The sequence below is a fragment of the Megalobrama amblycephala genome, linkage group LG4, assembly GCF_018812025.1.
Source record: "Megalobrama amblycephala isolate DHTTF-2021 linkage group LG4, ASM1881202v1, whole genome shotgun sequence".
NCBI lineage: Eukaryota > Metazoa > Chordata > Actinopteri > Cypriniformes > Xenocyprididae > Megalobrama > Megalobrama amblycephala.
Window position 1 is genome coordinate 31,891,075 of NC_063047.1, and position 288,358 is coordinate 32,179,432.

A 288,358-nucleotide genomic window follows, 5' to 3' on the forward strand; every position below is an offset into this window, starting at 1 on the left:
CTCCCAATCACAAGGGAGAAATGCAAAAGAATATTTAATAGGCTACTTTGATTACATTTACGAGCACTGCAGTCTCAAAATCAGTCTTTTGTCTATTAGAATAATCGTGTCGTCACGTTCAGATAGGCTACACCACTGTATCAGTGTCCAGTTTGCACATATAATTCATTTGAAGAAGACTAGATGAAATATGTGTGCATAACAACACCGTGCTTATGCTTATTTCAGGAGAATGTGTGAAATAAAAACTTTAAACACGGATACTTTATTCTGTATGAGCTATGTGCCACGTGGCTAGTGTTGTTAAACTCATCGCGGAGCTCCGCGCTGAAACCGATCATATGCGCGCTCGCGTGTCATAGCAATCATAACAATCGTATTTTTCATGTGTTCGTATTCAAACTCCAGTTCTGACCGCATCGCAAGCAAAATACAAACAACACGTGCTGCCGTGCTGAAGGAAACAGCCTACGGCTCGCGTGTTTGAACGCAGCTAGAGCAGGCAGAGGTGAATGAGCCGCACTTTTGTGACATTTGAATTCTCCGCTGTAATGCGATCTCACGCGAACATATTTTCCATTTGTGCTGGTACTGTAGATTACAGCAAAACAATCCACATGCACACAAACCTCTGCTCTGGTCGCGTCGCAGGAAAACACATTGTGTTGTAGCACTGAGGAAACGAACATCAACGATATGTCTCTGAATGACAAGAGACCGAGGCGAGAAAAGTGATTCTTCCTCATGCATAATACCGCAATTATAATCTTATGCATACTACAGCGCAGTGATTGGATTAAATGAGCTTTATGTCATGAATATATGTTGAGAATCGCTCGAAACGGTCTACGTCAGCATGTTCGTCCATGCCCATACTTGGGTCGAAAGTACACGATTACGTCAGATTTTGTGACGTTGCTCCGACTCAGCTTTTCAAACCGGAAGACAGAAATCGTTCTGAAAAATGCAAAAATAACTATTTTTCACTTATGAATAACATTAATGAGAACCTTTAGTGTTTTCAATGATGTGCAGCCTATACATATCTGTTTACATCTCAAAAAAAGCATAAAAATACCCCAATATATTTGCAAATATTTAGGAAACATGTTAAGTTCACCTACTTGTTTCTCAGAAAAACAACGCTACAGCCAGATATTCTACTTTGAAATATGCATTCCGTGTCGGAATGTCTGTCTTTGTTTTGGTCTGTGTGAAACTGCTGCTGCCAGATTATCCAATAGACATCACAGGTTGCCAGTTGACGGAGAACACTGCGTATTGTAGCCATGGAAACCAGCAAACAAACTGGGTCAGAGAATCGCAGATTCTACCTGACCTAAAAAGCCTCTGCATCCATCTAAAAATCTCTATGAATGACAGCATATTAAAACACAGATAAATCAACTCATCAGCTTACAGTGTGCAAGTCTCCTCAGTTTTCATTGTCAATTGCGCTCCCTCTTGTTGCGTGTCCTCAAACTGGCAACCTGCGTCTTTGAAGGAGGGGGCGGGGCAAACAATATTTTGAATTTGGACTGCAGTACCTTCGACCACTGGGTGTCATTCCTACATAGAGCCCCTTTAAATGCTCAAGCTCTTTAAAGCGGAATGGATTCTGATTGGCTGTTAATGTTTTTATCGTTCATCAACTGGGGAAAAAAAATCGTTCTGAAATTCCAACGATGTTGTTTCGCTGTGCCGTTAGCATGGTTGTGGTGTGGATGAACAGTGAAGAAAATTCTAGGTCTAATTGTGGGAAATAATAATTTGCAAATAATATTTGCATTAAAATATGCACACACAAAATTTTATTTGTATGCCTAATATGTCGAAAATGTAAAAGTTTCTTGTCTCATCAAACTCTTTCTTAAAGCAACACTATGTAGTTTTTCAACCTTAAAAAATATTGTCTCTAAAATTATTTCAGTGGTAGAACAACTCTTAACCGGACCATCTGAAATGCCATTGTGCTAGTTTTGTGATAGTTTTGAGGAGCAATTGGGTGGGTTTCGTTGTGAAAACCCGGCAACTCTGCTCGTAGCCTTGGTGCATAGTCGCCAGGGTCGTGGTTTTCACGCACAATTGGGCTGTTTTGAAAATGCAGTTGCAGAGCCGCGAGTTGCGTTTTTTTTTGGGCTACTTTTATAATGTACCGCGGCTGCAAAAAAAGTTTATCTGTAGACAAAGAAAATAAAATTTTAAAATTTTACTAATGTGTAGTATCCTTGAAATGGATAGGGAGAGAGCAGGGCACAAATTAACGCGGGGCTAGTTGTAACACACATGGTTTAAAACTTTCCACAAATGCCAGCATGACAAAACTTGCATTTACTAGTTGCCATATCAGCAATATATATATAGAGAAAAATTTGCACCAAAATTTAAAAAATCTTTTGAAGATATCACTGAATATTTATTTAACCATAGCAAAATTATATTTATTACTCAAGTTATTTTTTTATCACTAGCTGGGTTTAAATCCCAGTTGAGCAATGTGGGGCACATTGTAACACTGCGTTATGTCCCCCTATTAGAACTATGCTATTCTATACTTTTATGAATTCTATTGATAAACCATGAGAAAAAGGTGAATAAAGACCGAGAGTCAATGTTCAGAAATTATTAATTATTATTATGTTTTGAACTGTGCTGTATAGCATGTGTTTTGTGGTGTTTGTTGTCAAATGCAAACATTTCTTTTATTTTTAATTATTAAAAAATGCCATTATTTTATATGAAAAAGTTAATTGTATTTTTTTATTTGAGTATTTTTTAATATATAATATATATTTTTTTGTATTTTAATATTTTAGTTTGTCTTTTTTTGATTAGATCAGATAACATTTTAAGCAGTTGTATGGTCATGTTACAATGTGCCCCACCTTTGGGGCATGTTGTCACATTTCACTTCCATTCTTTTGGGATAAATCAAGAAAAAAGTATACACTGTATTAATGAAACAAAACCACATAAATGTTCCGGACATGTGGGAAATTAATGTGGGAAAAAATAAATACTCTGAACCCCAGGTGAATTTACACAAACTGAGTCAAAATGTGTTACTTTGCGCCCCGTCTCCCTTGCAATACAAGGACGGAGGAGAGATGGTATGGGGGGACGTTTGATGTCACAAACTATTACGTGAGTTTCGTGCTTATAAGTCTGCATGTTTTGCATCCCTGTGTGAATGAACAGCGTAGTTTCGTCTAATACACAAACTCAAACATATGTGAGACTCTCATGTTTTCAACATCTGTCTTCTCAATATATGAGGACATGAACTTTATCTCCAGAACTGCTCTGAGGCACTTCAGATTTTCACCGTTTCATTTGGAAAAAACTTAATGATAAACCATCAAATAAAAATTTGCTTTAACTTGGAAGAAATTTTAACTGAAATATATTACTAAAATATATAGTAAAATGAACTGCTCAGAGTTATAATAATATTACCATTTTTTGTAAGGAATATCATACAACCAAGATATTTTTCATCCTTGGTTTAATATCAAACAGATCAGTCGCATAGCATCTGATTTGACAAAAAATAAAAATGCAATGTTCTGTGGTAAATTAATTGTTATATTTTCATTTAAGATTGATTAATTGATAATTAATTTTTACTGTTTCATTAATTAACTTTATTAAACACAATTGTTTATGGCAAATTTGTATTAAATCATAAATAAAATAGATTTAATGGGGCCCTAAATTAAAAGGTGGCTTAATGCAGTTAAAATGTATTAAATGAAGAGGAAAAATTAAAATGTAGAAAATAATGTGCATATGTTACATATAAACAAGTCTAGCTAAAATTTTCAAAATAAAATTTAAAACAGAATAAATAAAAATAGTATATTAAGGTGCATTATGGGAATAACTCAGCTGTCAGCTGTGAATATGCAGGGGGAAATTGGGCTAGTTATCATTCCTTTTGGGTGGGCTTTTGAGTAAGTTTTGGGATGGAAATTTTTCTGGGACCTGGCAACCCTGCCTAGGTGGAGTTAGCCAACAGCTAACTATAAGACGAAACGATCTAATATGCAAGTCTCAAAACCATGCGGACAACATTTTATTCTAATATACAAATTACACCCATGCAAGCAAAAGAAAAAAGAAGGCTGACATTCTATTGTTCTTTTTTACAGTATTTACGACACTGGTAACAGACAATTGCGCTTATCAACCACATGGGGGCACCGTGAGCAAATGTTCCATGGTGTTGCTTTAAAGGATTAGTTCACTTTCAAATTAAAATTTCCTGATCATTTACTCACCCTCATGTCATCCAAGATGTCCATGTCTTTCTTTCTTCAGTCAAAAATTAAGGTTTTTGATGAAAACATTACAGGATTTTTCTCCATATAGTGGACTTCAATGGCCTCCAAATGATTGAAGGTCAAAATTACAGTTTACAGCGATCCCAGGCTAGAAATAAGGGTCTTATCTAGAGAAACCATCGCTCATTTTCTAAAAAAAAAAAAAAAAGAAAAATTATATACGCTTTAACCATAAATGCTCATCTTGAACTAGCTCTCTTCTTCTTCTGTATTAGAATTCCGGCAGTGTAGACACTGCTAAGCGTATTACTGCCCTCCACAGGTCAAAGTGTGAACTAAATTGTCATATACAATATGCTAGTGCAAGTATATAACAATTAGTTCAAACTTTGACCTGTTTTTTTTTTGCATATACAAATACAAACCCGATTCCACATTTTTTTTTTTTTTTTTTTTTTTACAAAATGAGCGATGGTTTCTCTAGATAAGACCCTTATTCATCGTCTGGTATCGTTTAAAGCCCTTTGAAGCTGCACTGAAACTGTAATTTTGACCTTCAACCGTTTTGGCTCCATTGAAGTCCACTATAAGGAGAATAATCCTAGAATGTTTTCATCAAAAACCTTAATTGTTTTTCGACTGAAGAAAGAAAGACATGAACATCTTGGATGACATGGGGGTGAGTAAATTGTCAGAAAATTTTATTTGAAAGTGAAATAATCCTTAAATTTAAAACGGCCATATTTGAGAAAAAAGTTGAGTAGTTTCCCAGCAAACACTGGTCTGATGGCAACGTTGTGTCCCATTTACTAAAATGCATTCAGATACTTTTGAACATGTACAATTGTCTGGGGTTGCATGTATAATTGGTACTTTGACTTTTAGCTATGTGTAGTTCAATATATAATAATGAATTGATTAATTAATAAGATAACGTCAAAGACGTCCGTTCAAATTTCATTTTGGAACTATTTGTCAACCTTGACGAGACGTGTCGGAGGGATGTCAGCGGTCATTAAACGTCCAAGTTGTTTGCTGGGTTGCATCACTGGATGTTACGGTCAGTCGTTTAACATTTCTATCATAAAACAGTTGATGTATTAATTAAATGTTTCACTATTTACATCTTACCTCATCCTCTTTCAACATTAAATTGTTGATTTGCTCTGGAATTTACACTTTGCTTCTGAAAACAGTAAACCCCGCCTACTTTGATTTGATTGGCCATCTCAATCATTTTAACACTGACGAGTTCTGTCAGACCCCTGAGGTAGACCAGACTAAAACCTTTTAAATTTTTTTGTAATCTTAACAACATACAGAGCACTGCGTAATGGAGTGCAGCAGAGCAGTGCAAGAATTGCAAAACGGGTTCAGGGCAGTGTTGCCAGATTGGACCCAAGTATCGTACCAGAAGCTCAAAATTGTCGTATTTGGAAGAAAATGATCGTACACGAGTTTTAGTATAGATAAATGAACTAAACTAATGATTTTTACAATGGAATGAATCAGTACTGAACTTAAGCTGGACATCACATTATTTTCTTCTAGTTGCTGTACAGCTATAGGCTACTTTGACACAATCTGCATTGTAAAAAGCGCTATATAAATAAAGGTGACTTGATTAAACAAAAGTACAGAATACAGATATTTATGTAGACCAACAACTTTTTTGACATGACCTGCAAATGACCACAATATATAAATAACTAACTTAGTGGGAAACAACTGACCTAAAAGCGCTGCGGCAGAAACGTTAACTTGTGCTCGTGAGATTCATTCTCCACAATAATTGGCTGAGAAGACTTAAAGTGAGATTAGATTGAAGTTCTATGATTACAACGACCATCATTTGAAGTGTCACAAAATTCTGAAATTATCATACATTATGGGATTTTTTGCATTATTGATCGTACATCGTACAGGTCAAAATTATCATACAAATACGATAATTATCACACGCCTGGCAACACAGTTCAGGGTGAAGGGTACTTGTCCCCCTCAATGTCTATGGTGGTTTAGCCCACTAGTCAAATCCTCATAAAATCACAATAGAATTGTGGCTTTTACTCTATGCATATTTGTTTTGAAGGGTTATGATCAGGCATTAAGACCTGTGTTATTATTAGAAAAGATTTCCAGTGCTGGAGAGACCTAAGCAAGAACCGGAAAGGACTGAAAATGGACGCAGAGGTTGTTTTTTCTGTTCCATACCATATGTGAGTAACATTGGTTTCACAGAAACAAGATATGCTGTTGTAATGATAATTACAGGACAGTTTTGAGTGTCATTGTTTGAATCTGTGCTGCTGGCAACTTACATCAAACTCTTGCTTGTATAGATGTGTACTGTATGTTCATTTTTTGTTCTTTCTTGTCGTTCGTTCATCATCTTTAATTTGCTTTGCTATTATAAAGAGACATCCACATATACAAGCCACTTTCCATAACAACTGTTTGGTCTAAGGATATCAGTAGTGACATTAAACTTTATTTACTGATAAAATTTGGGAATCAATCACATTATCCTCAAAAAAACCCCCCAAATCATCAGATGATCCATTGGAAACTACTGCATAGACTGTCTCCTTTAAAACGTTTCAATATGCATCTGTCATCTTCTCCGAACTGTAATTTGCGTCCGCCGAGAGCACTAGGTACATGTTTGCAGTTTTTTCTGGGAATGTTCTGCACTTGTTTCTTTCTATTCTCAGCTTGCTCATGACATATAATTCCTGTTAGATAAAGATATGGTTTTAACTCCAGAACTTTTCTTCTGAGTAACTTCTCGGAATTGCCATTGTCTTCGCAACAGAGAAACTTACTTTTAGCTGCTTTCACTGCTGCTAAGAAAATGTTAGTCAGTGGTTGGATTCCTCCAAATACGATGAGCAGGCGTGTATGGGCCTTATCTTTGCTGGACATTATTTCTTTGGAGCTGTCAACAGCTCGCATTCATGGAGTAAAGTCAAAGACTTTAAAGACTTGGAGCGCTACTTTTGATGTTTTTAAATCCTTTCTTTCTTCTTTTTGATGTAAAATTATTAATGTATTTTATATCCATGTATTTTATTTATTTTTATTATTTTTATTTTAATTCTTGATTAGGTACTTCACTCTATACTTTTGTCACTGCAATGTCTTGTAATTTCTCAGCACAGTATAAGTGGGGGTGGGGGGGCTGCATTCTGATGTTGTATCCTTTTTATTTAAATGATTATTCAATAAAAACAATTATTCACAAAAATAAAGAGACATCCACTCTTGAATTGCATGTTCGTGCATTTTGGGGGCGGAGCAATGAAGGGAGGGGTGTGTTTGTTTGGGTTGATTTCAAATATCAACAGTGTTTCTCAGAAATCAATTATTGCACATTTAAGTACGCAAACGTGGCAGAATACTTCTGTACCTGCAGGCGCCAATTAATTAACAGTCACTGAGATGAAACTTTAGTATTTTTAGGTATTACAGATCTCCAAGATTATTATTGCCACTGAATCAATGAAAACTACAAAAGATACATTTTTAAAATAGTGAACAGAAACAGAGTCTCTACATTTTCATTTTTTTTTTTTTTTTCATTTTTTATTTTAAGTTCATTCCTTTTAACCACATATTTAGCAGTCAACATCAAAGTAGCCCAATTCTTAAAAAGTAACAGCATAGAAATGTCCATTTTTGATTGGATGTAAAACAGACATAAGCCTCTTTCGTTTAGCTTACAAGAGGCAGTATATGTTCAAGGGTGAGCGTGTGCACGCACACGTTTGTGTCTTTATGTATATTTGGAAAGGTGTGAAACACCTGAGACGCAGTCACGATAAGTGGGAATGACTGGCGATGGGTTCATTTCAGCCATCAGTTTCTGATAACATCTATTGTTTTCATACATTTGTATGTCTTAAGGCTTTAGCCGTTTCGTACTCTACGTACGGTACATAACCAATATATACAAATCAAAAGAAGTACATCTACCCCCCGCGGTGACATCATTGACTGTGACAAGCGCAGCACCGGGACAAAGTAAGGGTTCGTGTTAAAGCGGGAATTCACATCTGTGTGAGTGACAGCACCATATAGTCTTTCACGTAACATTCATAAGTGCAACACGTTAGCTATGTCCCGCCACTGGTGTTCACAGAAGACGGCATATGAGAGGAGTGACGCAGACTCAGAAAGTCGGGAGGGAAAAAAGGTGGAACTACACAGAAAGCAGAGTCTACTTCGTTGGGAGTGGGTTGTGAGAAACTTCAAGACACCAATTTTTAACAAGACACAATCTTGAGAAGGAAGTTCACTTTTTGTTTGCACTTTTTAAAACACTTTTTAACAAATAAAAACAAGACAAAAAAGCATGACAATACAAAAGGCATACAGACCCAAACCCCTTGCCCTCCCAAAGAGAAAAAATAAAATAAAAAAAAATAGAAGAAAAATCAAACCCTTTCTCTCTGTCTGTGGACAGTGACGTCACAAACTAGCAAACATGTATATATACACAGTACACACCACCCTCCCCCCTTTCCAAAATACACGGTGCTCTAATGCTCTCATGGCTACAACTCACACAAGTTTTATACTTTTTATTTATTTATATATTTTTTTGGGATTTAAGATTTTTAAAACTACCCAACAGCAGCATTCCATATGTAAAGAATGAACAATCCGATTCGTTTAAATTCCATTTTTGGTGCATCAGTCTAAAAAATTATATATTCTACAATTCAAGATGTCACTTTGTGATGCAACAGTACATTCAAACAAACAGATCCTTCACTAGGCTCCTTACAGAACCCACTTGACTCACTAGTGTTATAGGAAAACACTTCTCCCTAGTCCGATCAGGCACGATAATAACAGGCTACTGATCACCCACTTTCCACAATCGCAGTGCCACCAACAAACTAACAAATACGCCCAATCATATTTTTTAATGCAGTTTATATTACTTTTTTATGTTTTTTTTTTTTTTATTATTATTTTTTGTTTAAATCGACACACTTTCATTTTGTGCAGGAAAAAATAAAGTTTTTTTTGGCTCTACGAGCACAGAGTTAGAATTCAGGATGTGTAAAATAGGTATATATTTATAAGTTTCTATATATAGTGCAAATCAACTACACATTGAAACTAACGATAAGGAGAACTGAAGCAACTAAGGCAAACACTACTTAAATATATTCTCATATATATATATATATATATATTTATAGTCTATGTTTTAACATATAATGTAGAACAAATATAAATACTTCATCGATATACGTACATATAGGGTAGATATCTCTCTTTTTCTGTGAACTATATACACATCATGACTACATTTAGCTGAAATGGTAAATAGCTGGGTAGCAGGAGTGAAACTGCAATGCAGTGCTGCAGTCACCGACAAACACACACACACTCACACTCTTACAATGAGCCTGATGGCGCAGGAGCAGAGAGGGCTCAGTCGCTCCTACAGTAGGTAATCTGAAGCCTCAGACCTTTGTATCAGTGTCTGCAGTCCATGCAATAACGCAAAGCTCTGCTATACCATGGAATGTGCTTCTAGAATTGCCCTTGTACTTCTAGGGCTAAACAGTCGAGAGAAAAGAAAACGGACAAACATGAAGAAGATGCATCACACACAAAAAAACGCCACTGTCCTTAGAGAGAGAGGAAGAGATACCTGAGATCCAGACGTCAACCCTCTTCCCACCCCCGTTTCATAAACCCAACCCACAAACCATTCGAAGAATCTCATGCTGCAAACGCTTCAGTCGTTTCGCCCCTTGGTTGTAGTACTAAAATTCAAGATGGCAGGACAGGGGGGGCATTTAAAGTATAGCATATGCTTAAAAAACTACAACAAACAGAGATTTTCTCGTTTAGGGATCCGTCGGTAAGTCCAGTTGAGGGGTGTATTGCTACCGCCCTGATGATTTCGCACAGCATGAGTATTATGAGTGCTTGCTGGGTAAAACGAAAGGAGGAAACAACAACACGTCAGTGATTTCTGCCCGTGCGGTGACGGGAGTGTCGGGTATTAGACAGTGCAGGTAGATATTTTTTGTTTAAGACTAGCTAACACACTACGTCTGATACATCACTAAAGTAGCTGCAGTCCCTTCGGAGAGACGTTTTAGAAAACAAAACGACATGACAGCACATCTTTTGACACAAAGCGATCCTTGCCTGTACGGTAGAAGTAACCCTTTTGCTCTGATCTCGCAGCTTTCCCAAATCCGGTCCTTGGTTATTACGCGGGACGAGGCAAAGCTGGCTTCAGACGAGTGTAAAAAGGCCACTCCTTCGGACGTTGTCATCTAAGTGCAAAATACCATGCTCTGGTTGGTTAGCTAACTGGTCAGATGACCCAGCCCTGTGTCTGGACGGTTCAGTTTTTGATTGAAGGAACGTAAAGGGCTGCGTAAGACAGCCTGGGTTCGATTGTCCCAGAGTGCGACAGTGACTAGGCAGTGGGTGTGGTATGGTACACATTCTTCATCTGGCTATGAGGTCTTTAAGGGTCTTTTGAGGGTCTTTCGGGAATGAGAATGTCCCAAATCGTGTGCCTCTCTCCAGGATGGTGGGATGGGAGCAAAGGCAAATGGGTGGGAAGATCGGATTGGTGTGGTTTGGTGACGAAGGGTCGGCCTTTTCTCCCAGTTAGTGCTGCATATATGAGGTCTGGATGGTGGGTGGCACATCCAAATTCCAATACTTTCTCCGTGCTTCCTCCTCTTGACTCGCACTCGCACGCATAGACTGGATTTGTCAGAGCAAGGGAAAGACCTTTTCATTGTTTCGGTCATGAAGGAGACAACACCGTTCAAGTATTAGAGGAGGACCTGGCTGAAGGTGATTGGAGGTTCAGGTTGAAGTAGTGGGAGATGAGCGGCTGAGGAACCGGGGTGATCTGTGCTCTTATAGACTGCAGCCCAGCGCTGGGCTCTTCTCCTGAGGGTTGGCGAGGCGACGGAGACTGGCACTGGAATAGCCTTCATCGCTGCAGCTACTGCGCAAGCTTCCCCGCTCGTCCGAGTCGCTTACGCTGCTGGTGCTCCACTCCAGGTCTCCCAGCAGATAGTCTGTTCCTTCCACGTCAACATCCACCTCTTCTGCAAAGCAAACACAAGTAAAGAACATCTTATGAGCATGGTGCTAGTATACTGTAAATGCAAAGTAAATCACTTTGGTAAAAAGTCTCTCTGAAATGGCAGCAACAACAACAAAATTGATACTTATCGCTAATGAAAATCTACACATTTCATTAAAGGCCCGCTGAAGTGTCTTGGAACGCACAGCGTTATTCAATGTGTTGACATAATTTCAACTGAAACAGGAAGATGGGGCGGGACATATCGAACAGCTCTGCCCCTTTTTCAAAATAGCCAATGGCGTTTTGTTTATACCACATCTCGGCCAGTGACAAGCGCCAGTGAATCGTTTCCCATCCTCTATATTGTGCACTATGTGCCATTCACCATGTAGAAACTAGTAAATGTGTGAACAAATGACCGATTTCAGCTGCAGCTTTAGCGTCTGTGTAGGAGGGGGCGGGACTTCAGATTCTAGAGAGCATTTGATTGGACAGGAGATCTGACAAGAAGCTGAAGTGTGATGTGATGTCATAAAAAATCTGTGGTCCAGTTTTGCGGAAGTGAGGGACTGTAAGATTTGAATGCTTAGATCTCCTAAATGTGAATTTTGTTTTGGAACACAAGGCAGTGGTCTCAAACTGCTGGCTTGCGGCCATTTATTGCCCGCCCTGCCCCTCCACCCGGCCCGCAACTGATCTCAAAAATAAAACATAATCCAGCCAGCTAAATTATTATTATTTTTATTATTATTCTCAGCGTCAATTTAAACCACCGAAACGCGTCCAATGCTACCAATAACCGTTACCGATGATCAAACGGCATCTTGGACAAATGTGGCTCAGCTGTGTGAGCAAGCTCTGCCAGGTGTCTGGCAAGAAATAGAATTGTGTACAAATGTATTCAGGGATTGCATTTGTTCAGTACAGTGTTGTTCAGTGCAAGATTTTGATGTTATTTAAGCTAAAATAAAGTAAGGGAAAATATTTGCACTAACTTTTAAAACCGTATGATAGAGACACTGCTGTTTAAATTTTTTGTTAAGAAAATAGTTTAGGAATGAAATTTGAAGTAAATGAGAAATAATGCAAAGGAAAGTAAATTTTCAGAAATTTTGGGCTTTCTTGCGCTTGAATATTAAAATGGCCCACCTATGAGGTGTCAATCACAGCAACGGCCCTCGGCCAATTTGAGTCTGAGACCCCTGCCTTAAGGCTAACATATTAATACTAAAAGCTAAAAAAAAATTTAGATTTTGATTTCAGGGGGACTTTAACAGTAAGTCGGGTCTATGCACCATGCACAGGGATGCGCTATAAGTGACTTTACTATACAATAGTGGAAAAAATGTATTTACAAAGGTGTTGAAATCCAAGCGAAAGATCATTTTATTTTAACATGTTTATTATATTATATTATATTATAACTATATATTATATTATAATACAATTTATATTATTTATACTTCATATTCTTAGGATTGTATATTCCTTCTTTTTCAGTAGTTTATTGCAGAGTGAGAGCAAACAATTATGAAAATCTACAAAAACTATGAAAAATTATATGAGATTAATTTTGATTAGATATTTGAATCAAAGGCCCTAATAAAACTGGTAGAGCATGGTGCTAGCATGTAATATATACTATACTGAATGAACAGTGAATGCACAGATGGTGAATTCCACTATACAATAATGGAAAAAAAATGCATTTCTGTGAAGAAAAAAAAACTTACAAAGGTGTTTCAAAGCACAAGATCATTTTTTATTAACATATTATACTATATTATATCATATTGCATTATATTATGTTATAAATTATTATTATTAAAAATATATAATTTATCAAGATATGTATTATATTATGTTATATTATAATTTACAAATAGATAATTTAAATGATTTATAAAACTATTTATTATATTATATTACATTATATTATTTACACTTAATAGAAGCAATTACCTGTTGTTTTTCTTTATTATTATTATTCATAGTTTAGTCATTTATTGGTTGTAGTTTTTCCCCCAATAAAATGTGTTTTTTTATTCAAATAATCAATAGGTTAATGGATTATTATCACAATAGTTGTTATGCAGCTCTAGGCTAAATGTAAATGTAAAAACACAAGACACTTTGCTTAGACAATAACACAAACCACAAAGGTTTGACGGTTGACACGCATGTCTGACAGTGTGTCTACACTGCAAGCAAGTAATGGTGACATGACAAACAAGATTGATCACGCTATAATCAATGAAGCAGTCAACAGTGCACACTTTCATAAAGGGAGCGATCTAGTATTGCTTTGACGTGTCATTTAGCTTGCCTAATAAACATTCATATTAACATCATCTGCCAAATTTTCCTTGATAATGCTCCTCTTGTGTCACATACTCATCCAATTTTATGCTGCATTTTTTCCTTTAATGTTAAAAAATCTATTCACATGCATATCATTTATAATTACGTGGAAACTGCATGGTGTGAGCTGTAATTTCGTTTAAGACTTGTTTTCAATCGATTGTTTTTTAAGGTTATAGCATTTTCATGTGCATTTTGAAGTGTGCTACGTTTAGTCAATCTGGCCCATTATCTCCATGGCAACATTCCAATTTATGTGTTAAAGCATTCATCATAGTGCTGCATGCTACAATCTGTCTACGTGCCATCTGTTTGTAGGACAGGCCACAGCATATACAAAATAAACTCCCCAAGACAATTATTTGTCTGAATTCTGAGAAAAACCATGAGAGCCTACTGTGTGATCATCCAACTTCCACCGTGTGTCCGCAAGTGAACCTGAATCTGGTGCGTGATGGGAGTGTACAGTCTGTAAATGACAACCGGTTCGAGGTAGAAGCATTTCCACTAAAAAACCTTTTACGAGCAAAGGGCTTTTAGGTATTTTTAAAGTGTTCTTAGAAACCTCAAATAGATCTGGTTGTTTTCAAGGTAAATAATGCATGTATGACAATGTGACAAATGCATAAAAACAAGAATTACTAAAATAAAGGAATACAATTCCTACTTCACCATTTATGTTTAATGTGTACTAAATAAGCAGTACACGTTTCGACATGTTGCAAAAGCAAACAGTTCAGTTCCTATGTTTGTTCTATAGCTTTACATTTACCATCTATCCACATTTGTTTGACTTTTGTGTATTCTGTTGTCAATTTTCCTATCTGTATTCATTAGGGGTGTGACGAGACACTACCAAAATAGGCAGATAAAAAAATGAATTAAAAAAAAATCTATGGGGTATTTTGAGCTGAAACTTCACAGACACATTCAGGGGACACCTTAGACTTATATTACATCTTTTTTTAAAAAGTTCTAGGGCACCTTTAAAAATAGTGTGTAAAAACCTTGTCTCGTTCTCATGAATCTCGTGTCTCGTCTCGTCTCGTGAGCTACCCGTCTCGTCACACCCCTAGTATTCATGTTTGCTTTGTAATTAATATTTTACATTTAACTTACATTTACATTTAAATCCAAACTGAATGAGCACTGTGCTGCATCCTACAGATTGCACTGTATCATCTTATTTATTTTTTCTCCTCTTTTATTATTTCTTTTAAAAACATTTTAAACATAACATTATTGTTATTTGTTATGATTATTTTTTAATGTAAAGTACTTTGAATTACCATTGTGTATGAAATAAACTCACTTTGGCTAATTTTTAAGGATATGGCAGGTGGAATGTGTGACATTCTGTAATGATTTGCAATTGCAAATTTTTCATCATGCTCAGGAAACATGAGGTGCACCCACATCTGTCAAAAAATGTACTGATAAACTGATATAACAACCAGACCATTTAGTTGGCTGGTATTTTGAGAGTATTGGCTCTGGCCACTGAAAATCCCAAAGAATGAAATCATGAGGAAAAATATATCAAAATGCTTTGAATTACAGTCTTAAGTTTCAAACTGGCTGACCCCCCAGCGTGAGTTTTTTTAAGGTGACCGTTATTTAGAACGTATCACTTTATGGTTTCCATGGTGACGCGTCATTGCTTGTTATGTGACACACCGCAGCACTGTATGAATGATGATCTGCTTTCATTTAATTTTTCCTTTTTTATTCAAAATATTCACAAATTTGTTAACTATAGCATGAAATATCTAATATTCCGATTGCCAAATATGTGCAAGTGGATGTGTTTTGCTGTTTAAACACCTACATAACGATCGTGTTAGTTGAGCCATATGAGCGATGGGCGCCGCCATGTTAGTTTGCACCGCGCAGAGAATCGGATATGTTGGATTTACAACCCGTGAATTTATCCACTTCTCCCGAAATACATGAAACTAAGTGTGCCGGTGAACTGGGGAAGAATAGAGTAAGCTTTTAAGTTACTTTCACAATGTGTATCTGATATGAATTAAACGTGTTGTCAAGTTATAATGGAAAGGGTTGTTATTTCCGCTTCTATAGACATCATTGTGTATTTTACAAACTCTAAATATATTGTTTTGTTAGTACTCATGTGTATTTAAATGTCTGAAACCTGAAATGAACATTATTTGGTTGAAAACACTGCATATATGTGATATATGAAAAGCGGTGCGCGCGTCCGTCTCTGGTTTAGCGCCAGTTAAAGCGCGCACGCACATTTGAATTTGGCAGTTGCACTGAACGTTCTAATCACACCGGTGTGATCGTACGCGTCAAAGGGTTAAAGGGTAAGTTCAACCAAAAAATTAATAAAATAAAATCTGTTCATAAAGAGTCTCTTCAGAAAATTTGGACTCAAAATCAAGTTTTCAAAATCAAAAGATGAACAAACAACTTTCAGGTTTGGAATGACATGAAGGTGAGTAAATGATGACAGAATTGTCATTTTTTGGTGAACTAACCCTTTAAAATGTAATAATACAGAAAAATGTTCGAAGCAACATTTACTTTTTCGTTTCATCCTTTAAAACTGTGGTTTTATACTTAAGCACATATGTGACTAATTCTACATGGGATGTGATGTCATGTGAGCCGCTCATACATCTTTTTTTCTAGGTAGAATATGGCAAGTCTTTTAAAGACTGTTTTCACACTTGGAGTGAATCTTTGGTCGAAACTCACAAATCAAATTAATGGGCAACTATTATCTGGGATTAAACATGTGATTTTTGTTTACCAGCCCAAATCCTTAATCATTAAAGTACCAAAACCCATACATGAATTTATGTGTCTGGCTCTGCCAGTTGAATTGGAACATGCATGCTAAACCACATGTTATCTGATAACTTTTGAAGTCTCTAAGACTATGTTAAAACAGTCAGCCCAATTCTGATTATTTGTGAATCCGATTGGATTCTGATCTAAATTATTGACTGTCCACACCATGTATCGCAACTGTTCATATCCAATTTGTGTGTCCCGTGGTGCTTTTTCGTTTGACACATTATCTGTGTTGGTTTTTAGTTTCTATGGCAATGATGTTGTGTTGGTATGGACGGGTTGGACCGGTTTGAAACATGTTTGATGCCTAACAATATGACAATGTGTAGCTGCTGTGCTGGACTACTACATGTCATGAAGCAGCAACAGAAATGTAGGAGGCTAAAGGGGCGGTCACACTGCACTATTCGTTCCATTGACTTCCATTCAAACGCATGCGAATGCGTCAGACCGGAAACGCAAGCTCGTGCGAAGAATTTCGCATTTCGCTGCGTTCCAAAGTTCAAGTTTGGTGAACTCTGACCTGCGAATTCGCATCACGTGAAGACGTGCGACCAGTAGAAGATCGATTCGTCACGGCATGGCTGAATTAAAAGAATTATATTTTTTGCAGTAAAGTCGAGTAGGTTCTATATTTTTACATTTTGAATGTATTGCTTTAAGTTATGTGTTGAATTCATGTTTATAAAAAACACATTGTAGACCATGACGTCATATCACGACCGTACCACGACAGCATCCGAATAAATTTCGCACGTTCAAAGTCTAGTGTGACCGCGGCTTAACACGCACGGCTTTATTCCATGCTGCCGTTTCCATCACACAATGAAAGAAGTAAAAACACCTTATCATTGGACCATGGAGATGTCTCCATTATATTATCATTTTTTGCGTGACCTGCACATAGACAACGCAACACTACCTGTTCTGCAACGACATCTGATGCGTTTACATTTTGAGAAAGTGAAATAGACAGAAAAGCTATGCGAAATCTGATCAGAGCTGTCAGACTGACACAGATTTCCAGAAATGACATTTGAATTAGATTTCAAACCACATGTGAATGTAGCTTGAAATGGATTAGAAAAAATAATTTTCATGTGATTTTTTTTGTCATTCACACTTTCTAAATATGATCAGATTCCAATTGGATATGCAAAAAAGTCAGGTTTGGACTGATAGTCTGAATGAGGCTTACGACTTTAAGACCCTTGTTGACCATAAACGGGAATACATACCTTGGTCGGAGTCGGATTTATCCGAAGAGATGGTGGAGCCCATGCTGTCCATACGTGTGCGTTCCACACCCAGCTGCTCCAGGCGTCTGCGCAGGTGCCTTTGTTCTCTTTGCAGCTGGTCTATAGTGTGCTGGGCCTTCCGCTCGCCATCTTCCAACCTCTGCAAAGACACAAGATTTTTTTAAAGAAATTAATACTTTTATTCAGAAGTTAAAGACAGTGTTGCCAATTGCTTTCAGCTGAAAGTAGCTAAAACTGGTCGCTGATCTATATAAATAAAAATATAGATCAGTGGGCGAGTCACGGAATCTAGATAGATCTAGATTTGAGCCCCAGGCTTTTGAAAAAAGTCTCAAAGGTTTGAAATAACTTGAGGGTGAGTAAATGATGACAGAATTTTCATTTTTGGGTGAACTATTCCTTTAAAGTTTACTAATGTTAACAAATGGAACCATATTATAAAGTGTTACTAAATTGTTTATTGTGAATATTATAAGATTTTATAAATTTAATTAAACAGGGTTTTTGGTGCCTGCCAAAATGAATCTTTGTTCTGCCAAATATTTATTTGTTCATTTATTAGATTAATGTGATGATGGCCAGCTGCTTTAAAACACTCCTGTGAGTGTTTGTGTAAGCGCTCTGTGAAGAGCGTCAAAGGTTTCTATTTACAACCAGTTTTTGCAGCATTGAGCTTTGAAGCCAATCACAGACATATATGTTGAGCCTGTGAACGAAATGGCCAATCTTGTGTTTTAGAATCCACTTAACACCACTCAAAACGGTGGAGTGGTTTTGTTGAGTGCAAGATCTGCATGCTCACAAATCCTTTCATTGTAACTTGCAAAATAATACATCTGCCACTTTTTCTATGTAATGTGTTATATATTGGACATTTTATTACTAACTTTTCAGTTACTAATCAGTCACTCAGTGATTTTTTACATATAAATGTACAGATTTTTAAATATAAAATAGTTCTAAGCACTTTGTTTTATGATCAGTCCTGACAGTGATTATTTTTATTTCATGAATAAATATGATAAGTTAATATTACAAACTGTTTCTTTGCATTTATTTTGGATTTATTGTCAGTACTGGGCTCACAGTTCACATGGGTAGGGTACTTTGTACTGTGTGTGTGTGAATGACAGTGTTCATCCGCCACCACCAAGACCAATTTTGACCCTGGAAAAACCCTGTTAAGCAGCTCACAGGAAGTTTTAAGCACTTCGGATCACTGCATTTCAGTCTTCTGAGAATCTTCTTGTGCTTTAATGCCACCAAACAATATTAACTACCAAGGGGACGTTGGCACATACCTTGATGTATCCCTTAGCCTTCATAAGTAGGCTGAGGGTTGTGTGCCTGTTTGAGTCTGGTCCTAAGGGCACGAGGGATTTCAAGCGTTCCAAACACAGTCGTAAATGTGCCCTCCTGGGTGGTTGATGTGAGGAAAAGAGAGAAAGAGAGTGAGTCATCAAAGCAATGCAACTACAACAACATATTCAATAAGCAGTAGAAACAACATGAATGATATAAACAAGAAGAATGTGACTGCAAATTTAATACATTTCAGTTTCTTCCTCACATAAAAGTATAGGAAGAACTCAAACGACTTGGAATATAGTGCATGAATCATACCGACTAGTTTCATCATAATTCTGTGTCATTTTTGAAGCAAGAAAGGTTCAGTTTCTGTTCATTATAACTGCATGGGATAAAAAACAAAGCACAAACTATTTTCTTCAAAAAATCTGTTACACAGAAGAAAAAGTCAGCTTTTTACATTCTCAACTTTCTTTAGTGTGTAATGTGTCTGTTTAAGTATCAAAAAGGTCTGCGAAGTTACAAAGCACAAAGTCACTCCAAAAGGAGTTATTCTCTATACAAGTAAACACTGTTTTTTGAACTTCCTAAAATGCCTCGATTGCAGTCATTGAGTTTTCTTCCAGGAACGTTCAGGCCTGGTTGAGTTGCGTTAGTGTGTTGAAACTCGCGGTTATGCTAAGGAGCGTGATATTTCTGAAACACGCTCAATGTGGCCGACCAATCAAAACACACTTGTCCAGCCGACCAATGAGAGCATATTGTTTTTGTTTTTTTTGGAAGGAGGGGCTTCATAAAGACAGGAACTAAACAGAGCATCACTGACAGAGAGGTGCTGCAACAATGTAAAATATGTGAAAAATTATGTGTTTATGAACATTCAAGCAGGAAAACCTATTCAAGTAGACCCCAAAAAAAAACAATTAAGACTTTGAAAAAGGGCATAATAGGTCCTATTTAATAATGTGAAATGCCTAACATGCCACTGAATAAGCCCATGAATATAACATCAAGACATTATTATGCTGGCATTCACATGGTACGAATACAACAAATACACCGGTTATTTAAATAAAGATCAATAAGTTTATTCCGCTAAATGCTACTCTAACTTCCTTCCTCTCTCCTGTGTGCGAACGGGATTCACAGCTGCTGGGGTGTGGTGATGATAGGTGCCAGCGGCCACATGACCTGTTATGCAACCTGCCAGAAACTGCAGACTGCTTTGCTTTGCTGCTGTATTTGTATGGAGGCGTGGGTCACAACCCAACTATTTTACTGCTGCTGCTCAGCGGCTGCATATGAACGTCTGCATATTAGCAATGCGTGTTCTGCCAACAGATAAGTGTGTACGTGTTAGCTGCAGCTCTTCGTAAGCTACTATAGTTAAGCATGTAATAATTTAGTAACACTTTACAATAAGGTTCATTAGTTAACTACTTGTTGTCATGAACTAAGAATGAACAATACTTCTACTGTTAATTTCAACATTTACTAGTACATCATGGAAATCAAATAATGTATTTGTTATCATTAGTTAATGCACTGTGAGTTAGTTAATGCACTGTGAGACAAAAAAACTAGGTTCCAGTTGTACCAAAATGCACACTAAAATATGCTATAATATAATAGTATAATGTGAAAAAATATAGTATAATGTGAAAACACTGATATGAAATAGTGTCCAACTGTGTTTCTCTTAAAGTGTTCACCCAAAAATTAAATTTCTGTCATTATTGGCCGGATCATCATTGCTTTCTTGGGAGATAAAAAACCCTCTCGGATTTCATCAAAAATATCTTCATTTGTGTTCCGAAGATTTGGAACGACATAAGGGTAAATTAATGACAGAATTTTCATTTTTGGGTGAACTAACCCTTTAAATGTTGCTGCAGCAGTTCAAGGCCAGTTCAAAGCAAATTATTAAAATGAATGTGCAAACACAGGGTAAATAAGAGCAATATCATACTGCCAAAGAACAAGGTTGTGTGTACACCTGCCTCTCCAGCAACAAGCGCTGGAGAACACACCCAGACAAAGGGTAATGTTTGCACCACTGCTCGACGCTTAAGTGGTCTGAAGGTCGGGAATACTATTACATAACTTCAGAATTTGCCACCAAAGTGGTGACATAACCTAAGTGGCCTGGTGTTTGTTAAGCAAATACAGACTGCGTATGCCGTCCGCCATTTACACACAATGGGTGTTGCTGTCACGGGGTCAGTCACAGTACGCTCAGATTAGTTTCTCTTTCTCATCCGTTTTCTCTCCTCGTACGTAGTGTTTGAAAGTTTAGGGTCATTTTTTTTTTTTTTTTTTTTAAGAAGTCAATATTTTTATTTTAAGGATGCATTCAACTTTGAACTATTAATCAAAGAATCCTAAAAAAAAAAAATTGGTCTCACAAAAATATTAATCGGCACAACTGTTTTCAACAAATGTTTCTTAAAATGATTTCTGAAGGATCATGTGACAGTGAAGACTGGAGTAATGATGCTGAAAATTCAGCTTATTTTAAATAGTAATAATATTTCACTATATTGCTGCATTTTTGATCGAATAAATACAGCATTGGTGAGCATTAGAGACCTCTTTTAAAAAATTTTTTTTAAAAATTCAAGCAACCCCCAAGCTTTTGAATGGTATTGCATATGGAACAGGATATTCCCTGTCCAGAGTCACAGCATGAACTGTCTCTACCAAAAAAAAAAAAAACACCCCAGTTCTGTGGGACACGCTATATCTGTTCTACCATGATCCTTTAAACAGGTCAGCCTCTCTCTATTCGACCATATGACTTTTAGCATAAATCACCATCCTCTCCCGGCCTTTGACTTCTGACCTCTAAGTAATTGTCTTAACCCCACTGGAGAACAGTACATGCCAAGGCCTGTGTAGCGGCCTGGAGCTCAGGTTTCAGATCTAAACCCTCTCTCAAGACAAACAGGCCACGGCTATGCGAAGTCCATCTTGAGAACAAACACACCGCCTTGCAGGCAAATTTAACCTGTGCTTATGTTTGAGATGGTGTGTGTCTGCTATTGTGGCTCCTGTTGACTGAAAAAACATTGTTTACAGCAGTTGTTTGCATATTCTCTTAGGCAACCCTGCACTGTTAAACTATAAAAACAGCCTGTCCCTCTGCCTATAGGGTGAGTGTGTGTATGACATTTGGCCCATAACTGGTGCAGGGTAAAAATGCATGCCATGTGTGACATTGAGGTCACTGGGACAAATGTAACAAATGTAATGCATCATCATTTGTTGCAATATCTGCACAAGCGCCATGGCTTAATGTTGAATAACTACTAGGCCACAGTACTAGCCTTGTTATATTTTTTTTGAACCAGAGAAGTTCACGGCCACATGAATCATCAAAACACAGCTGTGCTGGTCTCACATCAGACATGTTGGCCATTTATTCAAATCTGCATCACAAATGCACTCCCACTCGAGTTGCTTTATGAATATCAACACTGGACTCCATTTTGAGCCAGTGTGAAACAAAAGCATAGACATGGGGAGCCTCGTTTTCCTTCTTTGGCTGGATTTTTCTAAACCATAGATGAAAGCCACTCTTCAGAAATGAATAGCAGATCAGTTGTCCAGAGCACTGTGACCTCAGAGCTTCAGTCTGATGTATGCAGAAAGAGACACACTTCCCTAGGCACGAATGGGAGGGGTGTGCATCTTAAGCTGTGTGCATTGTTAGGAGTGTAAAGTCAAAGTCCAGACACCCTGGTTTTGCTTATTGCTAAGCCTGACAGCATGTATTATTCAACGCGTTCGGGCAAGATGAGCTCAGAGCTCGGTGCGTGTTACCCAAACCTACATCGCGCTGGTGACGGAGACGTTAAGCCTGGTTCATTAGCGAGATCTTTCTCATTCAATATTTCAGGTCACCCATTTATTGAGGGTTTATCTCTAGGTCAAAGCTGAATGTATACATCAGCCGATTGACTGACCTTAATACTTATCTCTGAGCAACATCTGGGTGCTAGTGGACACACGTGAAAAGAAACGGCTCCAAAAAGTCTGAAATATGGCATTCGGTCACATTCCCTGGTCATTTAGCTTTTAATTACAGAAGTTTAATCTTAATCTTATCAGCAAGGGTGTAATGAGGTATAATCCTGCAAGCTTACAGATAAGAACTAACAACTGTGACAATAGCATGAAGGTTATGAACATACCTGTTCTTCTCCATCTCGTTGTGTGTAGACCTGCAGAGACAGAAAGAGGAAGATGTTAGGAATTTTTTTATTTACATTTATGCATTTGGCAGACGTTTTTATCTAAAACGACTTGCATTACATTTAATCAGTTCATGCATTCACTGGTAATCAAACCCATGAGCTTGGCATTGATAGCAGATAGATTCTTAAATTTAGGTTAAAATCTGAGAGCTTTCTGTCCCTCTGGTGATAGCTACACAACTACCACTTTGACGCTTCAAAAAGTTCATAAAGAGATTGTAAAATTAATCCATATGAATTGAGAGCTTTAATCCAAATTTTCTCAAGAGACAAGATTGCTTTATATGATGAACAGACTGAATTTAGGCCTTTATTCACATATAAATATTCATCATTCACACATCAGTTGTGGTAAACGGAAGCTCAAGCATGTATGCTTGATGCGTGCGGGAATGTCACATGCAGTAATGCCCTGGCAACTGCCCACAACAACTTAGCATTATATCAGCAGTTTTAATAGAAAAATGTTAAAAACTAGTTTTTATATTCAGTCAGATAGAGGAAATGACACAGGAAATTAAAGCAAATTTTAAATTAGTTTAAAAATAAAAATATTTTAAAGTAATATTTTAATATTAAAATAATAAATCAAATGTTTAGGCATATATTAAGAATATAAATATTATATAGACTGTCAACTATTATAAATATTTTACAGACAATATTTTAATATTTTTTCAATGTTATTTAACAAAATGACAATTTAGAAGCCAATTATTACATTTTAGGGGGAAATAAATGTCATCTCCATGATATCACATATTTTTCACACAATATAATAAATAAAAATAAAATAAATAACTCCCCTTACAAGGGGATCCTCATATTTGGGGACTCAACTTCAGGGGGGGGGGTTAAACCCCCCTGAACTAATGGACAGGCTAAGGCTCCAACATCACCTCCATGTTCTTAGGACTGAAAGGCACACAGAGACCACTGTGCTCACTGCTGATTTGAATGTTCAGTACAAAGGTGAACTGGTGTCTGTGTGTGTACGTGTTGTAAAGGCTATATAGGAACAAACTCCAAGATTTTAAGGGCCTCTGGGCTTGTTTAGTGGATGCAGGAGTTGCCAAAATGCTAATTACTGATCGCAAATGTACTCTGTCCTCTGTGTGTGTCTCTCTCTCTCTCGCTACGTTCGCAAAATACATAGAGGCCCTTGGCCCTGCTTAGCAACAGTAACTAGAAACACAAGCCTGAGACACAAGACGGTGGTGGGGGGTAGAGTCCTCACACACCATGTGAATGAAGGCTCGCTTCACAGAGGCCATTTCTAGATCAACAGAGAAGTGAAAGAGAGGCAAAGCAGAGGAGAGAAAGATGAGGGAAAACAAGAGCTCAATAGACAAGAAGTCCAATATCGTTTTTGCTGCCTTAAAGTCATAACAAACTGATGATAAAATTCATGAGATTAGCGCACATGAATGCACCACAACGTCATAGCTACCATTGGGAGCTTGTTTTCCATTCAAAATGTGAATGCTGACTGTACAATTTAGATTTGCATTTTACTTACAGTTGAAAATATGACACATCCCATTATTCTCAAAGGCACCACAAGAATGATAAAACGCAAATTAAGCTTTACGCCAGGTTCTTGCAGTGTGTATGGGTGCATATTTTTTTTTCAGTGCCCATTTTAATAGGTTAGAGTGTACACAAGGCACACGGATGCGGTCCAGCAATGCGTTCCAGGAGCGTTGCGTTGCAGGAGCGATCATTTATGCACAGTCTGTTTTTGCTGTGCTGCACACGCTGAATTAAAGTGACAGCGCACTGTTCGCATAAAAAATTAACATGTATTAGCATGAATATGTAGTACTTTCACCATAAATGCATATAATAAAACTCTACTGTGTTTCACAGCCAACATATGGCTTTTTGCCCAGGGTAAAGCAAGGTAAACTACACCTTACCTCAACAAGGGGGCATAATGGATGGTGGCACTCATCTCTTTGTGGAGGTGAAGAAAAAAAAAAAAAAAAAAGTTCTGTATGACCCGCAGAATTTCTTGTATAAAGATTTAAATTAAAAAGAAAAGGCATGAAAGTCATTTGTTTTTGTCAATTGTGAGTTTTCTTTTTAAAATGTTTGTGATTTTAACATAAGAAAGAGTCTGTATTTAAATGTTTTCCCTTGCTTGAGCAACTTAATATATAAAATTTTATAGAAGTAATGCATTGAATAATACGTTGTTTAAATTTAGTGTGTTTAAACGTGAATAAGTCTTTTGTATAACTGTGATTGTATAACTGTACTATGTACAAAGAGAATCTCAATGCTGACAAAACTTTTTAGTGACAACTTTTGGATTTGAAATAAAAATATTGAATAAATGTTGTGTTTGTGCTATATAGCCACGGATCAGTTGCGCACTGCAATCATGGCATATGTGAAAGCACACGAGCATGTGCTGCTCCTGCATACGCACTGCAAATGGAGTATGTGTGAATCTGGAGTTACTTATATACTTAATGCACATCTCTTGCTTTTCAGTTTACTGTAGTCTTGCTAAAAAGCTTCCTTTGTTAGGAAGTGGAAAAGAGAAAAATTACACTTTCATTCAAATGTTTGGCGTTGGTAAGATTTTTTAAACAATTCTGAAAGAAGTCTCTTATGCTCACCAAAGCTGCAATTATTTGAGCAAAAATGCCGTAAAACCGTAGTATTGTGAAATATTATTACAATATAAAATGACACTTTTCTATTTTCTATTGATAAAGTTAAGTTAGCCCTGGTGGCTACAAATATTCTGACTGAAACTCCCTGACTCTTCTATACAGACAGGGATATTCTCTGCTTTTACTGTTATTTTTCTTTCTTTTTTATGCATTCCAGTTTTATTTTAATGTATTTGTTTCTTCTTTATGTAAAGCATTTTGAATTACCGTTGTGTATGAAACGTGCAATATAAATAAAATTGCCTTGCCTGTTTAAATATATTTTAAAAAGTAATTTATTTTTATAATGACAAAGCTGAATTTTCAGCAGCCACGCTAATCTGGTGCTCAGGTGAGATTTCTTATTTTTATCAGGATTATTTGATGAATAGAAAGTTAAAAAAAAAGAGCATTTATTTTAAATATTTTTGTGTCATTGTAACTTGTACATGTATTTTGTTTCTTTTGATCAATTTTAATGAGTCCTCAATTTTAATGTGATACCCTCATGTCACGATTCCATACATATCACGATATACTGATATTATTTTGATACAAAAAAGTACTATTGATTAAAATGCTAAATTTGGTATTACACTGGGGGTGGAAATGAATAGACTTGGACTTGCAATGCACAGGACAATGTTGACAACAGAATAAAAATATTCATGATTCTGAAGCTGAAAATACAGAATTATTTTAGACAAATATGCTTGCACTCTGTCACTAACTAGATATATTTAAAATAAAGCAAAAAAAACAAACAAACACACATCATAATTATGATAACGATTTCCGAAATGAAAAAGAAAGAACTTTCCCAGGAAATTTGAAGGCAGCATTTCTGTATATCAGCAACTCAACACTCTTGCCCAATCAAATTAGTGGATTGGAACTGTGTAAAATGTACAGGGAGTGCAGAATTATTAGGCAAGTTGATTTTCTGATCATATTTTTTTTCCAAGCACATTTTACCATTTCCAATCCACATCAATCTTAATAACTCCTATTAATATTGTTTTTAATCATTTATAAGTGATATTTAATTGTTCATGAAGGCTGGAAATGAAAAATGCCTTATATTCAGGTGTGCAGAATTATTAGGCAAGTTTTCTTTTACAGGCAAAATGAGCCAAAAAAGAGATTTAACTCAGACTGAAAAGTCAAAAATTATTAAATACTCATGAGAAGGACACAATACTAATGCAATACTAGAAATTGCAAAGTTAAAGCATGACCAAGGGACAGCAAAATGCTCATTGGGTCAGCGGGGTCATACAAAAACAAGTGGAAAAGAAAAGACACGTTAACAGAAAAATAATTAAGAATTAAGGTGAAGAATTAAGTGTGAAACCATCAGGAACCCTTTAGAATCTGGCAGTAAGGTGTGGGAGTTCACCTTTAGTCCATCTCTTATCCTGAAATGTCCATCTTGCAGAGATGGACTAAAAATGATCTTCCAAAACTTACTGCCAGATTCTGGAAGATAAATTCTTCAAACAGTGGTACAAGAGGATGTGGTGCTGGTCCTTCAGAAGTCACTCTCAATCTGTGTGTCTATAAGGCCTATAAAAACCCCGTCTTCATGTATTTTATAACACTTCAGCTTGTGATTCTTATTAAGAGCGGGTCATTTTTTAGGATTCTTTAGCTTACCTAAGTCTCTGAGATCCTGACACCTTGCACTTCTGGAGACTCCAGGTAGGTTGCAGTTCTGGAAAATGGTGTCACTGGAGACTAAAGGGTTCCTGATGGTTTCACACTTAATTCTTCACCTTAATTCTTAATTATTTTGCTGTTAACGTGTCTTTTCTTTTCCACCTGTTTTTGTATGACCCCGCTGACCCAATGAGCATTTTGCTGTCCTTTGGTCATGCTTTAACTTTGCAATTTCTAGTATTGCATTAGTATTGTGTCCTTCTCATGAGTATTTAATAATTTTTGACTTTTCAGTCTGAGTTAAATCTCTTTTTTGGCTCATTTTGCCTGTAAAAGAAAACTTGCCTAATAATTCTGCACACCTGAATATAAGGCATTTTTCATTTCCAGCCTTCATGAACAATTAAATATCACTTATAAATGATTAAAAACAATATTAATAGGAGTTATTAAGATTGATGTGGATTGGAAATGGTAAAATGTGCTTGGAAAAAAAATATGATCAGAAAATCAACTTGCCTAATAATTCTGCACTCCCTGTAGAAGGTGGACCTGCAACTTGGAATGCTACCTGTCCAAGAGCTTACATGGGCACTAGAGCATGGGTCAGGGTTAGAACACTGCAAACATCAGAACCTGCAAAGTGTACTGGGACTCGAAAAGAGAACTCAGAAGGATCGTATCATCTCGCTCTCATTCATCTATCCTTCAAACTGACCTCATGACCCCTTCGGCAGTAACCCTCACTCTCAAAATACCTCCGATGTTGGAGCAGAAGACTTCTCATCTCAGAGTCTCACAATAACTGTACTCCCTTAAAGAAAACTTCAAAACGCTTCTTATCGTTTATGGCCCTTTATCTGTGTAGACAACATATGTAATTTGACAAAGCTGTGAAGGATATACGGACAAGTCTACCTTGACTAAGGTCCATAATTGCTCTTTCTGAATGTTTTGAGACTGGCTGGTTAAATTTATAAACAAGCTTTCTAACATTAGTGCGCCCATGCAAAGAGATCAGCTGATCTGCTCAGCTGGCATCTCGCTCAGGAGGTGGATTTTGGGGGGTTGGTGTGGGGGATCGACGGATACCAGTGACATAACAGCTCGTATGGCTGTGCCAAGTTGACTCCCCTCGTTGCTACTGTACTTGCCAGACCACCTGTTCCAACACATAAAAGGCCAGTTTCTTACAACATATCTGGTCCGATTAGCTGCATATACATCCAGTTCATCTTGTAATGACTCGAAGGCATAACATTGTGTTACCCACACAGCATTAGAACAGCATAGTGAATACACAAAGGACTTAAAATATGGCACCAGTGCACACATTCATATAGGAACAAGAGGAGAACCCACGACTGCTGCTATGTGCATTAGCCCACATACCGTCTGAATATAAGCGAGAGGTAGGAGGAGCACTGTCATATATATAATGGGGGTGTTCAAGCTGCGCTGGTTGCCTGGATCGAGGAGAAGAGATGAGGGGGAGGGGGAGAGGAGGCACCAGCCCACCACTCTCACACATACACAGATCAGGGACACACACTGCCACCCTTCCCCCACGATCCATCAGGAAATGCAACCACGTAAAGCTGGAGGGGAAGGCAGGTTTGCAAGGGAGATCCACTATGTAGGAGATCCACTTGACCTACATATAATAAAGGTTTTACACAACACACACACTCAACGTAAACAGCATTCCTGAGATGCTTTTCAGTAGCTCTATCATCGAATGCACACTCATGGCTCAGGCGACTGAATGACTTTCCATCCTCCAAGTGGTGTGAATAATCGGGAGAGCCGTCTTATGAGTCAGGCATGCAGTTGGAGAGATGTGAGGAGTTTATTCAGTGCAGAAACACTGGTCGTGTTCTAGAGTAAAAGCGATTCATGCATGATGCATTAACACCAGCGCTGGTGTAGTGAATGTAGGTTACTTGCAGGCTGTGCGAATGATTTCTGATGCATTTGGTGCACCAAAACTCCTTGATATACTAGTTTGATCTTTTTTTTTTTAATGTATGCTCAAGTTCACTGCAGCCAGATTATGATCAAGTTTTTTAATAGCAAGTCATTTTGCACCCACTTGCTTTCCAACACCTGCTATTCTTAAAAGAAATGTAACATGCATTGCATATGCAATATGCAAATAAAATATTGCAACATATAATTTACAGAAATTAAAGACATCTTTTCATGTCTATAGCAGTTAATGGAGGATAAGCACATCATGGTATCATATTGTGTTTAAACTGCTGAGTCAAAGAGTGGAACAGGACTTCAGCTTCGATACTTATAGCAACAGAAAATATTGTAGTGACTACTTGCAATAGTCCTTTTTGTCAACCCTATCAATGATGAGTACATCAAAATAGAGGCCACAAAATGTCTAACTAGCCATATTTTTTGTATACGCTACTGTTAAAGGGATAGTTCACCCAAAAATAAGAGATCTGTCATCATTTACCCACCCTCAAGTTGTTTCTTTCTTCTGCTGATCACAAGAGATATTTTGAAGAATATGGGTAACCGAACAGTTGATGGGCAAGGGAAGTCAGTGTCAACTGTTCAGTTACTGACATTCTTCAAAATATCTTCTTTTGTGTTCAGCAGAAGAAAGAAATTCATACAGGTTTGGAACAACTTGAGGGTGAGTAAATGATGACAGATCTTTCATTTTTGGGTGAACTATCCCTTTTAAATCAGCATGAATTGGAAGTCGCGATAGTCTTTTCTTCTCTATAGTGACGGCTTCTGGGGTGAGAAAAAATTTGGGGTGGAACTTGATTTCATATTTGTGAATTGATTAAATCATAGGAAGTTGGTCATTGCTAACTAAATGGAACTCAGTTGTGGAGGATATTTAGTCCCACCCTCCGCAGACTCACGTCATGAAGAGAACAGATGTCATTTGGAGGGGGAGGGGAGGTTAATGTTTTTAATTAAAGATTACAAGGCCATATGGATAAAAAAAAAAAAAAGATGTGCACCAATTAATCATTTATAATAAAAACTGCAACATTTTGTAAAACATAAAAAATTGTCAATTTTGATTTCATGGTAAGGTAACTATACATACTGTTTGGTATGAATAAAATTCATACTTTTATTCAGCAAGGATGGATTAAATACGTTCCCTTATTATAAGATGATAGCAACAAATGTTGAGTGAGTACTCTGCAATGGCATGTCTAGAGACCTGTTACATTAAAAAGACAGCTCCTATGTTTTCTTTATAAACTAAACCAACATTCATACAACAACTTCCTCTGTACACCCCATACGCCCGTATATAAATAGCTACAAACCCAGTGCTCCTTGTTAGGTCTTAATATCCAGTTACAAGCCACACAAACATCCAGACACAGTTTAGACTTGGGGACTGTTCTTAACATGCAGGGTCACACAATAACTAGACTTTTATCCAAGGTCATATTCCTAAAATGGTTCATCTCCATGATTCAGAAGCAGCAGCTTATGTGACCCTATGCTGACCCGTTTAAGAGGGACCTTGTGGCTGTGAATCAGTATCATATGCAGTATCAAGTATGACAACGACATGTGCTGTCAATCATCTACAGTTAAAAGATCTCCCCTTAGTGTAAGAATAAAGTTTATCTGTCCCTAAAGCCCTGCTTACCTTTATCAGACCAGTCAGATTCAGAGTAACACTGCATCCTAACCAGACACGTAATTAGCCAATAAGAACATATCTGATGTTTAATATACAGTTATGTGTATATGGATCAATGTGATTTCACTGTGCTTCCATTCCATTGTTTCACAATCGATTTTGAATGAAAACTGATAAACCTTTAAAGACAGACCTACTGTAAGCAACAAGGTTGTTAAACAATGGTATATGCTTTTGTTAAAGCCATCAACCTGTATTATTTCAGCTTTTTTTTTTTTAATAATTGTGTTTAACAGCAGAATTCCTGGTGAAAAACTACATTACCCATGATTCTGCAAAGAAATCTCCACCAATCAGAGAATCTCATCAAAATAACTCCTTAGTGCTAACTTTTCTCATGAAGCAGTTATTATATATACTGCCCGGCCAAAAAAAAAAAATTGGTAAATTTAAATTTGGTAAATATTAAGAGTCTATGACTGGATCATTATTGCTGTGATTATTATGTTTCAAGCACGTTATATGTTTGGCAACAGTTCTTTTAACCCTAATTGATGGAGTGTGTAGCTTTTTATTTCTTAAACAACCATTTAGGAAGATATATCATGGCCAGGATGACAAAGCCAAGATTCATCAGGCTCAAATTGTGAAAGAATGGTTGGGAGGGACCATGAAGAATCATTTTCAAACATGAATTGGCACCTGAGTCCTGACCTTAAAGAGACAGTTCACACAAAAAAACTCACCCTCAAACCATCCTAGGTGTTTATCTTCTTTCAGATGAACAAAATCGGAGATATATTTTAAAAAATCCTTAGTCCTCCAAGGTTTATAATTTATAAAGCATAGTACGTCATGTCGCTGTGTACTACGTCGTAGAAGTAAGCGCTTTTTGGACGTACCTCAAATGCATATGGCTGTTTATAAAGTTTTAAATAAGGATACTTGTCTTACACAAACGGCCTTTATTAGGCCTTTATTAACCCCCTTGGAGTTGTATGGATGACTTCTTTTTCAGAATTTGGGTTACCATTCACAACTATTATAAACCTTGGAGGACTAAGGATATTTTTTAAATATATCTCCGATTGTGTTTTTCTGAGGGTGAGTAAATCATGGAATAATTTAAATTTTTGGGTGAACTATCCCTTTAAATTCATTGAAAATCTTTGGGATGTGCTCATCTCTTGCATTGTCGATACAAGATCTTGACCAAAAAATTGATGCACCTCTTGATGAAAATAACAATGCTTCATGGGATTGTAGTTCTTTCCCCTCATTAAAGCTGTTTTTGTCTGATTTTCAAATACATTTTTTGCTTCAAGTCAGAATTTGCAATGTTGTGATCAGCTTGTAGCTGGTAGCTGGCATAAAGCTGGAATACTGATGATTTTCTCCTTAAAGCTGCAATGAAACGGAAGTGGCTTTTCTCTGGTTTTGTGACGTACATCTGAATGTAGTGGATTATCGAAAAAAAAAAAGAAGAGGACAGGGACTTCCTTTTTCGATGCATTGATGTTGATTGGACTTTGAAGATGAACGCGAGTTTGTGGGGTTTAAGCAGACTAAGAGTGTCGCCAGAGAGAAGCTCCAGTTATGACATTTTAATTAAACATCACCAGATCCATTTTTTTCTTTCATGCATGGATTCATTGTTCACAAGAAGAGGTATAATATGCATTCAGAAAATGGGGTGAATTTAATTTCATGCTAACTTTAAAGCATTCATTGTGACCATGTCTGCTCTTTTGATGACTTTTTAAATGTCATTTTAATTTAACCTCATACTGATATGCGTAATTACTGCCAAATACAATGCTAACAAACACAACAAAACTAACAATCATAAGTTTGAACGCTTCACTACTGATGTAAACATAACAAAAAACAGTACTGCCTGATAATAGGTGGTAAACAAGCAATTTACAATAAACAAAACAGTAATCAGCTCTAGTTTGAAAAATATTTAAGGCAACTGATTTCACACATTGACAGGCAACGGACAGTTCCGGGCCCACTAATCGGATGATGCTGATGAAATCTGAGGTGTTGAGTAGTGAGTGAGTAAATTGTGACTGTAGGACGTGGGTGGTGAGAGTCACAGGGAAGAATCGAGCAGCATGTGAGTGTACGTCTCTCTCTCCATGTTGAATGTGGGATGGCGTGTTCTGACTGCATCTGCACGGGATGAATCAGTGGGTGTGTTTGTGTCACGTACACACACGGCGCAGATATGTGCAGGTCTGCTAATTTAGAAATCACTCACGGGATGCACGACCCTTTCAAGTGATGTGTGTGAATCATGTTCCTGGTTAGAGGGCGTATTGGGATTCGGAGGGAGAAACATGCAGTGCACACTAACAGATCTGTCATGATGGATTCGTTTTTGTAGAAACTAGGTGGAAGTACCTGCTGCTGCAATTTTTCTTGCTTTTGATTTTTCGTTTCAAGCCATCCCTCTCTTTGTTGCTGGTGAAGGGTAACATGGAGGCATAGCCGTGCTCCGCTTCTGCAGATTCAAACAGAGACATTTAGAAGCTCATTATTAGACCACAAAAGCACATTGACTACCTGAAAATCAAAGCGATTGATTACAAATATTGACCACTTTTTTGGTTCCTGGGAGAAAAGTGGTTATGCTATACAATATAATGGAACAATTTCTTGACAAATGTCTTGCTTTTGGGTCAATGATGTCATCTGAACTGGAGTAAACCCAGTAGCCAGCCGAACCACAACAGATAGGGGGGAAGGGGGATGCACCAGGAAACCCTCCACTGTAAACCAACAGCAGTGCTTGAAAAATGCATTTCACTTCCACATATGCACACAAATATGTCATCAAGCACCATTAAAAAATATATATATGCCATATTCGCTTGGGTTTTATCCCTAGAGAGCGTTAACAACACATTAGTGTCCCCTGTAAAAGACAAGTGTATGGTGACTGACCAGCACACAGTCTCAGACAGCTGAAGTGGCCACTTCTCCATGTCTTGATCTTCCCCAAATGTCATAACAACGGAAAAAAACCCGACTGCATATCATGCATTGACTTCTAATAAATAGGTCGAAGCCCCTTTTTATATATATATATTTATATATATAGCAGACAAGCACCGTAGCAACAGTGTCAGGATTAATTTGCATGCCAAAATATAATAATATATGTTTGTGTGTGTGTGTGTGTATATATATATATATATAATACGTCACTTTACCTCTTTCTCTTCGATCAAGATATTCAGCTGCTTCGATCAACATCTGTAGTTTCTCAATAGCCGTCATTTTAGGCAATAAACACCGATAAAAAGGGGTCAGAAATAAACGAGGAAAAAAAAAACAAAACAAGCAGCAGCCTTTCGTTCCTTCACGCTTCTTCCTCCTCCAGCGTTTAGAGTAAGAAAAATCCAGTCAGACGATTTTACAAAATATTTTTTTTAGTATAAGGCAGCGAGGGAAATGTTTAGATATGGGGCTTGTTGATAAAATGTGTAAAAAAAAATGGGGAGTAAGAAAAATCTAACAAATAAACACGCTGGTTCCCAAATAGCTGTATGATAAAAAAAAAACGAATAAAAATGTCCCTCAGCTGCCAAAAAATAACTAAATTAACTAGTCATGTTCATATTAAACGAGATATTGGACAACAAATGTTAAAATTGTGAGAAAAACACGACACGAACAACAACATCAACAAAACCTTCCAGGTTTGCAAAATCTGGCAACTCTTCCTGAAAGCATGTAAGTGGTGACACTCAGGAAGGTCTAAAGACTTTTATAGATGAGCTGTCAAACAGATAAGAGCTCACAGCATTAGTTCTGCACTTGGTCAATTTTTAGGCTGTGATACTGACAGCAAACGCTGCTAACTAGAGACCATCGTCGAGTCTGAGAAAAAAAGAGGCAAAAAATACTGGATTGACAGCTCGGACAGACCGATCTGATGAGGGTACTGGTTGCCAGATTGTATAGCTTGTCACACAAAAAAAGTGTATTTGAGCAGCTGGTGATATTTTTTGTTAATTTTCTTTAGCTTTGGTGCTGCTGTGCTGGTTGCTGGCTGGAAAACAAACAGCGTTCAACCCCAATTCCTTGTTGTTGTTGTTGTTGTAAAAAAAAAAAACGTTTTGATATGCCTGTCCAGCGAGGTGGTAGGCAATATTATGTTGTATAACAAAAAAGGAAAAATCTTGATTTTGACCGTTGAAAAAAATAGCGTTGAAAATAGGCTTTAAAATACAATACACGGCCTCCAAAAGTCCAAACAATCGCTGGTTTCGATATTTCAAGCGTGACAGACGATCTGGCTACTTATTAAACAGCTCTAGTTGCACATGCTAAGCTGTGGCTGTGTGCAACTGAGGAAAAATTAATCAAAAATAGGACAAAAACACACAGCTAGCGAAACCATAACGTCGTTCAGCCAGGCAGATGATGTTTGCTAGCTGCTGTCATGTTACTGTACGCCTGTCAGGAGCTCTGGAGAACCTGCGATACTATTGGATGGACGATACAGGAAGCGATCATCTCATTGGATGCGTTCGCTGTCAATCTAACTGATCGTGTCTAGAAAGGACCAATGGCTGAGGTGCATTATAAAGCGTGAATGTATGAGTGCTGTAATGCGATTCCGCAAGATAATGGTGCAACTAAGCAACACTGGAGCGCCATTTTGGAGCGAGGGTACAACCTGTGCCGTAGTATTCTGGCATTTGCTCCTGAGCCAAAATGGATTATTATGCAAATCGTGTATTGTTGTTATGCTATGATTGGCTGGACCGACACAGCACTGTCGCATGTGATTGGACGTCTCTAAAATGTTCCGGACACACCTCCCTTATACATGCTGATGGTTAAAATGACTTCACATGATATGTACGTTTTAAACAGATAACAATGGAATTGTTTTTAATTATTTATCTGGTTGTTTTTAGACCAATTAAGCACCATTAAAATAAGGAATAGCCAATTTGAATTGTCATATTTGTTTACACACAATTATGCTAAAATTGCACAATAACAAAATAATGAACAAAAACATTCATCAAGAGTTCTCATTTATTTAGTACTGCAAGGTTTTTGCTGAATATGATATTCAAGGCAAAGTATCCACAATATTTTTAAAATGAGCTAATACAAACTAAACTACAATTACATCACAGACACTGACTGAAAAACAAAACATATGGAAAAACCTCTGGAACACATATTTACATAAACTCAGGGAAGAAAAACAAATGCGCGTTTCATCAAAAAGTCAAAGTCGTTAAAACATGGCTCCTGACGACTCCATCAAGCGATGAAATCCAAGGGTCTGTTGAAACCACCTTTCCTGTTCATGTATTGCCTGCAAGAGAAATATGATTACATCATTGATCTCCTTCCTGCAGCAAAACATTACATCACTGCCCACCAATGAGAACGTTCGTCATTTAGTTGTGCAGTACCTGCAGAGGTGATTGGCCAAATACGGTGCTGTTGCTGGGATATTAACTTAAGTTAATTTTCTCACAACAAATGCCGTTTATACATATAAAAAAGGATTAACATGTTAGCGTTCCATTGTACTGCCTGCGGTACACATACCTTTCAAAAGAGACCAAAACCATGCAAAAACTCCAAATGCTTCAAGAACAGCATGCAATTTATTTAGAGTATGCCTTTTTTAGGCATTTTAGGCAAATTTTACAGGAATGCTAAGGGGTTAAATTACAAAAATAAAGCCCGGAATTGCAAATCACAGAGCAAATATTAAAATGGAGGATCTGGGGTTGGAGCAGATGAACAGTGCTTAATTTCAGAAAGCAAATACTGTAAATACACAGACCTGTATTTTCTCTTCTGTGACACATTAATTGCAAACGCAGCGACATTTCCTTCCTTCTTTTTGCCCTGTTGATTAAAAACAACAATCATATACCAAACATTGTTTAAACAATGTAAAAATGACTCTGCATTAAAGAAAAAAAAAAAACAGGGAAGAATATTACAGCACACAATACTTATGATTTTACCTTTAATTTTAATTGGTCTTCAACAGGATATTTTTGTAGCATGCACTGTCTAGCTGTGCCATCTTGTGGTTATTTGTAAGATCAGTTTTGTCATTTTAAGAAAGCAGCAAGCAGCTTGTGGAACACTGTGTACTTTTACCCATGATGACCAAAGACAACAGCCAATGCTATAACATACTAAACTATATGTGATTGACAACAATACATTGCCATTATTTCACATAATTCAAGTATAAAAAGATTCTGTACATATTATTACAAAGTGCAAAGTACATCTTTGGTTGTTCTTGTAGGATGTAATCTAACATGATTTAACAGTAAAGAAAGTGACCTTACCTTTGTGCTGTCAAAGGATCCAAAGCCCATTAGTTTCATCATCTCGATTTCCTCTTCAGTCTTTCCCTGCATGTCCTCAGCTGCACAAGCAATCAGATAAGAAAGGACATCAGTTTAAAAGTGTCACGCGTGGGTACATTCAGAGTCTGTTCTCAGCACCATGATATCGAAAAGGCATTCACAATCACAAACCATTTTACTTCTGTAGTTTGACACTTAAGGAGGATTTCTGACTGAGAAGTGTAGGCTGAAGGTCAAGTTCAACCATGAGAACATCTTGATTTATGAACAACCATTCAAGTCTGGAACCAGGAAGTTTTTTTTTTTTTTACTTTTATTCAGCAAGGACATATTAAACTGATCAAAAGTGACCATAAAGACATTTATAATGTTACAAAAGACTTCTATTTCAAATAAATGCATTCTTTTACACTTTCTATTCATTGAAGAATATTGTATCAATGTTTCCACAAAAATATTAATCAGCACAGCTGTTTTCAGCATTGATAATAATAAGAAATGTTTCTTGAGCAGCAAATCAGCAAATTAGAATGATTTCTGAAGGATCATGTGACACTGAAGACTGGAGTAATGGTGCTGAAAATTCAGCTTTGCATCACAGGAATAAATTACATTTTACAATATATTCAAATAGAAAATGGCTATTTTAAATTGCAATAATATTTCACAATATTACTGTTTTTACTGTATTTTTTACAGCCTTGGTTATTCACTATTACTGCCATAACTTTTATTACATTATTGTTTGGGAACTAAATTGAGGTCTTGAGAAAGATTTGTTGAATAACATAATTTAACATTTTTTGCATGGTTTAGGTGGTTCAGTTATTTCAGAGGCAAATCAAGTTAAAACATTTGATGAATGATTATGAAAGATAACTTCTTTGGAATAACATGAACTGATGAATCATGCACAACAGTGGGAATGTGTAGCTGACCTGAGGGAAAAAATAAATAAATTAAATATCGCTGCCTGCACACAATGTGCATGTGACAAATTTTATACTTTAACTTTATCAATAAAGCAAGCAGTAAAATTTGATGGGTCATTGACTTTAGATTATTTTCGCATCTTCCTGACATTTTACTTTACTTTTACTTTGCTTTGACTGTTTTAAAGGTGACCTAGAACCAGTTTTTACAAGTTGTAATATAAGTCTAAGGTGTCCCCTGAATGTGTCTGTGAAGTTTCAGCTCAAAATACCCCATAGATTTTTTTTAATACATTTTTTTAACTGCCTATTTTGGGGCATCATTAACTATGCACCGATTCAGGCTGCGGCCCCTTTAAATCACGCACTCCCTATAGCTCTTGACTATAATACAGTGCATTTACAAAGTTCACACAGCTAATATAACCCTCAAATGGATCTTTACAAGATGTTCGTCATGCATACTGCATGCATGCGTCGGATTATGTGAGTATAGTATTTATTTGGATGTTTACATTTGATTCTGTTTGACTTTGAGGCTGTGCTACGTGGCTAAAGCTAACATTACACACTGTTGGAGAGATTTATAAAGAATGAAGTTGTGTTTATGCATTATACAGACTGCAAGTGTTTAAAAATGAAAATAGCGACGGCTCTCTTGTCTCCGTGAATACAGTAATAAACGATGGTAACTTTAACCACATTTAACAGTACATTAGCAACATGCTAACGAAACATTTAGAAAGACAATTCACAAATATCACTAAAAATATCATGTAATCATGGATCATGTCAGTTATTATCGCTCCATCTGCCATTTTTCGCTATTGTTCTTGCTTGCTTACCTAGTCTGATGATTCAGCTGTGCACAGATCCAGACGTTAATACTGGCTGCCCTTGTCTAATTCCTTGAACATGAGCTGGCATATGCAAATATTGGGGGCGTACATATTAATGATCCCGACTGTTAGGTAACAGTCGGTGTTATGTTGAGATTCGCCTGTTGAGATTACACTGGTCTTTTAAACAAATGAGATTTACATAAGGAGGAAACAATGGTGTTTGAAACTCAATGTATGTCTTTTCCATGTACTGAACTCTTGTTATTCAACTATGCCAAGGTAAATTAAATTTTTGATTCTAGGGCACCTTTAACGATTCTAAGTGGGAAAAACCCAAGATACAGAGAATGGCTAATAGTGGGTTCAGACTACACAATATCAGGCCAATTTCGGCACAATCCGTTTGATGTAGAGTCTCGAAAACATGCTTCTCATAGTGGACGACAACCAATGCCAAAGTTCTGACAAAAAGACTAGCATGTTAAATTTTTTTTCAGTCCTCCAAGATGGGCTTTGTTACATCTGTGATGTTGACCAAATGGGAACAGAAAAGCTCTTCTGTACACAGCTTTCAAACATGGCGAAACGAAAGAGAGATGATGGTATTGGTGCTGCTTGGTGGAATTATGTGCTTTTCTGATGATAAGACAGCCAGTACTAACCACAGCGACTCTGTAGCCATTGTTTGTTTATGCCCGTTTCTGGAAGTCAGTCACCTGTTCCACCTTCTCAATGACATCACGCACGTCATTAAAGATGGCAAGTGATGACTGATCGGGAACCAATGCACAGTCTTGTCCATGACACAATAAGAATTTAGGAGTAAGAACGGCAACGCATAATCTGACAGAGTGACTATCGTAACAAATTGTGCAGTCTGAACCCAGCATAATGCAAATCCTATATGGGACTTTAAGGAGTGCTGAAGTGATGGCGTATTTTTGTAGGCCAAAACCTAGAAAGGAGTTAGCATTTTAGCACTTCCAGTTCCGTCGTCCTGAAGTCAATAGGCTTTTGGTAAAATGCCTGGAATTAGGTCTGTGGTGAACACAAGATCAGGATATTTTCACATTTTATTCTACTACATAAAATACACCAGTAATACACTCTTAAAGGGATAGTTCACCCCAAAATGAAAATGATCCCATCCTTTACTCACCCTCAAGCCATCCTAAGTGTATATGACTTTCTTCTTTCAGCCGAACACAATCGGAGTTATTAACCTGACAGCGCTCCAATGTACCCCTTGTGGTACACATACCATTCGAAAGAGACCTTAGAAATGCTAAGGGTTTAAATAATATCCTGGCTCTTCCCAGATTTGTAACGGCATTGAATAGTGTTCTAGTTTTCAAAGCTCCAAAAAGCACATCCATACATCATAAAAGTAATCCATACGACTCCAGTGAGTTAATAAATGCCTTCTGAAGCAAAGCGATGGGTTTTTGTAAGAAAGATATCCATATTTAAAACTATAAACACTGGCTTCCAGCAATGGCCGTATGCGCATTCATGAGAGAGTGGAGTTCCAGCGGAAGGGTGACCTCTGACCCAACGTATGACGTCGCTGAGATGAGAATAGACACCTCTCAGGAAAACCATGCAAGTCTCTCATGAATGCATGTACGGCCGTTGCTGGACACCAGTGATTATAGTTTATAAAGTTTTATGCACTTTTAGGGGCTTTAAAAACTAGGACACTATTCAATGGCATTACAAATCTGGGAAGAGCCAGAATATTATTTAACTCCGACTGCGTTCGGAGTGTTTGTGAGTGATTGTGTTTGTGCATATTTTTCTTACAAAACCCCATCACTTCTCTTCAGAAGGCATTTATCAACCCACTGGATTACTTTTATGATGGATGGATGCGCTTTTTGGAACTTCAAAAACACTATTCAATGTCATTACAAAGCTGGGAAGAGCAATGATATTATTTAATAATTAAAAACTCCGATTGTGTTCAGCTGAAAGAAGATAGTCATATACACCTAGCATGGCTTGAGGGTGAGTAAATCATGGGATAATTTTCATTTTTGGGTGAACATTAAAGCTTTTGTCAAAAGCAGTTGCTGACAAGTGGCTAAATGAAACTACAGAGATTGTCAGGGACATTAAACTTCATCAGCCGAATAGGTAAACTCATCTACTCACTAGTGTTTTCACAGCATCGTTGGGTTTCTAATCACGCTCTTGCAAACTATTCCGACTCAAATTTACAGGATTAAGAAAAAAAAAAAAAAAAAGACTGAAGGAGTTGTCGAAAGCTTAGTGTGGTGACATTGAACTCATGCAACTGTGGTGTAGTTTGTTTATAGCCTTATATGTTTAGCTTTTTACTTCTGATGATTGAATTTAGTCTTCAAAATTCATAAAAGCTGTTTGTAATTATGATAAAACGTGCAAGAATAAACTTTTGTTGGTCACAGAGCTTATTTTCTGCAGTAATCCAAAAGTAAGTGGAAAAATCCTATTTCTTTTTCAAGGGAACCAGAGTGATGCGAACTTCAGGGTTGGCCTACAACAATACGCCACTACTGCAGCACTTTATTGTAGGATAAAACAAAGCACCTGATATCTGATGGACCTTTGCTGGTTTGTCTTTAACTTCCTTCCTGTCATCGTCCCGTCTGTCCTTCTGCCGCACTGGAGACAGGGAGGAGGAGCGGTGTCGCCGTGGAGACCTACATAAACAAGACAGGCACACAGCTGGAGGAGGGGTTATCAAAAACTAAACATTGAGCCCAGAGCTCCACTTTTTATCTAACCATATTAACAGGCCTGTTATGTTTTTCACTTATCAAATATGTACAGTGAGAGTCTGATGCCACAAGCTCACCTGGATCTGCGTCTTTGGGGGGAGCGTGAGCGTGACCTTCGTCTGTCTCTGTCGCGGGACCTCTCGCGTTCCCTGCGCCTCCTCTCACGATCTCGCGAGGTTGATCGTGAACGCCGTCTCTCTGGAGTGAGAAATCAGTAAGCCGTTACCAACAAAAAGGTTGGAACAAAATAAATAACTTTTGTGTTTGAATATTTCAATTAACAATTTAAAAAATGTATATTCAATATGCATATAACAATCTAATTACCACACTTTTCTTTCCCCCCAGATTTTTAATGTTTTAATCTATTGTTTTTAATGTGATCACTGTTTAAGATTAAAAATATTTTAATGGGAAAATAAAGTAAAATAATGTTATAATCTACAGATTTGAGTGTGATCAATATCATTTATTAAAACAGACAATTTTCATTTTTTCCCCATTAAAAATGATTTAGTTATAATCTATTGTTCAATAATATTTCGGGCATTATATATTTATAATATAATAATTATATATTATATAATATTTGTTCCATTATAAAAATAATTGTAATGCTATAATCAATTTAGTGTGAACTTTTTTTTTTAGATGCCACTGACAGCCTCACTTACTGATGTTACAATACTTGCATTGTTTGTGAAATAAAATAAACATTTTAAAACAAAAGCAATATTTTATAGTTAGTAATAAGACGTTAATAAATAACAATGAACAAAATAATCAATGTGACATAAAAAGATAGTTAAACAACTAATGAAATGCTAAAATGTATATGTATTAATGCTAAAATAGTTTAATACTTCCACTTGCAAAACGGTTATCTGTATTAAATTGGGATGTAGAAACTTTCAAATCATAGAAAGAGCTTGATGAGCAAGATAATTTGATCAGTTTTTTTGTGTAATTAATGTGCGCCAGCTGTGATGTTAGCAACAGTAGCCAGCCACACGCTACCATCCATATATTTAAAGAAATAATTGAATACAAACCTCGTCGTGGTGGTGTTCGGCTCCTGCTTCTCCCCATTATTAAATCAGTATAAAGTAGACTCCTTTCTTTCAAACAGCGCTTTCACAAACTTCCAGAAATTTCCAGACTCAATCGTCTGCTGGTCGCCATCAACTGTGCGCCACAAAAAGCAATCCGGAAAAACAAGCCTACAAGTGTTCCGTGAAAATAGTTCCTACCACAAATTACGCTCCCCTTACTGAATAATTCCGGAAAAGTTGGGACGTTTTTTAAATTTGAATAAAATGAAAACTAAAAGACTTTCAAATCACATTAGCCAATATTTTATTCACAATAGAACATAGATAACATAACAAATGTTTAAACTGATAAATTTTACACTTTTATGCACAGCCTGCTACAGGTGTCAAAAAAGTTGGCATGGGGGCAACAAATGCTTGTCTGGCTATCACCAGACCAAGGTCAATTTAAAATTGAACATTGGTCTGGGGAGTCTGTATGTGTTTTCTACTGCACAAGAGGCGTGATCAACGAGCATTATTCACGCAATTGAATAGTCCTTCAACCAGTCGCATCAATGATCCGGGTGACGTACTTTGCAGAGCGACGCGAAAACTCCAGACAGGTTTAGTTTGTATTGGTTTGTAGCATTGATCAGCAGTTTTCAGAAGCAGCAATGGCATCGAGCGATTTTTGCAGGTTGTGCAAAAAAAAAAAACATGAAAGTGAGTGGTATTTACACCCACTCGAGCGATTTGTTTTCTAAACTAATGAAGTCATTCAGCATCATCGAGAGGTTAAAAGGAATTGGATTGACGGTTGTGCTTGCCGTCGCTTCTCTATCGTCATTGTGTTACACCCGCCAATAGCGAGCAAGGTGGATAAGCCAGTCTGTGATTGGTTCCCGCAAAAGTGTAACAGAAGCAGTAGAAATGAATGGGTTGGGTTTACCCAGTCTAAACAAATGCCTGAAAAAGCAAGAAATTGTTAAAATATTCAGCTGGGAGAACGTCTAGCAACTAATTAAGTTAACTGATATCAGGACTGTAACATGATTAGCTATAAAAGGGATGTCATAGAGAGGCAGAGTCTCTCAGAAGGTAATAGAGAGGAGTCTCTCAGAAGTAAAGATAGATAGAGCTGTGAAAGAGTGCATAAAAAGATTGTGGAATACTTTAAAAACATATTCCTCAACGTCAAATTGCCAAGGCTTTGCAAATCTCATCATCTACAGTGCATAACATCATCAAAAGATTCAGAGAAACTGGAGAAATCTCTGTGTGTAAGGGACAAGGCCGAAGACCTTTATTGGATGCTCGTGGTCTTCAGGCCCTCAGACGACACTGCATCACTGTCACTGACATTACTAAATGGGCCCAGGAATACTTCCAGAAACCACTGTCGGTAAACACAATCCGCCGTGCCATCTGCAGATGCCAACTAAAGCTCTATCATGCAAAAAGGAAGCAATAATTGAACATGGTCCAGAAGAGCCGTTGTGTCCTGTGGGCCAAGGCTAATTTAAAATGGACTGTTTCAAAGTGGAAAAGAGTTCTATGGTCAGACGAGTCCAAATTTGACATTCTTGTTAGAAACCACAGACGCCGTGTCCTCTGGGCTAAAGAGGAGGGAGACCTTCCAGCGTTTTATCAGTGTTCAGTTCAAAAGCCAGAATCTCTGATGGTATGGGGGTGCATAAGTGCATACAGTACGGGCAGCGCCAGCTTGCATGTTTTGAAAGGCACTATGAATGCTGAAAGGTATATAAAGGTTTTAGAGCAATATTAAATGAAAAATATGTTGGACAACCACAAACTCCTCAGCAGCTGGAAACCTATATCAGGCAAAAATGGGACCAAATTCCAACACCAAAACTCCAGAAATGCCCAGATGTCGATGCCCAGACATCTTCACACTGTTTTGAAAAGAAGAGCAGATGCTACACCATGGTAAATATGCCCCCGTCCCAACTATTTTGAGACCTGTAGCAGGCATCAAATTTGAAACGAGTTCATTTTGTGCATAAAATTGTAAAATTTCTCAGTTTAAACATTTGTTATCTATGTTCTATTGTGAATAAAATATTGTATCATGTGATCTGAAAGTCATTTAGTTGTCATTTTATTCAAATTTAAAAAACGTCCCAACTTTTCCCGAATTCGGGTTGTAGTTGGAATGTGAAAAGAAAATTATATATTTGCATATCTGTTTTCAGTTAAATACTTCTGAGATACATTAACATGAAATATAAACTTTTTGCAACATATTTGTACTTGAAAATGACTAGACTGTCTACAATACACAATAAAGAGTTAGTTCACCAAAAAGAAAGAAAGAAACAAAGAAAAAATAACGTCATTCCAAAGATGAACAAAAGTCTTAAGGTTTGGAAAAAAACACAAGGGTGAGTAATTAATGACTGAATTTTATTTTTGGGTGAACTATCCTTAAGTCTTGTTTCGAAATTCACCCCAAAGACAGACTACAACAACTTTACAGGAATGTGATCTTTAATGAATGGTTCATCCAATCCTAGCATTTTACATTCTAATATTGACATGGAATCAAGTTTATAAACCAGCTAATATACACACAAATGCATTTAAATAACCGAGACTGATCATAAAAATAATTACAACTGCAACAAAGTGTCCAGCATACATACATACAAAATAAAGATAATAAATAATACCAATAAAAAAAACAAGTGGAATAAAGTCGTGCATTTACAGTTGGATTTTCTTTGAAGCAACAAGCCATGATCTTGCTTATTTTGGCCTTTTGACATGTATTGTTTGCAAGCTACTGCGATCATGATTTCCAGTGAATGGTACATTTTCAGTTAGTTTATCCCTGCTATTAATAAAGTGAGGATGTTTATGGTAGTTAAAAAAAGATTTTAGTCAACAGTTATGCCACATGTAATTATATAAACATGATAATGAGCAACAATCAGAATCGATAGACATGAACAATCAATGCTTACTCAATGCCACATTCTTTTTTTTTCTATGCGTGTACTAAGTGCAATTCATTTTAAAGCAAGGGGAAGGGTCATATTCAGTGTGCATTAGTGAAGCATTGTGAAATTTGCATCGGCGTGGACAGAGTGTACCGAAAACATGTTTCAAGTCACAAAACCATAATCAAAAACTCGTATGGCATGTAAAGATCAGTAGACGGATACACAGTGGATGTGAAGATGTGTTTGTAAGTATTAGTGAAGAACACTTTGAGAACGTTCAAGCTTCTGTTTTCTCTTTCTGTTTCTTGCTTTTCTTTAAGAAACAGGGGGCCTTGAACTTCTTTTTTTTCTTTGAAGGAGATTTGGAAGGTGAGCCCTCTGGGGTGTTGCCTGCAGGCTTGTTGGGCGGAGCAGTGGGCGGAGCCGAGGGTGTGGTTTCTGAAGTGTCAGTGGTGGACAGAGCCTTCATTTGTTTTTCTAGCTCCTCCTGCTGTTTCTTCTCATCACCTTTATCGTTCTGCACAGCATCTGTGGTTTTCCCATCTGAATGTGAATGCAATTGAAATAAAAATGGAAAAGAAATAGTACAGTAAAAATAATAAAGAAAAGAAAAAAAAAAACAAAGCAGTTAAGCAGTTGTTAGGATGTTTAGAGGTTAAACCATGGCACAGAAGCAGCTGCTATGACATTACAGTTTTGGTCAACATGCTCGTTCAAGTTGTGTGCAATGTCTTTCTATATACTCACTAGCGAGACAAGATCTCAGTACCAAACGATTGTCCTACAAATTATAATACAAGGACAGAGACAGACAGACAGACAAGGTGTGAAGACAGATGGAGGCCACAGTACAGAGCTGAAAATGTCACATATAAAAAATGAAAACACTGACACAGACTTGAATACAGACATCCCATGTTACTGTACATTACCCTCCCAGTTAAAGGGTTAGTTCACCCAAAAAAGAAAATTCTGTCATTAATGTCTCACCCTCATGTCACCCCAAACCTGTAAGATCTTCATCTTTGGAACACAAATTAAGATATTTTTGATGAAATCCAAGGGGTTTCTGAACCACACATAGGCAGCGACGTCATTGCAAATTCTGAGCTCCAGAAATGTAGTAAAAACATTGTTAAAATAGTCCATGTGACTACAGTGGTTTCACCTTAATGTTATGAAGCGACGAGAATACTTTTTTGTTTGCAAAAACAAAACAAAAATAATGACTTTATTTAAAAAAAAATTTCTCTTCTATGTTTGTCTTCTACGCTGTTGACGCAGTAAACGCAGAGCAGCACTTCCATCAGAACGCTGACTCATCATTGGCCTGCTCCTGCATCAGCATCACACACACGTCGTGCTGCTCACGTGTACAGCGTCGGTCAATACTGAGCCGAAGTTTGGACGTAAACATGGAAGTGCTGCACTGCGTTCACTATGTCAACAGCGTAGGAGACTGACATAGAAGAGAAAAAAAAAGTTGAATAAAGTCGTTATTTTTGTTTTGTTTTTGCGCACAAAAAGAATTCTTGTCACTTCGTAAGGTTGAAGCACTGCAGTCACGAAGACTATTTTAACAATGTCTTTACTATCTTTCTGGACCTTGAAAAGTTCAATGAAGTTGCTGCCTATATGTGGTTCAGAAACCCTCGGATTTCATCAAAAATATCTTAATTTGTTTTCCAAAGATGAACGAAGGTCTTACGGTATTGGAATGAAATTAAGGTCAGTAATTAATGACAGAATTTTTATTTTTGGATGAACTAACCTTTTAAAGGCATCATTCACCCAAAAAACGTCTGTCAGTATCTATTCATTCTCATGTCGTTCCTGTTATTTTTAGATTCTTCAAAAAAAAAAAAAAGATTAATTGAAAATACCAGTATATGGGTAACACTTTACAATATGGTCTCATTTGTTAAAGTAACAATTAAATCAAAATTGACAATTCTTATTTTTTTTTTTGTACAATATTGCAATTTTTATTATAAATAATTTATCCGTGCACATTATTTTTAAAAATCCATGAGCCCTTGAAATCTTTAATCAAAATTCTCTGACGACATGTTTACCATCCAATCAATTCCCACAATTCCTAATCAGTTTTGTTTGTGAAGCCATTTTACTAACTTTAACATTAATGCATTAACTAACATGAACTAACAATGAACAATATGTTTACAGCATTTATTAAGCCTTGTTAATGTTAGTTGACATAACATGGTTAATGCAGTTAATGTTAGTTAGTTAAAATGTTCATGTTAGTTCATATTGCATTAGCTAATGTTAACAGTTACAACTTTTATCTTAAAATAATGTCAATGCTGAGATTAACACTAAAATTAATAAATGCTGTATTGATCATTGTTAGATCATGTTAATTAATGTGATTAACCAATGTTAACAAATTAAAAGTGTAAAGTGTTAATTTATGCACATGGAACAACATGACAGAATAGTAATTTCTGGGTAAACTATTCCTTTAAGATCATTATGTATTGATATCAGATTATAAAATAAATGAATCTACTTGAGGGCATATGGAGAATAACTGTAACACTTTACAATAAGGTTCCATTTGTTAACATTTGTTAACTACATTAGTCAGCATTAACAATGACAAATACTTCTAAAGCATTTATTATTATTATTTATTTCAACATTTACTAATACATTATTAAAATCAAAAGTTGTTTCTGTTAATATTATTTAATGGACCTAAAGAAGAGTTGTAGTATTATTATTAACTAACGTAAATAAACATTAATACTGTAACAAATGTATTGCTCATTGTTAGTTAATGATAGTTAATGCATTAACTAAAGTTAACTAATCGTACCTTATTGTAAAGTGTTACCGAAACAAACAAACAATACTTTTTATTTTGCTTTTAGTAACAGGGGTTGTCAACCAGAAGATGATGATGCAACACACAGATCAGCATGTGGGACCATAGCAGGTGTTTCGGCAGTGTCATGTTCACATGCACAGGTGTGAGGTGAAGCACCACCGGGTCTCACCTGACGGTGGAGTCTTTATGGGGGAGGTAGTCGGGGAAGTCCCCGTGTCATTCACCACCTCCTCCACACCTTTTACACAACATCAGGTTAAGGGGAAGAAGAGGAGAGGAAACAGAAATAGAGGGAGATAAGGAGGAGGTGTAGAGTGAGTGATACCCAATGTTGAGGAGTCATTTATTAAAAATAGCGATGCTGCTAAATTAATAACATTTTTAGCTGTGTGACAGTAGCTCAGATGATTTCAAAATAATGTAGCTTTTCTGGTAAGTAAATTTTTTCATTCAAGTCCTTGCATGTCATTTAAATTCAATATGAATAAAAAAAATGAAAATAAATATACAGTTAAATGCTGCTGTTTTTTTTTAAGTGTTTATAAAGTTTAAATTTATGTTTAATAAAATTGTTTACTTAAGATACTCATTTTTGTACCAGAAAAAAAAAAAAAAAAAAAAAAAAAAAAAAATTATATATATATATATATATATATATATATATATATATATATATATACAGTACCCTTCAAATGTTTGGGGACAGTAAAATAATATTTTTATTCGGCAAGGATCAAAAGTGACAGTAAAGACATTTATAATGTTACAAAATATTTCTATTTTAAATAAATGCTGTTCTTTTTATCAATAAATCCTGGAAGGAAGGAAGGAAGGAATAAGAACTTTTTCTTGAGCACGAAATAAGCATATTAGAATGATTTCTAAAGGAACATGTGACACTGAAGACTGGAGTCTTTTGTAATAATATTTCACAATATTACAGTTTTTACTGTATTTTTGATCAAATAAATGCAGCTTTGGTGGGACTTCAAAAACAACAAGAAAAAAATGATACTTTACTGACCCCAAACTTTTGAACAGTAGTGTAGATGCTACTTACTGATGTAATCTGCTTAACCATCTAAACTATAGTTGAACTACTTTAAATCATCGATAGTTTGTAGTTGACAAGTAACTTCCCCAACAATGGTAGTAACTGTACAGGTGTTCTTGGATTTTAGTGTGTGTATGAAGGTTGTCAGACATGACACAGTGGAAAAAGATCAGTGCTCAGGTGCTGAACCATGAAGAAATGATGTTGGGACACAAAACCTCAAGTTAGCAGTTTCTGGAAAGATACTGAAATTCAAAAACTTTAATTCATTTATTTTCAAGGCACACTTCAAAGTATTAAATACATGCATTCTGTATTTCCTTAATTTAAAAATATATATATCGCTCCAAACGTTCATTCTTAAGAGGGGATAATAAAATAAAAAGCAAAACTTTGGTATTCAGTAGCAGTGACATCAAGTCAATATTTGTCTAAGGATGTGTACTGCATAAGTCAGGAGGTTTATTGAATTCTCTTCTTTAATCCAGTGAGAAAATCAATAAAACATCAATACTTAGGTCACAAATCAATAGGTTACAATAAGAAAATGTGGGACTAAACTACACTGCCTAAGTCTCGTTAAGACACTATCAGCTCGTACCGTCCTGGCCGTGTTGTTTGCGTTGAACCTCCTTGCGGTATTCTTCCAGCTCCTGATCCGTCAGCTCATTGAAGGGATTCGGAGTCTCCGGTTCCGGTGGGACTGGGGGCTCGACAGTCTCTGGAGACTGGAAGCAGAACAATCTTGTTCACATAATGAACATATGCTCACAAGTATTTAGAAATGGATTCTGATCAATGAAAAGTGCTCATTAATCATTAAGGATTAAAATATGTATTTTATTAAACAGAACTGCCTTGAACAAATATATATATATATATATATATATATATATATATATACACAGGTGCTGGTCATGTAATTAGAATATCGTGAAAAAGTTATTTTTTTATTGTAAATTATTTTTAAAAATTAAACTTTCATATATTCTACATTCAAAACATTTCAAAAGTTTTTTTTTTTTTTTTTTTTAATTTTGATGATTAGAGCATACAGCTCATGAAAGTCCAAAATCCAATATCTCAAAATATTAGAATATTTCCTAAGATCAATCAAAAAATAGATTTTCAAAACAGAAAAGTTCAAGTTCTTTAAAGTATGTTCATTTGTGCACTCAATACTTGGTCAGCAGCACATATTACAGCAAATGTCTTGCTCCTAGCACAAATTACAGCATCAGTGAAGTGTGGCATGGAAGTGATCAGCCTGTGGCACTGCTGAGGCACTATTGAGGCTTCAGATCATCTGTATGTTGTTGGATCGACTGTTTCTCATCTTTCTCTTGAAAATATCCCATAGATTCAGGGGTCAGGCATGTTGGCTGGCCAATAAAGCACAGTAATATCATGGTCAGCAAACCACTTGGAAGTGGTTTTTGCACTGTGGGCAAGTGCTAAAGTCCTGCTGGAAAAGGAAATCAGCATCTCCATAAAGCTTGTCAGCAGATGGAAGCATAAAGTGCTCCAAAATCTCCTGGAAGATGGCTGCATTGACTTTGCACTTGATAAAACACAATGGACCAACACCAGCAGACGTCACGGCCCCCCAAATCATTACTGACTTCAGAAACTTCACACTAGACTTCAAGCAGCTTGGATTCTGTGCCTCTCCAGTCTTCCTTCAGACTCTGGACCATGATTTCAACATGAAATGCAAAATTTACTTTTATCTGAAAAGAGGACTTTCGACCACTGTTCACTGTCCAGTTCTTTTTCTCCTTAGCCCAGGCAAGATGCTTTTGACGTTGTTTCTGTTTCAGAAGTGGCTTGGTAGTCCTTTTCCTGAAGATGTCTGAGTGTGGTGACTCTTGATGCTCTGACTCCGGCTTCATTCGACTCATTGTGAAGCTCTCCCAAGTGTTTGAATCGGCTTTACTTGACAGTATTCTCAAGCTTGTGGTCATCCCTGTTGCTTGTGCACCTTTGCCTACCCAATTTCTTCCTTCTAGTCAACTTTGCATTTAATATGCTTTGATACATCACTGTAAACAGCCACTACATTCAGTAATGACCATCTGTGACTTACTCTCTTTGTGGAGGCTGTCAATGATTGTCTCCTGGACCATTGCCATGTCAGCAGTCTTCCCCATTAGAACAAGAGATACCCGGAATTTATACTATATAAATTCGGTAAAATATATGCTTTCACTGTGTATAAAATATATAATATACTTCAAATGGTTATTCATATATGTATATATGCACTACTTTAACAACAAGACAATGTAATGTGGCTATTGTGGAAAAAACTAATAAAGAATACCAGTCACAGCAGCAATGGTTGTCCCCTCCACCACATATGGTCATTTAATGAAACTCAAATGTAAATATTCTAATATTTTGAGAAACTGGACTTTGGACTTTCATGAGCTGTACGCTCTAATCAACAAATTAAAAAAAAAAAAATTTACAATAAAAAAAGTATTGAGTGACCAGCACCAAGTATTGAGTGACCAGCACCTGTATATATATATCTATATTCAAGATAAATTCTCAAGATAAATTCTCTGAAAACGAATGTTAATAATCTTACACATTTTTCCTTCTTATTAGATTAATCTTGTTTTAAAGTGCTCCTATTATGCTTTTTTTGATATTATCTTTCATGTAGTCTAGCTGTTTGTGTTTCAAAGATCAAAGTGCATGATAAATGGAGTTATTGTCTCCCAAAAGAAAGAACTGATTCTGAACTGCCTGAAATGAGTCGTCAGTAATTCCAGCTGCCTCCACATGCTATCGGAAATTTCCTACCCACTTCTGAAGTCGTAATTACAAGCTTGGTGAGTTCAAGTGCTTTGTTCTCAGACAGAATAAGAATCATGGAGGACACCAAGTTTATTTTGGAATATTTCTTGAGGAAATCTTATTAAAGCCATAATGTATTGAAGTTATTTAATTTTTAATGAAATATAGCGCTCCATTCATTGATAACCACATAAACATTAACCGCACTATCTAGATAGTCAGCTTGCTGACGATTTTGGAATTTCGGTAAAATACATGCTTTCACTGTGTATAAAATATATAATATGCTTCAAATGGTTATTCATATATGTATATATGCACTACTTTAACAACAAGACAATGTAATGTGGCTATTGTAGAAAAAACTAATAAAGAATACCAGTCACAGCAGCAATGGTTGTCCCCTCCACCACATATGAAATTGAAAAAGTTGGGTATCAAAATTATCTCAGAGGGTTCATGTCCAATTTCCGACTAGGAAATATGTATTTACGATAATTCCGATAGCACATGAAGGCAGCATTACTTCCTGCATGAACCTAGGTTGTTTCGTAAAAAAAAATTAGCATAATGCCCACCTATGGTCTTCATTGGCTGCCTGCAAACGTCTACTTTGACCCGCCCTCAAACACTGTAATTGTAGCTGAGGCCTGTAAGAGTCATGTTTTCTGCACTGTGAAAGCAAATCCACATTGCATGCACTTCCAAAAAATGAGGACTAGCGCTTGAATTGATACGCCATTGTTACTGTTCGTATCGGTGTGTATCAAGTGCTGAGCAAGCTTTCAGAGCTAAAATTTAGGTATGGTAATAGCCATTTATTTTCTGACAGGCGCTGTAAGTGGTAGACCAATCACAAAAGACTGGGTCATCTGACCAATAAGAGCAGAGGAAGCTCTTGAAAAGGAGGGGTTTAGTGAGACTTAGGGTGCGTTCACACTTGTCATGTTTGGTTCGATTAAAACGAACCCTGGTGCAATTGCTCGGTTAGTGCGGTCAGTGGCGTACCGCAAGTCTGTGAGGCCCACCCGCAAAGAATGAGATGGGGCCCCTCCCACAAGCAGTGATGTCATGTGTTAAAATTTGTTGTGCACCTGAGTCCATCTCCCCCACAGTTTACAAAAACTGTTTTAACAGTGAATCATGTGGTGAATTATCATTGCATTGATCCATTTGATGTTATTATCGAATAATATTATAGCCTGGCCTATATGATAGGCCTATAAAATGTTTAGTGATTTTGATATTGCAGACTAAAATACCGGCAGGAATAAATATTTTATTCATTAAAACCAAAGGAGCGCCAAGAGAACGGATAACAGCCGCAACGAGCCGCAACGAGCACTGGCCATGATTTCAGAAACAACACATTCCAGCGGATAGATCGCCTCTTATTTAACACAGACCTACACATTTCTTATCAAATGGAGATGTTTCTTTCTTTTAGGCACAGTTATTCAGCGAGTTTAAAAGCATTTTTGAGACGTTTCAGAAAAATTCTCGCAGAGAGAAAAAAGTAGACCATTTGTAGTCTTGCACTAATCTGTAGGCTATCGCCAAAAATGAAGGAAGGCCTGTTTTAAGTTGTTTCAGCTGTCATGAGGAAAAAATCCATCAGAACGCGCCGGCGCATTCGTCGGGCAGAGGGATAAAGATGTAGCCAATTTAGTTTCATATTTATATTTAAATATTGGGCTTTAGCCTATTATTTTTTTTTTTTTTAAATGTCACCTATGTTGATTATGAAAAGTGAATAGCATGACGGATGCGCAATGTCGGGACATATGCAGCGGGTCAGACATGAGTTAGACCACTTCATTAAGTGTTTGTTTATAGTAAGTCTTTCTTTAAAGTGAATTTCGTTTTGTAGAAATTGTATCTTAATTTCAATCAATGTTTCATCAACCACTTGCCTATATTTAATAAATAGGAAGAAAACCAAGAACGTCGGCATTTGAATAAGGCTGACGCAATAGATGTCTTTCTGTTTTTATTAAATTTCTTTATTACTTTATTACATGTCTTTATTACTTAATTAATTGATAAGATATTTTTGGTCTAACAATATTTTTTAGCTGGTCTAAATTCTAAGTTAGACACAAATTTGCGTATAGGCGTATATAAGGTTCCCTTCTAGACAAGCGCGTAAAATGCTGTTTCGGCCGCAAATCTTCAGTAATTTCGATCAGTGCATCAAAAGAACTTCAGACATTCCGGTAGCTGACCATTAGCAGAGCTGGCGATGGGGTAAATACGTTTGGGCAATATATAATAATATAAATAACAATAATAATGTCTCAGCAAAGACCGAACATAGGCCTATTTATTTGTCTCGGCACACATCCGCTAACAGTAACACAGTGCATCAAAGCTTGCTGTTGTCTTGGCTACCTTACAAACGGCGATGGAAACAACAGTGATGAATTTTCCCCCCCTTTTGTGGTAATTTGGCACTATTTTCTATGATCTTCTACTTGCATTTCTGGGCTTCAGTTGGATGCTTTATTTTCATCTTTAGTCAATTGAGTTCAGTTCTAAAAAAAAAAAAGGCTATAAAGTAGCCTAAATAGGTGAATCTGCGACGGGGCCATAGACTGTAAAAAAATATGGACGTAGCGTCCGTGACGTCACCTATAGAGTTCTGAACAGCAGTTTTGAAGCGAAAATGAGGCCGCGGCCATCTTAGCTGCGCGTCACCGCACGTCACTCCCGGATAACTGAAAATGGGCAAAGAGGCGGGGAGGTGGTTTGAGCTGATATGACTGGTTACTGAAACCACGCCCGCCTAGCTCGACGTGACCATGTTACCAGCAAAGGAGCTATCTATCTATCTTAGATACGAAATATTAATGAAGAAAAGTTTTATCATCAGAACGTTCTAAAGGTTTACTGTCAATCTACGGTGTTTTTTAAGATATAGATCCTCCAACACCAGTAGTGTTGGTTGTGCAAATAACAACATGGAAAATCAAATGGGACTTCATACCTTTATAATGAAATAGAGATCGCGAGATGAATCCAATCCGTGGCACTTGGGTAAAATATGAGTGTCCATTGCAAAACAAAAAAACATATCACATTTCTTCTGAATGATCTGCTCTCTGTCATCGTTCTTCAAGAAAGGATGCAATCTGAGCAGCGTTTATGTTGTAAAACTGTATACGATCGTATCTAACAAACAAATGAGCCTATGTCCAAAGTATATTTTTTTTCAAAATAGTGCAGCAGTTTTAGTTATAATATCCAAGCAGTGCTGTTGGATTTTGATATCCTCCCGCCATTGTCATTGTAGTAAATCTCACAACCAAAACTTTCAGCCAATGCCACGATCCAACAACGTGTGTTCTGTGTCTCTTCCCCATGCATGCACATCTACACAGACACACATCAGTCTCGAATATTATGCAGCAAGCCATATTTTATAATTGTATAAAATAATCGAGCACAAATACGGCTGAGATGCCAAAATCTACCTGTCACTCAAGTGACCCCGCCCTTAATTATGCAGAACTTTAAGGCTTAATATAATTTAAACGGATAAGTTATAAAAAAAATTCACCCCCCTCAGAGTTGTCATGAAGGGCAAAAATAGCAGTATAGACCAAAACCACAATTTGAACCAACTTGTAAACATGTTTTTTTCTGCTATAAACTTGGCCAATTTAACATGGGACTCTATGAGATTATGCTCTCTTTTGGAGCCTGTCCCTAGCGGCCAGTCGATGAGTCGCAGTTTAAGTTACTTCCGTATTGGCTTCACGAGAGAAAGGGGGAGGTTGCCGCTTGGACGGGGCCCATCATAGGGTGGGGGCCCCCACGCACCGCGGGGGCTGCGGGGGTGTCCCGTACGCCACTGAGTGCGGTTCATTTGAACATATGTGAACGCTGCCATCCGAACCCTGGCTTCCAAAGGAACTCTGGTGCGGTTCGAATGATATATGAACGCAACACGGACCAAATACATGTAAACGAACCAAAAAGGAAGTTGAGACCCTAAAATGGACAGAATCCTCATGCATGTCGGTTTTTCTTGTCATAGTCGCGAGTTTGCCCATGACAGGCATCAGACGTGCGTCTCCACGCAGCAGATTGTTTCTGTGTGTAATGGATGGATTCCTGCTGCTGTTTTGACTACTTTACACATTTTACAAGCTCTTCACTAGTTCCCAGCTGGCCAAAATACCATCACATGCAGGCTACGCACACACAACGAGCGCATTTACCTCAGCATAGAGCATTGTTTTGGATGTTCGATAAGTTCCGTCTCAAAATAGGCAATACGTCATAAAATCCGACCAATCACGTTGTGAATGTATCCCTATGCCCTAAGGTTCGGTATCTTTTGGTTCGGTGATAAAATTGCCAATCTGAACGCTAATTGGACCAGGACTAAATGTTTTTTTTTTCTTCTTTGGTCCGGACCAAATGAACCAAACGAACCGAACTACAAGTGTGAACGCACCCTTAATCCTTTATTGAACAGTTTCAGACACTGTGAGAAAAGATGTGATGCTGCAATGTATATAATGAGAAAATTAAAACGTTTTTTGACCTTGGATGCATGTAAACCAATTGTAGGAGAATAGGGACACTTTAAGGATGTTTAACATTTTCAAGAGAAAGGATATGTTTTAATTGTTTTAAGTGTATTAGTATATATTATCTTGTTTTGAGTATATATGAACTGAATGAGTTCCTACCGGTGGACTGTTGTCTGTGATGACGCTGGCTAACACTTGAGACTGAGGTCCAGCTGTTTTCATGTCCTGACGATTCTGCTCCCTTATCTGAAATATAAATAATAAAATAAAATAAAATACATCACCCTAAGCTTTCTAGTGTATTTTGTGTTATGTAGACATAGCTGCAATAAGACGTACTTAACACATTCTCTTTGTGTGCATATATATTGTTTCTGTATCATTTTTGAATTTTTCCTCCAAATTGAATGTCACCTAAACTAAACAACTACTAACAACTAAACATCTATTCTAAGTTTATTTATCATAAACTTTCTTTATAATATTATGATTTAAGTTAGAATATTATAGTCTAATTAAGTTATTTATCATTTTATAAAGTATTTGCTGCTCTTTGCTATATGCATAAGTCCAGTTACACTCCTTCATTGATACTACTAATCAATGTTTGGCTTTCTTTTAAGCATCTAATTAATGCAATTTTATATTAATTTAAATATTATATATGGAAATGTACTTCAAAAGGGGGCGTTGTATTTTGAAGCCCAAAAAAGTGCATCCATCCACCATAAAAGTAATCCACACGGCTCCAGGGGGTTAATAAAAGCCTTCTGAAGTGAAGGTTTTTGTAAGAAAAATAACCATATTTAAAACTTTATAAATGGCAGACAGCCATATGCATCGATCCATGGTGGAAGAGTGAGCCCGATCACACGAAAATGTGTATCAATAGTACGAGTTTGTAATCTCGTAGAATATATACGGCAAAATGAGTTTTGGCATGCTTATGGTACGCAGTTTTTCGCGTGCATATGATACGCACCTTATGGCGTAATATACGTACGAAACCCCCACTCCCCACCCCATCCAACCCAAGAGCGTATCATATACACGCCATAAAGTGCGTATCATATGCACGCGAAAAAAACGTGTACCATAAGCACGCAAAACTCATTTTGGCGTATATATTCTACGAGATTACAAACTCGTACTATTGATATGCATTTTCGTGTGATCGTGTTGGAAGAGTAACCCCTGACCCAACGCATGATGCATTGACGAATGCGGAAGCGCAGAGGATAGAGCAGAACAAAACACCGGTCAAAAGTTAGAAGTCTAAAATGAGAATATTTAAAGGGATAGTTCACCCAAAAATGAAAATTTGATGTTTATCTGCTTACCCCCAGGGCATCCAAGATGTAGGTGACTTTGTTTCTTCAGTAGAACACAAAAGATGATTTTTAACTCCAACTGTTGCCGTCTGTCATTCAAATAATGCCAGTGGATGGGAACTTCATCTATAAGAGTAAATAAAACTTGCTTAGACAAACCCAAATTAAACCCTGCTGCTCGTGACGACACATTGATGTCCTAAGACACAAAACGATCGGTTTGTGCGAGAAAACGAACAGTATTTATATAATTTTTTACCTCTAAAACACCACTATGTCCAACTGCATTCATCACTCGATTCGTTTGGTCTGATCGCGCTTTGACAACGGCAGTGATGTCTCGCGCATATACTTCAATGAGTGCTAGACATCACTGCCGCTGTCAGAGCGCGATCAGACCTCACTAAGCGAATGCTGAGCACAGTTGGACATAGTGGTGTATTAGAGGTAAAAAATGATATAAATACTGTTTGGTTTCTCGCACAAACCGATCGTTTCGTGTCTTAGGACATCAATGTGTCGTCACGAGCCGCAGGGTTTAATTTGGACTTGTCTATGCAAGTTTTATTTACTCTTATAGTAGAAGTTCCCATCCACTGGCATTATTTGAATTACAGACGGCAGCGGTTGGAGTTAAAAATCATCATTTGTGTTCTACTGAAGAAAAAAAAGTCACCTACATCTTGGATGCCCCGGGGGTAAGCAGATAAACATCAAATTTTCATTTTTGGGTGAACTATCCCTTTAAAGAGAAATGTTAGAGGATTTCGATATAAGAGAACAGGAGCTTGAGTTTGTTGCAGAGGTTACTCTTTTGGCGTAAATCAATGCGTACGGCTGTCTGCCAGTTTTAAATATGGATATTTTTCTTACAAAAACACAGAAGGCCTTATTAACCCCCTGGAGCTGTGTGGATTACTTTTATGATGGATGGATGCACTTTTTTGGGCTTCAAAATACAACAATACCCCATTCACTGCCATTATAAAGCTCTGAAGAACCAGGATATATTTTAATATAACTCCAAATGTGCTCGTCTGAAAGAAGATATACACCTAGGATTGATTAAATCATTGGATAATTTTCATTTTTGGGTGAACTATCCCTTTAATACAATAATAATACAATAAGAGCTTAATTTGAATTTCACTACTGTTCAAAAGTTTGGACAGTTACATTGTTACAAAAAAAGTCTACTTCAAATAAATGCTGTTCTTTTGAACTTTCTATTCATTAAACTTTAATTATGTTTTGCCTTTGTCTGACCAATCATCGTCCATTTCTTCTCTTCTTGTCTTTTTTTCTCTGCGATTATTCTCCTCTCCCTGTGACTATTCCCTCCTCCCTTCACCGCCATCTTGGTCCTGATGGTGAAACTGAAACTACATGTTGCAAAACTTCTGTCACTACAAACACTCTGTCTCGCACTGTTGGTGAGACTGCAATTCTCTGCCATAATATTGAAATCTGCTCTCAGTTCTGTTGGCAGTTTGAACAGTCGTGCAGCAACAAACAACGATAGTAAATGATTATGATAAAATATGTATTTTTTCTTGAAAAAAAATGATACATGCTGAATAATTTGTAAGCACGATCCATTAAGAGACAAAGTAATGAGCAAAACTAGCACACTTCACTCTGAAATCTTAGTCATCAGTATCCTATTTATACTATCTTTCTCCACCTACTGGTCTCTGAGTATTGCAGAAATGTATCACAAATGTATTTCTGCAAAAATATTAAGCAGCACAACTGTTAATAATGAGAAAAGTTTCTTGAGCACCAAATCAGCATATTAGAATGATGTCTGAAGGATCATGTGACACTGAAAACTGGAGTAATGATGCATTTTAAACCCAAACATTTAAACCCAATGACAGACAAAGCTTACTGTACCTTATTTCTAGTCTCAAGCACCTCCTGTGGGTTGGTGAACAGAGGGACAAACTGGTTTGGATTCTCAATCTTAATGGCCCGTCCACTAGCCTGTGCAATTTCCTCTGCCTTCTGCCACTAAAGGAGAAGAAATCAATAGAGTATGAATTCGGCTGCTCGATTGAAAGCATGTCAATCATTCTTGGGACATCCAGCCTGATGTTAAAAAGATAACTGAGGCAGACAATTTAATAAAAAGATGTAAGGGAAATATGTAACAGGTCCAAAAGGAACCAGCAGAGGGCAGTGCAAGCACTGCACTGAGATTTATGACAATAAAATATCTCCCCTGCATTGCAGAGAAGCAGAAAGGGAGGTGGGTGTAGCATGGTGGTAGAAGAGACAGCGAAACTGTAGTCCAATCACAGTGATGAAACGAATACGCCATTATTCTACCAATAATATCCTATGATTCACAGTCAGACTATTTCTGAACTGCAACACACTCTCTGACTTAGTCATTCACATTTTCAATTCATTTTCAGAAGACAAAACTACTCTGATTATTACAATACGCTGCAAGCTACACTGATTACGCTGATACTTCAGCAGTGAAGAACTTAACATGGATGAAAGCAGACCACTATGATCATCAGTTATCAGAGATGAGCCTATAATGCAAAATAATAAGTCTAATTAGGTAAAGTACAGATCCATCTCCAAAAGCACAAACATAAAATAACATTTGAAAAGTTAAAAAAGCTGTAATAACTGTACAGTATATTCAGTTTGTGAAAATGAAAATATAAAACAATTAGAAAATGAATACAAATATTTATTAAATACAGTTTTATTTCTCATATGCTCTCATATTTTTATTTTTGTAATGTGTTTTTGTAAAGTCATAATTTTGTTAAAATATAATACTGCTTTGCTATTTACAATGGTTACCATTTTCTATTTTTCATAAGTGACTTTAATTAATCATATTAAAACCAGTTAGTTTGACCCGCTATCATCACCCGACAATTTAAAAACAAAAACATTGCATTAGTAAAAATAGTAAAATGTATTGTCCCCATTTTTAAATTCATAGATAAGTTAGATTTCAAATGATATTTTGACAACTATACAAGGAAATGTTCCTTGTTTCAATATAAGAAGTCTGGTCAATTTAGGTCACACAATTTGAGGAGTGTTTGCATGAGTTACATGCCACAATTTAATACTCAGGCTAGTTATTAGTATTGTCTGAATCTCTAACTCTAAGTATGTACAAGACTTGGCAGTCAGTGCTAATAATTAAGCTCAGAACTCATTATTAGAATAGAAATTTTGGATACTCAAGTTATATAAAGTTTACAGAAGTTCTATAAAATCTCTCTCACCGTAGTCCGATGTCCCGGGCTGGCCTGGTCCTGGTTGACTTTCTGATAGACATTTGGGGTGTTCAGCCATCTAGTCTTCTGCTGTTGTCTCTGGGTGTGGGGATGGAGACGAGGGTGGGGTTGAACCCCATCCTCATGAAAAGAAAATGACGTGACGGTGGCAGGTACCTCCACCTCTCTTCTGGTTCTGGAGCGCTCCAACAGCACTGGGAAACGGTAGGCGTATCCTGTACGGTAACCCTGCAGAATGATGATCAAATGTTCTAAAGTCAAGTCTAATGCCAATAAAATTACAATTAGGTAAATTGCTCTGGCCTACAGTATGGAAGTTCTGAATTTAAATCTCGCAATTCTGAGAAAAAAGTCAGTATTGTGAGATTAAAAAGTCGCAATTACCTATTTATTCTTTTATTTCATAGAAGTTTGTTTCTGCCATGAAATAAAAAATAAATAGGTAATTGCGACTTTTTAATCTCACAATTCTGACTTTTTTCTCAGAATTGCGAGATTTAAACTCGTAATTGCGAGATATAAAGTCAGAATTGAATGATATAAAAAGGTGATTATATGATTATAACTGACAACTAAGGAAAATCCCAAATTATAAAATATTGTGAAAAAGTTCAATATTGAAGACACCTGGTGCCACACTCTAATCAGCTAATTAACTCAAAACACCTGCAAAGGCCTTTAAATGGTCTCTCAGTCTAGTTCTGTAGGCTACACAATCATGGGGAAGACTGCTGACTTGACAGTTGTCCAAAAGATGACCATTGACACCTTGCACAAGGAGGGCAAGACACAAAAGGTCATTGCAAAAGAGGCTGGCTGTTCACAGAGCTCTGCGTCCAAGCACATTAATAGAGAGGCGAAGGGAAGGGAAAGATGTGGTAGAAAAAAGTGTACAAGCAATAGGGATAACCGCACCCTGGAAAGGATTGTGAAACAAAACCCATTCAAAAATGTGGGGGAGATTCACAAAGAGTGGACTGCAGCTGGAGTCAGTGCTTCAAGAACCACTACGCACAGACGAATGCATGACATGGGTTTCAGCTGTCGCATTCCTTGTGTCAAGCCACTCTTGAACAACAGACAGTGTCAGAAGCGTCTAAAGACAAAAAGGACTGAAAACTCGCAATTCTGAGAAAAAGGCAGAATTGCAAGTTTATATATCGCAACTCTGACTTTATAACTCACAATTACGAGTTTAAATCTCGCAATTCTGACTTTTTTCTCAGAATTGTGAGATAAAGAGTCAGAATTGCGTGATAAAAACTTGCAATTGTAAGAAAAGTCTTTATATCATGGAGTTCTGACTTCATAACTCTCAACTGCACATAAAATCGCAATAAACACAATTATGCCAATAAAGTACTGTTTTCTGCACTGCGAAAATCACTGTGTATAAAGTGCCTCCAGAGGTGAAATTCAGTTATGGTAATGGCCGTTTGGTTTCTGCCACACGCTGTAAGCAGTAGACCAAGCACAACATACTGGGCCATCTGACCAATCAGAGCAGAGTAGGCTCTCGGAAAAGGGGGTGTTTAGAGAGACTGAATCCTTTTTCAATTGAAATCAACTTACCAGATTGTCCAGCGTCCTCATCAATGCTTCAAACTCATGTTCTCCCAGCCTGCTCTTGTGCATGGGGCCGAAAGTGGATCCAGCCCAACCCACAGTGCCTGTGGAGACGGGCCTGTGAATATTGCGGTCCAGCATGATTAGGTTTTGTTCCCCTCCAGCGCTGCACAGTGCTGCCACCTGCCAGGACAGAACAAGACTGCAGCATGACTCAGTGTGGACTTACAGCATTCTGAAGTTACACTGCACAGCTAACAATACATCTATTCTCAACCCTGTGCACTTTTTTCGGTCTACACAATGCTTCTTATTGTCTTTGCAGGGATCCACTCCCAGAGTAGTGCTGCCTTTCTCTACCATCCCCTGCTTTCATTTGTATACCATGTACAAATGATTTGAATTAGTAGATGTTTTAGGGGCCATTCACACAGAACACATTTTTGCATTCCACTGTGCTACTTTTCCATTGTTTTTCAATGTAAACACAAGCTAGACAGACGTTTGATTGGTGTGCTTGTGTCTTTTGCAGTTTCTTGTGCATGACGCGGCATTCTAAAAACATGGCGCTCAAGTTAAAATAGGTTCAACAAAAAACACTTCTCTTGCTTGACTGACCGCAAAAATGCGTTCTGCGTCAATGGCCAAATACATGGCCATTTTTACTGTACACAAATCACTCACAGAGCATTATATGTAGCTGATGAAATATATAGCAAAGCAAAAACTGGAAAAACTAGAAAAATGCAAATTTACTATAAATATTTACACTACAGTTCAAAAGTTTGGGGTCAGCAAAAAGAAAGGAAATGAATACTTAAATTTGTTTAAAATTGATATAAATATAGAATATAAAGAATAAATTTCTATTTCAAAAGATTTCTATTTCAAATAAATGCTGTTCTTTTGATATTTCTATTAATAAAACAATATTGAGAATAAAATGTACCATGGTTTCCACCAAAATATTAAGCAGTTTGAGACCACCAAATCAGCACATTAAAATGATTTCTAAAGGATCATGTGACACTGAAAACTGGAGTAATGATGCTTTGTCATCACAGGAATAAATGATGTCTTAAAATATATTCAAAATAGAAAACTTATCTTTTAAATTGTAATAATATTTAGCTGTTTTTACAGTATTTTTGATTAAATAAATGCAGCCTTGAAACATGATACTTATTTTTAATAATATAAAAAAAAAGACCACTAATTTTTTAAAATGTAGTGTATATTTACTATAAATAATTATATTATAATAAACATAAACACACACACACACATATATATATATATATATATATATATATATATATATATATATATATATATATATATATATATATATATATATATAGTTATATGCATATTTATACTACAAATATTACTATTCTGTGTGTTCACTTTCACACACCCTTTCACTGGCTCTCTTAGTAGTCTCTTTCTTCACTCTCACTCCCTCTGTCCTACAGTCCCACTAATCTACTCTTCCATATTTTGCCCTCAAGGGAAGGGCTGAAATTTTTTTTTGCCTACCTGTGTTTGACAGGCGGTCTGGATGTGGTAGATTGTGTAAAAGGCCTCCTCCACCGACTCACCCAGTGCCACGATTCCATGGTTCCTCAACACCAACACCTGTACAATAACAACTATTAGAATCAGGTAGATGTTTCCCAGTGCATAAATATCATCACCCATTTTTCGACCTTATGAGCCTCTCAACATCATGTTCTGAGGGGAGTCTCTGTAATCTAGGATCTAACCTTGCATGTAGGCCCGAGGCTCTTCTGGAGTTCCACCCGGTCCTCTTCTTCCTCCATTACTCCATTATAGTCATAATAAGCTACCTCGCCCACCAGCAAAGCCTCATGGGATAGCGGTAGCAGGCCACACTTCATGGCTGATACCTATATGAAAGATTAATAGTGGTTATATGAGCACCAATTAAAGAGATAATTCACCCAAAAATATGAATTCTGTCATCATTTACTCACCCTCAAGTTGTTCCAAACCTGTATAAATGTCTTTGTTCTGCTGAACACAAAAGAAGATATTTGTAACCAAGCAGATCTTGTCCCCTATTGACTGCCATAGTATTTTTTTCCCTACTATGGTAGTCAATGGGGGTGGAGATCTGCTTGCTTACAAACATTCTTCCAAATATCTTGTAAATGAGTAAATGATGACAGAATTTTTGGGTGAACTATCCCTTTAAGAGAAATGAGAGAATGCAGAATGAAGTATCTTCAACAATGCTAAAATAATCAGAATAATAATGATTCCTTTTAAAAATGGAATAAGTATTTTTGCAGTCAGTGGAAGGACCTCAGAATGTAGAAATACATTTAAAAGATTAATAGATATTAGTCATTTGTGTGTAGATATATAGATAGATAGATAGATAGATAGATAGATAGATAGATAGATAGATAGATAGATAGATAGATAACTATTAAATATATTTGCTTAAATGTCTTTTTGATCAGAGACTCAAGAAACTCTAGAAAACAATGGCCTTTTCTTCCACAGTAAGTTGCTGTTTCAGCAATGGGGACTTTTCTTAGCCAAGTATGTGACATACCGCAGCTGTGGCTGGAGTGTGGAGGTGCAGCAGGCAGCGGACGTCCGGTCGAGCAGAATAGATGGCAGAATGCAGGCTGAACGCAGAGAGATCCACTCCCAGAGTAGTGCTGCCTTTCTCTACCACCTCCCCGAGAATATTCACCTTCACCTGGACATCATAGAGAGAACATGGTTTGATCAAGCTTTCACTTGAACACCTGAAAAAAAATCCTTTAAAAGCAATAATTCAATGTGATTCATTTAGATCATCCTAATCTGATCACATTACTGAATTTCCATCTGCTGATCATTTTAAAATTGCATTAATCTAATGAATCAACATACTGGTTAGCATTATGAAAGGCCTTTCTTGAAACATATCTTAAAAATGAGATACCACTGCATCATTTGCAGAACCTGATTTCAGCCATTGCAACATGTTCCTGGATCAACATCTTTGTTGATCCTGGATAGGGCTCTGAATCGGTTCATTTTGACCGGAACGTAGCCAGAAACGAAAACGAAATCAAATTTAATCGTTCTGAACAGAAACGCTAATTTGAAATGACCATTAACCGGTTAATAACGTTATTTTATCGTTCCGTTTAATATTTTGATTTGGTTGTCATTGTCAACCAATCACGAATTCAAATAGTACAGCCTATGCAAATGTGACGCTGACGCATTCAACGAGTGAAATGCCCGTGCTCACGCTCTAAAGTGAGATGCCCGCGCTGACGCGCTCAGCTCAGCTGTCAAGTCATCATAGGTAAGTCACAATGGCAATGCTGGCATTAGTTTTTCCGATGATAGGCCTACATGTCACCAACCGTCAAGTATTAGGCCTACATTTAAGTGAAAATAAATGTCAAGTAATGCAGCTTGTTGTGCGTTTTGAAACCAGCGAAAATTGCAGTGCAATTTTCAACGTCACATCACGCATCTGCAGCGCTTCTGTGAAGGGAGAAAACTAGGCCTACCTACATAACGCATATAAAATAAAAGGGGAATATTTAGGCATATAGGCTACGCGACATATTTCACTTAAATAATCAGGTCTACAGATTAACAAAACGAAAGTGGTTATTTGTGGCGCACAAAGATCTAGAAAAGGAAACAGACATTCTGCTTGTTTTCGTTATTTGAGTGTCTTTTGTAAATGTATGAATGATTGAATGATGATGCTTTTACCTGTATGACCATAAATTACTGAGACAGTTTACTGTCTTATAGAAGGAAAACAAATCCAGTGGTCGCGCCGGCGCCTCACGCGCGCGCACACAAATTCTTGCATTGCTTACTTGATATTGCAGCCTGTTAAATATTAAAATAAAATACAATCAAACGTTACACTGCTCAGTTCAATTCTGTAATACAATGTGCCGTTTAGCACCCGTGACCACCGCCTGACTGTGCTGTTATATGTGAAGGATGTCGATAATGCGAGTGAAGTACAAACTCATAAAATAAATAGTAGTTTAGCATTCATTCGTCTCGAAAATGAAAACAGTTGGATTCGTGCCGCATGAGAAAGGTAGGCTACAGATTCACTTTAAATTAATTCGTTGTGCATCTTATTTAGTTTTATTTCCAATAAATATAAACCTGTTTCTCGCCTTGAATATAGCAATAGAAGCTGGAATGGTGTTAAAAAAGAAAAGAGATTTTTTTTTTATTCGTTTTGGCTTGATGTTTATATAGTCTGAATAGTCCAACTGTTAACTTTAGAGGTTTTGATGTGGAGTACATTAAGTGGATAGGTAAAATAATATAGGGCAGTTTTGTTCATAATTTATGTTTACATTATATGTATAACATTATAAACAAAGCTATGTCTAGGTTACTTTTACATTTTACTTTATTTACCGATAACTTTATTATCATTATTTCTGAATGTAATAAAATGCGACGTATAGGCCTTAACTTTTTTCCTCTCAGAAATAGCGTCGGTATTTTTAACCATGCAGCAAACATTAAAATATCTTGAAAAAATAATTTAATTTAATTAATAAACCATTGTTTTTCCTTTCGTTTAATAGGTTTACATTTGGACAGAATCTTGTTATAAAAGATAGCCTAATTGTAGGCTATGCCTATTGACTAAGACGGCAAATACACTCTTTGTTTTTTAATAAATAAAATGCTGTACGTATTATTATTATTATTATTATTAGCCTATTATTATAATTATTAAGTAGGCTACAAGCAAAAAATAAATAAATAAATAAAAATAACGTTATTAACCGTTATTTTTTCTAAAGAAACCGGTTTCGGAACGTTTATAATACCAAGGAACGCTGGAACAGAAACGTTAAAATACCGATTCTGCTTGGAGTGGAACGACTGAATTTTTTTTTTTTTTTTCGTTTTTAAGCCCTTAACTTGGAACAACCTTCCAATCCAATCGGTTTACAGTTTATGTCAAGTTTAGGCTTACAACCAGGGTTCGGTGCTTCTGCATCAGCATTATTCATCAATTCATAATTTCCCTCTGATTTTAAGGATAAGTTATGGGTAGGGTTACAGTAGGTTTAGGGGTAGGGATATGGTTAGGACTAAATTTTTGGACAGGAATGTTGTTCCAGGATCAACAAAATATGTTGAACCAGAAATGCAGCTAACTCTGCAAAATCAGAATGTGCGCATAATGTACTACTATTCCATTATGTATAAATATAAATTTATATTTAAGTATAAAAATAAATAAAATACATAAATTACTCCAATTATCCCTTTAGTTGACCAAAGCTTTGAACTGCATTTTTTCTTATTTTTCCATTACAAGTCACAATTTATGATACAATTTGTGCACATGCATGGACACAAGAAATATTTTCACGAGTAACCATTTCTAATACCTTATTTTTGCAACAATGTACAAAATATGTCCATAAAAATGTTGACCACACTGAATCCTTCAGTTTTTATCAGCAAATAATACAAACTGAGACAGCACTCCTTTTTCTAGCGACCTTCATTTGAATGCTTTAGCACAGTGAAACGCTATCATCAGGAGACATCTTGCAGGACACAAGAGGAACAAGTTTGGGGTGTGTGTGTGTGTGTGTGTGTGTGTGTGCGTGCGTGTGTGCGCTTGGACAGTCTCTCACCAGACTCGACGCAGTCACCTCCCCGTAGGTCAGACCATTTGGCAACACGAGGAAATGTTCCTGTTCTTTACTAACACGCATCTGCAGAAAGAAAGAGACGCTTTTATTCAAAGCAACTTATAGTACACTTACAGGAACAATCTCCCTGGAGCAACCTTAGGTTAAAGGGATAGTTCTGACATTTACTCATCCTCATGTCCTACTAAACCGGTACAGCTTTTCATAAGATTTTCAGAGATACTGACTTACATTTCTGTCTGTGTTTCACACAAAGCTATAGTTAGACTGACAAGTTCTAACTTTTCATGTTATGTTTTAGTCACATTTGAATAACTTGTTAGGAATGAAATATATCTGCTTAATATCTCTTTTTGTGTTCCATGAAAGAAAATAAGTCCTAAGGGTTTAAAATGACATGAGGGCAAGTAATGACAGAAGTGAACTATCTCTTTAAGAGTCTTGGTTTTCACACTTCTTGTGAAGATCAAACCAGTAACCTTGTTACCAGATCACAAAATCACATCCGATTAGGATAGGCTTTTTAAAACACCCAAATCCCTATAGGCTGAGTGAAGGAGAGATAGGAGACATGAATAAGTATGCTAATGTTAATGCAGCAAAGATTATTCAGTATTCAGTAATCAGCTTAATGTGCCCCAGAAGTGATAGACTGGCAGCTGTGTGCAGTTATTATAAGTGCACTATATGTGAGCTTACTTTTTTTATTATCATAATCACAGGTTATATAACCGTTAATAAGCAGACACAAACACTGCATTCAAAAGTTTAGGGTCAGTAAGATTTTTTTTGAAAGAAATGTATACTTTTATTCAGCAACGATACATTTAATTGATTGAAAGTGACATTAAAGACATTTATAATGTTAGAAAAGACTTTTATTTTAAATAAATGCTGAATGCGACAAGAAGTGTCAGTGTGGATTTTTGTTGAGCAGCAAATCAGCATATTAGAATGATTTCTAAAGGATCACGTGACAGTAAAATTCGACATGAATACATTTTAAATTATATTAAAATAGAAAACTGTTCTTCTAAATTGTAATAATATTACTTTTTTACTGTATATAAATGCAGCCGTGGTGAGCATAAGAATCTCAGACCCCAAACTTCTGAACAGTTTTAACAATCAAATAAATCACATTTACTTCCAACCTTCATTACAGCCTGTTTAATCAATCAAGCTCTTAGATAAAAGTTGTCTGATCAGTGTGCAGGGAGCAGTTTTCAGGAGCCTTGGCCTACTGACAGAAGTCTTTATGGGTCGTGTTTCCTTACTGTGAGGCACGTGTTGGCCAGCTGGGCCCAGCCGTACAGATCCACCAGACGGTGTACGCTAGCCAGCTTGCAGCGCATCAGTCTCTCCCCCTTCACCATGGAGCCCGGCTCCCATCCTTGCAGATCGTTAATGGGGGTCACCATGGTAATGGCTGTACAGGAATTAGGAACAAGAGAAACAGCACAAGTGTGTGTCAATGAAAGTCTTAGTCATGAAAGACTGTAAAAAGAGCAGCACTAGTTAGTCTACTGCAGTTGAAGTGGTGCGACAGCCTTTTTATGAAAGAAACTGTGAGCAGTTCAGTTTTACTGAATTCAACTGAATTCACTGTCTGAAATAAATTCATTAAAGGTGCCCTAGAACTTTTTTTTAAAAGATGTAATATAAGTCTAAGGTGTCCCCTGAATGTGTCTGTGAAGTTTCAGCTCAAAATACCCCATAGATTTTTTTAAATTATTTTTTTTACCTGCCTATTTTGGGGCATAATTAGAAACGAGCCGATTTCAGGTTGCGGCCCCTTTAAATCGCGCGCTCTCCGCCCCCTCCCGAGCTCTCGACTCTATCACAGCATAAACAAAGTTTACACAGCTAATATAACCCTCAAAATGGATCTTTACAAAGTGTTCGTCATGCATACTGAATGCATACGTCGGATTATGTGAGTATTGTATTTATTTGGGTGTTTACATTTGATATTGAATGAGTTTGAGGCTATGCTCTGTGGCTAATGGCTAACATTACACTGTTGGAGAGATTTATAAAGAATGAAGTTGTGTTTATGAATTATACAGACTGCAAGTGTTTAAAAATGAAAATAACGACGGCTCTTGTCTCCGTGAATACAGTAAGTAACTTTAACCACATTTAACACTACATTAGCAACATGCTAACGAAACATTTAGAAAGACAATTCACAAATATCAGTAAAAATATCATGTTATCATGGATCATGTCAGTTATTATTGCTTCATCTGCCATTTTTCGCTGTTTTCCTTGCTTGCTTACCTAGTCTGATTATTCAGCAGTGCACATCCAGACGTCCTGCCTCAATCATGGGCTGGCATATGCAAATATTGGGGGCATACATATATTAATGATCACGACTGTTACGTAACAGTCTGTGTTATGTTGAGATTCGCCTGTTTTCCGGAGGTCTTTTAAACAAATGTGATTTATATAAGAAGGAGGAAACAATGGAGTTTGAAACTCACTGTATGTCTTTTCCATGTAGTGAACTCTTGTTATTTAACTATGCCAATATAAATTAAATTTTTAATTCTAGGGCACCTTTAAGATTGAAACTAAAACTCCTCTTATTTGAAAATGTCTGAATAAAAGAATGATGCGCAAGCCACCCGCAAGCCATCCTAGGTTTATATAACTTTCTTCTTTCTGATGAACACAATCGGATATATATTAATAAATATCCTGATGCATCCAAGCTTTATAAATGACAGTGAATGGGAAACAACGAGTATGAGCTGAAGAAAGTGTCTCCATCCATTCCTTATTCAACTTAGGAAGAAAGCCTAATTGACATCACATCAGTTACACCTTCTTCCTAAGTTGAATAAGGAAGGCGGTCTGGCGGAAGTTAGATATTTTACTTTATAACTTGTTAAATATGGATATTTATCTTACACAAATGCATCGCTTCCCTTCAGAAGGCCTTTATTAACCCCCCGGCGCCGTGTGGAATATGTTTATGATGGATGGATACACTTACTTGAGCTTTATACTCGTTTCCCGTTCACTGCCATTATCAAGCTTGGATGCATCAGGATATTTATTACTCCAATTGTGTTCATCAGAAAGAAGAAAGTCATACACACCTAGGATGGCTTGAGCGTGAGTAAAGCTTTGGCTAATTTTCATTTGAAACTGAACTAATCCTTTAAAAGAACCATTTTTTACATTTACATTTTAATCATGTAAATTACAGCTGCACGATTCTGGATAAATTGAGAATCACAATTTTTTGTTTGTTTGTTTAAAATAGTGATCATGATTCTCCAAAGATTCTGAATAGACAACATAACAATAACATGTAATTTACAAGCGGTTCTGACAAAATGTTAATTGCTGCCATTCACTTGCTTCATTACTGGATGAATCAGCATATTTAAAAAAAAAAAAATCTCTTGAATGAATGATTCAATCACAAATACATTTTTTTAACTCTTTCCCCGCCAGGTTTTTATTTTTATTTTTTAAAGTTGCCAGTCATCGCCAGCATTTTTTCTCAAAAATATTTTATTGTATGAATATCTGAACATGCAATATATCGATAGAAAGAACAGAGCCTCTGCTTTTAAACAAATAGAACTCATAAAAAAAGCAATATTTTGAATGCATTTTTTTCAAAGACTACAACATGCATAATTAATGCTTTATCGCTTGTTTCTGATCCTTTTTGTCTGTGTTTTGATCCAGAGATTCTCTGCTCTTTCAGAAAATACATAATAGCGCCCACCTACTTTATAACAGTGAAAAAACAGAAAGCCAGAAAAATCCGTCATTGGCGGGGAAAGAGTTAACAGTCACTTGTCGCCACCTAGTGCAATGTAATTGATACAATCTTTATTTGAAGTGTCATGTTATTTTGTGATACGTCACATATAATTTTTGTACAGCACTTTGATCAGCTTTGGTTGTTTTCAAATGTGCTTTATAAATTAACATTGTATTGCATTGTATTGTACTTTCAGGTACTGTAGACATCAGTGTTTATATCCGAACTGTAAACTTTTATCCCAGTACTTCTGTGATAATGTGAATTACTGTAACACAGAAATAATCATAGGACATAATCCTATGAAATAATCATGACATTCATTGAACCATCAATGCCAATACAGAACCTTTATTTTTAAGAGTGTAGTTAAATTACGTCATGTGTTACGTACTGGATGGAGCGACGGGCAGGGCGGCCGGAGATCCGTGAGTGGCCATGAAGTCCACGATCTGTCTGAGAGCCCACAGATTGGAGGAACTTCCTCCTTTCTTCATCTGCTCCTGAATCAACACATCCAGCTCCTCTCTAAAAGACTAACACACACAAATAAGATTCAGTCATTTAGCAACACAATGCACTAGTACACACAAATAAAGGAAAATGCACATTGTGCACACTGGGTTGATAAATAACATGTCCATGATTTTTTTTTTTTTTATGCAGCATTTTAGGTAAAAAAAAAGTGTATATCAGGAAAAATGTTATTACAGAATGTGACTGGTAACCATTTTTCCATCTTTTGCATGGTCCACTGTCAAAAAAACAGTAGAAATAGTAATATTTTAAAATTACAATTTAAAATAACTTAATATATTTTAGCAGTTTTTAATACATTTTCAGCATTACTCAGGTCTTCAGTGTCACATGATCCTTCAGAAATCATTCTAATATTCTGATTTGCTGCTCAAGAAACATTTCTTTTTATTATCAATGTTGAAAACAGTTCTGCTGCTTATTATTTTTGGGAAAACCGTAATAATTTTTTTTCAGCAATCTTTGATGAATAGAATGTTCAAAAGTACCGCATTCATTTTAAATATTTACGATTTACAATTGCAATTTAAAAGTCTTCACTGTCACTTTTGATAAATTCAATGCACCCTGGCTGAATATAATTATTAATTTCTTTAAAAAATAACTGAACCCACGCTTTTGAATGACAGTGTACATTCCATAATAATGTTAAAAACTTAATTTAAAATTGTACATTTCCTGAAGAAAATAATGCTTGCAATCTAGCAAAAGAACAGTATGAAAGTTTCAAAAGTTTAGCTTTTAAGCTTTACATGCTGCATTAGAACACATATTGTGACAGTCTTTGCAGAGTAATATATATATATATATATATATATATATATATATAATATGCAAGAATAACTTAAGCAATCATGGTTAAGCACGCAAAAAGATGTAAGGAAGGAAACCCATAATTTTGCCTAACACTGATACTTTTTAACGTTTAATCTTAAAGTTCATAAAAGGTGTAATGTTTACAAAAACTAACAATAAACAGCTGAACAAATCTTCAAAACAATGTTTGAATGGTGTGCTTTAAGCGGTACAGGCTGAATTAACTGCATATGTTTAACACTGAAGGTCAGGAGTTTATAATAAAGTTTACTAAAACTAGAATGTTTGAGGAATACCAATATAGTTTTAACTTGTAAGCACTGTAATAATCATACAAGAATCAGAAAGCGTTTTAAAAGTTTTAAATTAAGCATTAAACTCTGCTGTCACTGCTTCAACCATAGTGTCACACACAAACACAGTATAACAGACATAAAGCCCAGATAAAACAATACATTTATGAACATACGGAAACAAACAGCAGGAAGAATATTTGAGTTGCAGGTTCCAGTACAGTCCACAACAGAGAAAGAGAGAATTAATCATCCTCATATGGAACGTTGAGCTCTTCAGTTCTGTCCTTCATTCAACACGTTCCCTCCACTCTGAGTGTGTTTTTTTATTTTTTATTGTTTTGAACCAACACCTAAAACTCCCTGCACTATCTATGCTTTCTCCTCCCCTGCTCGCTCTCTCTCCCTCTCTCTCTCTCTCTCTCTCTCTCCAGCTGCAGCTGTCAGTGGTGATTCAGGGCAGATTATATCTGAGCTGTGGAGATAATCATATCTTTGGGAACCTAATGAGGGGGAAGGGGAGAGAGGACATATAGGGATTGGAGACAGGACATTAAAGGGTGGACAGAACAGACGAATAAAAGGAGGCAAACCGATGAGGGTCCTCTGCGGCTGTTTCACTGAGCTTTTTGAAAGCTTATAGCAGCCACTTGAATGCCTGTTCACTTCTACAACCTCACTCATTATCATATCATTCCCATTAGAGCGCAAAAGCAGGATTCTGAAAGTAAAAATCCCATTCATTCTTTTCTGTAGGGAAATGTATTGATGGTGTTTAGAACCTTCAAAACAAAGATACCAGAAGCACTGAAACACTTATAATCAATTACTGTAAGTCAACAGTTTTATATTGTACTGTAGTTATTGCGATTTAATTGAGTAGTTGATTTTTGTCTTTTTGTTCAGATTTTCATATCCTACATTTGCTTTGAATCAAATGCTGTAATGTTGCAAGGAAAAAATATAGCATAACTGAGGAAAACAGCAGGTTTCTTCAAATAATAATAATAATCTTATTAATACACTCATAATCTTTTCTATATAATAATATTATCACTGAAATATTAATATATAAAAACTGTATATTAACTTTAAATATAAAATATTTGTTGTTATTATTATTGTTATTATTATTATTAATAATTGGAAATGACTTAAATTAATGTCCATACACTGTTAAACTACTTATATATTAGAATGGACAGTTATTGTGATTCAATTAAGTAGTTGATTTTTGTCTTTCTGTTCAGATTTTTTTTCTCTGACTCAAATGTTGTAATGAAAATATATTATATATGAGGAAAACAGAGTAGGTTTCTTCAAATAATACTACCAGTAATTTCAAATAATAATAATATTTCATATATTCATATATTAATATTATTATTGAAATGTAAGTAACACTGTAAACCCTAACACTCAAAATAATTAATTGGTTTGAGTAGGGCAAACTCAAATTAATTCAATCAAATTAACTGAACTTTCTTTTTCTTTTGAGTTTTATGAACTTGTTTCTTTTAATTTAGACAAACTTAAATTTACCTGAAACTGGGCTGAGATTTCTATTTCCCATCATGCTTTGCGATGACACTTTTTATATAATGTATTTGTTGGTGAAAGATTAATGTTATGGAGGTTACCATCATGGTTACAAGTGGAGCATGGGCTTAATTTGAGAACAGGTATCATAAATGTTTTATATTGCCGTATTCTTTCAGCAAATGCTATGCTATGCTATGCTAATGTTATCAAAGCATTATTTTACCAATTAGCATTAGACTAAATTAGCTTATTATAGCTAGCTAAATTTCCACTACTAAAAATATAAATTGAGATTACATGATAATTTTAAGTTTAATGTATGAATTAACTTACTCACAAATTTAAGAGTTAAGAGCAATTAAAATGTATGAGTACGAAACTGAAATCTGCCAGTTCAGCTTAAACTTTGAATTTCTTAACTTAAAATATTTGATGTGACAAATTACCTCAATTTTTTTGAGTTTTGCCAACTTATTCGGGTTTACAGTGAATATTAAAATTAACTTAACAATTTTCATTATTAATAATGATGTATTCTGCTTTAATATTGTCTTTTTGTTCAGATTTTCAGACACATTTTACTCTGAATCAACTTGCGATTCATCTCAGCAGTGGTTGGTGGGATCTTGAATCCCTATGGAGAAAATCAATGGGAAAAATCCTTCCGGAATCAAAGCTGCTGAAAAAGTAGACAATAAGCGTTGTACTCTTTTAACCCATAAGGCTATGAACACAAATCTGTGTCATTTCTCAAATGCAAATATACTTGCTTCACTCATTAGTGCACACTTCATTTACTCACAGGGCTTTGCAGGAGACTGGAAACACGTTTCTTGAGGCTGCTGGACGGCGTTGACTGCTGGGGAGACTGGACCATTTCTCCCTCCAGACATTCCCCATCTACAGGACTATGCAGGACCGGAGTCCCTTTAGGGGTGGGAGACCTACTCATCTTCTTTTCCCCAGTGTGGAATAGAGGAGAAGAAGGATAGAAAGAAAACAGAGAAAAGGGAAAGGATAGGCAAAGCTGGACCAGGCGAGATTGCTAGACGGGGGGATTGGACAAAAAAAGAAATACAATATTTAAATAATTCAGTTATAATCTGGAGTTATGGTAATGAAAGATCCCAATGCACATCATGGGAAAGTTATTTTACATATATGTGCATATGAGAACATATAGTCATGTGTGCATATTAATAATAGACGCATGCAAATGCACACAGGCAGTCCTGCAAATACTAGATAAGTATTCCTGCACACCACACCCAAAGTCATCTGGGGGCCGCACTAACTGTCATATATCTAAATACACAGAGTAAAAAGTGCTGACAGCAATATGCAGTTCTTTATGTGCATTAGTAAATGTGATCGATTAGTTTGCTTGTTTAGTCAAGGGAGGTCTATTTAAGAAATTACATTTAGAGAAATCAGTCTATCACTGTTCCAGGATGTATAACAGATGATTGACAGCACATAATCTAAGACCTTGATTCTAATTATCTTTTATTTCTCTCTCAACATTGTACTTCTATTCACATATGCATACTATAAATAAATGCTCCTTCAGCCTGCACAATAAAATGATGGCAGTGAACCAGAAACATCACCTGAACTGAATATTCAACCATGTCTGAACTTTCATGCTTAAAAGGTGATGCAATTTTCTTTGGTGCTAACCTAAAACACACTTATCTTGGTTTAACCTGCAAGGCAATTATAAGTAAACCACTCGTAAGTTCAGTTGTCAAAAGTATAACCACTTTAGCTGTGTGGTGCTTTCAAAACATTGCTCGGTTTGTTTGACAAACCGGCAACACTGACTCAAACAATGGTGTTAAAGGATTAGTTCACTTTCAAATAAAATTTCCCTGATAATTTACTCACTCCCATGTCATCCAAGATCTTCATGTCTTTCTTTCTACAGTCGAAAAGAAATGAAGGTCAAAATTACAGTTTCAGTGCAGCTTCAAAGGCTTTAAACAATACCAGACGAGGAATAAGGGTCTTATCTAGCGAAACAATCAGTCATTTTCAAAAAAAAATGTAAATGTATATGCTTTATATAAACAAATGATCGCCTTCCAAGTGCTTCCACCAAAACCACACTTTCGTATCCTTCAAAAAGCTTATGCTCTATGTCCTATGCCTTCCCTATTCTACTTATGAAACGAACGCAGCGCCAGTTCCATTTTTTTCCATAAGTAGAATAGGGAAGTACAGCATAAGCTTTTTGAAGAATACGAAAGTGCGGTTTTGGCGGAAGCACTTGGAAGGCGATCATTTGTTTATATAAAGTATATACATTTACATTTTTTTCCGAAAATGGCCGATCGTTTCACTAGATAAGACCCTTATTCCTCGTCTGGTATCGTTTAAAGCCCTTTGAAGCTGCACTGAAACTGTAATTTTGACCTTCAACCGTTTGCAGACCACTGAAGTCCACTATAAGGAGAATAATCCTGCAATGTTTTCATCAAAAACCTTAAAGGGTTAGTTCATCCAAAAATGAAAATTCTGTCATTTATTACTCACCCTCATGCCGTTCCACACCCGTAAAACCTTCGTTCATCTTCGGAACACAAATTAAGATATTTTTGTTGAAATCTGATGGCTCCATGAGGCCTGCATAGGGAGCAATGACATTTCCTCTCTCAAGATCCATTTGTGTACTAAAAACATATTTAAATCAGTTCATGTGAATACAGACGAGAATATTTTTGGTGTGCCAAAAAACAAAATATGACTTATTTCAAAACACTGCTTCAGGAAGCTTCGGAGCATAATGAATCAGCGTATTGAATCATGATTCGAATCGCGTGTCAAACCGCCAAACTGCTGAAATCACGTGACTTTGGCGCTCCGAACAGCAGATTCGACACACTGATTCATTTGTGCTCCGAAGCTTCCTGAAGCAGTGTTTTGAAATCGGCCATCACTATATAAGTCGTTGTTTTTTTTGCCGCACCAAAAACATTCTCGTCGCTTTCTAATATTAATATTGAACCACTGTACTCACATGAACTGATTTAAATATGTTTTTAGTACCTTTATGGATCTTGAGAGAGGAAATGTCATTGCTCCCTATGCAGGCCTCATGGAGCCATCGGATTTCAGCAAAAATATCATAATTTGTGTTCCGAAGATGAACGAAGGTCTTACGGGTGTGGAACGGCATGAGGGTAAGTAATAAATGACAGAATTTTCATTTTTGGGTGAACTAAACCTTTAATTTATTTTTGACTGAAGAAAGAAGGACATGGACATCTTGGATGACATGGGGATGAGTAAATTATCAGGAAAAATGTTTTGAAAGTGAACTAATCCTTTCATTTGGGATGGAATTACAGTATTTGTCTGTTTGAAAACAATTGTTATTGTTGTTAAGGATATTATAATCAGACTTACACCTTAGCTTTAAACATGTTGGATGAAAAAACAAAATGCATGAGGCTTGGTGGTGGACTCTTTTAACTCAGATCAGTAACAAAAACATTTAGCAATCAGTCAAAACACTGTAGCAACCACAGCACATAGCAAATACAGAAGATTTCAAAGCAAATGCCTTGTTGATGCCAGAGGCCAGAGGAGAATGGTTAGACTGGTTCGAGCTGATAGAAAGGCAACAGTAACTCTAACAAATAACCAGATCAGAACTAAGGTATGCAAAAGAGCATCTTTGAATGCACAAGTCGAACCTTGAAGCTGATGGGCTACAGCAGCAGAAGACACACCGGGTGCAACTCCTGTCAGCTAAGAACAGGAAACTAAGGCTATTCACACAGGCTCACCAAAATTGAACAATAGAAGACACTCAGATGGTAGGGTCAGAATTTGGAGTAAACAACATGAAAGCATGGATCCATCCTGCTTTGTATCAACAGTTCAGGCTGGTGGTGGTGTGGGGGATATTTTCTTGGCACACTTTGGGTCCTTAGTACCAACTGAGCATCATTTAAACGCCACAGCCTGAGTATTGTTGCTGATCATGTCCATCTCTGTATGAGCACAGTGTACCCATCTTATGATGGATGGATAACACACCATGTCACAAAGCTCAAATAATCTCAAACTGGTTTCTTGAGCATGACAATGAGTTCAATATACTCAAATGGCCTCCACAGTCACCAGATCTCAATCCAATGGAGCACCTTTGGGATGTGGTGGAACGTGAGATTCGCATCATGGATGTGCAGCCGACAAATCTGCAGCAACTGCGTGATGCCATCATCAGTTTTGGGGTAACGCAAGTTACGTAATCAGATTACTTTTTTCAAGTAACTAGTAAAGTAACACTTTACTTTTAAATTTACAACAAAATATCCAAGTTACTTTTTCAAATAAATAATACAAGTTACTTTGTTTCTCATTTACTGACACCTCTCCGGTCTCCATGTTGAGAGAAATCGGGAATAAGTGCAGAGGCATTGTGTGTGCTGTGTAAACATGATGGTTATTTTAAGACTATTTCTAGCTGAGTAATGTGAGCTTACATTTACTCATTTACTACTTCTCATACGTTCTATTCTTCTGTATTCCAGAATGGCAGCACACCCAGGTGAAAAAAAATACATTTCTATAATATACTTAAAGTGCCCTATTTTCGTGCACTAATTTTGTACTTAATATACTACAAATTCTTCTTTAGTACTACTTAAAGGTGCCATCAAATGTTTTTTTACAAGATGTAATATAAGTCTAAGGTGTCCCCTGAATGTGTCTGTGAAGTTTCAGCTCAAAATACCCCATAGATTTTTTAAATTAATTTTTTTAACTGCCTATTTTGGGGCACCATTAAATATGCGCCGATTCAGGCTGCGGCCCCTTTAATTGCTCGTGCTCTCCGCCCCCTCCCGAGCTCTCGACTCTATCATTGCATAAACAAAGTTCACACAGCTAATATAACCCTCAAAATGGATCTTTACAAAGTGTTCGTCATGCAGCATGTCTAATCGCGTAAGTACAGTGTTTATTTGGATGTTTACATTTGATTCTGAATGAGTTTGAGGCTATGCTCCGTGACTAAAGCTAACATTACACACTGTTGAAGAGATTTATAAAGAATGAAGTTGTGTTTATGCATTATACAGACTGCAAGTGTTTAAAAATGAAAATAGCGACGACTCTTGTCTCTGTGAATACAGTAATAAACAATGGTAACTTTAACCACATTTAACAGTACATTAGCAACATGCTAACGAAACATTTAGAAAGACAATTTACAAATATCACAAAAATATCATGATATCATGGATCATGTCAGTTATTATTGTTCCATCTGCCATTTTTCGCTGTTGTTCTTGCTTGCTTACCTAGTCTGATGATTCAGCTGTGCAAAGATCCAGACGTTAATATGGCTGCCCTTGTCTAATGCCTTGAACATGAGCTGGTATATGCAAATATTGGGGGCGTACATATTAATGATGCCGACTGTTACGTAACAGTCGGTGTTATGTTGAGATTCGCCTGTTCTTCGGAGGTCTTTTAAACAAATGAGATTTATATAAAAAGGAGGAAACAATGGAGTTTGAGACTCACTGTATGTCATTTCCATGTACTGAACTCTTGTTATTCAACTATGCCGAGGTAAATTCAATTTTCAATTTGATGGCACGAAATGAAATGAAATATGAACTAAAATGTGCTTTTAATACTATCTCTGTATTTAAAAAATGTATTTAGATACCACTTATAGTACATTTGAACCTATAGTGTACTACAAGTGGTAACTAAATATATTTTTTAAATACAGAAATAGTATATTAAAAGCAGATTTTAGTTCATATTTCATGCTGTCTCAAAATAGCACAGTTGAGTACACTTACATGTTCTTAAGATTATCTTAAGTAGTATTAAAGAAGAATTTTTAGTATATTAAGTACAAAATTAGTGCGTGAAGAATGAAAATAGAGCACTTTAAGTACATTATAGAAGTGTACTTTTTTTTCCACCTGGGCAGCTGAAAGGTTCGCTTGTTTGAGCTGCACCCTCTACTGTACAGCCGTGAATTTGCACTTCCTTCAGCCTGAGGCTTATTCATTTCACTTTTGGTGTGAAGGGGCCTTTACATTTGACAAAAATAGAAGTTTTTTTGTTATTATAAAAACAAGCAAACAAACAGCCCAGCCCAGATAAGAAAAAGTAATGCAAAAGTAATGTAATGCATTACTTTCAATAAAAAGTAACTAAGTAATGCCATTAGTTATTTTTCAGGGAGTAACACAATATTGTAATGCATTACTTTTAAAAGTAACTTTCCCCAAAACTGGCGATCATGTCATGTTTGTAAAGGATGTAGTAAAAACAGTAAATATTCAGCATCATTACTACAATCTTCAATGTCACATGACCTTCAGAAACCATTCTGATATGCTGATTTGGTGCTCAAGAAACATTTCTGAATATTATCAATGATTTAAACAGTTGTGCTGCTTTGTTTTTCTTAATTAACAGAAAGTTCAAAACAACAGTTTATTTGAAATAGAAATATTTTGTAATTATAAATGTCTTTATTGTCACTTTTGTTCAAATTAAAGGATTAGTTCACTTTCAAATGAAAATTAGCCCAAGCTTTACTCACCCTCAAGCCATCCTAGGTGTATATGACTTTCTCCTTTCTGATGAACATTTTCAGAGAAATATTAATATATATCCTGACGCATCCAAGCTTTATAATGGTAGTGAATGGGACCAATGAGTATGAGCTGAAGAAAGTGCATCCATCCACATCCATCATAAACATATTCCACACGGCTCTGGAGGTTAATAAAGGCCTTCTGAAGAAAAACGATGCGTTTGTGTAAAAAAAAAAAAAAATCCATATTTAACAAGTTATGAAGTAAAATATCGAGCTTCCGCCAGACCGCCTTCCGTATTCATGTTATGAAGAAAGTATAAACTGGCGTCACATCAATTACACTTTTTCCATAAGTTGAATAGGGAAGGCGTATGACATAGCGTAAGCTTTTTGAACTTTTTTAAAGAGTTTTACACTTTCTTCGTACGTTGAATACGGAAGGTGGTCACAAATGCATCACTTCAATTCAGAAGGCCTTTATTAACCACCCGGTTTATGATGAATGGATGTGGATGGAGACACTTTCTTCAGCTCATACTCGTTGATCCCATTCACTGCCATTATAAAGCTCGGATGCGTCAGGATATTTATTAATATTTCTCAGATTATGTTGATCAGAAAGAAGAAAGTCATATACACCTCGGATGGCTTAAGGGTGAGTAAAGCTTGGGCATTTGAAAGTGAACTAATCCTTTAATGCATTCTTGCTGAAAAAAAGAACTGTAATATGCTAAACTTGTTTTTAATCATCTATTATAAATGTCATTCTGATTTTTTTTTTTCATCCAAAATAAAGCACAGACATATCCAAAGTGTCTGAGTTAATGCACTAGCAGTCACAGCATCTTTGTGTTTGCTAGTGTGTCAGGGGCTCCCTACTAAGAGGTCCTCTCTCTGGGGAGAGTGTATAATGAGTGGGGCCCCTTTGGATCCAGACACCAAACCGGCGCCGCCCTGTGCTGTCCCTGGATCAGTTTCAAGCATAGATTTCTACTCTAGTGGATCCAAATTAATCAGGTCCTGCTGCTATAACAGCAAACTACCATCAGTCTGCACTTATTACTGTCTTCAACCTAGACTTTAATCTCAAAAACTTGAAGAGCTTTGGCTTCTGCTACAGCAGGATTTTGATGTCAAGCTGAGGAGGGATGAAAGACATGTACATGTGTCTGTTACTTATTGATTGGTCTGAAACAGACCGGATGAGGGTTTTCTCCCCCACTGAGAGATCTTAATGCTTGTAGGAAGTGGGGGGAGAGAGAGATGTATATGAGGGAGATGTATAATGGTTAAAGTGATGCTGGATTGATTTGAAAAGAATCTTATAATTAAGTTAATGTGTGGTTCTGGGTGCATTCACTTCTGTATAATGCACTGAGAACTCACTGACCCATGCACAAAATAAGCAAACCTACCATGAACTGAAACATTTTCAGGAAAGAAGTTTTAAAATGCTAAATACACACACAATGCATGGACGTTTTTTTCTCTGTTTGAACATTTTTTTTTGGTCGTAAAGGGATAGTCCCTCAAGTTGTTCCAAATCTGAGTTTCCTTCTTCTGTTGAACACAAAAGAAGATATTTTAAAGGATTAGTTCACTTTTAAATGAAAATTAGCCCAAGCTTTACTCACCCTCAAGCCATCCTAGGTGTATATGACTTTCTTCTTTCTGATGAAAACAATCTGAGATATATTAATAAATATCCTGATGCATCCAAGCTTTATTATGGCAGTGAACAGGGTTCACTAGTATGAGCTGAAGAAAGTGCTTCCATCCACATCCATCCATCATAAACATGTACTTCACATGGCTAGATATTTTACTTCATAACTTGTTAAATATGGATTTTTCTTTTAACACAAATGCATCACTTAGCTTCAGAAGGCCTTTATTACCACCCCAGAGGATGGAAGCACTTTCTTCAGCTCATACTCGTGTGTCCCGTTCACTGCCATTATAAAGCACGGATGCGTCAGGATAGGATAAGTCATATAGAATGGCTTGAGGGTGAGTAAAGCTTGGGGTAATTTTCATTTGAAAGTGAAATAATCCTATAGATAATGTTGGTAATCAAACGGTTGATGGTATCTATTGACTTCCGTAGTAGGAAAAAAAAATACTATGGAAGTTAATGGCTACCGTCAACTGTTTGATTACAAACATTCTTCAAAATATCTTCTCTTGTGTTCAACAGAAGAAACTCATACAGGTTTGGAACAACATGAGGGTGAGTAAATGATGACAAATTTTCATTTTTGGGAGAACTATCCCTTTAAGAGGCAAGATTGTGTACACACTTGTCAAAATCGTTTTCCATGATGAATTTTATTTTGTCATGGGACAACATGAACATATAAACGGCACTAATACTGTAATGTCATTTAATGTAACCAACAAAAGATACAGAAGATAGCATTAAAGTGCATGTAAAATTACATTTATTTACTTTAAATATATTTGTTTATTTATTTATTGACAAATATTGAAATCCTACACAAAGATGCCGAGTTAAAAACAACCAAAGTTGGGTTGAAAATGGACAAACCCAGCAGTTGGGTTAAAGGTGCTAAAGAGGATCTTTTCGTCGACTGAGAAACCAAAGACTGTTAGTGAGTTTTTGAAATGAGCGCATAAGCAAGAACAACCCCCCTCCTTCACAGCTCATTTCGAGATAACGCCTCCCAAAACTCGTGCACGAGTATTGGAACATGAGTGTTTGTTTACCACCGGCTTTCGCTGTGTCGTGTTAGTGGATTCATTATGTCGGACTCACCGCAGGTAACTCATAATCTGCAGTTGTTACTCCTGTCTCCTGACAAAAACATTGCATGCGGCGCCTGTGGAGTGTGGAAAGTTACTGGAGCGCGCAGCCGTGCACGTCTCTCACAAGGAACGTAATGGCAGTGATTGACAAGCCAGAGGGCCAATCGTTTACGCGATTGGCTGATGTTTTTAAGGCCCTACCTCGTGCACAGATTATGTATATTAATATTATTCCTTTCAGTGCACCTAATAAATAGTCTTTTATCAGTTAGTAAAGACAGTTTCAAGTAATATTGCAAAAATGTATAAAACAAAAATCCTCTTTAGCACCTTTAAATGTTTGCCCAACGTGGTGGGTAGTTTTATTTAACCTATCTTTAAAGGTGCTCTAAGTGATCCTGGGTGGAGTAACTTCCTGTTGACGTTCGAAGTGTTGTCAAACAAAACAGAGGCCAGCTAGACGCCTCTTGGCGACGCCAGCTTGGCGACTACAGAGACCGCGTTTTTTTACAGTGTGTTCAGGGGACAGGCAGCTAGCAGATAGTGAGGAGATGTTTGCTGTATGTGACAAAAAATGTTTTGGCCTAAAAACACGTGACATCACTTAGAGCACCTTTAAGATTTACTATATTACTGGCTTAGAATGAACTCAAAATAGATTGGAAATTAAAAATCAGACACATAATTACTAGAGGCAACAATAATAATCAAAAGGTGAACCTTTATTAATAAGCAATTTAATAAATGTTTGTTTAATTATTCATTAAATGTATTAATAATGTTCATTTCCAACATACTTAGGATCATTTTAAGTTTTAAACAATAGTTGAGTTAAAACTACCCAGCAGGTTGAGCAAACATTTAACCCAACCACTGGGTTAAAACAACCCATTCCCTGGGTTAAAACAAGCCAATTGCTGGGTTTGTCCATTTTCAACCCAACTTGGGTTGTTTTTAACCCAGCATTTTTAGAGTGTACAAATGTTTATTTTTACAAATATTTTAGCCCAGGGTATGCCATCCTGGGGAACTGCAGGGGGCTGTGACTTGATTAAGAGCTAAATAATTAGCTAAATAAAAATGAAAAATTTTAAAGTTTAAAAAATATATTTTATTTGTTTACCTGCATGTCACACGACCATTAACTAAATTCAGAGAACCATGAACATGGGTGGTCAAATTCAATTAACTTAAAATATTAGGGGGTACTTTAATATTTTAAGTTAAATGGGTTCGACTGACAGAAAAAAAGTTTGAAAAAAAAATCCCTTTTTTTTTTTTCTCTTTTTTTTTTAAAATAAAGATTATGATCATTAATTTAGTTAAAAATCTGTATTGCAAAAAGGGAAAGTCTATTACACCCACCCCTCGATAATACATCCCTCATAATTTTGCAAATCATTCCTTCACCCCTGCAGCTGAACCTCATGGAAACACAGCAAATTAAATGAATACATTATGGTAATATCCGTTAATTCTTGATTCAGCAAAAAGGTCATTAAAAGGAAAAGTAGTCAGCCGACCATAATAAAAAAGGGTAATATTGTCTAGCCTATTTGGCAGAGGTATTAGGATTTTTAGTATTGCTGGAAATTGAGCAGAGATGGCCTGTGCCACCCTCTCTTTCTCTCTAGGGCTCATAATCCAGGGGGAAAGACTCATGTGTCACGCCCACTTCTTCTACAGAAAACAACACCCTTTGAACTGCTATGAGAGGGGGTAGACATGCATCAGCTGGTGACAAAAGCATCATCTTAACTGTTAGAAATGACAGTAAAAGGATGCTTTCTCGTCAAAAAGCCATTTATAGATTCATTAATTTATAATGCATAATAAACCGAGCCGTGTCGATTATTTTGTGCGATAGCCGGTGCTCTGGGCCTGTACGCGGCTGCCTAGCAACAACACGAGCCCCGCTGCATCAGCACCAGCAGCGCGGGGCTCAGCCTCCGGGCATCAGTACAAGACGAGGCCACTGGAAAAATTAAAGAATTTTGAAGGGGGCATGACATTTTACATAGCACAAAATCTCATATCAAAACCGCACAGACGACATAAGCTTGCTTACTACTCCCTCCCAAAAAAGGATTACCAAGCGTTTTCCAGTCTACGCGCAGACTCCCAATATTATGACGCCTGAAAGTTGAAGCATCATGCCCTCGAACTATCACTAACGCTTAAATGAAAACAAATCTCCAAGGCGCCTTATTAATAAAATACAATCCCGTTTACCAATAGTAGGCTAATATTCAGATTACACCACAAACAAGCATATTTACAGTATAATCTTAACACATTCTGGTTCCATTTTCTTCAGTTCTGAGTGAGTGTTTAACCTCTATTACGGCTTCTGGTTATAGTGTAATGTATCTTAGTATTATATTCGTGCACTCATACAATATCATGGCAGTCTAGCATCACATAAGCAGCACTGTCACCATGAATGTGTTGGACGCGTGGGGTCCAAAATTCCTCCATACACATGTTCATTCACTATTGATTAAATCCCAGGGAAATCTCAACTATTGACTGAAATAGTGATGAAAAAATGAAATGAGGCAAGAGATGCTTACCTTACAACATCCTCTCCTCTTTGTCCTTTACGCACACAGTCGCACTATCAATCTACAATGTAATGTGTCAAAACAGCCGCGTGCACCAAGCAATCGATAATTACTCTTGTTTTCCGGTATGAATGGTATTGTTTTGGGTCTGTGTTTTCCTAGACCTCCGCATCCCCTCTGTTTTTGACGCTTATTGCAGGCTGGACCAGCCCACGACCACGCCTGCCAGATCCATGACCTCCTCACTGTCTACATCCAGATCCTGCTCGTATTTTTTACAAGAACCTTGAGTTTGTTCGCCTGTAGTGGAAAAATACTAGCACACGTGCATGAAACGAAAAGAGCCGGAAGGTTTTTTTCCACCGCTGGGCATTGAATAGCGTGGATTTGTCGATCACAGATGATTTATTCTGGATGTCTTTCCCTGCTGAATGATGCAGCTGTGGGTAGAAGACGCGGCCACTGGCTCCACCTGCTGGTGCTTTCTGATATTAAAGGGATAGTTTATGGAGTCAAATTAATGCCTTAAAGTTCTGCACAAAAATAAAGTTTTGCAAAACAAAAAAAAAAGAATTGAGCAATAAAAAAATGTTTTGCAAACAAAAATAAAGAATTGTAAAGGAAAAATAAAGTATTGAGCAGAAAAAAATAAGTTTTGCAAACAAAAATAATAAATTGCAAAATAAAATAACGTAGTGCAAAAATAAAAATATAATCAATTACAAAAATCAATGACAGCTGTAATCCTATTTTATCTTTGCCACATATTTTTCATGCTCAAACCTTCTAAATCATTTGCAATGCTCATTTTATTCTGCGTTTCAGTCAAGCGTGCGCTCACTATACCGGCTTTCTTTTGCGCTGCACTTTTCTGTGCGGATCTCTTTATGGCACTGGTTTGACGTGGGGGTGGAGTCAAGAAACGGGGGCACGCCCCGCGAAACACGTCATCGGCAGGAGACGCAGATCGGAACAGAACAGATCAAGCCCTGCGTCCCAATGTGCATACTATCCACCCTATCCGCCCTAAATAGTATTGAATATTACTAGTGTCACATACTATTTAGGATGGATAGTTTGCACATTGAGACGCAGGCAAGCATAGAGACAGAGCGCATTTATTATAATCTGAAAACCACGCCCACTGGGGGAAAAACAATCCAACCGTCTCCAGGCTGCCTTCTTGTCTTTTCTGACTCATTACAAAAAACAGAACAATGCCTAAAAGGTGTTGTGTGACAAGGTGTACAGCTAACAAGCTAAAAAACCCAGAAATAAGTTTTTATAAGCGACCCCAAAAAACGAATGTTTAAGGACACAAAAGTGGATACAGGCAGTGAGACAGAGCGCAACGGGTCATATTACTATAAGAAATGCATTGGAGGGGGTCGTAATCGGCGACAACATATGCTAAACAAACCAACAAAAACAAACCATTCATTATTTTTAACCATGTCAAAGAATTATTTCACCTGTCGCCGATTACGTTCCCCTCCAATGCATTTCGCGGGGCGTGCCCCCGTTTCTTGACTCCACCCCCACGTCAAACCAGTGCCATAAAGAGATCCGCACAGAAAAGTGCAGCGCAAAAGAAAACCAGTATCGTGAGCGCACGCTTGACTGAAACGCAGAATAAAATGAGCATTGCAAATGATTTAGTAGGTCTGAGCATGAAAAATATGTGGCAAAGATAAAATAGGATTACAGCTGTCATTGATTTTTGTAATTGATTATATTTTTATTTTTGCACTACTTTATTTTATTTTGCAATTTATTATTTTTGTTTGCAAAACTTATTTTTTCCGCTCAATACTTTATTTTTCCTTTGCAATTCTTTATTTTTGTTTGCAAAACATTTTTTTATTGCTCAATTCTTTTTTTTTGTTTTGCAAAACTTTATTTTTGTGCAAAACTTTAAGGCATTAATTTGACTCCATAATAGTTCACCCAAAATGAAAATTCTGTCATTTACTCACCCTCGTGTGGTTCCAAACCTGTATCAGTTTTTTCCTTTTCTTTATTCTTTTCTGTTGAACAGTAGCTATACATTTAGGCAGGGGGGATTATGGGTCTTAGCGCAAGTTTACACATTTTGTAAGCTTTATTGCTCAATTATGAATAATGACGACTTCAGACACGAATAATTCCACGGATTGTAATAATAATAATAATGTTTAGAAAGAATAAATCTCATATGTATTAAAGAAAACGTCAAAATTAAGTTGTAATGTTGTAATAAATGTGTTCAGATTCAATGTGCGAGGGGTGTAGATCTTTTCTCCAGATGAGTTTTATTGCAGGGCACTTGATCTCAGTTTTTGTCTTATAGCAGGAATATCAAGTCTTACAATTGTATTGTATTTTGTATTACAGTTTGGATTATGTCGATGGCTCACATGACGGGTGAAAGAGGAAAGTGAGTGCTTTAGTTTTTCATTCGTTTATGGTATGATGTTATACAATGATTGATTGACTGCATTAATGTGAAGAAAATTGTGCAAGGTAAGCCATTTGATCTTCATATGGCCTAACTGCTGCATGGTGCCATGAAGTCTTCTCCTGTGAACAAGAGACCAAACAGGAGACTGAAATAAGGCTGGGCAGTCTACAGATAGCAAAATCTATTTCATGCATAACTGCTTCAAGTTATTTTCCAGGCGGTCATATTTCCTGTTGCTCAGCAAAATGTATCATTACTTTGGATTTGTAAAAGATAAGAATTTAACAGTAAAATGTAAGTTATGTCATTATATCATTGCTTAATTTGACGCCAGAGATGTTTCGGATAGTTTTTTCTTCATTTCAGAAAAACCTACAGAATGTTGGAAATGGAAAGGAATTGGTTCCTTCCTCAACAGTCTATGGAAGGCTCTGAAGAATACTTTCCACTGCTGGTGCCCCAGTAGTGCTGTGGATGTTGTGGAGCCTTTTGTCACTCCACCTGATCTGGAGCCAGATCTTGATCCTGAGCCGTCACCTGCACCAGATCCCTCCGCCGTCAAGCCAAATAATGGTAAATCGCCAGTTATTATTTCTCCAACATTATTTTAAACCGCATGATCATCTTGCTTTCCATTAAAAACAAGGCTTAAGGCTTGTTTTCAGGGAATATTAAAGGGTTAGTTCACCCAAAAATGAAAATTATGTCATTAATGACTCACCCTCATGTCGTTCCAAACCTGTAAGACCTCCGTTCATCTTCGGAACACAGTTTAAGATATTTTAGATTTAGTCCGAGAGCTTTCTGTCCCTCCATTGAAAATTTATGTACGGTAGACTGTCCATGTCCAAAAAGGTAATAAAAACATCATCAAAGTAGTCCATGTGACATCAGAGGGTTAGTTAGAATTTTTTGAAGCATCGAAAATACATTTTGGTCCAAAAATAACAAAAACTACGACTTTATTCAGCATTGTATTCTCTTCCGGAATCCTTTCCATTGAATTGATTCCATTGAATCCTTTCATCTGTCGGCGTTGGTAATGCACTTTTACGTCACCGTGGTTGTTTTTGGCGATTAGGACATCCGCGACATGCACACTTACGCACCTTTTAAAAAAAATATAGCAATACCAAAATACAAACAAGGTAGAATAGCTTGAATACAGCGTGCGTCTCCCTCAGACTGTAAACGAAGCTCTGGCGTACCAGATAACACGTCAGCAGCGTCTTACATCAGCAGCGTCACTGCGGAGTCGCGAACCACACTCCGGAGCAGAAGGGGGCGGTAATGCACCAATAAGCTGGATGCCAACCACCGTAAAACAGGAAAGAAGAAGAAGAGGAGTCATGAATGCGGATTGACAACAGACCCGGAAGAGGACCAAAATGTATTTTCGATGCTTCAAAATGTCGCGGATGTCCTAACCGCCAAAAACAACCACGGCAACGTAAAAGTGCATTACCAACGCCGACAGATGAAAGGAGTCAATGGAATCGATTCAATGGAATCAATTCAATGGAAAGGATTCCGGAAGAGAATGAGAAAAAGAGACAATGCTGAACAAAGTCATAGTTTTTGTTATTTTTGGACCAAAATGTATTTTTGATGCTTCAACAAATTCTAACTAACCCACTGATGTCACATGGACTACTTTGATGATGTTTTTATTACCTTTCTGGACATGGACAGTCTACCGTACATACATTTTCAATGGAGGGACAGAAAGCTCTCAGACTAAATCTAAAATATCTTAAACTGTGTTCTGAAGATGAACAAAGGTCTTACGGGTTTGGAACGACATGAGGGCAGAATTTTCATTTTTGGTTGAACTAACACTTTAATATTATTTTCCCCATATTAAAGGATCACTTCAGAAGTAAAATTTCCTGAATTTACTCACCCCCATGTCATCGAAAATGTTCATGTCATTCTTTCTTCAGTCAAAAAGAAATTACGGTTTTAGAGGAAAACATTCCAAGATTTTACAACGGGTTGAAGGTTTCATTGCAGCTTCAAAGGGCCCTATACGATCCCACCTGAGGAGTAAGGGTCTTATCTAGCGAAATATAATTTGCAAATCATTGCAAGTCAATGGCTACCATCAACTGTATGGTCAACAACATTCTTCAAAATATCTTTTGTGTTCATCAGAAGAAAGAAATTCATATAGGTTTGGAACAATGGTGAGTACATGATAACGGAATTTTCATTTTTGGTTTAACCATCCCTTTAAAGAAGCACTCGTGTGGAAAAAAAAACATCACGTTGGCTGCATTCGAAAAAAAAAAAAAAAAAAAAAAAAAAAAAAAACGCATACTTCCCTATTAGTAGGAGAAAAACAGTATGTGACAAGTGTCTGAATTCCCATTTCTCAAAAAAAATAAAATAAAAAAAATAAATAAATCCAATTATCAGGTTGTGTTTAACATCTACACCTACCCCAAGCTTAAACCTACCCTTACTACTGTTTTTGCATTATTGTAACTGTTATTCAGCATGACAAAAATGACACAATATTAATGTCCACATGCACATGCCCAGTAAACCCTAGTAGGACAATCTGGCCGTAGCTGTATCCCTTCTAGCTCCAACCACATATGATGGATACTTTACTATCCCATGAGGCCACAAGGGAAGGATTTATGAATGGCAGTGAAGTGGTTCCGGTCTTTTGAACGGGCTTTGTTAAATATAGAGCAGTTTTACTCAAGATACATTTAAAAAAACAAAAACAAATACAAGCATAACTGATGATGTCCATTGCATATGCAGATAGTTTTTTCCCCTTCCTCTCACTAACATTTAGATATTTAAATCAAACAAAACACCAAAAATAAAGCTAGGTTAGCTGATTATCTACACTGTAAAAAATGACCGTGATTTTAACAGTAAAAGACTGTAAAAATGCTGCGGTGAAAAACTGTTAATTGGTTTACAGAAAGTTTCCGTACTATATATGGTGAATAACTGTAATAGATCTAACGGTACATTTAATGTAATTTTACGGTAAAATACCGTTAAATTCACAGTTTTTGAAAGTGAAAAAATAACAATTCATTGTAAAATTTACAGTGAAAAAACGTAAATTGACATTCCCACAATTCCCTGCGTGACACTTCACATTTGATATATTTTTGTTGAAATAACTCTGTTTCTTCTTAGTTTTTGTCATTTTTTTCTAATCAGTTATGTACATTAGGGTTTTATGTTACATCTAATGTTGTTAAATTAATGTTTATTGCATTTTTAAAATTTCATGCATGTTACCATGATGGTGTTTAGTGTGTGTGTGAATGACACTGTGTGCTCCTTCTATATATTAGTATTGTGCTTCTCAGCTTGTGGAAAAGCTGCTTGTGATGAACTTTGATTCATCATGTGACTCTTATCACCACCGTGTTTGGTGATTGTCAGTGTATTATAAAGATACAAAACAGATATTAGTACTTCATTAGGTTGGTAAATTAACATTATATCAGTTAATGAAATATGTTATTTTACCGTAAATTTTACTGGGATTTTTTTTACAGTGTACTGAAATCCAATGTTAAATATACATATTTAAAATGTAAAATTCACATGTAACTCCGTAAGTATGTTTACGGTTTGATGTCATTTTTACAGTATTGTTCTGGTAACCACAGCTGCCGGTATTTTTCCGTAGAAACAACGGGATTTTTTTTTTACAGTGTATGGACTTAAGTTATTGCCATCAGTTCATAGGCTACTACTGTCAACATGTTCTCTGACAAACAGATGCAATGAGACCCGTTTTTCTGTTTGTTCATGTGATGTTCTGCATACAGCCTATAGAGGACCCATTTTCCCCAATTTAAAAAGTACAAAAAAGGAGGAAGAGATTTGTAATCATGCATAATTGTGAAGTCACAAAAACAAAAACTTTTCCTTAGACATATCAATGTAAAAAACACAAACAGCTTTACAAAGCTGAAACATATGGAATCTTGTTTCCACCACAATCATTTTTCTTCAACCTGCAAAGACTTGTTTTCTAAGATCATCTTGAACATCCTTATTTGACATTGACGTATGCCTTTTAATCTTCATGTTAAAAAGAAAATTCATTTTCTGTAAAAATTAGTATTCCTCACAATTAGTATTTACAATTTATTCAAATTTGTAAACCATAAAGCAGCTGAAAAGACTCAAAATAAACTTTATATAGATATTACTCCTATAATTAAAGGAGTTTACATTTATGAATAAATAAATAATCCAACAAAAAGTCTCCTGAGAGCTCAGCATCAAGTCAGCTATCAATCCTCATTCTTGGCTGACATTTCAAATATTTTAGTAATATTAGAGATAAAGGGCACAAATAGCATAAACAGAAGATCTTAAAGTCACATATAGAAAAAAAGTGAATGATTCAAGGCACCAAAAGAAGGTGTGCGTCTAAGACGAGATTGTACTTGTTACTACGGTTTGCTCTGAGCCAACCTGAACAATGTACATTGGTACGACACACTGTACTGTCATGTTGTTGAGATCAATGTCATCATCCGCTCCTGTCGCCATGGTGACCAGTGGGGCAGCCACGCTCACGCCCTCAGATAGAAAGGGTTTCAACTCCAGCGCCTGAGAAGGAGATTGAAGCAAACGATACAGTGATAGCATGCACGGAGATTTCAGAAGGGAAAAATAAGGATGGAAGGAAAAAAGGTCAAAGTGAACTCACATCCTCAATGCTCCAGAGATCAGAACAGTCAGTCTCACTGCTTGAGTAGTTGATTCCAGTGTCGAGGAAAACATTCGCATTTCCATTTCCCTGCCACACACACACCAAACAAAAAAGGCATCATGTATTTTGCACTCGTACTGCATATGGCAAGACCATTCTTGTAATATCTTCTAGGACAAAAGGAAATGACATGGGGTTTTGACTCACAGTGGCAGAGGAGTGATTGAGGACTGCTGAGAGGAGCCGGATGTACTCCGTCGCAGCCTTCAGCATGTCCACTTTACTGGGCTTTCGATCTCGTGGCATCACTGGCACAATACGGCGAAGGTACGAGAACATGCTGTTCAGGCTCCTCACCTGAGCGGAGCAGCATATGACACCATTAACAGGCAAAAATTCACAACACCTTTGACTGGGCCAAATAAATAAAATGAAAATGGAGCTGAGGAACAACCTGGTCTCACAATGCTTTTGGGAAACACAGCCCTGATGAATACAATAGGCTTGACCATGACCAGTATTTTGTTTGTTTTTTTAAAGGTGACCTAGTATGTCCCTTTTAACAAGATGTAATACAAATCTCAGGTGTCCCCAGAATGTGTCAGAAGTTTCAACTCAAAATACCCCATGGATTTTTTTTTTCATTATACCATGTTTTATCTGCCTATTTTTGGGTGGGAGGAAAAAAAGAGAGAGAAAAAAAAAAAAAAAAAAAAAAAAAAAAAAAAGTGCACTGATTTGGTATATGTCTCTTTAAATACAAATAAGCTCACACTGCAAAAAATGCTATTCTTACTTAGAGTTTTTGTCTTGTTTCCAGTCCAAATTTCTAAAAATTCTTAGATTAAGAAGCATTTTCTTGACAAGTAAAAATTTTTAGGAAAAATAAGTCAAAATTAAGTGAGTTTTTCCTTAAAACAAGCAAAATAATCTGCCAGTGGGGTAAGTAAAATAATCTTAATCCAAACTGAAAACAAGATTATATATCTTATTTTTGGTTTGATATAAGATTATTTTGCTTACCCCACTGGCAGATTATTTTGCTTGTTTTAAGGAAAAACTCACTTAATTTTGACTTATTTTTTTCTGAAAACAAGAAAATATTTTTTACTTGTCAAGAAAATGCTTCTTGATTTAAGAACTTTAAGATATTTTGACTAGAAACAAGACAAAAACTAAGTAAGAACAGCATTTTTTGCAGTGCATGCTCCCCACCCGCAAGCTCGTGATTCCAATACACTGAGGCATAAACAACACAGGAGAAGCTCACACAGCAAATATAAATCTCAAAATGAATCATTAGAAACTGTTTGTCCTTAGTGGCTCAGATGCCAGGAGTTTATGGAGACCATGTTTATAAGCTGTTATCAGATCAGTGATAATGTTTACATAGCTGAGACATATCACAAGTTCAGGGACGGTCGATCGAGTGCTGCAGTCCTGCAGAGTTTTTCTCCGACCCAACTCACCTTCCTTCACATAGCTTTAGTAATCCTGAAGACATTCAAGTAAGTTTGATCTGGGGCCGTATTCACAAAACATCTTAAGGCTAAAAGTAGCTCCTAACTTGCCGATTTAGGAGAAACTCTTAAAAATAATGGGCGTGTCAGTCCTAATTTTAGGAGTCCTAAATTTTTGCTCCAAGAGTATTTCACAAAGCATTTTAGCGCTAAAACTGGCTCCTAAATCTGCAAAACATTAGGAGTAGTCAAGAGGACTCCTAAATCACTACCCCGCTAGAAATTTTACATTCCCAGAACATTCTCAGAACGTCCCCACTGGTGTTGAGTAACGTTCCCAGACGGACACAATGTGGAGTTCTTTTAAGGTTCGGGGGATGTTATTTGGTGGACCTTCAGGGAACATTCAAGACATTCTCTGAACGTTTAGGGAACCATACTTTATTTGGAAATGTTCTCAGAACGTCCCCGCTGCCCTTGTCAAAAACTTGACTAATAAAAGTGGCTGTTCAAACAAACATTTTCACTTAAAGCGCTTTACAGGTATTTCCTGGATTAATATTATGAAACCTTTTCTTTAAATTGCAAATCTCTTGCATTAAGTCATTATCTGACAAAAACACACACATGAACTAATAGGGGTGTGACGAGATCTCGTGGCACGAGATCTCGCGAGACTAATATGTGAGGAGATTTCTCGTCGAGGCGAAAAGTAGTCTCGTGATGTTGTTGCCATGACAGAGTGTTAGGATGATTAGGAAAGAATATGCCACGCTTCGTTTACATTACGCCTCCAATGTCGTTTTGCTTTGTATTTAAATAAAAACCATTTAATTCAGTTGGATAACGGTTGCCACCGCTCCATATTTACAGAGTTACGCGCGATCGCTAAAAGTGAAAGTAAACGCGAGCGCGCATTCAACGCGATGTCAATACCCCGCATTTTGAAAGCAGCTCCTTGATGAATGCAAATATCTCTCAATATGAAAGCTATCTTAGGCTGGGCAGCGTAGTTGTAACCATCTCTTAGCTCTGTATCAAAGAAAAAAATGGTCTTATTTGCACTTTGGTTGCACTTATTGTAAAGTAATTACCATAAAAAATGAATAACAGTTTTCTCTTAATCTTATTAAGCACAAACAATAAGGTTTCATTTGTTAACATTAGTTAATGCACTGTGAACTATCATGAACTAACAATGAATGACTATTAACTAACATAAAGATTAATAAATACTGTAGCAAAGATATTGCTCATTGTTAGTTGATGTTGGTTAATGTTAATAAATGAGACCTTATTGTAAAGTGTTACCATTTTTTATTTATACTGTTTTTATGATCAGTTTGAGGAAAGGAGTTCAGTTAGGAGGTCAAAAGTTGTAGAAGCTCATAAATCATGTACAGTAATGTCTGAAGAGACTGAAATCATACAGAAGAGAAGCCAGTCAGTTGAGTTAGTGGCAAAACCTTTTACAGTACTTGAGTGTTGTTATCTTTTACTGCATATGATAATTCATATTCAGTAGAACTGAAATTACATTCATTACAAGATGATTAGTTAAAACATTTTAAAGACACCTGCAGAATATTTTTTCTAGTCATGTATTTCGCCATTGAGGATTTCTTAAAAACAGTGTGTAAAAATCTTGTCTCGTCTCGTCTCGTGAACTCAATCTCGAGTCTCGTCTCGTCTCGTGAGATACCTGTCTCGTCACACCCCTATGAACTAATGTAACTGCTGTATCACTGCACCAGCAACTACACAGTTACTGTCTTTAAATAAAGCAACATGCAGCAGAACATCAGTGTTTCTGAATCATCACTGACTGAAGCACAGGAGCTACCCTTCAGCACAATGGTGACACATAAAAAACAGATAACACAAACAACATTAAACAATAACAGGGGCTGTATTCACAAAACATTTTATCTTACCACTAAGAGTTCCTAAATGGCAGTAAAAGTTCTTAGCTAAGAGTTTTCTCTTAAAACCTATTCACAAAGCTGCTGAGACAAACTTTTACTAAGGAATAGACTAAAGTCTTAAGCTAAGAGTAAGGGCGGGGTTGACCTCGTTGCTATGGAGTATACACACAGTGATTGGCTGATGGGAGGAGTCATTGTAGAATGATGTGTCATGTTTCCATATTAAAATAAAGGTTTTAAAATACAAATGTTGCCCTATTCAAATAAATTTTTTTAATAAAAATGTTCCCACAGTCAAAATAAAATGTTGCCATATTGTTGCCATAAAGGTTTTAAAATGTAGGCTAAGTGTCACTAATTAAACTATACAGTTAATTGTCCACCTCTTGGATGTCTGCATCTCAAGAGAATGCAGAATTCAACCGACAAATTATGTTTTATAAACAAAGTTTGGGAGAAACACATTCAAACGGTCTTTCTAATCAGCACGAGAAGAGGAATAAATACACAGACGATATATATATATATATATATATATATATATATATATATATATATATATATATATATATATATATATATATATATATATATATATATATATATATATATATATATATATATATATATATATATATATATATATATATATATATATATATATATATATAATAAATAATAATAATAATAATAATATTATATATATATATATATATATATATATATATATATATATATATATATATATATATATATATATATATATATATATATATATATATATATATATATATATATATATATATTTTATTTATTTATTAAAGATTAATTTTTGGCATCTCATCATAGATTCAAATCTATAAATCAAATTTTTTTTTATTGCATTTATGAAGAAAAGGTTCAGCACCCAAGGCTCTGTCGCTATTGTCTCAATGGTGTACAGTGTCTTTGGGTGGATTAGGACTGTTTGTGATTTGGTCTTAGTGACTTAGGAGTAGTCAAGAGGACTCCTAACGTTTCACAGATTTAGGAGCTAGTTTTAGCGCTAAAATGCTTTGTGAAATACTCTTAGAGCAAACATTTAGGACTCCTAAAATTAGGACTGACACGCCCATTATTTTTAAGAGTTTCTCCTAAATCGGCAATTTAGGAGCTACTTTTAGCCTTAAGATGTTTTGTGAATACGGCCCCAGATCTCTCTAGATCTCTGCATCTTCACTTATTACAAACCACTCTGACTTTGTTTCTTTCATACAAATCTTCTTAATGAGGTGTTGATGTTTTATCAAAATTTATAGATATCACCGTTACGGAGGTAAGCGCTTGCTTTAGTTGGGCTCCTGACCCTTGACAATTTGACTTTATTTTTTCTCCAATTGTTGTAACTGTGTTTTTCCAAAGCATTTGTTACTATAAAAAAAATTGTGAGAAAATAAATATGATCAGTTGGGTTTGGATGCTTAGTCATTGTTGTTGATTTAATCATCATACAGTGACCTTCTTCGAATATTGTGTTTTCTTTTATGTAGACATATGATAATGCATAAGCTCCTGTCCTTCTTTGAAAGTTTTTATCCTTACGCAGAAATTATTCAGACAACATCATGTAGATTCACACAGACATCAAGATTCTGCGTATGATCCTCAACAATGGATCATACGCTGATTCATGATGTCTGTGTGAGTCTAAAAGACACTGCTCAAAACTATGTATAAAATATTTAAAAAAAAAAAAACTAATAATAAAGGAGGGAAAAAAAGTTGATGCAAAACTGACATTTAACACACTCATAGTTTAGACTCTGGAGAAGACCAGTGAATCATCAGCACTAAACAACCAAATTCATCTGATCAGACTTTCTCCTGCATCTTTTGCTAATAACAAACGTGTTTTGAAAACACAGTCCTCAAAAATCTAATAACTAAAGAGCAAAAATCAAGAGCCCATCTAAAGCAAACGCTCTCCTCTATAACGGTGACTTCAAACTTTATTATTTTCTATAAAACACACACACAGAAGGCAATGTTCTTGTGCAACTTTGTCTAAAAGTGACGAAAATTCTGAAATTTTACAGAACATTTGGGACATAAAACGTCCTCTTTTGGTAATGAAAGTGCTGCAGTTCAAGGTTCATTACATGATTTTAGGGGGACGTTCCAATTTGGTTTATTTTATGGTCACATAAGAATGTTACAATGAGGATATTTAGGACATTAAACTGAACGTTGCTGTAAGGCTTGATTTTCCTGCAAAACGAAAACTGAGATCAAGCATCCTGCAATAAAGCAATAAAACTCACCTAGAGAAGAAGATCTCAGAGAAATAGCAAGAGGCCAACGCCTTGCCCTAACTCCAAAAGGACAACGCCTCCCCCACACCCACACCCACACCCACACCCACACACACACACACTAATGTAACTTGTGTATTTATTGTTTTTCCCTTTTCATGTTTGGAATCATTTTAAATGTCTCAGGTGCGATTGGTAAAATGGTCTCAATTTCACAGCAGGCACCAGAACGTCCTGAATGTTCCCTGAAGATCCACCAAATAACATTCCCCAAACCTTAAAAGAACTCCACATTGTGACCGTCTCTAAACGTTCTGGGAACGTTACTAGACAATGTTCTTAATACCAGTGGACGTTCTGAGAATGTTCTGGGAACGTAACATTTTTAGCAGGACAACCTGTCACCTAGTAACGTTAAAATAAATAAAGATTGTCCGATTACCTGTGCCAGTGGCTTTCATTAGTTCACACTTACAAATGATCGAATAGAGTAAAAAAAACAAACAAAAAAAACAAACAAACACACACTTATATATATATCAGTACAGTCCAAAAGTTTGGAACCACTAAGATTTTTAATGTTTTTAAAAGAAGTTTCGTCTGCTCACCAAGACTACATTTATTTAATTAAAAATACAGTAAAAACAGTAATATTGTGAAATATTATTACAATTTAAAATAACTGTTTTCTATTTGAATATATTTGACAAAGTAATTTATTCCTGTGATGGCAAAGCTGAATTTTCAGCATCATTACTCCAGTCTTCAGTGTCACATGATCCTTCAGAAATCATTCTAATATGCTGATCTGCTGCTCAAGAAACATTTAATGTGTACAATTGTACAAAATATTTGTGTACAATATTTTTTTTCAGGATTATTTGATGAATAGAAAGTTCAAAAGAACAGTGTTTATCTGAAATCTAATTTTTTGTAACATTATAAATGTCTTTACTGCCACTTTTGATTGATTTAATGCATCCTTGCTGAATAAAAGTATTCATTTCTTTAATTTCTTTTCAAAAAAATAAAAATAAAAATTCTTACTGACCCCAAACATTTGAACGGTAGTGTATAATGCTACAGAAGCTTTGTATTTCAGATAAATGCTGTTCTTTTGAACTTTCTGTTCATCAAGGAATCAAAAAAAAAAAAAAAAAAAAAAAAAAAAAAAAGAAGTACACAACTGTTTTCAACATTGAAAATAATCATAAATGTTTCTTGAGCAGCAGATCAGCATATTAGAATGATTTCTGAAGGATCATGTGACACTGAAGACTGGAGTAATGATGCTGAAAATTCAGCTTTGCATCACAGGAATAAATTACTTTGTGATATATATTTAAATAGAAAAGAGTTATTTTAAATTGTAATAATATTTCACAATATTACTGTTTTTACTGTATTTTTAATTAAATAAATGTAGCCTTGGTGAGCAGATGAAACTTCTTTTAAAAACATTAAAAATCTTAGTGGTTCCAAACTTTTGTACTGTACTGTACTGTATATATATATATATATATATATATATATATATATATATATATATATATATATATATATATATATATATATATATATATATATATATATATATATATATATATATATATATATATATATATATATATATATATATATATATATATATATATATATATATATATATATATATATATATATATATATATATATATATATATTTTAACTGTATATACTAGTTTAATTAGTGACACTTAGCCTATATTTTAAAACCTTTATGGCAACATTTTATTTTGAATAGGGCAACATTTGTATTTTTAAACCTTTATTTTAATATGGAAACATGACACCTCATTCTACAATATTTCTGTGATTAAATCACTGACTCCTCCCATCAGCCAAACACTGTGTGTATACTCCATAGCAACGAGGTCAACCCCGCCCTTACTCTTAGCTTAAGACTTCAGTCTATTCCTTAGTAAAAGTTTATCTTAGCAGCTTTGTGAATAGGTTTTAAGAGAAAACTCTTAGCTAAGAACTTTTACTGCTATTTAGGAGAACTCTTAGTGGTAAAATAAAATGTTTTGTGAATACGGCCCCAGGGTTGTAGCTAAACTGTACAGGACAGCTGCACTCCAGGGGCCTGTACCATGAAGCTGGATTAGCTGGCTAGCCAGGTAAGTTTCAGATTAGTTTGCGCCAATCCTGGGGTTTATATGTACCATGAAAGTAACTTGGCTTTTAGTGGTGTTCATCGCCATAGTAACTTTCGCTTCACGGCTAACCTGCTCCGGGGCAGGTTATGTTCTGGATTAGAGATCTCAAACTGAAATTGGACCAACCAGACGTAAGCTAAGTGACACTGACACACCCAACGCAATAAAGTCACTCCCCCAGTTTCTCTTCCTCCAAATTAAAGGTCATTATATAGTAAAAACAAATATTTAACGATGAAATTGTCTGGTTTTAATGATATAATTTATATATGATTTGTATAATTATATGATCTATATTTTTATTTATCCATTACACACATGCAAATTTAGTGTAACAGTAGTTAAGCATTTAGTTTCAATGAATATTAATATATATAGATCATATGTAATATAGGCCTAAATAAGGAGTAAATATACTCTTTAAAAATTACTACATGTGACCTTGTATGTTTAAGTCTCTATCTCTATATATTATCAACTAACTTCACAACTTTCACTTGCACTGATAGAGAAAGATAATTTCTTTTATTTGTCCTCTTTCACAGACAAGTATTTTTTCTTTTGCAAGGCATGTGATTGCCACTGATGTCACGGATTCATGTGCACGCGCTCCACAAACTCAGGATCAAAGCCTGAGTTGAAAGAGAAAGTTGATGATCAGCATCATGGTACCAACAAAGCCGGATTGGAGTGGTGTGGTTTTGTCAACTCGAAACTAATCCTATAACCCTGAGTTTGTTCATCTACCATCATGGTACAGGCCCCAGGACCAGTGTTACTGGTACACTGTTGTCACTTGCGAAAACAAAATGGCGGCACCATGGGTGGAAACATACAGATTAAGGGGCGGTAATATTATAATAAGATCCCCTTCCTGCATCACAAGGGCGGCGAAATCGGAGCGGCTCATTTTTTTCACGTTTGCAGAGAAAGGCTGTCCAAAACAAAGTTACTGGGTTGTGCTTTTTCGCATTTTCTGGGTTGGTAGATGCACCAGGACTCGATTATAGGACTTAAACATGGAAAAAGTCAGATTTTCATGATGTCCCTTTTAAAAGGAACAGTTACCCAATAGTGAAAATTCCAGTCAATTACTCACCCTCCCATCCCAAACCCATATTGACTCACATTTCTACATAGGCCTGCTTCTACAAAATATACAATGAATTGAAAACACAAATGCTTTACTGTAGCCCAGCATCACTGTAAATGACCATCATGGAGTAATTAAAGGGTTAGTTCACCCAAAATTTACTCATACTCATGTCGTTCCAAATCTGTAAGACTTTTGTTCATCTTCAGAACACAAATGAAAATCTTTTTGATGAAATCTGAGAGCTTTCTGTAGTTCCTAATTGAAACTTTGACGCATCAAAAAGTTCATAAAGAGATCGTAAAACTAATCCATGGAGTGGTTTAGTCCAAATTTTCTGTAGAGACTTTTTATGATGAACAGATCAAATTTAGGCTTTTACTCACATATAAATATTGATCAGTGAACATAAACAGAAGCTCAACCGAACCTGAATGACGCATGAGAACAAACTTCTACCGGGAGCTCAAATGTTCTGAGTAACCAATGAAGTTCCTTCTCACGTGTTACGCAGCACGTTTCAATTGTGTAGGCGTCTATGAAAGGGCAGAAAGCTCTCAGATTTTACAAAAATATCTTAATTTGCATTCCAAAGAGGAGCGAAAGTCTTACGGGTGTGGAACGAAGGGTGAGTAATTAAAGACAATTTTCATTTTTGGGTGAACTATCCCTTTAAATTGAACGAGTCACAGTACATAAGATCAACTCTGAGAAAGTCAGCGAGTCTCTCTAATTATACATTTTGAAAATTTCCATAATTGCAAGTTATATATTTGGAACCCTGAGCATTTCCATTCAGAGAGCGCACAGGCTTAACAAAGGAAACAATTATCCATTACAGCTTGAAAAGTCCAGGGTCATTAGTCAGTCTAAAAACCTGCCATTTGGACATTTATGTCCGTCAAAGCTGTAGTTATTAAAATAGATACTCATTTACTGAAGGAAATGCCAGAGCGATGAAGGAAGCAGGAGAACAGTGTTCAGGCTGAAGCAGGAAGGCCTTTATTACATCATGACTGGTCCTGACCTAAAATTTTGAATAGCAAATCTTTCAGGTGAGTCAATTAGAGATATTTAAAAACTAATCTTTCTGTAAAACCTTATAAAAAACTATTATAATGCTGATGTTAACAAAAGGATTGAAAAAAAGTCTGCATGTTAAGCACATGAAGCTTCATGGGAGCTGAATTCATTGAAGAAAGGAAGCAAAAAAAAAAAAAAAAAAGGCTATAATAACAGGCACTTTAAATGTCCAAGAATCATTAACAGAGACTCTCTTTTTTAAAGATGATTTTACTGAGTTAACTAGAAAGACAAGACTTTTAATCTTAATGACAATCCATCTCAAAGGGTAAAATAAAAACTTTAAAGCCTTTTTTAGATGTGGTATAATTTCCATCACAACTTGCATTCGTAAAGATTTATCAAAAGTTACTGTACTTCGAGCCATTACCATGGAGACCGGGTCAGTGAAGAGCATACTGAAGATGAAATGAGAAAATATTGAGTTTTAGCATTAGCTTTTGCCGATTTATTCGCGAAATGTATAAATGAAGTTTCCATCACAGAATACCATCAAGCAAAACAGCATCTTAACTCAAGTTTCTGCGAATCTACAGAACTATATAAACTAATACAAACCTGCAGCGCTTCACTCGCCAAAAGAGGGCAGCGATGTACAAATGTTGGGAACAGATGATGCTGTCGTGAACTTTGCAAACACTCACTCACCCGCAGTCTCTCCTTTGCGTTTGCAAGCTGTCGTCTCTTAACAGCTTTATCTCGGTCCTCCGTATCGATGTACTGGCCGTCATCCAAACGGACAAATTTACCGATATTCACGTGGACGGGAAGTGAAGGTTCAGCGCTCTCACGCAACAAAATATCGCCCATAAGCTCGCGCTCTGGGACTTTCATGAGACCCACTATGGCTCTGAACTTCCTGCCAGTCATTTCACCTGACATTCTTGTATTTTTTATTTTTTTAAATGCTAAATGAGGATAGTAGGCCAATAATCTAATATAGCACAAGTAAAGCAAGATATGTGTGTAGAGATAAAACATTTTTGCATAATTAATTATACCGTAGAATCTATTGGTTTAGAAGTTGGCCAACCGACTCATTAAAAATCAAATTTTAACTAATAGCACCTGTTCACTAAACTCCACCTAACCGATGTAGACCATCTGTGATTATTAGGTGCTCTATCAGCTTTCACCGCTAGATGGCAGTGCATGGTCAAATCTATTGAATGATAATTAATTTTACCCTACTGTATCTTTTTGGATGATTGGAAACGAGTGATGTTATTGAAAGCGAAGCTCTTATTCTGCTGACGGCAGTGTTGGTAGGCCTATAATGGTAATTAATTTCAACTATAATTGAATGGGACGACCGGGATAATTGCCACACGGCACGGGGAAGTTGTCACAAGGACTGTATGTCAGTAAACACTTAACTTGAATACAAAATGAAGGGTGAATTGCGATCCAGCCTTTCTCATTTTGATAAGCTTCACCTTTATTTCAAACTTTCAGCAACAGCGTTTCAATTTCCATTGAATAACATCCACAACAACGTACTATCTGAAAGCTGCTCATGTCTGTCAGGTCGTTTTGTGTAGCATACCAACGCAAATACTATCATGAATGCAGCAGATTGCATTTGCATAAACATTGTATTTTAATTCATACATTGTTATTTCTTTTTGCATTTATTCCCCTTCAGGTTAGTCCCCACTTCTTGATTCAGTGAAACAGTGCAACATAAATGTTACTGGTCATAAACATATATTCACTGATAATAATTACACATGCATACATTAGCCTTCAGTCTGAGCGAGTGCTATTGTACTGAAAACATAATGTTTTCCACCACCTTTCTTTTGTAAGAAATCATCCTTTATGAACCAATTAAGTGGAAATGCATCTGTTACTGGTGAGTAATTTGTCTGCATTACTTATATAGTCTACTTTTTAAAATAATGCTAATTTTTTCCAGAGAGATGTATACAAACGATCATAATCCACGAAATATTCTTTGCAAAGTTCAATAATTAAAAAACTGTACATCTTAGTGTGGTGAAGCCTGAAAGTAATCCAAAGTAAACATCCTGTTCAGCTTCATTACATTCCTGTTAAAGGCATAAAACACACCTAAATCCAACATAATTTTTAGGCTATGAATAGATAATGCTAATTAAAAAAGAAGAAGTAAACAATGTCTTTAACTCAGTGTGCTGATGGACAGTAATCAGAGATTATATCAGCAGGAATAGAAAATATCTCTATAATTCACAACTATGGGCTAATGTCTTACTTTTCCATGCCTTGGATGCAATTGTGAAAGACAAATAATATTTGTATATATATATATGTATATGGCGTGCAGTGGTGTTCTGAAATGAGGAGGCACATTTTTTATTTATTTATGAATCAATGTAAATTCATGTGCATTACTCTTAATGTTGACACATCTTCCTTGTTAAATGAACATTACTTTACATCAAAAAAGAAAAAAAGAAACCAAATACAATTCTATTTTGTAATTTTACATTAACAATGTATTGTAATAAATGTTCTATTTATCAAAACCAAGTAAATCTCATCAAGTTAGAGTTTTAAGCATTTCTACATTCATTCCAAAATAATAATAAAAGGCAATAATAATTTAAACAATACATTTTATATGTATATTGAACTATTGATGTTTTTCTTTTTAATAGTCAACTTAGGCTATTTTGGATCATCAGTCATGCTCCGTAAAAACCGTCTATCACAGACATGCTTTCAGTCCATTTCAAGTTTGATTTTGACATGATATATCTAACTGGGTGATCTGTTTACTTACTTTTCAATTAGTCTTCCCATTGACGGCATCATTTCAACAAAAATATCTTAATTTGTGTTCCGAAGATCAACGAATGTCTTACGGGTGTGGAACGGCATGGGTGTGAGTAAATGACATTATTTTTATTTTTGGGTGAACTAACCCCTTTAAGAAATAAATACGAGTGACTTGCGCTCTTTTTAATGTCATAATTTGTAATATTTGTGTTGTTTGTAATATGGATTATTTTCTCATCCTATTTTTTTTTGAGGAGGCACTGCCTCCCTTGCCTCCTGGAAACGCCTCTGAGATATATATAGGCTATATGTATATGTTAATATTAGAACAGTTGTTTGTTTGTTCAGTCACATCATTTTTAGCAGTTTGATATTGCCATGGAAAAGAAATGACAAAATAAAAAAATACGTTAATACGGCAAACGATTAACGTAAAACTTTAATCACAAAATAAACAAACAACAAAACGAAAAGTAAAGCGGCAGCCCATCTCGGACGACTGTCGCATACAAACATAACAAAACACCAACGTAAAGTCCAGGCCTGGTCGTCTCTCCTCCTTTTATCATTCCGAAGCTCCTTCGTGGAACTCGAGACCACTGTGGCGCACAGGTGACGCTCATTAACACTCGCACCACCAGCCTCACTCCATTTCCACTGCTCTCGGTCCCGTCCAGCTTGCCACAAACCCCCATCGCCCTTTCAGGCCGGGTGGCGCCCATGAGACTAACTGTACTGACAACACTATCACTTGAAAAATTAATTTCCTTTGTACAGCACTCTTGTTGTTTTCCCATATAAAATACAGTGACATATTGATACGTCAAAGTACATGTAATTAAAAATATTCTAATTAGAATTTGGCAACAAGTTCTATGACTCTCTTTTAGACAGTAAAAATTGGGTTTTTTTTTTTTTTTGTGTGTGTTTTTTTATGGTTGTCATTTTCTGTGATTTCTGACCTTCTGAACTCTCCCTAGTTCATATCACGTCTGAGCTAAACATCCAAGACTCCCAAATGTGTAGATCAGGGGTAGGCAAGTTCGGTCCTAGAGATCCGCTGTCCTGCAGAGTTTAGCTCCAACCCTGAAAAAAAAACCTTCAGCTGCCTATAGCCTTAGTAATCCTGAAGAGCTTGATTAGCTTGTTCAGGTATGTTTGATTAAGGTTGGAGCTAAACTCAGCAGGACAGCGGCTCTCTAGGACCGAACTTGCCTACCCCTGGTGTAGATGGACAAATACAAGGTTTGAAGTCAAGCCACTGTTGCTATGAAAAATAAGGAAGTCCTAATGAAACTATTGCTGTATAATGTCATACAAGGAGACGTGCCTGGTTGCACATTTACATTCTAGGTTGTGTCATACAGACAAAATGTTTGCTAATTCAGATGAAGAGCACGTACTCATGCTGCAACCTAGACTGTATTTTGTTCCTTTATTCTTTTAAATACATAAAAACTGCATCCCATTGTCATTTGTCAGTGAAAGCTCAGGTTAAACCCATTAAACTGAGCTTTCACTGACATATGATCAAGAAGTATACTGTAATATCAAATGCAATTTTTAACATCTCTTTTTTTTAATCATGACTTAATCAAACTGCCAAAAATTAAGACATATGTACAGAAAATTGGATAAATAGTTACAAAATTATCATTTTATTTATCATACGAATGTTGGTAAGAGTTTGTGTAACACAAGAGAATGAACCTCATTGGTTATGCAGCTTCCGGAAGAGGTTTTGCTCTTGTGTGTTATTCAGGTTAGGTTGAGCTTCTGCTTTTGTTCGCTGATCAATGTTTATGTAACCTCTCCTGTTCGAACTGCCTGCTCTAAGCGGGACTCAATCCCGGGTCCGCCCGCATGGGAGTCGAGCACAATAACAAGGAGGCTAAAGACCGCAATCTCTAGTGTCAGTCGCTAGAGCGCCTCTTGAGATCAGGGGAGTGAGGTTTACGTCTGTTACATTTACATGCGAGTAAAAGCCTAAATTCAATCTGTTCATCATAACAAGCGATTGATTCTCTTCAGAAAATTTTAACTAAACTGCTCAATTCATATGGATTAGTTTTCCGATCTCTTTATAAAGTTTTTGAAGTGTCAAAGTGGTAGTTACAAAGGCAGTCAATGGAAGGAAATCTGACAGCATTCTGTCATCAAAAAGATCTTCATTTGTCTTCCGAAGATAAACGAAAGTCTTACGGGTGTGGAATGACATGAGGGTGAGTAATTAATGACAGAATTTTCATTTTGGGGTGAACTAACCCTTTAACACTCGCGCCACCAGCCTTGCTCCATTCCCACGGCTCTCGGCCCCGCCCTGCTTGCCATATACCCCCATCGCCCTTTGCTAGCCTGGTGCCATCCACGAGACTGTGCGGGCCTTCACAGTGACCACAGCATCTGGGGGTAAAGACAGACGAGGCGAGAGAAAAGGAGACGGAAGGATGAGGAGGGACAGAGGCAAGACAGGGGACAGAGGAAAAAGAAAAAGAAAAAAAAAATCTGGGTCCGGTTCCTCCGCAATGCCTGGCGGTGGCACTGGATACCCCTAGATGGACGGCTCTCTGATCCCTCCGCCCCCTGGTGGACGGCGATGTCTCCTCTGGCTTTGGGTGCCCAGCAGCGAGTCTCCTGTTCCCTGCTCCTCCCCATCATGGCGGACAGCAGAAAAGTCCTGCCTCAGGCAAACAGCGGTGACTCAGCCGCCTCTCCACAACCCAGGCGGACAGCAGCGAGTTCATCCGACCGCCCGGCAAGTCAATCCAACCCACTGCCTCGAGCGTCCATTGTGGCACACTCTGCTGACTCAGCATGCTCGATGGCATTGCAGATTCCCCACACCAGCGAGGGCTCTTTGACAGCCCGTTCCTCCTTCCTCTCGGGTTTCGGCACCACTCTAAGTCTGAATCTCAAATGGCACACTTCTATGCACTTTCGGTCTTGTGGACTTACAGTGGCTGCCGCGTACGCGTGTCCGTTAAGTCCATGAGACCATAGAGTGTCCCATTCATCATTTTAGGTTTCAGAAGGGTGCTCGAGAGCCCCCCTTTTTGCCGCTGCTATGTGCCCTCGATGCGCACTTAAGCTGAGACGGCAAGTCTGCAGGCTACACAGAGGACTTTACCTGGCAGTCAAAGCGGCATTACGTCACGAAATGCCAGGGTTGAGGGTGCCATTTGGGACCAGGCCTAACAAAGGATTATACTCAGGGAAGGAGGAGGAGGGAACCGGCAAACAATCAATGTAAAGTCCAAGCCTGGACCACACTGACTAAATACAACAAAAAGCCAACATTTATTCTATGGCACAAAACAACTCAAAAAGTGTGCCCATGTATTTCAATTGTACATGCAAGAGACTGTAGGTGTTATCACAATTATGAATTTGTGAACTTTTGAGGCACATCGTGGGTTTGGAATCTGATCAGCTGCTGTCTTACATTAATGTGCCTGTGGGATGTCAGGAACTCAATCCATGCTAATCAGATAACAGAGGACCAGCTCTCTCCAAAGACATTCTGTGAATTTATAATTGTACTAACCAAAATTAGTAGGCAAAGTGGTGTTGCAGGTATTTCGAAAGTGTGCTTCAGTGAAAGGAGGAAATTGTACTGACAACACTATCACTTAAAAAATGTATTTCCTTTGTACTGCACTCTTGTTGTTTTCCCATATAAAATACAGTAACATAATGACACGTCAAAGTACATGTAATTAAAAATATTCTAATTAGAATCTGGCAACAAGTTCCATGGCTCTGTTTTAGACTGTAACAGATGGTCACGTGGTTTTTAATAAGTCATATTCTCTCCCTGAACTCTCCCTAGTTCATATCACGTCTGACTGAGCTATGGAAAACATCTGAGACTCCCAAATGTGTAGATGAACAAATACAAGGTTTGAAGTCAAGACACTGTTGCTATGAAAAATAAAGAAGTCATAATGAAATCGCTGTATTGTGTCATACATGGAGACGTGCCTAGTTGCACATTTACATTAGTCTAAGACTAGGTTGTGTCATACAGACAAAATTAGACTTTTTACTAATTCAGATGAAGAGCACTTACTCATGCTGCAACCTAGACTGTATTTTATTCCTTTATTCTTAAATACATACATTTTTAACATCTCTTTTTGGATTCATGACTTGATCAAACTGACATATGTACAGAAAATTGGATAAAACATACAAAATTATCATTTTATTATATCAATCATACATTATACTAGTGCTGGTTGAGAGTCTGTGTGGGGAGTTCGAGTCTGTAAAGTCTGACACGCCTTCTTTGCGTCCAATCAGCGGCAAGAATCTCAGTGACGTAAAACTACTCAAATTACTACTGTGTGAAGTGGGTGGAATTAATAGTGACATCACTTCGCATCATCATCATCATCGTACCGGATAGCGCGTATCCAAGAAAGAGTTGAGAAAACTTGAAGAACATGAGCACGCACTCAAAGTGACTTACAATCAGTTCAGATCACATTCAACTCACTTAAGAAGTTTAAGAGACCCCAAGTTGACAGAAGACGATGATCGCCTCTCATTTACTGGCATACTACTTCACTGAGCTTCATCATGACCACGTCCAGAAAGTAAGTACTGTAGCCGGCTCGCGCTAAAAGCCGGCTTATCGACATCTCACATGGTATATTGACTTAATAAGGCCGATGGATGAGTGAAGGACATTATCGGTCAGTTACGATGCTCGTTTTTTTGTTGGTTGGTTGGTTTTAAGTCGTTCACATCCTTTAACTACTACACGTGTGTGTGACAGCGAGGTCATTGTTACATCACTTAGCGCAAGGTGATATCAGGATACCGATACCAGGCTGTGGGTTCCTGTAATTTATTAAATATTCCGTTATATTGATTTCCTTTTCTAAATTTCCCCACATCGTTTCCCTTACCGCATGAGTTCTGTGCGTCAGCCGCTGAGTGACAGTTTCCGCATTTTAAAGTACGTGGTTTGGGAGTTGGGAGCTGCTCTTTACCAATAATAACATTCGATGATATTCGTGCCCATGTATACATTTGTATTATATGACAACCGCCTGGCCGCCAGTGTGAAATCATGGTCTATAAAAATAAATGATAACAAACGTAAAAATGTTATTGGATAAACTAGCTGGGCGAGTTTTTGTGGCGCTTCCTGCCACGACGTAGGAGAGTGTGTTGCTCTGGTAACCTGAGACACTAGCGCCCTGCTAGTCACGTGCGTCACCTCCACGGCGCGCGACTTCAGTAAATTCCATTATGACAAAACCATGCAGTTAAATCTGCGACCTCTGACACGTAGTCAGTGTCACAAAAAGAGCTGTGACAAAGAGTTAATTTGCGACATCTGACTTATTCTTTTTGCTGTGATGTCCTCCACACTATTCAGACCAACTCAGGGAATGACAAGATGTTTTTTTTTTTTACCAAGATATTTATATTTCATGCTCTTGTACTCCTACACATGCCATCATTTTTATGTGGCAAAACAATAATCTGTGTTAATACAGTAGCAGAATACATCTGACAGCCCTGTTTATAAAGTTTGATTATAAACAAGACTGTCAAATGTATTCTATTATCGAACTGACACCCAGAACTCACCTTTGTTTGGTTAACCAGTGCTGTGTGAATGAAACTGCACTGGATGGTTAGTTGTCTGCCAAGATTTTAAAACTACCATAGTAACTTATACGTTATTGACAAATGGCAAGATGAATTGGATCATTGTTCAAACATCAAACTGTATGAAATTAATATACTGTGGGTAAAAGTTGCCTCTTTATTTGTAACAGTCACTGGGATCAGATGATAAAATATACACAATGCTGAATAGGACATTCAAGAATTACACACAAATTATTAATATGAAATGAAGAACCACTGCTAAGTTCCCCATGCCAGAGTAGAGAATCTCTTAAATATATTTTAATGAAATTGTTTAAAGTGTCATGTAATTTTGTGACATTTGTATTCTTCGCTGTAATGTGATCTCATGCATAATACAGAACATTGATTGAACTAAAAGAGATAAGGGGTTAGTTTATCCAAAAATGAAAATTCTGTCATTAATTACTCACCCTCATGTCGTTACAAACCCATAAGACTTTCGGTCTAGGGTGAGTAATCAATGACAGAAATTTAATTTTTGGGTGAACTAACCCTTTAATTCTCATGAATAATGCAGAAAAAAAGCTCAGAAATTGATGACGCATACTCTCCAGACACGGCAGCCAGCTCTCCAAATTAAGGCATATACCTCACTTTTCGTGACGTTGGTTCAACTTTGCTTTTTAAACCAAAAACCAAATAAATAAATAAATAACCACTTTCCCCTTAATAATTAACATAATGAGTGCTATTGTTGTTTTCATTGATGTGCAACCTACATATCTGTTAACATCTCAAAATGTTTTGTTCATGATATGTCAAGCTCTCAAAGGAAATTATATTACTCAGCAAACACTTTAGGAATAATTTTTAAACCTCTGAATCCATTTGGGTTTTTATCTAAAGCAACTTTTAAAAACCTTTTTTAGGTTTTTTAAAATGCACTTTTAACTTTTTGTATTTTAACTCGTTACTCACCATGAAAATACCCAAAGAAGTAAAAAAATCAACAACAACTCCCCCCCTCAATACAATACAAAAGAAACATCTCTAGTTGATTAGCAATTCGTTCGTTTGTGTTAAATTGTCACAGATCCCTTGTTTCCCTGGACTACGTTTCCCATGATCCTCCTGTTTCTTCACCTGCACTCACTTCCCTCGTCATCTCCTATCATCACTCATCACCTGCACCTGGACTTGATCATCAGCACTCCCTTTATATTGCACTCACTCCCTTCACTCATTGTCGGTTCTCTGTTTTACTTTGTGTATGTTTGGTGTAACCTGCCTTTGTTATTTGAAGCAAAGTGTATGTCGTTGTGGAAATCCGTATCTGCCTCATCCTTCTACCAGCTACCGTAACAGAAGAACCGACCTTTAAACCGCTGGATTTTCCACAAAAGAATAAGATGATGATGGATTCTTTCTTCTTTTCGCTGGCCAGGCCAGATAGTCAGCCTCCATCTTCCTCCGCATACCCCTCCAGCGAACTCCCTGCCTGTCCCACGCTGGACCCACACTCTTCCGCTGGGTCCAGAAAGCGGAGGAGGAGGAAAAAAGCTGCCCCAGCCTGTCACGAACCTGCCGCTCCAGCCCTCACCAAGGAGGCCCCAGCCTCACACGAGCCGCCATGTGATGCGGCCTGGCTTATTGACTTTGTTACCGAGGCAATTTCTCCAGTCTCTGCCGAGCCAGTTTCTCCAGTCTCCGCAGAGCTAATTTCTCCAGTCTCAGCCGCCGAGCCAGTATCTCCAGTCTCAGCCGCCGAGCCCTCAGCTCCAGCCGCCGCCGCTCCAGCCTGTCACGAGCCCGCTCCAACTTAGCCTGACATGGTCATACTCAATTCTAGTTCGAATATGAGTCTGATACTGCTCCATTGGGCTTTGATTATGGGGGTGTATTTCAACCGATCCAGGAAAGACCTCAATTGGATAGACCGACAACCAATCAGAGCTACAGAGTAAGTGACGTATGTTGAGCGACGCATAGTTGTCAACCATCGGGGCCAGCTGATAAATCAAACTTTTGCCGAATCCCGTAGGAAGGACGGCAAAGACATCTTTCCCATCGACAAATGCCTTGATCGCGGTCCTCTGTTCCTTTTTTTAAATTAATGCGCTGTCGATATCTTCTATAACGGACACGATGGCGGAATCTACACATCTCAGTTCTCCAACAGCCATCATTGTTGTAAACTAATTGACCTTTCGCAAAGACCCGCCCCCCTTAGTTACTGTTGCTTTGTCCGACAAGCCGTGGCGCTGTCACGCCACACAGAGTGGAAAATACATTGCGGAGCAAAGAGGAAACTGACAACACATCGACAGACGAGACAGAGCAGGTTACTTATGATATTAAACAAAGTCCCAGCACTTATGATATTAAACAAAGTCCCAGCTTTCAAACTGTGTAGTTATTAAAAAAATTCAAACAATAAAAACCGTTTTGTGGCTCTTTAATGGGTTGTGACCATGACCGTGACCTATTGCTGTAGCGCCTCAGAGGCTCGTGAACCGATCATCTCTTCCTACTAGTCCATTTATAGCATCAACTAAACATGAATGAACATGAGAATGAATGTAGTTTCAAACGCGGAAAGACGTCAATATGCACAATTTTTCAAGTTTAACTCCACCGAGGTTAATCTTCTAACTCCTGACTGCTTTGTCGGACAAAATGGCGGATGCGGCGTTCTGATTGGTTCCAAACGCTCTTTGATGACGTGGCTGATTACGTTTCTGGTGATAATCTGTCAATCATCGCCCTGACAATGTGATTGGTCCGAACAGTTTCTGTTCGGGCATAATTACTCCTCTACGGATCGAGTCCAGACCGAACTCCCCGACCTCAAAATGTTGTGGGCGGGGCTAAGTTCGGCTGGCATCCAGGCTAGCTCCAACTATGAACTTAGTTTTAAATGTCTCCCCGCTGGTCTCCAGCCCTAAAACTGTTTTCCCTCCCTGCCTCCCTCTCCCGCCTCCTCCCATTTGTGTCCACACTGCACCTCCACCTCAAGCCACCTCACCCAGATCTCCGTCTCCGCTCCGTCCCTCAGTTCCAGTTGGCCTCCTCACTCCCTCCTGTGTTCACTTTGTTGTCTCTTGTCTTGTCTCAACTGCGGCCTTCTGGAGCCCCGCCTGCGCTTCGGTCGCTGGTACCGCCATCTCCCGCCGATCCTTCAGCGCCGCCTGGGCTCGACGGCATCAAGGCCTCGTTAAAGGCCCCTGACCCACCATGGCTGCCCTCGGCCCCTGACCCGCCATGGCTGCCCTCGGCCCCTGACCCGCCATGGTTGCCCTCGGCCCCTGACCCGCCATGGTTGCCCTCGGCCCCTGACCCGCCATGGCTGCCCTCGGCCCCTGACCCGCCATGGCTGCCCTCGGCCCCTGACCCGCCATGGCTGCCCTCGGCCCCTGACCCGCCATGGCTGCCCTCGGCCCCTGACCCGCCATGGCTGCCCTCGGCCCCTGACCCGCCATGGCTGCCCTCGGCCCCTGACCCTCCATGGCTGCCCTCGGCCCCTGACCCGCCATGGTTCTTGGACCCGCCCTGGAGACCTCCACTCCAGTCTGCTCCTCCCCCTGCACCGGCATGAGGTCTCCAGGGTGCCCACCCCCCTCCCGGTTGTTCCATCTACGGCGCGAGGACACGCCTACCGGGAGGGGGGGGTGGGGTAATGTCACAGATCCCTTGTTTCCCTGGACTACGTTTCCCATGATCCTCCTGTTTCTTCACCTGCACTCACTTCCCTCATCATCTCCTATAATCACTCATCACCTGCACCTGGACTTGATCATCAGCACTCCCTTTATATTGCACTCACTCCCTTCACTCATTGTCGGTTCTCTGTTTTACTTTGTGTATGTTTGGTGTAACCTGCCTTTGTTATTTGAAGTAAAGTGTATGTCGTTGTGGAAATCCGTATCTCATCCTTCTACCAGTTACCGTAACATAAATAATCTAGCGTTAGCGTCAGTTCTGGCAGGTCACGTCAGTCAAGCTTGCATCAGCTGACTCCCAGGTGACTTGCGTCTACCTATAGGAATACGATGCCTATCACAGCATCTATATATAAGCTCCTCAGTATTATCAGCAGCTATTGCATTCTCAGGAGCAAATTACCCTCCTCCATCCCCAGCTCCTCCTCTCTTCAGTCAGGATGGTCTTATTATTTCCCTAATCAGACTAATTCTCGAAATATGTGTTCGTTAATTATGACATTCAATGATATCTGCATATGTTGGTCCTGTTCTGTTTCCCCTAGGGGGTTTATTGCTGCTCTCCCTGCTCTTATTCATGCTAAGCTGCATGGAGGTGCAGGGAGTTCTTGCCCAGAACAGAACCATACCGCCAATACAAACTCTATGCATTATCTATCATATTTGACGATAGTGGTCCTGACAGAAATAAGCGATCTGGTGCTGGGATGTGTTGTATTGGAACTCACATAGAGTGCTCATTGCCGCTGTTATCAGTGGTGCAACGGTGTTCTCTTTGCGCTCATGCATTGTGCAGTCTTCACACGGACGAACGCTTCAGTCTTATCACTTGACGCTGTGGCGGAGACTCTATTCGTTCCGGTGAAATGACCAAACAAAATACACATAAACGTGTCCCTGCTTTTGATATACAATTACTGATGGACATTTTTTGTTTTAATAAGAAAAAATAAAATACATATACATTTAAATGAGGGAGGATTAGAACTCAGAACCTCTGGCACGCTGAACAAAAGTTCTACCCCTAGTCCATCAGGACAATCTAACACTGATTGCGGATCCACTTATTTATGGCTAATGTAAATACTCTCAAGACTAACATTATATTGTATTATAGTAGATGTAAGGACAAAACTATCATATTAAACATGAGGTCTATGTCAATAAATTGTAATGACACAATTAAAATACACCCCCCCACACACACAAAAAACACCTCACACACATTACTGTCCCACCCACTTTTTAAAACAAAGTTACACCACTGATATATAGATAGATAGATAGATAGAGAGAGAGAGAGAGAGACATTTTCAAAATATCTTTTTGTTTTACAGAAGAAAACATTTCACCATGAAGGCTGGTCATTGTGAAATTTTTTAGATGTTTCAGCAAGAAATGTACACAATAGTGCTTAGGCGTGCCCAGATTAAAAATGTTGAAATGTCCAAAATTAACCTGATTCATCCTATTACAAGTCATTCAATATTGGCTTGGAAAAGTAAAGTTTAGTTAGAAAAGGTATAATGAAATGAATCTCACTTGTTTTTAAGCTTCGAAATGCTTTTCGAGGCTAATGTGAATAAGATCCCTATCTAATTAAATACTCCACTGCGATTCAGATTCCTTTTAGATCATTCAATGCACACATTCTGACCTTCTTCATATCCTTGAATTATTACACACTTGACTTGCGTACAAGTTCTGAAACATCATGTGCAAATGAAAAGAGTTCCTGTATTCTGTACTCTTAAGGGTCCTCTTTTCTTCTGTATTGCTATAATCACAATACATTCTGACCCTCGTTAAAGTGCTGTTTGTCCTTGCATGCGTTGGGGTCAAAAGAAGGTGAAGCAAGATGTTGGTTTTGAAATTGGCATGTAATTGGAAAGATGTTGAGTTCATCCTCAAATAGAAATAGCCCCAGGGCAAGACATTCATTCAAATAAATACCTTTTCAACATTATGTTTGGCCTATTGAACAGTGTTCTTAACTACTAAATACTGGGATATTTTTTTGAACTTGACTTTTTTCTGACTAAAAGTGTCAACTACATACTGAGTAATTCACCTGGGTGATAGTTTAAACCTCATACTTCTGATTATATCTGATGTACATCTCAGTTTTTGTTTTTTAAAACTAAAAAGGCTTAACAAAACCTTTTTAAAAGAGTGTTTTTTTCCCCCATAGGAACCCTCATTTTAACCAAACACTAATAATATTATTTATTTTATATTATTACATTTGATTAAATTCATGATCAGGATATTCGCTAAATGAGCACAAAGAAGTATATTTCATAATTTTTTCAAATATAAAAATGGCACACAGAGACTTCTGTGAACATTTAAAATGATGATGCAAATGAATCATTGAATCAGTGTTTTAAATTGATTTTTTTTTTTTTTTTTAAAGCAGACAGTTTGTTGATTCACAGAAATTAATCAAACGTACCAATTGCAGTGCTGTGTTTGCTCTTGAAGTTTAAACCAGATGCTATTAAAATATCTCTGTCTTAACGTGATAATTATATACTTGTTTATCATAGTACTATGTACTGTTACATACTTGTAGTGATTTTTACTTTGTCTATCCAAGGACGCAAAGGGATTTGTACACACGTCACCGATGACGTTGTGATTTTAGGATCACACGTCTCTTAGGGTGTGGTTATGAGTACATCAGACGACCACTTTCTCCTTTTTCCCTAGTTCACGGCACCAGTCAAGGTCCTTTACCTTGGCAGTATGAAAACACTCTCAACAGGGGCTTTCATTCATTTGGAATTAATGTAAAGTGGTCAGCTGATTTATCTGAAAGATTGGTGATATTGCTAACTTGTAGAGCCTCTTCTGTATTATCAGCACAAGGAAGACACAAGTGCAATAAAATAAGTTTTATTAACAAAAAGATAAACAAGAATAACTAACACAACTACTAAATGAATACTATGAATGATAAAGGAATAAAGTGCATAAGCTACATAGAATACAAGTGATTAAGTCGGGTGTGGCTATGGAAGAGTTATGCTATCTTATGGAAAGATAAACTATTTCTCTGAAAATAATAAGGTAGAGAACCTTATTATGCACCAAACAAATAAACAAGAGATTAATCTAACATCAGCTATATCATCTAATGGGAATTAGGAATTTATATACTGATAAAATACAACAATGCCAAGGTCTCTGGAAAGAGGTTTGGTTAAGTGATATTTACGTTCCACTTGGTCGAGTCCGATGACGGTGACGTCTTCCACTGGCTGTGCTGGGTGACAATGCAGTGGGGAGAGGAGCCAGAATCTGTTTCAACAGTCTTGAACACGAAGCTCTGTGGGATGCTGATCTCCTGGAGCACCAAAGGGTCCTAAAATCTGGAACACGCAGATGAGGCCCTGGTGTAGGTGCAGAAGGTCCTTAACAATCTGGAACACGCAGACGAAGGTACCTTGGATTGAAGGTTTGCTCTCCTGAGCTTAACCTTGCTGCAGGTGTCATTACTGTCTCGCTGGATGGAAACTCTGAACGTAGTGTTTGTTAAAGTCTCTTTCCTCACTGGCTGGAGGCTCAGAACGTGGTCATCTCTGTTGCTGCCTCACAAGCTGTAGACTCAGGTCGTGGGAACTTTTGTTGTCTCTCTGGATGGACCAGAGGCTAAGAATGGTGTTATATCTGTTAGTGTCTCAGCTTCGCAAGCCGGGACTCAGAACCTTATATCTGTTATGTCTTCTCCCTTTGAAGGGCAGACTCAGAACGGTGTATCTGTTAATGTCTATCCCAGTGCAGGACAGACTCAGAACAAGGAGTGTCTGTTGAAAGGGTACCTTTATCCCTTTCTGATGAGGAGGAGATTGCATTTTGGCGCTTCTCCATTCGAGTGCTGTGATTGGCTGCTGGACACACACAGTATGGCCCACCCTTCTTTCCCCTGTGGAACTCATTTGCATAAAGCACAAAGTTGGAAGTCTTTACAGTGTCTTTAAAGTTTACCAATGCATTTCTCACTTTCCAAACCACCACCAGAATACATTTGGCAATATTCTAAACAAATAGAGACAAAACATGATGGAAAAAGATTGAACTGTCATTCATTCATTCATTCAATTTTACATTAACAGCTGAAATTGTGTCGGATGTTGTATTACAAATAGCTGTCACTGAGAATACTTATTTCTGTGAATAAGTATGAAATGGATGTGTAGCTTGCATCAGTTCTAAGGTTTTCAAACATAGTTTTGAATGGATTCGGATGGATCATTGTGGTATCTCTTTGTTTCAACCATTGCTGCTAAGGTCCCGACTCCGAGGAATTTTTATGGCGGTGTGTGGCCAACCTTAGGAAGTAGTCTCTAGATGGGTGAAGGGCAGAAACTGCTTGTGGACCAATGAGAAGTCCTGTCCTTCCCAGTCTTGGTACAAGAGGTCTTCTTCTTGCCCTCTAAGAGGTCTGGATGTTGTCCTTACATCTTTATCTGATGGCATTGGACAGTTTGTTTGTGTTAGTCCACCAAGATCCAATCAAATGTAGCAAACCTTTGTCCGCTGTTACGGACAGAGAGGGGCCCGGCCATGAACTGGCCCCTGGAATGTGCTGTTCACTACATACAGTATGTACAGAAGTTCAAGTTTGAGTTCAAGGTGACCACCAACCCGGACTTATGTGTGTGTGTATGTATACATTTTTATTTTCCAAAGTATCTAGCTATATTAATAGCATTTTTTCTACACTGTATCATAACAGCGCCTCCAGAGTCCTTTTGCCCCTACTGTACCTGGCTGCCTTTTATGTTTACTTCATTTTTAATCAAAACAAGCTTCTTTTTTCACATAAATTCTGAAATAATCCATAAAACTATATTATCCTTTGTTTTTATGCTCTCAACTAAAGCCGGGGACACACTTAACGATTGTAAGGCCGATTATGAATGTAAATTGATACTTATGACTGATCGCGCTCAAACGCGTCCAGTCAGAGCCAGTTGTGTTCAGTCTGCGTTTACAGTCGGTGTTCAAATTCCATGTGTAAGTATTTAAATCGGCTTTAGTCGCAGGAAACAATCACTTGTATGTTGGGCACAGTCTTTGAATGTTTTAGCTAGTCGTTAAATGTGTGCCCGGCTTAAGGCACAGAGGATCAGGCTCATTGTTTTTGAGGGGAGCCTTTAGCCTTGTTGAACCCTGTGTATTAGGGAACATACTGTAGTTCGATTTGTTTACCAAGATGATTTTGTCCCCCTGTGGTGTCAAATGTTATATTCTAGAAACAGCTTCACATTTCACAGTAGTTGTCAGTGTTTACCAAGGTCATTTCTCCTGCTAACGTGGAATATGCGTGAATGCTGTGTGCATGCTTTTTGTGGGAATAGTATTTGTATGAAGTGTGCTTTAGTATCTGTGATCTGTTTATGCTATTCACCAAGGTGAACTTTAACAGAGAATTGAAACATTATTCAGCTAAAATTGTGAACAAAACTAGTTCCACTGTCAATCATTAAATATGCTGCCACAGACCTCAGAGATTTGTTTTACAATCTGAAAGGATGTTGCCTGAAGAGGCTCTTTCTTCATCCATTATAACGGCTTTTGAGAGCTTCTCTTGAAGTCACCATTTGACCTTTTGAGTGAAATCGAGTGCGGGACATTCCAACTTCCCTTTCTTGTAAAAGATTCTTCAGCTGGTATAAGGACTGTAAGAATAAGCGGATGGTCTCAGGTTACTATTGGCAAAAGAAAAGCAGGTCTTCGTGACTGGCAGTGCCAGAGCACATTCAACCTTACTGATTACATTTTGAACAGAAAGTTACTTTGTGTTCAAAATATAATCAGTAAGGCTGAATGTGCTATTTTATGCTGTTGTATTTTAGCTTTATAAAATCAAGTCTGTTTTTCAGAATGGAAGTGCTTACTGCATATATAGACAATAGTCGTTTGATTATTTAGAAAAAAAAAAAAAAAAGTACATTTTAAAGGATTAGTTCACTTTCTAATTAAAATTTCCTGATAATTTACTCACCCCCATGTCATCCAAGATGTTCATGTCTTTCTTTCTTCAGTCGAAAAGAAATTAAGGTTTTTGATGAAAACATTCCAGGATTTTTCTCCATATAGTGGACTTCAATAGAGCCAAAATGGTTGAAGGTCAAAATTACATTTTACAGCAATCCCTCATTTTGAACTAGCTCTCTTTTTCTTCTCTATTTGAATTCCGGCAGTGTAGACACTGCTAAGTGTATTACTGCCCTCCTCAGGTCAAAGTTTGAACTAAATTGTCATATATAGTATTCTAGTGCAAGTATATAACAATTAGTTCAAACGTTGACCTGTGGAGGGCAGTAATACACTTAGCAGTGTCTACACTGCTGGAATTCAAAAAGAGAAGAAGAAGAAGAGAGCTAGGCTGCGTTCCACTCCAGTTTTAGACACGCACTCGTGAACTTCCCTAAACACTTCCCCTCAGGGGAATCCCTGCCACCATTTTGAAGTGCGTTCCACTTCGTGAAGTGGACGAGGGAAGTTTATATGGACAGACCCTCGCTCCCTCGATTTTGACCGAGGGAGCGAGTCTACTTCATATGTACACTTCAGGCAGCTCCATAACCCACAATGCAACACGATTATGACATCACCGCATATCGCGTTTAATTTACCCCACCACAAACAACTCAATTATATATTAATTATTTTTTAAACATTTAAAACACACATATATACATATAGAATGCTGTATTAAACAATTTTGTAAGGGAAAAAAATAAATAATAAATCAGCTCCATTGCAGATTCCAAGTGATCAAGGGCTTAGGACGCTCCAGTTCAGCCCATTGCAAAGTTCCGCCAGTAGTGGGCACTCGTGCAACGTAAGCAATGACGTACATCCGAGTCAACGAGACTGAGGGAAATTAGCGAGGGAAGGTTATTTAAAAAACAAACTGGAACGCAGCCCTCGTTCAAGATGAGCATTTATTGTTAAAACTTATTTAATTTATTTATTTATTTTTAAGAAAATGAGTGATGGTTTCTCTAGATAAGACCCTCATTTCTTGTCTGGGATCGCGTAGAATGCTTTGAAGCTGCACTGAAACTAATTTTGACCTTCAACTGTTGAAGTCCAGGCCATTGAAGTCCACCATATAGAGAAAAATCCTGGAATGTTTTCATCAAAAACCTTAATTTCTTTTCGACTGAAGAAAGAAAGACATAAACATCTTGGATGACATGGGGGTGAGTAAATTATCAGGAAAGTTTAATTTGAAAGTGAACTACTCCTCTAAGGTTTCAATTTCCAGGCCTGGTAAATATGCTCATACCTAAAATGATTTCCAATCCTGTGAATATGCTCATACCTAAAATATTTCATGAGTTAGAAATTGCTTTTTTTTGAGTGCTCTATGAAATTATTATTATTATTATTATTATTTTTTTTTTTTAAACCCTGGCTATTCAGTGCTTGCAGAAAATTTGTGGAGAGTTAATGTCACTCTGCAAATAATATGAATGTGGTTTGCAATTATGATCATACCCCAAATCATGTTGTACATTTATATGAGAATGTGTATTAATGATATTTGTCAAAAACTTTACTAATAATAAAAAGGGTATGAATATGCAGAAACCAGTAATTCTGTGTTGTTCAGTAGAAGTCAATTATTTAATTAGATCTATTTAAAAAAAGAAAAACTCCAGAAAAATGAAATGAAAATGTAGTGAATTTTCACCCTTCATTTGTTTTTTTCAGGTGGATAAGTACCTGTACCACATGCGACTGTCTGATGAGAACCTGATGGATGTCTCCAGGAGGTTCAGGAAAGAGATGGATAAAGGGCTAGGCAGAGACACTAACCCAACTGCAGCTGTCAAGATGCTCCCCACCTTCGTCCGCTCCACACCTGATGGCACAGGTAATGAGAATTAGACTTTGGGAGGGGTGACATCATCAGAATAGACTAAGACATTCAAGATTAGCTTTTTACAATCCCAAAAAGACTTAAAACGCACTTAGAAATGTAGTATGAATTCAGGTAAAATAGGCCACTTTTAGCCCAATTTTCAAAAAGTGCCTTAATTCAGCTGAATTGAATTTCAATGCATTTTAAAAGAAGAAAAAAACCAAGCAAGCAACACTTGCAAACATACAATGCAAGAGATTTTCTCAGAACAGACTTGACTTTTCCTTTGACATTTGACCAAATGACCTCAAAGTCGTCTTTACATGTATGAAGTCTGTTCTCCTCAAGTGCACATAGATGTCTTAGCGGAGTAGCCACGGGTACCTTTCAAAACCTTGGGGTGAGTAAGATCATTTTTAAGGATTTGAAAGAGGTCTCTTATGCTCACCAAGGGTTTTCTATTTTACAAATTTCCCATGTATACCAAGTTATATTTTACCAAGTATACCAAGTTTTCTATTTTAATACATTTTAAAATGTATTGAATTTTTTGCATCATTACTTCAGTCTTCAGTCAAATCAAGTCACCTTTATTTATATAGCGATTTTTACAATGCAGATTGTGTCAAAGCAGCTTTACAGTGATAACTGGTATATAATTTTGGCTGCACAGCAGCTCTTAAAGAAAATGATATCAGTATCCATCTTAAGTAAATTCAGTATTGATTCATTCTGATTCGTTAATAGTTATTAATTTAGTTAACTTATCTATATCAGTACTGGAATAAACAGTGATGTCATCATCCAGCTCAGTTCAGTTCGCATACAATGGTGTCAATGCAGGCAGATCAAAACACTGTTGAATATCAAATGTCAAGTGTCCCCAACTAAGCAAGCCAAAGGCGACAGCGGCAAGGAACCCAAACTCCAACAGGTGACATCAGGTGGCAAACAGGTGTTAAAATGGAGAAAAAAACAGTAGTATAGTACAAAACAAGGTGCCCAAATACCTTTTGTTTTTTAACAGTGCATCGTGTTGTAATTTCAACCTCAACAAACATATTTTTGTGAAATGTTTTGCTAAAAATGTTATTCTTGATATTGTGATATCTAGACCTGGTTTCACAGATTAAGCCAGGATTAGGCTTTAGTTCAATTAGAACATTTAAGTAGCTTTTATAAACATGCCTTAGAAAAAAAAATTACTGGTGTGTATCTTCTTGGGACAAAACAATGGCACTGACATATTTTAAGATAGGTCAGTGTAAGTTGCTTTCAGTTAAAACAGCTCAAACATACATTTTAGTCTGGGACTAGGCTTAAGCCATGAAACTGGGGCGAATTTAATAACATGTACGTTTTATAAGTGTATAAGCCCACTATACACTACAAGATATTTGGGGGGATTTTGGACAGATTTCTTCCCTTCCGATAATCTTAGGTAAAGTCCCTATTATCTTGATGGTCCTACAGATTATTTTATCACATTTTCCCATGGTGTGAGGTGTGTAAAGAGTGACTGAATCTGCTCGGAGCTGCCCCGATCTCGAATCGTAAATATTTAACATGAACAAAAATGCTGTTGTGTGGGAGGAAACCCTGAGGACAAAAATGTGCATGCTCTGGAGATTATCACGTAAACAATACCTAATCAGAAAGTGAGCTGATGGAACACTTGTAAAGTCCATGTTCACACCGTCTTCATGACATCTAAACATTTTTCTTTTCCCCCTACAAATTTTCAGTAAAAAGCAGTCCTTGCGCTATAAGCGCCATTTCTTCTTGCCGGTGTGGTGAGAAATCGAGTCCCCCCAGGAATCGGGTCTTCTTTAGGACCCAGAGTGATCCCACTGGTTCAACTGACTTTTAATGAGCAATATTTTTTACCGGCTGATTGTAATTCCTGTAAAATCATTTTATGATTTATATTGTTTAAAATGCGTTATAATGCCTATTAATGTCTTTAAAATTATGTGGTTCATATACTAGTATATACTAGGTTCAAGTATTTCAAGCATTTCTCGTTCTTACAGTTTTTTTTTTATTTAGCATATGTACTAGCATAGCATACATCTACCCGATTAGCCTGCTAGCTTAGCTTATATTATATTAGACATGTTTTTTGCATCCAATATCTGTTTTCAGTTTGTTTTATTGTGCAATAGGCATTCATTTTATATTTCAAGCATGTTGTTTGTGCAATAAACATCATACAATAGTGAAATAGGTTATAATTAGTCAAGACATCACGATAACAATATTTGATCAGGCATTACTGCCTGGGTCCTAAAGGAGACCCGATTTCTGGGGGGGTGCTCGAATTCTCATGACACCGGCCGTCTGCCGTGTTTGTTTACTCTAAAGTCACATTTGATGCAAGAGATTTTGCAAGATTTTCCGTGTTCACAGAAGGGACTCTGGTTGTTTGTGAATTCAATCTGTTAGTGTGTGGTGTGCTTTCCTGGTCACATCGTGGCACTCCACACACTAGAGGAACAAAACTGTTAAATCTATGATTTCTTATCATCATGTTTGCGGTCTCTCACATTTTGAAAGTCTTTTAGTGTGGCCCAGCCTTTAAGTATCCAAACACATTTTAAGCCATTCGTATGTGAACAACATTTATTAAAAACTCTTATTTTAATTATAATGAGAAAAAATGAAACAGGAAACAGGAAAATGTGTTTAATATTGTGAATAAAAAGCGTTCATATCCTGTGGGAATCTGTTGGCATCAGGTTCCATGTGGGTCAAGTCATGGGTGAGGTATATTGTTGTCTTTAGCTTGACCCAAATAGTGAGTATCCTGTGGAACACAACTGTTCTTTGTTCCTTTTTGTTTGAGATGAGATGAAGAAATGATTGATCCAGCCCTCCAGGTGTGTTATTATCACCCGTCACTCTAGATGTGTTTGAGTGTGACTGACGCCAACCCAGTGCTGTCACTGGCAGCTGAGAGTGTTTGACTTTGCATGTGGGATGAGACAATGTCTGAAGCAGAGAATGAAAAGAATAACTGTAGTCGGATTCCTGAAAAGAATGCCTGCACACAGAAATTTAGTCATGTGGGTGTGCGCCACAAAACGGCGCTAGGAAGTGTTGCCGAGGGAACGATACTGATCTGTGAGACCAAGGTGGGTTTGTGTCCAAATGGATGCTTGCCATCCCCGCTTAATCAGGGACTTTATTCTCGCTTGATTCAGCGGTTCCTGTTTGCTACACCTTTTGCTTAGTGATACTTTTCTTGTTGACATGGTTGTAGATTTAAGTAACTTACTTCTCACTAAACATTTTGTTTGCAAAAGCTATGTTTATCATGTAGTTTTGAAGATCTTAGGGTGGGGTGCATGAAGCCTGATGTTATACTGACATTGTATGTTAAAGCAGAAGGTCATGGCTTTGCTGACAGACACCTGTCCTGAGTTTAACACATGCTCTCTGAAAGACCTTTAAGGTGTTTTCAGCATAGAAAAGCATGCGAGGACAAGTTCCGAAGAGGTCATATTGTGCGAAATCCCTATTTCCCTTTGTCTTTGGAAATAAAAAGTACTAAAAAAACAAGTGCTGTGAGCTTGCAAAATTTCAAATTCCTCCAACACACACAGTGCTCAGAGACTTACCATCTAGTTACAAGGAGGTGATTAGTGTGACGGCATTTTAGTGCTACATTAAACACTGTTGTAACATTACAAGAATAATGTCATAAAGTGTTGAGAAACAATAATGCTTAATGTAGGTTTAATAGACAAGTATTGTCTTTCCCATTGGATTATGGTGTGGCTGTTTTGGCAATAGACTCCCCTTTGATTTACCTTCCTCACAACTTTATAACATTTAAACTTTGTTCTCATAATGCTTCAAGTTTATTTGGTTACAGTGTATTTTAAGTTGACATAGTTATATGTTACATATACTTAGTATAGTAATAATAGTAAATTATGCATAATTACAAGCAACTAACCCTATAGTAAGTACATAGTAGTTAATTAATATTGCTCAGTACTTGTTTGTGTAAATACACTGTAATAACATCTTAAAATAAATTGGAACACTTTCTAAAATACTGTATGTTGTGATGTTTTGACTTTGTTGTCAAAATGTGGACTATTTGTCATGTTGTCTTTATTCTTAATCTATTCTCTTAAGATAAATTTACATTCAATTTGTTTGTAGAAACGGGTGACTTCCTTGCCCTGGACTTGGGTGGAACCAATTTTCGGGTTCTGCTTGTCAGGGTGTCCAGTAATGGGAAGCAAAATGTGGAGATGGAGAACCAGATCTATGCTATTCCAGAGAACATCATGAGGGGCACTGGGACAGAGGTGAGGAGGGTGTGAACAATCTTGTTTAAAAACTTGTGTCTGAAAAATCTCATGCAGAAAGTACTCATGTAAAAGTTCTTTTGCAGAAATCATGCTGCAGAAATCTTGATTCATTATTAGGGCTAGATCACCTAAAGAATTACTCACGCTTATTTTGTTCCAAAACCTGTGTGACTTTCTTTCTTTTATAAAAGAAGCTATTTTGAGAGTTAAGATTTTCTGTTTTTCTAGACAATGGAAGTCAATGGTAACCAAAACTGGCAAATTTCAAAATAACATCTCAAAAAAATGTCATATCTTTGGATGAACTATCCCTATTCCAAAGTAACAAATATGATTTGTATGATATACATGCTTGGTCTGGTAAAGGTTCTACATAACGTTTTTTGTAGCAGAGCATGGCACTAGCAATGCAGAGATCACAGGTTTGATTCCCAAGGAAATCAAGACTGACAAAAATGTAAATGTGTACCTTGAATGCACTGTAATTGGCTGGCTAATCTGGCTAACAACAATCTAGGTCTAGGTGTTATTTAGAGTAAGTAATCGGCATTCATCAACATTAAAACAAGAGTAAGAACATTTATTGTGCGTATGCACCTGAAAGTTTTGCTTGAGAACTTTTTAACACCTAAGAACGAAGTGAGAGCCTCTGTACACTGTGTACAGAATTATTAGGCAAGTTGATTTTCTGATCATATTTTTTTTTCCAAGCACATTTTACCAATTCCAATCCACATCAATCTTAATAACTACTATTAATATTGTTTTTAATCATTTATAAGTGATATATAATTGTTCATGAAGGCTGGAAATGAAAAATGCCTTATATTCAGGTGTGCAGAATTATTAGGCAGGTTTTCTTTTACAGGCAAAATGAGCCAAAAAAGAGATTTAACTCAGACTGAAAAGTCAAAAATTATTAAATACTCATGAGAAGGACGCAATACTAATGCAATACTAGAAATTGCAAAGTTAAAGCATGACCAAGGGACAGTAAAATGCTCATTGGGTCAGCGGGGTCAGACAAAAACAGGTGGAAAAGAAAAGACACATGTTAACTGCAAAATAATTAAGAATTAAGTGTGAAACCATCAGGAACCCTTTAGTCTCCAGCGCCACCATTTTCCAGAACTGCAACCTACCTGGAGTCTCCAGAAGTGCAAGGTCTCAGGATCTCAGAGACTTAGGTTAGCTAAAGAATCCTAAAAAATGACCCGCACTTGATAAGAATCACAAGCTGAAGTGTTATAAAATACATGAAGACTGGGTTTTTATAGGCCTTATAAACAGACAGCTTGAGAGTGACTCCTGAAGGACCAGCACCACATCCTCTTGTACCACTGTTTGAAGAATTTATCTTCCAGAATCTGGCAGTAAGTTTTGGAAGATCATTTTTAGTCCATCTCTGCAAGACAGACATTTCAGGATAAGAGATGGACTAAAAGTGAACTCAAACACCTTACTGCCAGATTCTGGATAAATTCTTCAAACAGTGGTACAAGAGGATGTGGTGCTGGTCCATCAGGAGTCACTCTCAAGCTGTCTGTCTATAAGGCCTATAAAAACCCAGTCTTCATGTATTTTATAACACTTCAGCTTGTGATTCTTATTAAGTGCGGGTCATTTTTTAGGATTCTTTAGCTAACCTAAGTCTCTGAGATCCTAACACCTTGCACTTCTGGAGACTCCAGGTAGGTTGCAGTTCTGGAAAATGGTGGCGCTGGAGACTAAAGGGTTTCCTGATGGTTTCACACTTAATTCTTCACCTTAATTCTTAATTATTTTGCAGTTAACATGTGTCTTTTCTTTTCCACCTGTTTTTGTCTGACCCCGCTGACCCAATGAGCATTTTGCTGTCCCTTGGTCATGCTTTAACTTTGCAATTTCTAATATTGCATTAGTATTGCATCCTTCTCATGAGTATTTAATAATTTTTGACTTTTCAGTCTGAGTTAAATCTCTTTTTTGGCTCATTTTGCCTGTAAAAGAAAACCTGCCTAATAATTCTGCACACCTAAATATAAGGCATTTTTCATTTCCAGCCTTCATGAACAATTATATATCACTTATAAATGATTAAAAACAATATTAATAGTAGTTATTAAGATTGATGTGGATTGGAATTGGTAAAATGTGCTTGGGAAAAAAATATGATCAGAAAATCAACTTGCCTAATAATTCTGCACACACTGTATCTCTGCACATGAACATTTAACCATTTAACCATAACAAACAAAGCATCTGTTTTTTTTTTTTTTATCTCTGGGCCTGTTTGAAAAATATTTTTAATTATGCATTATAATTAACTTTGTCTTATAGTCAAGAACATCAAAGTCAACCACAATTAAGTATTTGACAGTACAAACACATATAATGGGTGCGTAATTGCAAATTGCAAAGTTGACTGCATTAACTCTGTCCTCTTTTTCAGTCTGATTGTAAAGATGTAGAAATGTATTTATGTGAATTTATTAAAGGTTTTAACATTTCTCATATTTCATCTTAAAATAGGTAAGATGTATTGAATACTTTTGTTCTTCTCACTTGCAGTGCAAAACACCATATGTCTGCATGAAATTACCTTAGACAAAGACAAAGGCCAAATGAATGTGCGTCATAAGAAAATCATTTTAATGCACATAATGAATATTCTTTAACACTCTTATTTAAACACATTTCATATGGTTCAGTCCTAAATATATAAAATAGACATGTCAATTTGTTTTGTTCTTATGTTTTATTTTTTATAAATATGCTGTTATGCAAAAAAAATCTTATTTCCATGATAAAATGCAGTCATTTGTATATTATTGGTTTAGCAAACAATATAAAGCAGCTTGAGATACTACAACAAACCTTTCATCATATTAATCATATAAATTGCCAAAAAAAAAAAAGCTAAAAACTAAATAAATGAATTGTTGTGTTGAATGAAAAATGCAGAAACGTGTCTCTTAGGTAGCTGGGAACTGAAACATATCTGGTGAAAGACCAAACCAATGTTTCCCGACATACTTCATCCCTACTTTTCTGTGTTAGTTTTGGCAGTTCACCGTTTCAGTCACAAGAGTCCTTTATAAGAGAGCATGACCAGGAGGGGAAAGGTACAGTTGGAACCCAGCTGGCAGAAGATGATGCACCTGGCTCCTCACACTCCATGGCATTATGGCTTTGTAATTTCAAAATGGAATGTATGACCATAGGACCATGAGGAGTCTGCACAACTTATTGATTGTCTGTACCCAATAGATTTTCACATGGGAACTTTTCACTTTCAAGAGCTTCTCTGAGGCTTGTTTCCTTTTTACTTAAATATGAAGAGCTTTTCATCTCAAAACCATTATACTGTGCTTATGACACCTTTGGACTAACTTGCGCTTTGAAAGATTGCCTTGGTTCTTGTACATAGACTTTTTATCCACCTAATTAGTTAGCTATTGAACATATTGGGCTACATTTAGACATATTTGCAAAGGTCACTTTTGACTGTAACAGATCCTTAAAGGGATAGATTACCCAAAAGGGAAAATTCTGTCATCATTTACTCACCCTCATGCCATTCCAAACCTGTAAGACTTTCATTCAGCTTCGGAACAGAAATGAAGATCTTTTTGATGAAATCTAAGAGCTTTCCTCCATTGACAGCTACGCAACTGACACTTTGACACTTCAAAAAGTTCATAAAGAGATTGTAAAAATAATCCATATAAATTGAGTGGTTTATTCCAAATTTTCTAAAGAGACCTGATCACTTTATATGATAAACATACTGAATTTAGGCTTTTATTCACATATAAACATTCATCAACTCATACATCAGTTGTGGTAAACTGAAGCTTAAGCATGTTTGCTTGACATGCGAGAACCAATGAGGTTCATTCTCGCGTTACGCAGCACAAGCAGGGTCAGTTGAGCTTCTGTTTATATTCGCTGATCATTGTTTTGTATGTTAATAAAATCCTAAATTTAATCTGTTCATCATATAAAGTGATAGCCTGACGTGGTCATACTCAATTCTAGTTCGAATATGAGTCTGATACTGCTCCATTGGGCTTTGATTATGGGGGCGTATTTCAACCGATCCAGGAAAGACCTCAATTGGATAGACCTACAACCAATCAGAGCTACAGAGTAAGTGACGTATGTTGAGCGATGCATAGTTGTCAACAGAACTCTTCTTAGCGACCATCGGGGCCAGCTGATAAATCAAACTTTTGCCGAATCCCGTAGGAAGGACGGCAAAGACATCTTTCCCATCGACAAATGCCTTGATCGCGGTCCTCTGTTCCTTTTTTAAAATTAATGCGCTGTCGATATCTTCTATAACGGACGCGATGGCGGAATCTACACATCTCAGTTCTTCAACAGCCATCATTGTTGTAAACGAATTGACCTTTCGCAAAGACCCGCCCCCCTTAGTTACTGTTGCTTTGTCCGACAAGCCGTGGCGCTGTCACGCCACACAGAGTGGAAAATACATCGCGGAGCAAAGAGGAAACTGACAACACATCGACAGACGAGACAGAGCAGGTTACTTATGATATTAAACAAAGTCCCAGCACTTATGATATTAAACAAAGTCCCAGCTTTCAAACTGTGTAGTTATTAAAAAAATTCAAACAATAAAAAACGTTTTGTGACTCTTTAATGGGTTGTGACCATGATCGTGACAGATTGCTGTAGCGCCTCAGAGGCTCGTGAACCGATCATCTCTTTCTACTAGTCCATTTATAGCATCAAATAAACATGAATGAACATGAGAATGAATGTTGTTTCAAACGCGGAAAGACGTCAATATGCACAATTTTTCAAGTTTAACTCCACCGAGGTTAATCTTCTAACCCCTGACTGCTTTGTCGGACAAAATGGCGGATGCGGCGTTCTGATTGGTTAGATCGCTTGTCAATCCAAATCCCCAAGCGCTCTTTGATGACGTGGCTGATTACGTTTCTGGTGATAATCTGTCAATCATCGCCCTGACAATGTGATTGGTCCGAACAGTTTCTGTTCGGGCATAATTACTCCTCTACGGATCGAGTCCAGACCGAACTCCCCGACCTCAAAATGTTGTGGGCGGGGCTAAGTTCGGCTGGCATCCAGGCTAATAAAGTGACACAGTCTCTTCAGAAAATATGGACTGAACAGCTCAATTCATATGGATTAGTTTTACGATCTCTTTATGAACTTTTTGAAGCGTCAAAGTGGTAGTTGTGTAGCTGTCAACAGAGGGACAGAAAGCTCTCAGATTTCATCAAAAATATCTTAATTTGTGTTATAAAGATGAACAAAATCCTTATGAGTTTGGAACGACATGAGGGTGAGTTATTAATGACAGAATTTTCATTTTTGGGTGAACTAACCCTTTAATCTAAGCTATGCAATGTATTTAAATCAGTTTTAAAATTAATCCTTTCTTTTTTTATTTTCTTTTCCAGCTCTTCGATCACATAGCTGAATGCTTGTCCAATTTCCTTGAAAAAATGGGCATCAAAGAGAGGAAGCTGCCACTAGGCTTTACCTTTTCATTTCCATGCCAGCAGACCAAACTAGATGAGGTGAGATGAGAAAGGGAAAATATTAAAGGGGGAAGAAAACACTAAAATCAGCAGCTCTTCACAGAGAATGCCATGTTTCCATGGTTGCCCTTATTTCTGTACAGAGTTTTCTGGTGTCATGGACCAAAGGATTTAAGGCGAGTGGAGTGGAGGGGAGAGATGTTGTGGGCCTTTTGAGAAAAGCCATCAAGAAGAGAGGGGTGAGTGTATGAGTCAGTGTGTCATGCTTTTATATGCTAAAGCCACTGGTTTAATAGGCCCTGTCCTAAATAGCACACTTACGCACCTACACACTCATATGCACTTACTTACAATGGCCACTGCATGCATGTGACGTGAAGTCCACAAGACCGTTGGGTGTCTCATTTATCATTTTAGGTTTCAGAAGGCTGCTCGCAAACGCCCCCTTTGGGGTCAATATGCGCTCTTGATACACACCTTTGGATTCATAGGAAGATGGTGTTTAGGGTGGCATTTGGGACTGGGCCATAGTCTTTCTTGTACAGTCCTAACGATGCTTAAAATGTCTGTAAGGCAGAATATATATAATTGTGCTTCTACTTTCAATTAAAAAAGGATTATCAACTGAATCCATTGATAGATGCAAATACTCATTGGTAGCATATACACTACCATTCAAAAGTTTGGGGTTGGGATTTTTTTCTGAAAGAAATTAATCCTTTACTATATTCAACAAGGATGCGTTAAGTTAATCAAAAATAACTGAATTTTTTTGTAACACTGAAAGACTTTACTGTTTCAAATAAATGTTGTTCTTTTAAAAAATGTATCACAGTTTCCACAAAAAAAAAAAAATTGTTTTCAACATTGATAATAATAAATAAATTAGCATTCTTAAGCATCAAATCAGAATATTATAATGATTTCTGAAGGATCATGTGACACTGAAGCCTTGAGTAATGATGCTGAAAATGCAGCTTTGCTTCACAGGAATAAATTACATTTTAAAAATATGTTAAAATAGAGCATAATTATTTTAAATTGTAATACCATTTCACATTTTAATACTATTTTAATACTATTTCTTCAGTTTGGCTGGGTTGAAGTGTGAACTGTTTAGCGGGGTCTCATGAGGTTTATTTATTTATTTATTTATTTGTTTGCTTATTTACTTTTTTTGCAAAATGGTCTTTTGTGGTATCATCCACACATGCAAAGTTGGCTGATACATAACCGCAATAAAATAATAGCCTAGTTAAAAATGACACGCACAAATCATGCCAACATTCCCGTTTTGACATACAAATATAGTAAATTATGTCATAAATGAATGTAAATAGTCGAGAGAGACAATGCATGTATACAGTATCAGTACTGAATCCGTGCATTACGCCTTAAAGTGACAGCAACCTAATATTCCTGCCGCTGTCTGTGTTTTTAATGTTAATCAAACAACAAAAGACAAAAACAATCACTCGCTGCTCTTGACTGAATAACTTTTGTAACTTTATCAAGGATTAATCTTTATTTAATTTATACAGTGAAGATTATGTGCAGTGTTATTTTACATTTGATTAATTTATTCAATTTCTGTGCCTGAAAACTACTGTTAGACCTACATAAAAAACAAGTTTATTTGTATCTTTGCTCTATTGTATTTATATTCCTTGTAGTTTGATTATTTCTTCTTAATTTCTTTATTTTTATTTGAAAGTAGTCCTATTTTCCCCTGAACATAGCACATACCGAATCATACTGAAACAGTGACCATTAAACCGTGGTAGAAACCGTGAGTAATGTGAACTGTTACACCCCTACTGTAGATGTAGCAAACAACTTAAATATTGTTCTTGAGCACTCATTTCTGCATACAGTTTTTTTTAACCAACATTTATAAATGTCGTCATTGTTATTATTATTGTTATAATTAATAAGATTTTTTTTTACCTCCAAGATGTAGTTACAAAACCTACCAGCAGGGTTTAACTGAGTCATGATAACCAGCCAACCCTTCAAGTCCATTTTCGTTTTAAATTCACCCTTTAACCCATTAAAATTGCTGCAACATATAGCTTCGCATACATCATTGCTTTATTTTACCTTTTATAGATTTTTTGGCTTTTTTCAGATGCCAATCAAGTCCCATCATTTAATTTTTCTCTCTGTAGGACTTTGACATTGACATTGTTGCTGTGATCAATGACACCGTTGGCACCATGATGACCTGCGGCTATGATGACCATAACTGTGAGATTGGTCTCATTGTTGGTGAGTCACTGTCTTACTTTTGCGCTCATATTTCCCACTGATCTCAGCTAGAATATCAGTCAGGGTGTCAGCAATTATTGTCAGGCAAATAATCTGCTTGGTGTGAATGAAAGTTGCTTTATTCAGACACAGACCTTTTGTTCTGTCATTTCATTTGTTTAGGTTATTGGCTGACGGAATACTAAAGGACACATTTTATAGCCTGTTCAGGCCTATTATTATGGCCTAACAAAATAATTTTTGGCGGCATCTTGACAATTATAATCCTCACACTCCACTTAACGAACTAATTGTTTTGATTAATTTTCCCCAATAGTGTGTCAAATACATGTAATTATAGAGACTAGAGCAGATGAAAGAGTCTTTCACAACAACTTTGTGTGTCATGCACTGCCTCAGATATTGTACTCTCTAATTTGTACATCATTTTAACACTCTCTCACATTAGATTAAAATTACAGTGGACTAAATGTATTCTTGGTGATGTGGAAATACAGCTGAAGAGTGAGAACAGCTGAATTTTTGGAGTTTATTTCTGTTTATTTTCTGTTTGTTTCTGTTAGGAAGTATATATATATATATATATATATATATAGCTTGCAGAGGAATGCGCAACAGAGCCACAGTATTTCATAAATTTAAATATAGTTTATTCCGTAATTCATTATGTTTTAATGCATATTTGAAGGCAGCAGGTTTATTTTGAATTCAAAGACAGTGTTGAGAGACTGCAGTCGGCTTATGATAGCTGGACTAATAAAACAAGCTTACCCAAGACTTACCTTGTCATCCTCCACAAAGCCAGACCAGCACTGTTGAGCATACATTTGATATAATATATTTGAACATCATGAAGATCTGATGAAGTAAATTCTCCTGCACCTTTGAACATGTGTTTTTATTATTTAAGGATTTGTAGGAATCCGCTGAGATAGTGCTTAGAAAACACACAGACTGCAGGGGATTTTTAAGAGGAATTGCATTGCAGAAGATGTGCGGTATTTAGTTTGTTTGTATTTGCATTCATTTTAGAATATTAACAGAAAGAAATGCCTTTGTCACTAATCAGAAATCATGAATAGACTGCACCGTTCAAGTATTTGTAAAAGTAATAGAGAAAAGTGAATGATATATTGTATCACTAGGATTAGGATCAGAACAGACCCACCCAACATGCATCATACCTTTGGCATTTTCTTGAACTTCCCAGTTTTGTTATCTGCTTTACTAGTACAAATATGTAAAGCAAAGACAACTGATAAAGGTCATTCTTATCATGGGACATGATGATGGATTTGTACCACTTCACACGGCTAGACATTTCAATTACTTTGGTTTCTTGCCATTGGATGATGTTTGTTTGAAGTATAGTTCAGTGAAAAGGGCATATACATGGCACTTGTGATTAGGGTTGTAACGGTATGAGATTCCACGGCATGATAACCGTCTGAGTAAATATCACGGTTTCACGGTATACGGTATTAAACAATCAATTTTTATTTATATCATCAATTAAAATGACCAATAAATTAATTAAAATGTTTGTTTTCTCTATTCAGATTTCAATAATCAAAAACAATCAAATACATTTAATAAATTATTATGGATTAGAAATTGAACAACTTTTATTAATAATTCAAATTCAGAAATTCTGCTTTGACTTAATTCTTCTGGCTTTTATTTTTTTAATACAAATATTATCAAAAATGATGGAAATGAAATTAACTTTTTTTATTTTTATTTTGAGAAGTACATTCTATTTAACAGTTATAATAAATTTGTCAATTTCTTCGAGTTAAAAACCTGTCTTTTATTTTGACGGGATGTAGTGAAGAGCTTTGAGTTTCAGTGTATCTGACAATAGTTTTTATCAAATAAAATTATGAAATCCTCATTAAGCGCTATCTCAGAGCAACCGTGGATATGTTTGTGTTCATGTCCTCTGATAACGAGACGGCAAAACAATAAGAGCGCCGCGCATACTTAAGTATGTAGTACACGAAACAGCGCAGCTCATTCACACAGGCAGACACGTTAAACAGACAGATATATTTATACAGCAGTCTGTTTGCGTTTAATATTCAAAGACCCCGCCTAGACCATGCCGCGATCTGATTTATTGTACAGCTCTGCTTTCGTTTTATTCATCAGTCCAACAAATCGCGCGTTTTACCTGACATCGCTGCGTTATACTGTACATTAAGGTGACCAGATTTGCATGCACCCCCGAAAGAAAATTTTGTACATTTTAAGGTTAAATTCATCAATCTGGTGCGCTCAAAATTAAGAGCTTCAATCCATGTACAGTGTGCACAAAGAAACAGCATTGACTTGTACCTGGACATTAACGAGGGTTTTTAGTTCTTCTTTTTAGTTGTGATATAAAGTCTATATCGTTTTAGGTGTTTTAGGATGCCAAACAATTATTACAATACAATAATAATATAATAATGTTTTAGGCCTAGCTATATAATTATTCATATGACAATAATATCCATATAGGCTATTGTAACAAATGCACTATGCATAATGCATATATACAAATGCATATATACAAAAAAAAATGTATATATATATATATATATATATATATATATATATATATATATATATATATATATATATATATATATATATATTTGGTTAGGCTACTTTACACAACGTATAAGGAAATTAAAATACTAGTTTGTAGCCAATTTCTAAGATAAATCCTTGAGCTTTAATTTTAATCACCAAATCGCCAGCTGATCGTGTGAGCAAAGTGCACACGTCTCTTTAAAACACGCAGCATAAACAGACTGCATATAGCCTATACTTAATCACTGTATTTTGCTGTTTTATCACGGTTTCGATTTTAGTTCGTTGGCAAAATACAACGTAGAGACCATTTATGTTTTAAATTTTCGGTTCATTATGAAACGGTGGCGGCGCACAGGGTCATTAATGGGAAACACTGAATGAATGTTTAGCTGACACGTGCTAAAGTTGTCATATCAGGTGTTATATCATAACAAAAACCCTTCAACCGGACTGAACGAGATTCTCGAGGCCTGCCGCTGCGATGAGTGAGTGACAGGAGGCGTGTCTGTGTTCAGCTGCGGTGTGCGTGAACTCGCTGCCGGTGTATATGGATACTGTAGAAAAGTGGTATTGAACTGTTTAGCATATTTTAATAGAGAGATATGTTTAGAAAAAATATATATATATATTTTAACAACAGCACCATTAAGAAACCTCTATGCTGTATGCTGGCTAGACTTTTTTGCAATGTATTTGTGGATTATTTTGAACGAGATATAAAACGGGGACATTTCCGGGGACAGCTCCAGTCGGGGACGGAGCACCAAAAACCGGGACTGTCCCCGGAAAACGGGGACGTCTGGTCACCCTACTGTACATTCCATTTTCATGACTGGATTCCAGGATTCCCTCTCCATCACGCATATCATACGACCTAAGTTATAAACGGAACATACCTGCATCTACACGGATGGTGTTCTCGAATATAGGGGAACATGTTTGATGTGTTTCCTCCTTTTGCAGGTAGGCCTACTTTGCGCCCGCATTGTTTTTGGATATCTGCACTCGAGGACAGCCCCGCGTTTGTTTTTCTATATCTAATGTATTCCCATAATGCAAATTGTAACTTATTTTTCAACGGGGCACAGAGAATAGAGATAGCAACTTCTGTCTCTGACATTGTCTGCTGTATGTGTGGGTGTGGAGCAAGTTTAGTGAAGTGGAAAGTTGTTGTCTATGCGCAAGTGTAATTCTGCGTCTTGATTTTTTTTTTATTTTTACCATACCGTAAGTAAGCAAATGTACACGATATGATAATCGTACGTGTTCATACCGTGATATATCTATATCATACCGGTATATCGTTACAACCCTACTTGTGATTATGCATTATATACTTTAAAAATATAAGTGAAGAGCCCCTATTATGCAATTTTGAGGGTTCCTAATTTTGTTGTTAGAGTTCTCCTATGACTCAAGGTCAAAAACACTTTAAAGCGTCATGAAACCCCCTGTTTTGGCACTGGTCGTTCATACCTCAGATTTAAAAAAAGACTCAAGAAATGGGTCTGTAAAGGCCCTGATATACTTCAAATTTATAACTGATTTATAACTGATGTTGCGTCAGTTAAGCTTTTTTCGTAAGTTGAATATGGAAGGCGTAGGATGTAGAGTAGACATTTTTAACTGTGAACACTTTCTTTGCAAGTTGTATACAGAAGGTGGTCTGGTTGAATTAGATATTTTACTTTATAACTTGTTAAATATGGATATTTTTCTTACCATAATGCATCACTTTGCTTCAGAAGGCCTTTATTAACCTTAAATTATTCTTAGAAATATCTGCATTGTATTTTTGCAGAGCTATTGGTCTATAAGAAAATTGAGGAAGAAGGAAGGAAGAAGGAATGTTCTCATTACGTTTACGAGCACAAATGACACACGTCAGTTTTACACAGAAAGAGTAATATTCTTCTTTGAAATTTTGGTCTACATGATTGTCTTCTGTGAATAATTCATCATGTCATCGCGTTCATGATTAAACGTACCGCTGTATCAGTGTCACAAATATATTTAATTTGAAGAAGACATAATGAAATACGTGCACTTACATGGTGCCGATTCATGTTTGGAGGAGGAGAGTAATGTGTGAACATAATGTGTGAAATATGTTCAAAAAACTTGAAATATGCTTGCTACGTTCAGGATATGATCTCAGATCTGTGTTGCGAGTTTTGTTAAATCCATCGCTCTCAGAAACTGCTCTCATACATGCTCTGTGAGTTGTTACATATTACTTTACAAAAAGCTTTCATTCGTTAACATTAGTTAACAACGTTAGTTAACATGAAGTAAGAAACTTTTTTTTTTTTTTTGGTGAAAATACTAATGTTCCTAAGACTTATGCACAGTACTTTACATTGCAGCATCAACTCTTTTCTCACAGTGTTTGAAACCGCTTGATCGGTCTCTCTAAAACCCTCCTTTCCCTTTAAACCCCTCACACACTACATGAAAGTTAATATCTAAAAAAGCAGAGCATCTAATAGGTGCAGGCACACTTAAAGGAAAAGAAAGTTTACACACAAATATTGTTCATGTTGTTTAATGCCGTTTAATGTTGGCTTTAGGTAGCTACTTTGAGTTTCCTTTGCGTGATCCTAATCTTTAAAAAGCTTTCTGACCTTAACATGTCATTCCTCTGTCATTGCAGGACAGTTTTGGCATGTTGACAGGGTTCATACATAATGATTCACACATAATAAATTGAACACACCCATTTTCACAAAGAGCTCCTTCACCACCAAAGATTCAACATAATGCCATAGAGAATTTATTTTTATAGTCTTTTATATGGACATATTTTGTAAGGTATCACCAGAGTCTGGGATATACATCAGATGTCTAAGGTTATCTTAAAATAGAAAATGAATTTGGGGAAATCTCAGAAAAGAAGAAGGTATTTGAAACAGGGTTCCCACAGTCATGGAAAATCGTAGGCCTTTAAAAGTCATGGAAATGTAAAACTTGAAAAATTATGGAAATTTATATAAAGTAAATTTAAAAAATCTCAATCCTGCGTTGAGCCTCAAATTTCAGGTCATTTTTTTTTCTCTTTGTGAAGATATTCATATATAAAGAAGTATACTTAAAAAAAACTCTTATGCATACAAATGAGAAAAAATTATCTCCAGCAGTGCCTATGAAATCCTTTTAAGTACTTCTACGTTAAATCCTACATATACATGAAATCATTTTAAGTACTTATACATTAATCATGAACTACTGAAAAAGGAAATTCATTGGTCAAAAAGGATGAAAACTCCTTTTTGTCAGCATGTTCTCAGTTCAGTTCTCTTCAAGTAATGTTACCCATAGGACTTGAAAACTGCCTAAAAGCCTGTTAGAAACTCAAAAAGAATAAATAATAAGACAAAACTGCTTAATTTCATGGTAGTGTATGTGTTTTACAGGGACAGGCACCAATGCGTGCTACATGGAGGAGATGCGGCACTTGGAGCTGGTGGATGGTGACGAGGGTCGCATGTGTGTGAACATGGAGTGGGGTGCGTTCGGCGACGATGGCACCCTGGATGACCTCCGCACTGAATTTGACAGAGAGATTGATGCTGGCTCCCTTAACCCCGGCAAACAACTGTGAGTGACAGTCCTGCACCTGACAGTTAGTGCCACTCCCGACAGTTCTTTTGTTGATACAAAAAGCCTTTGAAGCACTTTTCCCTAGAGGGCAGCTATGTCAGCCGGTTGTACAACTAGGCAATTACGGAAACCGGTAACAAGGTTGTCACCATGGTGACACCAAGTCACAGGTGGACTTCGTTCGTTCTTAGAAGGCAAGTGTGAACGTTGTTAGGTAGACCATATGCTCCTGCTGCAACAGCTAGAAAGTGAGTTAAAGGTGGATCGGAATGAGCAACACAACACGCATGTAGCCAAGCAGCAGTAGGGGGCGTGTCCACTCATGATGAGTGCGCAACAGGGAGATTTGAAGAAAGACTGTAGAAAGAGAGATAGCTGAGAGACATTACAAAAGAGAAAAGGTCACTGGAAAAAGAAAGGGTTATGTTCAGACAAGAGCTTTAGGACCCGTGTTAATATTAGAAAAGCTTTCCAGTGCTGGAGAGACCTAAGTGGGAAGGCCTGAAAAAGGATGCAGAGGTTGCGTCGTTTCTGCTCTGAGTAACACTGGTTTTGAGTGTGTGTTGCTGGCGACTAACAAGCTCTTGCTTGTGTACTGTATGTTAATTTTTTTTGTTCTTCCTTGTGGTTCGTTCGTCATCTTTGCTTTACTTTTCGCGAAGCTTTATTTTGCTTTGCTTCTGATAAAGAGACATCCACTCTTGCATTGAGTGTTCATGCATTTTGGGGGCGGAGCAATGAAGGGAGGGGTGTGTTTGTTTGGGGTGATTTCAAATATCAACAGTTTTTCTCAGAAATCCCTTACTGCACCTTAAACTCTTATGCCATCATTCACTCTGCGTTAGCCTTCTTTTCTGAATAAAAATCACAGGTCTTGGGAGTTTTAAAACTACTGTTTCTGACCCTAGTCACTGCGACTCCACGGGCGCTTTCATTTCGCTTTAAAGAACCAGCACTCTGAAAGCTCAGAAAATGCAGAACTGTAATCAAATACCATTATGCTATGAGTGCTTGTGGCTGAGCTCTCTAAATGCCCTCAGTGGGGCCAATTGATTGCCTTATTTGATTTGCACATGTACATAATTTGTCTTCTATCTTTTTAGAGCTGCTTTTTTATTTTACTCTTTATTACTGTGAAGCTGCTTTGAAACAATCTGTATTGTATAAAGCACTATATAAATAAAGGTGACATGACTTGACATACCAATATCTCAGCACTATTAAAGTAGCTTTTGAGACCTCTTTCTTTTCCCCCCAGAGATCCCAGGTTAGCTTAATGTAATTTCCCAGAATTCTGTGAACAATCAATCAATGGGAATATGCCTTTTCTTTACAGTTGCAAGTCACTGTTATTGTTCTCTCGCATACCCTGCTCTCTGAGACATGATGAATGTTTAGACTATCAGCAGATTGAGTACTGCAAACATGTTCTTGTTCCCATGGATAAGAAATCTAACCATAAGGAAAAAGGCCGAAGTGGTTTTCATTTGGGTTTTCGAATGCTCCCATGAAGAGCATCATTAATGTGTATTTACAACATGTTTTTGAAGCACTGAACATTGTAGCCAATCACAGACGTATCTGATCAGCGCGTGAACACAATGGCCAATCAGAGGTGTTTACGAATCCTCTCAACAGCGCTCAAAGCGTCACATTTTTAAAATTTCAGTACCGATTTGGTATCGCGGTCGGTACTTTTGACAACACTAATTATGAAATATCAGAACTCTTTACTGTTTTAATACATTTTAAAATGTAATTTATTCTTGGCAAAGCTGAATTTTCAGCAGTCTTCAGTGTCATATGATCCTTCAGAAATCGTTCTAATATGCTGATTTGGTGTTCAAGAACCATTTCTTATTATTATAAATGTTGAAAACTGTTGTGCTGGACACTTAAGACACAGGTTACAAGATATCAAGTGCCATTTTATTTTAAAGGTTGGTACACTTTTCAAATAAAATGTTTCACAAAAATATGTTTGATAGGTTTAAAATGATAAAACAATCAATTATTTTGTCACATTTTGCTTGTCAAGTGTTAGTGGTACATGTTCAGACATATAATTATTTTAAATGAGTCCAATCCTTTTCTATATTGATCGGGAATAATCTTCAGCATGCATGTTTATTGCATGTTTTAAAGTCTGTATCAAACCAAAGTTTCAATAGTATTTTCTTCCCTTTTGTAACATATATCAAGAGTGAAATGGCTTCTCGAACAAGAAAAAATGTAAGGCGGGACTTGATTTTGTTCCTTGGGAATTGATTGGATCATTGTGGTTTGCTGTTGGTGACAGGTTGTCCCGCCCTCATGCCAGTAAACACATCATCAGAGGAAGAGAAAGTTATTTTGATTAAAGAAATGCAAGGGCACATGAATTTTTAAATAATGCTGTGCATGGATATATAATTAAACAATAATTTCATGGTGACTTTTTAATTTCATGGTGACTTTAAAGATTTAAAATATCATTTAAAATACTTTATTTCATATTTTTGTCACACATTCAATCCTTGTTGTAAGTGACCCCTGTTTCCTCTACATTAATTACTCTCAAGGTCATGTCTCTAGAGTTTTTAAAATTAACAATCAACACTTGACCCTGTGAATGTACTCTCAATTTTTTTATTGTTTTCACAAATATTTCCTACACCCCTGATTACAGGGACAGTCCCCCTGAAGCATCCTGGGGTTAATTGTCTCACTCAAGTGAATAATGATGATTGGTTCGCGGGTTGCCCCAGTGTGGAATCAATAACCTCTAGGCGACCATTGGCCCATACCGCCACACTGCATCATGACACACGTGTTCATCGCGCTCATCAGCCTTACCCTGTTTTGTTCTCATGCAGATTTGAGAAGATGATTAGTGGGATGTACATGGGGGAGCTGGTCAGACTCATCCTGGTGAAAATGGCCAAAGACGGTCTGCTGTTCCAGGGACACACCACTCCAGATCTGCTCACCACTGGCCACTTCCAGACCTCCTTTGTCTCTGCCATCGAAAATAAAAAGTCAGTACCTTTTTGTAGCTCTACTCTACTCTACACAAACATCACTGTTCAGTTACGGTACATACCTCACTAATGAAGTCTTTTAAAAACATATTAAACAATTAAGACATTACTAACAGGTAAAGTAAATATAATGAATATAAAAGCTAATATAGTGGCAAGGCAAGTTTATTTATAAGCACATTTCATACACAATGGTAATTCAAAGTGCTTTACATAGAAAAGGAATTAAAATAATCATAAAATAATCACAACATGTGCATAAGAAATAAAAAAAATAACAATCGTATTTAACTAAAGGCTAAAATGCTGCCTGAATTACTAAGATTCGGGAGTACCCTTATCTGGAGTTGAAGAAATAAACAGTGAGGTTCGTGCTTTTACTCTAGACATGCCCTTTCTAGTGTCTCTTCACCCTCATGGAGGTGTTTGCACACTGATTCACTGCCTGTCCAATATGGCTTCAGTGCTCCCAATTAGAGTGCGTAAAAAACACAATGCGCTGCCTGCCTATGACGGCTCCCAGTGACTTTTTCACAATTATACACCCTTTGTTACACGGATGTATATTTAAACCGACCTGCGCCCGCAGGTGTGGCGTTTCTTCACTCATTTCTGAGTGCGAACCCTTATCACTCTCCCTTCTCTCAACCTCTTATAGTGTATATATTTAAAGCTGCAGTCTGTAACTTTTTTTGGTTAAAAATGATCCAAAAACAATTTTTGAGCAAGTACATAACCAGCCACTGTTCAAAACTATCTCATTATCTTAGCTCGATTCTCAATGGTAAGCTTGTAATAATGTTTTATAATAAGAGCGTCATTACGTCACGTCCGTAAACAGAAAGGAAGGAGTCTCGTCCAGGCTAGTCGGTTTTATCACGTGAGGATGCTGCCGGTAGCGGATCATTTATAGCCTTTTCTCACAGCAGCTGAAATAATTAAACTTATCATTTTGATGGCGGATTGTAATCCAGAAAGGTCCAAATGACAATCATCAGTGACAACTGGATATTCACCCATAGTCAAAAAGCAAAATACTTTGGACTGTGGAGTGGCTACAGAAATTGAAATCTACAGGTAACTCTAATATAAACTAAATACACATAGTCACATAATGCTGATGTTGTTAACATTAACAATTTGAGAACAATATAACAGTAATAATAATTTGCACGGTTTGGCATGATCCGAGCTAAGCGATCGGTAGATTTAATCATCATTGGCGCGATTTATTGTAGGCCTAATGCTTTTTTACTTGTTCAGATGATATTTTCCAGTGAAAATTCTTATATTGGTCATACTTTCATGACGTAGAATCTGTGATTCTGAAGTGCAGTATCCACACCGGTGTAGTGATTGACAGCAAACATTAGATTCACCCGCGCCGAGGAGCTGTGCCGAGGCACAACGCACGTACAGATTCCTATTCCGCATATTACTGCAATTGCAGGTTTCAAACAGAGATGGCGACAAAGAGGAAAAATCGTGGACTGCAGCTTTAATGAAATGCTCCCCTCTAGAGTTCATTTCTCTAGTGAACTAACATGCTGTGGGCTGACACTTGCCAGAGGTAAATGTAATGCTATGTGAGATATTATTCTCAAGATGTTTTATTGGTTTCTTTCCGTGGTTGAAACAATGGTTGAGAGATTACAAATAAACATATCTATGCATATATCAACTGTTCTTCTTCTGCGCTTTTTCCTGTTGCACACACCCCCTTCTGGATTGGAGTGTGGATCGCCTGTGACTGACTGTATTTATTATGCAACAAACCGTGACGGTTCGAGGCAAATACATGTACCGTTACAGCCCTAGTGAATAAATTTATACCACTTTTTCAAAAATACTGTACACATATAGTGATGGATAATACAGTCGATATGGTCAATATTGTCACCAACACTTTTTGAAACATCTCGTGGCACGGTTGTACCTAATACAGAAGAAACGTAGTTGATTAGCAATTCGTTCATTTGTGTTAAAGAAGAGGCGATCTGGTGGTGAAATGTGTTATTTTTAAAATCATTTGAATTATTTGAATTATTTGTTATTATTTGAAATCGTTACTGCTGTTATCAGTGGCGAAGGGCAGCGGTGTTCTCTTGGTGCTCGTGCACAGTCTTCACACAGACAAGCGCTTCTATTCGTTCAGGTGAAATCACAAAACAAAATGCAAACGTGTCCCTGCTCTTGATATACAATCTCTAATGAACATCTTTGGTTTTAAAGAGAATAAACCTAGAATAAAATAACAACCCAGAAGCTCTGGCACGCTTAAAAGAACTTCTTCCACCAGTCCATTAGAACAAATGAATCTTAAATGCAGATCTACGTATTTCTTCACTAATGTAAATACTCTCAGGACTAAACAAATGATATTATAGTAGATGTAAGGATAAAATTATCAAATTGAACCTGTGTCAATAAATTAAACTCGATTTACTACTGAAATTGATTTCTGGACATCGTAATGTTATATTGTGTGCATTTATTATTAGGGATGTCCCGATCAGGTTTTTTTGCCCTCGAGTCCGAGTCATTTGATTTTGAGTATCTGCCGATACCGAGTCCCGACCCGATACTTCTATAATACATCAAAAAAAGAATAAAGAAGAGCGAAAAAAAAAAAACAGATCCAGGACGTTCCTTATTTTTTATTTAATTACAAACAGAGCACTTCTGTGAGGTAGCTTGAACAATCAAGTAATAAATAACATAAATTGTTCACTTCACTTCACTTTAGTGCAACAGTAAATATAAAAAAGGCTAATATAAAAACAAATATATTTGGTTTGATTTGAGTATGCTGCAGTCTGTGTAATAACTAAAATAATGTTTATATATATCATATTTTCTGGCTAGTTTACTTTAGTTTTTTATAATACACCATACTTTAACCCAAACTGAATAATAAAAAACAAGTTTAAATGGGTAAATCTTCTATTATTATTTTTGATTCTTAATTTTCTTTTCTGTCACACTCAAATTCTTGTTAAAACACATTAGACATGCGTATTGTGTGCATTTTGAACACTTTTTGTGTGAAATTATATTTATTTTGTCCATCAAAAGTGTGCTTTCACTTTAATTACGCGTCAGCAGCGCAGCGCGTGTCTCGATCAGCTCCCTAGTTCAGTAGTCAGGGCACTGATCAGGGTATCAGCCACATTCACTTTCATTATATACTGATTCACGACCTGGGGAGCTAGGGAGCTGATTGAGACACAGGGATAGACTCGGTGCCGAGACGATCGCGGCACTGCTGCTTACGCGACGCTCCTGCCTGACGCTTTACGAGCTGCTCCTGCTGCCTGTGTGAATGCATCCGTTGGTTGACATGCACGCTGAAAAAAATATGCGCTACTCACGCGCCGCTTACGCTTGCACTGTGAAACAGGCCCAACTCTGTGCCACCGCATCACTATAGATGTGTTAAAAATAATGAGAATATATATACATATATATCCGAGTCCTGATCGGGAGGTAACGTCCGATTCCGATCGAGTCTGAAACCACATGATCGGGCCCGATTTCCGATCACGTGATCGGATCTGGACATCCCTATTTATTATTGTATATTTCTTTTATGCAATCTCCCCCCCTCCCCCCACACACTACTGTCCCACAAAACGAAACAAAGTTACGCCACTGGATTTCTGTGTTAGGAGCAACCTTTAGCCTAAGATTTTTTGTGAATACAGCCGCTGATTCTTTTTGTCATGATAATAATTATTCTCATTATTAATCTAGGCTGTCAATTTAATATTAAAAAATAAAATATTTAATCATGATTAAAAAAAAACTTCCACAAATAATGCATTAAAGGTGCAGTATGTAATAATTTTCGCTAGAGGCCTATTCAAAACAAAGGCGTAGCTTGATGATGCCAAATTTGAGCTTGGAATCTTGGGACATGTGGTCTTCACCTCAACGGACGGTGCAAAATAGGGATAGGACTCGGGAAGAAATCACGTTCATGGATGCGATAACGTTACTGTAGTATGAAGCAGAGCAGGACCGAGTGTTGTGGGAGCTGAACGAGGACTCTGGAGCGATTGCACAAAACATGCCTCACAAGCAGCGGAACTTTTTTATTATGAAACAGTCGCCGGCGCCGCCTCCGCTTTTCCGGTCATGAGTATGAGGTAACACAGCTCTGTTTATCATATTAGATACATTTGAGTGTGTTGAAAATATTATAACGTTACTCTGTGCGTTTGCTAGGCGGCTGCTGTGAGACACTGTTGCACACTGCAGTAAGATAGATTGATTTTAGAATATCATATTAAATGCTGGATGTCTTGTGTTGATAAATCACATGCAATTAATTTTAAAAGGTATTGTATGATGGAGAAAATTGTGTATTACTGTTACTAAAAATAAAGCTGCATCTGATTATGCTGTTAGCTACTTGACAAAATAGTGTTTTTCTCTGAGGCATGGTAAAGCATGGTACTCGCAAAATATCAAGAGAATTAGATTTAAACAATAATAATGTGTTGAGCTATATAACAACAATTAGTTTTCTGTCTATAAATATATCAAAACAGTTGTTTCCTTGTCTATTAAAACATGTAATATATTAAAGCGTCTTCGGTGTTTCCATGGTTTCTACATAATAAAACCGGAAACCGAGGGTAACACAGGTATGACGCAATTGACAGGCGACTCCTCCCACATCCCAGAGCCTTGGTTAAAATTGCAGTTTTCTCATGATTTAGAAATAGTTGGAAACATTTGGGATATCGTAAGTAATCAAGTGAACAAAATATATAACACTGGCCTAGTGGTTTTTGGATCTTTTACTGCAAAAATATTACATATTGCACCTTTAATGCTTTCAGTTCTGCAACAGAATGTAATTGGTGACAGTTCTTTGGATACTGCTCCAGAAAGCAGTGATACTAAGTTACTACTAAAACTTTCCCATGCTTGAGAGTGGCAGTCTCTTATGTTGCAACCTCATTAAATGGACCCCGTTTCGCTTTGACTGTCCCCATATTTAGCCCTCTCTCCAGCAAACCTAGCAGTCGGGAGTGCGCCTCACACAGAAGTAATTTGCTTCTCAAAATTACCTTATTGCCAGACCCACCATAAGGTCACAGGCTGAGCACAAATGAGTGTTAAACTTGTACTTTGGGTTTAACATTGTTAACCTGTTCAGATATCACACTTTCTGGAGTTTGAAGTTGGCAGAAAAACAAATTGAAATTTAGAATTATTATTGTTATTTGTATATAATTAAAATGTAATTAAATTAGAGCTTGAAGTAATAATGCCACCTTGGATGCACATTCTTGATGTATTGCTAAATATCACATCTCTTAGAAAAACCTATTTCTGAATTATTCATACCAAGAGGCACAGTATGTGTCTGTGAATTGATCCAAAAGTCACAGACCACAAGTGAAAATAAATCTTTTTTTTATTTCCTACAAATAAGATCAGGATAAGAATTTTGAAAAGTTGAGCTATACAGTGTCTAAGCATTTTGATATGACAGCAGCACAAGGACACAAACTTCACAAGTTAGATCAACACCCTATTTCATTCCTGTATAATATGAAGAGTACAGTAAAAAAAAAAAGAAAATTGTAATATTATTACAATTTATAATAAAATATAAATTTTAAATGTATTTAAAATAGAATGTTAATTTATTCCTGTGGCAGCAAAGTCCAGTCTTCAGTGTCACATGATCCTTCAGAAATCATTTTAATATGCTGATTTGGGGGCTCAAGAAACATTTCTTATTATTATCAATGTGGAAAACAGTTGTGCAGCTTAATATTATTCTGGAAACTGTAATACATTTTTTTTTCAGGATTCTTTGATGAATAGAAAGTTCAAAAGAACAGCATTTACATTTTTACATTACATTATGTGATGTAAAGGTTTTTACTGTCACTTATGGTTTGACTTATGGATATTCAGGTTAATATTCATTCAAACCCCCAAATTAATCAGAAGCAACATTGTCTCTTCTGCAGGAATAACGAAGGTCTGGTGAGTGCAGAGCAGCTGTTGAGAGGACTCGGACTGGACCCGTCCCCTGAAGACTGTGTGGCCACACAGAGGGTGTGTCAGATTGTGTCTACGCGTGCGGCCCATCTCTGTGCTGCCACGCTGGCGGCTGTGCTACGGCAGATCCGAGATAACAAAGCCGCAGAGAAATTGCGCACCACTATCGGCGTTGATGGATCGGTCTACAAAAACCACCCACAGTGAGTCCATTGTCAGTACTGGTGTGCGCTTGCTGTGGTACCAAATGATTACCTTATTCATACACCATGGTATTTACACTCCAATGTACTTAAAAGAATACCATGGCATATGTAATTTGTAGATGTTAGATTTCCACTTCTTTTCTGTTTCTTCTCGGTTGTTCTAACTCAACAAAATACTCAAAAGCTCATTACTGTTAGGTTGGACCCCTTGTAGGTGGTAAATGCGTTTCAGTAAAGCTATTGAGGCACAAAATTCAACTTGCTCACCAGTGCTGTAATTAAAGTGAGTTTTCGCCGTGTGTTAAACAGCAAAGGAGAAGGAGTGAGACAGAGAAAGGCAGTTACAAGTAGCGTTGCACTAGCCAACTCGCAACAGCTCTCTTTTGGGAGGTTTTTTTTTTTCTCCCCTACTGTGATCTGATGGAGTTTTAGTTCCGTGCCACTGTATCCTTTGTCTTGCACAGTTTGGGTTTAAAAGAAACTTAATATTCAGTAATATTATTGACTTAACTGCTCTGACACTGATTGATTGAGAAAAAAAATTGAACTGAATTTAGCTGTCATACTGTCATACTCCTTTGATTGAAGACTGATAAAAATGACAGACTAAACAACCTTTGTTGTTTCACTTCCCTGTAATGGATTGACAAGAAAATAGACTGACCGCAATAGACTAATCTAGACTGATCTTCAAAGAAGTTTTACTCTCTAAAAACATAGATCATTCTGTCTCTGCATTTATACCTTATTACTAGGGGTGTGACGAGACAGGTATCTCACGAGACGAGACGAGACAATATTTTTACACACCATTTTTAAGAAATCCTCAATGGCGAAATACATGACTAGAAAAAATATTCTGCAGGTGTATTTGAAATGTTTTAACTAATCATCTTAATGAATGTCATTTCAGTTCTACTTTCTGAGTATGAATTATCATATGCAGTAAAAGACAACAATACTCAAGTACTGTAAAAGGTTTTGCCACTAACTCAACTGACTGACTTCTCTTCTGTACGATTTCAGTCTCTTCAGACATTACTGTACATGATTTATGAGCTTCTACAACTTTTGACCTCCTAACTGAACTCCTTTCCACAAACTTATAGAAATAAAAACAGTATAAATAAAAATGGTAACACTTTACAATAAGGTCTCATTTATTAACATTAATGATTTAACCAACATCAACTAACAATGAGCAATATATTTGCTACAGTATTTATTAATCTTTGTTTATGTTAGTTAATAAAAATAGTCATTCATTGTTAGTTCATGATAGTTCACAGTGCATTAACTAATGTTAACAAATGAAACCTTATTGTTTGTGCTTAATTGTGCAGAAAACTGTTATTAATTTTTTATGGTAACACTTTACAAAAAGTGCAACCATAACATTTACATTTACATTTATTCATTTGGCAGACACTTTTATCCAAAGCGACTTACAAGTGAGGAATACAAGCGAGTCGCCATGACGAGGCAAATAGACAAGAAGTGCTCATAATGTAATTAGGCAAAAGTTATAGGCAGTGCTCAGATTATCCTAAACTACAATAGAGAGGGATTAGAGGAAGTGAAAGGATAGGAATAAGAAGGTTTTTTTTTTTTTTTTTTTTTTTAAGATGAGGTTAAGTGCTCACGAAAGAGATGGGTTTTCAGCTGTCTTTTGAATATTGCCAGGGATTCCGCATTCCGGATGAAGGCAGGAAGATCATTCCACCAGCAAGGGACAGTGAATGAGAATGTTCTGGAAAGTGATTTCGTGCCTCTCTGTGATGGTACCACAAGCCTTCGCTCCTTTAATGAGCGCAGGCTTCTGGTAGGAGTGTAGACTCGTAAGAGTGAGTGGAAGTAGGAGGGTGCTGAGCCTGTGGTAGATCTGTAAGCAAGCGTCAACGCCTTGAATTTGATGCGAGCAGCAAGTGGTAGCCCGTGAAGAGAGATGAAGAGAGGCGTGACGTGGGCTCTTTTGGGCTCGTTGAAGACGAGACGTGCTGCTGCGTTCTGAATCATTTGTAGAGGCTTGATTGTGCATGATGCCAATCCAGCCAGAAGTGCATTGCAGTAATCAAGCCTAGAAATGACCAGGGCCTGGACCAGAAGTTGTGTTGCATGTTCTGTTAGAAAGGGCCTGATTTTCCTGATGTTGTATAGTGTAAATCTGCATGACCGAGCTGTCTTTGCAATGTGGTCTTTGAAGGTCAGTTGATCATCAAGGATTACTCCAAGATTTCAGGCCGAATTTGACGGGGTAATTGAGGATGTGCCTAGCTGGATGCTGAAATCATGATTTAGAGTCGGATTGGCAGGGAAGACGAGAAGCTCAGTCTTAGCCAGGTTGAGCTGTAGATGATGTTCTTTCATCCATGCCGAGATGTCCCCCAGACAGCTTGAGGTTTGTGCAGCTACAGTGGGATCATCTGGTTGGAATGAAAGGAAGAGTTGTGTGTCATCAGCATAGCAATGGTAGGAGAAACCATGTGCCTGAATGATGGGAGCAAGTGATGTAGTGTAAATGGAGAAGAGGAGGGGTCCAAGAACTGAACCCTGAGGAACACCCGTGGTCAGTTGATGAGCTTTGGATACCTCCCCTCTCCAGGCAACCCTGAAAGACCTTCCTGTGAGATAGGATTCAAACCAGAGAAGTGGAGTACCTGTGATGCCCAGTGATGAGAGGGTGGACAGAAGGATCTGATGATTCACCGTGTCAAAGGCAGCAGATAGATCGAGCAGAATGAGAACTGATGATTTGGAATCGGCCTTTGCAATCCGCAGGGATTCAGTGACCGACAGCAGTGCAGTCTCAGTCGAGTGGCCACTCTTGAAACCAGATTGATTGACATCCAATTGGTTGCTCTGTGAGAGGAAAGATGACACCTGGTTGAAAACAACTCGTTCAAGTGTTTTTCCTATGAATGGTAGGAGAGAAATAGGTCTGTAGCTGTCTACAAGAGACGTGTTTAATGTGGGTTTCTTAAGCAGTGGGGTTACCCGAGCCTGCTTGAATGTGTTAGGGAAAGTGCCAGTGTGGAGAGATGTGTTGATGATGTGTGTCAGTGCTGGTAAGAGTGTAGGAGCGATGGCTTGTAGAAAGTGTGAGGGGATGGGATCTAGAGGGCAGGTAGTAGGATGACTGGAGAGGAGAAGTTTGGATACTTCTGTCTCAGTGAGGGGGGAGAATGAAGAGAGGAGGTGTGTGGTTGTGTGTGTGGTTGGTCTGAGTTCCTGTGTGTGTGGAGCGGAGATGTTTTGTCAGTGAAAAATTTAGCAAAATTATCAGCAGTAAGGGATGAGGTGGGTGGTGGTGGAGGGGGGCAGAGGAGAGAGTTGAATGTTTTGAAAAGTGTGCGTGTGTTTGAAGCACTGTTGATTTTGTTGTGGAAATAGGAGGATTTAGCAGTATGAATTTCAGCCGAAAAGGATGAGAGCAGAGATTGATAGCTACTTAGGTCAGATTGGTCTTTTGATTTGTGCCACTTCCTCTCTGCAGCCCTTAGTTTGGTCCGATGTTCACGAAGAACATCAGATAACCAGGGATTAGAGGGAGTGGCACGTGCAGGCCTGGATGACAGAGGACAGATACTATCTAGAGAAGAAGTTAATGTGGAACATAAAGTGTCTGTTGCTGCATTCACATCCAGAGATGAGAATTGTGAGGGTGAGGGAAGGGAGGATGATACAGTAGAGGAAAGATCAGAAGAAGAAATAGAGCGCAGGTTTCGTCTGAAGGTAACTGGTAGCGGGGTTGGTGGTGAACAAATGGGGAGTTGAAGATTAAAAGTAATGAAAAAATGATCAGAAAAGTGCAGAGGTTTTACCAGAATGTTGTCGGTGATGCAGTTGCGTGTGTAAATGAGATCAAGTTGGTTGCCAGATTTGTGTGTACTTGTGGTCATGAGCCGATTAAGATCGAATGAGGCTAGAAGAGAGCGGAAGTCTGAAGCATAAGGCTTCTCTAGATGAATGTTGAAATCGCCAAAAACTACAAGTGGGCTACCATCCTCTGGGAATGAGGACAGCAGCATGTCCAGTTCCTCTACAAAGGTACCCAGTTGGCCTGGGGGGCGATAAATTACTACGATATGAATTTTGATAGGAATTGAGATTGTAATAGCATGAAACTCAAATGAATTGTAGTTGCAAAGAGAGGAATGAGTCGAGTATTTCCAATTGTCAGAAATGAGAAGACCTGTGCCCCCACCCCTCCCAGATTGGCGAGGGGCATGAGAGAAAGTGAAGTTGTTAGAGAGAGCAGCAGGGGTTGCTGAGTCCTCTGGACGAATCCAGGTCTCAGTCAAGCCCAAGATATTAAGAGAAGAATTAGTAGCAAAGGCTGGAATGAAGTCAGCTTTGTTAACTGCTGACTGACAATTCCATAGACCCACAGAGACAGAGAGAGGAGTATTAGTGTTAGAAGAGGAGTAAATAGACCGCAGGTTAGAAGCATTGCGCTGCCTTTTACGAGGGTTAGTGGAGCGTTGCTGAGAGACAACAGGAATGTGTTGAAAGCACATGGTGCGGAAGAAGGAAAAGTGTGAAAGAAGGGAAGAAACTTAAGTGTTTACCGGTTTCGTTGCTCGGTGGAGTCGCGCAGGTAGAGTCACATGTCTTTACCCGAGTCGGTCTTCACACGAGGAGGCTGAACGCTCCCGCTGACGGTGCTCTTGCGTCCGTCACCACTGCCAGCTCGCTAGTCCTGCGCGCTAGTATGCTTTCCCTCGCCAGGCCCGCCTTGCAAATCAGCACTGCAAAAGCCTAAACCCGTGAATGGCTGAAAACCGAAACTAACTAAAGCTTAAGTGCGGGCAATAACACCAATAAAGTCTGCAAACGCGGCTGTTATTCTAAACAAGTACAATTAAAAAACAATTATAGACGAGGTTGGAAATAGGACAAACACAGATACGAATTAAATCCTTCCTAGCAGCAAATAATAAACGAAGCAACTGACCCAGAACAGATATTAAGCAAAACACTTACGTGCTCTTGCGTCCGTCACCACTGCCAGCTCGCTAGTCCGCACTCTCGCACTCTCTCAATATTCAAAGTGCAAATAAGACCAATTTTTCTTTGATACAGAGCTAAGAGATGGTTACAACTACACTGCCCAGCCTAAAATAGCTTTCATATTGAGAGATATTTGCATTAATCAGGGAGCCGCTTTCAAATGCGGGATATTGAAATCACGTTTGAATGCGCGCTCGCGTTTACTTTCACTTTCACGATCGCGCGTCACTCTGTAAATATGGAGTGGCGGCGACCATTATCCAACTGAATTAAATGTTTTTTATTTAAATACAAAGCAAAACGACAGTGGAGGCGTAATGTAAACGAAGCGGTGGCATATTCTTTCCTAATCATCCTAACACTCTGTCATGGCAACATCACGTGCCACGAGATCTCGTCACACCCTTACTTGTTACTCATTTAAGTGTTGTACAATGTCTGAGCAAAGCAGGACGATGGTTCGTCAGTTCATTCATAAACTCATTGGTCTCTACATAAGAGCCCGTTTCACTAGCTCCATGATTCTTCCTGGATGTTGTCAGAGAGTTTGGCAAGGCCATAAACGCAGCAGGGAGTTAAATTTCTGGGGGCTTTTAACAGCCACCCACTGAGACACGGCTGCATGCATCGATTTCCTCTGATTCCTCAATGACTATGTAAATGAAGTGTATGACTGAAAAATTATCTGGTGATCTTTTAGTGAGTGCTGTGCAACAATATGGATAGATATTTTCCAGAAAAAAAGTGATTAGGAATTTTTATTGCTGTCTTGGAGTTTCATTTATTATTATAATAACTCTTTCATTTTCAGTTATTGTTGCTTATTTCAGTTATTGTTGCTGTCGATCGATTACATTTTTTTAATTTAATCAGATTTGGCTGAAAAATTACCCCCAAACAATAATTTAAAGTCATTATTGTGTTAATGAGAAAAGCATCACATAGACATTACAAAAAGTAGCTTTAGAAAGAAATATTTTATTTGATTCAACATATAATTTATTACACACAAACTTTTAAGCCCAAAGTATAGTTCACTTTTTACACATACTCAAGGGTCAGCGTAGAGTATGCACGTAATATACACGCACCGCCAGATTTTTGTAACCGCAGGTTGCACACACGCATTATTTATTTATTTTTGCAGTAATTAGTTTATCCACAAGGTGGCAACCTTGCCCTGGGGTCATTGATTCACAGTGTAGTCAAATAAAAACTGCATAAACAGAACAGACCGGAACGCATGCAAGCTACAGCGACAATGGAGGCCTACATAGAGGAGAGATTGTGCAAAGAGGTTAGAAAGTACCCTCAATTATACAACTCTAGCATGAAAGAATACAAAGATGTTTAGACGGGTTGTAACTCAAACGCGAAAGATTGCTCAAAACTTTGCATGCATCGAACACAGGTGTATGCGTACGAGTCAAATGAATACTTTGCAAGGCTGTGCGTTCGACTGTTCGCGCACACTACCCTACACGTAAAAAAATGAAGTATACCCAGGGCTTTCTGAATTTGAATTTAGGTATATTTATAGACCAAAACAGTTTGGTTACCAAGAAAATATCTTCTTTTACTTTCCGCAAAAGAAAGTCATACAGGTTTGAAATGAAAGAGGGTGAGTAAATGATGACAGAATTTTAATTTTTGGGTAAACTATCCCCAAAATATGATTATTATTTTTTTTTTTTTTTATGAAATTATACACTAACTAAGAAACTAAAAATGCCAGTAGTTGGCAGTAAATGTCTAAATGAGTAAGTCATTAGCTGCATCTTATTTTGAAGGCTGCGTCCTCCGGAGGTCACATTTGAAGGCTGTGTACGTCATCGAGGCGGTCTCATGTAAGAAATGTAAGCTATAGACACAAAAAGTCATACAGGGGCTTTTTTGCCCTGATATCCACGCAGTGAGCTGTTCCCTGCTTCATTTTTGTCATCACCAATCAACTGTATGAAATGTAAGATGACGTACATGTCTAGGACGGGGTGGGTCACGGGTTATTTTTTCGTAACAGGAGTTATGAAATAACTCATCTATATACTATATACTGTATATACTTTCACAGTTCTAACATTATATACTTAAATAGTTTGCCCTGAGACTCCAACAGCAGCAATTAGCTTATTGCTGATGTTTATCTCTCTTTGATAATAAGTTAACTTTGGTGTTGTGCAGAGCACTTATTTAAATGGCTTATGCTTTATGAATGCAAAGCAATCTGCAAGCATCAACGTTAATTGGCTGTGCTATTTTAATCTGGCATGCCCAGTTTTTCACAGCTTTCATCATCCAGGGTCCTAACACATCCATTCTTAGAAATGGTTTATGTTTGAACATTTCCTGAAGGTGTGGATGGCACTTTCAGAGAGGACTATACATCTTTGTACATCAAGATGTGTCTGTGTTGATTGGCTGTGCACAACTGCCACCACATGCCAGTCATGTGTATTTTATTTTAATATGTGTGGCATGACCATAAGACAACTTTCTTTAAAGGGAAAGTCAACAATAATGAGATTGAAATGAGGCAATAGTCAGGTTTCTGCCTCCTACACTTACATCTACAATCAAAGTTACACAACTTAATTGATTTCAATGGGAGTGAGCGATCTATTTTTGCCCCGTTATACTGCGGCATGTACTTCCAGTGTATATTAGATGTTGCAGTTGAACTGGTTTTCTTATACATCAAATGAAACCTTTTAGTCTTTTGCAGTTAATTTATGAATCATATAACATCATTTAGACTGTTTTCTAACATGGCCAATTTAAATATTCCTCTAATGATCTATCTTCATTCCAGTCTTGCTTCAAGTTCAAGTGGTTATTGAGTAACTACTTGACAGCAAGAAATGATCTGTTTTACCTGGATGAATGCATAGTTTTAAATACAGAAGCTGCAATAGCAAGGGATTGTCCTTCAATAATTCAGATCAACTTTTCTGTCCCCTAGACTGACTCAATATAGTTTTAAATGGCGGATAGTAGCTTTAATCTTTTATGTCAAAATGTTGTTTTGCCAGAATTTCTTTCTTTTATATTTATCAGACTTTTTAACATACCCTTACATATTTTATTTTATTTTATTTTATTTTATTTTACAAGTCTAGTGCTTATCCAACTTTTTTCTCTCTAAAAAAATGTCAGATGAGCCAAATGTTATTCCCATCACACACAATGTCAAAAATCCACACGTTATTCCAAAATCCACTTGAAGTTTGATCAAGGCCATGTTAAATATTTTTATGTTCATTTTTTTGAGTTCATATATAATTTGTATAACTGAAGATTGAAGAATCACCAAACTACAATTTGGAATCTTAAAGTAGTCGTTCTCGGACCTTTAAATGTACTCTCTACCATGCAACCTACTATTTTATTATGAATTAATGTTATTTTTTCCTGTGCCCCGTCTTTCACATTTTCCTCACCTTTTCTTCCTTTTCCTGTCCTCTTCTTTCTTTGCTTTTAAACTCTTTTCTCTCTCTTACACACACACACACACACTCTTTTGCTCTGTGGCTTTTTCCGGTAGGTTTGCCCGGCGACTGAATAAAATGGTTCGATCATTGGTGCCCGACTGCGACGTGCGTTTCATGCGCTCTGAAGATGGCAGCGGCAAGGGGGCTGCCATGGTTACAGCTGTAGCATACCGGCTGGCAAAGCAGCATGCGGAACGTCAGTGTATCCTGGACACCCTACGCCTCAATCGGGATCAGCTCCTGGAGGTGAAGAAAAGGATGGAGGATGAGATGAACAGAGGCCTGGCTAAAAAAACACACTCTGTGGCCACTGTTAAAATGCTTCCCACCTTTGTGCGTGCCACACCGGATGGAACAGGTTAGAGTGAGAATTTTCACTTTTGGGTGAACTAAATTTCTCTTTTATTCACCCTTGTGTTCCAAAACCAATTTATTTTGTGTGTGTGAAAGCAAAATTATTTATTATTATAATTTTTTTTAAACCTTACAACAGTTCATACAACAATTCATAGTGAGCACATCTGTCGAGCTCCAAAATGAACATAAAGCACAATGAAAGCACAATAATTACGCTCCAAATGACTAGTACAATATATTCCAAGTATACTGAAATCATAGCTACGTGTGAAGAACAGACTGGAATGTACTGTAAGTCGCTGCATGTACTGTAAGTTCTGTAAGTAGGATAATAGCTTTGCCAAAATAGATTTGGTATTTTGCATTTATCTTTTTTATTTTGCATTTTACTTATTTATTTGTTTTGCATTTTATTTATTTGTTTTGCATTTTACGTATTGATTGATTTTGTTTTGCATTTTACTTATTTATTTGTTTTGCATTTTACATATTTATTGATTTTTCACATTTTGCTTGATTTGTTTTACATTTTATTGATTTGTTTTGAATTTTGTTTTGCATTTTACTTATTATTATTTTATTTCTAATCTGGACATTTATGTAATTACATACAAGCTCTGGTGGATTTGTTGCTTTGTTTTTTCCATCCTCTTTGAAACCCATTGACAGATGTTGCCACTATAAACTGTTCTATGAAAACAGCTGCAAAAATGTATTCTTGTGTGCTCATGGAATAAATAACAGTAACAGCTTTGGAGATCTGATCACAAATAAGAATGTACTGCATGCAAAATAAGATGTCATTCTATCTTGCCCGAGAATCAAAGATATAATTTGGAGGGAAAGTGTTTGAATATAAATTTGTAACTGTGCATAATGCATCATTTCCTGATAGAATTTAAGTGCACAATTCAAGCTTGCTTTTAAAATGGCAACAATTTCTGAGAATGTTTTCTTGCATAATTTCATAAAATTATATTCCTGATTGTGTACAGTATATCAGCAGAGACAAATCATATAGAACAGAAAGTGCTCGTAACATCAACTGCTCATCTGTCTTGCCTACACTAGACCACAGTATCTCATGGTATCTCACTTCACTCCCATGCTGCTTGTTTGCATAAAGAGTTTCTCAATTGCCAGTGTACACTCTCACCCGTGTTGCTTCAAATCACTGTCTCTCCTTTAAAATTGTGCTTTAAATCAACAAAATGATTGGTTACATTAGTGAAGTAGAAACAGATTCGGCTTCCTTCGCTCTCTGTAGGTTTTGAAAGGCTAAGACTACTTGAAAAATACATCTGTGTTGCATTTGTCTGATGTTTTTACAGCATTATAATTTGAGTAAAAACTATGAATTTGAGTATGAATTAGGTACGTCAGCCTGTTGCTTTAATTACAACAGCGTTCTAATTGCATAATCTCCACGTTTGTGTAAAACCTGATGGTCATGTTCTCCAGCATGATTTAAGAATGTTTCAGAGCATCTTACACTTCGATGAAAGCAAGAAAATGGTACATATCTGCAGAGGTGATCACATGATCCATGTTACTAATTTACTCTACCGTTCAAAAGTTTAGGGTCAGTAAGATATGTTTTTAAGATATTAAATTGAGAAATTAAATACATTTATTCGGCAAGGACATTTTGAATAAAAAATATATATTTCAGCAGTTGATAACTCCTTGATGATAAATGTTTCTTGAGCACTAAATCAGCATATTAGAAAGATTTCTGAAGGATCATGTGACACTGAAGACTGGGGTAATAATGATGCTGACAATTCAGCTTTAAAATGTATTTATATAACAGAAATATATATTTCATTTAACAGAAAAATTTTGCTGTATTTTTGATCAAATAAATGCAGACTTTGTTCAAATATCTTAGTCCAAACTCTTGAACCGTAGTGTACTTATTAAAATCGTGACCTAGAAATGGTGCCAAATCGTAATTATTTTTCATGAATTTTACATTATAACATTTATAGGGCCAGTTTTACTAACAACTTGCGCCAGAGCAAACCCTCTTTTGGTGTTAAAAAACTACTAAAGTATTTACTAAAGTCACATTGAAAAATTGACACTGAAAGGCATGGACACAGTTATTTTTGCGACTGACCTTATTACATATGCATTTATAGGAGTTTTGGTATTTGCGCCATTATTTACCACCCAAAAAAAGCATGTCTTAAAATCTCCTCTTAAAATTTCCTGATAATTTGAACCATGTCATCAAAGATGTTTATGTCTTCTTTCTTCAGTCGAAAAGAAATTAAGATGTTTGAGGAAAACATTCCAGGATTTTAGAACTAATCCTTTAAACCAGACACTAATTGGTAGATTGCGTTGGTCATTATGGAAATTGTCCTTTTAATTTGTGAGTTGTCAGTAGATCACACACAGAACTTTCCATTCCCATCGTCGCTTTTTTGGAATTGCACTCTCACACTGATTTGCCCTGTTCAGTAAATCTGGCCCTTATTGTGGTCTCAGTCTTTTGAAAGTCCTTGTCAGTGTGCTGGTACAGTTAAAATGCAAGTGAGATGGAGTGACAAAGGAGATACAAATCACTTACCCCTCCATATCTGCTCCGTACCACCTCCGTAATTGGACTTTTCCAAAACCTCTGAGCCTAGTTGAAAAAGTTGATTGGTGTGTGGGTGTGCATCTGAACAAGATGGTGTGTGCTCTATCATGTGTATGAGTCACACGGTCTCTGAATCTATTGTGCATGCTCTACAGAGCGTGGTGACTTCTTGGCACTGGATCTGGGCGGCACAAACTTCAGGGTGCTCTTGGTGCGCGTTCGAGGTGGGAAACGACGGAGTGTGGAGATGCATAATAAGATCTACACCATCCCCCAAGACATTACGCAGGGCACTGGCGAGGAGGTACGCCCACCAATCATATTCCACATTAAAGCTCATTCAAGATGTGAATTACGTACATGGTGGATTCCTTTCATTGTAAGATGATGACATTGCAGTGGAAAAATAATGCGAGTTGGTTTTCTTTTTTGGATTTTCTCAACTGAGCTGCTGAATTGAAATGACAGTGACTCTAATACAAGATGCTATTGTGTGTCTTGATTGTAAATCAAGCACACTAGAAGTACTATGCACCTAATAAAGATATCCCTGTTTTTGAACCTGAAAAACACTCACCTATTTGCAATTTATTTGAAAGTGGTCACCGGATAGCACTCAAGCAGTACTATCCAGCTTCCAGCTGCATACATAGTGGTGTATTGTAGGATAGAATTGCATATCCAGACACTTGATTTCCAATTTCATATTGACATGACATGAATGGAAGTTGTTGTGACAAGTACATGTCACAGATTATGGACTTGTGCATGAATGATCCTTTGTCTTCACCTACGTATGTGTGTGTCTGTGTGTGTGTGTGTGAATGGTTTTCTGCAGTTGTTTGATCACATAGTGCACTGTATAGCTGACTTCTTGGAGTATATGGGTATGAAGGGGGCATCCCTGCCTCTTGGTTTCACCTTCTCGTTTCCCTGCCATCAGACCCGACTCGACCAGGCAAGTCCACACATACACACATATACATACGTGTCTGTCCACCTATCCAAATGAGGACAAACCACAGGCCCTGTTTACACCTGGTATTAAGATGCGCATTGGTCGATTGGATCACAAGTAGACGAGAGAGACGCATACCCGTTTGTCTACTTTCATCCACTCCTGTCTTTGAGGGGAGTGTCTATGGGCAGGTAAATTAATGGGTTTTTTTCAGATCTTTCGATCTAACGTTCATAATAAGCTCACGCATTTTACATATGAAAGTAGACAACGGAAAAACATACGGAGGAGCATCAGCTCTTGTTTCTGCTCTGACAGCTGCAAGACCACGCCGAATGCGTCTTAGAAATCAGGAATGGTGAGAGAACATTGTGCTTGGTACGTTTTTCATCTTCAAACCAAACTTGGGTCTTTAGCCCGAAACCGTTTAAATCTCGTCTGGCTAGCGCGCTTCCCATAATGTTTACACATTAGGTCAGTAGGCAGAGAGTAGGCAGTCTTTTGTAACTGTTCGAATGCATTCGACGACATGAGCGTCTACACTGCAAAAGCAATCCGGTCAAATGCGTTTATGACTACCACTGGAAGTGGTCAAAAGTGGACAAGCTTCAAAAGTTTTACACCATGTTTACACCTGTATTGAACGTTGTCCACTTGTGATCCAATCGACCAAAACGCATCTTAATTCTAGGTGTAAACAGGGCCGTAGACTGCTTTTGTTTTTAAAGGTGCCATTGAACTTTTTTTACAAGATGTAAAATAAGTCTAAGGTGTCCCCTGAATGTGTCTGTGAAGTTTCAGCTCAAAATACCCCATAGATTTTTTTTTAATTAATTTTTTTAACTGCCTATTTTGGGGCATCATTAACTATGCACCGATTCAGGGCTGCTGGCCCTTTAAATGCTCACGCTCCCTGCCCACGGAGCTCGCGCTTGCCTTGAACAGCATAAACAAAGTTCACACAGCTAATATAACCCTCAAAATGGATCTTTACAAAGTGTTCGTCATGCAGCATGTCTAATCGCGTAAGTACAGTGTTTATTTGGATGTTTACATTTGATTCTGAATGAGTTTGAGGCTATGCTCTGTGGCTAACGGCTAATGCTACACTGTTGGAGAGATTTATAAAGAATGAAGTTGTGTTTATGAATTATACAGACTGCAAGTGTTTAAAAATGAAAATAGTGACGGCTCTTGTCTCCGTGAATACAGTAAGAAACGATAGTAACTTTAACCACATTTAATAGTACATTAGCAACATGCTAATGAAACATTTAGAAAGACAATATCCCTAAAAATATCATGTAATCATGGATCATGTCAGTTATTATTGCTCCATCTGCCATTTTTCGCTATTGTCCTTGCTTGCTTACCTAGTCTGACGATTCAGCTGTGCACAGATCCAGACGTTAATACTGGCTGCCCTTGTGTAATGCCTTTGAACATGGGCTGGCATATGCAAATATTGGGGGCGTACACTCCGACTGTTACGTAACAGTTAGTGTTATGTAAAAAAAAATTATGAACAGATAAAACTCTCATATTCAAAATTTGTTTCCAAAGATGATGTCCCCAAAATGAGGTTTTATCAGATTTAGCTAACGTCTGGTTGTAGTTTTTTGAACTTTTAGAAAGACTCTCTCAGAAAAATATGTCTACAGTGTTGTCCTGTGTCCACTATATTCCCATCTCTCTTCTTCACAGGGTGTCCTGATAAAGTGGACGAAAGGTTTCAAGGCCTCGGGGTGTGAGGGCGAGGATGTGGCCACACTGCTGAAAGACGCCATCCATCGCAGTGAGGTCAGCACTATCACTCACCGTTGGCACTCCACTGCTGTCAGCACTGAAGCAATTTCTGCAGTTATTAGCTACAATTACCCTGCCTTCTGCAGCAAGATGTAATTAGATGTTCAATTAGACTAATCGTGTCCTGAAAGGTAGTGATAGTGTATTTGCTCTGCCTTGCTGGTAATACTTCTCTCTCTGTGTGTTGTTTGTTCCTTAAAGGAATTTGATTTGGATGTGGTTGCTGTGGTGAATGACACTGTGGGGACGATGATGACGTGTGGGTACGAGGACCCACAATGTGAAGTTGGACTTATTGTCGGTGGGTGTGATTTCTTGGCCTATGTGCCTCTGATTAGCCTGTTTTTTGTAGATGACTTTCATGTTGCATAAGGTTTAGTGATTGTCTCTTTGACTCAATAAGTATTTGAACAACTAAGTCTTAATTAAAATGTGCATTAGATAATGAAATGTAAAAATAAGATAGCATACTGTACAAATTATGCATTTTGCAGAACCTAAAAAAAAAGCTTTTTTAGCCAATTTTGCAATTAGCTTAAAGGGAACTTATTATGTCCCTTTTTACAAGATGTAAAATAAGTTTCTGATGTCTCGATTGTGTGTATGTGAAGTTTTAACTCAAAATACCCTACAGATCATTATTTATAGCATGTTAAATTTGCCACTTTTTGGGGTGAGCAAAAATGCCCTATTTTTGTGTGTGTCCCTTTAAATGCAAATGAGCTGGTGCTCCGGGCCATACCTGCAACAACAAAACAGGACAATCTCACGCACTAAAAATGTCAGAAACTTTACATGCACAGGCTTTACTAAGTCATTCCCTCGATTTATAAATCGTTCACATGATTTACTTATTCGTTCCCTTAATTTACTAAATCCTGCGCACGCTTTAGTAAATCGAGGGAATGACTTAGTAAAGTGTGCACATGATTTAGTTTTTCCTGCATGTCATGTGCAGGGCTCCATACAAACACCTTATAAAAGTGAATTTTTGCATAATAGGTCCCCTTTAAGCAACTGGTGTCAAGGTGATATTTAGAGGATGCGTTCCCCTCAAATTCACACGGGTTTGACTACCGCTTAAGTGTGTTTCTTTCTTCATCCTGTAGGCACAGGGACTAACGCATGCTACATGGAGGAGATGTCAAACGTTGAGCTGGTGGATGGAGATGAGGGTCGTATGTGCATGAACATGGAGTGGGGAGCGTTCGGGGACAGTGGAGAGCTGGATGACATTTGCACAGAGTTTGATCGAGCCGTGGATGACCAGTCCACTTACCCTGGGAAACAGCGGTGAGAGTTCAAAACTGGATCCTTCATGCAATGTTGTCAACTTCCCATTAGAGAAATGTTGCCATATCTAATGGGGTTTCAGATTTGAGGCCTAGTATGGTGCACCTCATATGCAATTCTGCTGTTTGAATCACCCCAGACTTCAGGCTTTTGCACTGCCTTACGGTCACACATGAAATAGATTTTTTAAGTGCTATTACTTATTTATAGATGACTCAATAAAAATACATTATGGATATGCTTGCAGAATTTAAACCTAATGGATCTCTTAGATCATTCGATTCAGGTCAACTTAGTGCAATGCTTAGGGTTCATTTTAAACATGATGAAACAGCTTTTAGCTACTAAACTGCCCGCAGCTTGGAACCAACTTCAAGAGGATCTCAGATGTCAGTCTCCCAAAAGTAGTCAGATTCAAGTCTAAACTGAAAACGCATAAACATATATGCATGTTACAAATGGATGGAAAGATAGATGGATGGATGGATGGATGGATGTAGTATGTAAGTACATCTTGCCATTGCCCTCAAATCACATTTACACTTGTGCACATTCATACCAGAGGGTAATGAGATATAAGAGTATTTGCAGGATTTTCAGCTAAATTTTGGCCTATTTTTCAGTGCATTTACTATTTGCGTTCCAAGGAAGAAAGAAATTCATACTTATTTTAAACAACCTAAATATGAGTAAATGGTATTCATTTAGGTGAACTGTTCCTTTAACATGCTAGAAAAGTTGAATTGGATGGAGTGATAATTGTAGTTGTAGATGTGTAATGTTAAATGTTGCCTTGAGATCATGCCAAAGCATCTCAGTCAGGTTGCCAGAAGGTGTATTTTCTTCTGTTGAAGCCATTCTGTTGTTGGTTTACTCATGTGCTTTGATTTGTTGTCCATTATTTAGCTTCTGTTGGGATTCATTTGGCAGACAGATGGCCATACATCCATCTGCCAAATGTCCTGAAAAACAGTATTTTTTCAATTGGTAATAGCTAGCTGTCTGACCCGAGGCAGCCAGCAAACCATAATGGCTTCTCCATCACACTTCAGAGATGCGATGAGGTTTGATGTTGGTTTGCTCTGACTTTTTTCTGCACAAACACAAAGTGCGTTGTACTTTGAGTACTGTACAGCTAAACTTTTGGATTTTATTTTTAATGTTACTGAAAGAAGTCTCTTATGCTCACCAAGGCTCTTACATTGTCAATACAAGATCTTGACCAAACATTGATGCACTTCTCGATGGAAATAACATCACAACATTTATTTCCAACTTGTAATGACAATGCAGGAGTGCTTCATGCTTTCTCCCAACCATTCTTTCGCAAACTGAGCCTGATGAATCTTGACATTGTCATCCTGAAATATGGCCATGCTGTGTCTTCCTACATGGTTGTTTAAGAAATTAATAGCTACACAATCATCAGTTAGGGTTAGAAAAACTGTTGCCAAACATAACATGCTTGAAACATAGTAATCACTGCAATAATGGTCCAATCATAGACTCTTGCCTATTTAAATCCAAACAGTGACTCTTTTTGTTTTTGGCCGGGCAATGTATATATATATGTACAGTTCCAGGAAAAAGTGTATGAACCTTTGGATTTAACATGTTTTTGTGCATGAACTGTTCATAAAATTTGATATGATCTTCATCCAAGTCACAAGAATAGACAAACACAGCCTGCTTAAAAAGAATTACACACAAATAATGAAAATTTTTCATGTTTTTATTTTTATGCAGACGCTGTGTAAAGTTGAAACATGCATGTGAATCACTAAGCTAAAAACACTTTACTTAAAGCCTTTATGTATAATGATTTATGAAGGTATTTATATGTTATAATGCATTATATTTTTTCATAAATGTTTTAATTAAAAATGCCGTATAATTGCAGATTCCATGTTACGTCTGAAATTGGTTGTTTGTCTTGATTTAATGCATCATATTTTCTAAAGGTGCAACATACTGTAAGTATTATGATGTATTATAACCGTGGTTACAATTATTCATGAGATCATACAATGCATTATAAGGTGCATTACAAGGCATAATTAATGCATTAACAGTACTTTTATAATGCATTATACATAAAGGCTTTAAGTAAAGTGTAAGTAAAGTGTATATATATATATATATATATATATATATATATATATATATATATATATATATATATATATATATATATATATATATATATATATTCAAAAGTTCAAATACTTTTTCCTGCAAATGCTGTATTTACTTGTTTTTTGTATTCTTTTTAATCCATTAAATTAAAAAAAAAACTTAAAAAAAAACTTATTTTTTTCAGTCATTGTAGGTCATCATCAAGTTAACCTATGGTCTTAAATTATTTTTTTAATCTGACACTGTATTATTTTTTTCTTTTGTATTTATTAGTTTAATTCTTATTAACTCAATGTAATGTGTTATGTACTGACCCCCATAATGGTCTCTAAATAAAAATGTCAGCTTTAGTCAAGTGTGAGCATAATTTTTATCGTTTTAATTTTTTTTTCTACTTAAGCTCTAGATCATTATACTAAATTAGAATAGGGCAGCAAGCTTAAACACTCCCCCTTTTTTATTATTAAAATGTTTTATGTCAAAATACTGCTTTTTTCTTTCATACAAGCTTGTGAAAGATTTTTTAGTAATGTACTTTTTTTCTTTTTGGTCACTGTGGAACAGTTTAAAGTAATGTTCCAGCTTCATTACCAGTCAAGCTCTATTAACAATGACATTGCCTTGCTACTGTGCTTCCATTGTATGTTACACAAATATACATTATTTAAAATATAAAATATAGCCACAATGTCTTAAATTAGATGTTAAACGAATCTACTACTAATCTTTCCTGTGCAAAGATATAATCCATTATTTCCACTCATCACATCAAACTTTTGCAACAATATGCATTGAGGAACAAGAAATAATTTCCTTGTTTCTTTCTGTCACTTTCAGGTATGAGAAGATGATCAGTGGGATGTATCTTGGAGAGATTGTCAGAAACGTTCTCTTGGACTTCACTGCCAAAGGTCTGCTTTTCCGTGGCAAACTTTCAGAGAGACTGAAAACACGCGGTATCTTCGAGACCAAGTTCCTGTCGCAGATTGAAAGGTGTGTGTGAGAACAGTCTGGCAATTTTTAACATTGGTGTCTGAGCCCCAGGGCCTTCTGTGTTCCTAAAGATTATATGCAAATTGTAAGCATGCTGATTATGTCCAATATTATTTGATGAGCCTAAGGCGCCTTGGCATGTGTAATTAGATATGGTGTTTTCTTTTGTTTAATCATAAAGGTAATATTCCAAATGAGGACCTCCTGCAAAATGGCTGGATTTGACCATTTTTGCATATCTATGCTACAGTATTTATATTCCATCTCTGTGCCTTGGGTTTTGTGGTTTTGCTAACCTTGATTTAATTAAACTTGTTGTCACGTAGGAGGAGATATGCAATACAATTTGTTCTGTTGATTATCAAAGGGGTCGTATTTTTACATTTTCAACTTTCTTTAGTGTGTGATGTTCTGTTTGAACATCTGCAAAGTTACAAAACACAAAGCCACTGTATCCCTAAAATGCCTTGATTTTAGTTTTCTTCTGAGAATGTTTATGTCACAATATTACTCATTTAAATAAGGGGCGTGACATTTCTGAAACACCCTCAAAGTGGTTGACCAATCACAACACACTGGTCCAACCAACCAGTCAGAGAGCATTGATCTTTTCGGAAGGAGAGGCTTCATAGAGAAAGGAGCTGCAATCATGTAAAATTCAACAAAATTCAATCGAACATTCAAGCATGAAAACCTGTTTTATTATGCCCTTTTTCAAAGGCTCTACTAGGTACCCTTTAATCAACATAATTAATCTGGTTCTTTCTTACAGCGATCGTTTGGCACTGAGGCAGGTCCGTTCCATCTTGCAGCACTTGGGTTTGACCAGCAGTACGTGCGATGACAGTATTCTTGTGAAGGAGGTTTGCAGCGTGGTGTCCAAACGGGCAGCCCAGTTGTGTGGAGCCGGTCTGGCGGCCGTGGTGGACAAGATACGGCGAAATCGTGGCCTCGAGCAACTCAATATCACAGTAGGAGTGGACGGCACGCTCTACAAACTCCACCCACAGTGAGTGGCCACACAGCAGGATGCTGCAATAAGAGCATAAGCGTGACCGTGAATCTCTTTTGCAGCTAATATTTGCCACTGATAATTTAGTTAAATTAGTGGCTTTCAAACTTTGGGTTGACATTCTATTTGGAGTACATAGGCTTTTGTGAGGGGCGTACAGTAAAGGGAGGAAAAAAATTTGCTTTTGTCAGACAAGAAAAATTGAATTATACCACAGTAGCCTGAAATGACAGTGTAAAATTGCTAGTGCACCCACGACGCTTGTTAATGAAGCAGAGGCGTTAAAGTTGAGCCATAAATCACTGGCCTTTTAAATCATTTGGTATCTTGTAGTTACTGGCTAACTTACCAAGAAAAGTTTTTACTAGGCAATGCTTACTTGTGCAATGTCAGGAGTTTAGGGTTAGTTCACCCAAAAATTAAATTTCTGTCATTAATTACTCACCCTGATGTTGTTCCACACATGTAAGACCTTCGTTCACCTTCGGTACACAAATTAAGATATTTTTGATGAAATCGGAGTGTTTTTTTTAATCTCCCATAGAAAGCACATAACTAACGTCATTCAAGGTCCAGTAAAGTAGTGCTTCCAGATTCTACGTCAGAACGGCGGCTCATTATTGGCCGTTTCCTGCGTCAGCATCACACGTATGCGTCATACTGCTCGTGTGTAACAGCATCGGCCAATACTGAGTTGCCGTTCTGATGTAGAACCTGGATGTAAACAGCGTAGCAGAAGGACAGGGGAGAGAAGATATTGTTGTTTCATTTTTGGCGCACAAAAATTATTCTTGTCCATTTTAACAATGTCTTTACTACTTTTCTGGACCTTGAATGATGTTAATTATGTTGCCTTCTATGGGAGATAAAAAAAAAACCCTCGGATTTCATTAAAAATATCTTAATTTGTGTTCCAAAGATGAACAAAGGTCTTATGGGTGTGGAACAACACGAGGGTGAGTAATTGATGACAGAATTTTCATTTTTGGATAAACTAACACTTTAATAATTTGATGGAAGTATCAATGACTGTATACTGTCAAGCTTTCAATCAAGTGACTCTTAAAAAGAGTTCTTCCTCCCTGGAGGAACGTACTGTGCTTTTAAAAAAAAAAACCTGCCTACCTACCTCTTTACTGTCTTACTGTATTGAGAGTTACTTTAGAAAAGAGTTTTTTTTTTTTTTTAAATCAAAACTGACAAGTTGCTGTTTTTTGCTGAGAAAGCAGTGATAAAAGTTAGGCACATTTGATGTGAAAATTTAACATGCAAAGCTTGCAGTGTGTCTTTTGTCCTTCAGAGACCCTTTTGATAGAAGAGACGCTTTCATATTTAGGCTTTGACATAAAGTGAATTTGTGATGAGTTCTGATTTTGTCAAGCATATGTCCTGATTTGTCAGTTTCAACTTTATTCACATTTGCTTTTAGTCTGGGGAAAGAGAACAAATTAAAGGCAATTGGCTGTTAAAAAAGGGACAAGCTATTTGGTATTCCTTGCTTCAACTTCTTTTTTTAATCAGAATCATGAAAACAAGAAAAAGAAAACTGCTTGCCAAGCCATTCGATGCAGTTCAGTGCTATTGTTAGCTAAAAATGTTAAAACCATTTTCATTAAATGACATTATAATATAATATAATATAATGTGAACAACTTACAAATAATATCGAAATAAAACTGAAATAAAGTTGAAGTACTAAAATTAATTAAATACAAATCAAAGCTAAATATGAATATTAAAAAAACAAACAAACAGAATTTCTAAAATTGAAATGAAAACCAAAAATATAAAATTAAAAGCTAATTCAACATATTAATAAATACTATTATAGTATATAAATAATGCTAAAATATCACTGGAAATGGAGTTTTGAAAGAGTACAGATTTGTTTTTTAGTGTACTATGCTCTGGGGAAAAAAAAAAATAAATCCACAAAAGAGCAGATTTTGGTCACACTCTGATTTCCTCATTCAGATGTCCTGTTGTCTCCTCTTTTGTCTCATCAGCTTTGCCACCATCATGCGGGAGACCTTAAGAGACCTGGCGCCCAACTGTGAGGTTACTCTCGTCCAATCAGAAGATGGGAGCGGAAAAGGTGCCGCCCTCATCACGGCTGTGGCTTGTCGATTAAGAGATACAGGAAAGTAGTGACTGAACAGAATAATATAAAGGGGAAAAGATAATGAGGAAGAAAGAAAATTACGTACTGAGCTTCCAGATTTTTTTTTTTTTTTTTTTTTTTTCTGTGCAAAAATGTGACCTTACTGAAACAACACTCCTGTCTGTACAAGAATGTATTGTATTTATTTTTTTTAGTTTAGGTTATTCATTGCAAATGCTTGGAATGTGCCGGTGGGGGGTTGTTTGTCGAAAAGGGAAAATCAAACAACAGAAGAAAAACAAATAACTAGACTAGATCCTCTTGCGGATATATATTTGTATTGTTACTGATTTGAAAAAAGCACAATGAGATTTTATTCACCTTTTGACTTGTGAATGGTGTCATTTATGTTTGTACCTAACTCCAGTGCATGTGATTAAAGGAATAATTCTGAGTGAAGTAGGTAAGTAAAGAGAATTGTTATTTTTGGGTAAACTGTTCCTTTAAATACATTTATTGATGATTCTCAAGTGAGGATGTTCTCTAGTTTAATCTTAATTTGTGTCCGTGCTGTTGTTCCTGTGACTAAAGTACAGTCCTGCTGCTACTAGACTGAGTTGAAGCTAATTTAATTAGTTTTGTGAACACGTCCAGTGCTGGTTTGATGAAAGCTGTCAGGTGAAAGCTTTTTAAGGGCTAACTTGATGGTGTGAGCTGGAAAATTGGCTTTAAGTGCTTTAAGTTTATGTTGGGGTGACCAGACTGAATTTGGTCTAGTATAAAATCTACTAAAAAGTACATGCAATCCAAAACATACAAATTGAAGTATATAAGGTTGTTTTAATGTTGTAATGGCACTTTTTAGTTTGGAAATGATTGGTGAAATTATCACCGTTAGATGTCAAGTCACTCACACTGTGAAAATGAATGCATCAAATTGTGTCTTTTCTTGCAGCCCTGCTGGGATATTTATTATTGATGAATGTTGCCATTGCTGATCAGAGCTGTGCGTCACAGTTTATCATGTTGTTGTGGATAATGTCAGGGTGTGAGGTGTAATTTTCCTACAGCAATACTGAGCGAGTGCCATTTTGTCAGACTGTCAGTAACGAACCTTCTGCAAACTTTGTCAAATAATCAAATAAGATCAAGCTGGTCATTTTATTTTTATATGATTTCACTTATTTATCTCCTTTATTGAATTGCTTGTTAAAGGTTGGATTGAATTTGCAGAAATTACACTAAAATTATTCACACAAGAATGGTGCCAGACATGACTGACATCACCGGTTACCACCGATATAGAGCATTACCAATTGACTGAATTGATGTGGTCTACTACAAAAATGTCAGGCCATCTATTTTTGTATGTAATTGCAGTCTGCACACAAAGGCAGAACAGGAATATAAATACCCTTCCACCTGAGAATTTTTTTTTTCTTTTCTAGCTGAGCACTGTAGGCTCTGGAATATAAATATATATATTCCCCTATATAGAGGAAGTGAAAGCATATTTTAAGATGAGGTTAAAGGATTAGTTACCCCAAACTTTACTCACCCTCAAGCCACCCTAAGTGTATATGACTTTCTTGTTTTTTATGAATCAAAGGTTCAAAACAAAAGCATTTTTTTAAAAATAGAAATGTCATTATAGATGTCTTTACTGTCACTTTTAATCAATTTACTGCATCATTGCTGAATAAAAGTATTGGTTTCTTGAAAGAAAATCTTTTTGACCCTAAACTTTTACATTTATGTTTTGACTGTTGTATGGGAATTCAGAAAGACTTTAATGCTTCCTTAAGGAATAGTTCACTCAGAAATGAAAACTGGGTCATTATTTACTCGTAATATTGTTCTAAACCTTATTTGTTTTCAGTACAACAATAGGATAATTGTGAAGGATTTTCATGCCGCTCTTTTCCATACTACTAGGACCGAAAATGTACAATAACAGCATTCATATGATTCATGCACTATATTTGAAATCACATGAAATCTTTGTGTGAAGAGCAGGCCTAAATTTAAGTGTTTGGTTATACTTCATTAAACCAGGATTAGGCCTTAGTTCAATTAGGACATTTAAGTATGTGCCTTAGAAAAAAACATTACTCATGTGCATCTTGACTCAAAACAATGGCACTGACATTTTAAGATATCGTCCCCTTGGAATTATAAGGTTCTATCTGACATTTTTGTCAAAATTGAGTTATTCACATATTCATATTCTGTGACAAATTATTTACATTATGTGATGTTTTGGTAATGTTGAGTACATTTGGGGACTTTTTATTTAGAAAACAATAAGGTTCTATCTACAAAGTCCAATGGAATGCAAAAACTTTGAAGTTCAATATCTCAGAATGCAGATAGAACCTTATAATTCCAAGGGGACGATATGTCCGCGCAAGTTGCTTTCAGTTAAAACAGCTCAAACATGCATTTTGTTCTGGGACCAGCTTCCTTTCTTTCTTTCGACAGCTGTATATTTTCCGTCAGATTCCCCCCTACGAGGTTCTAATATTTCTCAAACTTGCTCAGGTTTGCACTTCCTGATAGCCTTGTGGACAGTGTGCTGATATCTGGTGTTGTTGTGCACCTGAGTTCGAGTCCAGGCTCGTGGACTTTTCCGGATCCCGTCTGCATTCTCTCTCCAATTTTGCTTCCTACAAAAAGTACATGTAGCGTATATAGTAACAAGGACACTGTAAAATAATATTACCAAGTGTTTCCCTTGAACGACATGAGTGCTTAATGAAAGAATTTTCATTTTATTTTGAACCTAAATAATCTATAATCCTATTGCCATATGCTTCTGGCTAGTGCACAAATGCTTTGATGGTAGCATCTTAAAAATACACATTTTTATCCAGACGATGAAATATTCATAAATCTCGTTGAGTTTAAGAACTTTGCATGCTGTATATTGGTTCTGTCATTGCCGCATGCATACATTTTCTCAAAAGATTGTCAGTCACTTAGATGGATTTGTGTGAATTTATGAATGACTAACAGATTTTCTGTTCAGTATTCCTGTCCATTCTGTGCCATTGAGCGGTCTGCTTATTCTAGTAGGGCTCCATGGACAATAACTCATGAATTTTTAAGGTCAAATCAGGTCTGCTATGCTACAGCTTTCAAATGTTCTTTGAGGCACCTAAACACTGCCTTTTGCAGGGTAATTTTCCACATATTCAGTGTGTGCATGCTGAAAGGCCACTTCAGAAATGCTATAGACAAGCAAAGGTGATGTCAATCACATGTATGACCTTTAACACCTGGCGAACGTCTCTGTAAGTATTGTATTTTGGTTTGGGTTTTAAGTAAAGCCCCCTGAAAACAAACCCCACATCTATGCAAGATGCTCAAATACCATTTAAATGTTCATAGCATATTGTTGTTTTCTAATAAACCTTTTAGAGTTGATAAATAATTCATAATTGTGTTTCTTCATCACCAGCTTGACTGTTTTTTAAATAAAAACAATGTATCACAAGTGTATAATTTGTGGAAAATTTTAAGGAACACAACACTTTTCAACATTGATAATGATAAGAAATGTTTCTTGAGCAGCAAATCCGCATTAGAATGATTTCTGAAGGATCATGTGACACTGAAGACTGTTGAAGCTTTTGACACTTTCAACATGAACCTATACTCATTGAGTACAATGACAGCAGCTGAGTCATTTTTTATTTGTTTTATTTCACAATTGATCTTTACTATAGGACTGAAAGGACAGTTTGGTCTCTGTCCTTGTACTGACCATCTGGTTGATGTATGCTTCAGAAAGAGTAGTTAAATTAATAAATGAATCACATCATAATGTACGAAAAAGAAAACCCTTGGAAAAAGATGTTATTTGCATTACATATCTTTTGAACTTTAAATACGTTTTTAATGGGAAGACTACTGTTCAACAGTCTGGAGTAGGTAATGACTCAAACTAGCAGTAATTTTCAAAATAACTGTCAGAATTGATTTTTTTCTGAAGCCAGCTTTGATTTGTGATGTTTTTAGACTTTTAATGCAATGCTTTGACTGTGTCAAGATAAATAACACGCTTCTTGAAGTGCTTCTTGAAGTGCTTCTTGCCTTTTAAAGGAATGTCAGGTGACTGCTTTTGAAATGTCCAGCAATAAAAAAAAAAATACATGCAGTACATCTCTGTAATGTCATAATATTTCCCATCTAGCTGCATCAAATGTTGCAACATTGTACTGTATTACAATGTACTTGCAAATGTACTTGCTTTTTTTTAAATTGACTGCATAACTGAAAGTCAGGCATGCAAAAGTACAAATTATAAATGAGTCATCCGGTATGAACAGTGAATTCCTGCACCCCGGATATCCAACAGTTATTTGAGGCAAGAAGGAATAGAATAGAAGCCGCTGATGTTGCTTTGAGCTCCACTTTTTCCTCTTAAATCACAAATCCAATTAATGCCGTTCTGCTACTCTTTTTCAGAGCGTTTTTCATTTCGGCTCACAACTTAATCATTGTAGCTTGTCAGAGACTAAAAAATTTAAAATGTGTCAAATGTAATAATTCCCATCTATTCCTATTGTGTTAGTGGTCAATTTGACTATTTATTTATTTATTTATTTATTTTTGTTGTGAATACTTGTAGTGACTGTTTGCACATTGAGGTGCAAATAAGTGTAAATAGTATCTAATATTACTTAAACTTTCTTATTGCTATTTGTACTTGTACCTTTTTTGCTGTGTGTGTGGTTCTCAAGCCCTTGTGAGTGTAAAATGGGGCTTTCATATGTCTTTTCAGTGCTGCAACAGTCGTAATTGAGATCTAAAAAAAACCCCTAACAACCAAAAGCATCATTTGACAGATTTTTTGACTGTGAAACTCAACTAGATAAAGAAAAGGAAGTTTTAAAGTCTTAAATTTCTTAAAGGGATAGTTCACCCATAATTGTGTCATTAATTACTCATCCTAATGTCGTCTATCCTCGGACTTGGTCAATATGGCAAAAGCTGTGAGCTGTGAAGGTTTTTTTTATAGTAAAAAACTCAGATGTCAAACATAACATCATTAAACTCTAACAGGCCTTTCCCTTCACTAAATAACAAATAAAATAACACTTAATTTCAACATTTATTCTCCGTATCCAGTCCTAAACAAACTAGAAATCCACTACCCAATTTCCAAAGTTAAGACAATTTCGTTAAGTTACTACAACTTAAGAAAACTTAACTTGAAAATTTGATATAAAATTACACACAATATTAAGTTAATAATATCAAAGTCAATATAATATACAATGTCAAGAGAACTCAATAAAATAATGTTTGCAACTTAAAAGGTTTAACTAAATCAGTAAATTAGAATTTGTAATTTTTAACCAAGCATTAAGTTGTGGTAACAGATTTCCTGATTTATGCCGAGTTCAGACTGCACGATTTTAGCCCTGATTTTGGCTCGTCGACAGGTTTTGAGAAATCGCCGACAAATTCCCGAAATCACAGGCAAATCGGCGCTCGTTCACGCGAGTGACAATCACGCAGTGTGAATGAGCAAAGACGCGATCTGAGAGAATCGCTGATGAGTCGCCGACACCCGTGAGATATTTGGCATGCTAAATATCTGGACCTGTCGCCGATTCAAAATCCTGCAGTGTGAAAAGTATTCTGACTGAAAACTACATCGGCGATGACCGACAGCCAATGAGAGAGCAAGATACAGAGCAGCGGGGAGTTCGGGGAGGAGTTATAGACCATAATATCAGCAAGCATGGCTTCGTTTCAGATAAACATTACAATTCTATCAAACAGAAACAAAGCACAAACATTTGCTTGACCATCCGCAACAGCAGCACATTGAAAAGTTATTTATTTACCTCCAACTCTCGTTGCAGAACACACAATCCACAGTCTCCCCAACCATTTTCTCCTCCATATTCCTCTTTTCTTTTTCTTGTTTTCGCTGCAAATCAGCGCACAGGCAATTCGTATTGCAAGCTTCTTGCGGGCTACCGTTTTTGAAGGGATAGTTCACCCAAAAATGAATGAATGTTTATCTGCTTACCCCCAGGGCATCCAAGATGTAGGTGACTTTGTTTCTTCAGTAGAACACAAATGATGATTTTTAACTCCAACCGCTGCCGTCTGTAATTCAAATAATGCCAGTGGATGGGAACTTCTACCATAAGAGTAAATAAAACTTGCATAGACAAGTCCAAATTAAACCCTGCGGCTCGTGACGACACATTGATGTCCTAAGACACGAAACGATCGGTTTGTGCGAGAAACCGAACAGTATTTATATCATTTTTTTACCTCTTATACACCAACTGTGCTCAGCATTCACTTAGTGAGGTCTGATCGCGCTCTGACAGCGGCAGTGATGTCTAGCTCTCATTGAAGTATATGCGCGAGACATCACTGCCGTTGTCAGAGCGCGATCAGACCTCACGAATCGAGTGATGAATGCAGTTGGACATAGTGGTGTTTTAGAGGTAAAAAATGATATAAATACTGTTCGTTTTCTCGCACAAACCGATCGTTTCGTGTCTTAGGACATCAATGTGTCGTCACGAGCAGCAGGGTTTAATTTGGGTTTGTCTATGCAAGTTTTATTTACTCTTATAGATGAAGTTCCCATCCACTGGCATTATTTGAATGACAGACGGCAGCGGTTGGAGTTAAAAATCATCATTTGTGTTCTACTGAAGAAACAAAGTCACCTACATCTTGGATGCCCTGGGGATACATCAAATTTTCATTTTTGGGTGAACTATCCCTTTAATAATAATAATAATAATAACTGATATTGCGTTGTTTCCTTGTCACATCTCGCGTGTGTTTGGTTGTGAAACGTAGTTTGCGTGCCAGACAGAGTTGTCGGCGATTCTTCCTATTGTAAAGTCATGCAGTGTGAAACCTTCTGTCGCTGATCCATCGTGCAGTATGAACACAGCAGCGACTGAATGCTGGCCGAGATAGTCATGCAATGTGAAAAGAACAGTGAAAATTGTGCAGTCTGAACTCGGCTTTACTTGTCCAGGTTTAAAGGTTTGAACTGTAGCTGATTCAGTTCTGTATTCATGAGCTCATTGTGCACTTCAAGGCCCTTTGTGTCATGTATTTGATGAAGGATTTCATAAAAGGTTACACTAAACACAAAAGGGCCACAATGGAAAATAAATCTGGCTGAACTGTTGTGGATATGTCATGCTGAATTGAGGATGAACTCCTCTGAGACAGAACCTTGGATTTCCTTGAATGCTCCGAGACAATCCATCCATTAAAATATCTGTTGAACTTCAGCTACTTTTTAAATGCCCTGCTTGATTTCAAGCAATGCTGTAATGTGCAATTGTGACTGCTAAAACCTCAGATCAAGAATAAACATTCCTCAGTATGTACTTAGTGTAAATACTGACACTTTGGAGCAGTAGATCTTGTTACAGCAGGTGTGTGTCAATCAGCTCCCTATAGGTCATGAATCAGTATATCATGTACACAGATTTAGGCACTGGTAAGGACCCTGGTTTATTACACACTGGGATGTTGTTGACTCTATTTCCGATAACACGACAAAGTCATGGTCAAAGTAGTACACACATTCATACTATATAGAACATACTTTTTTTAACAGTCACAAAGTAGGTTTCAAACCAAATACAGTACCTACTATACAGTGTACGATTTCAGATGCAGTGAGTGTGTATGTGGCCATTGTGAGCATTGATGCTCCCTGGTTTTTATGGTGCATGTTGAGAATTTTTAGGGAGCAAACATTTCAGGATTGTTTTGTGTGTGTGTGTGTGTGATTGAGACAGCCCTTAAAGGGTTAGTTCACCCAAAAATGAAAATTCTGTCATTTATTACTTACCCTCATGCCATTCCACACCCGTAAGACCTTCATTAATCTTCGGAACACAAATTAAGATATTTTAATTGAAATCCGATGGCTCAGTGAGTACTCCATAGGGAGCAATGACACTTCCTCTCTCAAGATCCATAAAGGTACTAAAAACATATTTAAAATCGGTTCATGTGAGTACAGTGGTTCAATATTAATATTATAAAGCGACGAGAATATTTTTGGTGCGCCATAAAAAACCAATTAACTACTTATTTAGTGATTTCAAAACACTGCTTCATGAAGCATCGGATCATAAATGAATCAGTGTGTCGAATCTGCTGTTCGGAACACCAAAGTCACGTGATTTCAGCCATTGGCAGTTTGACACGCGATCTGAATCATGACTCGATACACTGATTCATTTATGCTCCGATAAATGTGTTTGTGTTCCGAAGATGAACGAAGGTCTTACGGGTGTGGAACGGCATGAGGGTAAGTAATAAATGACAGAATTTTCATTTTTGGGTGAACTAACCCTTTAAAATGGTAGATTCCCTGATCGGTGCCCTAATGAAGGGAACTGACTGAGACTGATTCATCAGGTTTAATGTTAACATACCTTTCAAACATTGTCAGATGTATTTGTTTTTAATTAGTGGAGCTTGTTAATTACTTTTTCTCATACTTGGGGTTATGGATTTGAGCACAGCCTTAACATTAAGTATTAATCAAAGACTCTAAAATATACAAAGACAAACAGAAGGCCTATGTGACTAAAGAAGTATGTCCGAATTTACAGTACAGTATAGGTAAAAAGAACCCAGATACTTCCAGAGAAATTCTTTATATTCCATAAGGCCACAGGAGAGGATTTGTGAACGTCAGTGAAGAGACATAACTTACCAAATGTCCTGTTCCCTTTGTTTCCCTTTGGGCATTCCCAAAGCGCTTGATGCAGCGTCTCCTTCCCTCTCAGGGAACCATGGTTACATATGTAACCTGAGACATTTTCCCAGGACATGTCCTGTTTTCACGTCCTGTCCTGGCCTTCCTGGTTGTTTTTTATAAAGTGAGGAAAATGTCCTGGTTTTCATTGTTTTTCATCGGGCCATTAAATTGACCGGTGTTACGAGATTTTTGGTTTCTGAGATTTTCGGTTTCTGAAGGTGGAGCATACATTGAGTTTCACAGACATGCGCGATTGCACGTGCAACTGAGAATATTAGTTCACGTTGTATCTCAAGACATTAGTGGATTATTCCATAAAGGTAACTACATTCTAAAACTAAATATATAGATATTTTTTTTGTTAGTTAATTTTTGTAAGTTTGTGAGAGCTATTTTTGTTAAATTTGGATTGCTAATATAGCAGAGGTATTTTTTTAGTTATTATTTATTTATTTATTTTTCTAATACAGAAGAGACATTATTTCTATCATTATTTCATTTGTTTTTTTTTGAAACTTGTCATAATAAAACATCCTCTGAGAAGCCTATATCTGAATTTGTGTCTTTGGTTAGTAATATAACAATTTATAATATAACAAATCATAATGTCCTTGATGTATTTTGTAATATAACAATTTGATGAGGATATAACAATAATGATAAGGACATTATTTGTGAATCAAATTGAATGGCTTGTTTAAATAGCTATTCTTTTTGTAAGCGATCAGACTTTCAATCCCACAGATGTAATAAAGGAGGGACTCTGCTCTTTTGACTGGCTCTTTAGGCATATTTAACCATAATTAAAATGGCCATGTGGGGCCACTTTTCCAATGACAATGCCATGGCAACCAGACCCTGGTAGACCAAGACTCTCGAGCCAGTGAGTTTTGCATGGGCAAGCACAATTTACACCACCTCGAAGTAGTAATTTTTTAAATGTCTGAGCTGTCACAACTAAATGTTGTCTGTACAGTATGTTTGCTCTGTTTTTCCCATCAGTATTCTGGGATTCTATCCTGTTTGTTCCGATGCCTGAATGTTTTTGTGCATTGTCTCAGTCTACCATTTTTGGGCTTTTACATTTTTCTACTATAGTTGTGACATTTTTGACATTGAGACTGTTTACCATACTGAATTCGTTTGCTATTTGGGTTTGGGTGTCTTATATAAAAATTTACCTGACTGAAGTGAGAAATCTTCTGTTTTGCATTTTTTTATTACAAGTAAACAAGTATTACAAGTATCTCTATTTAACGCAATCATTCAAAAGATTGCAATCAGTAAGATTTTTGAAAAAAAAATAATACTTTTATTCAACAATAATGCATTCAATTGATCAAAACTGACAGTAAAGACATTTATAATGTTTCAAATAAATGCTGTTCTTTCAAAGAATAATGGAAAATGCATCATGGTTTCCACAAAAAAAAATATTAAGCAGCACAACTGTTTCCTGAGCATATTAAAATGATTTCTGAAGGATCATGTGACACTGAAGACTGATGCTGAAAATTCAGATATGATATCACTGGAATAAATTTTTGGATGTATTAAAAATTTTAAATGCATCCAAATTCGTTTTTATAGACCAAGCAAATGGCACTGTTATGCCCAACATTGCAGGCTAGATTTGAATTTGTGCGTAATATGTGATTTATATATAGTTGTTTGTCTTGACACATTCATTCAAAGAAGCATGCTAATGTCCATGCTAATGAGATATTCGTTACACATTTTCACCAATTATTTCATCATCATGTGTGAGTGTCTCTGACAGTGACAGTCCCAGAATCCTCCCAACCAGAGGTGTGTTTGTCATACGCTCATCATGCTGATTCTCCCTCTCGAGAATAAAGTTGCACAAACCTGTTTTCAGATACCTTCTGTTTATTAAATGTTATTTTATGAAGTCAATGAAATTCAGTGCCCGGTGTTGGAAAGAGGAGACTTCTTGTTGATGCCAGGTGTGCAGGTTTGAATGTTATTTTTCGAAAGTTTCTTTCTGTCACACACACACCCACACACACACACACACACACACACACACGCGCACACACACAGAAGGACACCTGCGCAAACCGAAGCTGCGATCCACTGGGAGATTAAGAACAGAGACTCCAGGAGGTAAGGTAGAATAATGACATCTAGAGCTGAGGCATAATGAGGGGACACAGGGGAAAATGTGCAAGTTTCCATCCTTTTCAATCCAGGGGCAGGATCCAGTGGAAGTCTTGACACATGCTGATTATTTCACTGAATACTGAGCAGAGGCAGAGTCCCAGAGCACAGGATTAGGAGAAGTAGGGCTTCATCCCAATACAACAAGACAACCCTCTAGCATATAATGACTGGATTTAAGTGAACCATATAATTCTAAGTGGTTTAGGAGAAGCAAAATCATCACATACAATGCACGGCTCGTGATGAAAACAAAGCTGTGCCTTTGTTTAAACGTGATGCAGCGAACAAACGGGCCTCTCGCTTTCAGAATGGGCCAATCAGTCATAATGTCCTCGATTTTTATTTCTGAGTCTCAATTTCCAGAATGTGCCATAATTTGCATCTGTTGAGGATCTCTTAAATGGAGGGACAGCCTCCTCTTGCTTTTCTTGTATTAGTTGTCACACAATAGGATGGCAGATGGCAGCTTCTGAAAAGAGGTCTGCGTATTTTGCATAGTTTGTCAGGTGCAGAAATGTGTTAAAAGTATTTCAGAGTTCATTGCAGTCTTGTCACCAAGAACAAACACATCACTTACTGTCACCTAGTTTGCTTAGAGCTCACTCTGAGCTGTGAAATACTGGTTTCCTCATTTTTGATGGAGAGTTTAAAATGTCAGAATTATGTCAACACAAGCAGAAGTTGATTTGTACTTTTTTTGTTTGCAGGAGAAGTGTTTGCCTTTGCAAAACTGTCTGACACATTGCTATGGTGTTTTAGGTGGTGGCAAAAGAAGTCACTCCTGAGCCTCTATTATATTCAGGGCTCATGTTACTCCTTCAATGTAAGTCTACAATGTAGAAGTAAGATTTAAAACAGTATAATTGAGAAGTAAAAGCACACCTCTCCTCAACAGGCTGTGTGATTTGATGTATTGCTGACCAAAGTTAAATGCTTTGGGTTTCTAATCTTAAGTATGAACAATAATAGTGAGGCTTGACTGAGCTCTTTCTTTAAATAAACTTCAAAAGAAAAAAGTTTTATTGCAAATAAACAGGTGATTGTGAAAGGTAGTTTGTCATTTCAAGGTTTTGCACTATTGCTGGATGGTCTCATGTATCTTATTGTGTGGCAGCTAGTTTATCAAGTAAACTAAAGGCTTAGGGACAAATGTAAGGCAAGGCAATTTTATTTGTAGCACATTTCATACACAATGGTAACAGATTGGACATTGAATGCCTAAGTTACAACAACTTCCTCTTTCGTGGCATTAAATGCATAAATTAGCATTTAGCCAAGCCTAATGATTATGAATGTGTTGGGGAAAATTTTTATTTTTTTATTATGTTTTCTGAGTCAGTGTCGGCTATAAAGATGAAGTTGACGACGCTGAACATTCATATATGGATTACATAATCAGTTGCATATTTGATATCGATATTAATTGGTTCATTTAAAAGTAGACATTTCAAGCTTTCATTGAACATATTTCTGTGAGGCAAACATCGAAAATATGTAAAATAACGTTTGACTAATTGTTCATTTAAGCCAATTTACATTAGTTTTATTTCTTAAATACTGGAGAGAATAAACCATTATAATGAGCGTTTACGTAATTGCTAGCGTATAACACTCAAGCGCAAGCATAAAGCTTGCCATAAAGAACCGGCAAAAGTAATGATTATGAATGTGATAAAAACAGCAAGGAGATATTTAAATTGTTTATTAATAAACTAATGTTTTCTGAATCAGCGTCGGCTGCAAAGATGAAGTTGACATCGCTGACTCTCGTCATCTCCGCATAATGGACGCGCCTAGAGAGAGAATCCATTTGGATTACATAATCAGAGAGTAGCCTATTTTTTTCGTTTTGAATTATTTTGTTTAAAGGTAGACAATTCAAGCTTTCTATAGATAAGTATTCTCATGTCTGTGAGGCAAGCAGCCTATACGCTGAGTTTTGGTTCTTTTACCCTAAGACGCGCTCCAGTTCACGTGCAAGTAATTGCGCCGGCGCCTCCATGTCATGATTATATTTGCTTATTTATTAAATCCAGGCAACTGGTAGATGAAACATTGATTAAATGAAAAGATACAATTTTTTACAAAACAAAATTCACTTTAAAGAAAGGCTTTCTACAAAACAAAACTTAATGAATTAGTCAAAATCATGTCTGACCCACTCCATGTCTCTCTCTATATTGCACATCTTATGATGTATCCTCTTATCTTACTCATGCTGTTCACTTTTCATAATCAAATATTATATATATATTATATATTATATAATATATTATTATATATATATTATAGGGTTTTCATAAAATTGTTCAATTTAAGTGTTCAATACATTAGTTTCAACTGGTTTTGTAGAGGTTTAGAATGTTTGAGCAGTGTTGATTGTCAATCGGCACCATCTAAAAATGAACTGAGGAACGCGTTCACGCCAACTCTATAGAAACAAATGCGAGTGCAGCAGTCAGGCACGGATTGGGCTGCAGTGTGCAGGGGCACCGATTGGGCCGACTATTTATTATTATTGTTATCATTATTATTATTATTTCAAATTTACTTAATAAGCATGTGATTGGAAAGATGTGACATTTGGGTCACGGTATGGAATTGGATTTGATTGAGATCACTTTGACTCCTTCTGCTGAAGTCTTTAATAAGTGCAGAAAGAAGGACTTGCTATTGATAGCTGACGTCTTTAAAATTGCAGTTTATAAAGAAGCTGCTAAGCGGGTAATTTGGAAAGTGCTATTTTGTGAGCTAAAACCAGAATCCTGCCTGAGGATTCGGAAGGGATTTTGGAGGATATTGGGACTGCAGAAGAAGCTGCTTTTGCGGATCTGCCTCCCAGTATTGATCCTGCCAGTCCACGTTTTGACCCTGTACTTGCTATTAAATTGAAAGACTTAGACCATGCATTTAAAAAGCAAGAATATGAGTTACAGGTTGTTCATCTTCGAACCGTAGAAATTGAGGCAGAAAGAGACGTTAAACTACGTTCTTTGGAGTTAGAGTCCTTACGCCAAAAACCTGTGCCTGCACCACGTTCTCGTATTCCTTCCTCCCCTATTTGTATGAAGGTGGTTTCTTCCCCAGGGGATAGAGAATCTATAACTTTGAGTCTCACTCCACATTTGAGATTAGGAGGCACATAAAGCTCATACAGCCGTTTAAAGAAGCGGAAGTTGATGCCAAAAGACATGTGGGGTCTACTTCTGCAGTGTAACTTTACTGGCAAGGCACGGCAAGTGTGTTCTGCCTTGCCAGTAGAGCAGTGTTTAGATTATGATGTGATTAAAGCAGCCGTTCTTCGAGCATACGAATTGGTGCCCGAAGCACTGACAGCGCTATGGTGATTTAACAAAAACAGTCAACCAAACATTTGAATTGTTGAATTTGCTCAGGAGAAGAAGAATCTCTTCAAGAAATGGTGTCTTTCCAGTAAAATTATGAGCTTTAGACAGTTGCAGGAGCTGATTTTACTGGAAGACTTTAAAAATTGTGTCTTCGTTCAAGGTGTTGGACAAGACTGTGTAAATATACCTTTGCATTCTGTGTGGTTAACTTCTGAGCTAGTATCAGGTCTTGTCAAAATAGGGGTGTGCTCTGAATTGCCTGTGAAGGGTATCAGTGTAATTTTGTAAAGAATGACCTGGCAGGTGGCAAGGTGTTCTCTTCTCCGACCATGTTGGGTAACCCTGACTTGTGTGGACCAGCAGCTTTGATTACCAGGTCCTTCACTACATCCTGTCCTGTGGATCCTGTCCTTTCTCAAGCCAAGAAACTAGTGGACACTTCTGACTTTTCAGACTCCGTTCTCCCTTTCTTTGAGTCTGCTGAGTGTAAATTTCTGACTAAACCAATGTTGTACACTCTTATCATTCCTGCTATGTTTCAAGGGGAACAGAATCCTGTAATGGTTGGGAGGGACGATTTGGCTGCTGTGCAGTTTTCTGAGAGAGATCTTTGTTCTGCGTACCGTTTGCAGGTACTGAAAGTAGCACTCCTATACTTACTACCAACTTTGTTCTACCTTTTTCAAGTTGTGAACACAACTGGGATGGGTGCAGTATTTTTATATGAGCGTGTCACTGGTGTAGATCACCTGCAAGACTGCTTTATTTTTGCACTATCCCAGCCATCTATTGGTAGAACCCATTTCAAAATGTGTCTACAAATGTCACTGGATGTTTCCCAGATTCAGCTCTGTGATGGGAAGATAGCTGCTTTTGTTGTGGTTCTGTTGAAGATTTGTGTATGTTCACTGGTGCAAACTACTAAGTGTCATGGTTGCTCCCATTGTGGCTATCCTCCACCACAATATCATTTAAACCAGTTGACCTGTGTGAGGCTCAAGGTGCAATGCGAGTTTTGCTGTACTTGCATTAATTACAAAATACAGTGGTATTTGTAACTTATGGGTGGGGGAGTTACGTCCCAGGATGTATGCCTTAGAGTTTTAAAATGATGGTCTATGTCATTCATTGATGTATTGTGTGTGCTGCCAATGGACCCAATGGCCTGCTGGGAGTTGTAGTTTTTGTTGCATGTTCTGTCCTATTTTCTGTGCTCCTCCCTGTCCTAATCTAGATGATTGGACCTACCAGCTGTGCCTCATCAATATCAAGAGCAGCTAGTATGTAAGCAGAGCAAGAGAGAAGACCCAGAGAGGGAGAACGCGACCCATGGGCGTTTTGGAAACTCTGCACATAAGCGCTCGTGCAGTTAAATAATATTTTTGAGGGACTGCAAGTTAATACGATATAGAGGCGAAAGCAGAGAAATCAATAATGACAAAATATTTTAAAAAAATAGTAATGGAAATGGATCAGAGACACTAGCTAGTGTCGATGAAACAGATGAGGAGGATGATCAAATGGATGTTGGAAAGACAAGAGAAGTGGGGAATACAGATACTAAGGAAGATGCAGGTACAAAAAAAAGAAAGAAAAATCATCAGGAAAGAGAGGTAAGAAGTTCACTTCTGTCAGGACCACTATCATCAAATATGATAGATAATGCATAGAGTTTGTATTGGCGGTATGGTTCTGTTCTGGGCAAGAACTCCCTGCGCATACATGCAGCCTAGCATGGATAAGAGCAGGGAGAGCAGCAATAAACCCCCAAAACAAATCATATGCTGATATCCCCCAACACAAACTGAGTGTGAAAATCTGAATGGCATGTTTCCTTAAAATGCAGTTACCTGAATGAGGAATGTAGCTGTTTATTTTTGTTGGGTTTTTTTTTCAAATAAATGGGGGAAGCTTACACCCATAGCAGCAGCAAATCTGATACAACAAGCATGTTGTAAATCACAGACTGGTATTAAACTAGTGGTAGTCTGGTCGGGGAAGCATACACCCGCAGCAATAGCTCTGAGTTAGATGCAGCGTGCAGCTAAGCAACGGAATACAGTGCTTCCTCATAATGAACACGATTTCTGCTCTAGTCGGGTTGAAGATGACGACTCCCATGATTTAATTCTCCTTACGGGGTCATCAAGTTTCGACGTTGTTAGGGTTGAATAAGAAACCTCTGTGTATTTAAAGAAAAGCATGTTACAATACTCTGATACATTTTAAGCCAAAGAGAGTTGTTCACTTAACACAGAATGTTGCAATGATCGGATATCATTAAGAACATAAAGTCTAAAACAACAGCTTAAGATAGCATGTACCTCAATAAACTTACCACAGTATGTGCTTTTAGTATGCAGCAATTACACTAGAAGCTTTGGTAACAAGTTTGTTTTTTTTTATTTTTTTATTTTTTTTTTATATAAATATATTTGCCTTCCATAGCAACTAGATAGCCTTAAGAACAGCTTGTTCTTAATAGCAACTAGACCTTTAAGAACGAGCGTTTTCCAATAGCAAATGTATCTTTAAGAACGGCTTGTTCCAAAAGCCAGTATAGTTTTAAGAACGAGCTTTTTCGAATGCACTATAGCAGGGATGGACAACTCCGGTCCTGGAGGGCCAGTGTCCAGCAGAGTTTAGCTCCAACCCTAATCAAACACACCTGAACCAGCTAATCAAGGTCTTTAGGATTAGTAAAGACCTTGATTAGCTGGTTCAGGTGTGTTTGATTAGGGTTGGAGCTAAACTCTGCTGGACACTGGCCCTCCAGGACCGGAGTTGTCCATCCCTGCACTATAGCTTAAGAAAACATTGTTTACTATGAGCTGCGCCACCACAGCAGAACAGCCGTTTGCACCATGAATCGTTGTTTTTCTGTCTCTACTGCAAAGCTGCTTGAATCTGCGATGCATAGCGCTGAACACAGGCGATCCGACCATCGTGTATGTTGCTAAACAAACGAAAGCGACCAGATAAGCGTGCGCAGCGATCGAGTCGGTTGCCAATGACAACTAGCACATCGCCAAATACGATCGCAAAAGCTTTGCAAAAACATTTTTACTGAGAATGACTAGAAGCCTAAGCAACACTGATAGCTTTAGCAACAGCATGATGTAATAACTTGTCCTTCGAACAAGGAATAGACTGGAGACGGTATGCTGATTCAAACAACGCAGCCGGATTTATTTCTCTTCACATCACTGTAGTGCAAATGTGTATATTAACGCAAGTCACGCAGGACTTCTTTTTTTCACTTCACCTAACTGCATAGGAACATTAACTATGAAATAAACATTTCGTTGCTTAACTCTTAAATGAAAACCAAAAATAATAATTCTTTTGAAATATCACATTTCCAAATTACTACATTCTTTCCCCCCTTTAAAGATAACAACATCATCCATATATATATATATATATATATATATATATATATATATATATATATATATATATATATATATATATAACGCTTCTGCTTACAACTTCCTTTTTTTTTTTTTTTTTACAACACAAAGTCTTCTAAGTGTTTGGGTCTTTTAACAGTCCTTTGGGACCTACGGACCTCTGGGATTGAACTTTGCCTTTCAACAGTCTCTGGTTGGTTCTGAGAGCCCAAATTCACGGGCTCTGTCACAGTGTCTCCACAAACAGTGGCAGTTCCACTACACACTGAGGTGTCCAAGGAAACATCCCCACACACATTCTCTCTTGACTCTGAACTTTCCACATCCTGAGAGAGAATTTGATCCACATGTCTACGCACTGTTTTACCATCTCCGAGCATGACCTGGTACGAGAGAGGGCCTGTCACTTTGGTAATGAACCCCGGAATCCACTTGGGACCATAACTAAAGTTCCGTGTTAAAACTGTATCACCAACTTGAAAACATCTTCTTTGCCATTTGTTGTCATGATACTGCTTTTGTTTGATTTGTTTTTCTCGCACCTTCTGTTGCAAATCTGGATGCAATAAATCAAGAGTGGAACGCAGTTTACGTCCCAAGCATTTCTGCAGGACTCAACCCTGTAGTAGACTGTGGGGTGATCCTGTAGCTGAACAGTACACACGCCACGTTGGTTGCCACACTGCCCTCTCCTGCCTTTTTCATCATAGCTTTGAATGTTTGAACGGCTCGTTCAGCCAAGCCGTTGGATGAAGCATGAAAAGGGGCAGAAGTAACATGTTTGATGCCATTTTTATTCATGAAGTCCTTGAACTCAGTACTCACAAAGTAGGCAGCATTGTCAGAAACTAACATTTCTGGCAGTCCATGATTGCTGAAACTCTTTCTTAGGCAATCAATAGTAGTTCCAGATGAAGTAGTGGAAACAGGATATACGTCCATCCACTTCGAGTGAGCATCAATGAGAATCAAAAACACGTGACCAAGGAATGGACCTGCATATAATCTATGTGTATCCTTTCCCACGGTTTCTCAGGCCACTCCCATGGATGAAGTGGTGCAGTGGCGGGAGCTTTTCTGTGTTCCAGACATGTTGAACAACTTTTTGCCAAAGCCTCAATGTCGTCATCTAGCTTCGGCCACCAGAAATAACTCCTCGCCAGCGCTTTCATGCGAGAGATACCAGGATGACATTGATGCAATTGCTGTAAGACATCTTTGCGACCCTGTGGAGGTATGATGACTCGGGCACCCCACAAGATGCAGCCATCTTGTACACTCAGTTCTGTTTGTCTGGCTGCATAGGGTCTAAATTCAGGGCTGTCCATTTGATAAGCCCCCCCCGTCAGCACCACCTGTCGTACGCGAGCCAGAATGGGATCCTTGCCAGTACAGGTGCACACATTCTTGGCTGATACCAAGGGTATGTCTTCCATCATTAATATTCGGTCCTCTGAACAGGTTTCTGGAGAAACATCGAAAACAGGACACCTACTCAAGGCATCAGCATTGGAGTGCTCCTTTCCAGGCTTATAAACAATAGTATATTCATAAGCCTGCATCATAACTGCCCACCTCTGAATTTGCGGTGACACAAATTGTGGAACAGCTCTCATTTCACTCAAGAGGGATATCAGCGGTTTGTGATCTGTGCAAATTGTGAACTTTCTTCCAAACAGATATTTGTGGAAACGCTGAATTCCAAAAATAACAGCGAGCCCCTCTTTGTCAAGCTGTGAATAATTGCGTTCTGATGGAGTGAGAGTTCTAGACATGAAACTGATGGGTCTCTCTTGGCCATCCTCCATTCGATGTGACAAAACAGCCCCCACCCCATAAGGAGACGCATCACAGGCCAGGATGAGGTCTTTTTGAGTATCATAATGAACCAGCACCTCAGGAGACTGAATGAGCTGTTTGGATTTCTCAAACGCCTCGCGCTGTTCACAACTCCAATGCCATTTCACACTTTTTCTCAAGAGATTATGTAAGGGGGCCAGCAAGGTTGACAAATTTGGCAGAAACCTGTGGTAATAATTGAGCAACCCCAAATATGCCTTCAATTCGGTCACATTTCGGGGAGCTGGTGCTTTTTGAAGAGCTTCCACCTTGTTCAAAAGTGGACGAAGACCTGTAGAGTCCACTCTATGGCCCAAAAACTCTGCCTCTCGCTGCATAAATGCACACTTTTCTCTTTTTAGCCTCATTCCACCATCCATAAGCCGTGTCAGAACCTCACTGAGCGTGTGCAGATGTTCCTGATCATTTCAGCCTGTTATGAGAATGTCATTTAGGTATATCGCTACCCAAGGAATACCCTGTAGTAAGCCCTCCATGATTCGTTGAAAAATGGCAGGACTGGAAGCCACACCAAAAGGCAGTCTATTGACCGTGAATAATCCCTTGTGAGTGTTCAGCGTTACATATCTCTTAGAATCCTCATCCAAGATCACTTGCTGATAAGCATGACTGAGATCAAGCTTGCTGTACTTTTCACCTCCTGCTAACTTTTCCAACAGGTCCTCCAGTTTGGGAATGGGGTACTGTTCCAGTTTGGATGCCTGATTAACGGTAAGCTTGTAATCTCCACAGATCCTCACTGAATTATCTGGTTTAAGGACAGGTACAATTGGAGCCGCCCACTCTGAAAATTTGACAGGTTCTAAAATTTTGTCATTGAGTAACCGCTCTAACTCCACTTCCACTTTTTTTTTCAATGCATAAGGTACCGGCCTGGGCTTATAGTACCTAGGTACCGCATCCTTGTCAACATGAATTTTCGCTGGGGGGCCTGTCCAGGTCCCTAAGCCCTCTTTAAACACAGCTTCATGCCTGGTCAACACCTCCTGAAGTGTCATAGTTTCTGTGTTCACTTGATTCACTGCACTCCAGCATATGTCTAACTCTTTAATCCATCCACGTCCCAGAAGATTTGGTCCTTCGGAGGACACCACCACCACAGGAAGCTCTTTCACCTGATTTCCAAGACGAACGATCTGTAGCCCCCAGTATCTTTACTGACTCACCAGTATAAGTTTTCAGATTAAGAGAACAATCTTTCAAATCAGGGACTTGACCCACATTCCACAACTTAACATATTCCGCGTTCGACATAATAGTGACACTGCAGCCCGTGTCCACTTCAAAATTTACCTCGGTGTCATTCACTTTTAAAAGCAAGGTGATCGGAGAAACTTTTGGAATTTTAGTTTCCACCACACTGTACATAGTGAAGACTTCCTGCCGGTCACTGGCACTGGTTTCCGGTGTATCGCTGATGTGATGAGCTGATCCATGTTTCTCTGTGCTAGACTGCCGTTGCTTGTATTTCCCTCCTCCCCCTTTAGGCTTAAACTTGGTGGAGGGCAAACCAACCCTACACATTTTCCTAATATGCCCTTTTTTTTACCACACTTGTGGCACTGCTCTTGCAGAAAACGACATTCATGCTGTTTGTGATCACCACCGCATCTGTAGCAGTGTGAGCGTGGCTCTTTATGCGTCCCTTTGCTCCTTGTTTCAAACTTGAGCACCGCCTGCGTTGACTGTTTAGCGTGCACGTCCGCGAACGCCTTGGTCTGTAACTGTAAATCCAGCACGTCTTTATTTGCAGTCTCTATGGCCTGCGCCAGCTTCAGCGCTTTTTCAAAAGTCAGCTCAGGTTCTGCCAACAACCGACGCTGTATTCCATCGGCCTCAATTCCACACACAAGTCTGTCACGGAGCATTTCTTTCAACTTGTCTCCGTAATTGCAATGTTGAGCGAGTTCACGAAGCACCGCGACATAATCTGCCACAGTCTCATTAGGCTGTCTATTCCGAGAATTAAATTTAAATCGCTGCACAATCTCGCTCGGTTTGGGATTATAATGGTTTTTCAACAAGTCCACTAACTCACTGAAACTTTTATCCCCAGGTTTGTCGGGGCTCAGCAAATTTCTCATCAGACTATATGTCTGACTCCCAACCGAACTAAGTAGAATAGTCCGTTTCTTTGCAGCATCTTCAATCTCATTTGCATCAAAAAAATGAGACAGTACCCCGCAATATTCCTCCCATGACTGCAGCTTACTGTCGAAAGGAGAGAGAGTTCCAACCGCGAGAGCCATAGCTGTTAAAGCCTGGACGATGATTACTTGGTGTGAACAAACAACGCAAACAATCCAGTCTCCTCATAAACTCCGCGAAGTAACTCCAAAACTTTAATCCTCGTCGCCATTATCTAATAACTTGTCCTTCGAACAAGGAATAGACTGGAGACGGTATGCTGATTCAAACAACGCAGCCGGATTTATTTCTCTTCACATCACTGTAGTGCAAATGTGTATATTAACGCAAGTCACGCAGGACTTCTTTTTTTCACTTCACCTAACTGCATAGGAACATTAACTATGAAATAAACATTTCGTTGCTTAACTCTTAAATGAAAACCAAAAATAATAATTCTTTTGAAATATCACATTTCCAAATTACTACACATGAGATAGCTTTAAAACAATGAGCATTAAAAGGAACTTAGTTTAGTTTCGTGGAAACATTTAGAGATGAAGGAGAGTGAAACAGCCGGCTGTGATGTGGATGTTTGATCTTCTCTTGAAACACTTCTTCATACAGGGAGTATCCATCTGAACTGCGAGTCCATGTCTAATTGAAGCGATGCCAGAAGCAATGCTAACGTTAACTCAGTCATTTCCAATCAGTTGGCTTATGATCAATGTGGCAAATTCGCGTGTATAAGAAATCCACGAATCCCTCTCGCTAAATTCCCGATTGCACAATTCCAAGTGAGATGCTGTTTTGCCTATCGAATTCGCCATTTAATTTGCTCCTGAGAATGCAATAGCTGCTGATAATACTGAGGAGCTTATATATAGATGCCGTGATAGGCGTTGTATTCCTATAGGTAGACGTAAGTCACCTGGGAGTCAGCTGGTGCAAGCTTGGCTGACGTGACCTGCCAGAACTGACGCTAACGCTAGATGGGAGAGTGGAAATTAACAGGAAGTGAGGAATGGGAATTTGGATGAGTTGACGGTAATATTGAAATTTAAAGAGGAAGGCGGAATACAAAAGGTAAGTTCAACTGCATTAAGGAAGTTGAGGAAGGTAGTTGGAGAGATTAAGCTGGCAAGAGTGTTCTAAAATGGAGATTTGATGATAGTGTGTAACAATGAAGAGCAAAAACGGAAAGTGATGAAAATCAAAGTAATGTGTTAGCAGGAAGTAGTGAGCAGGAAGTTTGTAGGACAGAGGCACTGGGTAAGTGGAGTAATTTTTGGTGTGCCATTAAGAGTGTCTATGGAAGAACTTAAAAACAATTAATGGCATCTTATTCAGCAAATCTAAGAGGCCAAAGTGGGAATCATCCTACAAAAAAGGTACTGAGGCCTAGTTATATGAGAAGAAAGAGTGTAATAGTTTTGGATGGAGTGTGGGGAAATTAGTAAGAGATATGGGATTGGAAGAGGTTGGATATGCTCCAATTATTCCTTTATCTCCAGTGCCAGTGTGGGTTATGCCCCAAACCAAAAATTGATTTAAGCTTAATAGAAAGAAAACAAAAGGAAGGGCCTTATGAAACAGAGGTATATAATGTAAGGGAGTATGTGCGGTCAAGATGTGGGGAATATATGCACATTTTCACAGATGCTTCAAAAGATCCAAAAATGGGTCATGTGGGTTCTGCATTCATAATTCCGAAGTTAAAAGTGTATAAGAACAATAGGATATTGGACCATTTATCAGTGTATACAGGAGAGATGTTTGCCATAATTATGGCAATAAAGTGAATTAGTGAAGTTAAAATATCCAAGGCAATTATATGTTCAGATTCTAGCTCAGCTTTAATAAGTCTGAATGAGCAGAAATCAGAAACAAGACAAGACTTGGTAATAGAGATTATTCAAAATTATATTCACTTAAAGCAAAATAATATAATAGAGTTTTTGTGGGTTCCGGCTCATATTGGGTTGAAAGGAAATGAAAAGGCCGATGTTTTAGCAAAAAAAGGCCATAGAACGAGAAGGTGTTTATATACAGATTCCTTTTAGTAGGTCAGAAATTAAATCAATGATCAAAAATAATATATAAAATATACAGATATAAAAGGTAGACATTTCAAATACAGTCAACAGTGGGTAAAGGAAGAGTGTCAGGTAGGAGTAGATCTGAAGAGACCATAATTACTAGATTAAGATTGGGGCATACAGGATTGAACAGTACTATGCACTTAAAGGATTAGTCCACTTTTAAATAAACTTTTCCTGATAATTTACGCACCCCTATGTCATCCAAGATGTTCATGTCTTTCTTTCGTCAGTCTAAAAGAAATTAAGGTTTTTGATGAAAACATTCCAGGATTATTCTCCTTTATAGACCTTATTTAGCCCCGCCCCTTTTCAGCGTTGCGCTCGTTGTCTTTTGACTTCCGGTTTGTATTTCCACAGCGATATTACATTTATGAATGAACTGCACGTTTTAAAATCTTCCCGATCTACTGACATTTGTTAAGACATCTGCTTTAAACATAACAATGATCATGATAACTTTCATTAACTCTACAACAAGTAAATCCACTTAACCAACTAATTATTCTTTGACAGTGATGCCATAGAAATGTACAGAGCTAACGCAAAACGGAAGTTCAAAGACAATTTTATAAAGATGGTGGCGCGCTTGTTTCTCTGGTAAATAAGGTCTATAGTGGACTTCAATGGCCTCCAGACAGTTGAAGGTCAAAATTACCGTTTCAGTGCAGCTTCAAATGGCTTTAAATGATACCAGACAAGGAATAAGGGTCTTATCTAGTGAAACGATCAGTCATTTTCGAAAAAAAATACAACTGTATATGCTTTACAAACACAAAAATCACCTTGAATGTACTTCCTTATTTTGCGTAGGCCTACGCTCTTTATATGTATATTTTATTTGCCATTTTGTGATCTGCTTTGATGGTAAATATGTACACGGTGTATTTGTTTATTGATATTCAACATCTTAAAGAGTAAATTAGTACAATTTAGTACAACTGCCTCCTCTTCATTTCTCTAGTGGCCACTGGATATCAGATGTGGTAATTGACTCTCTGAGACGGTTGACACCGTAGTAGTAATTGGTGCAATACAGTTCCTTTCTAACAAACATTAATGACAAATATGGCAGCAGGTATATTAAACTACTGTCCATTATACTGATACATGTGTTCTTTCTCAGCTGTTTACATGGATATTTTGACATAATTTGGTGTGTATTTGTCCGTTCAAGCACAAGAAGACGTGACGGAGAACTCAATTTAGCATTCGCGCACTATATGCTGGCTTTCTATGCACGTACTTCAGATTTGTGTGCACAGAAAACAGTGTCGGAGAGTACCGAATTGAGTTCTTTCATGTCTTCTTGTGCTTGAATGGTTTAAAATCACTAACAATTTGCACACAGGAATCGATAAGCGGAATCAAATTTTAATTTTATAAGAAGTATTCTTTTCCAGAATTGAATGGATTTTCGATTCCCAACCCTAGTTCATAGTTATCGGGTCTGTAATGGCATTCACAAAAACGAATGGAATTCGGTTTTTATCTTTTCTGAAACTATTTAGTTGGACATTTGTCTAACTTTTTTTTTTTTTTCTACTACTACTACTACTACTACTACTAGTTACTACAAGTAGTAACTACTTGTTTCAACATTCAAAAATTAACATTAACAATGTTTGTTAAATTATAATATGGAACGTTCACTTAATGTTTTGCTAAACTTACATAACATTACAAGGTTTTTTTTTTTTTAACATTTAAAAAAACTGTACGTTTTGAACGTTCTGAGAACATTCAGAAACAATGTTTCCTTAATGATAGTATTCTCAAAATACAAATCTTATTATATTAACATTAATATACCTAAAATACGTGCTTGTAAAAAGTGTTTTCTTCTGCCGTGATCAGGATTTGACCACCTCCACCTCATTTTGAGCCAGGAAAATCCCTGTTAATTTAATGGGAATATTATAAAAATGTTCTTTGTCAGTTGGGTGGCAGCATATCCTGATTTCTGGCATCAATTTGCACATTGCATGTTTGAATTTTACAAAGAAAACTCATTTAAATGAAATCAATAAGCAAGCATACTTTATTCAAGCATTAGAATAGTATGTAATCACTGATGAATGGTCAACAGGCCTATTCTCACAATCAGATATCTGGCCGGTGCCATCACAATCTACTAATTATCCAATGTACTGCACGGAGACAGCTCTTGTGTCATCTGACTAATGAATCACGTTGCTGGAGGCACTGCGTAAACAAGCCTTAAGCGCCATGTTTGTCCTCATCCTGGGCAATAATTGCATTAAGTCTTCCATGAATATCTTGGCTGAAAACAAGATGCCTTGCACTCTCTTTTTGCTGTTACATTTAGTTTTCATTTGATAATAAATCTTTGAAGATGCTTTAGCTTCCCTATAGTGATTTAATATGATTCAGAACAACATAGAAACACCATAGCAACAACCAGGAACATCATAACTAACTACTTGGCAACCATTTAGAGTATCTTAGCAACAAATTACAATTCCCTAGCAACCCCTCTACAGCTGTGTAATTACCCAGCTAACAAAAATATATTCTATAAGAACATTCCAATTAAAGGTGCTCTAAGTGATCCTGGGTGGAGTAACTTCCTGTTGACGTTCAAAGTGTTGTCAAATAAAACCGAGGCTAGCTAGACCCTCCCTCCTCCTCCTCCCCCTCCCCTCCGTGCTTCCTGAAACAGTTATGAACGCGCATTTAAAATCATTCTTGTCGGTTATTAGCTGGAGCATGTTTATTATGATTCGTGGTCCAGGCTGCACCAGTTTGTTTTTATTGCCGTTTTCGGAGCTTGTGGCGACTACAGAGACCGCGTTTTTTTACAGTGTGTTCAGGGGACAGGCAGCTAGCGGATGGTGAGGAGATGTTTGCTGTATGTGACAAAAAATGTTTTGGCCTAAAAACGCGTGACATCACTTAGAGCACCTTTAAATTATGAAAAGGTTATTTCTGAATGTTCTCAGAATGTTCAAAACGTCCATTTTTTTAAAAATGTTTTTATCAATTACATTAAATGTTTTGTTTGAATGTTCTCTGAACCATCTGAAAGTTGTAACTTTTAAAAAACATTAAACTAACGTCCAATTAAAATGTTTCAGAAGAAAGTTGAATGAACAATGTAGACTATAAATAAAGTTTTTGTGCTAACATTTTGATAATGTTATTAAAGACTACATTACATTGAATGGGTATTCTATTAACGTTACTGGAAGGTTTGTTCATAACTTTGAGAAAAATTGTTAACGTTCTAGCAAGGTTAATGCTTAAGTTAAGGCTTAACATTTTTTTTGATGAATAGAAAGTTCAAAAGAGAACCACATTTATTTGAAATAGATTTTTTGTAACAAATTAAAATGTATTTACTGTTCTTTTTTTTTGATCAATTTAATGTGTAAAAAAATACTTTTTGTCAATCTATGGCGTTATTTTACTGTCAAATGTCGAGAGCACATTATTGTGATGCGAGAGCATATCAATGTAATGCGCGAGCACAAATCTGTCCTCTCGTGCGCGGATTTACTTTGCTCTCGCGCAAACCTGGACGCGCGCCCTTAAATATACAGTGCTCTCTTATGAACTGCCTCTCCTCTCGCCCAGATATTGCGTGTGCACGCTCAAACTGTTTCCTGCGTGCTCAAACTGCACCTGCGCGCTCACGAATCTCTCTGTGCTCTTGCAGAAATCAATTTGCTTTTGGATTAAACTCTGTCAAAAGTTATCAACCAATCAGAAGAGACGACTGATATTGGCTGAGAGTGAACTGCGCCTGGAATTCTTTCGACAAAGATGGATATTTAATTTCTTTACAATTTAATAATATTTATCAAATGTAACCTAGTCTAACTGCATCACATTACAGGTCAAACCCAGATTTATCTAAACAAACAAAAAATGTTTCTTAAAGTTATTGTAGTCATACGTTTTGTGTTGAAATTTATATTAAAAAATAGGTAACATTTTACAATAAGGTTTTTATTTGTTAACATTAGTTAACGTATTATCTAACATGGACTAACAATGTGCAATACATTACTGTAATTACTAATCTTTGTTAACGTTAAAAATACAGCTGTTTGTTGGTTGTTTACTTCACAGTGCATTTACTAATGTTAACAAATACAACTTTTGATTTTAATAATGTATTAGTAAATGTTGAAATTAACAAATATTAATAAATGCTGTAGAAGTGCAGTTCATTATTAGTTAATGTTAACTAATGCAGTTAAATAATGTTAATGAAACCTTATTGTAAAGTATTACCAACAAATATCTTCTGATTTAAGACCGAACAAGATCAGGGTCAAATCATCATTTCCTTAATACTTAAAATGTGGAGATTACATTACCATAGTCAATTTCTTTTGAGGTCTGGTATAAAACATGACATACAAAAATACTTAAGCTCTTATGTATGCACGATTAATCAAAAGAACGCGATCTTATTCCTAAATGACAACGATTCAGTTATGTCTATAAAACCTTTGAAATTACGATCATACTGGAATATTTAAACCTGCTTTTGCATTGTCGCTGAAAGCAGTGGTCATGTAAGCTATATGTTTTAAACAGCTTCACAAAGTGTTTTCAACAACACACTATTGTTACTTCTGTGTTGCAAACATTAAATAATAATGCAAGTATTGCAATAACAATTTATAGTCCGAATATACACTGATTTCAAATAAATGACCTTTGAAACTCATGTTATTACACTGTTCTGCCAGTAGGTGGTGACCTGTGACTTAAAATGTATTTGATGTATCAGAATCATTAATTCAAGAAATTCTTTTAAAAACACTGGACGAAACATGTCTTCATTAATTTCAAACGATATTGTAATGAATTCATTTAAATTAATACATATTTTTTAATAGGTTTTATAACATTTTATACATTTCTAAATAGACTGATTTATAACATTAAATTAGTTGTTTAATCCTTTGTTTTTAATTAATGTTTAATTTAATGTTTTGGTCCATGATATTGGCTAATATGATGGTTTTGGATAAATCATTCAGTGGGGCTTGACCTGTAATGTGATGGAGTTAGACAAACAAGCTTATTAATATAGAAAACATCCAAGCGCCCCATTCCAAGCCATTTCTAAGATATGACCTGCATTTTTATTAATATTATTAAATATTATTAAATTGTGAAGAAATTAAATATCCATCTTTGTCGAAAGAATTCCAGGCGCCGTTCACTCTCAGCCAATAAGATTCCACGTAGCATTTTCATGGATCAGTCCTCTTTTCTGATTGGTTGATAACTTTTGACAGCGTTTAATCCAAAAGAAAATTGATTTCTGCAAGAGCACGGAGAGATTCGTGAGCGCACAGGTGCAGTGTGAGCACGCAGGAAACAGTTTGAGCGTGCACACGCAATATCTGAGCAAGAGGAGAGGCAGTTCATAAGAGAGCACTGTATATTTCAGAGCGCGCATCCAGTTTTGCGCGAGAGCGGAGAGATTTGCGCTCGCGCATTACATTGATATGCTCTTGCGTCACAATAATGTGCTCTCGACATTTGACAGTAAAATAACACCATAATAATCCACTAAAATCACATTGAGAACAGTTGCTTAAAAGTCACTGCAAAAAAAGCTCAGAAGTTCCCTGAGAATGTTCCTTTAGCTGGGTATTCAGAGTAAAGTTACACCAGGCATGGGCACTTTACACAGAATACTTCAGCAATGCAATGTCATACTTTATGTAGCCCCGCCCCTTTTCAGCGTGCGTGCTCGTCATGTTCTATCTTCCTGTTTGTACTTCCACAGGATAAAGGTAAATTCTTACGGATTTATGAATGAAACGTTTTAAAATCTTCCCGGTCTACTGACATTTGTTATGATATCCGCGTCAAACATTAAAATGATGATAACTTTAGGTAACTCTACAATATAAATAAATCCACTTCACCAAAGAAATATAGACCCCTTAAAAGTTTGTAAACATTGCAACGTTTCCTGGTGGGCGGGGCTTAGCTGGAGGCAAAAAGAGACACTGGACTCAATGTTGACAAGCGTAAGCTAGCATGTTTTAGGAGGGATTTATTAAACATAGATGCAGAAGAAGGTTCAGAACTGTCCGAATATGTACAGTCACTGACTCTGCGGGACCGTGACAGCTATTTTTGTAAATTAACTTAAGTTTTGGATATTTCCTAGACAACATATGAATTAATTCCCATATGAAGTAATTACTTTCGGGTGGTTCGGGGAATTTTGTCAAGGCTTATTGTCTAATGTAACCTATCGCTGGGCTAATTATGATTAGCAATGTGGATCATTTTAAGAGACCATTCAAAGGATGGCACACGCATCTATCGCTGTATGTTTGTTTAACATTTAAGCTAGCTAGTGCACTGAAAGTTGGCGACTTTTCACCTATAAAACAGAAACTTGCTGATTTGTACTAGATAAAACACACCATTACATATGCATCGATTATTTTACCTAATATGAAAAGTGCACTGCAAACACGAGTATTATTTATGATCGTCTCCGTTCAGTCTGTACGCCGTATTGCATTCAACCACAATTATCTTTTTTGATTTCTGTGAAGGGATTTCTGCCGGGATCTAGTAAAACTTTAGTTTTGAACAAAAAGTCCTGTTCCTTCTATTCTGGCTGCCAAAAACACAACAAGACGACATTTTAAAGTCAAAACCTCAAACTTTTAGCCTGCCTGCTATGAGTTCTTATTTATGTTTTGCCTCCAGCCAGAGCGGTGACGTCACAGTGACGTAGGCGATTAAGGGGTCTATAGGCTACATAGCTAATGTTACCTCAAAAAGGGAAAAAAAGATGGCTGCGCTTATTTTTCTGGCCCATACGGTATATTAAATGCCTATCAATGCACTAGCAACCTTTCAGTACACCTCAGCAACTACTCAAATGACATAGCAACCAGCCAGAACACCCTAGCAACCACTTTACAGCTCTCTCAGTATTCAGAGTATTAGATGACATATATAACGTTCAAATGTCAATACTTTTTTAAAACTTTCAGGCAAGGCATTGCAAAGCAAAAACTCAAGAGTTTGTAGTTTTAAAAATGTAATCATAATTTGTTTTGTAAGGTACTTTATATCAAGCTGTCAGACTAGAGAAATGGATGCTTTTTTGTTATGAAGGTTTACAATATCTAGCCTGTATAGTTTTGTTTGACAAAAACATCATTGAATATTATTTGCTGAAATAAACTGAGAGATTGAGAGATTGTATACCACTTTCAGGGCTGATAAGAGATCAGCTTATGCTCTGTGAAGCCTATTTTATTGCAACCGTGAGCTTAATTTATCACAAAACTCAAGAGACCCAGTTATTTATGTTCTCATTTATATTCTTTGTAGAAAATGTGAGAAATTGCATTGAAGCTTCAAACATCATAATGGAGAATGAATCTGAGACCTTTTTTACATATCCAAAAAATATGCTAACCAGCCACATTGTCAATGATTTATAAATCGGTTTACTTTTTTTCAGCAATACCATGACGTGTGAAATCACACTTTCATAGCCCAAAATTGCTTCTGCGCCTTCACATCTGAGATTCCTGAGAAACACCTGAGAAAAACCTTTTCACATAGCTCTGTAGAAGAACTGTGAGTCGCTTATGTCAGAGGATTCGTGACCTTCTGAGACTGACAGTGTTTTCTGTTCTGTGTGATGCTTTTATTTTAGAGGACCAGAGAACAACACAAAGGACTTCAGCCAAACCAAATGCATCCATCTCCTAACGGTACTCTTCCAGGCTCGGCCTGTGGTCGGCACGGGAAGTTCTTCGAAAAGCATACTGTGCACAAAGCTTCCTTATCTCTTCAATCCCAGGTTGTGTCAGGGAGAAAATATTTCATTAAATGAACTGTAGGGTTTGCAACACACTGCCTACTGTGAATCTCCAAAACAGTGAATGGAGGCCAGCTGGGATCGGAACTTCTATTACATAGGTACCTTTATATTTTTCATTTCAATGTCTACAGTATAAGAATGAATTGCATTACATTAGAAAAAAAAACATTGACAGTGTGGAATTACAAGCTGTTCCACAAAAATATTTCTATAATAAATATATGTAGTAATCTGAACTCAACTGTGATCTTTTTATAGTTTATATATACACTGCCGTGCAGGGGGGATGGGGGGATGGGGGGATGGGGGGATGGGGGATGGGGGGGGGGCTGTCAGTGCTCAGATCATACGCCGCACACTGCATCAAATTGGTCTGCATGGCTGTCGTCCCAGAAGGAAGCCTCTTCTAAAGATGATGCACAAGAAAGCCCGCAAACAGTTTGCTAAAGACAAGCAGACAAGCAGATAAACCAAGATAAACTTATTTGGTTCAGATGGTGTCAAGCGTGTGTGGTGGCAAACAGGTGAGCAGAGGAGTACAAAGATAAGTGTGTCTTGCCTACAGTCAAGCATGGTGGTTGGAGTGTCATGGTCTGGGGCTGCATGAGTGCTGCCGGCACTGGGGAGCTACAGTTCATTGAGGGAACCATGAATGTCCAGAGCATGATCCCCTCCCTTCGGAAACTGGGCCACAGGGCAGTATTCCAACATGATAACAACCCCAAACACACCTCCAAGACGACCACTGTCTTGCTAAAGAAGCTGAGGGTAAAGGTGATAGACTGGCCAAGCATGTCTCCAGACCTAAACCCTATTGAGAATCTGTGGGGCATCCTCAAACGGAAGGTGAAGGAGCGTAAGGTCTCTAACATCCACCGTGATGTCGTCATGGAGGAGTGGAAGAGGACTCCAGTGTCAACCTGTGAAGCTCTGGTGAACTCCATGCCCAAGAGGGTTAAGGCAGTGCTGGAAAATAATAGTGGCCACACAAAACATTGACACTTTGGGCCCAATTTGGACATTTTCACTTAGGGGTGTAATCACTTATGTGGCCAGTGGTTTAGACATTAATGGCTGTGTGTTGAGTTACTTTGAGGGGATAGCAAATTTACACTGTTATACAAGCTGTACCCTTCGAAGGCTGCATACATCATTGAGGTAGTCTCATTTAAGAAAAATAACTGTTAGAATGCAAAGTAAGAAAGAAATTACAGTATTTTACACCTCTCAATGAATATCAGTCAATTATTACTTTTCTTAAATAAGACATCCTTGATGACGTATGCAGCCTTCAAATGCGAATGATTCATGGGTTCACAAAGATCGTCGTCCCCTACCATATAACAGTGAAAATACAGAAAGCCTGTAAATTCCATCAATGGTGGGAAAGCATTGTCTCACATAAAATTCTGTTAAAAGGCGGGGAAAGTGTTAAGGCATTAGAGTACTATATCTGATAACAAAAAGCCTGACTGAAAAGACACTAATTTAAGGATCCTCAAGATGCTTCTTTTCATCTTAATATATTTTATTAGAGCAGTGTTACGAGTGTGTGCATTCATTATATGAAATGTTGGGGACTGGTAGACAATTGCTAGTAAGATTAAATCTTCAAAGATGACAATTCCGACTCTTCCCATAAATCTATGCTAGATTAAAGAAATTAAAGAGTTCATCCAAAAATAACATATTCTGTCATCATTTACTCACCCTCATGTCATTCCAGGCCTGTTTGACTTTCTTTCCTTTGTGCAACATTACATTTTGAGAAACTCCTCAGTTTTTTTTTTTTTTTTTTTTTTTTTGTCCATAGGGTAGACCAGGGGTGCCCACACTTTGCCTGATGATCTACTTTTAAAATGATCAACTAAATGAGATCTTGCCTGGTAAAATGCAAGTCAGACAGAAATTAAAAAGATAAAAAGGGCATCGTTATATTTCTTTTTATTAAAATTTAACAAAAACATTTATTATAATTGAGTGCTATCTACCAGCATTGTCTTTGCGATCGACTGGTAGATCGCTATCGACCTATTGGGCACCCCTGGGATAGACTGAGTACATGAGAGACACTTGTTTTTTCATCAAAGGGCATAACTTCCGTCTTTGTCATCTGATGATAAACTTCATTTCCCATAACCCATTGCCTGAACCGATTATGCTTGATTTCTTCCAGCTGCGTGTCATTATCTTGTGAAGCTCTGCCTATATACGTTTTCACTCACTCTTTGCAAAGTCTTGTTTAGTGTCGCGCTGAAATTCTGAGCACTTTATCCTGGTTCTATGTTATGGTCTTGACCTCCTGCCTGTTTCCCTGGGTTTCCCTGTTTGCCTGTGTCTTGGACTCTGTTGCTATCTGGATTGTTTGCTCTGTGGTTTTAACCTTCTGCCTGTTGTATGGATTAAGTTTCTGGATTACCCTTAATAAAGCTGCATGTGGATCCTCAATTGTGTCAGAGCAGTTTGTGACACATTAGTAGTTTAGTTGAGACACCCATTCATAATGCTCTACAGCTGGCTTACCATTTATTGCAAATGTAATAAACATTTTCATTCATTCCCTTTATTTCAGTCCGATTCAGTTAAAGGCACACTATGTACATTTTTGCCACTAGAGGTCGCCTATTCAGAACAAAGGTGTAGCTTGATGACACCAATATTTATCACGGAACTTGGGAGATGTTGTCTTCACCTCAAAGCCGGTGGAAACAAATTGGGACAGGACAGAAATTATGTTCATGGATTAGATTTTTAACATTACTGTAGTATGAAGCAGAGCAGGGCTGAGTGATGTTTGAGGCCGCTTGTGCGATTACTAATGAGAGACGTGCGCGACACACACCTCGAGAGCAGTGGAGCTATTATCATGCCATATTCGCTACTTCCGCTTCTTCCGGTCAAGTGTATGTGGGGTAACACAGCGCTATTTTATCATATTAGATACATTTGAGTGTGTTGAAAATGGTATAACGTTACTCTGAGCGTTCACTTGGCGGCTGCTATGAGACCCTTATTGCACACTGCAGTAAGCTTGATATTAGAATATCATATTAATAAATGCTGGATGGCTTGTGTTAATAAATGGCATGCAATTAATTTTAAAACCTATTGTATGGAATATAATTTTTGATGGAAAAAATGCTGTATTACTGTTACTAAAAATAAAGCTGCATCTGATTATGCTGTGTTAGACATTTGACAAAATTGTGTTTTTCTCTAAAGCATTGGTGAAAACATGCAGTCGCGGAAAATAAAGAAACTGAGATTCAAACATGGTTTCCATGGTTTCTACAAAATAAAACCGGAAATCGAGGGTAACACCGGTATGACGTCACTGATAGGCGACACACAGACACGGCCCATGCCCTGGTTAAAATTGCTTATTTCTCTGGATTTAAACATTCTTGGAAACATCTGGGATAATGTAAGTACACAAGTCAACAAAATATATAACACTGTTCTAGTGGTTTCTGGATATTTTAATCCAAAAATCTTACATATTGTGCCTTTTAAAAGAAATAAACCATAGAAAAAATATACATAACTCTGGAAAAGCTATGGCAAACAGTACAAATGTAAACATAAGTAAAAATAACAATGTAAACCATAACTGTAAACAACAAAAAACATAACTTCGACTCGCTGAGATACGGGAATGAGTACTGCATCACTAAGACGTGGGGAAACTCCTTTTCTCCGATTACTGAAGCCTTTTTCAATCACAGTAGTGCAAATGCTCTGCCATTGGTTTAATAAATTAAATGAAATTAACCAATTACGGTGCGGCGGAGCCATGCGAGCCTATGGCAAAGCAGCGCACCAGAGCCCGCCAAATTGGGCGGGGCATCTGGCTATATAAGCAGGCGCTCGGCATAGGATCACTCGACATAGGATCACTGATTCGACATGGCATTTGCACTGCTGTGATTGAAAAAGCCTTCAGTAATCGGAGAAAAGGAGTTTTTCCCACCACGTCTTAGCGATGCAGTACGAGTAAAGTATCGAAAGGGAACTAACGTTCAGTGGTCACTTACAGTGGTAGCATATGTAGCTGTGGCCACCAGCAGTACACTCTACATTGTGTCTCAACCGAACTCCGCTGACCCACAGTACTCGCATATTTCTCTAGATTATGCAGTGACCTTGCATGAAATATGTCAATTTTTAGAGCTCAGAATAATGTTTTTATTGGTGTAAGTTAAGTTTAACAGTCATAAAAGGATAATAATAAGCTATTCATTGTGGATGGGATGTGGTGAAGTGAAAATCTTCAGAGTGGAGAGACACACATCTTACAAATTACTCAAGATCAAAGAAAACGATAATATGCATGTGTGGAGCAAAAATCACGACTTAGGCATTTAAGGTGTTTCAATTGTGCATGTGTCCCAAATATAGTCAGTCTACCCTACAATGGAAGTCAATGGTCACCAAAACTGCTTGGTTACCAGCATCCTTTAAAACATTTTTCCACATAAGAAAGAAAGAAAGAAAATCAAAAATGGAATAACATTTTTGGGGGGGTTAGAAGTTTTTTGGTGAACTATCCTTTTAAGACATTGAGATTTAATAAGGCACACTGGTAAATGCAAATGCACTGTTGACATGCATCTTTATGGGACTGAATTGGCAGAACTATGATCACCTGATTTTGGATCCATAAAGGATATTTTTGGAACTCAGTGTGCTTTCTGATGCCCTGAACTAGGTTTAGGACCACTAAAAACAATTCTTGAAATCATTAAATTGATCAGATATCAGTCAATAGCATTTCAAAAGACAGTGCAGTACTCTATGATTGTTCAATATTTCTCTCCCTTAATGTAGTTAATGTGTACAGTATATGCTCCCTGGCACATTATTGTACACAATATGATTTTGTTAAGACTGATAGCCTGCCATAAGCAGACTATAATAAATGTATACCTGTCGATGCAGTCCTTTACAGTGCAAGTGGGGGAGGTTCATTCCTCCTTAATCGGCTGATTGAGCCATCTCCAGGAGCGAGAAATGCAGCCATGTAGATTAAATCATTAGGAGAGGTTAATGACCAGGAAAGATGTGCTTTGGTAACCTTTTATTTCAACATTACTGTGTTTGGTATGCTGACAGTCTTAGCTTTCCTTTCGTTTCCCATGAGCTGTCCTCTTGATAATTACTCTCTTTCTGCAATGTGCTTATTAACATTTTCTGATGAATGCCTTTCTGAACGAGATAAAAGCTCTGTTTGCGTAATCGGAGGAATGAGAACACTATGTCTTTGTTGACAGAGATGATGTGAAAGTTGAGGTTATATCAAAATAAAGGACAGTTATATGAAGGACAGTTTCCTCTTTGCACTGTATGCTATAGGGAATGAAGCTTCTCAGCTATGTGAATTGACTGTATGAAAAGTGTAAAAACAAGTTTCCATGGCCTGAACACAATGAACCAATGAGATCATGACACATGAATCAAGGATCCAGTCAGAACATGACACATTAGACAAGGGAAGCACATGACAAGGTCACATGTGAGCAAGGGTATGACTATGAAAGCAATAAAATAAAAGACATGAAAACATGAACAAAACCACAAAACAGATGTGACACAGATTTGTTTGATAATTCTTTCCATACGATACCTTTAACAGGGTTAAATGGTTGAGACTGACAAATGCAGTCAACACAACAATATGTGTAATTTTTTTTTTTTTTTTTTTCTTTGTCTGCTGTTTTTTGGCATCATATCAGTAAAAATCAGCTTATAATCAGATCCATGGATGGTGCCCTGAGAGTTGAGTGAGATCTGCACATAGATGATACACTTGTTCATTTCTTGAATCTCTGTATTGATCATGATTCGGTGGGCTCAAAATGAGAGCAGCATGCCCCCATAATACGAGAAAACACTTGACCATTTTCCATCATTAGATCATGGGCACTTATAGATCTCTGTTCATTATGAGGCTGTGTGTGCTTTTTAAACAGATTAGAATCACATGTAAAAGAGCCTGGGTTGCTTTTTCCCTTCGGAACTGAATAGCAGGAAACAAATCTTTTCAAGTAAGTGTGTTTTCTGGCTGTTAAATCTTGGCATTGAGTTACATTTTAAAATGCTGGCCAGTGTGTTTGTGGCTGAGTGGTTAAATCTAGAGCTGGTAACATGAAAGTGACTGATTTGATCCTTGAAAGGCGCAAATTTTGAACTGTTACTACATAAGCAAAGTATTGACATAGTAACACTGTTACTAATATAGTAAAGGAACAACAACAGCACAGAATATAAAGGAATATATATATTTATCTCTATAGTTTATTATAGATATCCTGGTGTAATATTAAGGTCACATAAAATGATAAAATGGTAATGGTAACTTTTTACTATCCTTACTATCATGTTTCTCCCACGCTCTCTCCCAGACAACACACACAGACATTCTTGTGCACGGAAACACTCCCCTGTGACATTATCAATAAAAAATGAACATTTCTCAGTATCGAGGTAATGTCTCTGTTTTGAAGCAGCAAAACGTATAGATTTGCTAGCAGAGACACTGTTTAGTGCTGCCAAACACTGTTGAAAGATGTACAGCAGACTTGGGTAATTCACACGTTTAAACCTCTGATGCTGCTCACACACACACACACATATATATATATATATATATATATATATATATATATATATATATATATATATATATATATATATATATATATATATATATATATATATATATATATATATATATATTAGGGCTGTCAAACGATTAATCGCGATTAATCGCGATTAATCACATACAAAATAAAAGTTTGAGTTTGCCTAATATATGTGTGAGTACTGTGTGTAATTATTATGTATATATAAATACAAACACATTCATGTCTATATTTGAGAAATATTATATTATTGAGAAATATATGTATTTATTTATATTTTTATATAATTTATATTATATATAAAAAAAATATTTTGTTCATAAATACGATATTTCTCTTAACTATATACATTAATTTGTTTGTATTTATATATACATAATAATTACACACAGTACTCACACATATATTAGGCAAACTCAAACTTTTATTTTGTATGCGATTAATCGCGATTAATCGTTTGACAGCCCTAAATATATATATATATATATATATATATATATATATATATATATATATATATATATATATATATATATATATATATATATATATAATCAGGGTATATAGATATGAACAAGTTAAATTTAAAACTTTTTAATACCACCTTACACACACACACACACACACACACACACGCATACACATACATACATAATATATCACGCTTGTGATCAGCTAGAGATAAAAAAAAAAAAGCAGGAAAGTCTGACCCCGCACCCAAGCCACACCCCGACACCGAAATTTGGAAACAATTATTAATGATTTTAAAAGAAGTCCCTTCTGCTCACCAGGGCAGTGTTTATTTGATCAAAAATACAGTAAAAACAGCAACATTGTGAAATATTCTTACAAATATTTTATAAAATGTAATTTATTCCTGTGATAATTTTCAGCATCATTACTCCAGTCTTCAGTGTCATATGATCCTTCAGAAATCATGAGCTGTGCTCTATATGACGACGCGCTGGTTTGTTTCAGCAAAGGTTATATAGATTTCCAGCACCGAAAATCGCTTGCAATAGCTTTGCCACAGCAGATTTATTCAAAAATGTGTATCCGTGTACAGCTCTGATCAGATATTCCTACATCTTTGCTGACCTTTGTCCTGCAGATGGCGCCGCACGGCGCTGGACTATTTCGTTGATGACAAATTAGAAAACATAAAAAATAACATAAAACATCTACTGATCTGCACGATTCACATGCATCATGATTTTAGACCTAAAAAAATTAACGGAATTAACGGAATTAATGGTATACTGATATATTCTGTCGCATTACCGCAAAAGATGCATTTAGATGCCCGGCGTGTGCTTACCGCTTTGATGTCCATTGTACCCAGTTTAAAACATTTTCTACAAACGGCGCAGTTTGCCTCGTAGACTTACCAGCACTGGCCTCACCCACCAGGAGAATTCATCTTTCTTGAGACATTTATCATTAAAGGAGCCATAGAACGCTTTTTCAAAAGATGTAATATTAGGTGTCCCCAAATGTGTCTGTGAAGTTTCAGCTCAAAATACCCCACAGATTTTTTTATTCATTTTTTTAACTGCCTATTTTGGGTCATCATTAAACATGCGCCGATTCAGCGCGCGCCCCCTTTAAATTCTCATGCTCCCCGCCCCCGAGCTCACGACTACTTTAAACAGTGTAAACAAAGTTCACACAGCTAATATAACCCTCAAAATGGATCTTTACAAAGTGTTCGTCATGCAGCATGTCTAATCGCGTAAGTATGGTATTTATTTGGATGTTTACATTTGATTATAAATGAGTTTGATAGTGCTCTGTGGCTAAAGCTAACATTACACACTGTTGGAGAGATTTATAAAGAATGAAGATGTGTTTATGAATTATACAGACTGCAAGTGTTTATAAATGAAAATAACGACAGTCTTGTCTCTGTGAATACAGTAATAAACGATGGTAACTTTAACCACATTTAACAGTACATTAGCAACATGCTAACGAAACATTTAGAAAGACAATTCACAAATATCACTAAAAATATCATGTAATCATGGATCATGTCAGTTATTATCGCTCCATCTGCCATTTTTCACTATTGTCCTTGCTTGCTTACCTAGTCTGATGATTCAGCTGTGCACAGATCCAGACGTTTATACTGGCTTGTCTAATGCCTTGAACATGAGCTGGCATATGCAAATATTGGGGGCGTACACCCCGACTGTTACGTAACAGTCGGTGTTATGTTGAGATTCGCCTGTTCTTCAGAGGTCTTTTAAATAAATGAGATTTACATAAGAAGGAGGAAACAATGGAGTTTGAGACTCACTGTATGTCATTTCCATGTACTGAACTCTTGTTATTTAACTATTCCAAGGTAAATTAAATTTTCCATTCTATGGCACCTTTAAATTTGCACTTGCCTATTACGGTTACCCACTACCACAATTCTCTCTGATGACGCAACGCAATAACTACTGCGAGAAAAAAAAATAAAAAATCTTCTGTCCAATGATCAGTCAGTCATTGGGTCTGTCAGACTATAGAAATTGTTGCAGTAATGCAACGAAAAATATTTAAGACCTATCGAATCTGAATTTAAGACATTTTAAGACTTTTTAAGGCCTTTTATTAGGAAAAATATATTTAAGGATTATTTTTTAAAAAATATTATTTTAAGGACTTGTGGACACCCTGATATATATATATTTAAATTAATGAACTATATTTTAGTTTGGTTTAAAAAAGGATTATTTTATTATTTAATATATATATATATATATATATATATATATATATATATATATATATATATATATATATATATATATATATATATATATATATATATATATATATGTATTTTTAGTGGATGTTATGATATTAAATTATATTAGTGGAACAGTTATGATCCATTTATTATCTGTTAATTACTTTTTGAGCATAGACCTGAAAATGAAATTTCCAACTTAAACTGTCATAAATCTTGAGTGTGACTAAAGTTTGATCTCTTATATAGAAGACACTTGGCAGATTATTGCTGAATTGAGAAAGATTAGTTGAAGTTTAAGTTCATTACTATGAAAAATTCACTAAAAAAATATTTTAATTTTTTTATGAAATATATCTTTTCCGAAACTTGTTTTATTCTAAAACTGTAAGACAATCAAAGCCATACATCTAAACAAGTTGAGGTTGATATCTCAAAAAATGAGCTTTTTAGTAAGATTTTGTTTGGGTACAGTACTAAACATTTCCACTAGATTTGCTAAATTTGCTTTCCATTAGTTTCCGAAGCTGTCATTTTTTTAACCGCGAACAGTATTAGCGTGACAATTTTTTTCAGGAGCATTTAACCTTTTTGATATATACATTATTACATTTGTAATAATTACATTATGTGTTGTAAGAAAGTGTATTTCTAAGTCAACCCACAGTTGAAAAAGCAGCTGTACACATGCCTTATACAACAATAATTTTTTTTATTAATACTTTTTAGTAATACTTTTTATTAATACTGTAGTGGCACAGTAGGACAGGTTGTGTCAAGGTCTTTTGTTGACCTCTTTACGATGAGTGCTATCCAAAGCTGTCTGGCTAGTTGATTATTTACCACTTCAAAACGACAATATTAAAAGAAATCTTTTTTTCCTTTTTTTTCTGGTCTATGTGTGGTTTATGGAAAGTGTCAAATATAAACGGCACATTCTATCCGTGGTTACCAATTTAAGAATGGTATATGCAGTAAAATTAAATTCAAAATCAAGTAAATTAAGTAAAATTAAGTTGGACCAATCCCTTAATTTCCAACATGTGTTTGAAAAGCATGTCTGATGAACATTTCTCATGGACAACATTTCTCATCTCTCATGGTTCTTTTGATTGATGAGATTTTAAAATAATGTCATTAATCTTCCCACTGTGTTTTATGCATGTTTTGTGCACTGAAATAGGCAGTTTTAATAAGCATTGTTGGTAACTTATGCATGATTATCTCAATATGATGTTTATTCATATTTGTCTTTTAAAATATTGCCCTTTCTGCAGGGTCAGTGCTATAGTGGAGAACTACGGGAAAGCTTTGACTTTTTTTCTGCAGCTTAAGGTAAGCAACCGCACTTTTGAGTCCACTTTTGTTTATCCATATCTTTGTTGCGTGTTTAATGTAGTTACTAGTTAAAGTTCAAGAGTGGCAAGAACAGAAAACACCCCACAGCACTGTAATTAAATTAATCAAAGAGGTTAAGCTTTATATAAATTTAGTTAGATAATCATTAAGTCATACCGATATGCTTTAGTTTCCAAGAAACCAATTAAAACCAATTCATATAATGATGATTTGGGATCAGTTGGAATTCTTACACTCTCAGTGTAAATTCTAATTAGTTGACCTTACTTAAAAGTACAAACTGATTTTTTTTCAAGAGGACCTATTATGCAAAATTCACTTTTACATAGTGTTTGGACATTAATGTGTTGGCAGTGTGTGTACTCAACCACCTTATAATGATAAAAATCCACCCACTCCTTTTTTTTAATCCTCATAAAGCCTCAACAATCTCTAAGAACAAGCCTTTTTCATTTCTGTACAATGTGACATCACATTATTTTATTGTTGGATGTAAGATTGAACATAACAGTCTTCATTTACTCCTGACATCTGAGCTGCTGAAGACGCAGTAGATTAGTTTTGTTTTCGAAGGGAATGCGCCACAGATCTAATATACACATGGGATTTCTGTCCTTGGTGTTTACGCTCACAGACATAACTGACTGTGTTTGTGAACTTTGTGTGTTTTTGACATAACCTTTTGTGTATTTGACAGTTTAAACACAATAAGAAATGAAAGAGAAGTTAGTTTAATACTCACGAGACGTGCCATTTGATAGCCATCTTTCTGTGCGTGTGCTTCAGATGTGTGCACTCAGAAAGCTAAATCACTTCTATAAATTAGAAGTGATATAGCTTTAAAACGCATGCAGATAATAAACTTTCATGATGAAGAAGAACTGCAATGTCCGTGAGCGTGATCTTGATAAGTTTTGTTAACATTTGGCAGAGTATCCGATGCAGGAAGGAGCTATTGAAGGAAGTGCTTTCCTGGAAAAGGGGGCAGGGAGCAGCAGCTCATTTGCATTTAAAGACAAATGGACAAAAATAGCATGTTTTTGCATGCATTCAAAAATGGGTATTTACAACATGCTGTAATAAATGATCTGTGTGGTATTTTGAGCTAAAACGTCATAGACACATTCTGGGGACACCTGAGCCTTTTCTCAACCAAAAGGGGCATAATAGGTCCCCTTTAAAAAAATTTTAAAAGTGAAATTAAAAAAATGTATAATGAAAATTTCAGATTACTCAGAATTACTATTTTCAACATCAAATAATTTCACATTTTTGAGGGTGAAATCCAATAGACTGATCAAATAACTATTAGCCTGCATTGGTTAGACTTTGGATGTTAAAATATGTAACAGAGTATTAGACAAAATACAGGCTGACACATGCAAATTTGGTAAACCTTAGTGTTTGTGTTCACAGACATAGCACGTAAAGCAACACCTCTGTTGTTCTTTAAGCGTAAAATACAGATGACTGACATTTTGTTACAGCTTTTCTTATGCTTTTCTCCTGGGTCTTATTCTAAAAATGAATATTCATTGTTTATCTTGCCCTGAGGCCACAGCCAAGTGCACCATTTTGAGATAATTTTTTTTGTGACATTTATACCAAATAACAAATAACACCTTTTAACAAAGCTGTTAAAAAGTTTTCTCTTTTTTTTCATTTTCATTCCTGTCACATGAATCACAAAAACGAATGCATATTTTGTCAGTTTGCAATGCGTTATTCCACTCTTAGGCCCTTGTACAGCTGGTATTAAGATGCATTTTGGTCAATCGGATCACAAGTGGAGAACGCTATACAGGTATAAATGGGTTTAAAACGTTTTGAACTTGTCCACTTTCAACCACTTCCACAGATAGTCGAAAACACATTCGAATTAATTTCTAGGGTAGATGTAGTGTCGAATGCATTCGAACTGCCACAAAATACAGACTCTCTGCCTACTGACAACTACTAACACGTAAACATGGGAAGCACACTAGCCAGACGGGATTTAAACTTTGTAGGCTGAAGACCCAAGTTTGGTTTGAAGATGAAAAACATACCAAGCACAATGTTCTCCCACCATTCCTGAGTTCTAACACTGTCTTGCGGCTATCAGAGCAGAAATGAAAGCTGCTGCTCTTCGTTTGTTTTTCTGTTGTCTATGGTTGTTCATATGTAAATTGCGTGAGCTTATTTCATTCATTAGATAAAAAGATCTGAAAAAGCCCATACATACCCGCCCATAAACCCTCCCCTTGAAGAAAACGGGACAGAAGTGGTCAAAAGTGGAAAAAAGACACATTAAAACACCAGGTGTAAACGGAAATGTGTCTCTCTTATCTACTTGTGATGCGATTGACCAAAATGCATCTTAATACCAGGTGTAAATCAGGCCTTAAGAAGGAAATGTTCTATATAGAACCTGTCAGGTGCTTCATATATAGAACCTTTTATGAATTCCCATCAGGGGACCATTTTATGGATTTAGTTTTAATTAGTTAATTTTGCTTTCATTCATTTTTCATTTTAATTAAATTTTATGAATTAAGCAGCTAGTAAATATTCTTTGTCACTAGAAAAATTGAAACAACCCATTATACATAAAAGATTTTTGCAGTCATTTAAAGACATTTCACCTTGTAGAGAAACGTTTTTTCATAAAGAGTTCTTTAAAATTGAGTAAAGAACCCTAGGGCTTTTTTTCTTAGAGGGTGTTCATTTTCCAATCACTTAATCAGAACATTAAAAAGAGACCTTGAGAAACTTTTTTTTTTTTTTTTTGGCAGTAGTGCAGAATGAGAAACTGCGATGGAGCTGCAAAACCAAGAGGTGAAAATTAGAAGTGAGATGGATGGAGAAACATAGATGGAGAGAGGTTGTAGGAATTGATCTGAAAAGATGTGTAGATGGGTAGAAGCAAGAGAATGGAGGATGTATAAGAGCTCACTAATGACCTGATACAGACTTTAATTGATTATTTAAAGGGTTAGTTCACCCAAAAATTAAAATTCTGTCATTAATTACTCACCCTCATGTTGTTCCAAACCTGTAAGACCTTTGTTCATCTTTGAAACACAAATTAAGATATTTTTGATCAAATCCGATGGCTCAGTGAAGCAAGATAATTAACACTTTCAGATGGCCAGAAAGCTACTAAACAGTTTAAAACAGTTCATGTGACTACAGTGGTTCAACCTTAATGTTATGAAGTGATGAGAATACTTTCTGTGCGGCAAAAAAACAAAATAATGACTTTATTCAATAATATCTAATGATGGGCGATTTCATGAAGCTTCAAAGCTATACGAATCTTTTGTTTTGAGTCAGTGGTTAACATGTATTAAACTGCCAAAGTCACTTTTTTACTTTGACCACTAACATGAATGAGATTTGTGAGTTTTGGCTCACACAAAGCAGTCATATGTCTTAAAAAGACTTGCATGAGATTTATGGACTACTTTTATAATAATTTCATAATGCTTAGAAGGATTAATTATCATCCACTTTTGTCATATGGAAAAGCGCGGCTTGGATATTCTGCCTAACATCTAATTTTGTGTTTGAGCACAGAAAATGAAAACAGGTTTGGAATGATACGAATGTGAGTAAATGATGTCAATTCTATTTTTTTTGATGAAGTAATCCTTTAAAGGTGCCGTAGAACGTGTTTTCAAAAGATGTAATATAAGTCTAAGGTGTCCCCTGAATGTGAAGTCTGTGAAGTTTCAGCTCAAAATACCCCATAGATTTTTCTTTTAATTCTTTTTTTTAACTGCCTATTTTGGGTCATCATTAAATATGCACCGATTCAGGCTGCGGCCCCTTTAAATTCTCATGCTCCCTGCCCCTGGAGCTCGTGCTTGCCTTAAACAGCATAAACAAAGTTCACACAGCTAATATAACCCTCAAAATGGATCTCTACAAAGTGTTCGTCATGCAGCATGTCTAATCACGTAAGTACAGTGTTTATTTGGATGTTTACATTTGATTCTGAATGAGTTTGATAGTGCTCCGTGGCTAAAGCTAACATTACACACTGTTGGAGAGATTTATAAAGAATGAAATTGTTTATGAATTATACAGACTGCAAGTGTTTAAAAAATGAAAATAACGACAGTCTTGTCTCCGTGAATACAGTAATAAATGATAGTAACTTTAACCACATTTAACAGTACATTAACGACATGCTAACAAAACATTTAGAAAGACAATTTACAAATATCACTAAAAATATCATGGATCATGTCAGTTATTATCGCTCCATCTGCCATTTTTCGCTGTTGTTCTTGCTTGCTTACCTAGTCTGATGATTCAGCTCTGCACATCCAGACGTCCAGATGCCCTTGTGTAATGCCTTGAACATGAGATGGCATATGCAAACATCTTGGATGACATGGGGCTGAGTAAATTATCAGGAAATTTTCATTCAGAAGTGAACCAATCCTTTAACTTCCCCTTTCCAGGCATCACACATTCTGCTAGAGCATAAGAAAAGTCAAGCTAACTGACATTATTTTCCCTGTGTCACACAAAAAGAAAAATATTCGAGTGATGACAGAGAGCTGCGGTGAAAGACAAACAACCTCAGATGAATCACAAACAACTTGAGAGGTTTTCTGAGTATATGATTCAATGGAAGAGCATCCTTTCGTTATTAGCCAATCAGTCTGCATTTGATTTGAGCAATCATCTTAATAGGGATATTTGTGTTGTTTCTGTAGGAGACTCTTTTGCTATCAAGTCCATTGTGATTGGAGTTGCTGTACTCTATAATCTAGAGGCGTCGGGGTGCCGTACAGGTACAACAAAGGTGATGAGGTGAGAGTCTAACATATGAGTCACTGCCAGGAGTGAGTGTCACAGCTATTGTCTTGGGGCGCACATGTTTCGTCCTTTCACTTATCCTTTTCTTTAACCTTCTGGCTCACACATTTCTCTCTCTCTCTCTCTCTCTCTCTCTCTCTCTCTCTTACTCTTTCTTTCTTGAAATTGTAGCCACATCTTGAAAATTCATGCTCTTATGATTTAATTAGTTATTGCACCATGGCTATTTTATGATATATTTTGTTTCTTGTATTAGAGTGCCCCAATTATGCTATTTGAAAGGTTTCTAATTCTGTTTAGGATGTCTCCTACTACAGGTTTACATGCATCAAAGGTCAAAAACCACTTTGATTTTCTCATAATATACACTGCACATTTTTCAATGATTCTCAAACGACTCGTTGGATGAATCAGTCTCTCTAAATCCCTCCTTTCCATAAGCCTGCTATGCTCTGATTGGCCAGATGGCCCAGTCTGTTGTGATTGGTCTACCGCTTGCTAAAGCTCAGCGATTGTACACAATCTAAGACAGTAACGATGGTGAAATATTGGAAGTCCGACAGTCCGATGATGAAATATTGGAAGAAATAGTTATTCAACACAAAACAAACTGATGTGTAAATTTCTAATTTATTGCGGTGCACATGTGTGAACTGTATTATTAACAGTGTTAGCCAAGCACTAACGTGAATGACTGATGTAACATTAAAGTTTGTAAAACAAATCTTGCTCCATCCTTTATCATTACTCAAAGTAGTAAGAATGAAAGACAATCTGCATTAATGGACACAATTTTAGGTAATAGTGAGCCACAGCTGATTAGCAGAAGTATTTCAGTAAGACAGTAATAACGAGTTAGCTGGAGACACAATATAGCTAAAACACAAAACTATGTAATTTGAACATTTTGTATAAAATGCATCAATAATTAATCACACTTACAGGTTTTGATTCTGAGGAGCAAGTTGGTCCAAATAAAGCAAGTACTGTCCCATCTTTAACCACTGATTCTTCACAGCCTCATCCTTTGGAAGTGAAAAGAAACCAAATTTCCTTTGACAGCACAGACCACAACATCTTGTCGAGATGTTATCCACACTAATGAGCTTCAGTGTTTGATAGAGGTTCGAATTTTCACGGGATGTCCATGCAGAACGTAGGCGGGCATTATGCAAATCTTAACTTGTGACGTGTGAACTTTGCGGAAATGGGATTCAAATAGCAAACAACTCGTTTAAGTGGTTTGGAGTCAACTCTTTCTTTTGAGAGAAATAACTTTATTCATGATGCACGTTCAGCTTTACACCTTTGCAGACTGTTTACATTCACATACAGCTACATTACACAGTGCATGAAAGGTATTTTTTAAAAATCCATAATAGGCCAACTTTAGTTATTTTGATTATTTTTAAAATTTGAATAAAATGAAAGCTAAAAGTCTTTTAAATCACATGAGCCAATATTTTATTCACAACAGAACATAGATAACATAACAAATGTTTAAACTGAGAAAATGTACAATTTTATGCATAAAATGAGCTCATTTCAAATTTGATGCCTGCTACAGGGCAGGGGCATATTTACCATGGTGTAGCATCTCCTCTTCTTTTCAAAACAGTGTGAAGACATCTGTGCATCGAGGTAAAACATGCAAGCTGCCCATATGCCCGTACGCACTAATGCACCTCCATACCCCATGCCACATCAGAGATGCTGGCTTTTGAAATGAATGCTGATAACACGCTGGAAGGTCTCCTTCCTCTTTAGCCCGGAGGACACGGCATCCATGATTTCCAACAAGAATGTCAAATTTGGACAGTCCATTTTAAATGAGCCTTGGCCCACAGGACACGACGGCTCTTCTGGACAATGTTCACATATGGCTTCCTTTTTGCATGATAGAGCTTTAGTTGGCATCTGCAGATGGTACGGCGGATTGTGTTTACCGACAGTGGTTTCTGGAAGTATTCCTGGGCCCGTTTATTAATGTCTTTGACACAATCATGCCGATGAGTGATACAGTGTCATCTGTAAAATTTCTCAGTTTAAACATTTGTTATGTTATCTATGTTCTATTGTGAATAAAATATTGGCTCATGTGATTTGAAAGTCTTTTAGTTTTCATTTTATTCAAATTTTAAAAATGTCCCAACATTTCCGGAATTCGGGTTGTAGATATACAGTGGGTTCAAAACTTCTGAAACCATTTCTAATTTAGCTCTGTTGAAAACATAATTAATTCAAAATAATATTTTGTTTTCATTACAGATTATTTTATCAGCATAAAAAATATTTAAAAGTAAATTAGTAAATATTTATTCACTAATCAATCACAATGTCAGATATTTATTCATTTTACGCCATAATATTTCTTTTTTTAATTTTTTAATTCTAAAGCTTTTTTGTTGTCCAGTTTCAGTTTAAATCCTATATTTTAATGTGGTCTCAGGCTTTTGAATGTTTTTTAACATTTGATGTTATTGCACATTTCATATGTATGGAACGTCAGACATCCATTTATTGATTTTTGTGTAAAGTGAATTTATTGATTTCTATTGTTTGCTAAGAGAAATTAACTCTTATGTTGATGGATGACTTTCCTCAAATGGGATCGGTAGTCTGTTGTATTGCATGACCTCCAGAAGATTCACGATCACATGATGAAAGATTTACAATAGCAAGCTCTGAAACAAGCTCAGTTGACTCATATTGATGCTTTTTCCAATGCACCTAAACAGTATAATGAAAAGTATGTGAGCTAAGAAACGCCTGACTTATTGCTCTTGGGTCAGCCAGAGATGGAAGATTTTGGCTCTCTGGTTACACCATTGTGGCTACTGTCATTGTTCCTGCTGTTCTCTGGGGAGAAAGAGCATAAGGAGAAGATAAAGAAAAAAGCTTTTTGACTGTACTTCTCTAGCTACAAGTGAAGGTAGCTTCAAGCATGGTAGAAGAGCATCTGGCAAGGTCACTAAAAACCAACCTGAAGCCTTGAAGCCAGTTTATTTTTTGCCCATTGGGCAGATGGGGTGTGCAAGAGGAACCATAAATCACAATCCTAAACTTTGCATCAAATTTTGTTGTATGTAAGTTGTTTGTAATATGGTTCTCAGTTGACCCCGAAATCTTTGGACAACAGGGAAGAACTATGCAGAGAAAATAATCATGCATTGTTATAGGATAGCAAAATAAATGGACATGTCAAATATTAAAAAGGAGGAGAGAATTTAAGTTTAATTACTTTTTGCTTTACATATCTTTTGTTGGCAAAGCCAAAGCTTGCGCATCCAACAAGCTTAAATTCAATCTGTTCATCATATAAAGCAATCTTGTCTCTTGGACTATTTTGGACTAAATCGCTCGATTCATATGGATTAGTTTTACGATCTCTTTATGAACTTTTTGAAGCGTCAAAGTGGTAGTTGCGTATCTGTCAATGGAGGGACACATGGGAACTCATATTTCATCAAAAAGATCTTCATTTGTGTTCCAAAGACGAAAGTCTTATGGGTTTGAAACAACATGTGGGTGAGTAATTAATGACAGAATTTTAATTTTTGGGTGAACTATCCCTTTAAGGACCTGGGGCTATATTAAAGAAATGCCTTATCTTAAGCCTTATTTGAAGATCTGAGTTGATCAGAACATTTATAGATCCTAACTAAAATTGCTATGGTGACTAACTGATAAGATGTACCTGTAATGTGTCCCTAAGGTTATTTTTTTGAGAAGGAGATTAGATTAGAGCAGTGGTTCCCAAACTGGGGTATGTGAGGTGACAGAGGGGGTACGCGAACAAAATGCTGATTTTGCTGTTCGTTAGTGTAAACACACAAAAAATGGTAGTGCCGTAAAAGGTCAAATACAGAACATCTAATCAATTTACCTCATCTTTTGAGTCAAAACTGACTGCATCCACACAAGCAGAGTGCATATGATAGGTGTCACGTTCACCAGCTGGAGTGCCCATGAGTTCCTCCAGAGGGCACTCCTTCCGAATTTGTTGTTCTCCCATTATGAACTACATTTCCCCACAATCCCTCTGTGCCTGGACTCATTATGGCTTAATTTCTCCCACCTGTTTATGATTTTCTGGTTTCAGTTTGCTTATTTAAGCTCTTTTGTTTTAGTCATGGGTCAGGAGTCGTTGTTTGTATTTATTTCTCTGTTGGGGTTCATGGATGTATTCTTTCATGGTCTTTAGATTCTGTTCCTGCTTCTTTGTGTGGACTATTTGCCAGTTTCCAGGTTTGCAGTGTCTTTTTGTTTTTTGCCTTTTGTTATTAAACTGTGTGTGCATTTGGATCCTCTCTCTGCCTCATCTCTTCAAACACGTTACAATAGGTTGCACGCAGAGTATGCTGCCTTAGCAACAGTGTTGGGTGTAATGCATTACTAGGTAATTACTGAAATTTATTTACTTTTCTCTTGAAAAAGTAAATTAAAGGATTACTCTTGATTTCTGTAATTTAATTACAATTACTTCTGATGTAATTGCATTAAATGCGTTAGACTATAGAACAATTCTATACAAAACATCAATTTACTGCCTAATGATAAAATGTATGTTTTTAATGTAAGCTTTTGCCTTTAAATACTTTGGTCAGTTCAAGAATGTTGAGGTTGATATGGGATTTAGAAAGTAATTGGCAGTGTTGGGAGTAACGCATTACAAGTAACTTGAGTTACGTAATCAATTACTTTTTTCAAGTAACTAGTAAAGTAACACATTTCTTTTTCAATTTACAACAAAATATTTAAGTTACTCTTGCAAATAAGTAACGCAAGTTACTACTTCACATTTATTGACTGACAGCTCTCCTGTCCCCATGTTGAGGGATAGGGTAAGTGCAGAGGTGTTGTGTGCGCTGTGTGAACATGATGGTTATTGTAGTTCTAGACTAAATGTAAACGTTTACTCATCTCACTTGCGCACAAAATTCAGTATTTCAAAATGAATAAAAACGGTGAAATGCAATCTAAGAACTTTATGCAAACCTGTAGTAATTAAATGTATTAAATTACACATATACTTTATGTATTTAATCTCAATTTATTAACCAATGTTTTTGTTGCTGACCTTCTATGATCCAATTCAACCATACTAATAAGCAAAAATACATTAGATTTAGATTTAGAAATGTTGAACTTCCTTCTGTATCCTATTCTTTAATCCAGAATGGCAGCATAGCTGAAAGGTTTGTTCGAGCTGCACCCTGTACTGTTCAGGCATAAATATGCATTTCCTTCATCCTGAGGATTATTCACTTAACTCTCTGTGAAAGGACCTTTAAATTTGCCAAAAAACAACAACTTTTTGTTACTAAAAAACAAAGTAGCAAGCTCAGTCCTGGTGAGAAAAACGCAAAAGAAATGTAATGCATTACTTTCATAGAAAGTAAGTAACGCAACCATTTACTTTTTTAGGGGGTAACACAATATTGTAATACATTACTTTTAAAAGTAACACACTCTTAGCCTGGATTTTATATCTAATTAAACATAATTACAATATACTTAAAATATTTTAAGTTTGATTGCATTACTTGCAATATACAAGTATATTCTACTAATTTGTGGATATAATTTGAATGTTAATAAATTTAAGTTAAATGCACTTAAATTATGAAGTTTTTCTTCTGACCACGCCTCCTACACACTGGTTTGCTGCAGGTAATGACACCATTTTGTCATGGCGTGTGAGAATTCAAGGAGCTGTTGATAAGTTGGAACATTTGTTTTGGCAAGCTCTACAGACATTTTTTCCAAACGTTTACCTTTTTATCGTTCCTTTTTATTGTTTCCCCCGAGAGACTGTACAGAACATTTTTCTCTGTACTGTACAGAGAATTTGACAACAGCATTATCTGACGCATTATTATATAACAATATCTTTGTTGATCTTTTTCTTCCTCTGCTAGGCTGCAGCTGACAAGGACTCATACAGGCAAACTCCAGTGAGAATCCTCTGATCTATAAAGTGCTCAGATAAACCCATCTAGAGTGAGGATCGTCTTGGAAGGATGTTTGGTGATGGATGAACTGACCAACCTCATGACTTCTGTGTCCTTTTTTCGGACTGATTTATGCCCTGCACCTGGACTACCCTAACTGTATGAAAAATACTTTATATTTTATTCAGCAGGTAATGCTCAACTTTGGAAAATGTGAGCTGGCACCTAAAAATTGAATACTGCCAAATTCATTTCCAAAGTCATTTGTTATGACTCTGAAAGACTATTCATGTGCTTAACAATAAGCTGATTTGTTAAAACCTAAAAAGGTTTTTAATAAGGAAAATGTTTTCAGGATATGTATGTGGAATTGAATTGAATTAAAATAAAACATAAAATTGAATGAAATGTATCTTTTTATTTGCTTTTTTTTTCTTTTCTAGTAAAATAAAAGTTGAGATAAATTAACTTGCTTAGTACATTGAACTTTAATATACTATGTGCAATAACTACAAAGTAATATTACAAAAAATAAGTTAAATAAACTCAAATTAATTTTTTTTTTGCTCTCCTATAATTTAAGTAAATTCAACTTATCCGGGCTAACAGTGCACTGGTAATTCGTAATAATTAATGCAATACTTTTTAGAGTAATTAGTCCAGTAATCTAATTACACTGTTGAAGATTTACTGTAAGTAGTAGCTAGTAATCAATTACTTTTTTAAAATCTATTTACCCAACATTGCTTATCAAATCAAGTTACATTACTGCCATTCTCAACAATGTACCTTTGTAAAAGTGGGGGTTTAGCCCACTAACATGAAGAACAAATAAGGACACAAGCCATATTTGCACTGCAGTGGCACAAGCTGCATCTAGATGTATTTACACACTGTTTAATGCTGCTCAGAAGTGCCAAGAATGCAATTACAATGGCATAATATGAGATAATGTTTTAAAATGTTCAAAATATGTAATGATGGTAAAAATGAAGTGACACTAAGAATTTGATATAAAACATGATACATTAAATAGTTAGAAAAACTTTGCCTTTATAAAGGTAAAAAAAAAAAAAAAATCCACTTTAATGTGTTTTTGGTCACCCCAAAATGAAAATTCTGTCATTAATTATTCGCCTACATGCCGTTCCACACCCGTAAGATTTACCCGTTGTCTTCGAAAGACTAAGATATTTTTGATGACAGAATGCTGTCAGATTGCCTTCCATTGACTGCCTTTGTAACTTCCACTTTGACGCTTAAAAAACTTCATGAAGAGATCGGAAAACTAATCCATATGAATCGAGTGGTTTAGTCCAAATTTTCTGAAGAGAATCGATTGCTTATGACGAACAGATTTAATTTAGGCTTTTACTCGCATGTAAACATGGATCAACAAACATATGCAGAAGCTGAGAACAAACCCCTTCCGGAAGTTCAAATGTGCTGCTTAACCAATGAGGTCCATTCTTGTGTTACGCAGCACGTTTGAGCTTCCAGAAGAGGTTTGTTCTCGTGCGTGTCGCAGGTTTGGTTGAGCTTCTGCTTACGTTCAAATTTGGACCAGCAGCAAACCTGAAGTCCACATGTAAGCACAAGCGCTGTTAACCACATGCATTGAGTGCATTTACACAATAGTGAGTCTGAACCGCGGTTCGTTTGCGTTTTTTAGCAGCTGTTTACTCCGTTGCTTAGTAACGACGGCGCAGGATTCTATCTGCCACGAATGAAGAATGCTGAAGGCGAGCAGAAATTAGGTTAGGCTAACGGCTCTGGGCTACACTACAGCTCTCTGCTTCTTGCAGCACGTCAGTCACGCTCGTCGGGAAAGTGAGTGAAACACACACACATACACACTTTTTAATCAAATAATACGGCATTAATAGCGGTTCACTTCCGCAATTTGGTACGTTTGCATTCATATCAGAAGCGAACCGTACCGGAGTTCACTTGAACTGCACCCCAGACCACCCTTTTTAAGCGGACTCGGGTACGGTTCGCGGGTGAGTTCAGAAGACCGTGTTCACATCATCCAAACGTACCGAACTCTGACGTCAATCGAACCCGGGTGCGCACCAAAAGTGCTAATGTGAAAATTTATATATATATATATATATATATATATATATATATATATATATATATATATATATATATATAGAATATTGCAGTAGTTATTATAAATGATTTATCCATATACATCTTTTTTTTTTTAATCAATTTCCTTTGTAATCTTTAATCACAGCAATAGCAAACTACCATAATTATAATTATAACTAAATTGTAAGTTGAAAAAAAAAAAAAAAAAAACAGAAATCTGTAGCTAATTGATTAGCTGTATAATATGTAAGATACATACTGTACTGTACAGTACAGATACTATATATTTTGCTGTCTTGTACATTAAAGAATGAATGCCTAGACATAACCTCTTCGCTATTGTTACAAAGTTTTTAGAAGAAAAGTGGAGCTTGTGAACTAACTAATAACTTATGACCTTCACTTCATTTTTGCACTAGTATGACATCTGTGTGAATACTAGGATTTAACAGGACACCTGGTGAACTCGATCCACTTTAATGAGATGGCATGTCTATATGTCTTTTAATGTGACATTCAGAGCAGGAAGTCCACTTTTAGCTTCAGGCTTACATTCATTAATTGTTCAGAGTTTTTGTTGTTGTTGTGTGTATATGTATTGGCAATTATTTCTACATCTTACCAAAAAAAAATAAAAAATTAGCTACATTCTTCTGAGTGTCTATGGTAACAGATCTGTCATCACCATTCTTGTTCACAGCTTCAGTTCCTGAAACAGTTTGACTAATAATAGTTCATTTAGAATGATTGGCGTAATGAATAGTCTAGCTATAGACCTGAAGGCAGAGTCAGGTTGAAGTGCATGTGAACCCCTCTGAGTGAGAAGCTTAAAAACAAGATTCTTTCATTCAGAGGGGCTTTGAAAACACAATAGGACCCCCGCTGTCTGTGCACTACATTACGCACAATATGTTTAAACGCAGATAGTAAATAAATTTCACTTTAATTTTTTAATTCTCATTTGCTATAGATGCTAAAAAGAAAAAACACAAGCCACGTTTAATTGGTATGTTTCATTATATACAACAAATGAATTTCAAACATTTATGATACGTTCTTTTCTTTATTTTCAAAGTAAGCCAGGGGCAAAGCCACACGAAACAATGCAGACCTACAATTTGCAAATTTAAAATATAAACACTTTTCATGACAGATTGTACAGTGTAACAATTGGTGGATTAACAACTGACATGAAACGAAAAGGAACACACTTGGGACAAAGCCTTGATGCTGGTTAATCTAATAGGTTGTGGGTTATTAAACTTTTCAGTTACTCAATTGAATCCATCAACCGATAGATTTGGACTGAAAATCTATCGGTTCTCTAAACAGTCTCAATCGAAACCCTCATGGGGTTATAGTTCTCTTGGAAAAAGAAGGAGATTGTTTTGCTTTTACTGAAACCATAGTGCTGTAAAAGCTCTTTACTGACCTTTCTGCTCTTCACCCATGCAAACACTTTTAGACTACGAGAAATCCTTTCTTAAATGAAATGATATAAACACTAAACAAATCATATCACACATTTTTAGTGAAACCTCACAAAGAAAACTAATTGCACAGCCACTAGACAATTTTTCATAAGCCTTACAGCACAACAACATAAAGCAAATTAGCCACAAGCTAATAGTAATTAACATCAACAACATTTGCTGAGTTTTTACATTTGCATGGACTATTATTTCTATTTAATGGTGAGCACTTGTGCAAATGATACTTCCTCTGCCACGTAAACATGGGGGGAAATGCACGGCTCAAAACAATGCTTTCTTACTGAATACTGACCAGTGTGGACTGTATGTTGCTCACTGTTTTTTTTTTTTTTTTTTTTTTTTAAACAAAAAGAAGTGGAACATGCATTATTCCACAATAAATGTTTCAGTACACTCAAAAAAATATATTTCAGGCTAAACTTAATGTGATTCATATTTGTAAGTCATATGTAAATGAAATAAGATTCATCTAATAGTATGCAGAAAAATGCCCTGGTTATATAACACTGCTTAGTACTACTGTAATCAATAATGTAAATCTAACTCAGAGATTGGGCTCTAAGTGAGTTCAGGTCAAATAATGATTATGTGAAAACATAACCAACACCACCTGATCATCTTTTTTCTTTGCTTGACTAGCTGTTACAACAGCCCAAACAAAATCTAATATGAAATAGTCAAGGGTCAAGAGCCCAACCAAAGCAAACCCTCATCTCCACGATGGTGGCTTAAAAATTGTGATTTTCTCCTTTGGTGATTCTGCTTGTTATCATCGGGTGTCTTCAATAATGCTCAATCATCATAATCACTTAATTATCTCATTAACTCTGACATTGCTTCAATGGTACTTTAACTCAGTAGTGCTCACATGAACACTAAGCAGTGTTATATAACCTGGGCATTTTTCCGCATACTATTAGATAAATCTTACCTATTTCATTTACATATGACTCACAAATATGAATCACATTAAGTTTATGTAAAAACTATGTAATCCAAATGGATGGAAAATTTGTATGTAATTCAATTACATAAAACTTATGTTTAGCCTGAAATATTTTTTTTGAGTGTATGCTACATTGTCACATGACCTCATCACTATAACATGTTTGTGGCATCCAGCAGGTTTGAGCAAAATTCAGAATTGAATTTGAATTGCCTGAAAAACTTTACACATATGAATTTCTTTGAAATTTAAGTCATTTCAATTATACTTCTTTATATTCATATTCAAATTGCAATTACTTCAAGCTTCAAATTCAGGAAGTGAAATGGAATTTAAAAGGCAATCTCAATTCAATTCTTAATGGTGAATAACCCTGGCATTCAGTTATAGGCTTAAAAATAAAGGTATTTTGCTTTTTTGTGCTTTGTTAGCTCATCCTGCCATGATTCACAGAATATTCGCATACTGTGCACAGTATCCATACTGCAGAAATAATAAAAACAGTATGTTGTATCATATGCTATCCTAAAAATAGCCCATGACCCTGAGGTGTGATGACACGGCAAGCTACATGCTTTTCAAATCCAATTTAATCTTTATAGGACTAATGGTCTGCACTATCATTTGCTAGTGATGAAACTGGATCCATTTGTTCAGACTATTGTATAAATAACTAAGTGTATTTAGGTTGGATAAGCCATAAAACTGGGTTTTTGTACGGTCGCTAACAAAATAAAAAAAATAGACCTTTTTCCCAGCCAAGTGGAGAGACACATCCACAGTGTAACCAGATTTTAAAGGACTCAACCTGTCAATGTGAGACAATTATTACGCATATTAAATGTATTTATTTAATGAGAAAGATGCCCAACAAAAGAAATGGACAAATCTTAAAATTTAACTGTCCATAATTAGCAATAGACATACTGTACCGTTTTTCACAGTTCTGCTCATAAGTTTACACACCCTTTGCAGAATATGTAAGATGCTAATAACATTAAAATAGAGGAATCATAAAATGTTATATTAGTACTGTCCTCAATAAGCTGTTTTTTTTTTTTTTTTTTTGTTTTTATCAGATATTTACATAAAATCCACAAGACAAAATAACTGAATTTGCACAAATGAACCAGTTTAAGAGTTTACGAACCTTTGAATCCTAATACTTTTGTCATTTCCCGGATGATCAAAGGCTGTTTTTATGTTTTGTGATCGTTGTTTATGAGTCCCTTGTTTGTCCTGAGCAGTTAAACTGAGCTCTGTTCTTCAGAAAAATCCTTCAGGTTCTGAACATTCATTGGTTTTCTAGCATCTACTCCATATGTCAACCCTTTTCAACAGTGACTGTATGATTTTGAGATCCATCTTTTCACAATGTGGGCTATTGAGGGATTCAACTATTGTAAAAGGTGAAAACTAAGGGCTGGGAGGGGGTGTACATTTTTCTTATTTTGTTTATTTTTTTTATTTATTCATTTTTTTTTTCAAATTTATTTAGCACTGCACTTCAAAAGTAATTTGCTTAACCCTCTGCTGCTGTTCGGTCATTAAAAAAAAAAAAAAAAAAAACATTTGTTTTTTTAGAATTTTTTACTTCATCTGAATAGTACGAAACTTGGTACAGGTTTTGGCACTTGCTATGTGAAAACACACACACAAAAAAAAATAAAAATACGAATAACATCTGTTCTAGTGGAAATGTTTGGTACTGTGGCTCATTTTTTGAGATATCAACCTCAAATTTGGAACACAACTTGATTTCATTTCATTTAAATAAAAAAATGTCAGCCATTTTTGAGGGTTAAAATTATATGTCTAAATTTGCAACCCTGTTACTCATTCTGATTTATTGTATTTCATAAACATATTTTTATTGATTTTTTTTTTTTGCTAGAAAAGTACAATATTAATCAATATTTAAACTGTATTTAGACATTTTGTTGACATGAAAAATTGGTTTTACTTTATTTTTTACGCAATTTGTGGTGTGTTGAGAAATACTACTAGATCATAATACTTTGTAATATGATTTACTCTGTAAAGCCAAAACATGCAGCAAAATTTCAACTTACTACTTCTGCTGCCTTCAAATTTTAAGTTTAGTCAACTAAACTTAGTCAAAGTTTAAGTTCTCAACAATTTAAATCTTTTAAATCTAAAAAGTTATTCTAATACAAAATTAAGTTGCGATAGCTAATTGCAACAATAAATGTTGTTTTTGAGAGCTCTATTTTATAATAATACACACTGATGCAAACTTAGTTATTTTTCTCTGTGCACTGTCAGAGATAGTAGACCTTAATTCTTGTTTTATTCTGTTTGACATTGTCATGGCAAATTTAGACAAGACAGGATGTGAAATTATTATTAGATTTTGTGGTATAATTTGTGTGGTGTTCTAGAATTCCTTATGAAGGCAGCAGAAAGATGACAAGAGAGGTCCAAACTCACTGAGGAAATTTAATTGACCCCCATTTAGAGAAATTTAATGAAATGAGCTTGATTTAAAGTGAATTATGTGCTTCATTAGCAACACAAATGTTTTAATAAGCATCTTACTCCACAAACATTTGACAAATGTCATTTCTAATTTAAAAAAAAAAAAAAAAAAAAATAGTACAGTGTTTTTACAAAATAATTTTGGCAGCTTTGGTTGCCAGAATAATTTTGTAAAAAATACAGAAAAACTGTACACACATTTACAGAACAAACAAAATTTTACAGTATAAAACTGTACGTTACAAACAAGAAAATTTGAAGGTAAACCAGTAAATTCAACAATGCACACTAATGCTAAAATCTGTTTTGTACTTTTAACATATACTGACAACCACCATAATAATGCAGGTGAAGTATATACTATTATAAAGTAATATAATGAAGTATATACTAATATAAAGAAGGTGCACAGAGGCATTCACGCAAAGGCAAAACACCATCATGGTGACCCACAACACTTAAATAATGCAATAAACATTCATTAAACAACAGAAGACAGAACACAAACAACAGAACATAAAACCCTAATGTACATAACTGACAGCAAAAACTATGAAGAAACATTATTTAAGCAAAATACTATCAAATGTGGAGTGTCACACAGGGAATTGTGGGAATATCAGTTTACAGTTTTGACAGTAAATTATACATTGATTTGTTCTTTTTTACTTATAAAAATTATAAAATTTACAGCATTTTATTGTGAAAATTACATAAAATGTCTGGTATGAGCATTTTTTTTTTTTTTACAGTTTTTCCCTGTATAGAGTACGGGAACTTACTGTTAACCTATTTACAATTTTTTTTCAGCAGCGTTTTTACATTTTACCATTAAAATTACATTCGTTTTTTTTACTGACACCTGAAAGCAATGAATCAGGTTCCCAATGTCATGAAATCAATACAAGTCATTAAAAGATCTTCAAGGCCCAAGGTGAACCCAACTAAAAATGACACAATCAATCATTTAAACATAACCGTCTCCATAGTGTACTACTTGCAGTTTGCAGATAAGGTGCAGTCAGATGGGATCTTTGGGATCTGTAAGATTTTTAAATGGTTTTTAATGAAAGAAGTCTCTGTTGGACTAGGCTTGTCTTCAGTGGAGTGATAAACTGATAAAAAATAAACTAGGTGTATATGTGTGACCGTTCTCAAAGAAGCTGGTGCAAATTATGACACCTAGTCTCAGGCCAAGAACACGGCTAGAATTCATTTACACTTTTAAGGTAACACTTGTATGAAACAAAACAGGCATAGAGGAAAAGATACCTTAAAGAGATGATAGAATGAATTTATCATATTCATTCTAATTACAGTCCATTTACATTCATCATGCTATTACAGCATTAAGTATAGAAATAAACACATAGGTTTTACATAAGCCTCTTTAAGCCACAGTCATATTAATTAGAATGCTTGAAAAACACAGTGAACACTAAAATATAAACATTTGAGTCATAGTCACAGATTGCGCTTAGTCCTCGCATCTTCGCCGCACTGCTGTTCTGTTTTCTCTTGTAGTGAACAACAGTAGCTATATCAAATATGACATATGGCATCTTTCCGCTTTGGTATTAACCACAAATGGTGTTCATTCCAATGGTTTTCACAACAGTGTTAATATCACTCATTTACATAATTATGGACACACACAAATACAATATACTAATACACGTTTCATGAAAACATTTGTGCAATTGCGCAATGCAATCTTGAGAAAAGATAAACAGCCAGTTTACTGATCACAGCTTGTTGCCTGATCTGAGAAAAAGGCTTAAACGACATTTCACAGACTCCAGTTCAAATATCAAAAATTATCCCACAGATTTTCCTGTTTGATGTTTAGACTAGATGTTTATTTTATGTGACTTTATTAGCATGAATTTGAGTAATTAAAATCTTTTAATTGCAAATTAAAGTTTGTAAACAAATGCTTTTCAAAGCAATATTTTCTTAACCCTTGTAGGTTCCTTCATCATTTTTGACGATTTAGTCCCTTGGAATTAGATTGACCCCAAACTTTTACAGAGCGGAAATATACATTTTTTTAATACGACAAACTAAATATCATTTTTTTTATTTACTTCTCATCTATGCATTTATGCTGTGTTTTTGTGGATATTTTGATTTTTTTTTTTTTTTACCTATTTACTGCACAATTACTTAGGCATGTCATAATTTGGCTTATGAAAAATTGATTTTTAATGAAAAAAATCACTTCAATGATGAACTTAATTCAATCTAAATTGTATTTGGACATTGCTCTATGTGTTAGGGATAGAACACTACCATCTAGAGGTTTGTGTAAAAACTTTAGGAATTATAGTGAAAGAAAAAAAAGTGCAATGACCACATATATCCAATAGAGGTCAATAGAGACTGTTTGTTTGTGCTTATGTGTGTGTGTGTGTGTGTGTGTGTGTGTGTGTGTGTGTGTGTGTGTGTGTGTGTGTGTGTATGAGATGAGATAGAAAGTTCGTTCCACTTTGTGGTTATGGTCATTTATTTACATGTAATTTTTTCAGATTTAGGCCAGTTTTGTTGATTTTATTTGCCAATTTCTACAGAAATGCCCTCTGTTGCAGTCACACACACGTGTGTTTGTGTGTGTGTATGAGATAGAAAGTTCGTTCCACTTTGTGTTTATGGTCAAGGACCAGACCTTTATGGAAATGTAGAACATTTCAGATTTATACTGAATTTATTTATTAATTTTGACAAATGAAATGAAAAAAAGTACTTTTTTTTTCATATTCCCATTCATTTTCAATGTGGGGTCAATCTGACCCCAATGGACTAAATCAGTGATTTTTTTTTTACGCACCTTTAGAACAACCAAATCAAGCCCAGATTTTTTTGAGCATGTTTAGATAGATTATTTAGGAGGATTCACCGAGTTTCATGTCCCTGAGATGAAGGGAACACTTTTTAAAAACGAAGCAAACTGTCAAATTGACCCCAAGGGCCGATTAATATGACTTCAACCTCTTTTAACGTTGTTCTCGTTTGCACTTTCCAGGAAAAAAAAAATAGTGCTTGTGAATTTTGAGCCCAAAATCCCTATTCCAAGTGTTTTCACAGAAATTGTCTGAAGAGATAAGTACTTTAGGACTGATTTGATCCACTTTTTCATTTCTCACTTTACATTAAAGATCTGTGGAGTCAGGTAATTGCACAAATAATCCATCTATTCATCCCAGGCTTGGTTTTTACCCACTCTGATAGGACTTTCTGGCTCCTCCATCTGAAAGACTTTTTGGTTTGTCACCCCTTTTATCCCAGATCCCACACTAGATCCTGTGTCATTGGAGCAGACCGAGTTATTACAAAGCCGCCCTGTTCTCCTGTGCTCCAACTCCAGGCATGTCCCGGAGTTCTTCAGATCGCCGTCATTGTAGACCCGGTTCCTCGCACCAAAATTCAAGGGATTGGAGTTGACTGCAGGATCCCTTACATCTCCTCTGGCTTTCTGTTGCATTCCGCTCCTCACTGATATTCCCTCACAGCAGCACGAATGCGTCCTGCACACCGCCTGAAAGCCCCTCTTGAAGTTCTCATTGTAGTACCCGTAGATGATGGGATTAACGCTAGAGTTCGAGAAGGCCAACCAGTGAGCGAATGGGAACACGTAGCCACTCAGTAGCTCCAAGTCATCTTCGTTCAGACCTCCATAGTCCGTGAGGAGCATCAGGGTCCACAGAGGCAGCCAGGAGAGTGTGAATAACAGGGCCACGATGCTCAGCATCTTGATCACTTTGATCTTCTTTTGAGAAATGAGGGGCCGGCCTTCCTGCTGGGCTCCAGGGACCGGAGGGGAGGTGTGAGACTGTCCACCTTCGTGCTGATCGTTCCCAGAGATCACAGAGGTGGTGTAGAGCTTGATCCCGATACGTCCGTACATAAGCGTGATCAGGGTGAGGGGAATAAGGTAAATGTGTGCAAACAGGATGGTGGTGTAAACTTTTCTCATCTGTGGGTTGGCCCAGTTCTCAAAGCATGAGAAAAGTGGGTATGTGTGGTTGTAGTCGTTATTGTGGACCATGTAATGATGCTGCACTCTCTCCACAGTCAACGTCACAGCTGATGGACACATAATCACCACCGCAAGCACCCAGATCATCACTATGGTAACCTTGGCAACCAGTAGGGTGAGTTTAGGTTGAAAAGGGTATACGATGCAACGGAACCTGGAGGAGATTGGAACAGAGTTCTTTACAGCTGGAACAATCCTCTGACTTTTTCTATAATTATTTTCGTCCTCTTACATTATAAAGGCATTTTTCCACTTACTTCCCTTTTTATCGTATTTTATAATAAAACATAATGTCTTTATTTAAAGCAGTCATGAAATGGAAAATCAAAATGTCCTCAATATTTACATATATAAGGGGCTAGTCTGCAACAAAAGCATATTGCAAGTTCCATACCTCAAAACAAACTCCTCAGTTTAAAGGGGACTTATTATGGCACTTTTTACAAGATGTAATAGAAGTGCATGTAAGTTTTCGTGCATGTGTCATTACGTGCATTAAATGCAAATGAGCTGCTGCTCCCCACCCCGCTTTCCAGAAGAGGGCGGAGCCTGTACAACTTGTGCCTCTGATACTCTGCTAAAAACGAATCAAAACATCTGTTTGGTTTTGATGATAATTTCTATCGCGGTCATGCTCACGTTGCTTTGCAGTTCTTCGTCATCATTAAAGTTCATTATTTACATGCATTTAAACAGTCTAAACTTCTGATATATAGTTTTCTGAGCACAGACATCCGAAGCACGCATGCAGAAAGCTGGCTGTCAGACGGCGTCCTGTAAGTATTAAACTGATTTCTCTTACATGTTGCATTTAAACTGTCAAATACACACAAAGTTCACAAACACAGTTATGTCTGTGAACGTAAACAGCAGGGAAAGAAATCACGTGTATATTAGATCTGTGTATTAAAGCAACAGCTGGCAGCAACGTCATATACAGTAGGATACTGCTGTAGGCTATATGCTGTTAATATGAACCAAACAACAAAATAAAAACAGAAAATCACTCACTGATTAAATAACTTTAGTAGCTTTAATAAGAATACATTTCTTACTTGAATGCTGGTGTTTAGGGATGCACCAATACCATTTTTAATGGCCGAGTTGAGTACCGATACTTTTTTCTAGTACTCGCCGATACCTATACATTTATTAATTTCTCTCTCTCTCTCTCTCTTTTTTTTGTGATGTTGCAGTTTTCCAAGCACAACAGTGAGTGAACTAATGAATGTAGGACAGCTTCTTTATTATTACTCTAATGAAAAAAGTAATATTTTTATGTGCTTGTCACAAACTTAAAAAAATAACCTTCAAAGGGCATAATTACCAATATATATATATATATATATATATATATATATATATATATATATATATATATATATATATATATTGTTGTTATATAAAAATAAGTACAGTGGTTCAATATTAATATTATAAAGTGACGAGAATATTTTTGGTGCGCCAAAAAAAAATAAATAACGACTTATTTAGTGATGACCGATTTCAAAACACTGCTTCAGGAAGCATCGGAGCATAATGAATCAGTGTGTCGAATCATGATTCAGATCACGTGTCAAACTGCCAACAGCTGAAATCACGTGACTTTGGCACTCCAAACAGCAGATTCAATACACCGATTCATTTATGATCCGATGCTTCCTGAAGCAGTGTTTTGAAATCGGCCATCACTATATAAGTTGTTATTTTGTTTTTTTTGGCGCACCAAAAATATTCTCGTCGCTTTATAATATTAATATTTAACCACTGTACTCACATGAACCAATTTAAATATGTTTTTAGTACCTTTATGGGTCTTGAGAGAGGAAGTGTCATTGCTTCCTATGGAGGCCTCACGGAGCCATCAGATTTCAACTGAAATATCTTAATTTGTGTTCCGAAGATTAACGAAGGTCTTACTGGTGTGGAACGGCATGAGGTTAAGTAATAAATTACATTATTTTCATTTTTTGGGTGAACTAACCCTTTAAGCCATAACCGACTGTATTTACATGAGATACTCCACACAATGGACATTTTGACAACTATGTGTGCATGACTGACCATTCAGGCGCGAGGAGAACCGATCGCGCACTGTCTGAGAGAACTGGAATCACGCGCGAGAAAAAGAGAGCGCGTGCGAGAGGTCAGCGCTTCTGGTCTGTGTCATTGAGCGCGATTCCGCCTATCCCGCCTTCACTAATCGATAACGAATTGTGATTGAAAGCATGCAGTTCGCAATGTGTGTGTTGTCATCATTAATTTTGAAGTATTTCTACACCTCTGAGGCTGACATTGTTTCTGCTGCTGCGGCTGGTGTCTCTATGCACGGACAATTCTGTCAGTTACGTCACGTAAGGTATCGGTCTTTGGTATCGGGGGTATTTTTACGAGTACGAGTGCAAGTACATGAGCTTGGTATTGGGCCCGATACCGATACTAGTATCGGTATTGGTGCATCCCTACTGCTGTTCAATGCTCTGACGAAGAGATAAACATGGCAGACTGTGTACAGCTCACTCAGGGGAGGAGCTAAGTTTCTCGTCACCAGTCATGGGCGGGGCTTCCCCCTACTCTTAAGAAGGAAATCTGGGAAAGCTAATTTGGCAAGACTGATTATGATTTATGGGGATTATAAAAAAAAGGAATGGGTGAAAATTTTTACCATTATAGGCTGGTTGTTTACACACACTATGAACACACATCTGTGTTCAAACACCTTATAAAAGTGCATTTTGCATAATAGGTCCCCTTTAAAATATGAGTATTTGCTTTCCACCCTTCTGAAATGCCAGGGTTTGAAATTACCCCATTCGTGACATTACGATTTTTCTCTAAATGTCCCTTAATATGCTTGTGTAAATCAAAGAGGCATGCTCTTTACAACTCATGTCTGTCCATCAATCACAAGAGTGATACTGCTGTCAGTATATTATAATATTAGAAAAGCATGACTTAAGTTTAGTTTTAACGTGTCTGAGCGGATAAACAAGAATGTTTTCATTCGTCCCATTTCACAATGGACTCTTTTTTTAATTATTATCAATACGCGGCTGATTTTTCTAAATAGCTTGTATTGAAAGCTATGACAGTGCCATGTATTTTGCCCTCAGAGGCAACACCAGTACATTTATTTATAATCTTTAAGTGTGTTTGTAATGAATGTCAAAGCAGCATTTAACACTGTTAGGTGTCCAAGTGAAACTGCTAGAGAACTACTAATCAAATCGGTACATACACAGATTAGCAATATTTTATTGAGTTGAATATTAATAAATTGTGTGAAGAAAGCGTAGTCAATATGAATATATGCTGGTGTAGTTTATGTTACTGTTGCTATTATAAACCCTTTACACATTGTATTGTCGTCATCATTTAAGAAAACAATACATACTGTATATAGATAAATACTCTGGCCATCTCAAACATCGAAACAGACGTCACACAGGCTGTATGTATACGTGCAATTAAGTTCGCCAATCACAGCAGTGGGCATTTATTGCATTTTTGAAAGAAAGTGAGGTGTTTTTGACAGAGTGAAAATTGTAATTTTTTACAAATATTGTAATGTTTTTGGTGCAAAAACTTCATAAACTAACCTCCAGAAACATAATATAAAAACTGAAAATGGATTTCATGACCCCTTTAAACAATTTATCTCAATATATCAGAGAAGTGTTAAAAATAACATTGTCTTACACTCAGAGAAGATTTGATGTTGTAAATTCAAACTTTTCCTACTTGCAATAAAACACTGAAATACTTACTGGGTGAATCTCACAAAGTCAGAGTCACATTTTGGCCAAAAATCAAATGAATATATATTCACATATATGAAAAATATTTGAATGTCTTTATTTCATTTCAAATATATATAATTTATTAGCTTTATAATTAAAATGATTATCTTTCTTTTGAATTTTAAAATATTCTTGACAAGTTTCATCAGATTCAACTAAGTGATGACCACTGACCTGTCTACTGCAATGGCCACCAGTGTGAACACAGAGGCAGAGACAGACATGCCCTGCACCAGACCACTCATCTTACAGACTGTGTTTGTGAATGGCCAACCTTGGAGGAAAAGAAAAAAATATGTAATGGTTGACAAAGTAAATTGGACTTTACACAACCCCCTCATCACTCACACACACACACACACACACACACACACACACACACACACACACACACACACACACACACACACACACACACAGAAAGCGATCGAGCTATATAAAGATTGCTGAAAGCAGTGTGTGACAGACAGAGTAAAAGATTCTTTTCAATTTATCAGCAGGTTTGTCTGCTGTATGCTGCGAATGTTATATAAGAGAAGTTAAAGAAATTTCTCAACCATTATTTGTACACAAGATACTTGCAAAGAGTTGTAGATGTAGAGCTCATTTTATCTCAACAGGGCCCCCTTCAAACATGGGGAAAAAAGGTTCAGTTGCCCACCCCCTGTTGCTGCCCCTGCCTTACAATGCTGATTTTCCTAACATTAACTGGGGTGAGCTGCTTAGAGTTTTTTTTTACAATCACTTTGTTACTATTTGCAATTCACACATTACATTTCAAATGAGTATCTATTCATTTCCTTACAATGATCTAACTATCAGTTGATACAACTGCTCAAAATGATAAGTAATTGTTGCATTACTTAATGCATAGTTGTATGGAAACAGACAAACAATCTTCCATGTTTACTGTAAATCATGAAATTTTCAAGATAACGAGATTCATTGTCACCAATTAGCATGGAGCATGAACCAATTAGACTACAATATCCATGGATGTAGTCAAATATTTTATCATGCTTCAGATACAACTTGTAGCCCATTTCAGTTCAGGACAAGTCAGAGAAGACAGAACCATCAACCAGAGTTGATGACAATGTAGAAGTACAGTAATCACTCCTGTTTTGTTTCTTACAGTACAAGCAAGCAAGTTGAGGAACACTGCATTTGATGTTTTACAGTACTGTCTTTTCTTTTCTATTTCATAGCTAATTATTTTTGCTTTGATTCAAATTGTGATTGTGCTGTAGTGTTTTGCATCAATATATTACAAACTTTGTTCAATGATTCCACTGTGTCTGTAGTATTCTCTCTACTACTGCAGTACTTTTACAGAGATGTATTTACTGTACATGTAGTATCATAATGAAATTCTGTATCACCTATTTTGTTCTACAATATTTAATGATTGTACGAACAATGACACAGTGAAACTATCGGTTGCTTGTGTGTGGGTGATCTATAGTTATGTTTCAATGGTATTTCACAGTAAATTTGTGTTTTCAACCAATGATTGTGCAAGTGCAAGATTTCTTTAAAGATGTGAATGCACAATGCAATGTTTTGAACATTAGACAGCCTGTGTTACAAGTGATAACCGTTTTGAGTTTTGTGTCTAGAGTTTTGAAAAATGACATCAAGGTTCTGAAAATAGTAGCAAAGTGATTGTAAAAAACTGTAAATCACTAGTCTTATAAGCCAGTCATCCATTTTTTTTCTTTTAGACTGTTCATAACTTTTTAAGTCAGTTACATAAAAACGTCCATTGGCCTAATTTGATACTAAAAGGTAAGACTGATTGCCCCTTTATTAATTGCTAGTGGGTCATACTAGATCTTAAGACATTGTCTTAAGACACTGAATGAATGAATGAATGAATGAATGAATGAATGAATGAATGAATGACTCACTGGGCATGATTCAAACTAAGCATTAGCACATTTATAAATGGTTAAACACATAATAATATTACTCTGGAGTAGACATGAGCAGGTTATTCTCATACATTTTATACCCAGCAGCAATGCAATTTTTTGAAAGGTGAGAAATATGAAGCAAGAAAAAACAAGTGGAACAATATAAATAAATGTATTCAAAACTATGCAATCACTGATGCATATCCCTATACACACTGACTGAGCAGGAGTAAACAAACAATCTAGCACTATTTAGATTTTTTTTTTTTCTCTAGAAAGATGTCTGTAAAGAACATTTGTATGATATTTATCTCTATGGTAAACTCAGGCATTGGGAAAGCAATTATTTTCCAATTGCATTCATCAGATGCTTTTATCCTAAGCAACGCTGCATTCAATGTATACATTTTCTAAGTTTCTGGGGCCAGTTGAATAAACTGCTAAGACTAGTCTTAAAAGTTAGTCATCACATTTTTTTTTTCTTTAAGACTGTTCATAACTGTTTTAAGTTACATAAAAATGGAGATTGGTCCGATTTCATACTAAAAAGTAAGACTGACTGCCCTTTGACTAACCGCTAGTTGGTCGTACAAGTACTTAAGACACAGTCTTAAAAGCTGAATTTTCAGCAACATTATTTGAGTCTTTATTGTAACATGATTTTTCAAAAATCATTCTAATATGCTGATTTGTTGCTCAAGAAACATTTCCTATTATTACCAATGTTGAAAACAGTTGTGCTGCTTAATATTTTTGCGTTTATTTTAAATATATTTTTTAAATATAACATTGTACAGGTGAAAGTCATAACTGTATTATAAAAATATACTGCACAATTTTTTTTAAATGTTTGAATCTCCTAAATTCTGTCAAAAAATATCAGAAAATTGTTCTTAAATTTTAGTGAAACAAGTGAGATGTGAAACAAGTTCCTGGGTCAAAATAATGAAGTGCACATATTATTAATAAAAACAGTAATAAAATAATAGTAATAAAAAGTAATAATTCTGCATAAAAATACAGTCTAATGTGTAGTTTATTTTAAAGATGTTTTATTTTCTGTACACACAAATAAACACCTTATGTGCAAATATGAGTGAAAGAAACCCAATGCGTTATAATCTTAGAGCACCTTTACTTCCTGAGGCAGTACTAATGTACTGTTTTACAATATCCAGGGCACCAGTTTTGTACAATACGAAATTCTTGTGCATTCATGAAATGAAAATGCTTGAAAGCATTATTTTTATATCCAATGTAAGAAGGGACCATCTTTAAAGCAACTATGCAGAGTCACGAACAAAAAGATGCAGCTTTTAGTTGTCTAGAAGAGCACACAGGATGGCTTTATGTTTATAGAGGGTTGATGAAGGAGATGTGCAGTCATTATCGCAATAATCAAGCCTGACTCACTGATCAGGACCTTGTATTATACTGAAATATTTTGTGACAATGACTGTCTGGCTTTACATTATCTAGGTTTAAAAAGGGTTTAATTTGCCAGTGGTTCCCTCAAAATTTAAATGTAAAATAAGGTGGTAAACATAAGCTGATGATACTTTGACATTTTGTTCTACAATGTAAATTACACACACTTAAACTTTTTTTATCCAGTTGTTTTTTTTTAAACAAACATAACAGCTTTAAAATTCACATTTTCGATATAGTGTTTAATTTATGTTGAAGAAAACTTTGTCCAAGTATCATCAACTTGATGTTTACCACAGACCTTATTTTCCTCTTAATTTGAAAAACCCCATTATAAAAACACAGGGAAATCTTGAGCAAACCACTGGCAGATGGTCTTCGGGTTTTGAAGTCTATTATATGTCTACATAACAAATAAATAACTAATTGGGCATAAAATATCCATTTGAGTTTAATTTATTTTATCACTTTAATTGGAAAGACAAAATAAATAAGCGCAGCTATGTGGGTCATTATGTCATATAATTTCAGAAGGCATGTAATACATTTAATTCAGATATTCTAAACATATTCTAAACATATTCATATATTACTGTATGTAACAGCATGAGGGAGAATATAATAGTTGCCTCCAGAACACTCGCCTGTTGTGGCCAATATAATTGAGCAAAATCATATGACAGAACATAAATGTTTAAAATTCTGTTTAACAGGTTAAATAGAGTATTATCATCAGAAAGACATATTGGTACAAGAAAATGTTCTGTAAACTAAATTGGTTGTCTATAAAAGACAGAAGGAGGCGGATTAACTTTCCTCCACAATAAGCAAATTTATTTATTTATTTAGGCCTATTTATTTATTTATTTATCCTTTCAGCCCTTTCTGAGTCATGCAGAACTTAAAAGGCCAAAACCTACTGAAACTGGTGATTTTATTTACAATCAATCCAACTGCATTTAAAGGGGTCATGAACTGCATTGTTCCCTTTCAAAAGGGAACTCTACACTGCGTTTACCGCATATGGGGAACGTCACACAGCTTCTCCTCTGGTTTTAGCTAGAGTAGGTTTGAGTTAGTACTCTTTACTTCGGATAGATCTATGTCTAGTGTCGGCCTCTCGGGCCACCTGACATTGTTTGCTTGTTGAGCTTTGCTTTACTGAAATTTCCTCTTCTCTGGTTGAGTTCAGAAGTGAAGCCCAGGCAGATCTAAGCTTCGTGTGGCCTTGCAGGCCCACAGCTTAGTGGCTTAGGCTAGGACTAGGATTTAGGTGTTTTATTAATATGAATTCAGCCGTATGCCCATTTCCCCCTTGTTAATAGTGTAGATGCATGGTTAAATATAGCAGCTAAGGTAGTAGGCTGTCACTAGCCTCCCTGATGCAGTTGTCTCAGATGGTAGGCCCTTATGTTTGTCTAGATAAGTCTATGCTATGTTGCTTAGGCCCCACTTTTCTAGAACTTCATTCATGTTGAATTTGTCTTTCCCCTGAGCCCCTTGAATTAGCATTCAAGTTTGAGGTTACGGTGTTAGCTTGATTTAGCTCCCGTTCTCTAGGGCTCAGTACAGATGTGTTTTCTGTTTGGTGAGAGCATTTATCCTTGTCAGGATAGTATGTATCAGAGTCCTGCAACGGGTCGGGTATCTGCGGGTACCCGCTTAAAAGTGGCTAAAACGGGTGGATTGTGACATTCCTAAAATTCACGGGCGGGGATGCGGGCGGATAATTAACTCCTTGCGGGCGGGTAGTAGCGCGGATGAAAAATATGCGCAATATTTGTATGTCTAAATTACCATTATACGCAACAATTTGACCCATCACGTCACCACCACTGCGACAGTGCGACTTTTGTTGATGCTTCTCGTAGCCTAGTTGGAGCGAGCGTTGCATCTCCATGTTTTCTGTGCTGATGCGGTCGTGATGAGTTCATGTAGGATAACATGTAAGGGTTGCGCTGCCAATAAAGCACCTAAAAGCTGTCACAAAGAACCGACAAAAAAGTAATGATTATGATTATGTAAAATATAGCAAGGAGACATGTTAATTGTTTATTAATAAACAAGTGTTTTCTGTGTCAGTGGCTGCAAAGATGAAGTTGAAGATGCTGACTCGCGATCTTCGCAGTAGTGAACGCGCCTGAGAGAAATGCACATTTCATTCGGATTACATAAGCAGAGCAGTCTGTTTTCTTTCGTTTTGAATTGCTCCGTTTAAAAGTAGACATTTCAATATAGATATATTCCTCAGGTCTGTGAGGCAAGTAGGCTACCTTATACGCTGAGTTTTAGTTTATTTATGATAGGAGCTCCAGTTCTCCCCGCCGCCTCCGTGTCGTGATCATCTATTGTATGCTATATTTACTTCTTATTTATTAAATACAGGCAATTGGTTGATGAAATATTGATTAAAATTAAGATACAATTAATACAAAACGAAATTAACTTTAAAGAATTTTAAGAATTTTTTAAAAGTTAAGAACTTTAACTTTTAAAAAATAAAGCACTTTAATTGGAGTGATTTTAGCATGTGTGATTTATCGCGGGCACGGGTCGGGTAACGGGCCAAATATTAACGGGTCTGGGCGGGTGCGGATTTAATTTTGATATTATCACGGGTGACGGGTCGGATCTGGTGTTGAACTTTGCGGGTACGGGCGGGGGCGGGTCTCCAAAAATGGACCCGTGCGGGACTCTGGTATGTATGAATAACAAAGCATTATGTTTGCTTTGGGTTCTAGCTTTGCCCTACACATGTGTGAGCTTTACTCCTTGCTGCCACAGGTTAGCACCTGTTCTTATGAGTAGTAGGCTTGTGTTTATCCTCTGTTAAGAGCATGTTGACTATTTTGTACTCCCCTTGCTTTAGGGTTATTGGTGTTTTACTGAGTGCATGACCTGATGGATTGCATAACTCAGGTTGAGTGGTAGGGAACCTCACTTTCAGTTTGTTTTTTTTAGCTCCCTTTAGAGTTGATCACTGCCACAACAGCTTATTGTGTCTGTGGAGTTGAAGGCAGTATGTTGTTGGTAGATGTTCATGAGTTTTGCTCACTTAGCAATGCCACAGGTTTATGCTCGTGTCTGTCTGATGTAGTAGGCCACTTCAGGCCTCCTTCAGACCATGGTAGCATGTTGTTGTGTCCCCTTTCTGTTAGGGCTAGTGTGTTTAGGTACATTGCCTGTTGGAATGTGTAGACTTAAGCTCAGGTTGAGTTAAGCTAGTTAACCTACAACTGTTTGTTGGGTTTAAGAGCTGGTTCCCTTTGAGCTTGGTCCCCTATATAAACCGCTAGCTGACACCACGTGTTTGTTGAAGTTGCATGCCCCGCATGGACCTCCTTCAGTTTGCATGTTGGCACAGTTCTGTGCTGGTTTTTGCTATCACTGCCACTGGCTACGCCCGTTTCTGCTAAAGAGCAGGCCTAGTTTGGGGAGTTACATGTTTGTGGGTTCTTGCTTTCAGCAAGCTAGCTGTTCGAGGTGTGAGTTTACTCCTCTCATTTGTAGGGTTAAGAGCACTCAGCTGAGTCCTGCTCTCCTGGATGCCTGTCTCTATGCTCGGGTTTGAGTTGCTTACTGCCTCTTTGCAGTCACTTTTACTCAATGTCTTCTCTGAAGAATGCATTGTTGAGGCTCTGTGTTCAGACAGGTCGCTGGCCAGAGACTAGGTTGTTGTCAGTGTAATTTGGGGTGACTATGTCCCCCTTCTAGTGACTGGCTGGGGTTCCTTTTGGATCCCTGGCTACATTCCCTTAAAGGGACCCTCTTTCCCCAGAAGATTTGGTCCCAGAAGCCTTGGAGTGGCCTTGGTAGGCCTTCTGCGGAAGGCCTCTTTGAGGCTTATAGCTTGGGCTGTTGGCCGTAGGGAATGCTGTCACTGACAGCCTTTGTGTGACCCAAGGGTGAGCTGCTCTGGCGTTTCTTGTAAAACTGCTATTTACGTTTGTCTATCCATTTGTGGCATGCACTCCCCTCAAGCATGGTGGCGTGGGTATATCGTTCCCCATATGCGGTAAACACAGTGTAGTGTTCCCTTTAGAAAAGGGAACGTCTCAGATTACGTATGTAACCATGGTTCCCTGAGAACAGGGAACGAGACACTGCGTTCCTTGCCATGCTCCGGGGCTGCCTCCTGAACAGTCCATTCAGACGTTAAGATACTGACTGGTTATCTAGGCGCTCCTTATATACTTTCGGTTCACGCTATGACAACGTCATAGGCTGTCACCGGCCAATAGGATTGGAAAGATTTGATGACTTATATGTCAAAAGCTCAAGAAAAATTTGATTTCTCAGTTCATCACCCCTTTAACTCTTATGTGATCAAAGAAAAACATTGATGAGAATATACTACTTGATGTTGCTGATTTGCCTCAATTAATTTATGGTTATATTAGCAAGAAATTAAGTTTTATTAAATTTGTTACTTTTATTAATATTTACTATAATTGCTTCAAAAACAAAGTTTACTTAATTAAAATATGCTAATGTAACGTGATTCTTCAATCTTTATTTCACTGCATTTAATCCACTTAAATTCAAATTAAAAATGAATTTAAATTAATTAAATTTAACTTGATCCATTTGTGTTTTAGTAATTTTGTTAGTAATTTTATGTGCTTTTATCATTTTTTATTAGTTTTTGTTTTATAATATTTTTATTTAGCTGTAATTTACACAGAAAGCGTGTCCAATCTGAGGAGGGGGGAGGGGGGAGGGGGGAGACTCTGGAGGAAGAAGATGAGCAGGCAGAGGAAGACACCACTGAGATGACGACCAGAGAGGAGATTATGGTGAAAGGAGCCATGATGGAAACAGGAGAGACCAGAGCATAGACGGGAGGAGCAAGAGGATGATCCAGAGCCATAACATGAAGGATCATGGTGGAGCCTTGGTAGATGGGCCAGGCAGAACCAGGGAGATGACTGACTGAGGTGGAGATGGAGGAGGTTAAGGCCAAGGTAGAGCCGAGGGTGGAACCATAGGCCTGGAGGGCCACAGTGGAGCTGCAGGCAGGCGTGACTCGGATGGAGGCACGGGCTTGACAGACAGGGCGGAGACAGTGGGATGAGGACAATGGTGGAACCTGAGGGAAGGAGCCCAGAGGCAGATAGAGGCAGATCTGTGCAGCAGAGTGGAACAACTGGAGGAGCTGATCATAAACATACTCCACACAGCTCTAGGGAGTTAATAAAGGCCTTCAGAAGCAAAGCATTGGCTTGTGTGTAAAAAAAAAACATCCATATTTAACAAGTTATGAAGTAAAATATCTAGCTGTCGCCAGAGTGCCTTCCGTATTCAAATTACGAAAAAAATGGAACTGGCGAGGCGTCAGTTAAGCTTTTTCCATAAGTTGGATAGGAAAGGTGTAGGATGTAGCGTAAGCTTTTTGAACGGTGAGAGTTTTACACTTTCTTCGTAAGTAGAATACCTGAAGGGAATAACCAGCTGTGACTTGAAGCTGGGCTTGTCCAGCAACAATTTGGAGCTGGGCTTAACCAGCGACAACTTGGAACTGGGCTTCTCCAGCAGTGAATTGGAACTGGGCTTAACCAGCGACGACTTGGAGCTGGGCTTCTCCAGTAATGACTTGGACGACTTGGAAATATCCATCGATGACTGAAATGATAAGGAACTGGCTGGGACCGGAGGTGAATGAAGAACAACTAAAGCCTTCTCATTCAGGTCATCATATAATACATTAACCCAGCTCTGTTTAAATACCTCAGCTGTAGGAGGGTGGGCGGGGCTTTAATTCAAGCCAACAAACTCCACTACAATGCCCTCGACGACTGAGTCTGTTGCCGGCATGTTGCTCTGCCTCAATCTTGGTGGCAGGCTCGGGCTCCAAGTCAATAAAACAGGACAAAGAGAGATCGTACAAACACAATCCACATAAAATTAATATGATACAATGCATTAAGAAGTACTGAGGACTTCAATACACAGAGGAAGGTAATCAACAGAACAGGTGTGTAAGTAATTAGAGACCACGAAAATGAATGAATGAACTAGAACAGACAATAAAGACTATGGGTGTGCCTCAATCAGCTCCGTAGTTCAGTAGTCAGGGCACTGATCAGGGTGTCAGCCATTTTAAGGACTGTCTCAATCACAGAATTCTTCCAGTGCCTGAATCGCGATACTTAAATCACGTGAGCCAACTCACTACACATAATGACACGTGATAGATGTTTTTAAAAATACAAACCATTATTATTTTTCAGCATAAACATACATCGCTAGACATGTAATGAACAAAATCTAGCTAACATTTATAATTTATTTACAGCATTAGGTATTTATCCTAATGTTTTTATATCCAATTTTTCTTTAATGCAAAATTGCTAGAAGTAAAAAACAATCTCAAAATTATTTTTATCTGTAGTTTGTATTCAAAAAATACAGTGAAAGTGACGTGAAGCCAAGTATGGTGTCCCATAGAATTTGTGCTCTGTATTTCACCCATCCAAGTGAAATGTTTCACACACACACATCAGCGAGTAGTGAACGCGTACAACGTGAACACAGATTAGCCATTTTTGCTGCTGTGCCCCGGGAGTGATTGGGGTTTAGGGGTCTTCACCTCAGTTGTGGGTAATGAGAGTGGAAGAGAGCGCTGTTCATTCACTCCTCCACCCACGTTTCCTGCTGGTACTAGGACGACCTTCAGGTCCGACTCTCTAACCATTAGGCCACCCTCAGTGGGCGGATCTTTAACTCAGTCACACACTCATTATTGCATAGTGATTTTACAGGTTTATGTATAATACCTTGGATCACCGGTTATCCAGCAAACACAAGGAATGACCATGTCTGCCAAATATTTCTCCTATTATTTATTAGAATTCGCTATTCATTTTGAAGCCATTATCCATGCCTTTTTAAACAAGGTATTCGACTTCGGGCGTGAGTGAGCAAGGACACGGAAACCAGCAAAGCAGGCAGCTTTTTATTCTACTGAGCCAAAGTCCAATAGCAAGAACAAACATAAGAACTGACATATATGCAGAAGCCAGTGAATGTCAGAATAGGTCAATGCTGTATGAGTATTAGCACCAGACTTAGAAATGTGCGATTGAGATACAAGCCTTCGTAATGCAGTGGATAAGAGCAAACTGGCCTCAGGGTTCACTGCAGTAATAAGAGAGACTTGCTCTGTGGAGAAATGCTCAAAAGGTGTGCTTTATACATTTAGCCATGAGCGGCGGAAAAGGTTTTTAGCTCAAGGCAAAAGACAGTTTTAGGTTTATTCTCTCTTTCTTTCGAGTGTTTGTGCCAGTGTAGTAGTGATTTGTTTTACCTGTAATGAGGTTATCCACCAGGGTTGTTGGGATACAGAAGACACCCACCAGGAGGTCACTAACGGCCAGGTTGAGGATGAAGAGGTTCGTGACCGTTCTCATCCGCCGGTTCTCCAGCACAATCAGACATACCAAGCCATTTCCCACCATACACAACAGGAAGATGAAGAGGTAGGCCACGGTCAGGGCGGCAGCCACGGCCAGAGAGTGCTGGTAGTATGGGTAGTAGGTGATACTGGTGTAGTTGGTGACATTACTGTTGTTTGCGTAAGCATTTGGGGGACTGCAGTTCAAACAGAGCATGGAAAGCTCCTGTGACATCTCCATTTCTGCTAGCTCATCCGCCATGCTGTCACAGAGTTCCTCTTCCTATGCTGGTTGCAGACAGCACCTGAGGATGAACACAAATTGCACACACACCACAGTAGAGCCAATTCAAATCAATAATGTCAAAACAGAAAAAAATGACTTTTCATTTTAAAATGCGTTCATGCAAAGAATTTGAGGACCAGAGAGTGTCAGGCTAATGGAATGTGCAGTCAGTTTCAACAGGAAAGCTGGATGAATCTGATGCATGCCTTATGAATGTTTTCAAATATCTTCAGATTGCTGTAAATTGACATCATTCTTTCTGAGAAGGACAAATAAACCCCCTTAATCCTCTATATTCTATATATAACCACTTGAGAAATGTATAAACATGTATCCAATTTTCCCATCTCATGACTTTCCTTAGGCTTTATTCTATGTATGTATTCTCTCTTTTGAACTATTTTGGTATTAATGTTCCAGAGTTGCAAATTTATAGTTAACTGAAATCACATGGGTAGCATGTTTGGTATCTACAGACTCCAACTTTCATTTCCTATTTGGTAATTTATGTTGCATGTTACTAACTCTGTGACACATTAGTATTATAAGAATCTAGAAGGTTCTTCTCTCCAACATCCAATCCAATGTCTTATGCTAATATCTTGCTACAGGACAAAGACTCGTAAAAGTTTCCCTCTAAGGGGAAAACTCCTTATTGGCTCAGACATCTCAAGAGGGTGTGACATCTTCACCCTTTAAAATTACTGATCACAAGATCACAGTCTCTTCTCTCTTCCCTCTCTTTCCTGTACTGAAAATTCTGATGTGAAGATGATGTTAAGAAGCTAGAACCTTCTAAGGAACCCCAAGATTGTGCCAGGCTTTGGCCTAGGCCTTCCATTCACCAAAGATCCTCTGAATCCAACTGGTTCTCTTTCATCAAGACAATATTAGCAAAGATTCAACGGGAGCCTCCACAAATTGCATCAGGACAGTTTTAATTCAAATGGCCGAGACATGCAAGTATCAAACTTAGTCTCATTATTTGATACATTGAGTATCCTTACCCCTTTTAAAGAAGGGCCTGTTAAAACTAAACTGATGGTTTGCTCAAGGCTGTTGATCTGCTGAATTTCAAACAATGCTGTAACTTCGTGCTTCCTGTACTCTGCTTTAGCTCTCTCTTTTCCTTGGTAAACTATGCATGTATGTGTGTTAATGTTAGAGTAGTTTAGTCTAGTTAATGAAATCTTGTTCATGTCACACGTAAAGTTGTCCGTGTTTCATGCTCATATACTGGAGTCACTATTCATGCAGATTCTGGATACATGCTCTGAGAAGTACTGTACATAAGATTGTTATTTCCCAGAATTAATAAGCAATTAACACTTAATGTTCACTGGCCAAACAGGTTATTTGATTGTAATATTAATTTTATTACATTAAGTTAATTTTATTAACTGATCCAAATATTTATAGTTAATTATAATTATCTATGATTAATTATCATATTTATTTTGAGCTAATTTGCTACAAATGTTTCACACAAGCTTGGGGCATAGATCAAAACAATTAAACATTACAATAAAAAAATAATTATCTAACCATGGAACTGTTAATAATACTAACCAGCAAGAAAATAGATTTTTTTTTTTTTTTTTTAAAGACTTTATGAGCATACTGTCAGTTTTCTATGTTCTTGTAATTAATCTCTTGAGTTCAACTGTGAATAAAATGGGAATGATACCACCTATGTGGTGACAATTTCTCAAACCAATTAAGGACCTCACAACAGCCTGATGGAGCTGGTGTTACATCCTGTGGTGCAAAGCTGTTGAGGTTGCCACACGTAATAAAACAATCGAGGGAGACATGCTGAGAAGCGAGAAAGTAAATATCCTTGGTATTCTGTATCAATCTCAGTCTCAGCAAGAACCGAAGAGTTGTCTCTGTGATTACAGACATATGGTCCGCAAGGGCACTGTAAATTATAGCCATACTCATTCTTTCAGTTTAAATGGCAGCAGTATTTAAAAATCCTCACAGCATGCACTGAATATGCTCTATTAATTACAGAAAATTATGACTTAGTAGCATAATTGAATTGTTCTGTCTTATTTTACAGAATTAAAATTCAGTTGACTTCCACCTTTCCTATCTGTTTTGATAGTTTTTATATTTCAGTGAGGAGCTGAAATAGACAGCCACTGACAGATGAAAAAAAAAAAAGGTTAGCCATTGCTGATTTGCATAAGCAAGACAGTACTTACATGTCTCATTCTTTCAGTGAACAATTAATTTCTTCCTTTAATCAGGAATGTCATGGACAATAAGAGATTGGCATTCATTATTTACATTTGTTACAGAAAAAAACACCGTAAGCGTAAGCAGCGCACATTTTTTTTTTGGCGTGCATGTTAACCAAGGGGTGCATTCACACCGGCAGCAGGAGCAACACGTAGCATCAAGCAGTATCGTCACGTGAGCAGCAGTGAAGCAGGGGTTTCGGCGCCGAGTCAATTTTGGCTGCACTGCTTATGCTCAATTAAAGAGAAAGCACACTTTTGATCGACAAAATAAATATAATTTCACACAAAAAGTTTTCAAAATGCACAGAATGAGCATGTCTAAAAAATTATGAATAAAAAATATTTACAGAAGATTCCAACCCATTTAAACTTGTTTTTAGTTATTCAGTTTGGGTTAAAGGATGGTGTATTATAAAAAAAAACTTAAGTAAACTAGCTAGAAAATGTGATATATAAACATTCTTTTAGTTATTACACAGACAGGTATATGAGCTCTAGCACTACACAAATCAAACCCGACTTTGCTGTCTTGTACACGTGCATATGGCAGATAATGTAAAACACAAAGCTTACCTCATTCGTGTGCAGCAATGGATGACACGAGGCTTTTATTTATTTTTATTTTTTTATTTATTTTTGTACTTTTATATGCGAATAGCGCCACCTACAAAATTTCAATTAAGTGCCCTTCGCGCTATGTTTCACATACAGGTATGAAATTCTGTAGACACATGTAACAGCCCAATACAAGAAAGTCCCTGTGTGCAAAATCTGAAAACCCAACAGGAAGTGAGATATTTTGAATTTTCTTTGCAAAATTTTTGCTGTTTTTTTTTTTTTTTTTTTTTTTTCAGATGTTGTATTTTAATGAACTCCTCATAGATCTTTAATAAGATCAACATCATATTTGGTCAGTCTAATCTAAAGGCACTTTGCAACGTTAAATTGCGATGATCTAGAGATTTCGCTGAAGGGTGTGTCCGTGGTTGCCTGACAAAATTAGATGTTTCATCATGAAACAGGAAGTTGTTGTATCTTGGGCATACAATGTCCGATCTGCCTCAAACTTCAGATTTTATTAGAGTCCTGGAGTGAACACATCTACATGGCAATATTTAGTTACAGTCATAGCGCCACATGCAAGCAACAGGAATGTTTTACACTGTGATTAACTCCTCATAAAAATGTAACCAGATCAACATCATGGTCTGTCTAATCTTAAGGCCTTAGCGATGTTAAATTGTGAAGATCTTGAGTTTTCACTGAAGGGCGTGTCCGTAACAGCCTGACAAAGTCTGATCTTTCGCCATGAAAGAGGAAGCTGTTGTAAGTCAGGCATACAATGTCTGTTCTGCACCAAATTTCACATGTGTGATAAGAGTCCTAGCCTAAAGACATCTATATGCAAATATTCAGTCATAGCACCACCTGCTGGCAACAGGAAATGGCATGCTTTGCACTGTAATTCACTCCCAGAAACACATTTGTTTATGCAATGAATTACCATAGAAACACATTAAATCATGCAGCACTTGGCTAAGTGCTAATGTATGCGATTAACGAAAACTTCCAAACTTCACATATTTGATAATAATCCTGGCCTGAAGACATCAACATGGAAATATTCAGTCACATTCAAAGCGCCATCTGTTGGCAGCAGGAAGTATGGCACGTTGGAATGACTTTGCCATATTTCTCCTGTATTTACTCACTTACATGCATGTTGCCCACTGTTCACTGTTTTTACAGGGTGGCGGTAGCCCCAGGTGCGAGGGCCCATTCATTGCTGCTTGCAGCTTTAATTTTATTATTATTATTTTAACCCTTAAGCGCATCTTGATTGTACCGACGTTTTAGTCCTTTGGGGTCAGATTGACCCAGGGCCTAGCTTTACAGTGGTTCGACTCATACTTAAAGAGTAGAACTTTCTCTGTAAATATCGGGTCATTCACTTCACCCTCCGTGCCTATCCATTGCGGTGTTCCGCAGGGATCCATTTTTGGCCCTCTTTTATTCTCCGTCTACATGCTCCCTTTAAGTTCAATATTCCAGAAATATAACATAAATTATCACTGTTACGCTGACGACCTCCAACTATATCCTCCAATTAAACAAGGAAATGACTTTTCATTAGATCATCTCTTCTCATGCCTCAATGAAGTCAAGTCCTGGATGACAAATAACGCACTGAAACTGAATGAAAATAAAACCGAAGTGCTTCTACTGGGTCCTGCTGCTACCAACAACTCTATAAGTAACAACCTGCACAATCATGCAAAAAATCTTGGTGTCTATTTTGACCCTCTTTTCCAATTTGACAAGCACATAAATGCAGTTGTAAAAAGTAGCTTTAGATCCATAGCAAAAGTGAAACAGTTTCTTTCTAGGAAAGACCTTGAAATTGTGATCCATGCACTAATTTCTTCTCGATTGGACTATTGCAACTCTTTTTATGTTGGCCTACCTCAGTCTACACTGTCTCGGTTACAGATGGTTGAAAACTCGGCAGCCAGATTGCTGACAGGAACTAGAAAGAGGGACCATATCTCCCCTGTCCTTGCCTCACTATGTGTGTGTGTGTGTGTGTGTGTGTGTGTGTACACGTGTTTGATGGATTACATGTAACAAGTTGCACATGTGTCAACCAGCACCTGATGAGGGCATCAGCTCTGCTTATTTGCTTCCCAACGCTAATTTGCGCTGTTCTTGTTAGATTGCGTTGGTCATTATGTAAATGATTTGACTGCGTCTGTGTTGTGCGTCAGCAGTAGACTGTATGCAAAACTCGCCAGTCCCATCGCCGCATTTGTGGAATCTGGCTCTTAAAAGCCCACTGAAGAGTGTCGGAACACAAAGCATTATACAATGTGTTGATGTAATTTAAACTGAAACAGGAAGACAGGGCGATATTTTCCTTCTAATCTCTAACCGTTTCTCCTCGTTAATGTCCTTTATATTGCTTTAATACACAGCATTCTGTGGAGAATTCAAATGGGTCCGATACCTTTTGTGGTCTGAGTGGACTCGAGGATATGATCCGCTCTGTGCTCTCGTGTCTCTGGACCAGAGCAAACTGCTCGCGTTGCAGTTCATGTGACACTAACGTGAAAACGGACTTTATTATCATTCCCTATTCTCTATATAGTGCACTATGTGCCATTCACCATGTAGAAACTAGTAAATGTGTGAGCAAGTGACCGATTTCAGCTGCTGCTCCAGCATCTGTAAGAGGAGGTGGGACTTCAGTTTCTAGGGAGCATTTGATTGGACTGAAGATTTGATGAGAAACTGAAGTGTGATCTGATGAAAATCTGTGATCCATTTAGCAGAAGTGAAAACCTGTTTTGAATGCTTATATCTTCTAAATGCGAATTTTGTCATTGTTTTGGAACACACCACCTTATTCATAACATTAAGGCTAACATATTCATACTAAAAGCTAAAAAACTTCATTTCGGGGGGACTTTAATCAATCAGCTTTCTTTGAAATATTGCCTTCTTTTCTCCTATTAGTATTTTCATTTCAGTAGCCAATTTACATGAATTAATCTGTCATGAACCAACTACAGTTTTTCCAGATGATCAGGCTGCATGATGATACATTTACAGATTCATCCTAAATGAATTCCTCACCATGCCAGATATACACTTCCATCACTGAGGAAACAGAAAGGATAGACTACAATGTCTTTTCAGAGGCAAATTAAACAAGTCATATGGTTGAATTCACTTCCACTAAGTCTCTGCAACATCTCCCTTTTCAAATATCAACTAAAAACACACTGGTCCCATTTTATATTAGGTGTATTTAACTAATATATTCTAACATTTAAATTAATCATTTGATACAATGCACTTATTGTCACAGATCTGGTGTGTTCGAGTCACCACACAAGGAAGTGCAGATACAAAGTCTTTAATTAAACTCAGGAGATAACAGGAGAATCAAAACGCAGAAGATAACTGGAGAACCGAAGTAACATGAACACTCTAAATAAAGACAATACAGGACAATTAACTAACTCAAACTGAAGGCTTATATACATAGCAGACAAAGGGAGAAACTAACTAGACACACCTGAATTGAAGACACTAATTAATCAGTAACCAAGGAGACAAACAGGCAGGCACACAAGGAGAAATTAAACAACAAACTAGAAGATTAGCAAGAAGTGCAACACAGAAATCTGAATGAAAACAGAACATACATGCGACATTACCCTCCTTCTCCCGAAAGGCACGTCCTCACGCCATATAAGTCTACAGGGGTGGGAGTGTGGGCGCCCTGGAGGCTGACAAGCATAGTCTTTGGCAGGACAGGAAGCCTCCAGGGCAAATCTGGCAACTCAGAAGACCAAGGCGAATCCGGCAACTTAGGGCGCCATGGCGGCTCGGCCTTCGTGGCCTTGGCCCGGACCCCAGGCTCGGCCACGAGTATATAGGCCCCCCACAAAAAATTTATTTGGGAGGAGCGGGCTCGTGGGCTGGAGCTGAGTCTGGAGCAGGCTCGGGGACTGGAGCTGACTCAGAGACTGGAGCGGAGTCTGGAGCGGACTCGGGGACTGGAGCTGACTCTGGGATGGGAGCAGAGTCTGGAGCTGACTCAGGGACTGAAGCAGAGTCTGGAGCTGACTCGGGAACTGGAGAAGACACTGGAGCGGACTCAGGGGCTGGAGAAGACACTGGAGTCTGGTCAGGGATGGACTTTGGCTCTGACCAGAAGTTGATCAGCCATAAGTCCTCCATTAGCTCTGGAGAGGACTTAGGCATGGCGGCCATTTTGGCTCAGGGCTAATTTTCAGCGGCAAGGCAAGGCAATTTTATTTGTATAGCACATTTCATACACAAAGTAATTCTGGTAATTCAGAGTGCTTTACATAAAGAAGAAGAATAAAAATAGAACATAAGGAATAGAAATAACAGTAAAAACAGAGAATTTTGCTATCTGAATGGATGAGCTAGGAAGTCTTAGGGAGTTTTTTGTTGTTGTTGTTGTTGTCCGTCAGAGTGGATCTAAACGGATCTATCCATCAGAGCAGATCTGAATGGATCTTCCTCACACGACAGGACTGCTACCTGTTAAGGCACTTCAAACTGATAAACAAAGTTTCAATCTCCCCTTTTGCCAAGACACCTCAAACTGCACCACACAGCCCTAATCCCCCTTCCAGAGATATCTTATCTATGCAACGCAGTTCAAATTTCCCTTTTGGAAAGTGTCCTGACTGTAATCCAGAGATATCTTAACCATGCACTACAGCTCAAATTTCCCCATGGTTTGTCCCCTTATCCAAATTTACCAAATTTTAACCTAATCACAAATGCTTTCTTCCTAATTCTCCCAGCTCTTTCAACCAGACAGCAATATTTAAAATGCATTAAAAGTCAGAATAACAAAATGATACATAAAAGATATAAAATACATTAAAGGTCCCGTTTTTCGTGTTTTTTTAAGCTTTGATTGTGTTCATAGTGTGCAATATAACATGTGTTCATGTTTCGCGTGTAAAAAAACAGTATTTTTCACATAATTTACTTATCTGTATACCGCTGTTTCCACTGTCATAAAAACGTGCTGATGACTTCCTTGTTCTATGAAGTCCCTCCTTCAGAAATACGTAACGAGTTCTGATTGTGCCAGCGGTTCCTGTGTTGTGATTCGACAGCAGCTTAGCGAACCTTGCCCGGAAAGGTCACGCTTCTTACCATAACGTGGAGATGCACGCGCTCAGTGTTATTGTAAACATGTCTTTAATTTTACCCTATCAATTTGAGCCGGAATCAGACCCGGTGATTGGACTGCGGGATGAAAATAACAGCGTTTCGACGACATGGCAACAAACACACTCTACAAACGCAGCTCTTGTGTATTCCTGTGGGCGGAGGTTAGTCAAAAAACTGTTTTAGTGAAGTCATTAAAGAAGGAAGTAGAGGGATGTAGTCCAAACTGGCCGTTCGATGTAGGCGACTTCTGTTAAATAAAATATCTCGCTTGGCATTGAACTTTGAGCTTTAAAATTTTACAGATTTTATTTATATTCTAACAACAACATTACACACTAACTAAAGTTTGAAACATGGGATCACGAAGAACGGGACCTTTAAAAATGAAATAAAAACAGGAAAAGGAATTAAAAGAATAAAAAGATAATACGTATAAAATAAAATGCAAACAGTTCATCAGCAAATGCATAGGTAAAAAGATGTGTTTTGAGTCTGGATTTGAATGTGGCTACTGTTGGAGCACACCTGATCTCTTCTGGAAGCTGGTTCCAGCTGCGGCTGGCGTAACAGCTAAAAGCAGACTCTCCTTGCTTTGAGTGAACCCTTGGTATTTCTAAATGACTTGATCCTGATGATCTGAGTGATCTGTTAGGTTTATATTCTATGAGCATATCTGCAATGTATTGAGGTCCTAGATCATTGAGTGATTTATAAACAAGTAACAGTACTTTAAAAATCAATTCTAAATGCAAGTGGAAGCCAGTGCAAGGACCTGAGGACTGGTGTGATGTGTTCATGTTTTCTGGTTCTGCTCAGAATCCTGGCAGCAGCATTCTGTACGAGCTGCAGCTCTCTTATGGTCTTTTTGGGAAGGCCAGTGAGGAACCCATTACAATAATCCACCCTGCTGGTGATGAAAGCATGAACAAGTTTCTCTAAGTCTTGACTGGAGACAAAGCATCTAATTCTTGCAATATTTTTGAGATGATAATATGCTGATTTAGTTACTGTCTTTACATGGCTACTGAAACTCAGGTCTGACTCCAAAATCACACCAAGATTCCTGACTTGATTTTTAATTGTTTGACCCCTAGAGTGAAGGTACGTGTTCACTTTGAGAACTTCATCTTTGTTTCCAAGCGCAATGACATCAGTTTTGTCTTTGTTTAACTGAAGGAAGTTTAGGCACATCCAATTTTTAATTTCATCAATGCACTGGCACAGGGAGTCAATGGGGTTGTAGTCGTTAGGTGATAGGGCTAGGTAAATCTGGGTGTCATCTGCATAGCTGTGATATGCAATTTGGTTCTTTCTCATTATTTGGTTCAGTGGCAGCATATATAGGTTGAACAGGAGGGGTGCGAGTATTGAACCTTGAGGGACATGTCATGGATGTCCACTCAGACTTATGGTCACCGATACTCACATAATAACCTCTCCCTTCTAAATATGACCTGAACCATTTAAGGACCATCCCAGAAAGCCCAACCCAGTTTTCCAGCCTGTCAAGAAGTATGTTGTGATCGACAGTGTCAAATGCAGCACTGAGATCGAGAAGAACCAGCACTGATAATTTACCTGTATCTGTGTTTAGACGAATATCATTTATTATCTTTATGAGCACTTCATCCACTTTTGACGCACATCTTGGTCCTCCGCTCGACCAGGAACTCTGTGCAATCCGTATGGCCGTAAACATGGGCAGTCAATGTGCAACAAAGCTTCGTGGATTACACAAACGGTTTTATTCCAGGCCTGTAGTTTTGTGCTGTTGTTAAAACAACCAACCACTTTACCACTTCTAGGAGATCTGCTTCTAAACAGTTAAACACGCTTTTGAAAAAAGATGTGGGAAGTGTGTCAAGGGCGCAGGTTGATGTTTTAAGGTGCTGTACTGTTTCTTCCAAAATTTTACCATCAATTGCTTCGAAAACAGACATAATAGCTGCTTTCTGAGGTTGTGATCTGATCTGTTTTACCCCAGTGCAGCTCAAGGATGTGCTGATCGCCTTTCTGATATTATTAATTTTCTCAGAGAAGAAGGAAGCAAACTCACAGCATTTGCTGTCTGAGAGCATTTCACTGGGAATCTGACTTGGGGGGTTTGTTAGTCTCTCTACAGTAGCAAAAAGTGTGCAGGTGTTGTTTAAGTTTCTGTTTATAATATTTGAGAAGAAGGTCTGTCTAGCTTTGCCTAGATCCACATTGAAAGCATGAAGAATATCTTTATAGATGTTATAATGGATTTCGAGTTTTGTCTTTCGCCACATGCGCTCAGGTTTTCTGCATTGTCTTTTCATATTTTGCACTGCTGTTGAGTTTCTCCACGGTTCTTTTTGTCTGCCACTTTTCTTCCTGACTTTCACAGGAGCAATGTTATCAATAACGTTCTGTACTTTTGAGTTAAAAGAATCAAGGAGAAAATCAACAGTGTCTGCAGATATGCTTGGTGTTAAAGATATAGCCTTCATAAACAGTGCACTAGTATTCTCATTTAAGCATCGCTTTTTGACCAAGACAGATCTAGCTTCAACAGTTGGAGAGATCAATATATCAAAGAAAATACAGAAATGATCAGATAGCACTACATCCTTAATGACAATGGATGAAATGTTTAGACCCTTACTAATAATTAAATCTAGAGTTTGTCCACGATTGTGTGTAGGTCCATGTACATGTTGAGTCAGATCAAACGAGAAATCTGAATGAAAACAGAACATATATGTGACGCTTATAATGTAAATACATGTTTTTACATTGTACTTATATTACTATAATTACCTGCATCTGTAAATAATTACACTGCTGCCCCTTCCCTTCCTTTTTAAACCTAACCATACCACATCCCTAAACTTACCCATATCACACCTCAATAGCAGCACAAGTGTTTTGGGTTACACTTTATTTTAAGGTGTCTGTGCTACAGTGTAATTATTAGGGGTTGCACGACTACTGATTTCTGCTAGTCGATTTCTTATCAAAACAATACTCGAGTTACTCGACTACTGTGGTTCATTCTACTGTAAATGAAGACATTAAATAGTTCTCATCAATAAATGTTTATTAATTCATAGCCTAATACAACAATTATAAGTAAACTCTCAAAACATTATAATTATGACATATTTTAATTTTCATGTAACAGAGTAAAGCAAAATAAACCCACGGTAACCCGGCTTGCGTCAACAGACGATGATCATGTATCGACGATAGGCTCCAGAGATACTGTCAAAAGCATCAAATCTTGGCAATATTAAGAGGATTTGGCATTTCCAATCAATGTAGGCCTGTTACATTCTTCTAGTCTATTATTATTACTATTAGATTAGGCTACTTTTATTATTAAATTAATATTAATAAATTTGCCCAGCAATAATTTCATAGCGCATCACCACATAACTGACGCGCTATGAGGATAATAAAAGATTGGGCTATATCTTTGAAAATGTTTTAAACATTTTTTTAGGTCTATTATACAATAAATTATAGGCCTATAATTATAATTATTAAGTCTATAATATTTCCTAACACTGACTGCAGTCGTCAATGAAAATTAAGACTTCAAGCACCGACTTTAAAAATACAACCTGTTTAACGCGAAATACTATTATTCTCATTTGTTTCACTATATGTATGGCCACAAGAAAAATAATGGAATAAATTAAGACAGTTATATACCGTTATCAGCATATTATGTTGAAATTCGTCTCAGAGAATATGGTCCGTTAATGCAGCGTCAGACAGCACCACCACTTTTTCACTTTGAATACTGACCGAGCTTTCACCGGCTTAACTCTTGCTCAAAGTTTGCACGTTGTTTCTTGAGTGATATCCATTGGCTCCCCTTTTTGGTTTAAAACAGAAAGATTATTAAGAACAATATTGTGACGTATCGCTCTCTTTTTAAAGAAAAATTAATTTATGGTTGATGCACGCTCGAGTAGTTGATTGTTTCCGACAGCGCCGACTAGTGGTCTTGACTACTCTAGTCTATGCAAGCCCTAGTAATTATACATTTAAGTACTGAGTAATAATAATTTACTACATGTACTTACTATAGGGTTAGAGTTAGGATTGGGGTTTGGTTTAGGGTTAGCTTCATGTAATTATACATCATTTATAGTTGTTACACATTTTACTGTAGTAATAACTTATTACTACACTAAAATGTATAACAAGTTAAGGACACTGTAAAATAAAATATTACCATATATTGCAATACAGCATCAACACAATAAGTGCAGAATCTAGAGATATCAAAGAGTGCACATCAAGACATATCAGGCTTTGGGGATTCAAACTTTTGAAAGAGAGTCTCCTATATTAGCAGAGGGCATTAGACCTGCAGCGTAAAATGTCACTTTTTGATTTCATTGATTTCAACTTCTGATGGACCTGTCAGGGGGCTACTTGAAGAAGAAAGCCTGCAGAATTGGACTGTATAGGTTCCTAGGGATTTACCACTGCTTCATCATGGCTCCAGTGCCTCTGAGATCTCAGTGAAACCACTTACAAAAGCTGTCTTGATAAATTACACAAACATAGGGCCGAACGTAGCATACAGTAGGCAGCAGGCAACCTCCTACACTCTAAAAAATGCTGGGTTATTTGGCAACCTAGTGCTAGGTATATAGGACAGAATGCGTGTTGGGTTATATTCATTAACCCATTTGCTGGGTTGTTTTTTGGCATAGTGCTAGGTCCTACAACCTGAAATTGAAGGCTATTCGTTTTAAGTATATAACTCCATTGACTACATTCGCTCCGTTGATTACAATCAAAGCTGTAAATGTGGTATTCGTTTGATGGGTATGGTAAACAAAAATGTCTGACAGACGAGATGACACAAGGTGAAGCTTTTTTTTGTAACTTTGCAAACAAATATTTGCATTAGATTGTAATTTAATGAACTGGAACAGACATGTAGCCTAGCAAGTGTACACTGTAAAACTCAATAAGTTCAGAATACTCAAAACATTTGAGGAAACTTATTATCTCAAGACCTCTCTCATTAACAATCACATCACCAGCATCCCTTCATTCCCACAGTCCTCAGCCTCGAAGATAACTCATAACTCATCATAATGTTAATTACATACAGTTCATTTACATAAACATCACATTCAGATCTTGGTTAAATGTTAGATAGCAAATAATACATGCTATTAAGAGACTGTCATTATAGACAAATCCGGCGAAACGCGGAATTAAAGCAGCGCCGCCATTACTGTGTGCCTTGCTGCTAAGGAAGTAGCAGAAGTAGCGTGTTGGTCCCGTAGGCTGTAGCAGATGTTAGCTATATAGTTTTTTTAGTACCTATGCTGTCCAGTCATGCCGGGCAGAGCGTGTTGTGTGGTTGGTTGTTTTAACAACAGCACAAAACTACAGGCCTGGAATAAAACCGTTTGTGTAATCCACGAAGCTTTGTTGCACATTGACTGCCCATGTTTACGGCCATACGGATTGCACAGAGTTCCTGGTCGAGCGGAGGACCAAGATGTGCGTCAAAAGTTGATGAAACACATAACCGAGATGGCTCATCGCATGCCAGATGATTAATAAAATAATCTTGAATACCTATAAGAACATGTATTTTATTGCTACAACTGGTCGTGGCTAAGGCCATCCGTAAAAATATTTTGGTTTGCCGTAACAGCCAAAAAAAATAAAAAATGGTCGGTAGGTCGTAAAAAATGTAAAAAAAAATTTTTTTATTGCATCACATTAAGTGTATTGTGATTGTCAAAACATTTTAGTAACTAAGCTGAATTTTATTAGGTTTAGTGACATGTTACAATGTTTACATGGTAGGCTACAATTTCTGGTAAGCTACACTTTTTAATTATTTTTATTCAATTATTATTATTTAATTATTATTGTGATTTGATTTAATATTGACTCATTTGGATAAATATTAGCTAGGCTACACAAGGTAGGCATTAATTTTTCTCAAGAAAAAAACAACTCACCTAACTTAATGCTGTAAACATACAGAGAGCCCTATCAGCTGGCAGTATTATTTAAAAATAACAATTTAAATATAATGCATTTTTTATTATAATAACAACTTTATTTAATGATATAAGTAAAAATATAATAAAGATGTAATACAGTACACATATCAGCCAAAACAGGTTCTGTGTGAGGGGCTGCTAGCTGACAGCGTTCGGTCATTTCTGAGAGATTTACCTCAGACGAAGGTAAGTGTGAATACATAAATCCATTTTGAAAAACATGTTTACAAGAACATAACATTATACGTCGTTTGATGTTGTAATATTTTTTAATCTGTATTTCTAGCATGTCACATTTACAAGCACCAAACGGTATTTATTGTTTGAATTTCGTAATAAAATTGACAGAATCTGAGAGCTGAGATTTTTTTCTATCATAAGTAACCTGCTCTGTCTAGTCTGTCGGTCTCTGTGTCCTCTTTACTTCGCGATTTTTCTGTGCGTGAGAAAATGGATGTGTGGCGTGAGAGCGTGTGAAAAGCGTCAATTGCGTGTGTCTCACATTTTATTGCATTTGTATTAGCTGTTTGAAGAGTAAAAAAAAAATCTGTGGGTCTTAACGCAATTACAATCGGCAAGTCGGTCGGACTAAAAGGGGAAAAAATAATTAATTGGGTCGGTCCTAAATTGACAGGGTCGGTCGGGTTATGGCGAACAAGAATATTTTTAAGGATGGCCTAATAATTATTTGAAACTTAAGCTTGTGAACATATTAGCAAAACAGCTAGTAATGACAGCGTTCGGTTTTATTGTTGTCATCAATTAATACACTTCTTAATTACATTACATTACATTTTTACATTATTACATTATGTTGTCAATAAATTACCTTTATCGGTAAGTTTTGGCCACTGCCTGACATCATCTACCCATGTTCCCTTTCACCAGACATTTTCTTTAATGAGCAGGATGAACTTTAATTGAAATGTCATTAGAGGGCACCGGCAAGTGTCACACCGTCACACTTCGCAGGTATGCAGTAATGGCGGCAGGCAAGATGGCGGCGCCCATAGAGTTCGCGGCGGATTTGTGTATACTTACTTACATGTACTGTATATAATCAAACAACATACAGTATATATGGTCTTAAAAGATTGCAGCCCATCCTCAACCTGACCATACTCTTCACTCTACTCTACTCTTCACCACAGTGGTAACCATACAAAACTAACATAATAGAATCCCCTGTAAATCCCAACATAACACAACATTTAACACTAAATTAAGTCTCCCTATGTTAATCGTCTGCAAAAATGCACAAAATAACACTTAATTTTAACATGTATGTATATAGTCTGATGCAAAGCAAGCTGGGAATTAGAAATCTCAGTCATATTAAAACTCAATCATATTAAGTTCAGCTTACTACAATGAAATTTTGAGTTTACATAACTTTTCCTATTAACTCCCTGAGGTCTGAAAACGCGCCGGCGCGTTTTGCAGGATTTTTTTCACATTGCAGCAAAACAGACTTAAAATACTCCGTCATTTCTTGTCATAGAGACATAAGTAATATATCAATTGAAACTATAGAATATCTTCTTTTATTTGTGTACACTCAGAGTAAAAACACAATGTTGTGCTTTTTGTAAAATAAAGAAAACTAACATGATGCGTGATCTCTCCTCTCCCTCTGAACGAAGTCCAATCTGATAGTTCTCAGAAAATGAACTGTAACTTATGAATACTAATGACAAAAAAATGACACTTACGTCTAAAGAAACATTGAAATGTCAGGTTTTAAATCGTGCAAGTCAAATCAAAAACAAACATTCTGTGTTTATGTAATCTGTATGAAAAGAGAGCCATGTCAGAAGTCTGTGATTCAGCTCATTATCCGCTAATGCGGCCACGCCCACGGAGCCAGCGCTATTCAGACGCAAATTCAGAGGCAATACATGCATTCATCGTCTCAATCGTGTATTTATTGTCTTGAAAAGTGTTTATTTGGATGTTAAAGCAATGGTTAGCGATCTCTAGAAGACATGCCGTTAGTTCCTAGTTCCTTTTCTTCTTTATATGAATCTGTGGCCTGAAGGTGTACAGAAAGCGCCCTCCGGCTGCAAGTATGAATTAAAAACACCATTCCTGAACTGTCCTCTTCTTCTTTAGAATAATTTGTGGACTAAATGTGCACAGAGAGCGCCCTCCGGGTGCAAGTATGAATTAAAAACACAGTATCCAGCACTCATATTGATGACAATAAATATTACTTCTCAGTATAGAAAATTGACATAAATATATAAGAATCCATCAATATTTCTCCAAATGTGCATGCTTTTAAGCTAAAAGCCTATATGAAATGCCATAGAGGTAACATAATTGTTCAGACACTTTGCATCACAGAAATACATTTTATTTTAAAGAATATAATAGAATACCATTATTTTAAATTGTAATAATATTTCACAGTACTGCTGTTTATGATGAGCTGAGACATTATTACAGAGGTTTTTTTTCACAGCCTACCTGACTGAAAGGCCTGATTAATATGCAAGTCATTTCAGGTCATTATTATGTGATTCTTTTGTCTTCTCAGGCGTAAATGGCCCATTATTCATGCAGATTCACGCCTCCACGCATACTGTGTTTCTTGACAAAAAGTGTCTTACAAAAACTAAATCAATATATTGTTTTATATGAAGGAGTATGCAGCATAATTTTTACATAATTCTGAAGCAAAAACTCTAGTCTACAACCTCCAATACCCAAAAGTCTTGTGAACACATATTTAATATACTTTTTTTGGCCTTATTTCAGTGACTTAAGTTTTTTGTTTTTTCAATAACCACGCATAAACATTATTCCTTCAAAAATACAAACATGTACATACATGTTCCTCACATATTATTCTAGCCTAGTTTGTGCTGAATACAGTGTAATGGCACTTTTGTCATTTATATGTTTATGAACAACTGAAAAAAGCACAAATGTCAGGGCATGTCAAAACTTCTCCAAGCCCCAAATCAGCCTCAGACTCCAGAGGGTTAAGTACAATGAACTTTCATTATTATTTGAGTGAAACAAAATCATTTAATTTAATTTCACTGTTCGGTTTTACAGGCAACTTTATTACATCGGTAGTGGGGCTATAATCCTACAATACAGTGAAGCTGCAGTTTCAAGACAGCAGTTTTATGATACATTTCCAAGACCATCTACTCTATTTCTACTCCATCAGAGGTGAGCTGAGAAAATAATTTAGAATTGCAAGATAATAAACTCACATTTGCAAGGAAATTTGTGAGTTTATATCTCACAATTCTGACTTTTTTCTCACAATTTATATATCGCAATTCTGAGAAAAAAGTCAGAATTGTGATATAAAATGTTGCAATTATCTTTAGTAGTAAAATAGTTTTATTCTGTGGCGGAAACAAGCTTTCATAAAATGGCTTAGTTTTAGCTAAAAAATGCGATTTTTTTTTTTTTTTTTTTTTTGTAAAATTTTAGAAACAAAAGGCAGCTGAGAAATTGGCCTATGATTCTTCATATCATCTGGCTCTAATCACTTGATCAAAGAGTTAAACCAACGTTTGATCACTTCAGCAGAGGTGTTACCACTGCATGCTTAAAATCTTGAGGGCATGACCCCCAGATCAAACATTTGTTAATCAACTGCACAAAACTAAGGCCCAGTCCCCAATGCCACACTTCATATGGTCATTTGCGGTCTTGTGGAACTATAATGGCTGCACAGTGTGCCGCCCCTAAAATGGGTCATACCATTGCAATTACTGGGACAACCTGTCACTCACATGAGATCCATCAATAGCAAACCACAAACATCCATTCAATTCTTAATAGACAAAATCAACTCCCATTTTACATTTTTATTGTTCAAGAAGCTGTTTCCTTCGGATAGACATAGGGGAAGAAAAGTCAATAGGGACAATAGGGAAGAAAAGTCTATCACAAAGTTCACTAATAGGTTTTAATAAGGATGTATTTGTGCTTAAATTGCCAGTTCCTCTTTGATCTTTTCAAGTATCCAAATGGAAGTTATTTTTCTTTATTAAAGTTTATTAAATATATGACTTTACACCAGGGCTGCACGAAAAAAATGACATTGCAATATTTTGTTTTTCTGACAGGACCTAAAACGTTTTCAAATGATAAACTTTCATTGTATGATGGTAAAACTTTGCAGTTAAACAGAGAATCGCCTGCATTTTGAACCGTGGTGTCTGGTCCGTACAGAATAACGATCGCTATACTAGACATCGCACATCCTGTGATGTGACTATCGCGGATGCACACATCGCGATTTCGATGCTAAAACTATATATCGTGCAGCCCTACTTTACCCATTTGTCATTTGAGATCAGGGTTTCATTATGCACAAACAGAAGCAGGGTTAAGGCTTCAGGTGTGCTTTGTTTTGATGACCCGTATTGCTTTTAGAGGGTAAGGATAAGACACTCATTGCAATCTTTTTATGCTCATCCATCATAAGATCAGTAAACATGCTTGAAAGAATAATAATGTTCAATACAACTTTAAACCAAGCACAAGCTACAACACTGAAGCTTGTCTTCTTTTCATGTTTTAAGTTTGCAAAATCAAACTGTTTTGAAATCTGGCTAGTCTTTTATGGTGCTTTTTAAGTTTTATGAAACGTGAAAGCTCCAGTCCCCAATTCAATGTAATTGCATGAGAAAGAGTGAACAGAATATCTTTCAAAACATTTCCTTTTTGTGTTCCACAGAAGAAAGAAACTTTGGCACAACATGAGCGTGAGTAGGCTAAATGTTCACTTTTGAAACATATCCTCTAAAAGTGAACAAAATTGCTGTAAGTGTTTTCACAAAGACACCGATCGTCATGAACAGCTTGACCTTAGTTCAAAGTAAAACTAAACCTAAGATGGAATAAAAATTGGATTAATGGGTTGACTCACATCGCCTCTCATCTGTGTTGATCAGAGCTATTTGCGCACCATCAATTACTTCTACATTCATGGAAGGAAAGTGTTGTGTCTTATCAAAAGTAATTCATCCTCCGCATTTTCTAAGTATTTTGTCTGAATCAACAGTTGCCATGGAGTCACAAAAATGGCAACACCAGTAAGAAAGTGCTTTTGCATGGTCAAATGTTGTGATGCAAATTAATATAATATCTAAAATTAATTAATAAATATGTTGTTTTATAAATTCCAACTAATTAGCAGAGTACATGCTTTTCAAATTATTTGCATTTACATTAAACAAACAAAATTAAAAGTCATTAAACTAAAAAAGTTTTGCATGGTTAAATAAAATGCTATTTAGTTAAACCAACTCTCATATGTTTGTTGATAAAACACTACATTCTATTTGTTGAATTATTGAGCTATTAAAGTAATTAAAATGAACTAACTTTTCAACTCACCAGCCAAGTCCTCAGTACCAACTCAGTATACTCACAGTGAAAGGTTCAGTGAGTTGGTTGACTCAAATTGTTGATTCAAGACAGATATTTTATTAATCCTTCACAGGAAATGATATTTGTTAAAAAAAAAAAAAAAAAAAAAAAAAAAAAAAAGCAGCAGTCACATAATCCTTGCACACAGACAAACAATTATCTACCTACCAGACTACATAACTACAAACAAAGAACTTGCATTAAAACATACAATACAATCAAATATACAGTATGAGCTAAAAACATACTATTCCCAATAATATTAAAAACTAATACACAAACGAATAGCAAAATACTCTGCCCTGTACTGATAAAGCAAAAACATGAACAATGAAGTATAAATAAATATATAAGACAAAAAAAAAGAACAGTTACGTCTGATTAAAGAATTAGTTCACTTTCAAATGAAAATTAGCCCAAGCCTTACTTACCCTCAAGCCATCTTAGGTGTATATGACTTTCTTCTTTCTTTCAGGATAAATATCCTGACGCATCCGAGCCAGTGAACAGGGGTCATGAGTATGAACTGAAGAAAGTGCTTCCATCCATAGGCGCCGATCCTCGTGGAGCTGGAGCACCCACGGAAAAATACGAGATATTCTCCATTGATTTTAACCAATAAAAATTCGATTGGAGCTTTCAGACACGATCTTAAACCTTTTTTTTAATAGTTTATTTAACGCCGTTTCTATGGCGATATTTTAATGGCAACCTTCAAGAGCGCATCCAAGTGATGCGCGAGCACAAATGGCCTTGCTCTCGTTTAGATGCGCGCGCTCAAACCATTTTTTACAGTCTATGGCTCAAACTCAAACTCTCCTTGCATCAGATATCAGAGAGAGCATGACTCGCGTGTCGCGAAAATGCACGGATATAATGCAAAAGAAACATCCAGTTGACGTTAATTTGAGTTAAGCAACCTAGCGCTGAAACGTGTTGTTTTTTAAATCATGCTGAGGAACGTTATGTTGAGTCTTCAGACATGCGTGCCAATCTATCGCCTGACTCTACTTTCCAGGGAAATCACTAACAAAATGCACACAAACATGTCCCTGCTCTTGATATACAAACATTAATTAACTTATTTGAACTTAATGAGAAAAAAAAATTATATGAGGGCAGATTCAAACAGGGCCGGATAGGGACTCATTTTCAGTCCTGGAGTTTCATGCCTTAGACCGGCCCACTTTAATTCACGACTGACTATATTAAAATAATGTAATTAAAACCTCAGTATATAAGTCTGCAATAGTGCACTGTTCTCTACAACCTTGTAAATAATTGTATTTTTCAAAAATATCTTCAAATACCCATGATAGTACAAATGATACTACAAAAAATGCTAAAATTTGATATAGAATTATTTTTATAGTTATAATAATGATTTTATAATGTGAACCATTGATTAATTCTCTAGCCATCTAGTGGCTGTAGTTAAAAATTCATGTTATTTTAATTTTAATTTAATTAAGTGTTTGCTTTCCAGTAGATGGCAGTAATCATTCACTAAACCCAGGCACATTTTTCATGTCTATCACTATGAATGAAATTTAGAAATGTAGATCTTTATTAAGGTGGATTTAACATAAAATTTTGCTATTTTATATAAATGTATATACGTAAATTATTACAAATTGAGGCAAATAAATAACACAAAATACCATAAATCCTACAAAATTGCACAACTTTACAGTAAAATATTAAAGTAGGCTATTACGTTTGTTTAAAAAAAAAAGTTACATGTTACAAAATTACATTTTACTGTCTGGTTAAGCTAGTTGGACAGAAAAATGAATATTGTTGGCCAATGTGTAATAGTATAGCAAGCAACATAACATAAGTGATAGGCCATATTTTATTATTTGCCTACTATTATTACGATATGAGTAAGCTGCACGTATTTACAAAAATACTACCACGAGACTATTAGGGAATACGAAAAACAAGTGCGGATTTATCTATAATATGGATGTAACTGATGTAGGGCACTGGGCACCCACTGGCAGAAACATAAATCGGCGCCTATGCTTCCATCCACATCCATCCATCATACTCCACAAGTCTCCAGGGGGTTAATAAAGGCCTTCTGAAGTGAAGTGATGTGTTTGTGTAAAAAAAAATCCATATTTAACAAGTTATGAAGTAAAACATCTAGCTTCCGCCAGAGCGCCTTCCACACTACGTTACGTAGTGTAAGCTTTTTGAACTGCAAGAGTTTTACACTTTCTTCATATGTTGAATATGGAAGGCGATCACAAACACACCGCTTTGCTTCAGAAGGCCTTTATTAACCCCCCAGAGCTGTGTGGAGTACACGTTCATGATGGCTGGATGTGGATGGAAGCACTTTCTTCAGCTCATACTCGTGACCCCTGTTCACTGCCATTATAAAGCTCGGATGCGTCAGGATATTTATTAAAAATCTCCGATTGTGTTCATCAGAAAGAAGAAAGTCATATGGCTTGAGGGTGAGAAAAGCTTGGGCTAATTTTCGTTTGAAAGTGAACTAATCCTTTAAGCAACCATTATAAAAGAGGGGATATCTATGTATAATCCTTTAGAACTGTGGTATATGCAAAACCTAAGAGAGTATTCAGTACAAATGACTAAATCTTCCAAGTGCTGTTCACAACCTCGATGAAAAAACCTCAAATGAAAAAATAGCAAACTTTGAAAATAGCAGAGGCATCTTTTGGTAGTTATTCTATGAAAATATAGTAAAATTTCAAGCCAGAACCCCATCGGGAATCCATTCAAAATGCTTGCAGGTGGAGAGGAGGGAAATAGATTTCAGGTTCCTTCAGATGCCTTTAAAGCTTTTCTATGCCTCATTTCATTCTCAGAATAATTTAAAGTGATAGCTAATGTAATTTTTTCCTACATTTTCAAGAGGTAAGATGCCTGAAATTGAGGGAATGAGAAGATGAGAATAATGAATGGCCATTTGGTTGTGTGTCATTGCCAGAGAAGGTAGTGAGTAGCATTCTCAACTACTTGTGTGTGTGTGTGTGTGTGTGTGTGTGTGTGTGTGAGAGAGAGAGAGAGAGAGAGAGATAGAGAGAGATAGAGAGAGAGAGAGAAATTATCACTTTCCTTTCAGGTCAGGGATGGAAAAATTAAAAGGCCTAACATATCATTTTCTTAACAATAAAGAATTTAATGATGGGGCTGAGAATTTATTTTTAGTTGATTACTAATAAAATTGTTCCAACCGATTTGAGCAAGCATGAGCCTTGGTGGTACAATTATCTGCAGGAAATGCTGACATTAAAAGTGTACATGCCAATTACCTATGCAAATTTGATTTGGATGCTCTTCATCACTTGAATGGACCCAAACCTGAACACTGACAAAAGCTTAAAAATTTGGTGCATGTAATTTGCCTGTGGCCTTTTGTGGAAAGTCAATATAATTAGTATTTTATTATAGTCTAGGCCAATATCTACACTTTCTGTGGAGTTTAGAAGTCCTTTAGAAGTGAGCTACTGGCAGAGGATCAAGGTTTGGCTTTTTAGCATGGCCCGTTATGTAGAATCAATCTGATTTTAAAGCTTTACTCAGTACTGAATCTGCCCTTTTAAGAGTTTCAAGCAATATTTTTACAGAAACTGATTCTGGGAAATCCATGGCTTTAGTTTTATTAGATCTGAGTGCTGCATTTGATTTGGTTGACCATGAGGTCCCGCTAAGATGCTTGGAGAGGCTTTCATGGCGTAGTCTTACAGTGGTTCCATTCTTATCTGACCAACAGATTGTTTAGTGTTTGTATTGGTCATTAGTCCTCCTCTAGTATACCTCTCAACTGTGGAGTTCCACAGGGATCAATCCTTGTGCCGGTATTGTTTACCCTGTACATGCTACTGTACCTCCGGCTTCCATTTTTAATAAAAAAGTGGTGTACCCTTTCATCTATACGCTGATGATACTCAGATCTATTTTCCCTTAAAACATAACGATGAAAATGGTTTACCACTGTTGCCCTGTTTAAAAGAACTTTTCTAAATTTAAACAAAAATAAAACTGAAATAATTGTATTTGGGCCTACGGAAAACTGTGTGTTTGATGTTGACCGTGGTTCTTTTGCCCCATATAAAAACTGCGCTAGAAATCTTGCCATTCTGTTTGATCACAACCTAAAATTTGCCAAACAGATCAGTACTGTTGTAAAATCATGCTTTTTTTCATCTTCATCAACTCTCTCAAAAGAAACCCTTTTTTATCCCAGAGTAACTTCCAAGCGGTGATTCATGCTTTCGTAACAACTCGTCTAGATTATTGTAAAATCACTTTATTATGGTGTCTCTCAGTTTTCAGTCTCCCGTCTACAGCTAGTGCAAAACGCAGCTGCTAGACTCCTCACTGGGACCCGCAAGTATGAGCCGCTAACCCCTATTTTATCTGCACTGCATTGGCTACCTGTCAAATTTTGAATTGATTTTACAATTTGGCCCCTCACTACCTGACTGATCTGCTCTGTCCGTATACTCCTACAAGAACTCTGAGATCCAGTGATCACTGTCTACTCATTGTGCCTAGATCTAGATTTAAAAAACGAGGCCCTCGCACTTTTGTGACAGCAGGTCCAAAACTTTGGAACAGTCTACCTCTTTACATTAGATTTCCACCTTCAAATCTGCTCTAAAGACTTATTTATTTTCTTTGGCTTTTAATACTCCTTGATTATAGGTTTGATTATTGTCTTCTATTGTTGGGTGTTCCTTTATTGGTAGTGTTATTTTTCTATTTCTTTTCTGTACAACACTTTGGCCAGCCTTGGTTGTTTTTAAATGTGCTTTACAAATAAATATTGTATTGTATTGTATTGTATTGTATTGTATTGTACAGAATCCATAACTGTCTGGCAAACACCATCTGGCAGCAAACAGCTTTATTTTTTCCATTGACAGGCATTTAAAAGTATCTGTGTAAAGAATGTGCTAAATGTTTTCATCTACAGTTGTTTGTACATGCACTGCAATTTAAAGTCTGCCTTCAAAGTGTTTTGCACTGAATGTAGTTGTTTCCTTATGGAATACTTTTTGAGAGCTTGCACAGAAAGAAAATTTCATTCTTTATGTCTAAGTTGCACCATAACAAAGTTGGTATTTGTTGTTCTGTTTTGCCATGGCTTCTTTTTATGTTGATCTGGCCTTGTATGTTTTATTTTTGTGTTACCTTACCTGTGTTACCTTGTTTTTTTTCTGTTCATGTTCCCCAATTGTGTCTAACTGAATCTCGTTTTATTAGCCCTGTTGTCAATGTATATACTGCATTTATACTCTTTTGTGTCTTCAGTTATTTATGTAGTCTTGGCCTTGTGTGTGTGTATTTTATGTCTGTGTGGTTTGCTTTGTATATTTTAAATTGTATACAAGCATTTTTCAATATCAGCACTTTGGTCAACGTTGTTTAAACATTGTGTATTGTAATGTATTGTATATATTGTATGGTTGTAAAGTTTGGTCAGTTTTGACAGTTGTTTTTACAAGATTCATTGTTTTGGATTCCCGTATCTTGCCTTGAAAATGAAGCTGCAATGAGTTCCTCTTAACCTCTGCTCAATGATGCTGTCAAAATACTTGAAAAGACTTGATTAGGTTGGGAGAATTTAACAAACAAAACAAAAACTTAATTTAAATGACCAGCCCCTAAAGTAACATTAGTAAATCAGTTCATCAAATTTGAATCACATTTTTATGTGATTTGTTATTTTAGCACACTAAATGAAAATGAGAAATTTAGCCAAATGATGGCAACTAGCTAAAATAAAAAGTTTAAGGGTTTTTATATTTTATTTTATTTCAGGTTTCTTTTTATAGTAACAAAAACATATAAATGTTGTGGTACCACTACACTGCTTTGCTGCACTTTTATTTGTTAATATGTAAATTGGGACAGTTTCCGCAAAACAATATACAGTGAAATGTGCCAGTGACGTGAAGTTTTGTAGGTTACAGTTTGTTTTCATGTACAATTCCATTATAAATTGGTATTGCAAACAGTTTCCTATTTTTATTGTGTTTGCGTGCAGACTACTGTATGTGTATCAATAACAAGATCACTCTCCTCCCTGATATCTCATGATTTGTTCTCACATTCACTCACGCACACAACAAATGACTTTTTGATTTTTAATAATGTCAACAAAAACATGTCGGAAGGGCTTGCAGTGATTTTTGCCCTGATTTGCAGGAACAGGAACAAGCACCAAAACTAATATGAATAAGACAGCCTGCGGGGAGATGTAGCCATCAGTTAGATATTTTTTTTGTTTTGTTTTATTTTGTTTTGTTTTTTTGGCTGCTTATCTTGCTCTCCTTTTACAATTTCATTGGTTGTTGGTCATCACTGCTCTCTTGCTAGTCAGGACAGAGCATACATCTGATGACACATGTGTTTTCTCACAAATGTGTCCTATAGCCATGATTTTTGTATGTTGGTTCAAACATCTAGTTCAAATAATTCCTAATCATTTTCGTGAATTATGTCCTGCAAAACAATTATCCAATTTTATCATATTTTGAACAAGTAAATAAAACACATAGCATGCATTTGTTACGGTACACAGGAGTCAGACACAGATGTTAACAGGTAACTGTAGTTTATTGACACCAGTAGAGCGGCAGGCAGTAAACAGGTAAGCAGAGATGCAATAGTAGATGGATGAATGAGTAGAATGGAGATAGTTACTGTCCTTTTCCTTTTCAGATGTGAACACGCTGGAGCTTGGAGATCGCTGGAGATGGGTAGAGCACTCACACACAGGAGACAAGGCACACAGAGGGAAGGAGACACGCTGGAGACAGGTAAGTATGGAGCGAGGAGTCCTTGAGGTAAGCATTAACGTGAGTATATGCAAACGAGACCGGACATCGAGTGCTGTGTGTGTGTGCTCTTTATGGTGCTGCTGATGAGTGCAATGATGAGGTGCAGGTGGCGGTGATCAGTACTCTGGGGATGGCGTGCACTGTGATTGGTGGATGTTTTAACCTGACGTGTCTGTGACAGTACCCCCCCCCCTCCACGGCCCGCTCCTGAGGGCCGAGGACCCTGACGCTGTGGTGGTCGTCCTCTTCCCCGTGGTGCCGGTCTATCAGGGTGACTGTCATGGAAAGTTTGAAGTAAGCTGGGATCAAGGATGTCGTTTCTTGGAACCCAGGAGCGTTCCTCAGGGCCGTATCCTTCCCAATCGACCAAGTACTCCAGCTGACCACCACGACGCCGGGAGTCCAAGATCTCATGGACCTCGTATGCTGCACCGTCTTCCAGGATGAGTGGAAGGGTGGGGTTCGGCGGGAGTCACGTCAGGTCCTGTGGAGAGAACAGAAGGGTGATAAGGCTTGAGGAGTGAGACGTGGAAAGTTGAGTGAATACGATACCCTTGTGGAAGTTGGAGTTGGTATGTGACTGGGTTGATCTGCTTGACGATGGGAAATGGGCCAATGAACCTGGGACTCAGCTTCTTGCAGGGCAGACGCAGTCTGATGTCCCGTGTCGACAGCCATACCTTCTGTCCGGGCTGGAAGACAGGGGTGTTGGAGCGCCGCAGGTCCGCTGTCATCCTGCGTCTGCGCAGGGCTTGTTGCAGTTGGTGGTGAGCTGAGTCCCAGACCCTCTCGCTCTCTCGGAACCAGTAATCCACTGCCGGAATGTTAGATGGTTCCCCGGTCCAGGGGAACAGTGGGGGTTGGTAGCCGAGTACACACTGAAATGGAGTGAGTCCTGTAGTCGACTGCCAGAGGGAGTTCTGGGCGTACTCGGCCCAACCCAAGAACTGGTTCCAAGAGTCCTGGTGGTCATGACAGAAGGTACGGAGCAAGCGGCCGATCTCCTGGACCTTCCATTCCTTCTGCCCGTTCGACTGCGGATGGTACCCCGATGTTAGGCTGACGGCCACACCTAGGAGTGAGTGGAAGGCCTTCCATACCCTCGAGATGAACTGGGGTCCTCTGTCCGATACAATGTCCTCTGGTATTCCGAAATACCTGAACACGTGGTTGAAGAGCATTTCAGCCGTTTCCATGGCAGTGGGTAAACCTCTTAGTGGAATGAGACGACAAGATTTGGAGAAACGATCTATGATGACTAGGATACAGGTATTTCCATCAGAAGCAGGAAGGTCCGTTATGAAATCCACCCCTAGGTGTGACCATGGTCGGTTGGGAACGGGCAAAGGAAGGATTTTCCCAGCTGGCAGTTGACGAGGACTTTTGGAGATGGTGCACTCCCGACAGCCCTGCATGTACCTTCTGACATCGGCTCGTGTGAGCTGAGTGGATGGTTGGAGTGCGTCGTGTCCGGGTGATGTAAAGCAAGCCAGGTGGACAGCCCGGGGGAGGGTTCGTGGAGGCATTGGAGGAGGGAATGGTCTCTTCTGACCAAGTGATGGGGCTTACGATGAGTGAGCTCGGGATGATTGGCTCAGGTTCTTCCGTTTTCTCTTCAGGAGCATGGAGACGGGAGAGAGCATCTGCTTTAGTATTCTTTGAGCCAGGTTGATAGGAGATGGTGTAGTTAAACCGGGAGAAGAACATGGCCCAACGAGCTTGTCTTGGATTTAACCTTTTGGCAGCACGGAGATACTCTAGGTTTTTGTGATCTGTCAGAACCAGGAACGCATGTTTGGCTCCCTCCAGCCAATGCCTCCACTCTTCCAGAGCAAGCTTCACAGCGTGGAGTTCCCTGTCACCGATGTCGTAGTTGACTTCCGCCGGGCTGAACTTGCGGGAGAAGAAGGCACATGGGTGGAGTCTACTTGGCGTCCCCTGCTGCTGTGACAACACCGCTCCCACTCCGGTGGTAGAGGCGTCCACCTCTACGATGAAGGGCAGCTCTGGATCGGGGTGGACGAGTAAGGGAGCGGTGGTGAAGGCTTCCTTGAGACGATTGAAGGTGTTGGTGGCTGCTGGATTCCAGGACAGAGACTTGGGCTTATTTCTGAGGAGACTGGTGAGAGGATGGGTGATGGAGCTGTAGTCTTTGATAAACCGGCGATAGAAGTTTGCGAATCCAAGGAAGCGTTGTAGTTCTTTAATGGTTGTGGGTTTTGGCCAGTTTGTGATGGATTCCACCTTCCTCTCGTCCATCCGGATGCCACTGTGGTCAATGATGTATCCCAGGAATGACACTGTAGGCTGATGGAAGGAGCATTTTTCCGCTTTGAGGAATAGGTGGAATTGACGAAGGCGTTTGAGGACCTCCGCAACGTGTCAGCGATGTTCGGCCTGGCTCCTGGAGTAGATGAGTATGTCGTCGATGTATACTAGGATGAAGCGATGGAGAAATTCCCGGAGCACCTCATGAATGAAGTCCTGGAATACGGAGGGGGCGTTGACCAGGCCATACGGCATCACGAGGTATTCATAGTGGCCAGTAGGAGTAATGAAGGCGGTCTTCCACTCGTCCCCCTCACGTATCCGGATGAGGTTATACGCGCTGCGGAGGTCCAACTTCGTAAACACAGTGGCACCACGGAGATGTTCCAGGGCCGCTGAGACGAGAGGAAGGGGATATCTGAATTTAACGGTGATCTTGTTGTGTGAGCGATAGTCAATACAGGGCCGCAAGCCTCCGTCCTTTTTAGCCACGAAGAAGAAGCTGGAAGCAGCAGGGGAAGTAGACGGCCGGATGTATCCTTGAGCAAGGGCCTCCTGGGTAATGGGTAGATCTTACCCTTTGGCACTGGTTCACCCGGAAGCAGATCGATGGCACAGTCCCATGGCCGGTGTGGAGGCAGCTTGGAAGCCCTCTGTGGGCAGAAGACATCACTGAAGGGGGCGTAACATTTAGAAATGTCGATGGAGCATTTCTCAACTGGGCTCTCAATGGATGTTGCACAGAGGGAGAGATCAGAAGGTGGAGTTCATGGTACAGGAAGTTCAGCCAGACATCGAGAGAAACAGGTTTTGCCCCACTTCAGGATTTTGCCCGTTTTCCAGGAGATGGTAGGATTATGCTGCTCCAACCAGGGGCGCCCCAGAACCACGTCAGCGGTGGAATCCTCCAGAACCAGCAGATGTAATTCCTCTTGATGTAGAAGACCGACTTGCAACTTGAGAGGTCCTGCCACTGTACAGATGTGCTTATGGCTGAGAGGCTTGCCAGTTATGGAATTGATCTGGTAGATCGTCGGAGACGGAGAGGTTTTGAGATGAAGCTGCCGACAGAGGGCGCCGGAGACGAAGTTGCCGGCTGACCCTGAGTCAAGGAGCGCAACCACTGTAAGGGAGATATCAGCGGCAGTAAGATTGACGACAGTGGTGAGTGGTTTCATTTTCTGAATAGAAGGGATGATGGCACTCACCATGGGTCGAGGAGGTCGTGTTGGGCATTCCGCAATCGCATGCCCGGGAGCGCCACAGTACAAACACAGGTTCAGGGTCAGCCGACGATGGCGCTCAGAAGGGGTTAAACGTGAGTTTTCTACATCCATAGGTTCGTTGGCTGGTTCTGGGGAGCTGACGGGTTCGGACCGGCAGAGGAGCATGTTGGGAAGTGACTGGTCCTGGTGCTCTTGGAGGCACGCCTGCATACGAGTGGCGCAGCGGATGGAAAGCTGGATGAACTTCTCGAGGCCGATGGAATCCTCGTATGCAGTGAGATGCAGCCGTACCCGAGGTTCCAATCCCTGATGATATGTGGTTATCAGCGCTTGTTCATTCCATCCGCTAACAGCAGCAAGCGTCCTGAATTGCAAAGCATAATCGTAAATAGACATTGACCCTTGTTTAAGATTGTAGAGTTTCTCACCAGCAGACGAATCTGTAATCGGCTTTCTGAACACCTCCCGGAAATGGGAAATAAACGCAGGGTAGGATTGCGTCACTGCACCGTGTTGTGACCAGATGGAATCGGCCCACTTTAATGCTTTGCCACTTAACTGGGAGATGAGGAAGGCTATTTTGGAAGTATCGCTCGGGTACAGGTGCGGCTGCATCTCCAGGACCAGTTCGCACTGCAGCAGGAATCCGCTGCAGTCCTCCGCCGATCCTGAGTAGGGCGCTGGTTTGGCCATGGGACTGGCGTACAGCTGCGGTGAAGGAGAGCTGGCGGTGCTGACTGAGGTGCTCGCTGGTGCAGGTGAAGGAGAAGTGGCTGGAGATGGTGACGGTGGATTGGTGGTCAGAGTTCGCCGAAGCGCATCCACCAGGGCTTGGAAGGGGTCAGGCTGGCTCATACTGGGTCTGCGGTATTGGTCTGGTCTTCTGTTACGGTACACAGGAGTCAGACACAGATGTTAACAGGTAACTGTAGTTTATTGACACCAGTAGAGCGGCAGGCAGTAAACAGGTAAGCAGAGATGCAATAGTAGATGGATGAATGAGTAGAATGGAGATAGTTACTGTCCTTTTCCTTTTCAGATGTGAACACGCTGGAGCTTGGAGATCGCTGGAGATGGGTAGAGCACTCACACACAGGAGACAAGGCACACAGAGGGAAGGAGACACGATGGAGACAGGTAAGTATGGTGCGAGGAGTCCTTGAGGTAAGCATTAACGTGAGTATATGCAAACGAGACCAGACATCGAGTGCTGTGTGTGTGTGCTCTTTATGGTGCTGCTGATGAGTGCAATGATGAGGTGCAGTTGGCGGTGATCAGTACTCTGGGGATGGCGTGCGCTGTGATTGGTGGATGTTGGAACCTGACGTGTCTGTGACAGCATTCAGGATAGAATATGAATTTTAATCTAAAAATTCAATGTTAAAAAGACAAGGCAAGTATCACATTTGCTCTACACGTTATATAAAAACATTATTTAAAAATAAAAGTATTGATTACAATATTTGTAGCCCAAAACATATGGGTTGATAACTGCATTCATTCTCTCTCTCTCTCTGTATATGTATGTATGTATATATATATATATATATATATATATATATATATATATATATATATATATATATATATATATATATATATAGTGTTGTCAAAAGTACTGGTACTTCGGTACCAAGTCGGTACTGAAATTTTGAAAATGTGACGATACCCGCATTTTCGTAGTACCGGTAGTACCGAGAATCCGGGTATATTCGGTACCCAGTACCCACTGATAGGGCTGTGGCACTATTTACGTGAATATGACACGAGTGAAACACAAAGCTTTGTTTACAAAAGAAATAATAGGTTAGCAATTAAATGTGACATCGCAGCCATGGAAACATTTTGGTTCATGCCGAATGAGAGGTATAGGTGAGTCCATACATTTAAGCTTTATATTCTGCTTTGCCAATCGCGATCATGGTCACCTGATTATCAGTGAATTTAACAATATTCCATTAGTTATTCCACTGAACATGGAATCTCTGTTTCTTTTCTCAAATCTTCATTCACGCAGGGTATTATAAACGTTTATTTCATTTGCATTTAGGCCTATTATATTCGCATTCTTTACTGTGGTAAAGTAGATAAAACACTGTAGGACAGAAACCTTTTTGCTTGCACATCAATTTCTATTTAACAAAGTTTGTGCTTGTTATTAGACTTTATAAGGCGCGTTAAGTTTATTTGTATAGCGCGTTTCACACACGCTAGTTTATTTTTTACTCTCGCAAAATAGCCTGAATGTCTTGCTCCTGCGGAGGATAAAACTCGCTCTTCAGACCTTTTATAACAAGTGTCAGTTGCTTGTAACATCAGGCGAAAACATGAAGATATTATTAAAGAGAAATGGTCTCTTTCCTGCTCGTGTCCACATCCCACTCAAAGCGCAGAGCGGTAGGCCATATCAAAGACTATAATAACGGGACTTTGGCTATATGACGCATCTTTGTGTGGAAATAAAAAAATATAAATAAAAATTAACTTTCTTATTATTTAGGTTACCATTATTTACCGATATTTATTTCATAGTTTTATAGGCTGTAGTGTGTTGTTTCACTGACGGAATCGCTAAAATAAACATGCACACCTGTTACCTCTGTTGAAAAAAAACAGCATATGCTGGTAAAATAGGTTTTGAAGCTGGTTTGAGCTGGTTCAGGACCAGCATAGGACCAGCATGGACCAGCACATGACCAGCATAAACCAGCTCAAACCAGCATACCAGCTTCAAAACCTACCTTACCAGCATATGGTGTTTTTTTTTGTTTTTTTCAACAGTACAAAATGGATATTTGAGCATTTATTTATTTTTTTCAAAATGTATTTCATTGAGGTAGCCTATACATACACACACAAACATACACATATGCTCCAAGTCATATTTAATGTTTTTAAAATAGGCTATATAAAATAGTAAAATAGTTCCAACAGATTTTGCTGTGGTACCGAAATTGGTACTGAGAACCGTAAAATTTTCATGGTATCGGTACCGACTACTGGAATTTTGGTACCGTGACAACACACTATATATATATATATATATATATATATATATAGTCTCAGGGGAGACGCTGCATCCCCTAGGGGCTGCAATGGGGAATGCCTCCGGCATGCCAGGTGTCTGAAGCGTGAGTCTAAACACGACAACGAACATGACGTTGGCAAAAGAGCACCAGTGAATAACGTAATTTATTTTTTGTCTGAAGGAGACCAGAGCAGGAATCCCTAAAGCATGGCAAAGGGACGCCGAGTCTTGTTCCCTATTCTCAGGGAACCATGGTTACATCCGTAACCTTGTAACAGATTTTACTGTCACACTAGTTCCCAGTTGTGTCTAGTATGTTATAGTTAACCCTATCATTAGGGGGTGCTCTGTAGTCAGAGTTGTCTGTCTGCCTAAAAGGGGATAGAGAAGAAGCATTGGGTAGAAAGTAGTGTGCTAAGCACATGGGATGTCTTCTTTAATCTCTGTTTGCTGTCCTTTGTTGGTGCCCTGAGTTGAGGAACAATTTTTTTTCCTATTCTCAAATATAAGTAAGCACCTATCTTTGTATGTGTATAGGGTTTGTAAATACACTTTTAGTCAGAGCTTCTCAAGAACGGAGGCCTCAAAAGGATGATTATAAAGAGAGGAAGCCTAACTATGTTCATACTTAGGCCAGCTTCCAAGAGGCTCACAGAGAGCCTAAAATACTCAACTTCCCTAATGCAGCCCTGAAGAGTGGAGGCCTCAAAAACACTCTAACCCAAGGGAAGTGACGGGTTGAGTCAGCTGGCTCACAAAGCTCCGCAAAGTGGAGGCCTATAGAATGCCTCTCAGATTGAGAGGAGGCCTAGCAACACTCACATTGAGGTAAGTAGCCAAGGAGGCTCCAAGAGAACCGAACTACCAAGCAGACTATCCTACCACCTAGCCGAGCTCTAGGAAGGGAGGCCTAGAAAACTACTCTCTAAATCAAGAGGAGGCCTAACAATGTCTCACATAGCAGATATCTGCAAGGAGGCTCAAAGAGAACCAACAACCCGAAAATACTATCCTGGTGGAGCTCTAGAAAGTCAAGGCCTCAAGAAAGATAACACTCTAAAAAGAGAGGAGGCCTGACGTAGGTGAAACCAGTGCATCGAGGAGAAAGTTTTTCTCTTCCTCCCTGATGTCGGCCAGGTTCACCCAGAGATGTCTCTCTGTAGCCACCATGGCCGCCATGGATCTATCAATCATGGCAGCAGTATGTTTAGTGGCACAGAGAGCCAAATCTGTGGTGCGGCGCAGCTCCTCAACCACCTCGGTGGAAGCCCCTGGCCCTGGTCCAGGTCTTTCAGCAGATCAGACTGGTAGCCCTGCAACACAGCCATAGTGTGCAGCGTCGCACCAGACCTGCTCCAGCTTACGCTCTGCCATTAACACTCTGAGGTCTGAAAATCATGTTAGTTTTGCAGGTTTTTTTTCACATTGCAGCAAAACAGACTTAAAATACTCCGTCATTTTTTGTCATAGAGACATAAGTAATATATCAATTGAAACTATAGAATATCTTCTTTTATTTGTATACACTCAGAGTAAAAACACAATGTTGTGCTTTTTGTAAAATAAAGAAAACTAACATGATGCGTGATTTCTCCTCTCCCTCTGAACGAAGTCCAATCTGATAGTTCTCAGAAAATGAACTGTAACTTAGTGAATACTAATCACAGAAAAATTAAACTTATGTCTAAAAAAACGTTAAGATGTCAGGTTTTAAATCATGTAAGTCAAATCGAAAACAAACCTTCTGTGTTTATGTAATCTGTATGAAAAGAGAGCCATGTCAGAAGTCCGTGATTCAGCTCATTATCTGCTAATGCGGCCACGCCCACGGAGCCAGCGCTATTCAGATGCAAATT

The 288,358-nt window shown here is 37.2% G+C and overlaps 6 protein-coding genes and 1 pseudogene across 9 annotated transcripts; 1 reads left to right on the top strand and 6 right to left on the bottom strand.

Moving 5' to 3' along the window:
• Nucleotides 1-7,846: 7,846 nt before the first annotated feature.
• On the bottom strand, nt 7,847-35,814 carry mxd1 (MAX dimerization protein 1). The gene is made up of 6 exons (XM_048188898.1): nt 34,558-35,814; nt 33,746-33,845; nt 23,312-23,341; nt 19,112-19,226; nt 17,790-17,949; nt 7,847-11,386 (listed from the first exon to the last, which is right to left on the bottom strand). The coding sequence occupies exons 1-6, from the start codon at nt 34,622-34,624 to the stop codon at nt 11,193-11,195; spliced, it is 666 nt and encodes a 221-aa protein (XP_048044855.1). The 5' UTR covers nt 34,625-35,814; the 3' UTR covers nt 7,847-11,192.
• Nucleotides 35,815-36,379: 565 nt separating this feature from the next.
• Nucleotides 36,380-43,487, bottom strand: snrnp27 (small nuclear ribonucleoprotein 27 (U4/U6.U5)). Its single transcript, XM_048188899.1, has 6 exons — nt 43,299-43,487; nt 42,324-42,444; nt 42,056-42,168; nt 37,690-37,769; nt 37,167-37,231; nt 36,380-36,686 (listed from the first exon to the last, which is right to left on the bottom strand). The coding sequence occupies exons 1-6, from the start codon at nt 43,333-43,335 to the stop codon at nt 36,632-36,634; spliced, it is 471 nt and encodes a 156-aa protein (XP_048044856.1). The 5' UTR covers nt 43,336-43,487; the 3' UTR covers nt 36,380-36,631.
• Nucleotides 43,488-45,687: 2,200 nt separating this feature from the next.
• add2 (adducin 2 (beta)) lies at nt 45,688-88,701 on the bottom strand. Of its 4 annotated transcripts, XM_048188903.1 has the most exons (16): nt 88,257-88,701; nt 77,143-77,385; nt 73,547-73,688; nt 70,640-70,791; nt 69,345-69,425; nt 66,254-66,403; nt 65,436-65,579; nt 65,209-65,307; nt 63,676-63,852; nt 62,092-62,331; nt 60,725-60,841; nt 57,657-57,743; nt 50,753-50,879; nt 49,267-49,335; nt 46,991-47,024; nt 46,646-46,786 (listed from the first exon to the last, which is right to left on the bottom strand). In XM_048188903.1, coding segments are annotated over exons 2-16 (1,770 nt in total). In that variant the 5' UTR covers nt 77,293-77,385; nt 88,257-88,701; the 3' UTR covers nt 46,646-46,785. The 4 variants fall into 4 exon arrangements, with proteins under 4 accessions (XP_048044857.1, XP_048044858.1, XP_048044859.1 ...); XM_048188900.1 differs by lacking the exon at nt 46,991-47,024 and having other exon boundaries at nt 45,688-46,786; XM_048188901.1 differs by lacking the exons at nt 46,991-47,024; nt 49,267-49,335 and having other exon boundaries at nt 45,688-46,786; nt 88,257-88,700.
• A 6,085-nt stretch (nt 88,702-94,786) lies between these two features.
• figla (folliculogenesis specific bHLH transcription factor) lies at nt 94,787-106,421 on the bottom strand. Its single transcript, XM_048186581.1, has 4 exons — nt 106,091-106,421; nt 95,600-95,749; nt 95,390-95,479; nt 94,787-95,289 (listed from the first exon to the last, which is right to left on the bottom strand). The coding sequence occupies exons 1-4, from the start codon at nt 106,322-106,324 to the stop codon at nt 95,107-95,109; spliced, it is 657 nt and encodes a 218-aa protein (XP_048042538.1). The 5' UTR covers nt 106,325-106,421; the 3' UTR covers nt 94,787-95,106.
• A 6,129-nt stretch (nt 106,422-112,550) lies between these two features.
• On the top strand, nt 112,551-175,161 carry hk2 (hexokinase 2). Its single transcript, XM_048188904.1, has 18 exons — nt 112,551-112,803; nt 125,269-125,431; nt 129,593-129,741; nt 135,180-135,299; nt 135,404-135,499; nt 137,429-137,528; nt 143,522-143,705; nt 146,564-146,725; nt 152,722-152,955; nt 161,510-161,814; nt 164,559-164,707; nt 165,242-165,361; nt 167,066-167,161; nt 167,369-167,468; nt 168,277-168,460; nt 171,434-171,589; nt 172,362-172,598; nt 174,608-175,161. Exons 1-18 carry the CDS (start codon nt 112,741-112,743, stop codon nt 174,747-174,749), a joined length of 2,760 nt encoding a protein of 919 aa, XP_048044861.1. The 5' UTR covers nt 112,551-112,740; the 3' UTR covers nt 174,750-175,161.
• Nucleotides 175,162-192,520: 17,359 nt separating this feature from the next.
• On the bottom strand, nt 192,521-195,492 carry LOC125266176 (annotated as a pseudogene).
• A 41,542-nt stretch (nt 195,493-237,034) lies between these two features.
• On the bottom strand, nt 237,035-253,781 carry npffr1l2 (neuropeptide FF receptor 1 like 2). Its single transcript, XM_048188905.1, has 3 exons — nt 253,391-253,781; nt 242,915-243,014; nt 237,035-239,094 (listed from the first exon to the last, which is right to left on the bottom strand). The coding sequence occupies exons 1-3, from the start codon at nt 253,737-253,739 to the stop codon at nt 238,095-238,097; spliced, it is 1,449 nt and encodes a 482-aa protein (XP_048044862.1). The 5' UTR covers nt 253,740-253,781; the 3' UTR covers nt 237,035-238,094.
• Between the last annotated feature and the right edge of the window lie 34,577 nt (nt 253,782-288,358).

Excerpts from the sequence above, each read along its gene's own strand:
- mxd1 (XM_048188898.1), bottom strand. The coding sequence starts at position 34,624 with ATGACGGCTATTGAGAAACTACAGATGTTGATCGAAGCAGCTGAATAT. Across the intron at positions 23,342-33,745 it reads AAGAAAAATTGCAGCAGCAG|GTCTACACACAACGAGATGG; the intron begins GTACTTCCACCT and ends CTGTCTCTGCAG. Across the intron at positions 17,950-19,111 it reads AGGCTAAGGGATACATCAAG|AGGTTGGAAGATGGCGAGCG; the intron begins GTATGTGCCAAC and ends GTGTCTTTGCAG.
- snrnp27 (XM_048188899.1), bottom strand. The coding sequence starts at position 43,335 with ATGGGGAGAAGCAGGAGCCGAACACCACCACGACGAG. Across the intron at positions 37,232-37,689 it reads GATCCTTTGACAGCACAAAG|GGCAAAAAGAAGGAAGGAAA; the intron begins GTAAGGTCACTT and ends TTTAATCAACAG. Across the intron at positions 36,687-37,166 it reads TCACAGAAGAGAAAATACAG|GCAATACATGAACAGGAAAG; the intron begins GTCTGTGTATTT and ends TTTCTCTTGCAG.
- add2 (XM_048188900.1), bottom strand. The coding sequence starts at position 77,292 with ATGAGTAGGTCTCCCACCCCTAAAGGGACTCCGGTCCTGCATAGTCCT. Across the intron at positions 66,404-69,344 it reads AGGTGACTGCGTCGAGTCTG|GTGAAGGTGAATATTCTCGG; the intron begins GTGAGAGACTGT and ends TATGATGTCCAG. Across the intron at positions 46,787-49,266 it reads CATAAAGACTCCACCGTCAG|ATGGGAAAACCACAGATGCT; the intron begins GTGAGACCCGGT and ends ATTCACATTCAG.
- figla (XM_048186581.1), bottom strand. The coding sequence starts at position 106,324 with ATGTCAGGTGAAATGACTGGCAGGAAGTTCAGAGCCATAGTGGGTCTC. Across the intron at positions 95,480-95,599 it reads TCAATCACTCCTCTGCCACT|GGAAATGGAAATGCGAATGT; the intron begins GTGAGTCAAAAC and ends TGTGTGTGGCAG. Across the intron at positions 95,290-95,389 it reads ATCTCTGGAGCATTGAGGAT|GCGCTGGAGTTGAAACCCTT; the intron begins GTGAGTTCACTT and ends TCTCCTTCTCAG.
- hk2 (XM_048188904.1), top strand. The coding sequence starts at position 112,741 with ATGATCGCCTCTCATTTACTGGCATACTACTTCACTGAGCTTCATCAT. Across the intron at positions 129,742-135,179 it reads TGAGGGGCACTGGGACAGAG|CTCTTCGATCACATAGCTGA; the intron begins GTGAGGAGGGTG and ends TTTCTTTTCCAG. Across the intron at positions 167,162-167,368 it reads ACGCCATCCATCGCAGTGAG|GAATTTGATTTGGATGTGGT; the intron begins GTCAGCACTATC and ends TGTTCCTTAAAG.
- npffr1l2 (XM_048188905.1), bottom strand. The coding sequence starts at position 253,739 with ATGGCGGATGAGCTAGCAGAAATGGAGATGTCACAGGAGCTTTCCATG. Across the intron at positions 243,015-253,390 it reads GGTGGATAACCTCATTACAG|GTTGGCCATTCACAAACACA; the intron begins GTAAAACAAATC and ends TTTTCCTCCAAG. Across the intron at positions 239,095-242,914 it reads GTGGCCATTGCAGTAGACAG|GTTCCGTTGCATCGTATACC; the intron begins GTCAGTGGTCAT and ends AATCTCCTCCAG.